We start from the raw sequence: 288358 nt of genomic DNA on the forward strand, positions 1-288358 counted from the left end.
TCTGTTCTGCTGTTTTCCAATGGGTTATTTGGCACACTAAGTTCTATCTACATTCAGGATTAAATGTCCTCACTATTCTCCCCAAACACTGTACAAATAGAAAGAAACAATCACACAGTCAGTAACCAAATAGAGTCAAGGGCTATAAACATTATGATTTACTTCCCTACTTACTAAATCCCAGCTAAAAATATATTGAAGTGGATCTTCTAAGAATACCTCAATTTTCCTATCACTTCCATAGTTGTTTGATGAGATGGATCCTTCATCTGAATAAGTAGTGGTTTCTAGCCTTACCAATTTCCCAAAGTTACCTGAATCATAATGCTAGAAGTAAAGGCCTGTAGTTGATGTACTTCAGAAGGAATTTGGGTTGCTCATTTATAGATGTTCAAGCATCAAAGCAATAAAGGTCCTGTCTTAAAAATGTATACAGTGCTTTGTAAGAAAGTCAAAGTTAGCGAAGTGTTGCCACAGTCAACAAGCAGAACCATGCTCCTTCTTGCCCACTAAGGCAAAAAGCAGAGACTCCAAACACAATGCTTTTTGCACACAATAAATGTCTCTGTGCAGCAGTCCAGCAATGCAGCCACAAATTCCATTGTCTCGCTTTATGCTTTGCTACCGGGTCACCTGCAAACAAAGAAAAAGGGATAATGAGAATGGTACGAGAGAATTTTTAAAATTTATTTTACTTCATTTATCATTTCTTTTACTTCATCCCATTCTCCCCATTTAGGACCCAAAGCAAGAACTTGCATAGTTCTCCTCTCCCCTATTTAAGCCTCAGAATAACCCTGTGATGATAGGTAGGCTGATTGTGTGTGACTGCCCAAAGGTCACCAAATGAGCTTTCATGGCAGAGTGTGGATTTGTATCTGGATCTCCAAAGTAGGATGGGCACGAACTGGGAAAATGTGGTTTAGTTCATGGCTGAACCATGAACAGAACCACGAACCAAAATGAAACAGGTTTGTTCAAAAACCAAACCAGTTCATAATTTGTGGTCCTGAAAACCTTGTTGATAGAGACTGCAGTCCCTTTAAACAGGTTTTGCAGAAAGCCCAAAAAAATAGCTGAGTGGCAAGAAGCAGCTAGGGACTGCAGAAGACAATACAAAAAACAGCTGCCTGGCGGTGAGAGGCTCCCAGCCACACAGCTGTTTCGGGCATTTTTGTGCAGTCTCTTTAAATGTTAAAGCAAACACAGGCAAAGTATAGGCAAAGCCCTTTTTTGTGACAGTGCTCACTGGTGTTAGTGTTGGAGGAGGGCTTTACAGATACTGTAGACCAGGGGTGTTGAACTCTTGTTATGAGGGCCTGATCTGATATAAATGGGACCTTGTTGGGCTGGGTCATGTGTGTCATAAAATGTAATGCCAGGTAGTGAGATATAAACTTTATAAAGGGCACATATAAACACAAAGATTTTTTTAAAAAAAACTTAAAATAAAATATGCTTAAAAGATTAGCACTAATGTAATATTTTGCTTATTTAACAATTTCTGATAACTGACACCTCTTGCTCTGAGAATTATTGCATCAAAATCTGGAAACAATGCCTGTGCTGTAGCAATCTTGAGTACGCTGCATGTGTTGTTCAGGTGTGTGTGTGTGAGTTGCAAACCTACTTTTGATTTACTGACATTCGTTACAGAAATCTCATGGTGAATGCTTTGAGCCTAAGACCCAGAGGAAAACACAAAATGGTTGGGTACTGCAAGCTTTTGTACAGAAGTTGCTTCATGTGCTTGTCAGTCAATGGAGAAAATATAGGCTTTGCTCTTTAGCTCCCATGTGATTGAGTAAGACTGGGATAGCAAGCTGTGATGCAGAAGGAAGCAAGAGAGAGAGAAGGAAGAAGATGACAGTGAGTTGCTCATGGGCCTGATAGGAGCCCTCTGGGGAGGCCTGATCCAGCCCTCTGGGCTGCATGTTTGACAACTCTGCTAGACCACCAAAAAGACAAATAAGTGGGTTCTAGATCGAATGAAGTCTGACCTCTCTAGAAGCTAAAATGACTCAACTGAGGCTATCATACTTTGGTTATCTTATGAGAAGACAACTGGAAAAAATATTAATCCTAGGAAAAGTTGAAGGCAGGAGGAAAAGATTCAACATGAGATGGATTGATTCAAAAGGAAGCCATGGTCCTCAGTAAGCAAGACCTCATAAAGCCTGGTAATGATAGGATATTTTGAAGGTCATTAATTCATAAGGTCGCCATAAATCTGAAGTGACTTGATGGCACTAAACACACACACACATCATTGGTACTGAATACCAGCACCTTTTTGTGGGGCTCTCCCAAGTCCTGGGGGGTAGGAATCGGTAAAAATTGCTGCAACCTTGTATGTGAGTATTAGCATCTTTTTTGTTTCAAGCAAAAGAAACACTGAGTTTAGGTATGTATTTACAACACTGCAGAAGGGAATTTGTTCTAAAACAAGGTTATTTGGTGATTGTGAAACCTCATCAGAGTAAAAACTTCTTCCTTCATCCTTTGTGCTTGTGAAGAAAAAATAGGGGGGGGGGGCGGCAGCAACTATCAGATGCCAAGTCAAACACCACTTTGCAAATAGACACAAGCAACATTTCAAATGCTGAAGGAGAAGCAAGGAGCTCCAGGGGTGTAGCAAAAGGACTTTTAAGTCCAGTCAATGAGGGGTGGCTTGAGAGCTCCTTTTTTGTTTCATTTAAGCGTTCTTGACTTTAAATGCAAAATGTAGTTTCTGAGCACAGTAGGCATGCGTTTTTAAAAGTGCTCTGCGAATTAGGTATGCTCATGAATATAAACAGTAAACTGTGTCCCATTAATTTTTATTCGGCTTCATAATCATTCAAAAAATGAAGGCCTTGTTGCATGCCTGTCTTCATCTTTCCTGAAGAGTTACTGTAAACATAAACAACATATAAACACATCACTACACCAATTCTTCATATTGCTCTTCACCTTTTCTTTTACACTAAAGGACTTGACTGCTAGAGCCTAAGGTTCAGATCTAGCATAGTGGATGCAGAACAGATAGAGCTGTGTATTCTTAGGATTTTTTTTTTATTTTAAAAAGCTGCAGTCTTTCTGTTTAGGTAAGCAGGGCTTTTTTTGTAGCAGGAACTCCTTTGCATATTAAGCTACACCCCCCTGATGTAGCCAATCCTCCTGGAGCTTACAGTAGGTCCTGTACAAAGAGCCCTGTAAGCTCTTGAAAGACTGGCTACATCAGGGGGGCGTAGCCTAATATGCAAAGGAGTTCCTGCTACAAAAAAAAGCCCTGGGTATTTGGTTCTGAAAGAAGACTTGGGGGTGTCAATTGAGTTCCTTGATGGAACTCAAACTGGCTTATGGGGGATTTCAGGGAGGTCTCTCATTTAGACACTTGCCAGATTCGGCCCTGCTTAGGTTTAGTAAGGTCGCCATGTGCCCTCCAACTATATCCCTAGAACTGAGGAATATAGTATTCCCATGGCAGAAAAGCTGACATTTCAGAACAGGGAGGAGGAACAATTTCAGAAGAACCTTGCCTCTCCTCATACCAGCCTCCTAATCTATGTGGCTATTCCTCCATATGCATCCCTCATCTCCAAAAAAGAGCTTCCTGAGGACTGGAAGGGGTTGCAGGAACAAAGAGGAAAGCAGGAAAATTCTGCATCTTGTGCATGGAATGGTTTGATACAGACCCTTGTTCTGAAAATGAAAGCATGTGTCTTTTAGACAAGAGCAATGTGGTACAGTTATAATCACAGTGCCAAAAGAAGGTCTCCCTCCTGAGGATAAGCTCAGCATCTTCCTGGTAAAGAATCTGCCATATCAACTGCTCTACTCTATGAAACACAGATGCATGCGAGTGACAAGCCCACAGGTATGATTCATGGACTGATAAGGAGTTTTTTCCCCTTGGGTCTCAGTTAGGCTATAACACTTCTGGTGCTTGACCAGATTGTAGAGTTGCCAATCCCCAGGTGGAGGCAGGGGATCCCCTGGTTTGGAGGCCCTCTCCCTACTTCACGGTCATCAAAAAGCAGGGGGGGGGGAGGGAAATGTCTGCTGGGCACTCAATTATTCCCTATGGAGACTGATTCCCATAGGGAATAATGGTGAATTGATCTGTGGTTATTTGGAGCTTGGGGGGGGGGCTGTTTTTTTTAGGTAGAGGCACCAAGTATTCAGCATAGCCTCTGGTGCCTCTCTTCAAAACACCCTCCAAGTTTCAAAAGTATTGAACCAGGCGGTCCAATTCCATGAGCCCCCAAAGGAGGTGCCCCTATCCTTCATTATTTCCAATGGAGGGAAGGCATTTAAAAGGTGTGCAGTCCCTTTAAATGTGATGGCCAGAATTCCTTTGGAGTTCAATTCAACCCTGCTACTGGCTCCACCCCCAAAGTCTCCTGGCTCCACCCCCAAAGTCCCCAGATATTTCTTGAATTGGACTTGGCAACCCTACTTGGCAGCAAACATGGATCTATGTCATTACGTATATAGAAAAAAAAGTCACTGTAACAAAGAAATTGTTCAATCATATTCTTCATTTCCCTGGGTTTTATGTGAAGTTGTGTTTTGCTTCCATAACACAGATTTCTTATTATTCAGTGTTACCACACATTGCTTTTCAGGTGTTTCTATCTGAAGTTCTTTTAGAACAGTGGTTTTCAACTTTTCCTGATGCAGGATCAATTTTAACCTCCAGACAGAAGAATGGAACTCATTGAGTTGTGAGCAAGAGACAGAAAATTAACCTGACATCATGATCACCTGACATGGAGTCATGTGACAGAAGAAGAGTCCTGCCTTTGCTGAAATCTCTTGACCACTGTGACCTTACCTGGCCATCCTGCAGCTCTGCTCACCTTGCCTGCACACACAGGCAGGAAGAGTTGCTCATCTGTTTTATAGATTACTATTAATAATTCAAGTACACTAGCAGAAAATCCTTCCCCCAAACAGCAAATAGCAATGGTGACTCTCTAGGGGCTTGTGACCTAGCAGGTATGCCTGCACAACCATGGACTCAAGTCCACTGATTAAGGATATACTATGGCCATTCTCTATACTAATAAAAAACATTGATAAATGTTGGCTTTTATTGCATTTGAATTTTACATTATGGGTACCATTATTCAGGGTTACCACTTCCATCTTTATAAATTCTAGGTAATAGCTCTCTCATCTATGATAGTGATAGCCCATCATGCAGATTAGTTTACTGTTATGTAAATAATGTTTGTATAGAGAAGCAAAATGTTTTACACTACTCAAGGCATGTTTGCTCTGAATGATAGCATAGGCAACTTTTTGATATTTAAATTTGGAATTATTCCCAAACTGAATAATACTAAAAGACAGCTTATTGCTGCTTCATGACCAGGGGACTGTATTTTATTACCCAAAGACATGCCACTTGAAATGGCTGCACGCTGGGGAGTCTGGCAACCTAACATTGATATTTAACTTCAAAAAGAATACAGTGATGCAGGTAAGCAAACACGGAGAGACCAGAGTTCATGCATCTGCAGTATTATGTGGCAATCCTTAACCCCTCCCTCCAATCTCTGTGTATCAAAAATATATTCACAAAATAACAAGAAAATGGAAAAAATCCTTATCAAATTAAAGATCCTTGCTGCACCTTTGGGTGCAATGTGAACCCATTAAGATCAAAGTGAGCTTTGCCACTGACTTCAGTGGGATGTGGATTGCACACTTGGGGACCTCTTCTTTGAAGAGAGGAGTTAATAGCTTGTTACTTTAATGAAGCAAAACCAGTTTAGGGCACTCTTGGGTGCTAATTCAGCACAGTAGTTAATCTGAAACCATAGATGTGTGCAAAGGCCTAAATCAGAATCGGAATGCTCCCTCCATTTCTGCATACTGAACCAGTGAAAAGTTCACTTCTGCTCATTTTTGATCTAAGGACACGTAACTCTGCTGACTTTCTTGTCTCTGACTATAGCTGCCACAATCTCCATCACTACCACCACTACAATAATGGAGCTGCTGTTGGATAAAGAGATGGTTGGACATACACAAAGATGGACTTAGTTTTCACATGTCTATCATTGCAAAGTTCAAGTGCGCCAAACAAATGAATTGATGTAAAGCTATTGCTCCAGTCCAGTTCCCCATGACCACAACTATAAAGGAAATAAATAAACAACTAAAGGAAAGATGAATATGGTGTGACTTGAAGATGCATGACACAACAATCTTTCTAAGTTAAACATCTCTGGTAAGTACTACATGGAAGACATCATGGGGTCTTTATAATGCTGCCTTGAGCTCCATGAAGGAAGAAAGGCTGGATAGAACTGTACCTATTAAACTAACTAATGGGTACCCAGAGATCTTGTGAGTACAGGTGGTCCTCTTTCATTCAACAAAGGTAGCAGCTCCCTACAAGCAAATGCATACAAGCATTGTTTCCACTGAAATGAGACATTCTGGGCAGAGGAACTCTGCGCACATTGGAACTTGTGTGCGGCATGGAATCACTGGATTAGGGTTATTTGTGTTTAAAATGCTCACAAAATAACCGAGTTATTTTATGTGCTTGATCTATTAGTAGTCATATTTTCTTTCTTTCTGCTGTTACTGGGGATGGTTGGAAAAGAAAATAAGAATTGTCACTTTATTTCATGACTTTGCAAAAGAAAGCTTTGGGGGCATAAAGATTGGTCTGTCACATTTTATGCTGAATTTTTCTTAAATTTAAAACAAGCATATGCTGACAAGCAGATCTGCAAGTCTGACCTTTACATTAATCTCTGTACCATCTCTGACAGTGGTAAAATCAATGTCAAAGGCATTACTCTAAGTAATGTAAAGCAAAATAAAGGAGAGAGTTTCAGGGAAACAGCACTTCTCTTCTAGTCATGGGGCTAATGCTGCACTTGTTCATCTCCATACATTCAGAACAATATACAAGTCCAATAGACCTTAAAGACCAACAGTATATTCCCCAGTAAAACCTTCATGAGTCAAACCACACTTCATCAGATACCCTCAAACATTTAGGGACCCAATACATAAAAATGACTGAAATCATCTGCTAGGTCTTGCTTGTTCAAAGTTTGCTTTGATCTTGGACTTCATATAGCCACATATAAAGAGTCTTCAAATTCAACTAGTTCAAATCTGTGGATAACATTTTCACATTAGGAAGACTGTGTAATGGCCATAAAAGAGCAATTTAGAACCCATCACAGGAATGATATGTAAACCATGTTGACAACAACAGACAGCAAAAACATTTATTTATTAATTAAAATATTTTTTTGTAAACACAATTTTATTGATAACATATGGTAACCATATTCATTAATACCTTCTTTTTATCTATCCCATATGCTATTTTCTAGTCCCCCCTTCCCCTGTTACTTGACTCCCGCCGAAGTTATGTACTTAAAATACTAACATTTAAAGGTACCCTTAAACCATAAGAACCTATATTCATATTCTTTTTTCTAGTATTATCATTATCAGAAAATTGTCCAATATCCTTTTATATTCCATTCTTCTTCTACATAACATCTAAACTTTTTCCACTCCTTTTCATACACTTCCAAATCATAGTCTCTTAAGATTCTTGTTAGTTTGTCCATCTCACTCCATGTTATAACTTTTACAATCCAATCCCATTTTTCTGGTATTTTTTCTTGCTTCCATAACTGCGCATATAATGTCCTAGCCGCTGAAAGCAAGTACCAGATCAAAGTTCTATCTTCTTTTGGAAATTTTTCCATTTGTAATCCCAATAAAAAGTCTCTGCTACTTTCTTAAATTCATATCCCAAGATCTTTGAAATTTCTTGTTGAATCATCTGCCAATACTTTTTCGCTCTTTCACAAGTCCACCACATATGGTAAAAAGAGCCTTCATGTCTTCTACATTTCCAACATCTGTCTGGCATCTTTTTATTGATCTTTGCCAATTTTTTAGGAGTCATATACCACCTATACATCATCTTAAAACAATTTTCTTTTATACTCTGACATGTTGATAATTTTATAGAGTTCTTCCAAAGATACTCCCATGTATCCATCTATATTTCTTTATTTACATTGATTGCCCACTTAATCATTTGAGATTTTACTACCTCATCTTCCATAGACCATTTTAACAGTAACTTATATATTTTTGAAATTAATTTCTCATTATCTCCAAGCAGAACTTTTTCCATTTCTGTTTGCTCATGTCTTATTCCTTCAGTTATGATATCATTCTCCACCAGGCTTCTTATTTGTTGCATTTGAAACCAATCATAGTTTTTATTCAACTCCTCAGCAGTTTTCAATTCTATTTTGCCACTTTGTATTTTTAGTAATTGATTGTATGACAATCTTCTCTCTTCACTGGTTTCAGCTGTTATTTTTATTACTTCTACTGGCACTATCCATAATGTTTTTCTCTCATCACCATATTTCTTGTACTTCATCCATGTATTTAACAAATTATTTCTAATATAATGGTGAGAAAAAAACATCCATCTTTTTCTTCCCATCGTACATATAAGCATGCCAGCCGAATTTATTTCCATGAGCTTCCAACATTAAAAGTTTTTTATTCAACAGCGCCATCCAGTCTTTTATCCATACTAAGCAAACTGCATCATGATATAGTCTTAAATCTGGTAGCTGGAATCCTCCTCTCTCTTGAGCATCTGTTAAAATTTTCATTTTAATCCTTGGTTTCTTCCCAGCCCATACAAATTCTGAAATCTTCCTTTGCCATTTATTAAATTGTTTGCTATCTTTCACAATCAGAATGGTTTGAAACAAATACATTATTCTCGGCAGAATATTCATCTTAATTGCAGCTATTCTGCCCAGCATGACAGATTAAGCTTATTCCATTTCACCATATCTTCATGCATCTTATGCCATAGCTTTTCATAGTTATTTTTGAACAAATCAATATTCCTCATTGTTATCTCCAAGCCCAAATACTTTACTTTAGAAGTAACTTCACATCCCGTCTGCAATTCCTTTTGCTTATTTACTTGCATGTTTTTACATAAAAATTTTGATTTTTCTTTATTAACATAAAGTCCCGCCAACGCTCCATATTCTTGTATCTTGGATAACAGCAAAGGTATTACTTGTATAGGATTTTCAGCTATAAACATTATATCATCAGCAAATGCTCTATATTTATAAGTAAATCCTCTAATTTTCAGCCCTTCTATTTTTTTATCGTCTAATATTTGCATCAGCAAAATTTCAAGAGTCATTATAAACAACAATGGTGAAAGCGGACAGCCTTGTCTTGTACCTTTACTGATCATCATATCCTCTGTGAGGTCTGCATTTATACACAACTTTGCTCGCTGTTCCATATATATTGCTTTTATCATTCTTATGAAGTGTTCTCCAAGTTCTATCTTTTCCATTATTGCAAACATAAAGTCCCAATTCAAATTATCAAAGACTTTATCTGCATCCACAAAAAAATAATGTGACTTTTTTTTCTGGATGTTTTTCATAATATTCTACAATATTTACAACTGTTCTTATATTATCAAAGATTTCAGGTTTTCACGGCTGGTAACATCATTAGGGTTTGTAGAGTCTTTCGGGATCAAGTGCCGTGTTCTACTGGAGAAAGTTTTCCTTCCAGACGTTTCGTTCTCAGCTGCGGAGAACATCCTCAGTGGCGTTGCAGCCGGAGCAGGCGCTCAGACCTTCTTGGCTGCTGTGCATGAAGGTCTGAGCGCCTGCTCCGGCTGCAACGCCACTGAGGATGTTCTCCGCAGCTGAGAACGAAACGTCTGGAAGGAAAACTTTTTCCAGTAGAACACGGCACTTGATCCCGAAAGACTCTACAAACCCTAATGTTCTTATATTGTCTCTTATTTGCCTTTTAGGGAAAAATCCTGCTTGATCTTCCTTTATGAAATTAATCAAATATTGTTTAAGTCGTTCTGCAAAGATTCTTATGTATATCTTATAATCATTATTTAATAATGAAATTGGTCTGTAGTTCTGTACATTCGTAACATCTCTATCTTCCTTGGGGATCAATGAAATTACAGCTTCTTTCCAAGTGTTTGCTATTTTTCCTTTTACTCTTATCATATTCATCAATTTTTGCAGTTTTGGTACTAATTCTTCTTTAAAGGTTTTGAAAAATTTAGCCGTATATCCATCTGGCCCAGGTGCCTTTCCCATTTTCATTGCATTAATTGCTGCTGCAATTTCAATTTTTTCAATTGGATCATTCAAAATTTTCTTCATATATTCAGTTAAGGGTGCTATTTTAATATTTTGCAAATACGCTTCAATCTTTTCTTTTTTTATCTTTACACCCTTAAATAAATTAGCATAATACTTAAAAATTGTCTTTTTATTCCTGCTTGATCTACCATCTCTCTTCCATCAGCCACAATTTTATTAATAATTTAACTTTCTCTCTTTTTCTTCAGTTGCCAGGCTAAGTACTTTCCAGGTTTATTCGCACCCTCAAAAGATTTCTGTTGCAGTTTTTTCAAATTCCATTCTACTTCTTTATTCAACAAATGTCTCATTTGGGTTTGTAATATAGTAATTTCCCTTATAATTTTCTTTTTCCCTGGTCTTTTTCTCAGTTCCCCTTCTTTTTTCTTTATCTCGTTTTGAATGTCCAATCTCTGTTTTTCTTTTGCTCTTTTATCCTTATTGTTCAATGTAATCAATATCCCTCTCATTACAGCTTTGAAAGTGTCCCATACCACCTGGAACTTGAGGGATGTGAAAGAACTTCTGCGCCTGAGGTTGGTGGAGCTTGAACTGAGATCTGCTAGAGCTAGTCTTTCTGCGCACATTTTCTTAGGGAAGCAAGCCGAAGTACTGTCCCCAGCCAGGTATCTTTTCAACATCACTATCCCAAAATATCGGAGAGCTTTCTCAAAAGCATGACTCAACGCACTTTTCTCTTCGGTGCTTTTGGGACGTTACGCTGGGTACCCATATCTGGAAAGATTGTGCCCCTGCAATTGCAATGAGGCTGAAACAACTCTCCACATCATTTTGCAGTGCCCTAATTACAATGACTTGAGGGCAAGATTAATCTCTCCAATTCTTGGGTCCTTGGCGGGCAGGCAGGAGGATGAGCAAATTGCCTTCCTCCTGTCTGACACTCATTCTGATGTTTCATCTAAGATTGCCCGTTTCTGTTATGCTGCTCAGTTGGCAAGGAGGGAAATTGAGAGTGTAAATCTTGGTTATGAATTTTAACAATATGTGTAATAGTAGGAGTCAGGAATTTTGTGTAAGAGGTGATGGGTTTGTTTTTATGATTTTGTTTTTGTTTGTATTAAGCTGGTCGGATGACCGTGAATAAAGAACTACCATCTGGAACTCTATATCATCTTTGTCATTTATTTGGAAAAAAGCTTTAGTTTCATTTTTAAAAAATGTTCTTTATCTTGTAGCAAATCTTCATTTATTCTCCATCTTCTTGTTTTTCTTTGCAATTTTGTAGCCCATAATATTGGATTATGATCCGCACTTATATTTGGAAGAATCTCTATGTTTTTAGTTATGAGGCCCAAATGCAATGTCAATTCTGGAAGAAGTATTATGTCTTGGTGAAAAAAAAGTATAGTCTCTTACTTCAGGGTTAAATTTTCTCCAAATATCTTCCAAATTTTCTTGTTTAACCAGTTTAAAAAATGATTTTGGCAATTTTCCTTCCTTATTATTACTTTTTTGGCCAGATCTATTTATTTTATTCTTTATTGTTCCATTAAAATCTCCCATCATCAAGATCTGGTCATAAACCACTTCATCCAACTGTCTGATAATGTCTTTTAAAAAAGCATCTTTTGCACCATTTGGTGCATACAGTCCTAATAACGTTTTCCCCCCATTAATCATTATCTCTACTGCTATATATCTTCCATCTTTATCTTTAAATACCAATTTTGGCTCTAATTGCTGATTAATATAAAAAACCACGCCCCTTTTCTTTTGTTCGGCTAATGAAAAAAAAATCCAGTCCTAATTGTTTATTCCATAAAAATTTGTAATCCTTTTGTTGTATATGAACTTCCTGTAAACAAATTATGTTACAATTTTGTTTTTTAATCCAATGAAAAGTTGCTTTTCTTTTTTGTGGTGAATTTAGTCCACTTACATTCCAAGATAATAATTTGTAATCCATCATGGTGAAAAGTCTTTATTTTGTTCGTAAAAACTAGACATGTGCGTTTGTGATTGTAATCCATGTAGCTCAAAACTCAAGCCTTCAGGTATTATCCATCTATATCTTATTTCTTTAGCACACAATTTCTCTGTCAGTTTCTTGTACGTTTTTTTTTATCATTTATCACTTGTCTTGGCAACTCTTTCATTATTCTGAATCTGCTTCCTTCTACTATCAGAGTCGTTTGGAAATTTTTATTCAAAATTTTCCCTGCCATGTCTTTTGACATAAATTTTATAACTATATCTCTTGGCAAATTTTTGCTCTTGGCATATGATGAATTAACTCTGTACATGTTATCATACATATTTCTAGTCCTTTCAGGATCTTCCTCCAAAAAGTCAGCAATTATTTTCACCATATATTCCTTTAAGACAGTTCCCTCCCCTTCAGGTACTCCTCCCAGACGAACTTGAGTTTCCATCATTCTGCAGTCATGTATTGTCACCTTCTCTTGCAGCTTTAGCAAGGTGGAATCATGTACTTTAACCTTCTCCTCAACATCCTGGACTTTTTTTGTGACCACCATGTCATTTTTAAAATTTTACACTTCCTTTTTAAGATCTCCAATATCTTTTTAAAGTTCTTTTTTACAGGCTGTTAGCATCTTGTCAACTCCTTTCATTATTCCAGCTTCCATCGCTTCTAATTGGTCTTGCATTTTTTCCAAAGAGAGAGCTCTTGCACGTGTTGTTTTTGACTCTGACATCAAAGAAAGCCTACGAAAATTTTAACATCTCAAAATCAAAATCCAAACAGCAGATTCAATAACTTAGAACTTGCCCTTTTAAATAAGCCTAATTTCGCCGTTCTACGACCTTCCTGGGCTTAGATATTAATTTTTTAAAGTTTTTTTTTTTTTCAAAATGGCGATCACAATTTCTCTATAGTAAAAAATCCTAGAGTAGGACTTCTTGTTCGTCTCTCTTATCTTGTTACTTCCTGCTTTGCTAGGCAGCAAATCCTGTTCTCAATGGTATCCAAATCTCACAGTCTTTGTTAGTCTCACTTCCCTTGTTACTTCCTGATTTGCTAGGCACCAAGTCTCGTCCTCAATGTTATCCAAGTCTCACGATCTTTGACGTACTTCCTGTGTTGATTGTAGAGAATGCAGAGCTGTGACGCTGATGCTTTCGTTGATGACCACAGGTATTTCAAACAAATACTTCTTCCCAATTTTTAGCATTGTCATTTTAACGAAGTTCAAAGTTCAATCTTTCTTTTCTTTGTCTTCCCCTCTTTCTAGATCACTCCTTCCCACCTTCCAAAATTATTTAGTTTGCCTTAAAAAAGTCCCGGAGCGAAAGATTGTAATCAGTTACCTCTGCACTGATAACCAGCTTAGCTTTGGTCTCTTCAAATGTCAGATGTTCATCAGTCCCAAAAGAGCTTAGGACCTTGTCAAGCTTATGCCAATTAAATGGCTCTACAAGCCTCTGTAGATGATGAAAAACGCCACTCTTCTCCGGCAGTCCCTCAAAGCCTCTAAAGAGCCCCCAATGGGGCTCCCTATCAGCCAAGGTTAACCTCCGCTGAGTTTCTGTGCGTATCCTGGACAAATCTCTAACTGAGAAATGTAGGCAGAAGGCCAAAGAAAGCCTTTTCCTACCCTGAACAGAGGCTTAAGACTGTCCCCGTTCAGAGGACCGGTCAGCTCAGCACGATTCCCAAGCCGGAAGCCTATTAATTAAAATATTTATGTCCCGCCTTTCCTGATGATATAAGGTAAGGAAACTACATGCAGTCTACCCAAAACAGAAGCCAAAAGGAGACTATACAGATGATTGCAAGGTAGTTTCTCAATGGTTGGGCCATGTGGAGGACAACAAAAGTGGCATTTGGGTTGCCAAACAGGGCCTGGAAAATTTATTTATTTCTATTTTTATCCTGCCTCTTCTCTGGCAATCAGGGCTTGGGGTGGATAACAACATAGATACAAAACATAGAGAAAATACAAATATTCTATAAAGCAATTTATAGAACCCTGGCAGGACGATCAGAGAAGCCAATAGTAGGCCCAGTAAGATTGCCTCAACGAAATGTCTGGAGGAATAATTCCATCTTACAGGCCCCACAGAACCTAGATGGGTCCTGCAGGGCATGAGTTTCTTCAGACAGAGCATTCTACCAGGCTGCAGCCATGATAGAGAAAGCTCTTGTTCTGGTTAAAGTTAAACAAGGTATCTGAGGGCCAGGCACTGCCAAAAGTCTACATGAAGCAGAGCACAAACACTGTGGGGTTCATAATGGGAGAGGCGGTCCTTAAGGTATGACAGTCCAATGGGCAGGAGCCCTCGTTTGCAACCTAATGATGGAACTGGTGATGCGCTGACATCACTCCCTATGCATCCAGAAGTGATGTCAGTGTGTCATGAGGAATGCCGAAGATGCTCTGGCATTTAGGCAAAACTCTAGCCGTACAGTATTGTCCAAATGCCAAAGCATCTCCAGCCATGCCTTGACATTATTTCTGGACACACAATAAGTTATGGCAGCATGTTGTAGATATTGCTGATTTTTTCCAATTTTTTGGGAGAAAGGGGCATGTTTGTGCTTGTATATGTATCCTTGGGGTTTTTTTTAGGTTTCCTTTTAAAATTAATAAAAATTATTTTTTAAGAAGTAGATACTGCTGATGTCCCCTCCCTTCTAGTCTCCTGATACCCACCCCCCACTGTCCTGCTGAGTGACAGCAGGAAAGTGCCTGCTGTGGGCAGGGAATCCTCTAATATAGTGGGTGAATTATGAGCCTAAGATAAATTTTCTCCAACAGTGTTCCTTGAGTATGTCACTTTACTTTCTTCCATAAATTTCAGTGGTTGCCCTTATCTCCTATGGATAAAACATGTCTTTTCTCTATCCCTTATGCTGGGTATCTTTCTGTTTACTGGTATGGATTCCACACTGGTGGAATGCACAATGCAAAATATGGAAGAGCAGGCTCTTCTAGGTCTGTCCCTTCCAAGTACGATTTGTTCTGTCTTTAACCTGAGGCTTTTGTTCCAACCATCATTTTTAACATTTGGCAGATCTTCAAGGAGAAGATCCTAAGGACTAAAAAGAGAATGCTCCTCTCTACTTCCTCAGTGTCTGTGGAGACCATGGACAAAAGGGTAAAAATTTAAATCCTTCCAAAATGTCAAAAATCAGGGATCTTAGGAAAGACAAACCCATGTGGTACAACATAAAAACCATTAACATAATAACATATGCCCCTTCAAAAAGTAGCCCTTTCTGTATATAGAACAAAGACTTGCCTTGGTAGTTTTGACTTTATTCCCACTGCTGCACGACCACCCTGAGGAATCAGGAAGCACTTTACATTCCTCTCCTTCCAGACAAGGGCTCATCTGACACCACCACTTCTGAATGACAATAGCAGCTGAAAAACAAAAACAAAATTTTTCTCTTGGTCTATTAGGAAAAACCAAAACAGAACAGGTGCAACTCCCAGGCTGTGATCACACACACTAAATAATGCACTTTTTTTTCAATGCACTTTGCAACTGGATTTTACTATGTGAACTGGCAAAATCCAGTTTGAAAGTGGATTGAAAGTGCATTATTTAGTGTGTGATTGCAGCCAGTGTAGCAACTGCTTTGTGCTAGCAAAAGTAGATAGAAGCTTCGGATCATGTGTAGCCTAGGAGCAACAGCCACAATCCAGTCAGGGTATTTAGGTGCACATGCAAAACTTAGGGCTGCTCATTTGTGCCTAGCCTACCAAATGGGGTTGCTGTGAGGACAAATTGGGAGAGGGAAGAAATAGGTATGCTACCCTTAGCTTCTTCAAGGAAGGGCAGTTTTTTTTAACTGTCTACTGACCTTCAGAAGCAATTTGTGATGCAGTTAGGAAGGAAGTGGGGTGGGGGATGGGGGGGGCTGCATGCTTTTCCAACTCACTGCCAAATTACATCAAATGATCCATTAGGGCAAAATATTCTTATGTGCATCCAGTCAGATATCCTGTGGATCAAATAACCACATCAGAAGGAGTCTTTAGAATGCAAATGCTCATGTTGCTTACTCCAAAATGGCCAGAGGAAAGGAGAACAAAAAGTGGATGAATGCATTCTGTGATTATTGCCCCTCCACCCTGGACATCCCTGAGAGTTTCATGGCCGAATTCTAAGAATGTTTATTGTCAAGTCCCACTGGAGACAATATGACATCATTCTCCTCAAAAGGGCAGCTTAGGATTCCACACTCCGGCCGTAGGAATTTCAGGAATGAGGAGAAGCTTTTCGAAAGCAAATACCCTTGTGCAAAAAGCTGGAAATAAATAGACCTTTACCAAGAAAGCAATTTGAAGGTCAGAGCATCAATCACTCTTGAAAATTTGATTATAAGACTTCCTTGAAAATGGAAGTCATATGTGCAGGTAATGGAAGAGACAAATCTGACCCCCAAACAGCAGCAAACATAAATTCTTGAAAGGTACAACTATTTTGGTGTGAATATAAAGATTACTCCCATGAGCTAAGCATATGAGCTGTGGAGGTCTTTTGCTGTTGACCAAAGCTGCATTTATTTCTGCTCATGTAACCTCTGTCATTTTGTAACTTTCAGTTCTGTTAATGCAGAGCAAATGAGGTGTGTGCAAAGGTCTAAATACCCATACAATCTTATCAGACATAGGCATAAACTATGGGGGGGGGACCCTGTGGGGCTTTTGCCCCCTCCCAAATTTTTTTGATGGGGGCTGAGCCCCGCCCCCCGCAATAATGAAATGATCCTCAAAGGCATGTGAAGTGGTAAAACTATCCCGTGTTTTTTTCCTCTCCGCTGCCAAGGAAGTCAGAGACTCCTTTTCACCTTCTTACAAATGCTAATTGAGCTACAGTAAACATCCCCCTGGTCTTCTCTCCCCTCCCAGGAAACACATATGTGTGAATAGGAAGACTGCTTTGTCTCTGGGAAAAGCTGTTTTGACCTGAGCAGATCTGTGTCAAGTGGGTGGGGAGGGAAAGAACTTTGATAATGTTTATGGGTAAGGCAACAGAAGTGGGGACAGATCTCTCAGATCTATGAAAAGTTGTGTCTGGAGGGCTTGCCTCATGCCCCTCCAGCCTCCGTCCTGATTGCCAACAGTTCCAGCATCGAAAGGATCTCCAGCTGCCGGCTGGGAAGCCCTAGGACACCATCTGGTGATGCGGGGACCAACCACACACAGCTGGGCTCAATAAAAGTGGGGAAGCTGAGCTGGGAGGGGGAGGGGACCGCGAGGGACAAGATTTAAAGGGAGCCAGAAATGCACACTGGAGAGGAAGAGCTCGGTGTTGTCGGTTCGAACGGTTCAGAGAGAAAGAGGGGAATGAACGACAGGAGCGAAAGCAGTCGGAGGTACCTAGGTGACGTTAACCTTCAACGCCCCCCCCCCCCCCGCTTGGTCTGAAGCGTGTCTGGTTCCTGGTTTAATCCATCCTGGAGCAGTCATCCGGCCCCTCCCAGGGTCCGACAGGGGAAGAGCCCGACAAGGTGCTTATTTTATTCTTTCATCTGGCCTGCCTAGAGGGCTGAAGGAGGACAATTGATAAAAGGTAAGTTTTCTGCAAAAATTTTTGCTGTATCTTTGGACTCTCTAGATTAATTGCTAAGGGTTTGATATGCAGAACACATAAATACTTAAATATGTTTGGTGTCTGTTGGAAAAGAAAGTATAGCCCTTGACTCTCCCTGGCTGCATCCACTTTCAGTGTGGTAACAATCAGGCTGCAAGGTTGGGCTCAACATACTTACAATTGGGGGAAAGTCACGGGAAGAGGGGACATGAAGATCAGAGGCCTTTTAAAATTTCCTTTTGTCCTGTGTGCAGTCCAGAGACAACATTGCCTAGGAATGTGCACTCTGTACATGTTCATGCTTTTCATTTTGCTGTTACCTAAAATGGTATGGTACAGGTTCAAAGGAGCAACCAACTAGCTTACAGATTCAGGTGGTCTAGCCATGTCAGTCAGAAGCAGCAGAACAAAGTTGGAGTCCAGTAGCACCTTTAAGATCAACCAAGTTTAATTCTAGGTATAAGCTTTCATGTGCATGCACACTTTTATTTAGATCCAGGTGGGTAGCTGTGTTGTTCTGAAGCAATAAAGTTTGAGTCCAGTGGCACTTTTAAGACCAACAAAGTTTCATTCTAGGAATAAGCTTTTGTGTATAAGCACACTTCATCAGATACAGGTGAAGCAGAATTTAGAGTCAAGGTGCATAAGTACAGGAGTTGTCCTTGAAAGGGCAGCTTCAGGGAGTGCTCTCTCAGCCTCACCCACCTCACAAGGTGTCTGTTGTGGGGGAAGAAAATAAAGGAGATTGTAAACTGCTCTGAGTGATTCAGAGAGAAGGGCGGGTTATAAATCTACGGTCTTCTTCTTCTTCCTCCTCCTCCTCCTCTTCTTCTTCTTCCTCTTCATCCTCATCTCAATTTATACCCCATCCAACCTCCTAGCAAAAAAAAAATCCATGCCTCATGTCAAAGAAATATTTGTGTCTGTGTGTAACCCCAGAAACTCTAATGTCTGAAACAATATCAAAAGGTAAGAAGGCACTGTGAAGGGGGCTATAGAAACCACTTTGTTGGTGTTAAAGGTGCTACTGGGCTCTAACTCAGTTCTCACATTTGTTGACTACTTTATTATCTATACTAGGAGTAAGGCCCGTTGTGAAGAAAAATACAACAGGCTGTAGAAGGAGGCTCTGAGCAACTGCCTGCCACACTTGCAGTGTTCTAAGAGGCCAAAGTATATAAAATCCTAGGTGCTATGACCCCATATGGGCCATGGGCACTGCTGAATTGTCTCAAAATGTACTTGTGCTCACTTTGTAGGATATGAGTTTGAAGTGAGAAGAACATAAGAACATAAGAACATAAGAGAAGCCATGTTAGATCAGGCCAATGGCCCATCCAGTCCAACATTCTGTGTCACACAGCGGCCAAATATATATATATATATATATACATACACACACACACACACTGTGGCTAATAGCCACTGATGGACCTCTGCTCCATATTTTTATCTAACCCCTTCTTGAAGGTGGCTATGCTTGTGGACGCCACCACCTCCTGTGGCAGTGAATTCCACATGTTAATCACCCTTTGGGTGAAGAAGTACTTCCTTTTATCCGTTTTAACCTGTCTGCTCAGCAATTTCATCGAATGCCCACGAGTTCTTGTATTGTGAGAAAGGGAGAAAAGTACTTCTTTCTCTGCTTTCTCCATCCCATGCATTATCTTGTAAACTTCTATCATGTCACCCCTCAGTCGACGTTTCTCCAAGCTAAAGAGCCCTAAGCGTTTCAACCTTTCTTCATAGGGAAGGTGTTCCAGCCCTTTAATCATTTTAGTTGCCCTTTTCTGAACTTTCTCCAATGCTATAATATCCTTTTTGAGGTGCGGCGACCAGAACTGCACACAGTACTCCAAATGAGACCGCACCATCGATTTATACAGAGGCATTATGATACTGGCTGATTTGTTTTCAATTCCCTTCCTAATAATTCCCAGCATGGCGTTGGCCTTTTTTATTGCAAACGCACACTGTCTTGACATTTTCAGTGAATTATCTACCATGACCCCAAGATCTCTCTCTTGGTCTGTCTCTGCCAGTTCACACCCCATCAACTTGTATTTGTAGCTGGGATTCTTGGCCCCAATGTGCATTACTTTGCACTTGGCCACATTGAACCGCATCTGCCACGTTGACGCCCACTCACCCAGCCTCAACAGATCCCTTTGGAGTTCCTCACAATCCTCTCTGGTTCTCACCACCCTGAACAATTTAGTGTCATCCGCAAATTTGGCCACTTCACTGCTCACTCCCAACTCTAAATCATTTATGAACAAGTTAAAGAGGATGGGACCCAGTACCGAGCCCTGCGGCACCCCACTGCTTACCGTCCTCCACTGCGAAGACTGCCCATTTATACTCACTCTCTGCTTCCTATTACTCAGCCAGTTTTTGATCCACAAGAGGACCTGTCCTTTTACTCCATGACTCTCAAGCTTTCTAAGGAGCCTTTGATGAGGAACTTTATCAAAAGCTTTCTGGAAGTCAAGGTAAACAACATCTATCGGGTCTCCTTTGTCCACATGTTTGTTCACCCCCTCAAAGAAATGTAACAGGTTAGTGAGGCAAGATCTTCCCTTGCAGAACCCATGCTGAGTCTTCCTCAATAACCCGTGTTCATCAATGTGCCTACTCGTTCTGTCCTTGATAATGGTTTCTACCAACTTTCCCGGTATTGAAGTCAGACTGACTGGCCTGTAATTTCCCGGATCTCCTCTGGAACCCTTTTTAAAGATGGGGGTGACATTTGCTACCTTCCAGTCCTCAGGAACGGAGGCAGATTTCAATGAAAGATTACAGATCTCTGTCAGATTACAGATCTCTGTCAGAAGATCCACAAGTTCAACCCTGAGCTCTTTCAGAACTCTCGGATGTATGCCATCCGGACCCGGTGACTTATTAGTTTTTAATTTGTCTATCAGTTGTAGGACCTCAATGTTGTAGAACATTGCCACTAACTCTGATCTTAAATTTATACCCCGCCCTTCTCTCTGAATCAGAGACTCAGAGCGGCTTACAACCTCCTAGATCTTCTCCCCCCCCCCACAATAGACATTCTGTGAGGTGGATGGGGCTGAGAGGGCTCTCACAGCAGCTGCCCTTTCAAGGACAACCTCTGTCAGAGCTATGACTAACCCAAGGCCATTCCAGCAGGTGTAAGTGGAGGAGTGGGGAATCAAACCTGGTTCTCCCAGATAAGAGTCCATGTACTTAACCACTACACCAAACTGGATCTCGTGAGGCCTGGAGATCTCTTAGAATTACAACTGCTATCCAAATAGATGGCACAGATCAGCTCCCCTTGAGATTGGGTGGGGAACATACAAGTTAGGGCTTCAGAGTGGGATCTGTCAGACCCAGGTTCTTGCTGTGAAAGCTGACTGGATGATTTTGGACCAGGCATAGACTTCCAGGCTAACCGGCCTCTCAGGGTTTTTGTTCAGATCACATGGGGGGGGGAGGAGAATGATGCAAACTGCTTTGGCTCCCCCACTGTAGAAGCTGCAGGGAGGGGGAAGGCAATGGAATGCTGAAGTCAGAGGGGCAGATAAAGGAAAGGAGATAGGGTTGCCAACTCCAGGTTAGGGGTGGGGTCTGGAGAGGGTGGGGTTTGAGAAGGGATAACAATGCCATTTCCTTCTGGGGAGGCACTGGAGGTCACTCAGATTTTGCAACTGTTCTCTAGATGGCAGACATTAGCTCCCTTTGAGGTGTGTGTGTGTGTGGGGGGCGGGGGGGTTAATGCACTAACTCTGAACTTCGTACATTGCTCAGAAATTGAGTATCCAGAAACTGTTTTGTATTCTGCCCTGGGTCAGAGACCCATGAATTTATCAAACAAAGGTATCAGTGATGCCATAGTTTTGTCAATTTCAGTACAATCTGTTAGCATCAGGCACTTTAAGATGAAAACTGCTGATGCAACAGTATGTAACTCCAACTATACTAGCTAATGAGAGGCACGTGAAGCTAGTTAAGTGGGGTGTAACATGATTGGCCAGCTGCACCATAAGAACAAGGAACCTAACTCTTAGTTTTTGTTGGGTTGATGAGGAGGAAGGATGTGTTGGAGAAGTGGAGAGCTATTGAATTCAGAGACTGTTACTCTGTCCGTTTGCCTGATGATGGTAATGACCCTGGTATGTGTAGACTATTCTCTGGATTTGTGACTGTGTACTTCTGACCTGGATGAACTGAACTAACTGTGCTTTGACTATCTTGGACTGCCTTTAACTACTTTTTTTGCTGCAACCCCAATACAACTGTTTCAACCGGCTTACTGAAGTTGTGTCTTTGTAGACTTTTACTAGAGGCTGCACTTATCAGCATACTCATACTGCAGAACTCCCACGCACTACTGACACAATCATACTTTATTAATGAGGCAGAAACAAGACACCTGTAAGTGAATGTCCAGGGAAACTTATAAAGTGTTCCCCTAAAGCTTTTCTGTATTGTCTTTTACTGTCAAATTTGTGGCCATTGGTTTGTCCTATGCACATGATATGTATATTTGCAGATCTTAAAGTTACTATTCGAAAAGTGAATTTCAAAAACAGGACACAGCAAGAGACCTCTGAGATACCACTATAACCACTGGCAAACTTCCACCTTTTCCTGGGTTTGGCCCAGACCATGGGCATTGTTGGGGGGGGGGGTGCTCCCTAAATTTATGGGGAGGGAGCTTCTCTATAATTTCATAGGTAGTGATAATGGAGGCCCCTCCCTGTGATGTCAATGGCGCCTCCCTATGATGTCACTGGATCAAATGCCTCTGGCTGGGCCCCAGTCCCATCCCCGAAAACTGAAAAGTCTACACCCCTGCTGTGAGACACAACATTGCACCCACAGGGCTAACAATGGCGTAGGGAAAACATGTCCTGTCCATTTAGTATATGCATAATGGGATTTTTTATTGTTGTTGCTGTTCTTATCAACACCCACAATATTAATAAAGATAGTGCTCTTGTTATTGTTACTTCCTTCCTTTTTAGCTCATCTTTCCCTCTAATGGGACTCAAAGCAGCTTTCACCTTTCTCCTGTCCTTCATTTTATCCTCACAACTGCCCTCTGAGGTAGGTTAAGCTGAGGGTGTATGACTGACCCCAGATCACCAAACAAGCTTCCATAGTAGAGCAGGTATTCCTAGTCTGACACTCTAGTACTCCACACTGTGGCTGCAATCACACACACTAAATAATCCACTTTCAATCTGCTTTCAATACACTTCCAACTGGATTTTACTGTGAGAACTGGCAAAATCCAGTTGGAAAGTGGATTGAAATTGCATTATTTCATGGGCGTGGCCACAGCCTGATTGTTATTTACTTCCATGCCTTGAAAAACTTCAGCTGCCCACATATTAAGTCTTTGTTAAAATGACAGGACATTATCCCCAGCCCTGTTGGCAAACCTACCGTATGTACCAATACAGCAAAATCCATTGATCCTCAAAGCTGTATCTCTCCACCACTGCTAACACTATCTGGCTGCTGCCAATGCCCCCCCCCCCCCCCCGCAGCTCTCTGGGCCTCCAATTAGGGTTGCCAGTCCCAGGTGGAGCCTGGAAATCTCCTGCTTTTACAAATGATCTCCAGCTGACAGAATTCAGCTTCCCTGGAGAAAATGGCTGCTTTGGAGGATGGACTGGATGGCATTCTACCATGCTGAGGCCCCTCCCCTCCCCAAACCCCGCCCTTTCCTGGATCCACCCCTAAGCTTTCCAGATATTTTCCAACCTAGACCTGGCAACCTACCTCCATTAATTTCAGACACCTACACCCAGCTGGTCTTAGCAAGATGCTGCAATGAGATAGTCATGAGATACTGCTTTAAACAAACATCCTGTGTGTGCACTGATGAATGTAAGCCAGGCCCAACTGGAATTTTTTTTCTAAGGCCCCATGAAGACTCTCTGAAACCCTGAGTGTCACGCAATATATTCTGCACAAATGAGTGAAGTGCTAAATTTGAGGATTTTAGACTAAAAGATGTTTTCTGTTCTGGATGACCTTTGAATGTGATACATATATTTTTGAAAAGTTTCTCCTACTTGCTTTCTTTTAAACCAAATAGTTGCTATGGTTCCTTTGACTCTGACTAGCTGCTGGTTTATGGGCCCTTGTTTTTTACATTATACACTGCGATTCAAAGCAGAATTACACCCTGCTAAACCCATTGACTTCCATGAATTTAGAACAGAGTAAATCTGCCAGTATTTTATTATTAAATTGTATTTGTTTTAAACAATGTGTGATCTGTTTTTATGTTTAATATGAACTGTCTTGGGGTGACTGGGCAGAAAGGCAACAATGTTGCTGAATTATGTAAATAAGTATACATTTTGGACTGGTTTTTTTACATATACATTTTGAACTGATTTTATTAAAAAAGCAAATGAAAATGAAGATAGAAAATGAGAAATGCTGCCTTGAATATGCTTGCTGAGGGGCAGCCATATAATTGCTTAAAAATAAACAAATAGTGATTGCTATGCCGTCTGCTTTCCCCTTCAGTGGAGAGCCAAGTCAGCTTTTGATATCACTGCCATCACCCCCATTTTATCCTCAGAACAACCACCCTGTGAGGTAAGCTAAGTTGAGAGAGCGTTGCTGGTCCAATGTCACCCAGTGAGCTTCCACACCGGAGTGGAGATATGAACCTGGGTCTCTCAGTTCATACTCTGGCAGTCAAAACCATTACAACACTCTGAGACTCAAACCACTACAACACACTGGCCACTTGGAATATCTGCTTCATGTCATTTTATTATATGGGCTGGTATGAGGTGTCAAGATGTGGAAATGGCAATGTGAAGCACAGTGTCAGCAGATCCATAGACAAATAACACACACACACAGCAGCTTATGCCAATAAAATACTGCAACCACAAAACATGGGCCGTTTTCGCACTAGCGTTTGCTCCGGCGTAGCGCCCCATTTACCTCCGGATCTTCTCTTGGATTTCGCACATGTTGCTCCGGCGCTGCGCTTTGCTCCGGCGCTTCAGGGATTTTACGCCGGAGTATGTTTTTCAGCACGTTGCCGGAGTTTCCGAAAACCTCCGGATCCACTCAGCGGAGTTTCCTGTGCGAAATCCATCCACGCCGGATCGACTGCTTTGGGGCGTCACCCTCTCCCTTTCCGTCCTCCCACCCCATCCACCCGCTTGGCCAATCATCAGCCTTTCGCAGCGCTTCCCCAAAGTGCCGGCACGGCCATTTTTTTTTTTTAAACTTCACAGTTTTGCGTAATAGCGATATTTCGAAATTAACAAATAGAAAAAAAAAACCCTCCTGGAATAGCCTCAATTGGCACTTCAATTGGTTTCGTTAGAATTTTTTTTTATTATTGACTTTAGTTGCGTTATTCCGCTGTTGCGTTATCTCGATAATGCGAAAACGACCATTGTTGGGGGGGGGGGAATGTAGTGCCGGTGCGGGCCAAAGCGTCCATGTGTGTGTGTTTTAAAAAGGGAATGCCTCCCTCAGCTGTGCCACCAGGATTTCTGGACCTGCACAAAATCGCCATGTATAAAATGGGAAGTTGGAGTCCTGCATTCTTCTCCCTGGCTACATTCCGCTCGGTTAGAAAATGGACGCGAGCTCGCTCTTCACACGCGCCACAGAAGGGGAAGGAGAGAATGGAGCGGGGGGGGGAGCTCTGGCAGCAGGAATCAGTCAGGTCCCCGTTGCAAGCACCAGCCGGGGAGGGGAAAGAGAGCGGAGGAAATTTGGGGGGGGGGGGATCTAGTGCTTCAGAATTTGGGGGGGGGGAATCTAGTGCTAGGATTTTCCACTGTGAATGCTTCCGTTAATACATAAAGGGCTGTGGAGGATTCTACAGCTGCAGCCAATCCATAAGCAGCAGCAGCACACGTGATGCGGTTTGTCCAAGAAAAGAAGGGGAGGGAACAGCTCGATGTTACGTTAGTACGTTAGTACGTCATTACGCAACCAGACTTGCGCTTAAAAAAAAAATGATTGACAGGGCATCGGACTCAAGCCGATGCCAGTGGGAAAACGATTTGAGCCGGGGCTTCAGGGAAGGCGACTCCGCAAAGAGTCACTAGTGGGAAAACGAGAAAAATGATCCGGACATAATTGCGCCGCGGAAAAAGGGGAGCAAACGCTAAGTGCGAAAACGGCCATGGAGTATTCACTGAGAAACATTAAGTACTTACATAATTATTGTCTCCAGCTGCTGAAAGACTATTCATTTGTTTAATAGCCCAGAATGGTCAGCAAATATTTTATCAATCAAAGCAAAAATCATTAAGAGTTTGTTTCCTGCTAGGCATGGGATCTCTGTGTTTTCTTTTTTTGTTTGCTTGGATTTACGTACTAGAGTTTAGTGAAGATGACCATTCCTTCAAACAGAGGTTTGTCCATGACAGACATTAATATAATTTCTTGAAAAGCCCACAAGCTCTCCTCCCTCCTCCTTGTAGGCAGAGTACAATTTAAAATTTCAGAATTAGGGCAGGTTTCAGTCAAACTACAAGCTCCTGTGACATCTGGATACAGATGCTTAGCAAATTGGCATTTGTTTCCTTCTCCCGAGTTTGTGGCAAATTGGACAGTGACAGAAGTCTTCTCAAATCAGCAAGTGTTGAAAGAAGAAGAGTTGTTTTTATACCTTGCTTTTCACTACTCAAACAAGTAGCAGAATAGGAAGGCTTACTATCGCCTTCCCTTCCTCTTCCCACAACAGACACCTTGTGAGTTGGATGGAGCTGTGAAAGTTCTGAGAGAACTGTAACAGGCCTAAGGTCACTCAGCAGGCTCCATGTGGGAGAGTGGGGAATCAAACCTGGTTCTCCAGATTAAAGTCTGTCATTCCTTAACCAGTACACCATGCTGGCTCTCAAATGTTCAAGTGTACTATGCACCTGAGTGAAGGAGAAAGGAAAGGGACAGGAGAAAGGAGAGTGGCAGAGCAAGGCAACAAGCTATGTTCATGCCCACTGTGGACCAACCTCTGTTTGTCAGGATACCCTAATGCAGCTGCTATGTGTGAAGAAATAGCAGTTTGGAAGCCATAAGGAGAGCCTAGAAGAAAAGTAAAGGATAAAGAGCATCTCTCTCTCTTAGGGTATTTTTTCTCTTATTTAAATAATAGATTAGGATAGTAGATTGTAATGTAACATTATGAATAGTACCAAATGGAATGTATTATTCTGATCTAGGGACAGGGGAGATAAATCTGCAAAGCCCAACACCTCACTTCAAAGAAGATGCTGTACAGTCACCTCCATGCTTGAGAGGAGAGGGATGGCAGGGTCTCAATTAATTACTCCCAGCATCCCATAATTGGGGGTACATCAATCTCCAATTTTGACATATTGATTTCCATCACTGTTTCCCCCCAGAATTGAACCAAAACAAATGGTAGCCATATATTATTCCTGTTTGACCCCTGAATCTTTTAAACATCTTCATTATGATGTATGATAATTTACTGCTTGCCCTTTACCTATATGGATGGACTGGTAATTTCCATTTTTGTTTCCGTCTATCTTGTCTTTAATTAGCCTTTCCTGGCATCTAACCTCCCCACCGTCTCTTTTCCTATATCTAACGGTTGAGGAAACTCTGTTTCACTGTATCTGAAGAAGTGTGCTTGCACACAAAAGTTTATATCTTGAATAAAACTTTGTTGGTCTTAAGGGTGCCACTGGACTCAAACTTTGTTCTGCTGCTTCAGACCAACATACTTACCCATCTATAAGAGTATCAATGACCTTATTAGGATACTCTATTTCCTTAAATTGTCACCACTCAGCCTCCAGGCTGTGAGGTCAGAATGCAGCTATTAGTACCACCTCTGCTTTGAGGTGTATGACTCTCTGGATCAATCTTTGGATCAACTGTGTGGGAGGAAAGGCATACAGCAGTTGTTCTGGCTCGTTGCAGCTTAGGGCATCTACCCCAATGGCGAGGAACCTGGTGAGTGTGTTCCATGGTGAAGAAGTCCCTTGTTTTAGAGCCCATCTGTTCCTGGATCTTTAGAGAATACTATTACACAAGGATACAATTACATCCAACAATAAGGCAGCCTAAATTGAGAGCCAGTGTGGTGTAGTGGTAAAAATGTTGATCTAGGAGATCCAGGTTCAAATCCCTACTCTACCATGGAATCTTGCTTGGTGACCTTGGGCCAGCTGTGCTCTCTCAGCCTAACGTACCTCACAGGGTAGTTGTGAGGATAAATTGATCCCCAATGCAGGGAAAGGTGGGGGTATCTATCTATCTATCTATCTATCTATCTATCTATCTATCTATCTATCTATCATCTATCTATCATCTATCTATCATCTATCTATCATCTATCTATCATCTATCTATCATCTATCATCTATCTATCTATCATCTATCTATCATCTATCTATCATCTATCTATCTATCATCTATCTATCATCTATCTATCATCTATCTATCTATCATCTATCTATCTATCATCTATCTATCTACTAATCCAAACGGGCCACAGGTAGGGTTGCCAGGTCCCCTTGTTGCTCTGGGGGTTCTGGGGGTGGTTGGGGATGGATCACAACATGCTGATGTCACCCAAAAGTGACATCATCACATTGGCAGCATTGGGTTCAACACTCTTGGGTTTGGATGAAATTCTATGGTAAATGTGCCCTCAAACCATAGTGTTTTGTCCAAAACCCAGAGTGTCTCTGTACGACATCCCTGTTCAGGGGTGGGGATTCCCCTGCTGGCCAGCTAGTCCACAACGGGGAGAGGCCCCCAAAACCGGGGGATCCCCCACCTGGACCTGGGAACTGGCAATCCTAGACAAAGGATGCCAGCTAGGAATGGGATACTTACCAGCTAGCTCTAATACAAGCTCTTATACCAGTAGACAACCAGAGGACTGGAATTATGGAGACATGAGATATTGCTAATTGAGAGCTTGGATTGTGTAGTGGTTAGAGTGATGGACTAGGACCTGAGTCGCCAGGTTCTAGTACCCACTCTCCCATGGAAACTTGCTAGGTTAACTTTCACTAATCACATAAACAGCCTAACCTACTTCACAAAGTTGTAAGAATAAAATGGGAGAAAGACAGGTTATAAATGAAGTAGATAAATAAAATATATATCTATGCTACAAACATAAATGATATTGTCTTATAATATTTGGCAATGTCACAAAAGGCAACTTTCCAATTGCAGTTGGGATGGGTGGCAGATTTTGTTTTTCAGTGTTCAGGAAATCAGGCCAGTATTTTTCCTTGTCATCGTACATATAGAATCATAGAATAGAATCACAGAATTATAGAGTTGGAAGGGACCTCTAGAGCCATCTAGTCCAACCCCCTGCACAATGCAGGAAACTCACAAACACCTCCCCTCTAAATTCACAGAATCTTCGTTGCTGTCAGATGACCATCTAGCCTCTGTTTAAAAACCTCCAAGGAAGGAGAGCCCACCACTTCCCGAGGAAGCCTGTTCCACTGAGGAATCGCTCTAATGGTCAGGAAGTTCTTCCTGATGTTGAGTTGGAAACTCTTTTGATTTAATTTCAAACCATTGGTTCAGGTCCTACAAACCATTGGTTCAGGCGAACTATCGGCCGGTGTCAAACCTTCCCTTTCTGGGCAAGGTCATAGAGCGGGCGGTAGCGATTCAGCTGCAGGAATTCCTGGAGGACACTTCCGCACTGGATCCATTCCAGTCCGGCTTCCGGCCAGGTCACGGGACGGAGACAGTTCTGGTCGCCCTCATAGATGACCTTATGCGACATCTGGACCATGGCGGTTCCGCAGTGCTGTTGTTATTAGATCTGTCAGCCGCTTTTGACACGGTTGACCATCAGCTACTGACTAGCCGCCTTGCCGATGTGGGGATTCAGGGATTGGCCTTACAGTGGCTGACCTCCTTTCTCCAAGATCGGGGACAAAGGGTGGTGATAGGGGAGGAAGCATCCCAGAGGCACTCTCTTAGCTGTGGGGTGCCACAGGGAGCGGTCCTATCCCCGATGCTATTTAATATCTATATGCGCCCCCTTGCCCAGATTGTCAGGAGGTACGGACTGGGTTGCCATCAATATGCGGATGACACCCAGCTCTATCTATTGATGGGTGGCCAGTCTGACTGTACCCTGGAAAATCTAGACCTGGCGTTACAAGCCGTGGCCTCTTGGCTCAGACTGAGTCGGCTGAAATTGAATCCGACGAAGACAGAGATTCTCTACCTGGGTCCGGGGAGAGAGAGCCAGCTGCCGGCCCTTGACGGGGTACCATTGATACCAGTCCCTAAGGTCAAGAGCTTAGGCGTGCTCCTTGAGTCCTCCCTTACAATGGAGGCTCAGGTGGCAGCCACTGTTAGATCTGCCTTTTTTCATCTTCGGCAAGCGCGGCAGCTGGCCCCTTACCTGGAGCGCAACGACTTAGCGACGGTAATCCATGCTACGGTCACCTCAAGAATAGATCACTGTAATGCTCTCTACCTGGGGCTACCCTTGACACTAACCCGGAGACTACAGGTAGTGCAGAACGCTGCGGCACAGCTGCTAATGGGGCTGCCGCGACAGGAGCACATTCAGCCAATGCTGAGAGAGCTGCACTGGTTGCCTGTTGTATTCCGAGTTCGCTTCAAGGTGTTGGTATTAACCTTTAAAGTCCTCTATGGTCAGGGACCTGCCTATCTACGGGACCGCCTTTCCCCATATATCCCCCAGAGAGCACTGCGATCAGGGACAAAAAATCTGTTGTCCGCCCCTGGCCCAAGAGAAGCCAGGCTATGTGTAACGAGATCCAGGGCTTTTTCGGTGGCAGCGCCAGAACTTTGGAACACCCTCCCAGAAGCTATAAGGGCCCTGCGGGATTTATCTGCGTTCCGCAGGGCCTGTAAGACCGAACTGTTTAAACAGGCTTTTGTGGTCTAACTGAAAAAGGGCTGCCACCAGACACCGGTGGGTCTGATCATAGTTAAGAAGTCAATACCGCCTATACTGGATTGAAATAGCGCTATAGAATGGTTTTAAAGTTGATATGTAAATTATGGTTTTATATGTTTTATCGGATTAATTGTTTTATAATGTTGTAAGCTGCCCTGAGTCCGCTTGCGGAGAGGGCGGGATATAAATGAAAAGTAATAAATAAATAAATAAATAAATACTTTCCAGGGCCAGAGAAAATAATTCCACACCATCCTCTATATCAGGGGTGGCCAAAAGTAGCTCTCCAGATGTTTTTTCCCTACAATTCCCATCAGTCCCAGCCAGCATGGCCAATGGCTGGGGCTGATGGGAGTTGTAGGCAAAAAACATCTGGAGAGCTACTGTTGGCCACCCCTGCTCTATATGACAGCCCTTCAAGTACTTGAAGATGGTGATCATATCACCTCTCAGCCATCTCCTCTCCAGGCTAAACATCCCCAACTCCTTCAACCTTTCCTCATAGGACGGTCTCCAGACCCCTCACCATCTTCGTCACCCTCCTCTGGACTCATTCTAGCTTGTCTATATCCTTCTTAAAATGTGGTGCCCAAAACTGAACACAATACTCCAGGTGAGGTCTTACCAGAGCCGAGTAAAGCGATACCAGCACATCACGTGATCTGGACACTATACTTCTGTTGATACAGCCCAAAATTGCATTTGCCTTTTTAGCCACCACATCACACTATTGACTCATGTTCAGCGTATGATCCACTAAGACCCCTAAATCCTTTTCACACATACTACTGCTAAAACAAGTCTCCCCCATCCTATAACCTTGCATTGGATTTTTCCTACCTAAATGCAGAACTTTACATTTATCACCGTTAAAATTCATTTTATTGATTTTAGCCCAGTTTTCCAGCCTGTCAAGGTCATCCTGTATCTTGTTTCTATCTTCTTCTGCGTTTGCAACCCCTCCCAATCTAGTATCATCTGCAAATTTAATAAGCATTCTCTTTATTCCTTCATCCAAATTATTGATAAAGATGTTGAACAAAACAGGTCCCAGGACAGATCCTTGAGGCACTCCACTTGTCACTCTTCTCCAAGAGGATGAGAAACCATTCACACACACTCTTTGGGTGCGATCTGTCAACCAGTTACAGATCCACTGTAAATGATGTTACACTGATGGTTTCTTTGTCAGTCAGCACACTGTTAACAGGTAAGGATTACCTTTGATTACCTCAGTAACAGGGAGGCATTCCTTCTTGCCCCTTACAACACAAAGCCCTCACATGACTCTCTCTGACTGAACTGGAGAAACATATCTCAATTCCAAGTCAATTGGGCCAGTGGTTCCTGCAGTGTAGAGTAGAAAACAGGGAAGATCAGCCAAGTCACTTGGCATTAGGGATTCCTTCCATGTTTATTTTCTGGTTGTTTTCAGTCCTTCGAAAGCACCAAAAAAGTGAAGCAGTTTTGTAAAGTAAAGGGGGACATCCAGAAAATTATCCCTCAAGCCTTAATATTTATTTATTATTCATTCACTTCATTAATACCAGGCCCGGCGCTAGGGGTTCTGGCGGCTCAGGCAAAACACCACCTCCCCAAGGACTCAACTTGTGCATGCTTCACGCAAACACTTGGCCCGCCCCTCTCCAGCTTCAAAGGGAACTGGGAAAAGGCTGCCTTCTTTCTTGTGAAGAAAGAAGGAGGTGGCCACTTCTCAGTTCCCTCTGAAGTGGGAGAGGGCCAGGCAAGAGGCAGGCTGAGCCGCACATTCTTTCTTCAAAAACACTTGGCTTGGCCCGCCCCTTGCCCAGCCCTCTTCGGCTTCAGAGGGAGCTGAGAAGAGGCCACCTCCTTCTTTCTTCGCAAGAAAGAAGGCAGCCTTTTCCCAGCTCCCTTTGAAGCGAGAGGGGGCAGACAAGGGGTGGGTCAAGCCATGCTTTCTTTCTTCAAGAATGTGCGGCTCAGCCCAGCCCTCTCCCACTTCAGAGGCACCGCAGGGGTCGGCGTAAGCGGGGATGGGGCACCTGCCCCTGAGGTGAGTGGCATCCCAGGTGGCTGCCTACCTTGCCAACTCCCACGCACTGGCCCTGATAATATCCCTGCCTCTCTTCCCAACTGGCACTCTACATGACTAACATCCTTCTCCTCTCTTCCATTCAGTCCTCAGAACAACCCTTTGAGGTAGGTTAGGCTGAGAGTGTGTTACTGACCCAAGGACATTCAGCAAGCTTCCATAACAGAATGGAGATTCAAACAATGGTTTCCTGGATCCTAGTCCAACACTCTATAACTATAGAATGGTGGAAGTCAATAGAGTCCAAAAGAGTAATTGCTGACATAATTTTATAACAGATAATTTTAAAATATTCCGTGTAGCATCCTACAGGAAGACTTCACTCTCAGGAATTCTGAACTCATATTTGCATCAACCTCAAACAGAATTAGGATGTTGATAGCCTTATAAATTCAGTGGGTTTGAAAACAGCCTGAATTTAAACAGGACTGAAGCCAAAGTCAGTTGCCCTTAACCAGTCTTATCTTTCATTTGGTCAAAGTAATTGTGACTATTAATCATACTGAATTTTTGAAAGAGAGGGGTCATAAATCGTCTTTATACATCTGTTATTTAATTAATTTGGTGGATGCAATTCATCAGTTCATACAAAATTACTTGAGAAGATATTGCTTTCTAAACTAAATTACAAGCTGAAAAATGGAAATAAATGTTAATTCTGTTATGTAGTATTATTTTACTAAGTATACATTATTGCAGAACTTCATAGTTGATCAGCCTCCCTTGCTCTACAGAAGTATACAAAATCACAACAAAGGACAAAGTCAATAGCCCATTAATTCAAATGAGGGTTTTTAAAAACTTCAAATTAAATTAACTAACAGCAGGTTGATAATAGTAGAATCAGTAGCATGGAAGCTGATTCAATTACTTCATTTCTATTCTGCACTTTCAGTGCAGGGAGCAGTGGTAGGTGTTTCTGCACAGAACTCTATTATTAAGTTCATTGTCTGAATTTTCATCTAATAAAATGTGCAAATAATCCATCAGAAATTTGGGTTTTTTAAAAAAAAAAAAACCCATGGACAGTGTAATGTTTCCAGAAAACATGTTGCTCTGATTTAATCAATCAGTGCTTCATTACACTCAAAAAACCCGTTTCTACTTAAAATCACTTACTAATCCAAGTTATAGTTGTGGTCATCCATAAATTACTATATCAGCCCAAAAGTTTGTCTGATGGACGGTGGTACATGCAGGACCTTTTTTTTGAGCAGAAAGCACAGGAACGCAGTTCCGGCTGGTTGGTGTCAGAGGGTGTGTCCTAATATACAAATGAATTCCTGCTGGGCTTTTTCTACAGAAAAGCCCTATGTGAAACAATGGTGACATCAGGGGGTGTGGCCTAATATGCAAATGAGTTCGTGCTGGGCCTTTTCCACCAAAAAAGCCCTAGGTACACATAAATTAGTAGCAAAAGGAATCTGGTTTTCTAGCATTTGCCAGAAGAGTCACTAGGTAGAACTATGTTCAGTCCAGCTGCAACATCTGCAAGGAAGAGAGAGAAATTACTCTCTTGAGGAACCAGCAACAGAGTACAGACACACAGCAGACACATTTAGCTTGTACATTCCTCTCCAGAATCTACCCCCAAATGGACTAAATGAGTCAGCCTTGCCTTGGGGCTCCTCCTTTCCTCCAGCCCTTATCCTGAACACACTGTGGTTCTCTTACTGTAGCCTAGCTAGCAAGGTCAGTTGCACATAGAAAAGAGAAAGGAACTTTGCGTCTAGTAGATGCTGTGGGTGAGTAGTGTGTTTCCAATTTCCCAGGGCTGATTTAGAATCAAAATTGCCACGGTATGTGTCTGTTGATTCTAGGGTTACCAACTTCTTGGTGAAGCCTGGAGATCTCCCAGAATTGCAGCTCCTCTCCAGACTACAGAGAACACTTCCCCTGGAGGCAATGGCTGCTTTGCAGGGTGGACTCAATGGCATTCCCTGCTGAGGTCCTTCCCTTTCCATTCCTAAACCTCACCCTCTCTAGGATCCACCCCCAAATCCACAGGAATCCCCCAATTTAGAGCTAGCAACCCCAGTTAATCTATTAATATTAATGAACAACCTTTTTCATTTATTCAGATTGGAGCCCTTTTTAATGTATGGACACATTGAATTTACAGCCTGTTTTGTGATAAATCTAAATGATAATTCCAGTATTACTTGCAAAATGCTGTGGGGCTGTTGGGATTGCTTCCGATCTGAATTTTTTCTAAACTGAATTTGTGCATTAAAACCTTTTTTAAAAAATTGTGTAAAGAAAAATAAAGCAAGGGAGATGCAGAGAAATCAACATGGAGCAAAAACTACAGGCAGATGAGGCTAACAAAGATTGTCAACCGCCAGACCTGCTAACCCACACAACAAAAGCTAATCAGAAAGACATGTAGCCACCACATTACTGGAAGTGGAAATATATAGTTCCACAGGAATCCAGATCAGATGACACTGAGCAGCACTTACAAACCAGATCCCCTTGCTTTAGATAGCTTAGATCCGGGTAGTAACAAACAAAAACACAAATGAGCGGCAGCTTTGGAGTTGCTTCAAAATAAATGTTCGAAGGCGTCACAGACAACCTGGAGAATGATTTCTTCAAGAAGTCAAATCCCAGTGGCCATGCATTTTTTACTTTCCTACCCAAACCAGCCACAATGTGCACAATTGACACTTTCCCTCATATAAATCTTATTTTAGAAAAGGTGAAAATATGTTGATGATCACATTCCTAATATGATACAGTCACACGAGTACATGTGAAGCCACCCTATATTAAATCAGACCACTGGTCCATCCAGGTCAGTACTGTCAACACAGACTGGAAGCAGGTCTCCAGGGGCTCAGGCTGAGGTCTTTCACGTCACCCACTGCATGATCTTTTTAACTGAAGATGTCATGAATAGGACCTAGAACTATCTGCCTGCTGAGCAGATACTCTACCACTGAGCCACATCCCTTCCTCTGAGCCACTCCTCCATTCTACAGCATATGCCTCACCGAAGGACAAGGACCAGAATATTTATCATATATTAATGTACTTACATATGATCAGGCCTCATTTTGGGCAAGAGCGCATAAGAGTGGCGCTCTGGAACCTCTAAATTTTATTGTGCTCTTTTTCTTTCTTAACCACCCCACCTCCAAATACTGGCTTCTGGGCTCCATTGTTCAAACCCCTGTGAGAATTTTGCTGAACTCTTAAGATCTGAAAAACTTTCTAATATTTCCCCCCACAAAAATTGGAAAAATAACCAAAACATATAAAGCAGAAAGATGGAAATCTTCATCATGCTACTGTGGCCACATAGGAGAAAATGATTTAAAAAGTATGATGGGAGTAAGGTTTTATTATGACGATTATAATTTGAGAAGCATTTTAAGGTATCAAAGATTTCAGGTTTTCACGGCTGGTAACATCATTAGGGTTTGTAGAATCTTTCGGGCTCAAGTGCCGTGTTCTACTGGAGAAAGTTTTCCTTCCAGACGTTTCGTTCTCAGCTGCGGAGAACATCCTCAGTGGCGTTGCAGCCGGAGCAGGCGCTCTGACCTTCTTGGCTGCTGTGCATGCGGAGAACATCCTCAGTGGCGTTGCAGCCGGAGCAGGCGCTCTGACCTTCTTGGCTGCTGTGCATTGAGTGCATTCACTCAATGCACAGCAGCCAAGAAGATCAGAGCGCCTGCTCCGGCTGCAACGCCACTGAGGATGTTCTCCGCAGCTGAGAACGAAACATCTGGAAGGAAAACTTTCTCCAGTAGAACACGGCACTTGAGCCCGAAAGATTCTACAAACCCTAATCATTTTAAGGTAGATGCTGAGCTGATGTAATTTAGTACATCTTCTGCAGATGTCAGGGGTATGTGGCATATGCAAAAGAGTTATGCATCTGATGAGCTCCAGCACCTCTTTTTCTACAAAATGACTCCTGCATGTGATTATATCTGTGCATGAGTGCATGAATGTATACATGTAGAGGGGAGAAGCTGAGAAAGGGTGGTTTCTCCATGGAGATGGGTAGGGATATTGTAAGAAAATACCCCTAAAATTCAGAACATCGTAGTCACCCGCCTGGTTGCCAGGGTGCCTGGAGACTGAACTCACACACATCTGCTAGAGAACGTGGGTTTGGCTGCCAGACTGGAAAGGACTTATGAGTACTAACAGCCACTACGCTAAAGCAGCACTCCGTATTTCTGGAGGAGTGCTAGCAAGAAGAACGGATGGTTTCCAGTCACTTTGTGCGAACACCATCTCTATCATTGGAGCGGAAGAAAGTGCGTCACTAGGAGCTATCCAGGCCATGCGGTTTTCAGCCTTGATCATAGAATCCACTTTGGGAGGCTAACACCAGCTATCTTCCAGCAGTGCCAAGACTCCATTTCAGCGAAGCGGTAGGCTCACGTACTCAACAGATGTCACCCATCCATGAGGCCATCAAGCTTAGGTGTGGACCCTGCAAGAACGCCTAAGCCTTTGTCCAACGCAACTAAGGACAAAGACTGGTGTCGAGAAGAACACTGAAGAAGAGGAAGACCATCTTCAGCCAGAGCCAAGTTCCTTTGTGTAAACCGGGTGCTACCTTAGGTAGTAATTTGGCCATCTATTGTCACCTTTTTAGATAAGTTTAATAGTCCTAAGCACCCCTCCACCCAGTGATTTCCCCCATTCTTCTCCCCAACGGTCATCTTGGAGCATCCCCACCTTGGTCCATTGTTATCTGGAGGTCCAATCAGGTAACCAGGACCCAAGCTTGTTCATTGGTCAGTTATGGGCATCCAATTAGGGGCCACCAATTAACTTGCTATTGGCTACTGCAGAAGTCCAGCCCTTATGGTCACTGCACAGCCTCCCCTTTTTCCACCCCTGTACCTCCCATCCCCTAAGGGCTCAAGGTAGTCTATATAACCTGTGACCCAGCTCCCCACACGTGTGCATCTAGCAGTACCCTATCTCCACTGTAAAGATCCACCCCCGATTCCTGATCAGTTGAGGGTCCTATTTCCCCCGTCCTCTTATGTCGCCATTGGAGCCTTCTTGAAGACTACGATCGGTAATTATCACCCTGTTTGTCTATCCATGTGTTGTCTCTATATTTCTCTCTATTTTTCCTAGGACTGTATGTATGTTTCATGAGCACATTGCCTTGTATGTATGCCTATATTTTTCTGGAATAAATTTTGTTTTACTTAATTAGAGTCCTTGATAAATTTAAGTATTAATTTCTGGACGTGGATCCTGTATACACAGATAAAAGATCCTTATTAAGCCAGGTGCCCACCTGACAATTCCCCATCCTCATTTTGAAGGCATTTTGGCTTACAATATGGAGTTATGAATATCTTTTCTGAATATATACCCCCGAAATACCTTAGAAGTATTTTTAGGTATATTCAGGTATCTGTGGTGGTGGTGGTACCTGGGATTCTCGGAAATACTGGTACACGGGTCCCACATATTTCCAGATATATTCAGGAATCTCTGAGGCCAGCATTTTCAGAAGTCCAGGCCTCCCCCCCCCACCCCCGCATCCAACAGGTTTCCCAGGCAACAGGAAGGAGTTTCCAGCTGGCACTAGTCTCACCTGGCCCAGGGATGGCTGCTACAGGCCTGCACTAGTCTCACCCAGACTTGGGAAGGTGCCTTCCAGCTAGCAGAAGTTTTACCTGGACCAGGGAAGGTAATTTTTGGCTAGAATGATTCTTGCCTAGCCAAGGATACCAGCTGACATGAGTCTTGTCCAGCTTGGGGATGTCAGCTCCTGCCCAGCAGGAGTCTCTTCTAGCCCAGGGACTGCAGAAGCTAGGTGCAGGGTCTAGCAGAGCTGCAAGTCAGGCTAGCACCTTCTCCTTCTCTCACTCTTTTGGGGGGCTGGTCCATTTTCCTAGGCTGTTTTTTCTCTTTGACTCCACACTCCTGCAAGTAGGATGGTTGGAGGGGGGGTGGGGGCAGGACTTGTTCAGAATTGGATCTCTTGGAGTTTTCTTGGAGGGTCTTTAGTGGACAGGAACCACTAGCTACCCTGCAATTTGAGTGTCATTTGGTTGAAAAAACAGTCATTCCAGCCTGCCCCTCAAATGTCCCCCACTGGGAATAACAGAACACAAATAATTTCAGAATCTTGGAAAACCCTGAACCCCATTCCTGAAACATACTGGAGGACCCAAATGCCACTGAATACGTACGCCTTTCCTGAAACTTGAATCTGAAAAATACCTTTGTTTTCAGATGTACAGAGATCCCTAAGGATCGTCTTCTGTGACTACCCTGTTCCAGGTGAAGCCACAGATAAAGTGCAGTGGCAATGGAGTATCCATATAGCAGTTTCCAACATCTATCCCCCCCCCCCCGCCCACACACTTTCTGGCCCACCAGAGCTTTTGATTTTTTTTTAAAAAAGGCTCTCGAATAATGTTACAACAGTAAGTAGAACAGGTTATCTGAATTCCTAGCTTTCATTTTTTAAAAAGTAAGTTTCTCGCCTCTTTCACCACAAAGACATGGTTTTAGTCTTATATCTTAGCAAGGAAAAGGGCTAGAAACTTATCTTTAAAAATAAAGCTGGGAATTCAGAGATCCTATTACAGCTATTGTTGCAACAACGTAATGATAGTCAAGTGACAATTAAAAATAAATAAGTAAAAATCCCTCCCCCGGTTGCCAGGGGAAGAAGTGGTTGCTATGGGGACAGAGTCAAAGTAAATGGCTGCCATGTGGGCAGGAAAATCTGAATTTTCCCACCCACACAGCAGCTATCCAAGCTTTACTGTGATTGTCCAAACGTTTGGAGTAAGGCAGATTTGACAATAAGTAGAGAAAAGCTGGGAAAACTCTGTGAGGTACACAAATGTACCATGATTCTGTGATGCTTCCCAAAGCTTCTCAGCTAGGTATGCCAGTCCCCAGGTGGGGGCAGGGGTTCCCCTAATTTCATGGGCTCTGGATCAATGCCAGTCAGCTGCTAGTGGGGAAGCCCCGCCCCTAAGAGTAAACATGGGCAGCCACCTATCTCCCTCCCCTCTTGAGAGATTTAAAGAGCCCCGCAGTTGATCAGCAGGATCATATGGCCCACCAATCAGTCAGAGCAGGGGTGTCAAACTCATTTGTTATGAGGATCAGATCTGACATAAATGAGACCTCGTAGGGCCAAGCCATGTCAGGCCTGGCTATGTGCGTACCTATTTAAGATTAGGTAGCAGAGATATAAACTTTATAAAGAACACAAATACAATTAAATATATATATTTTTAAAAAACTTAAAACATGCTTAAAACGTTAGAACTCATTGGTCTTAAAGGTGCTTTCTTTGTATTTCTCCCATGAGATCCAGGGAAAGACAGGTTGCTTACCTGTAACTGTAGATCTTCAAGTGGTCATCTGTGCATTCACACTCATGGGATATAGCGCCTGCGCCGATCCCCCGAATCGGTACCTAAAAAGCCCAGGATTTTTCGCGCTCGGCACCAGTGGGCATGCGCAGGCATCCCAGTACGCATGCTCACCAGAGCCAGTGCGAGGATCCCACCAGTTCCTTCTTGACCGCTGGAAGCCCTTAACATAGGGAGACTGTCAGCAGTGGGGAAGGAGGGCGGGTAGTGTGAGTGCACAGATGACCTCTCGAAGATCTACAGTTACAGGTAAGCAACCTGTCTATCTTTGTGGTCTCTGTGCTTCACACTCACGGGAGATTAGCAAGCTAGACATACCTGGAAGTGGGAAGACGGTCAACCAGAAGAAACAGCTTGCAGCACCGCAGCTCCCATATGAGTCCTCTGCTGGGCATGCACATCCAGAGCATAATGCTTCATGAAAGCATGAGGAGAGGACCAAGTGGCAGCCTTACAGATATCCGTCAAGGAAACACCCTTCAGGAACGCCACCGATGTGGCCATCGCTCTAGTAGAGTGTCCACGAATGGGTCCAGGCAACGGCTTCTTGGCCAGCAAATAGCACAGTTTAATAGTCTCAGTAAGCCACCTTGAAAGCCGCTGAGATGAAATTCTTGAACCCAGCCGAGGAGCAGCATAAGAAATAAAAAGATGCTGGTCCTGTTGAAAACTCTTAGAACGATTCAAATAAAAAGTAACGCATGCTTGACATCCAAAGCGTGCCACCGACGTTCCTCGTCCGAGGAAGGGGTAGGATAAAACGTGGGTAACCAAACCTCCAACTTAAGATGAAATTGGGAAACCACCTTAGGAAGAAATGAAACATTAGGAGCCAACGACACTCCAGACTCATGAAAAACTAAATAAGGGTGGTCACAATGCATCGGCATGAGCTCCCCTACACGGCGTGCCGACGTGATTGCCACCAAAAATGCAGTCTTCCAGGATAGAAGCTGTAGGAAGTAGATTGCCATTGGTTCAAAGGGACGCCGAATCAACCTGTCCAACACTAACAGCAGATCCCACAACTGTGGAGGTGATCTAGATGAAGGATGCAATCTGACCAATCCCTTCAGGAAATGCTTTGAATGAGGGTGAGCAAACACTGAATGCCCCTCAACAGGCTCATAGTATGATGATATTGCTGATAAATAAACTTTAACAGAAGAAAAGGGAATTCCAGCATCCACCAAGGACAACAGAAAGTCAAAAATCACCGGTAGGCCCATCTGCTGGGGTGAGACTGCAGGATCAGCCAAAAACCGAAGAAACTTCCTCTATTTCCTGAGACAGGAAACACGAGTAGATAACTTTCCACTATTTAGGAAGATGTGCTGGACTCTGCTTGAGAATTCACAAGGTCGATGAGCCATGCCATCAGCTTGAGATGAGGTACGTTGTGATGAAACACCTGCCCCTCCTGAGCCAAAAGAAGGTCCGGTTCCGCCGGGAACTGATAAAAAAACTCCCTTCACTAGATGAAGCAAAAACGGGAACCAGTTCTGCCGAGGCCACCACGGCGTGATTAGTATGCATCTCGGCTTTTCCCTCACTATTTTGTTGACCACTTTTGTCAGCAACGGAAGAGGCAGAAATAGATACAGAAACCAACCCTTCCATGGGAACATTAGACCGTCTCCCAAGGACACTGGATCCGATCCTCCCCTGGTGCAGAACAGAGGACACTTGCAATTCAGGGCTGTGGCAAAGATGTCCACCTGAGGGTACCCCCAAAGCTGGAACACAGGTTGAAGGAAGCGCCACTGCATCTCCCGCTTGTGTGGAGACACTGCTCCTCTGCTCAACGAATCTGCCTGGAGATTGAGTACTCCTGGAAGATGTGCAGCCTTCACATAGATGCCATGCACCAGACACTCCTGCCACAGTTCTATTGCTAACGCACAGAGACGTCGGGAAACTGTCCCTCCCTGCCTGTTGACATAACAAAGGGCTGTAGTATTGTCCGTCAACAGGGCCACAGCCTTCCCCGCCACCAAGGGACGGAAGGACCGAAGGGCAAAGTGAAGTGCCAACAGTTCGAGATAGTTTATGTGGCATCGAGTCAGTTGTGGAGGCCACAGACCCCCCCACACACAGAGTATCCATATGAGCTCCCCAGCCCCATAAAGACGCATCTGTGGTGATCATTACTGTTGTTACAGGCAGATGGAAGGGAGCTCCCTGACAGATGTTGTCTTTGGATATCCACCATTCCAGGGTTTGAAGGATCGAGGATGGAAGCATGAACCTCTTTCGAGGCAAGTCCCATAACAGCCGAAACTTTCTGAGGAACCAAAGTTGAAGCCCTCTCATATATAGTTTTGCGAACAGAAGCACACTGGTAGTCGCAGCCATCAACCCCAGCATCCGCTGCAGCTGCTGTGCCCCATTTCCAGCTTTGCAAAAGATGAATGAGAGCGATGATGTCCAACGCTCTGCTGAGGCAGAAAAGCACGATGAAGTGTTGTGTCCAGCAAAGCCCCAATAAACTGAACAGTCCTTGATGGTATCAGATGGGACTTCTTCATGCTAACCTGGAGACCTAAGGTGTGAAGAGGACGAAGAGTGGTTGCAATGTGGCCGGATAGACGCTCTTCCGAATCCGCCACAAGGAGCCAGTCGTCTATATACAGAAAAACGACTATGCCTTGCAGCCGAAGATGTGCGGCTACCACACTCATCATCTTGGTAAACACCTGCGGTGCAGTACACAGGCCAAATGGAAGGGCTTTGAACTGGATATGGTTGGAGCCTACCGCAAACCTGAGGAAACGCCTGTAAGCCGGATGGATACTGATATGGAAGTAGGCATCCTTCAAATCCAGCGTTGCCATCCAGTCCCCTTGGTTGATGAGGGGAAGGATTGTTTGCAATGTAGACATCCTGAATTTCTGGTACACGATAAACTTGTTCAGATTTCGAAGGTACATAATTGGTCTCAATCCCCCATCCCGTTTGGGGACCAGGAAATAACGAGAATAGAATCCCCTCGTCCTAGCCTTTGCAAGGACCGGTTCTATGGCCTGTTTCTGCAAGAGGTTGCGAACTTCCTCTAACAGAGGGGGGGAAGGAGGTGTGGTAATCACCACTGACTGAGTCGGAACCTGAACAAAATCTATCTTGTATCCTTCTGCTATGATGAATAGAGCCCACCTGTCTGTGGAGATGGACTCCCAAGCCGGAAGATACTGATGGAGGCAGATATGTGACGAAGAAGGAGCAGTGATGTGTGCTACAGAAAAGTCAAAGGCCCTGCTTCTGTGGGCAGGCACCCTTAGATTTGCCGGTGGTTGCAGATGCTGAAGCAAACCTGCCTTTATTTCCCCTATAGGGAGACCTACTCTCTGCTTGCGAAGAGCAAGGTCTCCAAGGTTGGTCAGGGGAGAATTTCTGGTAGGGCCTCTTGGGCCAAGATTTATGCCATTGCTTAGGCTTGCCAGCCCTAGAGGACGCCGAGACACCAAGGTTCCTTGAGGTCTTTATGCTTTTGTCCATCTCTTGAAGGACACTGTCAGTGGTAGAACTAAAAAGACCTTCACCCTTGAAAGGAAGGTCTTCAACGTAGGCCCTGGTGTCAGGCTGAAGAGCTGTAGACCGTAGCCAAGAGTGATGACGCAGGGAGACGGCGGACGTGAGGGTCTTGGCAGATACATCCACCATGTGCTTTGCTGCAGCCAGTTGTTGCTTAGCCACAGCAAAGCCCTCTTTTTGCAGCTTCTTGAACAAAGTTCGCTTCTCCTCACTCAAGGAAGACATTAGTGGTGTAAGCTGCTCCCAAATGGAGTATTGGTAGCGAGCCATGCACGCAGTGTAATTTGAGATCTTCACTCCCAATGCTCCAGCTGAATAAAACTGTCTGCCCGCATTGTCTATTTTCTTGCCCTCTTTGTCAGGTGGGGAAGAATGGGTCTTGTACGCCTTTGAGGACGAGGAGACCACCACCGAGTTGGGTTTGAGGTGGGAGAACAAAAACTCAGCACCAGCCTCCTGAACACGATACATATGGTCCAGTCTTTGTGTAGGGATTGGTGTAGATGCCGGCTTTGCCCAGGGCTCCTTCACCGCCTGCAGGATAACTTTGGTCACTAGAAGGGCCACAGCTATCGATGTGTCTCTCTGCATTATGTCGAATATGGTGTCATCGACGACTGGCTGTGGTTGAACCACTGTGAGGTAGAGAGAGTGTGCCATCTGCTTCACCAGGTCCCATAAGACTTGAGGTCTTCCAATGGAGATATGGGAAGGTCCTCAGCAATATGTGACTCTGGAGAAGGTTCCGCTGCCCTGTCCGGATCATTGGTACCAACCTCAGAGTCCGATGATGAAGAGTCTCTTCTCACCGAGTGCTCAGATAGTATCGGGATTGAAGCACGTTCGGGTGACCGAAGCAATACCGACAGGCAAGCCTGCACTTCCTTTGACTGCTCTCTGCGTCTCTCAGGAAGGATCGACACTGATGCCAATGCAGGATGCGTGGAGTGATGTGAAACCCACAAGAAGTGCGAGGCTTCTGACCGCTGATCCCATTCTGGAAAGTCAAGTGGAGGGTACCACTGGTATGGCAATGGGTACGGATATCCATAGGAACAAGGTCACTGACACTGATCCCACATTGGAGGTGGCAGGAAGCATTGAACCATAGCAGCCGGCTCATGCTCTCTCTGTCCCATAGTCGGCGGAAGTGGTGCCAAGGGTTCGTTCGGTGTCAAAGCCTCGACCTCCGATACCGAACCACTGTCGCTCCAATGACGTGACCCCGATCTGGATGAGTGGGTGCGCTGAGTCAGGTCTATCTCCTGCTCAGATCCCGACAGATGGATTGGCTGTGAGCCTCTGCTTCTCGACACCGAAGGACTCCGTGGACGTGGGTATACCAGAATCTTCCAGGGTGGAGCAGCTTGAGTTGACATCGACTCCAACGAAGCATTCTGAGAAGGAGTGCGGGAAAGTCTGTCCTTCTTCCGCTTCTTCTTCGATTTAGACTTCTTCGGGAGGGACGATCGGGTCCCCGAATCGTCCCGACGTTTCTTGGCCGGAGTCACCACTAACCCTTCAGAGGGCCGTTTTGTGGGTCGGCCTCACTCGGTTGGCATGCTTGTCTGCACTGGCGATGATGGATCGACCGATGTAGCCATTGGGGCCTGGGTAGCTTCCCCCATCGATACCAACAGGCCTGTTGCCATTCTCGGCGGACGAAAAGCCGACTCTACAAGTGCTGCCGATAGCCTTGCCGCCCGGTTTTTGCAGGTTTAATTCGAGAAACTCGAGCAATGCAGGCACAAGTCGACTTGGTGTCCCTCGCCCAGACACAATAAGCAGAGGGAGTGACCGTCAGGTAGTGCAATCTTGCTACCACACTTGAGGCAACATTTTAAAAAACCCCAACGCCTTTCCATAGGCACCGGAACCCACACAGAAAAGTTTCTGAGGGATTGGGGGGGGGGGGATAAAGACCTGAAGGGCAAAGTCCAACACAAAGTCTTTTTTTTAAACAACAACAACTAACTATAACAAGAAATACTAACTAGGAAAAACAACAAACGGGCGAATAACAGGGAAAAAATCCAAAGGATTACCAGGCACCGACCGGAGCAGTCAAAAGGAGATCCTATCAATGTGGCGGTCAAAAAGGAACTGGCAGAATCCTCGTGCTGGCTCCAGTGAGCATGCGTACTGGGACGCCTGTGCATGCCCACTGGTGCCGAGTGCGAAAAATCTCGGGCTTTTTAGGTACCGATTCAGGGGATCGGCGCAGGCACTATATCCCATGAGTGTGAAGCAAAGAGACCACGAAGAAGATCTGGGCAAAAGAAGCTGTGGCTCTTTTCCGAGGGGATGGGGGGAAGAGCCTCAGCCAGTAGAAGGAAGGGAGGCTTGGCTCAGTAGTTCTGCTATGCAATTGAGCATGCCTTGCAAAGAAAGCTGTTTTGCAGAAGGAAGCAAGATATAGGGAGAAGAAAGCAAATGACAGCCAGTGGCTAAGGGGCCTGATAGGAGCCTTCTGGGGGCCTGATGTTTGACACCCTGAGTTAGAGGGTCCTTTAAATCTTGCGGGAGAGGGGCAGCTGCCAATTTGCCACTTAGTGTACATGCAGGGTTCTGGTTCCCAACATGATATCACTTCTGCATGACATCATTGCATTGGAGACATCCCCACTCCTCCAGAAATGCCCCCAAAGTCCCCTGCTGGGAAAAACATAGCAACCTTATTTTCAACAGCATTAAATTCAGGGCAGACAACACACATGAAAGTCACCAAAAAGATTGAAAATAGGTACTCACCCATGAAAATTCAGTCAAACTCAGGTATTGGATGGTGTGTTTATGTAACGCTGGACCATATTCATCTCCATTTCTCATGTACTGGTTTCAATGGCATGCTCAAAAACTGTATTTTGAAGTATTATTATATTATGAATAAAAATAATAAAAAATAGTCTAAGGAAACATACAATAATGCAATGCAGTGTCCAAAATTCCCAACCTGTTGAAATTTCAAAGGGAATCTTATGCTTGCAGACTGAAGCGTAGCTGCTAGGCTGCATGAGCAGAATTTGCTTCCCTGGATGGGAAGAGTCAGGGGGCACCCGTTTTGGCGCACAGAGAAAAAGGCGCTCCTCGTCGGCTCCTTCGTCTTGGCAGACGATTGGCTGAGGCTGAGGCTTTTCTTTTGTTTTTGGTTGGACGTCGGGATTTGTTAGGGCAGTCGACTGGGCAGCGGTAGGTGAAGCGTTGGCTGGAGCGCCAGCTGGAGCATCAGCTGCAGTGCTGCAGGCTGGCGGCGGCATCGGAGGCAGTGGAGGACATGGCGTTGTCCTTCTTGTTGGCTTAGTCTGCCAAGGGTTTGGGGTCTGCTGGGGCAGGGGTTGTGGAGCCCAGGGGTTGGTCTTTCCCCTTTTAATTGTTGAGGGTGTGGGCCTGTAGGGCAACCTGGGTTTTTTATTATTGCCCTTGAGGTTGGCAGGTGACCATTTTGGAGAGCCTCCCCCTCCCCCCATTTTTCTCCTACTGGGGACATTGATGTGCAGCAGAGGCTTTTGTGGCCATTTTGAGTTCCCTTTCTTCTTCCAGGGGGAAGTCATTTTAAAGTGGAGCTGCAGGAGGCCATTTTGTGGTCTTGTGCTTGCTATTTAGATGGCTGGTGAAAAAGGGTCGGGCAAGCCCAAAGGAAAAAAGCCAGCGTCTAGGGCGCCCAAGGCTCCTGCAAAAAGGCCACCACCGCTGTTATCCTCTTCTGATGAGGAGGGTGATATGGTGGTTGATGACAATATTGCTTGTTGATTGAGAGCATTGGAACAGGCAGCGGGCATCCTTTCTCCAGGTGGGGAGGATGGTGTGAGGCAATCTAAGAAGGATAAGCAGGTGAGTATTCTCACCAGGCTGTCTATTCTTGAGGGCAGGTCTGGTGGAGTCGTGCCTGGCAGGGACGCTAGCCTTTGCGGTCTGGATGTGGGTTTGATGGTAGCGGCTGGAGCATTGGGAGTTGGTTTGCCATTGGTTCCTGCTGGATTCGGAGGTAGGTCGGGTGATAATTTACAGGCGGGGCCTGGGCAGGTTTGGCCATGGGGAGCATGGGGGCCTGCCTTGGTGGCCGGGCAGGGCGCTTCTATGTCAAGCGCGGGGGCGCCTGCCTCCTCTGCATTGGGCACATTTCAGAATTGGGCTTGGCCATGTGGGCAAGGCGTTCCTAGTGTGTATCTGGGCGCAGGGCATCCTGGCATGGCTGGTTCCGTTATGGGGGCACCCTCAACATATGGGGTGGTGCCTTTTGCTGCTTTGCCATTTGGGGAGGTTGCCTTGCCACTGGAGGACCACTTGCTTCCCGCTACTAGGGAAAAAATATTAAAAGGGGAGTACATGGATATTTTTTCTCTTCTCTTTCGGGAGGTTGAGAAAAAAGACAAGGAAGAATTGGATGAGAAAGAGAAGGAAAAACTGAAAAAACGGAAGGTGGACAGGACCTGGGCTAATTGGCTTCCTGGGTTCTGTATTTATGCCGGGGTGATTGCGAGGGCGCAGCTGTGGCGGGCAGCATCCCTGTTCCAGTATTTGGACATAATTTATAAAGGTTATACGGCCTTTAGTGGACCAGCCTGGTTACAATATGACCAGGAATTTAGGATGAGGGCTGCCCTGTATCCATCCCTTCAGTGGGATTGGATCCATCAGCAGCTTTGGCTGCAGGTTATGTCCCCGGCTGGGCCTAATCTGGGTGATCGCTCTGATAGTGGTCACTTGGTGAGTAGATCATCCACATCCACTCCTGGTTCATCAGGCTCTCCCCGCAGTGCAGTGGGGCAGGCGGTTCAACCCCGCATGCTCTGCTGAGAATTTGGATCCCTTGGGGCATGTAATAGGAAGGCGTGCCAGTTCAAGCACGAGTGCCCCATGTGTGGTGGTTCCCACTCATTTGACAACTGCCCTAGAGCCCGTGGGTGTAAAAATACAAAGAAGCCTGGCAGGAGAGGAGGTGCCTTTCCAGCTAAGAAAGGGGCCCAGCCCAATAAGGGTGGGACCTCTTGAGCAGTGGCTGTCGAGGTACCCTCGAAGGGTTGATAGTTTGTATTTGTTAGAAGGTTTTAAAGTTGGGTTTAGGATCCCTTTTCAGGGTCCTCGAGTTCTGTTTATGTCAGGAAACCTTACGTCAGTTCAGGGCTTGGAGCAGGTCATTAGGGACAAGATTGCAAAAGAGCTGGCTGAGGGAAGGATACTGGGTCCTTTTTCACATCCTCCAATGAGTACTCTTAGAGTCTCACCTTTGGGTGTGGTGCCTAAAAAAGGCGCCTGGTGAATTTCGTTTGATTCACCATTTGTCTTTTCCTAAGGGGAAGTCCGTGAATGATGGGATCCTGGAACACTTATGCTCTGTTAGGGACACCAGCTTTGACCAGGCTATTGCCGTGGTGAGGCATTGCAGGGTGGGGGCAGAATTGGCGAAATGCTACATTAAGTCTGCGTTTCACCTTTTACCTGTCCATCCCGATGATTTTGAACTTCTAGGGTTTTCTTTTGGGGGTCAATTTTACATGGATAGAGCATTGCCAATGGGCTGCTCTGTGTCATGTTCGGCTTTTGAGCATTTCAGCACATTTTTTGAATAGGCTGTGCGGGAGAAAGTGGGTTTGCAAGATGTCGTTCATTATTTAGATGACTACCTTTTTGTGGGTCCCGAGGGGACTGGGCATTGTGAGCAGTTGCTGTCTGGCTTTGTTGAGCTGGTGGCGGAGCTTGGGGTTCCTTTAGCGCCTGAGAAAACTGAAGGTCTGACCTAGAGGTTGACCTTTTGGGGGATTGAGATTGACACTATTGTGCAGTTGTCTAGGGTGCCTCTTCAGAAAATAGTGGAGCTGAGGGCTAGGATTTCTATCTTTCTTCTTAAAAGGAAGATTACTTTGTTGGAGTTGCAGCAGCTAGTTGGGCACCTCAACTTTGCTTGCAAAGTGGTTGCTCCTGGGAGGGCTTTTCTTAGAAGGCTGTGCGATGCTATGACAGGGTTACGCTTGCCTCAGCATAGAACTAGGGTCACCAGCAGCATGAGGGATGATTTGAGGGTTTGGCAGGAATTTTTGGAGTCCTCTAATGGAGTCTCTTTTTGGAGGGATGACATGAGGCTCGAAGCTGAGCTTCAGGTAATGTCTGATACTGCTGGTTCCTTGGGTTTTGGAGTCTATTTCCATGGACATTGGTGTGGTGATAGTTGGCCTGACTCCTGGGTAAAGGTTGGTGTGAACCGGGATCTTACATTTCTCAAATTATTTCCTAGTTTAGTCGTGGTTTGGCTGTGGGGGAAGGATATGGCCAATCACACTGTCCATTTTTGGTGTGATACTATGGCGGTGGTCCACGTCATTAATTCCCTTTCATCCAAATCTGGCCGGGTTATGAGATTGGTGAGGGCCTTCACTCTGCGCTGTTTGCGGCTTAACATTTTGTTTTTAGCCAAGCATGTTCCTGGGGTGAGTAACGGGGTGGCTGACACTCTATCTCATAAACAGATGGAGAGGTTTCGTCAGCTGGCCCCAGATGCCAACAGAGAGCCGGCGCCAATGCCCCAGGAGCTATGGCTGATTGGAGAGCCGAGGCCTGCAGAGCGATAGGTCTAGCCATTGCGCCCAGCACCAGGAAGTCTTACGAACGAGCTGTGCGGCATTTTGAAGACTTTAGGGCTGAGGTAGGGTATTGCAGGGTTTGGCCCCTCCCGGTGGAGCATTTGCTCCATTACTGTGTTTCGCTGCGAGGTAAGGGATTGGCCGTGCGATCCATTAGGGGGCGCCTGTCTGCATTGGCTTTTGTCAGCAAGGCGCTGGGTTATAGGGAAAAAACAGCTGACTTTTGTATTCAAAAGATGCTGGAGGGGTGGGCCAGAGAGGCCGGTCCCAGGGTTGATACGCGGAATCCTGTGTCTCCTTTGATTCTGCAGGGTTTGAAGAGGGTTTGGGACGTGGTGTGTGCTTCGTCATTTGAAGCATGTTTGTTTCACGCTGTGTCTTTGTTAGCTTTTTTGGGGGGGCTCTTAGAGTAGGTGAGCTGGTGGCATAGTCTAGAAATGATGTTTCTGGTAAGGTTCTGTTGTTAAGGGATCTGCAGCTATTTGCGGGTAAGGCAGTCATGGCTCTAAGATGGATCAGTTACAGAAGGGTACGGTGCTCGAGTTGGGTAGTTCAGAGCTTGAGCTGTGTCCAGTTATTGCATTGGCTGCTTATTTGGCAGTTAGGGGGCCCATGGAGGGGTTTTTGTTTATACATTCGAATGGTTGCCCGTTGACGAAGCATCAGTTTTGGGTAAGTTGGGGTTGTCTGGGGTGCGGTTTGGGACCCACTTCTTTAGAATTGGGGCAGCCTCAACAGCGGCTGTCATGGGGTATCCTTCCACTTCCATTCAGAGATTGGGCAGGTGGCGTTCCTCGGCCTATAAGGCTTACGTGCGATCTTTTTTTAGGCCGTGATTGACTTGGTGTCTGTTTATTGTTGGTTCTGTTCTTGTTTAACTGTTTTTTCTCTTTAAATACTGTTGTTCCTGGCCAGAGGAGCCGAGTTCTCATATGCGGCCATAGCCACGTGTTTTGGGCCACTCATCAGGCTCGGAGAACTGCGGTTGGCTCTCAGCTGGGACTCAGCCACCATGGGTGTATCAAATGGCGGGGGCGCTAGGGCCTTCAGTGGCTGGGCCTGCTGTCTTTGTTGTTTAAAGATTGTGTGGGTCCTCCTCCTCAGGTTTTAATTGTTCACCTGGGAGGTAACGATCTGGGACTCTTAAAGGGCAAGGCCTTAGTTTGGCAGGCCCGGGATGATTTCCAGCACATTCGGGAGCGATGGCCTGGGACCACCATAATTTGGTCAGCCATGCTGCCCCTCCTGGTTTGGCATTGTGCTTCGGCCCTGTAGCTATAGAAAGGGCCCGGTATAAGGCTAATAAGGAGATCAAGAAGGTGCTGGAAAAGGGGTTGGGCCACTATTTGCCCCATCCGGACAGTTTGTTAAAATTTCCTGACCTGTACAGAGGGGATGGGGTCCATCTCTCAGAAAAGGGTAATATGCTTTTCCTGAGAGATTTGCAGCAAGGGTTGTGGGTGGCTTTGGGCCTCCCGGTGGGCGCTAAGCCCTAAGTAGAGACTGGCCTTAGTAGTGGCAGGTTTTTGGGGTTTAGGGCACTATGCAGCTAGGGGAGAATGGTGAAGCATCCCCCTTTTGGGGAATTTGGGGTCTGGCATGATCAGCCTTCGGGTTTGGAGAATGCAGACTGTCTGGCGGCTCAGCTAGAGGGTGCCTTTCTGGCGAGACATGCGTCTGGGTTTGGGCCCTCTGGTGCGTGCCTCCTTCTGGGCCTGCCTGGACGGAGCTGAGTAACACTCAGCTCTGGCTGGGGGGCTGGGTCTCTCGCCTGTTAATGGCAGGGGAGCGGTCGCGGTGACCCCTAGCCCTGGCCAGGCCGCTGGTGGGGTACCCTTGCTGTTTATTAGAATATCGAATAAAGTGGCCCAATTTTATACCAATACTCTGTGTCTGACTCTTTATTCTGTCCTTGGGGAGCAAAGCCTGCTTAGCTTTCTCCCTAACATGCTGGTTTCTGAGAGAAAGGAGTGTTTTTCATGAAATTCAGTTACACACCCTAAAGAGGTCTTGAGCCAAGAGTGCAGCCTATCAACATCTGTCTTTTCAGGAAGCATCTCAGAGGCAGGGTCTCTTAGAGGTCAAGAGAGGCCCAGGCCACTTCAGCTTTTTGAAAAATGAAGAAGTGCCAAAACTGGATTACAAAAATTGTGGCATATTTTAATCCATACTGTGCACTACAGATGGTGTGTCCCAGTAAATAGGACACATATTTAAAGTGGTATGATGAATGTTGTCTTCTTTCAAGCCTCCTGGTTTATCTGCATGACTATATCTATAACCTCACTGAGAAAATGTCAAAAGTCTAAATGTAGGCCCTCCATGAATGTGAGGTCCAAGTCAAAGAGCCTTCCTGGCCTCAACTTTGATAGCCCTGCTCAGAAGCATCACTTTGTGCTTACCTGTTGCCTGCAAGTTTTTATGTACTGCTGACCTAAACTTATATGGATGCTTGTGTAAGCAAAGTGTATCTTCTCAAACTATGAACTAGGAAATGAGCACAAGCAGTGCCTGGCAACAGATCACAGTTTACCAGGTCATAGAACAAAGTGGGGTTCCCAGCCTCCTGCTGGGGGTGGGGTTTCCCCCGGCTTGGGGCAGGGCCAGCTCTACATATATTTAAGGGGGAGGCAAAAGTAAAAAATGGCACCCCCTTATATTTTCCCTTTATTTATATAAGACAGTTTCATGTCTGTGTTCATGTGAAGCGTTGATTATAGTTGGCTGCCAGGCGGGGCCAGCCTTGATGGAGTCTATATTGCTTCTGCTGAATGGCTAAGGCAGTACAGGGATGCCAAGCAGACCCTCACACAGGGAATAGCAGGAAAATAAAGTCAGGATAACTGAAGAGACAAGTGAGAGAGCCACCTGCAGCACAATGAATAAGGCTGGCCGCCTCCCCGCAACCACCACTGCCTTCTTGCCATTGCCACTGCCATCTGCTGCCCCCACCCCCACAGCTGCTGCCACTTTCCCACCGCCTTCCTGCTGCCTTGCCGCCACCTCCCTGCAGCTGCTGCTGCCTTCCCACCGCATCCTCCTCCTTGCAGTCGCCGCTGCCCTCCCGCTGCCTCCCGCCTCCTCCTCGCAACCACTGCTGCCTCCCCACTGCCGCTGCTGTCTTCCTGCAGCCACTGCTGCCACCCTGCCACCTCCTCACATCTGAAGAAGAAGAAGAAGATATTGGATTTATATCCCGTCCTCCACTCCGAAGAGTCTCAGAGCGGCTCACAATCTCTTTTACCTTCCTCCCCCACAACAGACACCCTGTGAGGTGAGTGGGGCTGGAGAGGGCTCTCACAGCTGCTGCCCTTTCCAGGACAACCTCTGCCAGAGCTATGGCTGACCCAAGGCCATTCCAGCAGCTGCAAGTGGAGGAGTGGGGAATCAAACCGGGTTCTCCCAGATAAGAGTCCGCACACTTAACCACTACACCAAACTGGCTCTCCTGCTGCCGCCACCGCCCCACAGATTTCCCGCAGCTGCCTTCCTGCTGCATTCCCGCCTTCCTACAGCCACTGTCTTCCCACAGCCGCCTCCGCCTTCTGCCACCTCCCCGCAGCTGCTGCCTTCCCGCCATCTTCCCACAGTGGCCTTCCTGCCACCTCCCTGCAAGCTGCTGCTTCCTTCCTGCAGCCGCTGCTGCTGCCACACCGCCTCCCCGCATCTGCAGCTGCCTTCCTGCTGCATTCCCGCCACCTTCCTGCAGCCGCTGCTGCCTTCCCACAGCCACCTCTGCCGCCTCCCCGCAGCCACCGCCTTCCTGCCACCTCCCCACAGCTGCTGCTGCCTTCCCGCTACCTTCCTGCAGCAGCAGCCGCCTTCCGCCGCCTCCCTACAGGTGCTGAAGCCTTCCCGCAGCTGCCACTGCCTTCCCACCACCTCCCCGCAGCTGCTGCTGCCTTCCTGCTGCCACTTTCTGCCACCTTCCCGCAGCTGCCTTTGTCTTTCCGCTGCCTTCTGCTGCCTCCCCGCAGCTGCTGCTGCCTTCTCACCGCCTTCCCACAGCCACTGTTGTCTTCCTGCAGCCACCTTCTGCCTCCCCCCTGCCCCCAAACATGCTTCACCCTTAGCACATGGCCTGCCTCTGCTACTGAGAGAAAGAGAGAGAGAAAGAGAGAGACAACCTGCCAACCAGTCTGACTCTCAGAAACAATCAAGACTCTTTCTTGCTGAACTGACTGGAGGCTCTGGAGCAGCCATTCCAGAGAAGCACTGCACACAAAACCTGGAGGGAAACTTTGCTGGGCTTCTCAAGGCATTCGTGGACAACTTGGTCTTTCCGCTGTCCCTTTCCCTTCCCCCTCCCCAGGGAACGAAGGGAAGTTGTTGCTCCCCCCCCCCTTATTTGCACTTGATAGAAAGAGCGGAGGCAGCCAAAAGAGCAAAGGGAACTTTAAAAAAAAAATCTGTCCTCTGGTACCTACAGAGGCAGCCTGCAAGTTACCGAGGGGGGTGGGGAAGCAAGCTCCCAATGCAGGAAGCTTTGCAGCAATTTTGCCAGCCCAATCCATCTCTCTCCCAGTCCCATTGCTCTATGAGAGTCAGTGTTGACTGGCCTGGTGCTGCCAGACGCAGAAGATGGCCTGAGGGGCTGCTGAAGGGCAGGTGAGCCTGACGGAGCCAGCTTGCCTGGCTGGTTTTCCTACTTTGTTTTGCTGCAGGTGATTCGGATTTCTGCTTCTGGGGGGGGGGGAGTGTCCTGTGCCTGCTGCCCACCACTCAACCAGAGCCCAGACGGAGTTTTGCAAGGGCTTCCCTTTCCTCCCCGCCTGACTCAGCCGAAACACAAGAGCAGAAGCAGTTTTCTCGCTCCAGAGATGGGTTTCCCTGGGGCTGGGCTGGCAGATGCGGAGGAGGCGGGGCAGGCGGACAAAGAAGGAAAAAAGGGGAAGGGGTCAAGCGAAGAGGGAAGCGGACGAACAACGAAGCAGCAATGAAGGAAGCGAGGGGGAGGGAGGGGGCAGGCGGACGAAGGGGTAAGCCATGGGGAGGAGGCGAGGCAGGCAAGCTGAGGGAAAGGGGCCGACGGAGGAAGAGGCAAAATAGCTGCGGGCCGCGGGGGGGAAACTGGGGTGGGGGAAAAGCTGGCCCCGGTGCCCCAAGGCATGGGGGCCAATAGGCAAGTGCCTCATTTGCCTAATTGTTAATCCAGCCCTGACACTTCCTCAGAAAGAACAGAATGGTCATGTCTTTTCTTTGAATAATTTCTCTCCGTGAAAATGTGGGGAAACTGCATACTTTGGTTCCTCTATAGCCATCACTTCCTCAGACAGAATGGTCATGTCTTTTTCCTGAATTATTTCTCTCAGAGGACATGTGAGGAGATTGCATACTTTGGTTCCTCTCTAGCCATGATAGGTTAAGTAAACAGCTAGAAGGTTAATTTTTGTGGGGGGGGGTGCCCCCCCTTTCACAGTTACAAACCTATGTGTAACATCTGTTGTCACTCTTGCTGAGGAAACCCCAATGGAATTTAGAGCTACTTCTCTTTTTATCGCAATGAAATATGTTCACAGAGGCTCTCCTAATTATGCTTCCTCAGGAATGAATATATCAGCAGCCTGCTTAAGGTTTTCCAGAACACTGCAGCAGAAAGGTGAAAATTTATTAAAGTACTGGGATTAAATCCTTTGGGTTTATTTGGCTCCCTAGACACAACAGAAGTAACAGTGAAACTATTATTAGTAAGTAATATAACACCCTTCCAGGCTTCTATAGCGCACGGGATTCTAGGGCTTGGGAAGATTTACTCTGAGCCACATTTAACACACTCAGAGAAAGTAGTTACACAAGGCTTATTAATGCTTTATCTTCCTGAAGGTGGTTGACAGTCAAGTTCTAGGTACTAACCTAAGACTGTTTATTCCCACAAAGAGAAGGAGAGAAAACTAAATCTCTTGATGATCACTTTGAATTTAAGTGTTTATTGCTTGTTTGAAACACACAAGAGCTTGACCTTTACTAAACACAATGGTCTGTGGCTCTGTTTGAGTTCTACAACTGCAGTGCTACACAGTTAAAAGCTGGTTATTTTCTCCTCCCTTCTATTGAATTTTTTTTATTTATAATTCTTCTTTTCATTTGCTGTGCTCCTTCCAGAGCTTACCAAATCAATATATCTGGGGAGAACACAAGGAAGGCCTATTTCTGATAGCAGAGACAGTCAAAGAGCCCCAGAGAGAAGCAGAAGGTGGGGGGGGGGGGCGATCATCTTAAGCTCAGGGCAGCAGAGACATGTACAGATCCTATCCTAATGCTCAAATGGCCTGTTCATCTGCCTCTCTCCCACTTTTTATAGCTAGTAGTCCTGTTGCTTCCTGCAAAAGCAGGAAAAAACAGGTGAATGGGATATATAGCATGGAGACCCTCCTGGCCCAAGTACTTTTAAAAGGGGTAAGGTGTTCTTTTCATATGCTGTTTGAAACTCCACCACCCCTTTCATCTGTGGTCTCCCTTCTCTCTCTCCCTGACATACTTTGCTTTTTAATGAGTAGTTTGCCCTTCTATCACTATCTGCGTTTGTCACTGAAAAGCACAGAGGAACAGCCAAGTACGGTACCAGCTTTAATTAAGCCTTGCAACAGGATGGCTACTATTATTAGACCCATTTCACAAATGAGATGGTTTAAGTGAAGAGTCAATTTAAAAGGCTGGAATCTTCTTATTTATTATGGCACTTGGGGCTTTTGGTCAGATGGATTTCAAATTTTAATTACTGTTTGTGTTCCTTCCTGCTGCCTGCTGTTAGCTACTGACAATCTACTGGCCACAGTATCTTATTCCATGTCACAAAGCTTTTTACCTGTAACAAAACCTTTTCCAGGGTAGAAATGCCCCCTTTTATGGCCCACTCAAGTAACATATTTTCTTGAAAGCTCTCAGAAGCAGAAGTTTGAATATTTATGCATCCACTCATTCTTTGTTTTTTATACTACCAACTTGGCTACCCATTTTTTTTCCTCTTGCAGGATATATGAAGTGGGCCATTTCCATTGTGGTCCCTGGTTGTGGAATACTCCTTACGAGACTTTTGCTCCATGCTTTTTCTTCCTTTGTGCTACCCAATAAGATCTGTTTTATTTGAGTTAGTTTTAACAGAAAGGTACTTGGGACAGTTTCTTGCTGGGTTCCCCCCCACCACCTAATCCAGATAGTTTGATTTTCCCCTCTTATTTTAGTCATTTTTAAAATGTGCTTTGCATTAATTCCGAACCAGGCCAGAGAGGAAGGATTAAAAAAATCCACACAATAGGGCCAGAGCCTAGAGTTTAAAGAAAAATACAAAAAGTAAACAATAACAAAAATGAGGATTGAAAACCCTGAATATCATAGAAGCAATGTCTGTTTCCTTAAGAAAAGTGTGCTACTGAGATCTCTTGAGACTGTGTCGTAAGATCTCAGCAGCCCTGTAGAACAGGGGGGGGGGGGGGGGTTGAACAGGAACACATAGAAACACAGTTCCAGCTGGCTTGGCATCAGGGGGTGTGGCCCAATGTGCAAATAAGTTCCTGCTGGCTTTTTTCTACAAAAAATGCCCTGTGTGAATCAATGGTGATGTCAGGGCTGTGGCCCAATATGCAAGTGAATTTCTGCTGGACTTTTTCTACAAAAAAAGCTCTGATTTAGAGCAACTAATATTTCTGAGGCTTCCAAGCCTCAGCATCAGCCCTGGTGGGAAAGAGAATAGGAAGAAGGGAAGATAAAGTTGCACAGGGAAGGAGAAAAATGAGGGGAAAGAAAAGCTGAAAATGAGGGAAGGGAACAAAGCTGGTAGGAGAGAGAAAGACTGGGCCAGTGGTAAACGAATGGAAGTGAAGTAGGCTTCCCAAACCTCCCGCTCTGGCGGGAGACTTCTGGGTTCCCAGCTTCATCTCCCGCTCTCCAAAAATTGGGAAGCGGGGGGTGGGGGGGTGGAGGGGGGGAAGAACATACCTGTAGGCTTCATGCTGTTAGCTCCTGAGCAGTTTGTAAAATGCCTGCTCCTTTAACGCTGGGCAGGAAGGAGGAAACAGGAAGGGCTTCGCTTCGGAGAACGGCCCCTCCCTTTCTTTGCTTTAGTTTTCACAGCAGGCAGAGGGAAGAAGACCCGGTAAGTATTTGTGTGTGTGAGAGAGGGAGGGGGGATTCCCTGGTATGGAGGCCCTTCCCCCCCTTTAGAAAGCGTGGGGGGGGGAGGGAAATGTCTACTAGGCACTCTATTATTCCCTATGGAGAACAATTCCCATAGGGAATAATAGGGAATTGATCCGTGGGTATTGGGGGCTCTGGGGGGGCAATGTTTTGAGGTAGAGGCACCAGATTTTTAGTATAGCATCTAGTGCCTCTCCCCAAAATACCCCCCAAGTTTCAAAACGATTGGACCAGAGGGTCCAATTATATGAGCCCCAAAAGACAGTGCCCCTATCCTTAATTATTTCCTATGGAAGAAAGGCATTTAAAAAGGTGAGCTGTCCCTTTAAATGTGATGGCCAGAACTCCCTTGGAGTTCAATTATGCTTGTCACATCCTTGTTCCTGGCTCCACCCCCAATGTCTCCTGGCCCCACCCCCAAAGTCTCCTGGCTCCGCCCCCAAAGTCCCCAGATTTTTCTTTAATTGGACTTGGCAACCCTAAAGTGAAGGAAAGGGAAGGGAAGGGGCTACCATGGGGATGGAAAGCTGAAGATGGGGGAGATAAAGGGAGAGGCTGCAGGCACTGCTGGAGGAGGGAAAGAGGAAAAGAAAAGTGAGGAAAAGAGTGGGGAAATAGTTCCCCCAGAAGTCCTTATGCCCCCCCCACCTGTGGAAGTGTATTTTTCAAATCAAACACTAGTTACCACAAAGACTGTACTGTATAGTAGAACCGAAACATGCTTAAATCAATAGATACATATATGAACCAGATTAACTGTCTTAAGTGGGTTTTTAAAACTGGTACTTTTTTAAGATCAGAAATAAGTAAACTATATGGCCTCAGTGCAAAAAAAATAAATAAATCCAATGTACCTGTGAAGATATTAATGTGCCAACAAACAAAAGGGCAGAGGAGAAAAATAAGGTGCGTTCTTGTTCAGACATCAAGCTGATGTCAGCAGTGCTGCCAATGCCTCAAGAGCTCTGGCAACTGTGTGGCTCCAGGAGGTGATGGCAGTCATAAGCCATGTCCCTATGGTAGGGTTGCCAGGACCCAGCTTCACCTTGGCGGGGGATTTGGGGGAGAGTTCTGGGAGGGGGGGCCATCCCTGATGCAATGTCATCATGCAGAGTGCCATCATCATATCAAAGATGCAGAGTTGCATATGCATGCCCCCCACCATTTAAAAGTGCTCCTTGCACCTGCCCTGCAAACTCTGAATTCATTGCTTGCAGGGCAGGAGTAGGCGGCCCCTGCTTGAAAAGAGCAGGCACCATCCATGCCTGCCCTGCAAGCCAGGAATTCGTGGCTTGTGTGGCAGGCATGCGCAGCACCCACTCTTTTCAACTGGGGCCGAAAGTTACTGTTGGGGGTGGGGCTTCTCCCCACCACCTAGTTGGATGGCATCTAGCAGGAGTCTGAAAAATTGGGGGATCCCCCACCTTCACCTGGGAACTGACATCCCTACCCAGTGGCCTGCCTTTGTTGACTGGATGGAGAGCTTTGCACTGAGCAAAACAGTGTGATGTGTCACTTTTGAACTCACATACCAGGTATTGCCTACCTAGGGTTGGCAGGTCTGTGTTGGAAAATACCTGGAGACATTGGGATAGATCCAGGAGAGGGCGGGGTTTTGAGAGGGGAGTAAAGTTGCCAAGTTCCTCTGCTGGTGCGGTGGGGAACTCCTCTCTCTTGCACAAAGCATGATAATGTCACCTGGAAGTGATGTCATCGTGCTGGGAACACTCTAGGATTCATGGTAAAAACTCTATGGTACCACAGAGTTTCACCATGAATCCTAGAGTGTCCCTGACACAAGAAGTCACTTCTGAGTAACATCATTGTGCAGGGCACACTTCACAACAACAGGGGTGGGAATCCCCCTAGCAGCCTGCTCCGTGATGGCGGGTTTGGCTCCCCCAATCTGGAGGATTCTCTGCCCCTGGTGGGAGCTTGGCAGCCCTAGAGGGGAGGGGCCTCATCATGGTACAATACCGTAGAGTCTACCCTTCAAAGCAGCCATTTTCACCAGTGGTATTGTGCAAAACACACACTCTTGAATAGTTTATACAAAATTAAGTATATTGTATTGTGTCATACAATGAACAGCATACAAAAGTAATTAGAAATTAAAGCCAAACAAGAGTCTCAAATACAGTATTTCAGGGAGGACCCTTCACAGTCTCTTAATTTTCCAGATAGAGTACTAAGACTCAATAATAAAGTTCCACAGGAGTCCCTCCGTTGCTTGTTGGCTTCTGAAGGAAAAATTCTTGCCTTCACGCAAACCCCGGCTTTGATTGCGTTCCGTTGCTCTTGCAGCTTCCTCATAAGCCAACTGAAAATTCCAGAAGTTCTCTCTCAAACACCCATTTCGGTATCTTAATTAGCGGCTTGAATTTTTCCTTCAGAAGCCAATAAGCAACGGAGGGACTCCTGTGGAACTTTATTATTGAGTCTTAGTACTCTATTTGGAAAATTAAGAGACTGTGAGGGGTCCTCCCTGAAATACTGTATTTGAGACTCTTGTTTGGCTTTAATTTCTGATTGTATGAATGTATGCCTACTTTTGTATGCTGTTCATTATATGACACAATACAATATACTTAATTTTGTATAAACTATTCAAGAGTGTGTGTTTTGCACAATATTTTTGATATTTTTGTATTCCATATATTGTGCTGCCATTGTTCTTTTGCATTTTCTCCAGGGGAGCTGTGGAGATCAGTTGTAAAAGTGGGAGATCCCCAGGCCCCACTTGGAGACTAGCAACCCTACCTACCTCTGTTTTAGAAATGTCTCTCTCTCTCATATATGCACATACACCAGAGAGAGAGACACACAGAGAGAGAATGTGTGTCATGGTGCCTGGTAATGTTTCAAGGAGGTACATCAGGAGGTATCACCTTTGTGTCTCTCCATAATAGCAGGATGGTTAGTTTGGAACTTCCCGATGCTTGGTGAATGCCTTCCATTGCAGCCATTTTGTGCTGGCACCCACTTCCCCTTTTAAAAACTTCAGAGGCATTTGGATTTATAAATTGCCCGTCACTGCTACAGCAGGGTTCTGGGCAATGTACAATAAGGATAAAAACATGTACAATATGGATAAAAAAGATTGAGGACCTCTAAAAAAGATTCTCCACTTATTAATGAATGGAAGAAAGTAAACTGAATGATAAAAAGAGAGTAAAATCCCATGTGCAATGGTTCACTGAAAACAATGCATTTGTCCATCAAACACTTGTTCAAAGACAGTATAGTGTTCTGTACAAAGCCCATTCATGTTGCTGATTGTTGTGTGTAGCAGCCACAGATGGGAGACGGCAAGAAGCTTGTTGGTAGTGCTAAACATTTAACATGCTGAATTCCACCTCTGATAAAAGCCCCAATGGATCCATTCCCACCAGGACGGTCAGCTCCGAACTGGGAAATACCTGGAGATGGGGGGGAGAATGGAGCCTGGGATGGGCAGGGTGTGGGGAGAGGAGAGAAGGTCCTTAGTAGGGTATAACGCCATAGAGTCCACCTTCCAAAGCAGACATTTTCATTGGACGAACTGATCTTTAACTGGGAGACAAGTTGTAATTCTGGGAGGTCTCTGACCACCACTTGGAGACTGACAAGCCTAATGCCCAATAATGTAATTTGCACACTTTTTCTGTTTGTTTGTTTGTTTTACCTTCTTGCTATTTAAGTACAAAATAGGTTCACATTACACTGTCCAAATCAAGGGGTGGATAAAAGCTCTTTGAAAAGGAAATGAATAATGAAACTCTTTCATGATACTGAAAATAATTAGTTACACAAGTAAGGCCAGGAGGAGTCAAGCTTAATTAAAAAAAAAAAAACCTCCTGCAGGCATCTGCAGCATAGAAACCTCCACAGGGTTGTGAAGATCATGAAAAACCAAAATTTTAAACTATAAGTGGACATGCATGGGTCTTTGCCCTGAAGTCCCTGAATACATTATTTCAGTGCTTACCGGAGACATAAAATATGTTAAACCATCGCACTGAAGGGGGCGAGGGGAATGCAGGAGTATCTGCTTTTATATCTCCAGTTCTTGCATTCATAATGTTTTCCACTTATTAAATCTGAAGCATGGAGACGTTAAATTGTTTCAGGAAGGCTTTGTTTTGACAAAATGAATGTAGTGTCCATTACGGCTGTGTGATTAACATATCCTGTGACCCAAAAAGCAGAGCATTACCTTTGCCAGGCGACTACATCTTTGAGTAAATATATATTTTTTTAATTTATCGTCCACCATAAAGTACTGCTTTATTATTGCACGGAGCCTAATATAAAATTTATAGGCATAGCCTATGATTCAGCAGGAAAAATATATTTAATGTAATTAAATTTGAGTTGCATACACAAATAACGTGATATGAAAAATGTAAACATTGAGGCAAATCTAATGTCTAAATAAAAGAAGAAGCTGGGTGATACATAGGGAATAAGTAAATACTCAAAGAAGCTGTTCTAAAATCTTCCACTTTGGCAGCTCATTAAAAAAAAAAAAGTTTTGTCCCACCCAATATACTTCCACAGAGGAAGGCATAGCATGATCCCGTCAGATCTCACAAGCTAAACGTGGTCTGTACTTGGGTGGGGGACCACCAAGGAAGACTCTGCAGAGGAAGGCAATGACAAACCCCCTCCGCTTCTCACTGGGCTTGAAATCCCATTGCTGGGGTCACCATAAGTCAGCTGCAACTTGAAGGCACATACGTACACAATATAGTTTGAGAAAGAGTGGCGTGGCAAAAGTGGTACCAATCCCAATTTGGATGTAGACACACATTGCAAATGTCATGTTCAGCTGGAGATCTCAGGGTTGCCAGCCTCCCAATTGGGCCTGGAGATCTTCTGCATTTACAACTGATCTCCAGCTGGCAGAGTTTAGCTCCCCTGGAGAAAATGGCTGCTTTGAAGGGTGGACTCTATGGCATTGTACCACACTAAGGTCCCTTCCCTTCCCAAACTCCATCCTGTCCCGGTTCCACTCCACAAATCTCCAGGCAGTGCCAGTGCTGGAGTGCTGGCACAAGGCCAGTACCCCAGGCACGGTGCCCCTCCCTGGCACACTCCTCCTCCCCCCACCCTAGCCCCCAAGGAGGGCAAGCTTGGCAGTGGCATTCACATAGCACGCCCCACTACCAACCGCCATAACTCTGCCTCCTGTGCTGCATCCGTGCTTCTGAAAGCACAGATGCAGTGCAGGAGGTGGAGCTACGGCAGTGGGGCACACTGTGTGAATGCTGCTGCCACCAAGCTCTTAAATTTCCCTTGCTGGGGCAAGGGTGGGAGGGACGACCGAAACTGATGCTCTCCCTGCCAGGCTGCGCTCCAGGCAGTCGCCTCAGGTTGCCTAATGGACATGCCAGCAGTGTCTCCAGGTATTTTCCAACACAGACCTGGCAACCCTAACATAGCAGTAGACTAGCTATTGGTAGCAAGGCCCCTTCACAGCACACTGTGACACCATAATGTCCTGTCACACGAGTGGTTAGCAAAAAGTCAGCAAGCGTATACCCATTCTACATTGAGAGTTGCCAGTTCTGAGTTGGGAAACTCCTGGAGATTTTGGGGGTGGCCATGGAGACAGGAAAGTTTGGGGAGGTAAGGGACTTCAGCAAGGTACAATGTCATATAGTCCACCCTCCAAGGCAGCCATTTTCTCCAAGGAACTGATCTTTGTCATTTGGGGATCAATTGTAATAGTGAGGAATTTCCAGCCACCACTTGGAAATTGGCAACCCATCTACACCCCCTTCCCCAATGCAAAGATGCTTCCACAGGCTGTAATGTACATTTGATTTCCCTTCCAAATTCATCTCTACATTAACAACAGTCAGCCATGACACAAAAACACAGGAGTCTCAAATGTACTTTTTGGCATCGATGAAAATGTTCTATTACGACTGGGTAGAGGGAAGTGCATGTTGCAAACTTTCATGTATTTATGGGTTAATTCATAAATTAAAACATCAGGGGAAGTTAGGAAAACCTGAGGCTCTTTGTCATTTCACTTATAAAGGTCATGATTTTGTGTGCAAAGCAATGAAAATAAAAGATAAGTATCTTCCGTGAGGATTAACAAATATGATTTCTGTATCAATATTAATTAGCAGCAAGCTATTAAAATATTGTACTGCTTTTGCTTCTATGTAAACAGAAATCACACCACATTCTATGTCTTAAAGTTCTTTCTGCCTCTACTGTCAGAAACATTAATTAAGACTTATATAGATGCCATTTGCTAACATAACGCTATCCAGTAAAACTGGAGAAATCTTCTGCTCTGTAGCTGTTGATGGGGAGGTGAATTATTGGACAATTTCCCAAATCCTTTCAGCAATCTAAATTTCAGCCATTAGTAGTATGTTTTAAACTAAGGCAGAGCAAGATGTCATATTTTTGTCAAAGGCAATGTTTAAGCAGCCACTGCAGTAATTCTAATAATATTCAACGTAACAGTGGAATGTTTACCTGGCCAGACATCACCATGAGTATAACTGGCTCTTATGTTAAGCAAGTTTGACCACCCCTGCTCTAGTATTCCATAGTTTCTTCTGCCAGCAGAGTTTAAGTCAGGAAACTAAACTACACAGGCACTGGTTTTGCTTGCCTGCTCCAGTTCTTTGTAAGGCTGTATGGCTGCCAGCTCTGGGTTTGTAAACACCTGGAGGTTTTGGGGGTGGAGCCTGGGAGGCTAGAGTTTGGGGAGGGGAGAGACCTCAGAAGGGTATAATGCCATGGAGTCCACTCTCCAAAGCAGCCATTTTATCCAAGGAACTGATCTTGGTCATCTGGATTTAGATTGCAATAGCAGGGAATCTCCAGTTACCACCTGGAGATTGGCAACCCTAACAGGGGGTTGCATGCATTCTCCACATGTATCACAATTGCAATTTGAATTAACATGCACAGAACCAAGAGAATTTGTAACCCACATCTGATTGTTAAACAGGACACAGAGTGGGAACTTCAGATACAACCTGTGTATCTTTGATGTGCAAAGTAACAATGAATGGGGCAAATGACTCCAAGTGATATAACAAAGGGAAACAATCATTATATGAGCCTAGGGGAAATATGGGGCTCACTAATAACTAAACAACAGCCGAGAACTTAGTTTGGTTGGGATTTGTGCTTAGCAAATTTGTTAACCATCCCTTGACTGATATGCCACCAGTGTAGATTGGGCTAGCAAATAAGTCTAAATGCAGTTCCCTTGTTTTAGTTTCAGGTTAGCTACAAAGTAGTAAGAAATCTTCTTGGCACAGGCTTGGAATGCACTACTACATAAATTAAGGAGAGTAATTACACCACGATTGAAGCACATACTCATTATCATTAACAAAGAGAAATGTGTCCAAAATTAACAAGTGGGAGGATTAGACTTTTTTCAGAACGCAGAAATTCGAACAATCAAAGTGACAAGGAGGTTTCTCTAATTATTATGTCTGCATGACAAATGAGGCAGAAGGCGCTTACCTTCCACGCAGGAGGGCTGAGCCCGCGTTGTGCCCGCAACTTGCCCTGGGAGGCAAGAACACTTGACTGTCTGTGACCGCTCTTCAATCCTGTTCTTGTTGCAACACCGATGCACTGCAACCACTTCACAGGTCCCTTGCTTAACTTGGTGGTGGCCTGTTAATGACAAAGGAATGTCCTCTTGAGTGAATGGCTCTTATAGTAGAAATATAATTCATGTCTCCCAACAGATCAGGCCATGGGTGAAGTAGAATTTGTTAGAGGAAACAAACAACCCACCCACCCCCAACTGGCACATCTGAAACTTGTCTTGGACAGCCAACTAAGTCTCTCCTGTAAGAACCTCAGCGTCTCATTCAGGGCTCCCCCCCCCCTGTAAAAAGAGGTGCCAGAACTCTCAAGAGGGAAATGAAGGAGAAACACACAGGTGCCCCTCATGAACTTTTAAACATTTTTTGAGAAATTTGTTTCCACAAAGAGATTCCAGAACTCCATTCCACCATGCTCCCCCAAGAAAAAAGCCCTCATTAATTGCATTCTGGTAACTGGTTGAACAACCCCAGACACTAACGGATAGTATTTTAGAATCTTGGACTCGTTATGGAAACAGTCATCTACCACCTGAAAGTCATTCGTGTTTTAGTTAAACCAGATGCATTCTTTGTGGCTATGCTATGCTAAAAGAGGTCCCAGTTGTCTCAAACTTTCATTAAGTGTATAGCTTGTTCAGTTTTCTAACAACCTACATTTATTTAATTTTTTTTAACTTTGCCAATGCCCTTATGCGATTTTTTGAAAATGCATTTTTTGCAAGATAAGTTTTTTTTTCTAAAGTACACGTTTGTACAAGTCTGGTCTTCCGTCACCACTTTTTGGATTACATCTAAAGAAAAAGTTAAAAAAAAAAAAAGAGATATTGAACCTTGCTTAGATTGTTAAATCTTCCATGAATACAGTAATAAAAAAGTCTGTGTTGGGTGGCAATTGTAAGGGAATAGGGAGAAGATGGTTGCTCTTTATTTTTGTTCTTATGCTTTTTTTAACAAACTTCGGCAGACTTCGACCAGTATAAATTGTAAAGGTAAAGGTAAGAAGAGACGTGTGAGAGCACCCATTACATCTTGAGAACTGAAGCTGTTGCTGATCATTGCTTTGAAAGTTTGGGATTCCAATTATAAGGAGCTGATCAATAAAGGAAACGAAACGCTCTGAGAATCCAGGCATGGGTCTCTTCTTACCTTTCCTGGGGCACTTTCAGTCTAATTATAAGGACTTTTGGACAGTTTGGTGCCTTTGTCATCCCTGAAACATTGTTTTGTGAACTGCTTAATGAGTATATTGTAGCTTGTGGTTCTTATTCAATTACATATACTAGGTCTTTAAATATGCCATTGTGCTTTTGTATAATGTTGTGCCTGGCTCTTGCCGCGAGCCACTGGGAAATAATATAGAAAGAATATATATGAATGTTGCTGCATAATTTGAATACTGAATTACTGTTTGACGGCTTTATTCCCCAGGGTTTTTTTCCCTCTTTCGACTAGCATTTACATTGGGAGAATCCTTTATTTGGATTTTTTCCAGGTGAACTGATCTCTGTAATCTGAAGTTCAGTTGTAATTCCAAGCGACCTCTAGCTCCCACCTGCAGTTTGGCATCCTGATGTGCAAAAAAGGCAAAGGAAGAATGCTTCAAAGTACTTCTCAGGGCTTTATTTTTTTTGCGGGGGGAGGGGGGAGAAATACAGTGGAACGGAATTCTGGAACCTCTGTGCAGAAACAAATTCTCAAAAAAAGTTTAAAAGTTCATGTGTTTCTCCTTCATTTTCCTCTTGAGAGTTCTGGCACCTCTTTTTCCAGAAAAAAAGCTCTGCTTCAGATTAATTGTGTTCAAAATCCAAGTAGGGTTTTTTTATTACAAGAGAGGTTCAAAGGGCATCCATTTGCTTCTTGGAACATAAAAGAGGGAGGAAGCTGAATTTCTTTCTATGCACAAGTCTTAGAAGGAAATCAGACAAGCAAATGGCCATTATCATTTTCACATAGGGTTATCAGCTCTGGCTTGGGAAATTTCTGGAGATTTGGGGGTGGAGCCTGAGCAAAGCAAAATTTGGGAAGGAGAAGGAGTTCAGGAGGGTTCTGATTCTGTAGAGCAGAGGTCACCAACCACTAGACCACAGACTAGTACCAGCCCATGGCTTGTTAGCAACCGTGCTGTACCACCCCGTTCACCCACCTGGGACCCAGGTGGATGAAAGAGGTAGCGTGGCCTTGCCCCAAAGCTGCCTCCCCTTGCAGGGAAGGCAGCCTTAGAGCAAGGCCACACCGCCTCTTTCATCCACCTGGTCCCGGGCTGGCCAAAGGGGCAGCATGGCAATGACCTTCCCCTACCCATCATTTAAAGACCCCCACCAATCAGTTGATTGGTGGTGGTCTTTAAATAGGAGTGGGAAGCAGATTGGCTGCTTCTGCCCCTGGCAGCCTAGCAGGGAGATGGCAGAAGCAGCCCCAGGTTCCCTCCCATTTACAGACCCCCGTGAGGGGGGCAGGGACACGGACATGGGGGGGGGCAGCAAAACACCCCAGCACTGGCACACACCCTGGTCCCTGGAAAAATTGTTTTCCAGTAAACTGGTCCCTGGTGTCCAAAAGGTTGGGAACCACTGCCATAGAGTCTACCCTCCAAATCTGTCATTTTCTCCAGGGAACTGACTTCTATTACCTGGAGATCAGTTTGAATTCTGGGAGACTTCCAAGCACCACCTGGAGGCTGTCAGCTCTATTTTCACATGACATCACATGTGTGTTCTCCAACATTAAGACTGATCACTTTGTTGGAAGAAACAACCTAAGAAATCAGGAAAAGGACCCTGGAAGCTTCTTGACTAAGAGAACCTGGAGTCAGTCTGTAGGATTTCAGCTCTTCCAGTAGGGTATCTACGGTATTCATGTATGGGATAACATAGCTGAGCTGCTAATTGGCACGCAGAGTTATACTGTGGACTGAAAACTTTGCAAATGAAATGTACTCCTCAATTCCCACACTGAATAATGTATAGAAAATATAAGGACACATATTCTCCTCTACCCTGCCCCCCACTGTACTTTTTTAAAAATATGCTACAGCTGTGAGATGCATAATGCATTTTGCAGAAAGTTGAGAAAATGTTAACCGCAGCATAAAAGTCTCTCTCTCGCAGCCACTGTATTATGTTTATTGGCAGGCTGTGCATTTTCATGGAAGTGCCTCAGACCTAAGTAATAGCACTGAAAAAGCTCCATTGGGCAACAGAACTCAAGAACTTCAAACGGATCCCATACTTAGTTACAAAGCTAGGATTTTATTGAAGAGAACTAGGTGCTGGAAAAGGCAAGATAACAGTAATGGCGAGAGCCAGCATCAGCTTGATTTTATACACGTAAAGCAAACATCTCACAAAGCCACAATTCACATTGTAGGGCGCAGCTGTCTTCTCACCATCACTATCAGTAGAGAGGATGCCTCCCTACTCCGAAGGCCATGCTGTTCGGCTTCAAAGGGTCCCAGTGTGAGAATGTGCAGAGACAAGACATAATTCATTCTACAGCCCCAAATATTTTGGATACCAGTGGGGCAAGGTTAATTACTATTCAGGCACTCTGGGTTAAGCAGAGGTTACAACATGGAGTCAGTTTGGTTCAGTAACAATACAGCTCCAAGCCACAATAAAACTACCATACAGCATTGGTCACATTATAGAGGACCAGCAGCAAAGATACAAGTTCTGACATACTGCCCCCCCTAAGCGCCCCCTCCCGCGGGGCCGGCCTTGGGCTTGTGCGGGTACAGTAGGTGAAACTTTTTCAGCAGTTGCGGTGCCACTACATTCTGAGACTCGACCCACTCGTCACAGCTCGGGGGGAAGTGTTTCCACCTGATCAAATAATACAGTTTCCCCCGTTTGACTCTGGAGTCCAGGATCTCCTGGACTTCATGGTGACTCTGACCCCTCACTGTCGTCGGAGGGGGCGGTGGGGCCCTGGGATGGAAGGACGTAGCACCAGGGTCTTTCCGAAGCAAGCTGCAATGAAAAACAGGATGGATCTTACTTAGTGATTTGGGTAGTTCGAGTTCTACCGTTACTTTATTTATCACCCTTTTGATTTTGAAAGGTCCTAGGAACTTCAGTGCAAGTTTGCGGCAGGACTGGGGAAGGGGAAGGTTCTTTGTCGACAGGAAAACTGTATCCCCCACCTTCAGATCCCACTCCGGAGAGTGTTTTTTGTCAAACTGTTTTTTGTAGGCTTTTTTCGCTTCCTCCAGGTTTTCCTGAATTCCCTTCCAGCCTTCACGAAGTCCCTCCCACCATTGTTGGCATGATGTTGGCTGGGATGGGCTGGCTGGGAGGGCGAGCGTAGGGAACGGCTTGCCCTCGTAGCCATTGATGATTTGAAAAGGGGAGGTTTTGGTTGAGCTATGGAGGCTATTGTTGTAGCCGTATTCTGCAAAAGGGAGGAGATCCACCCAGTTGGACTGTTGGAAATTAATGAAACAGCGGAGGTATTGTTCTAGAAGGCCATTAACCCTCTCCGTCTGTCCGTCCGACTGGGGGTGGTAGGCAGAACTCAGTCCTTGCTCAATGCCAGCTAGTTTGCAGAACTCCCGCCAGAAGTTGGCAACGAACTGCGTTCCGCGGTCACTAATGACCTTGTCTGGGAATGAGTGTAGGCGTACAATGTGAGTGAAAAAGAGCTGGGCAAGTTTTTTGGCTGTAGGTAACTGTTTGCAAGGAATGAAGTGAGCCTGCTTCGAAAAGGTGTCGACTACGACCAAGATGACTGTCTTGCCCTGTGAGGGCGGGAGCTCTACAATGAAGTCCATGGAGACTACCGACCAAGGTCGGGTGGCTGTAGGGAGGGGAACCAGGTGGCCCGGAGGTTTGCCCCCCCTTCGTTTTGCCATGAGGCAAGTGGGACATGAGAGTACAAATTCTGAAACATCTTTTTTCATTTTCGGCCACCAAAATTGGCGGGTGAGCAAGTTGAGTGTTTTGACATAGCCAAAGTGGCCGGCCAAGCGACTTGAGTGGCAGCGGTCCAAAACCTCCTTCCTGAGGGGATCGGGCACATAGATTTTTTCATTATGTAACCAGAGCCCGTTCTCGGCCTTGACCAAGTTGGGGGGGCGGTCAGTTTCTTGTTTGTACTCTGAGAGGAACCGAGAAAGTAATTCTAAGTCCGGTGGGTTGGTCTGTTTACCGGAGCGGGTGGTGACCCCCCCCGCGATGGCTGAGGGGGAAATTAGTGAGTCCACCACCTCCTCCCTGAGACTGTCGTGTTGGGGCAGGCGGGAAAGGGCGTCCGCTAAAAAGTTCTTTGAGCCCGGAATGTGTTTCAACACAAAATCAAACTTAGCAAAGAAGCCTGCCCACCGGATCTGTTTTGCAGTCATTTTGCGACGCCCAGTGAGGGCTTCCAGGTTTTTGTGATCGGTCCAGATTTCGAAGGGGACTCTCGCTCCTTCAAGCCAGGAGCGCCAGGTTTTTAAGGCAAACATGACTGCAAATGCCTCTTTGTCCCAGACCGACCAGTTTCTTTGTTCATTGGAAAATTTCCTGGAGATATAGGCACAGGGTCGGAGCACCCCATTTTCTCCCCTCTGCATTAATATGGCTCCTACAGCGGCGTCGGAGGCGTCGCATTGGACCACAAAGGGCTTAAGTTCGTCAGGATGAGCCAGCACGGGTTCGGAGGTGAAGAGGCGTTTTAGCTCAGTGAAAGCTTTTTGACAGTCAGGCGTCCACGTTAGGCGTGCGCCGGGTTTTTTAGCCTCGTCACCCTTCCCTTTAGTTTTGAGGAGTTCTGTAAGAGGGAGCATGACCGTGGCGAACCCCTTTATGAAGTCGCGGTAAAAGTTAGCGAACCCGATAAAACTTTGTAACTGCTTGCGGGTTCGAGGGGGTTCCCAGTCTAACACCGCTTGGACCTTTGCGGGGTCCATGGACAATCCCTCCCCCGACACCCGGAAGCCCAAGTAATCCAGTTCGGTCTTGTGGAATTCACATTTTGACAATTTGGCATACAGTTTGTGTTTACAAAGGGTGCTTAACACTTTTCTGACCAAAGGCACATGAGACTTTAGATCTTGTGAATAGATAATGATGTCATCAAGGTACACCACCACCCCCTTGAACAGGAAGTCCCGCAGCACTTCATTAATAAAGTTCATAAAAACACCCGGGGCTCCCTGTAGCCCAAACGGCATGACAAGGTACTCAAATTGTCCCAGTGGGGTGTTGAAGGCTGTCTTCCACTCGTCCCCCTCTTTGATGCGGACGCGGAAGTAAGCGTCTCGGAGGTCGAGTTTGGTAAATACTTTCCCCTTTGCTACGGTGTTTAATAAGTCCTTTATCAACGGGATCGGGTAGGCGTTGGACATGGAAATCCCGTTTATCGCACGAAAATCTGTGCAAAGCCTAAGCGACCCGTCCTTCTTCTTTCGGAACAGGACAGGGGCGGCATGGGGAGCTGTGGCGGGTCGAATAAAGCCACGCTTTAGATTTTTGTCCAAAAACTTTCGGAGTTCAGCTTTCTCCGCCCAACCCATGGAGTACAGTTTCGCTTTGGGAAGCTGCTGCCCTGGGATTAGCTCAATGGCACAGTCTGTAGGGCGGTGGGGCGGTAGCTCATCCGCTTCCTTCTCGCTAAATGCCAGCTTTAAGTCTCGGTACTCCTTGGGGATGGAGGCGACTTCCTCGAGTGTGAGGCACGCCCGCATGTTTTGGGGGGGAGCGTGCGGCCCCCACTCGGGGCGCCAGTGGTGATGCTCGCACCTCCAATCCGGGAACCGGACGAGCTGTTCCTCCCACCTTATGTCGGGTTGGTGGCGGGCGAGCCAAGCTGAGCCTACTACCACGTCGAAAGAGCAGGAGGGGGCGATTACGAAAGTCTCAATTCCCCAATGCTCCTCAGTCCCTACCGGGACCGCCTGAGTTTCTAAAGTACATGGTTCCCCTCTCATGGGCCCCCCGTCCATTTGCTGGAACTGCATCGGTTGTGGCAGGGGCGAAGTGGCTAATCCCAGCGCCTCAACTAGGCGGGGGGTGATCAGGTCCCTGTTACACCCTGAGTCGATTAGCGCTCGGGCGTGCATGAATCTCTTTAGGTTCGGGTTAAGGAGGGTGACGGCCATAAAAAGTAAACCCCCAGTTGCTCTCACCGTGAGGAGTGCCGGCTGTTGTTGGACCTGCTTTGCGGCACCCATTAAAGCAGGTCGCTGTCGTTTCCCGCCGACTCGGTATCGTCCGACTCCTCGGTCGATTCTTCGACTGCCGCCAGGCTGGTGGTAAAATCCTCGTCAGTCGCCAAGGAAGTGGCGACGGAGCCCCGACTGGGCTCCTTCGATCGGCTGCTCTTCTTCTTCTTCGGGCCCGGGGTGGTTGGCCGCGCCGTGGGTGGTGTGGATCCCGCTTTCCCAGGGCAGTTAGCAGCAAGATGATTTGGGTCCCCGCATTGGAAGCACTTGCGGGCGGGAGACGGGGTGGAGGTCGTCGGAGCCTTCTTCCCTTCGGATTTAGTTGGGGTGTGTTTGGCTCCCTTCCTCGCTAATTGCTGTCTCCTCATCCCCACGTGTTGGAGGTTGGTCTCCACTTCCCCGGCCAGTTGGATCCAGCCGACCAGCGTGTCGGGCCTTCCCTGACTGTAACAGCGGTCGAGGATGCTCGGATTCAACCCGTTGATGAACGCGGTGTATTTCATGACCTCGTTCCATCCCCTCGCTGCCGCACAGTACCCCAGGAATTCGGTGGCGTACTCGCGGGTGGAGCGGTTGCCCTGTTCGATGCGTTGGAGGGCAGCGACCGCCTTCTCCTCCCGCAAGGGATCTCCATACTGGCGGAGCATCGCGTGCAGGAACCCTGCCACGGTAGCTAATTCGGGCTTTCTTCCCATGAAAAGCCCCACATACCATTTGCGGGCCGCCCCTCTCAGTCGAGACGCGATGTGGTACACTCGGCTGGCCTCGGTAGGGTAGTCGGCGCCCCAGTGGGTGAAAAACGTGTCGCACTGAATAGTAAAGTATTCCACGTCCTCCGGATTCCCATCGAACGTAATCTTCAGCTCTCTTCCCCGTCCCTCGGCCCCTCCTGGCGCTCGCGGCGCCCCAGGCGGCGGTGCTGGGCCCGGTAGGGCCGGCGGGATCGGACCGGGTAGTGCAGGCGGCGCCGGGGCGGCCGGGGCCCCTGGTGCGGGCGGCGCCGGCGGTGCCGGGGCGGCCGGAGCCGGCGGAGCCGGAGGTGCCGGGGCCGCTGGGGCCGCTGGGGCCGGCGGCGCCGGGGCAGCTGGAGCCTGCGGGGCGGGGGCCGGCGGGGCGACAGGCGGTTGCCCCAGTGGCAACACTCCATACGGTATCCCCAGGACCGCGGTTTGCAAAGTGCGGAGCTGGTCGTGGATAGCGCCCAGGTTCTGCTGCATCTCCTCGGCCATCGTCACGCGGGAACGGTGCACATCGCCGTGGATTTCCCGCACCCAATCGAATAGTTCGTTGCGGAGGGTCCGGATCGGGTCTTCCCCCCCTCGGGGCTCCGTGCCCTCCGCCTGGCCCTCGTCGTCGTCTCCTGCCCCTCCTTCGCCCAACATGCTTCGATACCGCTGCTCCGCGGCGTCGATTGCTGCCGTGGACTTCCGCGGGCTCCAGGTTCGCGGGGCCGGGAAGGCGGCGTCGACCGAGAAGGGCGCTGGAACCTTAATTTTGCGTCGGACCCCCGTCACGTTTGGGTCGAGCGGCGGGTCCTCCGATGGGGTGGTGGGCTCTCCGTCGTCTGGTACTTTTGCCGCCATCGAGCCAAGCCTCCAGTACAGATAAGCCACGAACAATGGGTTTACTGTTATAATGTCAGAACTCAAGAACTTCAAACGGATCCCATACTTAGTTACAAAGCTAGGATTTTATTGAAGAGAACTAGGTGCTGGAAAAGGCAAGATAACAGTAATGGCGAGAGCCAGCATCAGCTTGATTTTATACACGTAAAGCAAACATCTCACAAAGCCACAATTCACATTGTAGGGCGCAGCTGTCTTCTCACCATCACTATCAGTAGAGAGGATGCCTCCCTACTCCGAAGGCCATGCTGTTCGGCTTCAAAGGGTCCCAGTGTGAGAATGTGCAGAGACAAGACATAATTCATTCTACAGCCCCAAATATTTTGGATACCAGTGGGGCAAGGTTAATTACTATTCAGGCACTCTGGGTTAAGCAGAGGTTACAACATGGAGTCAGTTTGGTTCAGTAACAATACAGCTCCAAGCCACAATAAAACTACCATACAGCATTGGTCACATTATAGAGGACCAGCAGCAAAGATACAAGTTCTGACAGTACTGTAGGCCTGAGATATAAACAAGCAGAGAACATCACAGTACCCTTTTGTCTCCCAAAAGCTCAATCTATACAATCTTCTGGTAAACACTTTCAAGGACTAGTAAGTAAGATATTAAAATGGGGGAGGGAGTGAAAGAATGATGTTGTTATATATTGGAACACTGATTTTAGTTCAGTTGGTTACTAACTGTTGCTGTACAATTGGTTGGCAGGTCACTAATGGAAATGAGTTACAAAAGATGCTGTTTTGGTAACTGCAGAGCTCTCTCTAGTTTGTAGAACTATCCAATTAGTGGGAAAGGCAGAGAAAAGACTGCAGTCATTTCCAGGTTGGATTTAGAGACAATCAAATGGAGATAGCGAATGTTAATAGCAGCTGGAAGTGGATCTCTTGAGGAATTTCACCAAGTATTGAAAAGAGAATAAAAGGAGGACATTGGATTTATACCCTGTCCCTCACTCAGAACGGCTTACAATCTCCTTCCCTTCTTCTCCCCACAACAGACACCCTATGAGGTATGTCAGGCTGAGAGAGCTCTGACAGAAGCTGCTCTGAGAGAACTGTGACTGACCCCAGGTCACCCAGCTGGCTGCATGTGGAGGAGTGAGGAAAATCCCAGTTCTCCAAGATTAGAGTCCACCGCTCTTTACCACTACACCAAACTGGGTGTCACATTTTGATTCCTGTTTTAGGAGTTTGCTTGCTTTCAATTACCTATTTGTATATATGTAAATATAACAACTGTGGCAAAGACCCCATTCATTCATTCTGACATGACAAATTGGATGGGAAACCATGCCTTTACCATTCCTAGTTACCTTTAATTTCCAAATACAGATGCGTCAAACTATCTGGTTTGGTTGGTATCAGACCATGGACATGGTTTGTTGGCATATATTTGGATATCACAACAAACTATAGTTAGACAGATTTCTTAAATGAGGAAGGAGAATCTCAGATTCATGCATGAAGGGAAGGAGCCAAGGAAGTATGCAGGCCCAAGAATAAAACATTCATGTAACAAACAAAATATGGTTGAATTGTCATGTCTGAATCCAGCACACTTTGTACTAATCATGGTTTGTTGTGATTTCCGATTTTATAAACTGCAGTTTGTTGAGAGCACTGCCCCTTGCAATTGCCCATCCATAGAACTATGAAGATGTTCCACCTTCTGGGAGGTAAGTAATAGACACAGGTTGCCCATGAAATGGAATTTTCTGGTAACACCTGACTGAACAAACCATGGTTTAAACAACGAACAGCTTTTCATGAATGCAGTATGCTTACCCAAGAAAACGAAAACTATGAGAGAAATAGGGAGCAAATGATGATATTATGTATTTTAAATCTCAGAGCCTAAGCCAATGAATACCCTTTGAAATCCCATGAGGAAAATGGCACAGAATATCGGACAACAAGGGATCTTTTACAATTAAAGCAAAACTGCATTTTCATATATTTCATATTTTTCAGTTTTAGAAGATTTCCTGTGATTTTGTACAGACTGTGCTACTGATTTCTAGTCTGCCCTTCTCACTGAGAAACAAGGTGGATTACAAATTGTGAATCAATCCAACAATCAACTGTATCCAAAACCCAAAACAATGTATGGGCAATTTTCACAGTGTAGAGGGTAGTAAGCAGTGGGGTACCGCAGGGCTCAGTGCTGGGTCCAATGCTTTTTAACTTGTTCATTAATTTCGGAGTGAAGTAAGCAGTGAAGTGGCTAAGTTTGCAGATGACACTAAATTATTCAGGGTGGTGAAAACCAGATAGGATTGTGAGGTACTCCAAAGGGATCTGTTGAGGCTAGGAGAGTGGGTATCAACATTGCAAATGAGGTTCAGTGTGACCAAGTGCAAAGTAATGCACATTGGGGCCAAAAATCCTAATTTAAAATACAAGGGGTGTGAACTGGCAGAGACTGACCAAGAGGGGGTGTGAACTCGCAGAGACTGACAAAGAGAGAGATCTTGGGGTTGTGGGAGATAACTTACTGAAAATGTCGAGATAATGAGCAACTGCAATAAAAAAAGCCAACGCCATGCTGGGAATTATTAGGAAGGGAACTGAAAACAAATCAGCCAGTATCATAATGTCCCTGTATAAATCGATGGTGCTGCCTCATTTGGAATACTGTGTACAATTATGGTCACCACACCTCAAAAAAGATATTATAGCATTGGGAACAAGTGCAGAAAAGAGCAGCTAGAATGATTAAAGGGTTGGAACACTTTCCCTATGAAGAAAGGTTAAAATCCTTGGGGCTTTATAGTTTGAAGAAACGTCAACTGAGGGGTGACATGATAGAGGTTTACAAGATTATGCATGGGATAGAGAAGGTAGAGAAGGTAGAGAAAGAAGTACTTTTCTCCCTTTCTCGCAATACGAGAACTAGTGGACATTCAATGAAATTGCTAAACAGTCAGGTTAGAACTGATAAAAGGAAGTACTTCTTCACCCAAAGGGTGATTAACAGATGGAATTCACTGCCCTTTTATCAACTAACAAATGCAGTCTGTTTACATAAGCAATGTAATGCATGAGGAGAAAACTACAGCAAATAGTGAATAGGAGAATAAAGTAGCAGAATGTGACATACAACTTGAATGTCAATGTGCTGATGACCTGACCTCTTGGATTAACTCAACTGGGGCATTTCTCTCCCCTCCCCGCAATGGAAATAAGATCTCCCTTGATAGTTCCCATTTAGGCAGACTTCTGTAAAGCCATTGCTCTTGCTTTGCTTTCAGAGGACACTGGAAAGCTTAAGTCTACGGAATGCATAACATTCAACTGATTCATTGTGTCAAGTCTGCTTCAGCTCTGGTCAAGCCTGTGTGTCATCTTTGGTTCAGAGGAAAGCATTCTGGGTAAAAGCCATACTGTATGCCAATGCTGCTAGCTCTACTCTTCCTCCTCCCCCCTTCCTGTCTTTTGTTATGTAGTTTTGCTCTGAAATGGAAGCATGTGAAAGAGATAATAGTGCCTTCTCAGACTGGGCAATGGGGGAGAGGCGCCTTGCCCAAGGCCAGCCGGCCTGAGAACGATTTGTAACATCAATGTGTGAATGTGCCCTGCATAGTACCCCTCCCTAAAGAATTCCTTTGAAGGATACCTTATATGATTACCTTTTACTGTATGTTCCTCAGTCTCTCAATCTTGTAGCTGTTGGATACAATGATCTCAATAAACTAGAAACTTTTTATCAAAAGGTCTCATTATTGAATCAGCCGACTTGACACATTGTTTGGACAATAGTCTCTCTACCCCCCTCCCCCTGCCAGCACCATACCTACATGCGTATTTTGTTATGAACACAGATATGTCCTTTGATCACTAAGCAGTGGTGAAATTTATGGCAGGAATTGTGTGAAATTGAAACAACTCCCATTGAAAGCTAAAGTGCAGATAAATAACAGGAATGTGAACAGTGTGCTTCACCACAGAGCTGAGTGCTGGACAATGACAGCTAAGTTCACACATTAGTCAGAGAGACTTCAAAACATCTCTCTGTAGAGAATAATGAGGGTTATCTGGTTGGAGAAACTAACAAAAGCAGAACTGCCAAAGAAGACTGGTATGCAGGAAACGGTGCCAAAGTGGGAAAAGCAAGATACTGATAGCTGAGTCACTTGGTCACTTACACCATATGGCGACAGATTGTTAGTCTTGAAACAGAAACCTGTAATTACAAGTGGAGCTAACTGAAGAAAGCACTTTTTTTTTTTTGCTTAAATCTCAACCATTCAGGTCTTATGTGCTTCATTCATGATGGAGAATCAGTACACTTATGAAACAATTTGTAGCTTCAGCACTCCATGACATGTGGATGCATACAAAGCTGCCATATATTGAATCATACCATCCTTCAAGTAGGTATTGTCTGCTCAGCCTGGCAGCAGCTCTCCAAGGTTTCAAGTAGAGGACTTTCACATCACCTGCTACCCAATCCCTTAATGGAATTACGGAGGATTAAGCCTGGGATGTAACCCACCTCCTCAGATTTTAACCTATTGTGATCAAGGCAGATTCCATTATCTTGATTCCACTTTGGTAGGCTTTTCATACTCCATGTGAAATATTAGTCAATAGCTTGATAATGATTGATGACAAACAATTCTATTTTGTTATCTTCCATCTGAGCTCCCAAAACAAACCAAATTGATGTCAGCCAAAATCCCAAACCAAATCCATTTGATAATCCCAAACCAAATCCATATCAGCCGCAACCAAGATAGCACTTTCCACTGTGTTAGAGAACTGAGATTTTTGGTCCATTCTACATAGCTTATGCCACAACATCTCCTCTTGTGATATTACCATTCCTCCTACCGGGAAGCCCAGGCCAGAAAGTCTCAGCTTGGTGTAGCAGAGGTTAAGAGCAGTGGAGTCTACTCTGGAGAACTGGGGTTGATCTTCTTGCATGAAAGGAGAACCGGGTTTGATTCCCCACTCCTCATGAAGCATGATAGGTGACCTTGGAACTCTCTCAGTCTCATCTAACTCACATGGTGACTGTTGTGTAGAGAAGAAGGGAATGTGATTGTAAGCAACTCTGAGACTCCTTAAGGTAGAGAAAAGCAGGGTATACAAATCTACTCTTCTTCTTCCCATAACAACGAGATACAAGGCTCTTTCTAGCCCTCATCAGCAATGAAGTTTTCTCATAAAGGCTTATTTTGTCTGTGTGATATTCTGTGTCAGCAAAGGCTTTTGATGGGCTTTTAAGTCCCCTCTGTGCCACACAATGCCAGCCACGCTGGATATCCACCTCTTCATAGCCATGTTAAGATGCCTTGAGGATGTAATCCTGAGTCTGTAGCAGCAAAACCCATTCATTTAGTGGACAAGCTAAGTGGCAGTTCCAGTAATATATTCTACTGCTCTGCCCCAAGGCAGAGCATGTCACAAAGCATGGACAGGAGAGAAGGCTAGTATGCTTCCTTTTCTACATATTTTACAAACAACCTTTCCCTGACAGCAATAAAACCTCCTTTTCATCTATTTGAATGGCATAGCTTACAGCAGAAGGGTAGATCAGCTCACAAATAGTCTCCTGTAATCAATGTGCCACAACTCAGGAAGCCAGTGCAGTCAAGAAGGAGGTGTGAAGAATTTGTTTAAAAGAGAAGATCACAGCGAGTGAATTCCACAAGATAGCAGGGAAGCTATTACAGAGGGAATGGCAAAGAGAGGAAGGGAAGGATGATCACTAAAAATTCACCCTCTGAAGAACAAAGTCCCATAGATCTCACATAGAAAACTGTCCAGGGCCGAGGTCAGACGCACATAAACTGACGAGATGGGCATGGATGAAAGCCAGATGCATGTCGGATTTTATGCCATTGTCCAAACATCAGCATCTGGCAATGGTCGTTGGCTCCTTCGTGTCCCAAACTGCAACGACTGAGACGCGGACTTTTTTGATAGTACATTAAATCTGGAATAAGAATGCTTCTGACGACTCCTGCACGTACTTTCTATGTTTGAGCGCTCCATTGTAGCCGACTCGTCGCAAGCGCACATCCGCTTCCTTGCGAGAGCGGATTATAATAGAGGCGCGTTGCAGATGGATTTAATGGTGAGTGTGACCGCACCCCAGAATGTGCAGTTTCCTCATGGTTAACCTTTAACATGCTGCTACATAGGCGCAGACTAAATGCTTGACACACGTTCATCCACTGCAGTCCAATAAAGTAAAGCACACAAAGTAGAAGCTATTCTGATGGAAGAAAGCAAGAGATCCATAGTGAAGTGTTTGGGGGTTGAGTTTTTTCTCTCTCCATTTAAGAGCTGGGAGCAGACACATTTTTTTTGTTCCTCACAAGCCCTTATTACTCTTACAATGCTAAATAGAAACTAATGGTTTTTGTCTAAATCTTCAGCCCCTTCACCCTTTCCAGTTGCGCAAGAACTGTAGTAATGTAATTAGTGTTGTGAAGTTATTCTTTATGCAGGAAGAGAAATAGCAGGAGGAACATCCTGGTCAGCTGTAACACCTTTCTGAGCATTTGCTTTTCCTTTCCTGTTTCAGGTACTATAAAACTTGGATGTCAACAGAAGCACCGTTTTGATGCAAGCCAATGAACAAGAAGAGGCACAGAGTTCTCTGATGTGTATAGTGTTGCTAACTCTGGGTTGGGAAATATCAGGAGATTTTGGGGGTAGAGCTTGGGGAAGGTAGGGTTTGGGGAGGGGAGGGAGCTCAGCAAGGTACTATGTCATAGAGTCCACCCTCCAAAGCAGCTAGTTTCTCCAGGGGAGCAGATCCTGGTCATCCAGAGATCAGCTGTAATCACAGAAGATCTCCAGGTGCCATCAGGAAGCTGGCAGCCTTGGCACATAAATGGTGCATTTGGATGAATCAGCTACTGAACACAAGACAGCCCAAGATGCATTTTGTTGTTGTGTTCATGTTTTTGTGTGGGGGTGCACTATTGTAAACTGCTTTGGGTCTCTTTGGGGAGAGAAGCAGAAGATAGATAGAGAGGTCTCATTTGCATATTAGGCCACACCCTGATATCACCATTGTTTTGCACATGGGTTTTTGAAGAAAAAGCTCAGCAGAAACTCATTTGCATATTAGACCACACCCCCTGATGTCAAGCCAGCCAGAACTGCATTCCCATGTGTTCCTGCTAAAAAAAAAGTCCCCCCCAAAAAGAGAGCTAAAATTGCTTTCATAAGGAGAGAAATGTTGCCAAAAGACAAGCCTATCTACATGAGAAAATCATTTAATAACAACAATGAAAAAATCATTTAATAACAACAATGATGGCTTCTAGAAAGCGTGCTTAGATAGTTTTTTGAGGCAACAATTCCAGCACAGAATCATAGAGTCGGAAGGGACCTCAGGATCATCTAGTCCGACCCCCTTCACAATGCAGGGACTCCACAAACACTTCCCCTACACAAATACTTCCTCCCCTGCTCCATGCTCAGAAGATGGTTAAAAAAAACCCCTCCAGGGGTGCGGTCACACACACTAAAAGCTGGTGTGTAGCGCTCAAATTTGAACCACTGAATATTGATTCGATGCAGGGCTGTTCAGATGAACATCCAAGAATGCGACTCATTCTGTTGTTGAGCAATCAGACATCCAATACTATCACACTCTTTTCTTGGAGCATGCGTGACCAGATGGTGATTTCTGGGAGGGGGGGTCCACTGAACATGCGCCCAACTGTTTGGAGGTGGGAAATCAAACATTGCTTTAGAGGTGGGGGAGGAAGGGGGGAAAGTTTCTGGAATTAACGCTGCCGATTCAAACCAGGGAACTGCCAGGAATTATTTTCCTAGAAATTGGCAGTGACAATAATATCTGGAAATCCTCCACATCGGAAAAAAAAAGATTTTTTTTCCTGTTCTGAATAGTGGGATAACATCCCCCCCCCCCGATCCGGTGTTGATTGGAGAAGCAGAAGTGTCATCTCAGATTCCAGGATGATCTGGCAATGTGCATGTCTGCTGGGGCTTTAAAAAAAAAAAACAACGATGGGAGGGGCAGTAAACATTCCAAGGGACAGTATCGCACGTGAGCTGTCCAAACAGGAAAAAGCCGATCTTGTGCCGCTTTTTCCTGTTTGGACAGCTCACGTGCGACCCTGTATGGGCGGAGAGCCTATTTTGGCTCGCCCCCGGAGCCTGATGGACCCGGAACGGTTCCAAATGGCACTAGGGGGTCCCTGGCCCCCTGGCGATTCCCTCGATGACCTGGTGGAGGCCTGGCAAGGCCGGCTGACCAGGGCCATCGACGAGATCGCACCTCGACGTCCTCTGCGCCCTCGCAGGAGGCTGGCCCCATGGTATACCCTGGAGCTACGCCGGCTGAAACAGGGGCTCAGACGACTAGAGAGGCAGTGGCGGCATACTCGGGACGAAGCGACGAGAACATCTTATAGAACGTTTATGAAGTCTTATGAGATGGCAGTCAAGGCTGCAAAGAAAGATTACTTTGCAGCCAAGATTGCATCTGCAGATTCGCGCCCGGCACAATTATTTAGAATAATTGGAGATCTTACTACATTGCCTCAAGGCAAACCAAATGTTAGGGAATTAGAGATTGGCTGTGAGGCTTTTGCGAAATATTTTGCAGATAAAATCACGTCGCTCCGCCAAGACCTGCCTATCACATTGGATGCAGTACGGGAACTTGAGGCTCCGCGCCTGTCTTCGGGTTTGGAGTTGGGTCGGTTTGACCCGCTCAGCCTGGAGGAAGTCGATGGAATTCTCTCTGTTGCGCGCCCAACAACTTGCGATTTGGACCCTTGCCCCTCCTGGTTGATTAAAGCTTGCCAGAGGGAGCTTAGATGTCCTTTACGGGACATAATAAATAGATCCCTCTCGGAGGGGCGTTTCCCATCACCTCTGAAAGAGGCTTTGGTCCGCCCCCTCTTGAAAAAATGCACAGCAGATCCGGCCGAATTGGCAAATTACCGACCGGTTTCTAATTTACCGTTTTTAGGTAAAATTATTGAGAGGGCAGTGGCGCTGCAACTACAGGGTTTTCTGGATGACGCTTCCGTCCTAGACCCTTGCCAGTCCGGCTTTCGCCCGGGCCACGGGACGGAGACAGTGCTGGTCGCCTTGGCAGATGACCTCCACCGGCAACTGGATCGAGGAGGCGTGGCGGTGCTGATGCTGTTAGACCTGTCGGCAGCGTTCGACACGGTCGACCACCGGCTACTGACCCGCCGCCTCGCCGACATAGGGGTCAGGGGGCTGGCCTTACAATGGCTCTCCTCCTTCCTCAAAGGTCGGGGACAAAGGGTGGCAATCGGGGGTGAGCTTTCCCGGAGGCGCACACTAGATTGTGGGGTGCCTCAGGGAGCAGTTCTCTCCCCGATGTTATTTAACATCTACATGCGCCCCCTTGCCCAGATTGCCCGGAGTTTTGGACTGGGCTGTCATCAATATGCGGATGACACCCAGCTCTATCTGCTAATGGATGGCCGGCCTGACTGCGTTCCAGTGAACTTAGACCGGGCACTGCAGGCCGTGGCAACTTGGCTTAGGCTGAGTGGGTTGAAGCTGAACCCGACGAAGACAGAGGTCCTTTGCGTGGGGCGCGGCGCTCTGGGAAGGGAAATACCTCTCCCGGTTTTTGACGGTGCGCCGTTGAAGGCGGCGGGCCGGGTCAAGAGCCTGGGAGTCCTACTGGAGCCTTCACTATCAATGGAGGCCCAGGTAGCGGCCACTGCCAAGTCGGCATTCTTCCACCTGAAGCGGGCAAGGCAGCTGGCTCCTTTCCTGGAGCGCCGGGACCTGGCAACAGTGATCCATGCGACGGTCACCTCAAGACTAGACTACTGCAATGCCCTCTACATGGGGCTGCCTTTGTGTCGAACCCGGAAGCTGCAGCTAGTGCAGAACGCAGCGGCCAGGCTGTTATTGGGACTCCCGAAATGGGAGCATATACAGCCGGGGCTGCGTGAACTGCACTGGCTGCCAGTTACATACCGGGTCCGATACAAAGTGCTGGTTATTACCTTTAAAGCCCTATATGGCCGAGGACCTGCCTACCTGAGGGACCGTCTCTCCCCATATGAGCCCCAAAGAGCACTGAGGTCGGCAGGGAAGAACACGCTGACTATCCCTGGGCCAAAGGAGGCGAAATTACAGAGTACACGGGCACGGGCCTTCTCTGTTATAGCCCCGTGCCTTTGGAATCAACTTCCGGAGGAGGTACGGGCCCTGCGGAATTTGGACCAATTCCGCAGGGCCTGTAAGACCATCCTTTTCAAGCAGGCGTTTGTAGAACTTGATAGGATGGCTGTTTAATTACCAACTATTTATCTAGTGACCCCTGCCATAATACAAGTGTACAGATAACATCAGGAAGATCACCGCCGTTTAAACTATGGAATGATCCAGACATTTGGAACTGGTTTTAGATTGTTGTTTTAAATCAATGTATAACTTAAATGTTGTTTTAAATTACCTTATATTGTATATTTTATATTGTATAATTTTATCGAACTCTTGTCAGCCGCCCTGAGCCTGCCTAGGCGGGGAGGGCGGGATATAAATAAAATTTATTATTATTATTATTATATTATTATTTTTTGAAAAAGGGCTGGACTTTCTGCGCTGTCAAATTAATGCGGCATTGAGGCATAGCAAGCCGGGATGACCCTGGATGAAGCTCGATTGCCAGATGTGGATGTCTGAAGGAACACATTTAATCTGTCAGCGAGACGGAGCTGTGTCACCACTAATGTACGTCTGACTGCACCCCAGGATTCCTTACCAAACTGGCCTGAAGAAAAATCTCTGCCTGACCCCAAAGTGGCAATCAACATTTTCCCTAGGCATGTAAGAAAGGGCCACAGGAACTAAATACTGATGCAGCCAGTTTGGTGTAGTGGTTAAGTATCTGGGAGAACCGGGTTTGATTCTCCACTCCTCCACTTGCAGCTGCTGGAATGGTGTTGGGTCAGCTATAGCTCTCACAGAGGTTGTCCTTGAAAGGGCAGCTGCTGTGAGAGCTCTATCAGCCCCATCCACCTCACAGGGTGTCTACTGTGGGGGAAGGAAGGTAAAGGAGATCATAAGCCACTCTGAGACTCTGATTCAGAGAGAAGGGCGGGGTATAAATCTATGGTTCTTCTTCTTCCTGCCCTCCTTCTCATGATCTGCCTAATTCACAGAATCAGCTGTCAGATGGCCATCTAGCCTCTGTTTTAAAACCTCCAAGGAAGGAGAGCCCACCACCACCTGAGGAAGTCTGTTCCACTGAGGAACCGCTCTAACTGTCAGGAAGTTCTTCCTGATGTTTAGCTGAAAACGCTTTTGTTTTAATTTCCACCCAATGGTTCTGGTCCAACCTTTTGAAGCAACAGAAAACAATTCTGTACCATCCTCTATATGACAGCCTTTCAAGTACCTGAAGATGGCTATCATATCACCTCTAAGTCATCTCCTCTCTAGGCTAACATGCCCAGATCCTTCAACCTTTCCTCACAGGACATGGACTGATTCCCCACTAGGATTGTTTTGGTGCCAGAGCTCTTTTTCCTCCAATGCTTCTGTTCGATTTTGCACAAGCTGCTGCGAGGCTGTAACTTTCCTTGCCTCTTTCCTGTGGCAAGCAAGAGCCTCTGAAAACTGGCTTCTGCTTGCCATGGGAAATAGGTGGGGCAAGTCATAGTCCCACAGCAGCCTGTGCAAAATCAGACGGAAGCACCGGGAAGAAAAGAGTTCTGACGCCGGAACAAGCCTAGTGGGGAAACTATCTCCTTTGTTGCGCTCCTCTGGATATGTTCCAACTTGTCTATATCCTTCTTAAATTGTGTTGTCCAAAACTGAATACAATACTCTAGGTGAGGTCTAACCAGTGCTTCTTCTTTTTTATGCACTGTGCATCTGCATCCCCATACCCCAACCTGGTTGCAAAGAAGGTGTCTGCTTGGAGCCAAGAGAGTATCAAATGTCCACAACTCTCATCCCACATATCAGAACCATCTTATTCCTTACTGGCCTGCTTTATACAAAGATAGCAGATAACACTTAGAAAGGATGGCTATGGAATCAACAAATCTGAAACTGTATGGTTTACCATGGTGCCTATGCAGATGCGTTAAAAAAATGGTTCTAGGAAAAAAGCACAAAGAAAAAATCCCATGGACATAAATGCTCACAGGAAAAAAGCCCCCATGGAAACATGCCCTCATGGAAAAATGTTCCCATAGAAATAAACCCACATGGAAAGAAGCCCACATAGAAAAAAGCCCACATGGAAAGAAGCCCACATGGAATAGGGCTGCCAAGTCCAATTCAAGAAATATCTGGGAACTTTGGGGGTGAAGCCAGGAGACTTTGGGGGTGGAGCCAGGAGCAAGGTTGTGACCAGCACAACTGAACTCCAAAGAGAGTTCTGGCCATCATATCTAAGGAGACCACACTCTTTTAAAATGCCTTCCCTCCATAGGAAATAATGAAGGATAGGGGCACCTTCTTTTGGGGCTCATAGAATTGGACCCCCTGGTCCTATCCTTTTGAAACTTGGAAGGTATTTTGGGGAGAGGCACTGGTTGCTAGGCTGAAAATTAGGTGCATCTATCTAAAAAAACAGCCCCCCCCAGAGCCCCAGATATTCATGGATCAATTCGCCGTTATACCATTTTTTAATTAATTCCAACTATGTTTATTGATTTTTTTTCCTTCCAGATACTTGCCAGAGTCAGTCCTGCTTAGCTTCTTAGATCTATGAGGCCTTAACTACTTCTGCTATTTAAGAAAGAGAAACTATCACAGAGCAGGCAGTAATTTGCCTAACCCCAAAACCATACATTTTGATATTCCTGAAAAGTATAGGCAACTGATACTTCATGATTCTGGTGTGGAAAAATCCAGACAGAATTCTGGTTTTAGGTGATAGAGAACTTATGCTTGAATTAAACAAAGATGCCATCTATGGAGATGGCACCTTTGATAAAGTGCCAAATATGTTTTACCAACTGTACACATGGCATGCCAAGGTGGGTAATTCATATCCGCCATGTATTTACATTTTCCTTCCAAAAAAGAACATGGACACCTATAATAGAATGTTTGAAATAATGAAGCTATTGATTCCAGATCTGTCACCTCAAAAGGTTTTTTGTAGATTTGAGAAGACTTGTATGAAAAGGAAATATGAGGCACTACATGACATTGTTGCCACTTCTGTGCAGCAATATGAGCAGGTGGAAAATAAACTTAGTTGCTTAAAAAGATTGGCTAATTTGCAATGAAGAATTATATCTGAGTTATAATTGTTGTTAAATAATTGTTGCTTTTACTATGAGGGTTAGATAGTCTTTAGTTGTGGTGACTGGGTGTACCACAATGTACTAACATTAAAAAGTTTGAAAGATTGTAAACTAATAAAGTTAAAGTATTTAATGTTATTTGAATATATTTCTATGTATTTCTATGTAGAGTTTAATTTCTGTTAATTTCTGTTATTATTGTTTTTCCTTCTTAATAAAGTTCATTGATAACAAAATGGTCACTTCTTGTTGCATGTGAATATGACTTATTTTAATCCTAAAATAACAACAAAATATTATTAATGGTTATCCACAATTATAAACATCTATGGTGTTTTACATATTTTTCCATGGGGGCTTTTTTCTATGTGAGCTTCATTCAGTATGGGCCTCTTTCCATGTGGACTTCTTTCCATGTGGGTTTATTTCCATGGGGGCATGTTTCCATGGGGGCTTTTTTCCTGTGAGCATTTATGTCCGTGGGGTTTTTTCTTTGGGCTTTTTTCCAGTTACTGTATGGATCACTGTTGTTTTAAATAAAGCCAGAAGCTATATTTTATTAAGAGCAGTGAAAATAGTACAACATATTGGCTCCCTGTGTCAGAATTCCAAAGGTGCCTGCAAGCTTAAAAGCTTGGAGACTCCATTGTGAGCAAGCTGCCCAGTGTTCTACAACTCTTCATCATGTCGGTTATTAAAAAAACAAAATGGGAAGGCGAAACAAAAGATCACTCAAGTAATGATCTTAAGAGCTCTTCATCAAAATCCTGTGTAGAATGCTATGCTCTCTTCTATGGGCACAGAGTAGTATCAAATTGCACTCTTGTCAAACAAGCTCAGAACAAGAAGCAATATATATATATGAAGCCATTCAAAAACATCAACCAACAATTGAGCAAATGTTTACCCAGGCCTTGAATTCAGCAGGAGCTCACAGGAGCACAGCTCCTGAACTTTTCTGAGGGTTCCCCCTCTTCCTCCCCACTTATCTTGTCCATTGAATAGTAGGTGCAACTGCAGAGCCAGCCAGCCACCAGGAGCTTTGCCACACCTGCAGCAGCCTTCATTAACCCCTGGAAAAGCCCACACCTGCTGTTCTCCATTTCTTATGTGATTTTGGGTGGTGGGTGGCTTGCTGGCTTTTTGGCTAGGGGGGGGGTGGCCAAGGAGACCCCCAGGTGAGCAAGGGCTGCTTGGGCTGGCTGGATCTCTGACACAATGTGGTGGGCACAGCCACAAAAATAGCTGCCGTGGAATTGCTTCTGTAGGAGGTGGAGCCACCCACAAGATGGCTGCCACAGTTTATCTTCAGCCACACAGTGAAAATCCTTCTGCTGTAGGGACAGCTGCTGACAAAACAACATTTCTAAAAATCTGCACAGGCGATTAAATCCCCAGTGGCCAATCAGAGGCCTTGCTGGGCAAAAGCCCCACCTGATCCTGTCAACTTCCTAAAAACACCAGGAAAGTGTCTGCAGGCAACATATTGGGGGACTCTGCTCTAACGAAATACATAGGTCCCTTAAAAGGTCCAAAGCAAAGGGGAAAGGAACTATAGTCATCCTTATATTAGCAGCAGTGGAGATCGATCTTATTTGATTTTAGTTTTAACAGTTTCTGGTTTCACAGTGCCTTGGGACTTCTACTGAGAATTGAGTAATAGCTAGATAGAAGGACAACCAATGCTACTCTTTGGAGATGCCTGCAGTTATAGCTTGGGACCTGTAGCTTGGTGATTGATCTAGCCTGGTTCGATCTAGCTTGCTATAAGACTCAAAAGCAGCCTTCATCTTGCTAATCAATTACACCATACTGAAATTCTAAAAAGAAAGTGAACTCACCTATGAACTCACATTTTGGGCTTCAGAAAATGTTTGACCTCAGTTTAAAAAACAAAACAAAAACAGCCGATTGCCAATATTTCAACATTCAGTTGACTGACATACAAAACATACCTGACTGTACAATATATATGTGAATATGTAAAGAACAATTTCTGAACAGCTGTGGGTCTGATGACACCTGGCTGCAAACAATCATTTTCTTATTTGTCAGCCTGCAAAAAAAGTCTGTGTATTGCTTAGCAAGACTTCCAATGGGAAACATTGACTTTCCTGCCCAAATATCTTGTACTCTATATACTACATGAGAAGAAGACAGCAGTGGGGAATGGATTAATAGGGGTCAGAACTGAGGAAGATTTACAGGGCAATCCTAAACAGAGTCATACCCTTCCAAGCTCATTGACTTCAGTGAAGGATGTCACTGTTGGCAACCAAACAGTTGTGCCGATCCACGTGTGTTTGTAACATGAAGACATTTGTAGCAGTTGTGGGTAGTAAGAACAAAAGTTGTGAGTAATGAGGGGATTCAAAATTTAAAAACAAGAGAACAATTTGATTAGGAGAATATTCTCACTGTGACTTTTTTTTTTTAAGTACAAGCTTACCGTATATTATAGGTGGAAAACAAATTCCAACCCACTTTACTACCTTTCATCCTGGAAGTGACAAGCTGAGGAAACAACCTGCATCTTACAAGCAATTTATTGGCATGGAATCGTAACAGTGCAATAAAACGAGAAAATGTATTTGAAACCAAGGTGTGCAACCTCCAGCTCTGGTAATGAGAGACTCAAGACGTTAACTAAATCAAAACGGTGACCTTTCATATGTGCGGGAGCAGGGAAATGCTGACAAAGCCAGAGCGGGTTGTAGAGTACACTAAAAAAATTTTGGTGGGTGTCAGAGGTCACATCGGTATGGAGATTAAAGTCCCCTGGAAATAAGCAGCATAGGTGACCTCAGATCAGATACTAGTCAGATGGCTTTGCCCCAGTAAAGAGCACAGCACTGAATCAGAGTAGTCCATAAATCAAAATGGGTTTGACAGAAGTGGGTACTCCAAACATGCAATGCACAAACATGCAAGGTGAAAGAAAGGTGGGTGGGAAATACCTCTAAAAAAAGATGATGAAACTCAGAATAAATATAGAGACCTAAATTTGAACATGTATATAGGCATGTCTTTTGTTAAAATGCTAGAAATAGATTTAGACCATCTTGTACAAGTTGCAATCATTCCTGCCAGGACCGGATCTACATGTTTTTGAAGGGGGGAGCAAAATTAAAAAATGACGCCCCCTTATGGGCCCATAGAATACAATTGGCTCCATACCCAATTTGGCGTCCCCCCTCCATTGGCACCTGGGGCAAGCACCCCCCTCTGCTCCCCCTAGATCCAGCCCTGATTTCTGCACTGCTTCATGATGTTAATTCTCAGTTTTAATAGATTATTGGGATAGAAGTTAGCTCTAGAAGAAGAGGGTTTGAAGCTGAAGCCTATCTATACCATCTGCCCAAGCAAATGTTGGTCTCTGGTTCTGTGTGTGTTCATATATATTTACAGTTAAGACAAACCAGGAATTTTGAAAACTGGTTCTAGGCGTTGACCTGAGATGAAATTAAGATCTACTAAAGGGAAATACACATGAAGACATGAAGCTGTCTTATACTGGGACAGATCATTAGTCCATTAACATCAGTATTGTTCACTCAGACCAGAGCTTCAGGTTGAGGTTTTTCATACCACCACTTACTGCCTGATCCTTGTTCAGCTAGAGAATATATGAACATACGAAGCTGCCTTATACTGAATCAGACCCTTGGTCCATCAAAGTCAGTATTGTCTTCTCAGACTGGAAGCTGCTCTCCAGGGTCTCAAGCTGAGGTTTTTCACACCTATTTGCCTGGACCCTTTTTTGGAGATGCCAGAGACAGAACCTGGAACCTTCTGCATGCCAAGCAGATGCTCTATCACTGAGCCACAGCTCCTCCCACACATGCAGTACTGAAGCTCATGGAGAACTTCAACCCCAAACAGAAAATATCGAGAATCTGAGTGCACACCACCATGAAAATTCTGCAGTGCTGTTTTCAGCAGAGTCACAGCCTTCTAAGTCTGTGGGCTCCAACAGACATAGAAGATGGCACTCCTAGCCACTTAAGACATATTTAACTATGAACTGAGATAGTTTGGTTTGATAACAATTCTCAGTTCATCCTGATGATGTCGGGTCTTCTGGGAAAGACAGATGTAGGAGAGAAAAACCCATGGAACACTGGCTCACCCTTGGACCTGCATACGGTCAGATTTAAATGTCGTGCTGGTGGGTAGGAAGATCGTGTGACAATGCGCACACCTGGCACTTTTGTAAATTGCTGCTATGCGTGTATCAGTAGAGATTGTGTAAACTAGAGTACTTGTGCAAGTTAGAGATTTTAGATCTAAGGCCTTGCTAACACTGCAGGAGTAGGGGCTCAGTTTCAGCACAATACTGCATGCATGAAAAATCTTGTGAGTTAAGGACTTGCCAACCACTGTCATGTTAACACTGGCCTTGGAGAAGGGAACAAAATGCTTTCAGAGTGACAGGACAGGGGCATGATTGCGTCTGTCTCCACAACAAAAGCAAAAAGAATTCCAGGAATAATCAATTTAAATCAAAACAGTTTCTCAAGCTATTCTCCAAAATAGTATAAGTCACACACAACAGGATGGTGTAACCAAGCTCATGGATTTCCAGGGCTTTTCAGGTGTGCTCATGCAGATGCAGCAGGCGGATTCTGCATTCCAGATAAAGCTGCATTCAATGGAGATGAAGAATCGTGAAGCAGCTAAGTGCAGGCCAGCAGATAGTTATCCTTGGCTTCTCAAGGGGAACGACAACTCTGGCAACACTTGCGCTTTCTTCATTCATCAAGAAACATGTGATAATTTGCAAACACCTTTCACAGAATTGCCAAGGCAGATGAGGCGGCTGAATAAGAGCAATCGACATGGTCCGGAAACAAGAAATGGCATTTTAATATGAGGGGCATGTATTAAAATCTAAGATGACTGGATCATTGAGAGATGTTTCAAGCAATCAGGCTGGCTAATGTCCTGGGCTGGAGGCCATCAACTGCTTCTTAGCTAGTCATTAATCCTCTGGAAAAGCCCTCTGCATTGAAAAAGCTGCTTAATTACATTCTGAGTTTGATTCATGCTACAACAGGCCTTAGAATGCTTTTGCAGTTATTTGGGGCTTATTCAGACGAAACCGATTAAAATGGTTTCCCAGTCATTTGAGATCTGCTGGTTATCTGGGCAATAATGATCTGCAAAGACTAAAACAGCATGCGTGCATTTTTAATTCTGAAAAAGCACTTTTAAAAATGTTTAGAGCATTTCTGGGTCAGCTACTCAGGCAGCCAACGTCTTAATACTTCTGTTATTTTTCATGCAGTGCAGGGGTACTATGTGCTTGTACTATGTGTAAGTGTGGTGCAGTGGTTAGCGGGCTAGACTAGGGTTTGGGAGAGCTAGGTTCAAATCCCCACTCTGCCATGGAAGCCTGCTGGGTGACCTTGGCAGTCACACACTCTCGTCTTAATCTACCTCACAGGGTCATTGTGAGGTGTAAGCCAAAATGCCCTCAAAAGAGGTCGGGGAATTGACAGGTGGGCAACTTTGGCTCAAAAAGGACTTAGAATCTATGTATACAGGATTCCACTTCCAGAAATTATTACTAAATTTACCAAGGACACTAATTAAGTAAAACAATTATGCTTTTATTACAGAAACGTATAGAACACACATACAAGGTAATGGATACATATAACACACATACAGACCTAATAAAAATAGAGAGAATGCACAGAGGTAACACAGTGATAGACAAACAGGGTGATAATTACCGATCATAGTCTTCGAGGAAGGCTCCAATGGTGACAAACTAGGGCGATGGGGGAAGGGACCCTCAACTGATCAGGAATCGGGGATGTATCTAAACAGCAGGAATGAGGTACTGCTAGAGGCACACGTGCAGAATGTTGGGTCAGAGGTTATAAAGTCTACCTTGACCCCTAAGGGGGTAGGAGGTTCAGGGGCGGATGACAGGTGGTACATGACCTCAGAAAAAGGGGAGGCTCCGCAATGACCATAAGGGCTGGACTTGTGCGGTAGCCAATGGCCAGTTTATTGGGGGCACCTGATTGGATACCCATACCTGGCCAATGAGCAGACCTGGCCCTGGTTACCTGATTGGGTTTCCAGGGAACAATGGGCAAGGGGGAGGCTCCAGTGTGACAGTTAGGGCAGAGCATGGGTGGAGGTATTGGGTGGAGGTGATTAAACAAGCTATCCAAACTTATCTATAAGTGACAATAGAGGGTCAAATTGATACCTAAGGTGACACCCGATTTATACAATAACTATGGCTCTGAGTGAAGCTGTTCTTCCTCTTCTTTACTCCTCTGCTGGCACCATCCTTTGTCTTGGGTTCCGTTGGACAAAAGCTTAGGCAGTCTGGCAGGATCCACGCCAAAGATAAGATTGATTGCCTTATGCAGAAGTTGAAGCAGCTGTTGGATACGTGAGTCTCTTGCTTTGCTGTAATGGAGTCAGGAAAACAAGATGGATTCTGGTGGTGTTAGCCTTTGGTTCATGGAAACAGGCTGGAAACCATTTGCCTGTATGTGGGGATCATGTGGTTGTAATGTTATCTGACCATCTGCACCCCACATAGTCTGAAAACAGGAGTGTGGGAGGATCATGTGTCTGGCCACCCAGATTCTGTTACGTCTGCAGACACAAGAGCACAAGATCCTTATACCCGTGTTCAACCTTATTTCTGCTCCCTCAGATAAATCTATTCCTGATAACTGCTGAGTATTTTCTGTAGACTATGCAGACATGACCTCCTGGTAACTGGGCAGATGTTTCCTGTTTGGGTGACTTCAGTGCGATTGCAGCATGTATAAAATAAAGAAACCTTGCTGAGAAGAGGGGCTTCTTCTCCTCTGAGCAGGCTTTTTCTCTCGGAACACGTGTCGAGTGATCATTCCTACACCTGTACAGTTCAGGGCGGCATAGCTTCTTCCACTACAACGGCCGAAATTGTGCACGCAAGGAGCGGCTGGAGGCTCGTCTGTAGTTCTGGCTAACAACCATCCAGAGATGTAGAATGCTGCTGCAAAGCTGAGGCTTATAGTATTCACATAAGCCTTAGAAACCATGGGCAAAGTCCACTTCTTAGAGCAGATGTGTGTGAGTCAAAACTCCAGGCACCCTGGCAACCATACTGGTGATCACGATGTCCATATGTATGAAAAGTAGGGGGCTTCTTCTTACAGAGGATAACCCAGAGAAGAGGAGAAAAGTGTTGTAAGCTGATTCAGGCCCCAATTGTAAGCAAAAAGCAGGGCATAAATATCTAAATAAATAATAAAAATAAAGCATATATAAAAGGACCTTTGGTTTGCTTTTCTTGAATTATGGCTTCAAAAATGAAGGTTGTGTTTTAAAAACCATTGAATCCCAATCTGCAGCCATGAATTAGAAGCAGCTACAAAAAATCATCAGAATTATAACACAGTTGAGGTTTTTTTTACAGGACTATGCTAAAGTCTACATGCTGCAATTTTAAGAGGCAATGAAAAGCCTCCCATCTTGCAGGGTCCCAGGCCAGTGGTGAACAAGACTGGATCTACATGTTTTTTGAGGGGGGGGGGCAAAATTAAAAAATGATATCCCCTTACGGTCCCATTCTATCTTATGGTCCCACAGAATAGAATGGACTCCATACCCAATTTGCCCCCTTTGCTCCCCCCTAGATCCAGCCCTGCTGGTGAAGATGATATCAGAGGTCATGATTGCCTGCTTATCTTTGGGGGTAAAGTACAGTTCTGCCTCTTTCCTTCCTATATATCATTCATTATGTCACTATGTCACTATGCCAACGCCATGCTGGGAATTATTAGGAAGGAAATTGAAAACAAATCAGCCAGTATCATAATGCCCCTGTATAAATCGATGGTGCGGTCTCATTGGGAGTACTGTGTGCAGTTCTGGTTGCCGCACCTCAAAAAGGATATTATAGCATTGGAGAAAGTTCAGAAAAGGGCAACTAAAATGATTAAAGGGCTGGAACACCTTCCCTATGAAGAAAGGTTGAAACGCTTAGGGCTCTTTAGCTTGGAGAAATGTCGACTGAGGGGTGACATGATAGAGGTTTACAAGATAATGCATGGGATGGAGAAAGTAGAGAAAGAAGTACTTTTCTCCCTTTCTCACAATACAAGAACTCGTGGGCATTCGATGAAATTGCTGAGCAGTCAGGTTAGAATGGATAAAAGGAAGTACTTCTTCACCCAAAGGGTGATTAACATGTGGAATTCACTGCCACAGGAGGTGGTGGCGGCCACAAGCATGGCCACCTTCAAGAGGGGGTTAGATAAAAATATGGAGCAGAGGTCCATCAGTGGCTATTAGCCACAGTGTGTGTGTGTGTGTGTATATTAATGTAGGGATGCACAATTCAAACAAGGTAGAGCATAAGGAATCTTAACTAGAGCTCAACAGGGCTACCCCGTGACGATGCCTGGTTCTATCTCATGATAGTGCCTTTCAACTGTTCTCACTCAACCCCACAGAAATTTCTGCATTCTATTCCAGGAGCACCAGCACACCAAGCACTTGAGATGCAATGAGGAAATATTCTATGGTGGGCCAGGGGGAACTCATTTGCATATTGGGCCATACCCCCTGACACCAAGCCAGACAGAACTGCATTCCTGTGCATTCCTGCTCAAAAAAAGCCCTGATGGTAGGTACCAGAGCGCCACTGAGAGGTTCTGCATCCCCTACCAAGTTTGAACTACATCCTTGAAACTCAGCAAAAGTTGGAGTTAACTCTCAGTGTTCTGATCCCTCTCCCTTAAACTCCTCACTGGGTCCTGGCAGGGACATGACAAGGAGTTTGAGGAGGGAAGTATCAGAACACGAACAGTGATCCCAGCAGCAATGTGCAAGAGGCTTCCTGGGTAGGTGGTGGAAAAGGGACTCACAACATGGGTCTATGAAGCCAAAGGTGGAAGATCTGTGGAGGACATAGTTACAGGGAGTCTGGGAATTGGGGACATGGGGCACTGTCAGTGATGGTCTGCTATCACTTCCAGGGAAAACCCTCTTTACTTCTCTTTAAGAACTGCTGGAAACTGTGACAAAACCTGAGGAATTCTGGTTTTTCCTAGAGCACTGTCATTTCCGAGGTCTTCCCCAGAAGTGGAGAAATTTTCTCCAGCCACTTTTTGCAGCAAGCAGAGAGGTCTCCCAGTATAGCAGGAGCCCTGACAACCAAGGTTCCCTCTAAGCTGCAGAGTCTTGTGAGCAAAAATTCTACTTTGTGAGTTACTGATATTAAAGTTGTGAGCTACTGGAATTAAAGTTGTGAGCTACTGCATAAATTATTGTGCTCTGGGGCCATTTTTCCTGAGCTAAGACAAAAATGTGTGAGCGGGAGGTTAAAAATCTGTGAGCTAGTTCACACTAACTCAGTTTAGAGGGAACACTGCTGACAACCCTAATCAGGCTCCATGTTATGCACCCCACTTAGGCTGCCAGTTCTGGGTTAGGTTCTGGAGATTCAGGGAAGGAGCCTGGGAAGGGTGGGGCTTGGATAGGTGAGGGACTTTAGCAGGGTACAATGCCATAGAGACCAACTTCCAAAGCAGCCATTTTCTCCAGGGGAACTGATCTTTTTTGGCTGCAGACCAGTTGTAATTCCAAATCTCCAGCCACCACCTTGAAGTTGGCAATGCTAATAGGATCTGAATAAACCTAAAATAAAGACAAATTACATGCAACACTGAGAATCCATGATCAGTCTCTCAGACAGGTAGTTTTCTGCAAACAATAGTCAGGAATGTTCCTAGACTCTTTCCATAATCAAATATACTCCCTTGGTTGCTTTAAGCCCCAAGAAGAAAAAAATATAGATATGAGACAGGCACATGTCTTTTTCTCCTCCTCCTGAGGCTTAAAACAGTCCATCCAGATACAGTATTTCAGGTAGATGTTAATCCTTAGCCTCCTTCCTCTACCAAAACACAATCCACACATATCCTGCAGCACCTTCTGGGGTGCCTCTCAAGAATTCCAAACATCACAAGGAATGGTGTAGTGCTTAAGACTGATTTCACGCTCATCCTTAGGCTGCTCTCACGTCCATCTTCTCTGCAAGCCATCCTCCCGATTTTCCACTATTTGCGCCAGGGCTGCAGCAAACACTGTGATTTTTGCTCAGTAAACGGAAACCGCTAAAAACCAGTTTCCGTTTGCTGTGTGAAAACTGTGATGTTTGCTGCAGCCCCGACACAAATAGTGGAAAATCAGGAGGACGCCGCGTGGAGAAGATGGACGTGAGGGCAGAATAAGGTGAGTGCGAAATTGGCCTAAGAGTGGCAGATCCTAGTCTGGGGAACAGGATTTGATTCCTCATTCCTCCACATGAAGCCTGCTTGGTGACCTTGGGCCAGTCACAGTTCTCTCACAAGTCTCTCAGTCTCATCCACCTCACAAAGTGCTTGTTGGGGGGAGAGGAAAGGAATCTGATTGTAAGCCTCTTTGAGATTCCTAAAGGTAGAGAAAAGTGGGGTATACAAACTTGCTCTTTCCCCCCTTTCTACATGTATTTTAGCTCCTAAAGTTCACAAATATGTTTCAAAATGTCCAATTTTTAATGTGATATTTTGCATTTTTAACTTGAATTCAATTTTAAATGCAAATGTTTCTTCTCAGCCTTCAAAAATAAAGTGATTGAGACACACTAGTTCAGTTTGAATTCTTTTTAATTTGACAGCAGTGAAATATGGCACCTGTCAAACACTAACTCCTAGTGCCAAGTCACCAAGTAGTAAATACCACAGCACACCAGGTACCACATACACACACATACTTCCTTGTCAAAAATCAAATATTGTCACATATGAAATATTAAAATCTATAAGGACAGATTTTTGTATTATATTAATATACCACTTCAAGGATTTTCAAAGACATTTATACATTTTCTTTAAAAAGTAGAAAAAAACAATAAGATCAGGATCTTCAGCTGAATCTCTGACCAGACATGATGGACAGGTGACTGTGGCCTTTCTTCTTCCTAAAGGTCTCAGAGACAATCATATGGGACCCAAGTATTGCATAAATAAAATACTATTAAACAAACCATTAAACAGATTAAGGAATTTTATAAACCCAAGCACAATGAGGGCCAGTAACAAAGTGCAGTGTTTTACAGAAGCAAATGGAAAGACTGCAAAATTTTTCTATTAAAAAAGCCCAACATGAACTTATTTGCATATTAGGCCATACCCCCTGACACCAAGCCAGCTGGAACTGCATTCCTGCTCAAAAAAAGCTTTGTGGAAAAGAGATACAAAGCTGTTGTGAATGTAATGGCTGCTTGCACGAGAAACATCCAGCAGAACAAGGCACAACATTAATGTGTAGAGTCTCACATGTTGCCTTCCTGCAATTACACTGTTTGACTATAGTTGAGAGTGGCCTCGTTGAGCAGACATTCATTCCATTTTCTGTGAGAAAAGTCTATTCATCCAATTAAAATGGCCATTCTCCTGACAAATAACTTTTTTTATTCATTTAAACGTTTTTTTCCTTGTTTTGCCTCATTAGGGAAATAATAAGTTCCTTTTAATATGGCAGAAATCCTTCTCAAGCCCAAAAGAATCTTCAGGCCACAAATGGTTTTTTTCCTAGAATGCCTTTACAATGTATTTATGTGATTTATGCAATTAATTTAAATTAATGCTCTACTTAAAGGCTCAAGGTGGCCTAAAGAGAAGACAGAAGGTAATAAAAATAATACTAACCATTGCTCAAGTCTAAGTAGAATTCGGCACTTCCCAGCTGAGCGACCCATCGGCCGCCTTAAGCTGGGGGCCGTCCATTGCCTCCCCTGCAGGATGGGAGACAATGGTTCTTTCCCTGCTGCTTGTGGGCGGGCAGCCTTATATAGGCTGGCCCGTCCCCTCGTGGCGCAGTTGTAAAGCAGGTTTTTCGGGGCAGCCACGAGCGTGCGTGGCTGTGAGACCTGCTGTAGGGCCCTGCCCGCGGACGGAGAGCTTCCAGCTTACCGGGCGGCGGCAGCGGCCAGAGACGTCGTGGGATCTTCTTTGAGCTTCCGTGGACGCCTGGGGACGACTGGCTCGGAGCGGCGCATCGCGCTCGCTTCCTGAGCCTGCGGCGTTTTTTTCTCCTGCGCGGCTTGATTGACGTTTTTCGGGGCCGTGAGAGCGAGGAGAGGAGCTGGGGCCGTTACTGCACTTGGCGTTGGCGCGGATCGCAGGGAGTATCCACGGGGCTTGGTGCACACGGGGCCTTAGCGACCCTACCCCCCCCCCCCGCGTCTTGTTTTGAGGCCTTTTAGCCACCCCCCCCCCCCACCCTCCACCTGGTAGCAGCCGTTATTCCTAGTTCCTGTAAGGGACTGTGGGGCTCTCTATTTGGCTGGAAGGAAGGCAGGGGTTTTTTATAGGGACCAGTGCTTGTGGATAGTGGGTCTCAGTTGCTCCCAGGGGCCGCCGGCTTTATAAGGCTAGGCATTTATTTTATATAAAAAATAATAAAAAAAAAATATATATATATTAATTAACAATTAGCCTCAGCTCAAGACCCTCGGGAGCTGCTGCAGTCTGCTTACATAGGGCTGATTCTGGGCTTGGTGCCAGCCATTGGGTAGAGTATTCGGTGGGGGCACCGCCAGTGGGTGGGGCGTGCATCAATTGGGAGATGGCGCCAAAGAAGGGCCAGGGTCCCTCGAAGGGTAAGCAGCCGGCTAAGAAGCCCGCAAAAAGGCCAGTTCCTGCTGAGCCCCCTAGTGAGGATTGGGACGATGCCAGCACGCGCCTGGCTATTCTGGAGAGTTTGGCGGCATTAGAGGGGGAGAAGGGTGTGGCGGGCCCTTCACGGCGTGTGTCAGGCTTAACGGGTGGCGGCAGGGCGGCGACCATTGCATTTCAAAAAGAGGTGCTGGCACGTTTATCTGCCCTACAGGGTGCCGGGAGCAGTGAGACGTCAGACCCTGTGACGCCAGAGGAGGAACAAGGGCAAGAGCCCGAGGAGGTGGCGGTGGTCCCACATCAACAGGAAGGTAAGTGCCCATCGCAGCCTCAAGGTGGGTCGTGGCCCTGGGGCCCGTGGGGCCCTGTAGTGGGACCCGGGTTGGGTTCAACTGTGCCAGCCCATGGGCCGGCCTTCCAATGCCCTATGGGGGGCGCCCCGTTGGGTCAACAGTCGCAGTTGGTTTGGCCACCGCTCTTGCATGGAACGTCGGGACAAGCAGGTTCTCTGTCTGCCTTCGCATCGTCATCCTCAGTAGGGGGCCAACCCAATGTTGCTGGGGGTGTTCCGCCCCCTTTAGGCGGTGGTGCCCTTCCCTGGGGCTCCCAGACGGCTTTGTCTCCCGCCTTTCCGTGGCACCCTCAGCAGTGGGGAGGGCTGGGGTTTCCCGCCCATCCAGCTGCGGCTTATGCTTCAGTTCCTTTCCACGCCATTCCCTTCGGCGATTCGGCTTTACCGCTAGGCGATCACCTTACGGCGGCGACTAGAGAGAAGATATTGAAAGGCGAGTACGTGGACGTTTTTAGTCTACTGTTTAGGGAATTGGAGAAGAAACCGAAGGAGGAAATGGATGAAAAGGACAAGGAAAAGCTTAAGAAAAGGAAAATTGATCGGTCCTGGTCTAATTGGTTGCCAGGGTTTTTAATCTACGCGGGAGTGATTGCCCGGGCCCAGCCATGGCGGGCAGCCCCGCTGTTTCAATACTGCGATATTATTTATCGCGCCTACAGTGATTTTGTGGGTGGGGCTTGGCTCCAGTATGACGAGGCCTTCCGGATGAGGGCCGCTGTGAATCCCAATCTACCTTGGGACCAGATCAGCCAACAGCTTTGGTTACAGCTTATGGCTCCTGCGAAGCCTAACGCAGGTGAGCGATCTGACAGCGGCCATATCATCCAGAAATCCAGTCACCCTGCCGGTACCCGCGCGCCCGCGGGGCAGTCGGTTCAACCTCGGCTGCTTTGTTGGGAGTTTACCTCCCAGGGGGCGTGCTCTCGGAAGTTTTGTAGGTACCGGCACGAATGCCCGGTGTGCGGAGGTCCGCATGCTTTCACGGCATGCAATAAGTCCAAACAGAGGGGGGGTTTCAAGAGACCCGGGGGCTCCAATCAGCCGCCTGGAAAAGGGTCCCAGCCCAATCAGGATAGCGGTTCTCACTGAGTTTTTGCGCTATTATCCCAGTTTGGAAGATAAGCGTTATTTGTTGGAAGGTTTTGAATTTGGGTTTCGGATTCCATACCAAGGTCCTCGTACCCCCTTTATGTGTTCCAATCTGAGGTCGGTGAAGGGGTTAGAACATGTGGTGCGTAATAAGATCCAGAAGGAATGCGCAGAGGGTAGGGTGTTGGGCCCCTTTGCCGAGCCCCCGGTGCCTAATTTGAGGGTCTCCCCATTAGGGGTGGTACCCAAGAAGGCTAAGGGGGAGTACCGGCTGATACATCACTTGTCATATCCGAGAGGCCAATCGGTTAATGATGCCATCCCCGACGAGCTTTGCTCAGTCAGGTACACATCCTTCGATCGGGCAGTGCGTATAGTGCGGCATTGTGGGCCGGGCGCGGAAGTTGCCAAGTGTGACATCAAGTCGGCGTTCCGCTTGCTGCCTGTGCACCCCGAGGACTTTGAATTGTTGGGTTTTTGTTTTGAGGGTAGTTTCTATATGGATAGGGCCCTCCCCATGGGATGTTCCATATCTTGTTCCGCCTTTGAGCGTTTTAGTTCTTTTTTGGAGTGGGCACTGCAATTTAGGACGGGCTTGCGCGACACGGCGCATTATCTTGATGATTTTTTGTTTGTGGGCCCCGCGGGTTCTGGCCAATGTGCTTTCTTGTTGCGGTCGTTTGAGCGGCTTGCGGCGGACTTGGGAGTGCCGCTAGCTCCGGAAAAAACGGAGGGCCCTGCGACGCTGTTAACTTTCTTAGGCATCGAACTGGACACCATTCAGCAGGCCTCGCGACTGCCCCCGGACAAGCTGCGTAACATGCAGAAAATGGTGACTGCCGTTAAGGGTAGGAGGAAAGTGTCGTTAGTTGAGCTTCAACAGTTAGTCGGACACTTGAATTTTGCTTGCAAAGTGGTCGCCCCTGGGCGAGCCTTTTTGAGGCAATTTTGCGAGGGCATGACTGCGTTGCGCTCCCCTCACCATGTCACGCGGGTAACTCGGCGCATGCGCGAGGACCTGGAGGTGTGGGAGTCTTTCCTTCACCACTACAACGGGACATCCTTCTGGAGGGAGGTCATGTTGCTTGAGGCTGAACTGCAGATTGTCTCGGACGCGGCAGGCTCCTCTGGTTTTGGAGTTTATTTTCGGGGCCAGTGGTGTGCGGAACAGTGGCCGGCTGAGTGGCGCTCCTCCGATTTGATCCGCAATTTAGCATTTCTGGAATTCTTTCCGATGGTTGTAGCTGTTTTCATTTGGGGTAGGGACTTAGCCAATCATACGGTGCACTTTTGGTGCGACAACATGGCGGTTGTGCATGTTGTCAATAACCTTACGTCTAGGTCCCCCCCCGTTATGGGTTTGGTTAGGCGTTTTACTTTGCGCTGTCTTGAACTGAATGTGCTTTTTTCCGCACGGCACGTTCCGGGGGTTAGTAACGGAGTGGCGGACGCCCTGTCTCGCCAACAGATGGAGCGGTTCCGCCAACTCGCCCCGGAGGCCGACAGTTGTCCCGTGCCAATGCCCGCGGAGCTGTGGCGAATTGGAGGGAAGAAGTGACACGGGCCATCCAACTCGCGGTTGCACCCAGTACAAGAAGGGCTTACGAACGGGCGGCAAAGCAGTTTTCCATGTTCAGAGCAGGTGCCGGGCTAGAGGCCTGTTGGCCGGCCCCTGTGGAGCATTTGTTACAATATTGCGTGTTCCAGAAGGAACGTGGCCTGTCCGCCAAGTCCATTAAGGGCCAGTTGGCGGGTCTGGCCTTCGCCAGCAGGTCCATGGGGCACGCAGAGTTCACTAAGGACTTTCGTATTTCCAAAATGTTAGAAGGGTGGGCCCGCGAGGCGGGACGCCAGGTCGACAATAGGGCCCCAATATCCCCATCTATTTTGCGGGGCCTTCATGCCACATGGGCTGTAGTTTGTGGGTCCAGCTTCGAGCAGGCTCTTTTTCATGCAGCGGCCTTAACCGCATTTTTTGGAGCATTGAGGGTCTCTGAGTTGGTGGCCTGTTCGCGCAATGACGTGTCGGGTAGGGCCCTGATGGTGGGTGACGTTAGTTTGGCTGGGGGGCGGGCTGTTATCCGCGTCCGCAGGTCCAAGACGGACCAGAAACAGAGGGGGAACGTCATCTCCCTGGGCCCTTGTGTGGACGAGGAGTTATGCCCTGTCCGGGCGTTGGAGTTATATTTGGACATGCGGGGCAAGTCCAACGGCTTGTTATTCTGCCATGAAGACTATACCCCTCTGTCCCGGTTTCAGTTTTGGGCCGTCACTTCTCGTGCTTTAAAGAAGCTAGGACTTGGTGGGGTTCGCTTTGGTACCCACTCCTTCCGCATAGGTGCGGCTTCTACCGCCGCGGCTATGGGATACGAAGGCGAGGCCATTCGCCGGGTGGGCCGTTGGAGGTCCCGGGCCTTCAGGTCTTACATTCGCCCCCTGGTGCCTTAAGTATTCATGGAATTGTTTAGTTATGTTGGTTATTAACATTGTTGAATTTACTGTTTCCTCTTAGGTGCTGTGGCTGGCCGGGAAAGGAGGAGGATCCTCATTTGCGGCCACAGTATTGTCTTCTGGGCGGCACATCAGGCACGGCGGATGCCAGGAGGACCGCATTTGGGCCTGAGTGAGCAGGCCACGATTGAGTGGCAAGGCCGGCGTGGAATGAGGTGGGCAGGACTCCTCTCACTTTTGTTCACGGAGAGGAGGGGCCTGCCCCCGCATATCTTGGTGATTCACCTGGGGGAGAATGATTTGGGCCTAGTAAAGGGTAAGGCCCTATCAATTCAGGCCCGGGATGATATCACCCTGATAAAACGTAAGTGGCCTGGCGTCCTCGTCTTGTGGTCGGCCATGTTGCCGCGCCGGGTGTGGCGGGCAGCCTGGGACCCGGAGGGCCTGGAGCGGGCTAGGATGAAGGCTAACCGAGCCTTGCGTATCGCCATGGAGGCGGGTTTGGGAAAGTATGTTCCGCATACATCCATTCGGGCCAAACGGGCCGAACTTTTCAGGCCGGATGGCGTCCACTTGTCAAAGAAGGGCAATGAGGTCTTTTTGGCCGACCTCAGGCAGGGGTTAGAACATGCCCTGGCTTGTGGGGGGTCAGTTGCCTAAGCAGAGGCTTGGCGCTGTCCTTGGCAGGTTTACCCTTGGGGACATGTTCTATTGGGGGCATTTCGGTGAGCGCACATGGCAACGCACCTTTGGGGGTGCAGGGCCTACCTGGGGGAACCTATGCTGTACGGCGCAAGGTTGGCTCCAGGGAAGCCTGGTGATCCAGTCATTAGGGAGTGGTCCACAGCCCAGGCTGTACGGCACGGGGAGGGTGGAGCTCAGGAGGACTGGATCGGTGCCTGGCCGGCCGGTTTTGAGCCGTTGGGTCGGCTCAATCCCGGGGCCTGTGGCTCGCCCTGTTTTCAGGTTGGGGAGGTGGTCTTGGTGCAGACCCCTGGCTCATCCTGGCCCCATGTTTTTTACCCCATTGCCATTAATTAATAAAGTGGCCCTTCATACCAACTTGTTGTATGTCTCATTATTCCGAATGGGGGGGCAATTGGGGGGGGGGGAGATAAAATTTGGGCCAAATTTCTTGAGGCCAAACTTACCTAATTTCTAAGGCTGCAGAAATTAGAACACTTTACTGGAAACAGAATAATTGGGAATAACATGGGGCTTACTTTCAAGAAGATTTGCTTAGGATTTCTCCCCAAATCATCTAGTACCAATTGATCCTCTAGTCAAAAAGATGAGCGTGTGAAATCAGTTATCTATACCCTGTTATAATACATTTGTCTTCAGAATTCTCAGCAAGCTGATTTCTTGTGTCTGGGTATGGTCTGAAGGTGAAAATTGTGTCTGAAGAATCTTACTAAGCTAAGCAGATCTGGTGTCTAAACCCTAGGTAAGCCATCTTGATTTCCGTGATGTAAGAAAGATGGGATATAAATGTAAGAAATAAAGTATATCAGTCACCCTGCTTCACCTCCCATGGGACCAAGCCAGCTGACAGACAGAACATTTGTCTTGAGTATTAGGACTGCAAAAGACGCTAAGCAGTCCAACTACAGGAAGAACACTGCGAGGATCTAGGATCTGTCTGCTGCCATGTTGACCATTTTGCCAATCTGCAAGCTAGATGAAACAGCACAAGACCTAGGAGGGGGTCTTCCAGACAGGAGTTTGTGACTCATGCCTTCCCAGAAGATCGAGGAAAACTTTTTTTCCTGCTTTAGAATTTTATTTATAAAAAGAAGGCTTGTATTTCACATTATGGGTCTCTTCATTTCTGGTGCTCCTCTTGGTTCATGTCCTGTTTCCAGGACAGAAAAAAAACTTGATAACATACCAGGGTGGGATGGGAAAATAGCTTGGGTTACTTCTCATTGCTCACTAAGGAAAACAATGGTGACTTCTGATCTAAGATCAAAGGAAGAAGTGGTGGAGAATTGACGTCTCAGAGGTGAAAGAAAATGGAGAACTGAGGATAAATGTCCTATACATCTTCCATCATTGCCTCCTAACCTTCAGATTCCAAAGATCCAACCATCATTGTCTCCTCCAAATCTATCCATGTACTCCCCCTTACCTTCTGGAAAGTTTTACATAGCATCACACATTCAACAGAGAACAGTTTACAGAACATGGTGTGTGTGTATAGTTTTCCTTTTGTATGTAAGAAAATAATGCTATGATGCTCATATCATCAGGCTTGCTGCTCCAGCAAAGTAGTGCCTAAAATGGGGTGCAGCAACCAGTTATGATGCGGCAGTATCACAAGCCTATTACATTATTCTGGATGAGACACTGAGTTCGATCCAGCCAGGTTTCCCCCATCATCCTGCCCAATTCCTCTCCTTATTACAGCCCTTGTTCCACATGACTCTTGTCCAGACAAGTCCCATAATTCTCAGCATAACATTGTTTGGTGGCACACCCTGAAACGTTTAGGTTTTTGGGTGTAACAAAGTAATAAAAAATACTGCCCATTACACAACTAGAAGTGTAATAAAATACAAAGGTTATTTTTATTTTTCGCAGTTCAGAAACAGAACTAAAGGGTGGGGGAGGGGTTCCACTTATGATTTCAAGAATCATAAGTCAACAATCAAAGTGCATGTTTGTGTGCATGACAACCAAACCTCAACAGTGTAAAAATGCTGACAGAAATAATAGTTTTGTCAAACCTTTTTACCCAATTTGTCATCATATATACATATCGCCTTAAAACCTCTACATTTCCATATTGTTTACCAACTTGTTTATATTGCATAGACATGGAAAGAACTTCTTATATATATCTGTTGTTTTGATGATTTAAAAACAAAAAAGAAGTGGAAAAATGCACAGAAGATCCAATTTTGTTTTCTGCCTCCCACCCCCAAGCTTGGATTTAGGTGGAAGGTGGAACACTAAAAACAATTCATTTGATTTCATCTTTTAAAAAAATGGTGAAGGAAATAAATAGTGCTGTTTTGATAAGAAAGCACAGGGCATTTTCCCCCTACATTGTGGTATCAGTTGCAGATCAGCAGACGGCCTGGGGTTATCATAAATATGCAAACTCCTGGAAATGGGCTTGTTTGAAGATTGCCCCCCCCTCAAATGCTAACACAAAAATAGCTGGCTTGAGTGTCAGAAAAAAAGATGCTCTTCTTAGCTTAACTTTAAAAAAAATTCCATTGGACAGTTGTAACTAGAAGTTTTTCTGTAGCTGAATTCAGGAAGAGAACATAGATTAAGAGAGATGCTATGTGGAATCTGGTGCCAAAAAGGAGTTGTTAATTCTCCAGGCATTCCAGTTATTCATATGAGAGGAGACCCTGAGTTTTGAGGTTGTTAAAGGAGTTGTTAATTCTCCAGGCATTCCAGTTATTCATATGAGAGGAGACCCTGAGTTTTGGCACACAGGTTTCAACTTGCTAGCCCTTCTCTTGTGGCTATGCAGGGGAGGATGATATAGATGGAAAAGCTGTCTTTAAAAAGGAAAACTTGGTTTTGGCAGACAGTACACATTCTTTAGGGAAAACTCCAACCCATCACTAGTGCTGCCAGCTCCAGGTTGGGAAACCTGGAGGTTTAGGGGGTAAAGCCTGAGGCGGGTGGAGTTTGGGGAGGGGAGAGATTTCCATGGGGTATATTATACCATAGAGTCTACCTTCCAAAGTGGCCATTTTCTCCAGCTGGAGGCTGGCACTGCTACCTTTCACTGACAAGTGTACCTGTATGGTATGTGCAGGGCTTTTTTGACAGGAAAAAGCCCAACAGGAACTCATTTGCATATTAGACCACACCCCTTGATGTCACCACTGTTTAACATAGGGCTTTTGTAGAAAAAGCCAAGCAGGAATTTATTAGCATATTAGGTCACACCCCCTGATACCAAGCCAGCCGGATCTCTGTTCCTGGGCGTTCCTGGTCAAAAAAAGCCCGGGCTATGTGTAATTGCAAACACGGACTTGTTACAGTCATATTTTATACTTTATGGGTACACTTACAAATGGGGTGTGTGAAGTTGCCCTGTGGAACCAATACCATAGCTGACGATCCTTCTGTGTTGGGTTTAGAAATTAGCCAGAAGGAACTGCCCAAATAATGAATAAGAATTACCTAAAATCCTATATAAATAATCTATATGCATTTCATTCCCACAACTACATCACACTGGAGCTGATAACAGGCTATGGGCATGTCTCATTCCTACCAGTCATCAAATGTCTTCATTGGAAATTTTAGATTCTCTACCTCCCAGCCTAGCCTTTAAAATATGAAATCTCCTGGTGGTTTGTAGTGAAATTATTGCATTCTCATAGCCCTCATTTGAATAAGTACCCCAGACATTCCCTGTTTCTTTCCTTTGCAACATGGACGTGTCAGAAGCACGTGAGTCTGTACAGGTACAGCTCTTTGCCACAGGCTAGTTAAGTTATATTCATTTCAGTTTCTCCTGCTGCATCCTTTAATGTCAGTTTTTACTCTAATACGTTCTAAGAGTCTAGGAATAAAATGTGAATTGTCACTAAACAAGAAAAAGCAAAGAATCTACTGAGCAATTGCCTCAGGTTCCTGTTCCACAGCGACATGTCGGAAAATAGATTGAACCAAGTAGCAATTGTGCCCAAAAGTGGCACATTTACTCTTATCAAATATTGTATCTACAAAACCATTTTCAATGCCACAGTGAGCCCCAGATGACTGATCACAGCCCAGAAGAAGAACAACAGTAGGTTTTTATACCCCACTTTTCTCTACCTTAAGAAGTCTCAAAGGGCTTACAATCACCTTAATCACCTTTCTTTTCCTCTCCTCACAGGCACCTTGTGAGGTAGGTGGGGCTGAGAGAGTTCTGAGAGAACTATGGCCAACCCAAGATCACCCAGTAAGCTTCATGTGGAGGAGGAGTGGGGAATGAAGCCTGGTTCTCTAGATTAGAGTCTGCTGCTCTTAACCACTACATATGCAGACCTGCTACCATATTGCCAGAAAAGTAAATGCAGGAAACAATGTGGTGCCAAAGAATTGTCTGTTAGGAGTTGAGGTACTATTTGTTTCCTGAATCCTGTCTGCCACATAGGGTTGCCAAGTCCAATTCAAGAAATATCTGGGGACTTTGGGGGTGGAGCCAGGAGACAGTGGGGTGGAGCCAGGAACAAGGGTGTGACAAGCATAATTGAACTCCAAGGGAGTTCTGGCCATCACATTTAAAGGGACCGCACACCTTTTTAAATGTCTTCCTTCCACAGGAAATAACAAAGGATAGGGGCACCTTCTTTTGGGGCTCATAGAATTGGACCCCATGGTCCAATCATTTTGAAACTTGGAGGATACTTTGGGGAGAGCCATTAGATACTATACTGAAAATTTGGTGCCTCTACCTCAAAAAACAGCACCCCCAGAGCCCCCAAAACTTCCAGATCAATTCCCCATTATACCCTATGAGAATCGATCTCCACATAGGGAATAATGAAGTACTCAGCAGACTTCCCCCCCCCCCCCATTTCTGGCAACACTGAAGGGGGACTGGCCTCTCTACTCACGAGTTGCTGCCAACTTCTTCAAAGTAACACAGACACCCTATCCCAAGAGGAAGCCTTTCAATCAGCGACTGAAGCCTCTGGAGGTAGAAACGCACATGGTCCTCTGGGGGCGGAGCTCCCCCCCCTCCACCGGCCAGACTCCCCGAGGAGATGCCTGTAGCAGCCGGAGAGGACGCAAGGACTACGAGTCCCAGCATGCACCTCGCAAAGGAAGGCCGCACCGTTTCCCCACCCACCCCTCCCACTTCCACGTTTTTGGAGATCGGGGGGAAAGGCTGCTAATCCAGGGGTCCCCTGGCAGGGCAGGGGGGTTGGGAAGCCTACTGCCACAAAATATTCTGGAAGGTCATATGATTGCCTGACAGAGAAAGGAAACATCAGCCATAAGAAATGGAAGCAAAAAAGCAAGAGCAGTAGAATCTTTTTAATAGGTTCTGGTAAAAATTCACACAAAGAAATGAGCACATTTTCAACTTCATCAAAACTCTTGATCAAACTGAACGTTAAGCAAAATACACAAAGGAAGAGGGAACAGATGTTGTTGAGCATGACAGAAAGCTAAAAGTCTGCAGTTTGTAATAATTTAGAATGGAATGGAGAAGGTGTTATGCAGGCTTAATTAAGCTCTACGTGATGCAAAAATGTCTCAGGTTGTATGAAATGCTATGAATTCTGGTGTCACAGGAATACAAGAATAACCACTGTAATAGAAACTGCTATCAACAATATTGACTGTGATTAAAGGCACACATACCAAATAATAATGTTTTCTAAAATCAATGTCTCTTTATATTTTTCAATAAAGGCTTAATATTTCCACCAAAACTGTATAATGCGTATTTGTCAATTTTGATTATTAAACTTTTAAATATCTTCAAAAGACAACACTGTTGATTTATAAATAAAAAAACAACCATCGGTTAATGTAATCACAAAACAACAGTCTTTACAGGTAACTGGTATAATTTGCTAATGCTAATCCAAAGCACTAATGTCACAGAAGCAGTTCATAATCCATAAAGACAATCTCTTCTGGAATTTTTACATGGTTCCCAGGTACTTTCCACATTTCAAAAGTCATTTAATTCTTCTTCAGAGAATCTTCCAAATTCACATTATTGTAGACTGCCAAATGACTGAAGTTAAACAATCACAAAAAGCTCACAGTAGTTGACCGTCTAACATTCACAGTGTAACATTCAAGTAACAATTCCAGAAGAGATTGTCATTATGGACTGTTTCTGTTGCAGTAGAGTCTTGGATTAGCAAATTACACCAGTTACCTGTAAAGACTGTTGCTTCGTGATTACATTAACTAGTGGTTTACTTTTTATTTAGAAATTAACAGTGTTGTCTTTTGAAGATATTTAGAAGTTTAATAATCAAAATTAACAAATTTCCTTGCAGGAACTCCTTTGCATATTAGGCCACACACCCCTGATATAGCCAATCCTCCAGTATAGTAGGCCTACTGTAAGCTCTTGGAGGAGCGGCTACATCAGGGTGTGTGCCCTAATATGCAAAGGAGTTCCTGCTACAAAAAAAGCCCTGACAAATACGCATTATGCAATTTTGGTGGAAATATTAAGCCTTTATTGTAAAATATAACATTGATTTTAGGAAATATTATTTGGTGTGTCTTGAATCATCAGTTCTAGTTTGGCACTCATGTCAGTCTCTTGCTGCAAAAGGAAAAGAAGTCTTGTGGCCCCTTTAAGGAAACAATTTGCAGGGCAATCCAAAGGACATTTAACTGGGAATATGCCCCACTGAATCACAATGAATTTACTTCTAAGCAGGGTTGCTAGGATCCCTGGCATCTCCAAAAAAGGGTCCAGGCAAATAGGTGTGAAAAACCTCAGCTTGAGACCCTGGAGAGCCGCTGCCAGTCTGAGAAGACAATACTGACTTTGATGGACCAAGGGTCTGATTCAGTATAAGGCAGCTTCATATGTTCATGTGCCTGGAAACTGGCAGGCGGTTTGGGGCCAAGGACATGGGGGTTGACATTGCATGTGTTGTTATATCACTTTGGGGGGAAATCTGGAAGTGGCATGGGATAGCTCTAGGAACCACTGAAAGCTCTATGGTAAAACCACAGAGCTTCTGGAGATTGCCACAGCTACAGAGTTTCTGGAGATTTCTGGGTTGCCCCTAGAAGTGATATAATGATGTATATGATGCCATTTTAACACTTTTCTCCTGCCTTCACTTGGAGAGGCGGTGACCAATAGAAGCTGGGGGTGGAGGGGCTCTCTGGGAATCTGGCAAGTCAACTTCTGAGTAAACCTGCTTAGAATTGCTCCCATATGTTTTCACAGACTGCTTGAGTCGGCTTCATCAGATAATGTGAATCCTCAGTGGTAGGCAAGAATGACACCTTTCCCATGGAAGACACAAAAGCCAACAGCAACTGGGGCCTCCCTCTATCATACATTAGAACATGGAGGTGTCTTCCAAGGCAGAGGATCAAAGTTAAGACAAACATGGTATTCCTTATACTGGCAAAACTGGAGAGATATTTTTAGAGACAGTAGAGATATAACAATAGTTTAGAGGACAGAAGAAAGGCAGCCAAATTATTCATTTTGAAACTAGAAGAGTGTTTTTGACTCGTCGGCACATGTGTGTAATGTACTTGGCACCAGTGAATCCTGGAACTAGATCATAGCTCTTCATCAGTCTGTTAAAGGTAACTTGCATAACAGTATATTCCTAATTTAGACTGAGTTGATGCACAAAGGAAAGGGGGCATTTAACCCTTCAATCCTCACTTGGTTTTGCCAAGAGCGGATCTACATGTTTTTTGAGGGGGGGGGGTTAAAAAATGACGCCCCCTTGTGGGCCCATTCTATTTTATGGGTCCATAGAATAGAATGGACTTCATACCCAATTTGGTGCCCCCCTCTGGCGGCACCTGGGGCAAGCACCCCCCTATGCTCCTCCCTAGATTCGGCCGTGGGTTTCACCAGATTTTCCATGCTATTTATTGTTACCTGTTATGAAGGGGGAAGACAGGATTTTCTCATATAAAATTGGTAGTAAAGTTGCCGGAAGCTTAGTTTCAGTTAGCAAAGCCAAGTGAGGGTTAAGAGTTAGATCCCCTCTTCCTTTCCTGTGTGGCCCCAATCAGAATGACGTGAGCAATTTACAGATGGATGGAGATCTGCGATCTCTATCATGGCTGCTTTGTGCCTCTGAGTTAGTTACACTTACAATTTCACCAGTTCACCTCCATTCAATGTATACTGTATTAGCATGATACTTCTGAGGAATGATCTCTAATAGCCTCAGATTAGAGTTGTATATACAAGACCTGAGGTTCAATCCCTGGCATTTTCCCTCAAAAGACAGCTGTTGCAATCAAAAAGTCTTTTGTCTGAGTACCTGCCACATGTGTTTATCAGACATGAACACTTTAGCCAGCATTTCAGGCCACACACACACAGTACAGACCATAAAGGCAAGTCAAATTAATATTATTTGGATACCATTCCTCAACATCCTGGCCTGCAATCTGAGGTGGTACAGCATAAACCCCAGATGTTCTACCGTATTTTTCGGACCATAAGACGCACTTCCCCCCCCCCAAAAAAGTGGGGGGGAAAGTGCGTGCGTCTTATGGTCTGAATACTAAAAGATGAGGGGGGAGGGGCCAGCAGCCCCCAGGAGACAAGCGGCGAGATCGCTCCCTCCGCCCCCATCGCCAACCCAGCACTTTGCAGGGAGCAATCTCGCTGCTTGTCTCCCAGCCAGGCGTGCTTGCCCCGCGCTTGCGTGCCTGGCTGGGAGACAAGCGGTGAGATCGCTCCCTGCAAAGTGCTGGGTTGGCGATGGGGGCGGAGGGAGCGATCTCGCCGCTTGTCTCCCAGCCAGGCACGCAAGTGCGGGGCAAGCACGCCTGGCTGGAAGACAAGCGGCGAGATCGCTCCCTCCGCCCCCATCGCCAACCCAGCAATTTGCAGGGAGCGATCTCGCCGCTTGTCTTCCAGCCAGGCGTCCTTGCCCCGCGCTTGCGTGCCTGGCTGGGAGACAAGCAGTGAGATCACTCCCTCCGCCCCCATCGCCAAGCGCTGGGTTTGCGGAGGGGGGGATTCCTCTTTCCCTGTCTGCGTGGCTTCAGCTTGTGCTATCAGCACAAGCTGAAGCCAGGCAGAGAGGGACCCCCCCCCCTCCGTAAAGGCAGCGCTTGGCGAAGCGCTGCCTTTGCGGGGGGGGGATTCCTCTTTCCCTGTCTGCGTGGCTTCAGCTGAAGCCAGGCAGAGAGGAACCCCCCCCCCTCCGCAAAGGCAGTGCTTCGCCAAGCGCTGCCTTTGCGGAGGGGGGGGTTCCTCTTTCCCTGTCAAGCTGAAGCCAGGCAGAGAGGAATCCCCCCCCTCCGCAAAGGCAGCGCTTGGCGAAGCGCTGCCTTTGCGGAGGGGGGGGCTTCCTCTGTCCCTGTCTGCGTGGCTTCAGCTTCTGCTGATAGCAAGGGCTTGGTTTGGAGGCTGCCAAGCGAAGCGCTGGGTTTGCGGAGGGGGGGGGGCTTCCTCTGTGCCTGTCTGCCAGGCTTCAGCTGCTGCTTCTAGTAAGGGCTGGGATCGGAGGCAGGATTGAGAGGGGGAAGGTGCCCAGATCTGGGTGCACAGCTTCAAAAAAATTTTTCCTGTTTTCTTCCTCTAAAAACTAGATGCGTCTTATGGTCCGGTGCGTCTAATGGTCCGAAAAATACGGTATGTGAATCAGTGGATTATGGAGCATGGCTAGGAGGTGGGTCACACACTCATTCACAGACACCAAGCGCTCAGTCATTTGTAAGAATTGCAATTCAGCCATGATGCATTGCATGCAATTACTGTCCAATCAATTAGCTTCATTGAACTGCACGAGAAACAGAAAGAGATCAACCATTTTGAAAAACAGAATACACAGCTGACACGCATCTTGCTTCTGTTTGAAGGAACAGCTGTCAGATCAATCAATATGAAGGCTATTTGGGGATAAGGTTTCTGGGGGATAAAGACAGACTAGCAGAAAGCTTTCAGTGTGAGCATCACTTCTTGCCAAATTATCAAGATCTCCATTAACAAAATGAAAAATGTTGTAAAGTGTTTCCCTTACAGTAGGTATTGGCAGACTGAAAAGGCTATTTATTTAAGCAGACTAGCAAAATGCCGGTCGTGATGATGGGTGGGCTTATATGTTGAACAAAAAATCTGAAGCTCGCAATGAGTACCTCCTTATGGACTCCTATGCAGGTTCTCCATCAGTGAAGAATGGGACCTTTCATGTCAAAGGCTTTTGTCCTTACTGTAATAATACCTCCAACACTGCAGTCATAAGTAGAGTTGCACCTTTCTAATTGACTTCCATGGACTTAGATGGGTGTAACTGCTTAGGATTGCACTGCAAGTATGCCATTTCCCCATTTGTCTCTTATGAGTGAATGACAGCTTTGACCAGGGCTTTTTTTGTAGAAAAAGCCCAGCAGGAACTTATTTGCATATTAGGCTACACTCCCAAATGCCAAGCCAGCTGGAACTGCATTCCTGTGCATTCCTGCTCAAAAAAAAAAAAAACCCTAGCTTTGGCATGCTTTGAGGACAGGTGGCTCAATGGTTCAGCATATGTGTTGAATGCAGAAGGTCCCAGATTCAATCAGGAAGCATCCAGAGAAAAGGATATAGGTAGAGCAGACAATCAGAGCAGACAATACTAAGATATATGGACCAATGGACTGACTCAGCATAAGTCAGCTTCATCTGCTTATATATCACTGTGTGTGTGTGTATAAAGATGCACTCATCGGCATCAGGCAGCTTGGGTAAAACCTGCTCCATATTAAGTACTGTTTCTTGGTAATATTACAATGTGACAGAATGTTGAGAACGGATGTATGGGCTTGCAGAAAAATGTCCTGTCCTTTTAAGAAAGGGTTAATATGTGGAAATGGGCATTTAAGGCAAGAGGTGAGCAGAGGTGGTTTGCCATTGCCTTCCTCTACATAACTCCAGTTTTCCTTGGTCATCTCCTACCCAAGTACTAACTGTGACCAGCCCTGCTTATCTCCCAAGCTCTGACAAAACACAGGGCTATTCAGGCTGCTCACTTGGCAAACAGCATCCCATTAAACCTCTATTAAAGGGACAAGACATTTTTCTCCACGCCTGTTGGAAACACTAATGGACATTTCCCCCTCCAGTATTTAAGGGTATTAAAGGGACTTTGGAGTGTATTAGCTGGAAGAAGCAGAGAGAAGACAATATTAACTTTTTGTAAGCAATATCCACTAAATATTTAATAAAGCATGCTGGAGATCAGAAGGTTTAAACCAGTGTGATAGGATAGTATACTAATAAGGCCTTCTACTAACATTCTGTCTCTCAGTATGTATGTCTGTGTATATATGTATATTAAGGCTAGCTAGTTTATTTTAATTATTTAACACAGGGACTGAAAGTGTTTAATGGTACCCAACAGAAGTGTTCATACTCAAAGCCCTTGCCCCTTCACATGTGGCAATGTGTTCCTGGGGGAGGGGGGATTAATGTACTCATTCATCATCCTCTTGACATACACCAGAACTGTGATCTTCAAACCTTTAATTGTGACCCACATGTAGGTCACAGTGACCCAACTGTTGGGTCATGGGTCCCTAAAGTGCTTCTATGGAGTAGTCATTGTTATTGTTTTGAGAGGACTGCACATGTGTAGAGAGCTAGGGTGCCATGCCCTCTTCCTCTCTTTATGTGACTGATGTCATTTCCTAGTTTCCCCAAACAGTGATGTCACACTGTTGACCCAACAGCATTTTTTTTTACTCCTGTTGTCACTATAATGGATGGTGGGAAAAGTGGATTGCTGGTGGGAGGTCTCCTGTCATAGCAGGAGATCTGGCTACTCTGAGCTGGACAATGATGTGAGACTTCTTGGTGATGGAGAGAACACCTCCATGGCCCTTCACTTGTTCTTCACTATGGTTGGCTTATGTTTCCAATCTCTGGCTGATTTCTCTATCATCTTTAGTCCCAGCCCTTAACATTGATAAGGTCAGAAATCTGGCCACCTGTCTTCCGCATCCTGCGACTGTGGTTTCATCTGATCTCAGATCAATTGATCCTATACTGCTAATGGTGTGGGGGGCATTAAAGGGCTCAGGTCTGGAAAGACTGGTCATTGCACTAGAGATAACTAATTCAGTAAGTCCCACTGAATGGACTTGAGTAGGAGTCTGTAGATCTGCTTTGGGAAGAAGAGGAAGAGGAAGAAGAAGAAGAGATTGGATTTATACCCCACCCTTCACTACCTGAAAGAGTCTCAGAGTGGCTTACAATCTCCTTCCTTTTCCCCTCCCCACAACAGGCACCCTGTGAAGTAGGTGGGGGCTGAGAGAGCTCTCCCAAGAACAACTCTGAGAGAGGTATAACTGATCCAAGGTCACTCCAGCAGTTGCATGTGGAGCAGTGGGGAATCAAACCCAGTTCTCCCAGATAAGAATCAGCACACTTAACCACTACACCAAACTGGCTCTCTGAAACAGCCACTTGAATCAGCCACATCTCACAGCCCCACCTCTCAAACAAAAACTTCTCCAATGGGGGGCCACATTAATAAAAATCAAAGTCAAAATTGAAATTAGCATCACAGCTGAATGAAACAAAGCTACAGCCCTGACCTGGATCATCCAGGTTAGCCTGACCTTGTCAGATCTTGGAAGCTAAATATGGTCAGCCCTGGTTAGTATTTGGAGAGGAAATCACCAAGGATGTCTAGGATAGTTATGCAGGCAATGACAAACCTTGAAAACATTAAAGATTCACCATGACAGCTGTAATTTGATAGCAAAAAAAAAAAAAGTAGCAATCTGAACAAAAATTTGTTATCAGAATACAAAAAATTCTCTCTGGAACAATTAGCTTGGTACTTAAAGACAGCCCAGGATTGGGCAGGAGGGTTTAATACCTTCATGGTCACTGCTTAGATTACATTTTTGAACTAGTGTCTCTCTTTTCACTGCACTGCTCTGTGACAGTCATCAGTCTCTGGAGCCAAAGAACCAGAAGCAGGCAGGGTGGCCACAACAACATCCAATCTAAGAGGCAAAAGAAAATGTTTTTTTCTCCAACCTCCTGTGACCATTGCTGTTCAGCCAGTGATTGGAAGCTTACCCTGATCTTAGAAAGAATACTCACATGCGAGCTCTGAAAGAACAATTGTTGCCTAAGCAAAGGATTTGTTTCCTCCTATCTGTCCATAAGGCATGGTACCTCCCCAATCACAAGTGGCATTGCAATCAGCAGCATAAGCCTTACTGGAGTTGGTGTACCTCCCCACCAATTTGATTGGCTCTATGAATAGCCACCGGTTGTCACCAAGCATCCAAAGACAAAAACACTTATACAGAATTAAGCCCTACTACAAAATTCTATACAGAACTAGGATACAAAAAAAAATGTTTTCAGCATCACAGGGCAAGAAAACACTAATCGAGTATGCATACTGCACTCATCTGAATGATCCTAAGTTACGTCCTTCTACGTACATTCAAAGTATATCTTTCCCAGCAATGTTCCGTCTAAACTGCAGAGTCTTTTGAGCAAAAATTCTACTTTGTGAGCTACTGGAATTAATGTTGTGAGCTACTGCATAAATTAGTGTGCTCTGGGGTCATCCTTCCTGAGCTAAGACAAAAATGTGTGAGCTGGAGGCTAAAAATCTGAGCTAGTTCACGCTAACTCAGCTTAGAGGGAACATTGCTTCTAAGTACAGTGAGCTTAAAAGGGTGTGACTCTACTTACCACAGCACAATACAACTTTAAGTTACAAGCCAAGTCTTTCTGCAGTAAAGATCTCCCAAGTTTCTCAAAACCCAAGGAGATTGAGGAAATTTCTGGAGTGCTCTGTGATGTCAGTTTCTAGTGTTTCTGGCTCCCTGAATATCCCCTGAAGAACCCTAGTACGTGAGCTGGAAGCCCCTTGGCCGTCTTCTGGTCCTATATTGGACTGCTTCAGCGAGCTCTTACTGGAGGATGTGAACAATATCCTGGCTGCAGTGAAGCCTACCACTTGCCCCCTGGATCCCTGTCCAGCCTAGCTGGTGAAAGCCAGTCGGGATGGTAACAGGGATTCTCTGGGTGATATTGTCAACTTGTCCCTTTCAACAGGGACCTTCCCAGAGAAACTGAAGGAGGCAGTGGTTTGTCTGCTTTTGAAAAAACCATCATTAGACCCTGGGGTCTTGGCCAACTACTGCCCAGTTTCGAATTTACCATTTCTGGGTAAGGTAGTTGAGAAAGCGGTGGCGGAGCAGCTACAGGTTTTCCTGAATGAGACATCCTCCTTGGACCCATTCCAGTCCGACTTTCGCCCAAGCCATGGGACGGAGACTGTCCTAGTTGCTCTCACAGATGACGTAAGATGGCACCTGGATCAAGGCAGGTCAGCGCTGCTGATACTTCTTGATCTGTCAGCAGCATTTGACACGGTCAATTACAACCTTATGACCCACCGCCTCGCTGTCGCCAGAGTTTGGGGGCTGGCCTTACAATGGTTTTCCTCCTTTCTCTGGGGACGGGGACAAAGGGTGGTGCTTGGCAAGCAAACTTTCTTACGGCATCCACTTATATGTGGAGTGCCACAGGGAGCCATTCTCTCGCCAATATTATTTAACATCTATATGCGCCCCCTTGTTGAGATTGCCTGAGGTTTTAGGCTGAGTTGTCACCAGTACGCTGATGACACACAGCTCTATCTGTTGATGAGTGGCTGGCCAGTCACCGCCCCTGACCAGTTGTCCGAGGCACTGGGAGCCGTGGCTGGGTGGTTACAACAGAGCCGGCTGAAGCTGAATCCAGCTAAGATGGAGGTCCTGTACCTGAGTCGGGGTGGGGTGGGTATGGGCATCGGGCTCCCAGCTTTGGACGGTGCCACATTGGTGCCAGCCCAACAGGTGAGGAGCTTGGGAGTGACGTTGGATGCCTCCCTTTCCATGGAGGCCCAGATCACAATGGCTGCCTTCGGCATATCAAGCAGCTAGCACCATATCTATCCCCCAGGACCTGGCTATAAGGGTCACTTCCAGACTAGACTACTGTAACTCGCTCTATGCTGGCTTACCCTTGAGACTGATCCAGAAACTGCAGCGGGTGCAGAATGTGGAGGCTCACCTACTGACTGCACCACCTTTATGGGTGGGCATTCAGCCGGTGTTCCGCAGTCTGCACTGGCTGCCCATTGAGTACAGGATCTGCTTCAAGGTTTTAGTTCCAACATTTAAAGCCTTACGTGGTCTGGGACCAACATACCTGCGGGACCATCTCTTTCCATATAAGCCCAGGAGATCGTTACGTTTGGCTTCCCAATATCTGTTGGCCGTTTCCGGCCCAAGAGACGCCCGGCTCACCTCAACTAGGGCCAGGGCTTTTTCAGTCCTGGCCCCAACCTGGTGGAATCAGCTCCCTATTGATCCGGGCCCTACCTGGCTTATTAGCCTCCTGTAGGGCCTGTAAAATGGAGCTGTTCTGCCAGGCTTTTAGGTGAGGCTGCAGGCGTCTATTCTTGACCTGGTTGGCCTCCCTGGCCAGCACTGTCATCTGTGCTAGGAATTGGAATAAAAACTGCCATCTCTATGAAATATCGTGAAGTGAGATGGCTAGGCTGGGCAATATATGATGACATGGTAATCTGAGCGCTGTTGAGTTGTCTGTTTATAAAATGTTTTTATTGTATTTTATTGTTTTATTATACATTGTACTCTGCCCTGAACCCTATGGGGAATGGGCGGAATAGAAATTCACTAGAATAAAAATAAATAATTCCTCACTGGAAAACATCCACAGAATCATAAGAATATAAGAGGCAGTTCTTTGTGAACACCAACAACAGGGCATTGAGACAGAGGTCTTTCCTGATGTTGGCTCCTGGCTCTGGGATTCCAAAGCTGACTGCCTGTGAATGTGGAGGTTCCCTTTAACCACGGATAGACCTATCCCCCTTGAATCTACCTAATCCCCCTTTAAAGCTTTATGTGCCTGTGGCCATTGCTACATCCTCTTGTAGCAAGTAAGTATTGAGAAGTATTCTCAAGTCTCACATAGCTGTAATGTCACAATACATTACATTTGTACTGAGGAATCAGACTTGTAAATGGGATAACCCCGTTTCATGTTGGTCACCAATTCATCAATAAATTTATTTTGACCAATGATATCCATTCTTGTATATTTACCATAAAATGGACTTGAAGTAATAGCACAGGTATAAACTGCAGTCTTGTTTTAGAGACTGTATCTTGTGTTTGAACTCTGTCCCATGAACACACGTCTCTGCATGAATATGGTGAATATCCACCACGGACTCATAGGTATAAAATATGTGCATCTTTCAAAGGTTTTTGTTCTCCAGTTGATTGTGAAATCCCTCTAAAATTCACATCAGTGCCATTTCCCCTGAATGCTCTAGATGCCAGTGAAACTTACTCCGAACATATGGATTCTCTTACTCACAAGTAGAATTCTTTGCACTTCTTTTAGACTGAATAAATCCATTGAACATTCAAGCTGACAAATAGTGTGATTAGCAAACGACCACTACCAGACTTGCTTTATCGGCAGATCAGTGCTCAGGCTCAGCTATGCTGACTTCTGGACTAGTGCCACCACATAAGTATGACATTATGCTGGCTGACATTATAGGGGCACATTATGCCATCTTTAGTGGCTTCTGCATCATGGCCTGGAAGACAGGTTTTATACCACAACACAGTTTTATTGCATACTTTCATCGCACAAGCTTAGACTAGGGACTCTACATACTTACCAAAATGTTTATCTGCAAATAAAATAAGAAGGAAAGGCCCTTTGAGACTCATCTTGAAATCCTTAAGGGTCATTGTTGGGTGCAATGAAAGAGAAATATAGCAGCAGGTTCTTTTTAAAGCTCATCGGTGGCTTGATTCTGAATTTAAAAAGAAAATAAGAGATTGGAGCAAGTGGGTCTTTCTTCCTCAACCTGGATAAAAATTAGTGTGTTTAAATCTTCCTTTCTCTGGTCCATTCTGCCCACAGTCGCATTCTCTTCTTTCCAGTGAAAGCTACCTCCCCCCCCCCCCCCCCAAATCCATAACTGGTTTAGAACAATTGCTGAGGGGGAGAGAATTGGTTCTCTAGCTTCTATTCCCGCCTCTTTTCACATCTAAGGACAAAGCAAAGACTACAAAAGGCAAATGAGTTTTATCGTCTCCTTGGCCTTCTGGAAGAGGGGTGGGGGAGAACCCCGATGCAAACAAACAAACAAAAACCCAATTCAGCTTTCTAACCTTAAGTAAACTGATGAAGTCAGCAGCTTGTGGCAAAGCAAGCCGATGAAATCCAATTTACTGGGAATTTCACTACAAAGCCCACATGCCTCGTGGCAGTTGTGCCTAAGAACAAAGTTTTTTGTTCAGCATGCAGGTGACATAATTAGGTCACTAGGGGCAAGAATGCTTAGAACTGCGGCACAAAGGCATCCGTAAGACTTCTCAAATTAGACTCCTTCAGGTTCCAAGGGTAGGCTTTTCCCTTTGGCCTGCTGAGCTTTCGAAAGAGAAGCACAGAGCAATTACAAAGGTAATCCGTAATCCCACTCTGGAGGCATTGGGTAGGTTTCGGCTACCTAAAGCCTCCCTCTGCACAATGTTTCAACATTCAGATTCTGAAATTATCCATGGCATTGTTGTTAAATAATACTAACAAATTTGGCACTTGCCACCATGCATGATCAAACAGGGGGTGGTAATCTCCACAGGCGGTTATCTATTTTTCCACGTAATTTTGGACAGAAATAGTGATATGATTGGGGTAATCAACAAATGCAGGTAATCTGAGGCTGGTTGGATGAAGGCTGAAAAAGAATTTTCTGCTCGTTATTTGTCAGTGTTTTATTAGGCTGGATGCTAAGAATTAAATACTTCCTTATGTTAAAAAGCTTCATCAGTGCCAGAATTATAGCACAAAGGATGCAGGGAATGTTGAAAAGACTAGGCCTTTTATTTGCACCCAGTGCCGGATCAAACCCTGTGGAGGCCTCTAGACAGTTGTAATCTTGGGGGCCCCCTCGCAAATTATCTCAGTGTCTGAGTGCCCACCCCACTTCCCATGGCCCCCACTGCAACATGCAAGCACCTTCTTAAAAGCCCCTTTGACAAAGCTGTGGGGGAGAGGCAGAGAGAGGCAAACTTGGCGACAACACCAGCAGCAGCCATGCTAGGTAAGTTGGGCAAAGTTGCTGACTGTGCATGCAGGAGGGAAACAGGGGAGAGGGGAAGCTGGCCCTGGGCCCCTACAGGCATGGGGGCCGATAGGCCAGTGCCTACTTGGCCTAATAGTTAATCTGGCTCTGTTTGCACCACTGGCATGAGGTCTGCAGAGGCTCACAGTTTAGCCAGATTCAAGTCCAGGGGACCCTAACCTTTTTGAATCTGCTGGCACTTTTTGAATTTTGAGAAGGATGATGAGTGCCATCCAAAAATGGCTGCCACAGGAAGTGGAGCCAAATCCAAAATGGCTGTTACAGGAGGTAGACCCAAAGTGAATACCTCCCTCCTCACATCTCCTGGGAAGAAGAAAAGTCTGAAGGGGAAATGGAACCACACAATTGTAGGGGTGCAGGAACCAGTGTCAGACATCACGCTGGCAAACCACGTGACTTGCCTGTGCTCCCTGTACCCTGCAGGGCCCCAACCGAAACCGCTTCATGTGCATTATACTTTGCCCTATTGTAAAAGGGTATCAATCATTACCTGAGCCAACGCCTGGTTTCCGAGGATAAATAAAGTGAGCGCTCCTGGCTCAGGAGGAGCAGCTTCTTTACCCCACTGTCATCTCGTCTGGTTTCTTGACTCCCACAGTATCTTGACTCCCACGGCTCCTTGACTCCTACAGCTGGTGACCCCGACGTGATCAGCTCCCGACTCCTGCTCGCCCGACCCAACGGTCTTCACGGTGCACCAATTTCAGGTGAGTATGGGGGAAACGTTGTCTAAGGAACAGGTAGTGCATGCAGATGAACTAAGGAAATTATGTCAGTCACAGCAGCCAGACAGATGCCCGTCAGGGAAAGAGATCCTTGAGCTCCTGCGGGAGATAGACTGCCAGTGTCCATGGTATCCACAATGTGGTTCCATGAAGCCCAGTGACTGGGGGAAAATCGGGGCGGAATTAAAGCAGGAACCCCGTGCTCCTATGTCTCTGCTCATAACCTGGCAGCGGATTCATCATGCTATTTGCCAGTTCACTCCGGCTGATAACATCCTCGGTAAGCCCCCTGAGACGTCGGGTGAACCCCCTCCTCATCTCTACCCGGCCCTGGCCCCTTGGCCAGGGGTCTCAGCTCCCGCGGGAGCCCCCCAGACGGTTGTGTCTCCCAGTGAGCCGCTGGGCTCAGTCCTCCCAGTGCCCCAGTCCTCTCCCGCCATCCTTCTCAGTCCCTTAGAATGCTCCTTGGCTCGAGCCCGAGAGGCTATTCAGCGGCAGCTCGACAACATCGAGGCGCAGAGCGAACTGCTGGCTAAATTAGGCTATGAAAATGCTAACACTGATTGCAAGCGGGTGCTAAGTTCAGTTATAAGCCGCCCTGGGTATACATTGGCTGACATGCTAACCGCGTGTGCAGAGGTTGGGTCTAAGCAGCACGAGATGGCCTTACTGGCAGCTGCCCTCCGAGGTGGGGGGCGACCCAAGAAACCCACTGGCAATTGTTTCCAATGTGGGAAACCCGGCCACTACAAAGCTCAGTGTCGCTCCCGCACTGTACAAGGAGGTACTGCAGCTAACAGACCTTCCAAGAAGTGCCCAAAATGTGGTAAAGGATATCATTGGGCCAATCAATGCCGCTCTGTCCCATCAAGCAATACGGAGCGAAAAAACTCTTAGGCGGGCCCTCTCCTAGCCCAAGCCCAAAGGGAGAGTCGCTCCTCTGGACCTTGGTGACTGCGTCTGCTGTTAAGCAACCCTTGCCAGGAGAGGTAGTCACCTTGCCCGTCCTTCTGCCCTCTGAATTTCCTGCTGAGGCAGTGTTGATCTTACCCTTACGGGAAATGGGGGAGCAAGGAGTGTTCATCATCCCTGCCTGCGAGGAGGCCCCCCCCAGGGGTGCCGCTCCTTGTGCAGGCATGGAGCCAACTCCCTTTTCCGTTTCCTTCTGATACTCCTGTTGTTCATGCGCTCCCCATAAGGGGGCGCGAGGGTGGAAATAGTGTGGAAATATTTTTGTGCTATTTTGAATTCTCATCTCCTGATTTTGGGTCTAAAAGATATAATTTCAAAAGTCTTTCATTACCAAACCTTTTTCTAATATTGCAGTCTCTCACAGACAGCCTCTCCCCAGCCAGAGAAATACCTGGATGGAAGATGTGCATACTACTTTGTTTTTGTAAGGTCGCCAGTCTCCAGGTGGGACCTGGAGGTCTCTCCCGAAATCATAGCCTTTTCCCCACTACATTGAGGCTAAAGCCTCTGGAGGGAATAGGTGTCCAAGGAAATGAACTGCATGCCTTGTGATTTTCACATTTGATTCACTATTTCAGGAATCTCCAGCCTGGAGCTGGCATCCCAAAGTTCTACTTACAGCTAATCCTTCTCCGCTGGAGAGATTCCTCTGCCTGTAAACTGCCCTAATACCAGGAGTTCTCCTAGGTTAATAATTTTCTAGTGACTGGTAAACCCTTTTAAAATAGTCAGCCTATGATTTCCATTGTTCTAAGGAAATGGTGCACCTAATAGAGAATCCTTTTTGTTATTTCTAGTAGTTTTCTTATACAGGGCAATGTTTTAAACTTTACCTCACAAATTTTGGTTCCTACAAGAAGTATAGGACATCTGTACACTCCCTTGGGGTAAAATTACCCTCTCCCTGTGCTTTTTCTCTCTTAAGCCTCAGGAACTAATACTCTTGCTTTGGCAGAATTCCTGAAAGTTCTTGGTCTCCCTTAGAAATCTGGATTCCTCAAATGTATTTCAACTATTGATATCTTCATTTGCCCTCTGAATGTCATTTGTAGTTATGTTCCATCTATGATCAATCTTCCCCTTTCTAGCTATTTGGTGCAGCTTGAGTTTTAATTGTTGTTTAATCCAGTCTGCCTGTGGAAAGAGGTATCCACATGTTCTTAAAAGGCCCCACCTTGTGGGCTCAGTATATCTTGTTAGAGTCAGACTTTTCTGAGTGAGCACCCTTTTCTATTTTCCATGTTCTCAAGGAAATGAGCCATAACCTGTTAGATTCTTAATGTAGATCCCTCAGGGTTCATTTCTGATCATGATTTTCTTCTTGCTACTAAATGTCCTTTTGTGTTATTTTTGCCTCAATAAAGGCCCTTCAATTTAAGTCTTGTTGTCTTATGCTCAACTTTTGGTCTCCTTGGTATTACTGACAGCGTGTTGCCTTCCAGCAACACATTCTTTGCACTCTGTGTATGCACAGAGGAAACTCATTCTCTGGCACAAGCCTTACACCTGGAGCATTGTGCCATCATCCTAGTTCTACCTTTTACTCCATAAAAGGTCTCTTCTTAAAGGGATATGCTTTCGTGCTTCTAGTCTTTCTTTTGACTTGTCCTTGCAACAACTCAGCATTTTAATCTTGGTCCTACAGATGCCTTGACACATCTTTTCTCTTTTTATGCATTGTTTTAGTGTGTCTATCAAGGTATTAACCATGATTTGATTTCTAGGATTTTGTAACCTTTTGTTAAGTTTGCTCATCTTTTCTTTCAATATAGATGTGCAGGGAATCTGGACCTGCAAATCAAGTCTAATGCATGCTCAGTAGTTCTAAAGGTTATTGATAGTCCTGTTAAGAATTGTTTTATGTATGTGTAACCATTATGTTCCTTTTCAGAATCCTTGTTTTGTTAAGTTTTTGTTGAAATCTGTGCTCACATGTGAGACCCCCATGCCAAGATCGTTTTAGCTGACCTAGCCCAGAGAAACACTGGATTTCGTGGGACCTGATCACCTCACTTATGTCCAGGTTTTTAATTTCTCTGATCTAGCTCACCTATCATATAAAGCTAGCTAGCATTGTTCTATTGAGGCCTCAGTTTTTGTTTTTGAAGTTTTTATATTGTTTTGACAATTTATTATATTCCAAGGCTATAGCACAGGTTTTCTTTTGTCTCTTTTTTATGGAACTATTTTCATCATATGGGGGACGCCCCAAACTATGGTCATTTTCCTGGATTGTGCACAATGTTTTATTTTAAGTTTTATGTTGCAACAAAGAATATTTTGGGTTGTGTTTTCTGTATTGTGTATGTTACTTTCCTCCCTTGACAAGGAAGAAGCCTCCTGAAGTCCTGAATGCTTAGTGTACTAGGCAAACCTGCCCAATGCAGGCCCCTAACATGACATATGTAAGCTTGTGACGTAAAAGCTCACTGGTCACCATACTCTGGACAGGAAGACGCTTCACTAATAACTTCTTAAGACTCCTTTCTTCATGGTTGAATGTATGCATTTTTGATCTGCTTTCACTGCTCCCTACACTGGTACGGAGTCATCTCCATGTTGTCATGTGTGAATGTTTTTGGTTCCTTTTTGGTTTTTTTCCTCAAGCCCCCTGTTGCTGTATGGACCATCGGTGATACCGGCAGGACAGCACCGTTGCCAATTCTATGCTGGGTTACAGGAAGAATTCCCTTTTGGCAACCATACAGACACATTTCATTGGGTGCTAGGGGGGGTGGGCAGGCTCTTTAGTTCACCCTCCCCTAGGCCTTTCACATACCCAATAGGTCCATGGCAGAAGATCCTCTTCCAACCCCAGTATAAGAAGCTTATCAACGAGGGGAGAACGTGAAACGGGTTATTTCTCATTTTGCCCGCGCCATGGCTGTTATGGATCGTCCTGCCACCCTCAACACAGACAATGGCCCTGCTTCCTGTTGCTCTGCCTTTGCTGCATTTTGTGGCCGCTGGCACGTTCGGCATCTCTACGGTATTCCCTTTAATTCCACAGGTCAAGCTGTTGTGGAGCGTGCCAACCGTACCTTGAACGCTGCCCTGGCTGTTCTTGAAAAACAGAAAGGGGGAGAATCCCCCTCCGCTGTTTCCTGTGACATGCTCTGAGCACAAAACCTTTTTACTGTTTGTTGTTGGTTCCAGTCAATGCAGAACTAGTTAATCAGTCTCCTCCTCAGAATTTGTGGGTTCGACACGCTGCGTATATGTTTTGGCACCATGGTACTAATGTTACACTTGTATATGAACCCCCCATGTCTGTTTCCTCTATGTCTTTCCTGCCCACCCCCTTTCAAGCTCCAGAAATAGTGTTAGCCCAATTACAGAACTTAAATCGATCCTATATGTTTACCAACCCATTGGAGTACGATGTTAATGCTACTCGCTTTCGCATGTTTCATTACCAATATGCCTTACCAGGACTGTGCTTTTGCTGCGGCGCTACAAATAACGCCTTTTCCAAGTGGAAGGGACTTGCTGATGGGAACAAACATTGGCTTAGTCGCAAGAATCAGACTCATTGTAGTGATCGATTCTGGGTGGGAGGCGGTAATAACATGAACTGTAATTCTTCTTATAATGTTAATATTTCCCTCATGAATTCTACTTGGGACATGCTTCATGTCACTTTTCCATTCTTGTTTCCAAATGTTTCAACCTTTACCCCCGGGTCCACTTGTAGTGGGTGGATCATAAAAGACCCCAATTTATGGTTCTTCTGGGGTACGGGGAGGGCAGCCGCTGCAAGTTTCACAGGCATTTTAACCTTAGGCGGCTACTCTAATATAGTAGCACAGGAGAACCGTGCTTCCATCATTGGACTCACCTGCCGTCTAGAACAGTCCATTAATGCAACTACCTCCATTATTCGTGACCTACAGAAGGAAATCTTCAGTCTGCACCAAATACAGTTGCAGCACCGGCTTGCCCTGGACTATCTGTTGGCACGCCAAGGAGGGTTTTGCAAGATTGTTGGGCCAGCAGCCTGTGAGGTACGGTTTCAAGACTTCAACCGGACCATCGAGGAAGAGTTGAAGCACTTGCACAACCTCATTGCGGATAATGCACTCCGTCCTGATTGGGACCCTTTCGCTTGGCTAACCTCCCTGCTCCCAGACCCCACTTGGCTCCGACAATTGATTTGTGCCATAATTGTAATTGTTGTTCTTTTAATCATTGCCTGTTGTTGTATTCAGTGCCTTCCTAATTTGCTGCAAATGTGTACACGTTCTAAGGAAACATGGCAACGGCGTGCATTGTATTATGCTTATCATCAGCTTAAAAACAAAAAGGGGGAGATGTAGGGGTGCAGGAACCAGTGTCAGACATCACGCTGGCAAACCACGTGACTTGCCTGTGCTCCCTGTACCCTGCAGGGCCCCAACCGAAACCGCTTCATGTGCATTATACTTTGCCCTATTGTAAAAGGGTATCAATCATTACCTGAGCCAACGCCTGGTTTCCGAGGATAAATAAAGTGAGCGCTCCTGGCTCAGGAGGAGCAGCTTCTTTACCCCACTGTCATCTCGTCTGGTTTCTTGACTCCCACAGTATCTTGACTCCCACGGCTCCTTGACTCCTACACACAATGACTAAAGAAAACTCATGCGCTCACCTATCCTCTTAATCCTGTAGTGGAAAAACCTTTCATTTTAATGAGGGCAGCCAATAACAAGCCCTGCCTTACAATGGCCCACCAACTTTCTGGAAAGCTTGGCAGGTGCCAGTGGAAGTATTGGTAGACCTCACACTGAGGCCCACAATACCTGATCCCCTTGTCTGATGAAGTGTGCTTAGAGAGCACATGAAAGCTTACATTCTGAATAAAACTTGGTTGGTCTTAAAGGTGAAAATTGACTCCTGCTTTGTTCAACTGAGGAACTCTGTTCTAGTCCTTCAGTGGAGGCTGCTCCAAAGAGGGAACCAACTGTCAACCAGCCACCCCACCAGTGTATGGCCTTGCCCATTTTTCTGGAACAGGGGACAGATACCACCTTAAGGAACAGTGCTCAGAAGAGCCACAGATGGAATATTCAAGAGCCACACATGTCTCCCATGCCCCTGAGTAAGTACCTTTGGATCAATTCAACTTATCAGTCTTAAAAAGTCAAACACCTCAGCAAGTACAGAACAGTGTTATGTCATTTATGCAGCCTAAACTATACCCTTCTTGTGCCTCAATAAGGGGGTCTGCAACCTTTTTGTTTGCTAACAGCCAGTATGTAAGAGAGCCTGCAGGGCAACTTTCTATGCTGTGGCCAACTATGTAGCCATGAAAATGTCACCATGAAAGTGCAACTCTAAGCAGACTTACTCCCTTCTAAGTCCATTGAAGGCATACAAGGGGTTGCTCTGCTTAGGAGGGCACCTGTAAAGGGCAGCTGCAAGAGAAACCTGCAGCCTTGATGGGCTCCAGAGCTTCTGGATAGGAAGCAGGGTTAAGCCAAGTCTTCCATCAGAGGGATCTCCCTGACAACCGGTTCACTTCTCCCCATGGTCCTTTTGCTGAAGCAATTCCAGTCTTGTCTCTTTATTTTATTTTCAGTTTCAGTTTATTTCAATTTATAGCCCGCCCTTCCCACCGAAGTGGCTCAGGGCGGCTCACAAGCCAATAGCAATATATTTTATTTATTTTATTCGATTTTTAGCCTGCCCTTCCTGTAGAACAGGCTCAGGGTGGGTTAAATCATAAAAAAAACAATCAACAGTTAAAACCAATTAAAATATATAAGCTCTAAAAATACAGAGCAAACAGTGGAAACTAAAATGACAAATTCTGCCTCACAAGCACGGCCTATAGTCCAGGTCCATAAAACATTATAAAACAATAAAAATATAAAAGGTGTGATAATATTAGTACAATACAATGGAACAGTATCATTATACAGTGAATAACTGGGCAGTCTCAGGACCTCCCATGGGAGAAAATGTTTAGGCCTGCAGTAGTCCTAGAGACCCACTCAGCTGCAATGACGCTGGCAACAGGTAGTCAAAACAAGGTCTGGGGAATTTTCACAGTGGATGTTTACGTTCTCCCTGAGCCTCTCTTGCTCTGCTTATGTTAATGCCTGATGGTTGCTCATGCAGAAGAGAAAGCACAAGAGAGGCATTTATAATACCAATGAATGTTCTTGCCTCTGTGGATGTTTAAATTTATATTACAGTCCTGACTGAAGCAAGTGCTGCTTTAAGCATCCCATATGAAAATACCCCTGGCCCTTGGTCTACAGAAGATGAAGTAGTGAAATCTCAAATGATCAAATGGGCAATTAATGTAAATAAAGAAATAAAGATGGAATCTTGGGAATATCTGTAGAAGAACTCTATGAAACGCTCAACATGTCAAAGTATTAAAGAAAATTGTTTTAAGATGATGTATAGATGGTATATGACTCCTAAAAAATTAGCAAAGATGAATAACAAGATGCCAGACAGATGTTGGAAATGTAAAAAGCATGAAGGTTCTTTTTTGTTTTAATAGTTAAGGGTACCTTTAATATTTGTTTTTTGAAGTAAATAACACTGGCGGGGGTCAAGTAACGGGGGAGGGGTGGGTGGAAAGTAATATATGGGGTAGATAAATTTTTTTAAGTTGTAAGATATAGATTTATTACCATATGTTACCAATAAAATTGTTTTAACAGTGAAAATACCCCCAGCCCTTGATGAGCAGAGGTTCAAAAGGCTCAGGTGCTGGCCCTTTGACTCTTCCTAACTATCTATGGGGATTCATCCTATTCCCATGGTTGCAGGACAGCCATATTTGAATGGATCAAAACATTCAGTTCTGCACATAACTGATGTCTCTTGTTTAAGAGTATTCTGGGAGGGGTACAGGTCTAAAATGTTACTGACTGACATCACTAAGCCTAGGAAAGCCTTTATTTTGTATTCAAACTAGTAGCCCTGATCTGAACAAGGGGGTCTCTCCATAAGTTTCTGCAAGAGAAAATGTAGGTACATTTGCATCTACAAGGGCAAGCCACAGAAGGAAAGGTGTTAGGAGGCAGGAGTCTCTAAAGGGAGAGAGAATTCTAGAAGCCTTTGAGAGAGGCAGAGACAGAGTGCTTGTGATAATATGGTACACAGAGAGAGTAACGTATGTCTTTTTATTGCTGATAAATAAAACTTGTTCTCCCAAACTGGATCACTGTTATCTCTTGGAAATAATCCACCTGGCTAAGAGTAGGCCACAAGCTACATAATAGTACTGAATTCATCACAGTGTTCCAGAAACTAACTGTCCTAGTTCACCATGTTTCTGGTCACACGAAGCAGTTCCATCAGACAGCAAATGCTCTGTTCAGATATCTGTTCTAGGGAGGAATTTGATGTCAGAAACCCTGATTCTTGTTTCTCCCCTTGTGAGAAACAAATTTGTGAATTTTAGTACATGCAGGACTTCATTTGTTTAAATGGCTTTACTGGTTTTTTGCATAAGTTGCATACAAGTGGTACATGATTATAAATAGTGTTAAAATTGCACAACATGACACAAACAAACAAGTGATATAAAAGATACGCTCCAATAACAGTAGAAAAGAACAAGAGTCTAGTAGCAGCTAAAGATCAATAAAATTTGTGGCAGGGTATGAGCTTTCTTGAATCATTGCTTGTTTATTCAGTAGTATCTCATGAAAGCTCATACATACCCTGCCACAAAGGTGCTACTGGACTCTTGCTCTTTCCTACTGCTGCAAAATAACACAGCCATCCACCTTGATCTACCCCACCCTGTAACAGTAACAAAAATGATGGAAAACAAATCCAATTACAACTTCAACATATCACACAAAAAAGAAATGAAAACAGTCATATTTACTCATTCTTAATGTACTTCAAAGTACAGCAGAGGCAGAGATCATGGCGGATGTAACTTCTGCCCCTATCCCCCTCTCCTAGTCAGTGACTCCTCTACTCCAGTGAAAACCAGAAAAGCAGTTATTCCTGTCATTTTCTAACAAGTACAGCAGTAGAGCAGAGAATGAAAAATCAAGCCAGTTTGGTGTAGTGGTTAAGAGCAGCGGACTCTAATCTGAAGAAACAGGTTTGATTCCCCACTAGAGATGGGAATGAACTGAAAAATGAACTGTGGTTCAAGCATCAAACGGGTCAGTTTGTGGTTTGTTTGGTCACATCATTCCTGAAACAAAAAATGAACCACCTTTTTCCCATGGAGGTTCAGATGGTTCATTTTTGCACTTTGTTCTCCAGATGAACCTGGTGCCAATGCAATCAATTCCTAGACAATGCTAGGGGTGGACTTATGGAGAGCCCTAGAAACACCACAAGCAGTTGTCTGTAGCTTGATTGGCAGTTCTGGGAAACAACCACAGAGCTCCCATTCTGTTCTATGGGAGCATTCTGTTCTAGGGATTGAAACTGAAACTGTATGAAATGTCCTTAATGATTTTATTGAGATTCTGTTTTTAACACTATGTTGTTTTAACTGTTGTTAGCCGCCCTGAGCCCATCACGGGAGGGCAGGATACAAATGCAATAAAATAAAATAAAAAATAAATTATATACCAGTATAATACCACACCCTAAATCAGCTGCTTTCACTTTGCAGCATGAAGAGAGAAGAGTTAGTTGTTGTAAGAGCAGAAGAATTGTTTGCTGCATGGCTGATTGAAGGGAGGCTTTGAGGGACTCAATTTTTCCTTCACACCGTGGGACAATTTTTAAAACACGTCTCCTCAGGCCCGTAGCTACAAGAGTGCCTGTGGGGGCAAAGCCCCCTGACTGCTAGGCAGGGCCCCCTGACTTGGAACACCTAACCAGCCTCCAGTGCCTCAGCTGCATCCTTCTCCATTCTGCCGTCGTCATACACCGTTGCTTCTGCTTGCTTAGGAGACATGATCATACACAGTTGCTTCTGCTTGCTTAGGGGCTGGAAGAATTCTCTGACCCCTCAGCAAGCAGAAACAACAGGGCACTTTCAGAGCCCAGGAATGAAACTTAAGCTCCCTATTGCTTCTGCTTGCTTAGGGGCTGGAATAAATCTCTGACCCCTCAGCAAGCAGAAACAATGGGGCACTTTCAGCCCCAGGACTAAAAGTTAAGCTCCACCTTGCTTCTGCTTGCTTAGGGGCTGGAAGAATTCTCTGACCCCTTAGCAAGCAGAAACAATGGAGCACTTTCAGCACACAGGACTGAAAGTTAAGCTACCTGTTGCTTCTGCTTGCTTAGGGGCTGGAAGAAATATCTGACCCCTCAGCAAGCAGAAACAATGGAGCACTTTCAGCACACAGGACTGAAAGTTAAGCTACCTGTTGCTTCTGCTTGCTTAGGGGCTGGAAGAAATCTCTGACCCCTCAGCAAGCAGAAACAATGGAGCACTTTCAGTGCCCAGGACTGAAAGTTAAGCTTCGAGTTGCTTCTGCTTGCTTAGAGGCTGGAAGAAATCTCTGACCCCTCAGCAAGCAGAAACAATGGAGCACTTTCAGTGCCCAGGACTGAAAGTTAAGCTCCATGTTGCTTCTGCTTGCTTAGGGGCTGGAAGAAATCTCTGACACCCCCCCCCCCAGCAAGCAGAAACAACGGGGCACTTTCAGCGCCCAGGACTGAAAGTTAAGTTCCATGTTGAGCTGACATTGGGCTAGAGGGCACCTGGAAGAAGAGGCCATTCTGGCCCTCAAGTGGGGCAGCGGGGGTAGGGGGCAGATGGCTCCATTGCAGGCAGGGTAGGGTAGGCTGGCGCACACAAATGGAGGTCCCGGCTGCAGTCCTGGGCTGGGGATCAGTGGAGAGGTGATGTTCGCCTGCAGGGGTTTTCTGGCCTGGTCTCACTGGCCATGCAATCAAGGGTGGGAGCTGCGCTTGGGCAGCCTCAGCTTGCCCTCCAACAGGAAGAAATCTGAATTGGAGGTCTTGTAGCCCCAGAAGTCAGTTGCGACTTGGTGGCACCTTCCACCACCACCCCCCTTGCCTCGCCAGGCTTGCCTAGCTGGATCATGCTACAGGTAAGAGCAGAGGACCATGTGGCACGTATCTAAACCTCTGAGTGGCTCCCCACCAGAGCTGCTGGAAGAGGGGTGGAAAGGGATCACCTTGGGGCAGCTGTGGGGAGGGGGGAGGCTGTATGGCAGCGAGCTGGGAGCTTTCCTCCTCAGTGGTGGTAGGAGAGAAGGCCATGGAGGTTGGAGCCACTATGTGCCCCCTGAAAAAAATCAGGGCCCCCCAATTCTTCAAATCCTGGCTACAGGGCTGCGTCTCCTGGCTGGGAAGGTGCTGTGGTTTCAGGGATTAAAGCTAGACCTGAGCTTTCCTGGGGGCTTCTGCTCTAGGGGGGAGGCTATAACTCTGACATCCCAAATCCAAACTTGGACTCTGGGTGGAGGAAAGCTTGCTGAAGAATCCCGGTGAGTTTGGCATCTCTAACTTATGAGGGGGTTGTTCTACCACCTCTCAAAACTAATGACCCCTGAAGTAGTCCGGGTAATGGAAAAGTTTCTATAAATTCATGGTTTGTGCAATGAAACGAACCATGAACCAACACAAACCACCAGTTTCCTGGATTGTGCTCATTCCTATTCTCCACTCCTCCACATGAAGCCAGCTGGGTGGCCTTGAGTCGGTCACAGTTCTCTCAGAGCTGTTCTATCAAGAGCAGTTCTCTAAGAGCTCTTTCAGTCCCACTTAACTCACACAGGGTGTCTGTTGTGGGGAGAGGAAGGGAAGGAGATTATAAACTGCTCTGAGTGAAGGGTCAGGTATAAATCCAATTCTTCTTCTTCTAAAGAGGACCAACTCCTGCTGAATTAAGAAGACTCTGCCCAAGGTACTGAAACAATACAATACCTGTTGTAAAGGAGTGAAACTACTTAAGTCACATTTCTTTGGTTCAGGATGAGTTTAAGCAGCTATTAGGACTTACTTTCAAAGAAAGAAGAGCCTCACAGCCCCCAGTTCTTCTCTGGTTCAGATGGCATATCCAAGCTAGCCAGTAATTCCCTCTCCCCTCTCCTCCTTAGTGGAGTGTAGCTATTGCTACACTAAGATCTTCAGCTCCAGGCTGGGAAATATCAGGAGATTTGAGGGGTGGAGCCTGAATATAGCAGGGTTTGGGGAGGGGAAGGACTTCATAGAATACATAGAATCCATCTTCCATGGAATCCATAGAATCCACTTTCCATGCCATAGAGTCCACCTTCCATAGCAGTCATCTCTGTTGCCTGGAGAATTCCAGTCACAATCTGGAGCTTGGCAACCCTATGCTACACTTTAGGCAGCACACTAGAGGCAAATGTTTTCCTGCCTACCCCTCTTCCCATCTTCTCTTCTCCTCCTCCAGGTGCTTGGTTTCTCCCATCCACATCAGCAAGTGTAAATGTTGATTCCAGAAATGTTTATTGGAGTGATCCTCTTCAGAGGGAACATGTGCTTACCCTTCTAGTTGGCACACCCCTCTGTCAGATTATCTGCTGAATCCTTTTCCGTCCTAGATGCCCTCCCCTCATGCAACTGAGTCACTGAGAAATGACTATAATAATTATTATTATTATTAAATAAAAGAGGCAATTAAGTTTGGATTTTGATTGGTTCATTTCTGGATGCACATTCCTATGTCAGAATAGACATAATCCCTCTGGAGTGACTGATGTCCTGACTTAGTAAAATAGCTTCTTATGTTCTATTTAATATCATCCCATAACTTTCAAATCTGACATAATCATCTGGACTTTAACCTTCATGAAACTGGAAGCTTTAGATCTAGCTGGGGAAATGGCCTTTACTGTTCAAATCTCTCCCTTACTGTTGTATGGATTCTGCAGGCAGCCTGAAAATATAGCGCCACAGTGAACTCCCTCCTTTCATCTTAATGGATCGTTAACTTCAGAGACTTCCTGGCCACCATTTCAAAGCGAGTGCTGCACTTTATAGCAAAGGACAATAGGGCACACACCAAAACAATGAGTATAAAACACTGGAGTTTAGTTGTGAAACATTTGCAGTTAACTGTGTGACGCAACATTAAAGTTAGTTGCAGATCTCGGTGAGATAATATCAGAACCCAGGGGCACCTGAAGGACAAATCTATTTAAAAAGTCAGCTGGGGTGAGATGGGTTTTGGGGTGGAGGGTGTTGCAAGCAAGACTCCATTTTTTTTTGTCTGAGGTGCGTGGAAACAAATTCCCTGCATGTTTTAATTGCTGGAGCTCGATATAAACCAGGATGGGCAATGTTTATTCCAGTAAGCTTGCGGCTGGGCTGGAGCTGTTCATTCCTGGAGTATGACCCATGAAATGCATCCTGGCACATCTCTAATAGACAAGGTATGACTCCACCACCTGTGTCTTTTAGCAACAGACACAGAAAAGTATCTGTTTTTCTGATCCATGCAGTAATTATTAAATTAAAGCAATAGTAGCGTCTCATGGAGGACACACAGTGCCAAAATGGAGGTAAGGTGGGAAAGCAAAGGGGAAAAAATCATCTATAAAGATGGGATGTAGATTCTACTTCCAAATAATATTCCGGAGTCTCTCCTATCTGTATGTTCTTCTACTGCCACCTACTGCCTGGGACGTACATAAAGAACCAGTGAGCAAATATGGCCGGCCACTACCATCAATGAACGTGGATCCCTGTCATATGCACCGCTGGTTGTTATTACTGCACGCTAAACCATCACGGAGAAGCAGGCCAGCCCTGCTGTTAATGGAGTTCTTTTTGCATCTGATTGCTGATCTATGGTAGAAGGAGCTTTTTGCTCCTCCAGTTCTCATGACATCTCCCGAGACAGTTAACAGTCTTTCCGTCTCAGCTGTATGCACACCCAGTCTGCTGCCAGAAGACTTCAGGCTCAATGCCGGAATTACTGGATAATGTTCCAAAGGCTCATGTTTATTCTGAGGATCAGAAGAGATCATACAATGATAGCTGAGCTGCACTTAAAGTACCAGACAAAAATAAAGCGAGTGGAGACCTCCCCCCCCACATACCCCGCAGCACCTTGGGATTAAAGGGAAGTGAGCCAGGCAGACAGACAGCACAAACATAAGGACTATATACACTACAACATTCCTTTCAATCTGCACACTATGACTTCACAGTTACAGAATTTCTGAAATGCATTCAATCCTAACGTGTCTAGCTCTTTTCGGCTTTTATGGAATGAGGAATTCCATTCACAGCACAGTCCCCTCTTCCTGCCTTGACAGTAAAGGGATCACATAAATGTAGCTACACAAATGTCAGAGCCATGAGTGAGATCTGAAGGCCAAACTAGCAATATCCAAAATATTACACCAGCAACAACAATTACCTGTGACTTATTTTTGGCTAGAAAAAAATATTAGTCAGATATACCGTAAGTTATGCACAGACAACAGCCAGTTTGATGTAGTGGTTAAGTGTGCAGACTCTTATCTGGGAGAACCAGGTTTGATTCCCCACTCCTCCACTTACAGCTGCTGGAATGGCCTTGGGTTAGCCATAGCTATCGCAGGAGTTGTCCTTGAAAGGGCAGCTGCTGGGAGAGCCCTCTCAGCCCTACCCACCCCACATGATGTCTGTTGTGGGGGGAGAAGATCTAGGAGATTGTAAGCCGCTCTGAGTCTCTGATTCAGAGAGAAGGGCAGGGTATATATGTGCAGTCTTCTTCCTCTTTTACAGTTCTTAAATTTCATTATGGAAGTCCTAGAAGTGAGCTTATCATCAGTTACCTTATGGGCAGATACTTATTTATTTGTGCTGCTGAAGGCTATTGCATGGGTGGAATAATTTACAGATCTTTCAAGTAACATTCTACTGTTTTGTCTACATGTCAACCAAAGTTAGAGATGATTTTGCAAAAGCTAAATGCAGTAAATTGTCAACATAAGGGTCAGTGATTTGTTAAAAGGAACACATTGATTGTTTAAAACCATCTGCAGTTTTCGTGATGTTGCTGAGAACGTCTCATCTTGGATTGTGTTGCTAATTGGTAATGAATAATTCTAATATGATCTGATAGTTCTGGCAAGCAGATAATTCAATCTGAATAAGGTGGAAGGTCCCTTCAGGCAAATATAGCAATACAATAAGATGTAATTTTTTGAGCTACTTGCTGCTATAAAGTTAGGGGTAAGACCAACAGTTAAGAGCTGTCTGGCTCAATTCGCATATCCCATTTTGGTTTCATTCTCTTGTTAGTGAGAAATTAATGAATGCATCTTTATTTTCATTTTTTTTCTCCTTCCTCTAGCTGAAAATTCCCCATTAAAATTAGCACACTAGACCACAACTTTTGCATCTGTTGTCTATGAAGAAGCAAATACAGCATTAAAAAGGCCACAGTAATGAAAGAGTAATCAACAAAAATGAAGCAAAACAAAACCAATGACAAAGACAACATTCAAAATCAATAGCTACCTCCTGCTATAAATGCACTGCCAATAGGTTTCCCAACCCTCCCGCCCTGGCGGGGGACCCCAGGATTTCCAGCCTCTTCCCCCGCTCCCCAAAAAAACAGAAGCGGGGGGAGGGGGAAAACGGCGCCAAGGAGCGTGGCCCGGTGAGTGGCAGGAGCGGCAGGACCGCGGCGATTGTCCCGGGCTGGCCGCCCTCTGGCCGCTTTTGGCCTTGCTCCCCCCCTTCGGCAGCTCCCGCGGGGAGGAGGGGGCGTCTGGGCCAGGCTGGGCTTCGAGCCCCCTTCGGCCGCTGAGAAGGAGGCGCTGAGAGCGGTTCAGGCACGTCCCCGCCGGCCTTGCTGCTGCTGACCAACTGCTGCTGTTGCTGCTTCCCGATGGCGAGCGAAGAAAGGAGGACTAAGCCGCCCGCCAGCCCGCAGGCAGCGGCTGTCACCACCACGACGCGCCGGAATGCCATGAAGGCAGGCGAGGGAGAGAAAGAAGAGGTGAGAGAGAAGGAGCAGGGGTGGCTCGGCAGTGCTGGCCGCGGGCAGCCCACCTCGACACACGTGTGTGCGTCGTGTGATAAAAATACAATAAACAGGGCCCGGTGAGTGGCAGGGGCGGCGGGGAGCTGTGGAGCGGCAGGCTGGCTGGCAGGGCTGGCCGCTTTTGGCCTTGCTCCCCCCCCTCCGGTGGTTCCTGCGGGGAGGAGGGGGCGTCTGGGCCGTCCCTTTAAATGTGATGGCCAGAACTCCCTTCGGAGTTCAGTTATGCTTGTCACACCCTTGCTCCTGGCTCCGCCTCAATGTCTCCTGGCTCCACCCCCAAAGTCCCCAGATATTTCTTGAATTGGACTTGGCAACCCTAACTGCCAACATGGTAAAATATGATACAAAGCTATACTATTAGCTGCTGCATCAAAGATAAGAATTGGGGAGGGGGTGTGTGATGTGTGTGATGGATCATCAAGGTTTAATGCCTAACAGAGTCTGAGAACTTTTGAGTGACAGGCTGTTTGAATGGAATTCAGTTGAGAGAATCAGTTAAAGAATGACAGTTGGGAATTAACAGTTGAAGAAGAGAAAGTTAATTCATTTTATTTTATTTTATTTCATTCAATTTGCTAGGCCACCCTTCCCTGAGAATAGGGTTCAGGACAGCTTACATCAAAACCAAATACATGCAAATAAGATTAAGATAATATTAAAATACATTTTAAAAAATAACTCCTCCAGCAGACAATATTACCTCCTATATTCAGTATCCATGAGCTCCCTGGTGGAGAGGATATGGAGAAAGGAAAAAGAGGAGAATGGGGGAGTATGAGAGTGCCAGGCCATTGCTGTCCTCAACCAAATGCCTGGCAGAACATTTCTGCCTTGCAACCCCTACAGAAAGGTAATACATCCCATAGGGCCTGGATGTTCTCTGGTGGAGAGTTCCACCAGGCAAGGGTTAGGGAAGAAAATGGCCCTGGCCTTAGTTGAGGACAGCTAGCTCTTTCTTGAGGTGGGAACCACCAGATGGTTCTTACTGCTGGAGCGTAATGCTCTTTTGGGGGCATATTGAGAGAAGTGGCCCCAAAGATATGTAGGTCCCTGACCTCTAAGCACTGACTGTGACTAGGAAGGAGGCTAAGAGAGTGAGTGTATCAAGGAGAATCCTCATTCAAGCCAAAGAAAAGGAAGGAGGACTGATCCCTAGTTTGTGTATAAAGAAGGATTTGGGGAACTTGGTTGTATGTTCTGGCCTTCTAAACTTTATGTATCAGTGAATCTCAGAACCCTATGCCTGAGTGTTTAAAGAGAAACTGAAAAGAAAGTCTGGGTGAGAAACAAACAAATAAGAAGAAAACAGAGAAAAGGGCTTCTCAGCATGAGTGAAGACAGAAGGGAAAATCCTGCATGTGAGGGAGGGAAGAGGGCAAGATATTCACAGGGGTAAATCAAAACTTCCCCCCCTATTTGAAAACACAGATCCACTTGAAAATTTGGGACTAGTTCATATTGTGCTCACCTAGCCCAGCTCTCCTTACCACCAGCTACCGCTCACAGTTAAGAGAACGCCATGTCACAATATTTATGCTTTCAAAGTAGTAAGTAGCAATTAGAGGCAGGAGTGAAGGCCTCATCTTTAAGGACTTGGATATTGAATACTGATGATACTGAAAATTGTGCTGAACAGAGCTGTCAATGCCTCCTAGCTCAATCCAATGAGTCGAGGTTCTAGAAGCTTCATTTCCCATACTTCCCAGTGCCAATAGATCTGCTGAAATGCGTTGTTACCTTAAGCATAAGGTAGCAGTAGATTGAGGATCCAGGCCTTAAAAATGAGATCCACCATCTTTGCCAAGATAGAAGGACAAAAGTACAGAAGGATTAACCATATGGGTCAGGAAAAATCCAATGAAATCGGCATAAGGCCCCCTAATAAAAATGACAGATATAATCCTAAAATATATACATTAAAGATAATAATGCCATTATTCACAACTACTGTAAAAGTGCACAATCACTACATGCGACATAAATATGCATGAAAATAGCAAACAAAAATGAAATATATGACAATTGAATAAAGAAGCCCAATATAAATCTGTCAGAAATCCAAAAGGTAAAAGTCCAGAAAAAATGACAATTGTGCTTTTGACAATCAGAAAGGTTTTCTTTTTTTCTTCCACTATCTCTACCACACTGTTGTTATCTGCCCTGAACCTGCTACACAGGAGTGGGAGAGCTAGATGATGATGATACAACAAACATTCCAACACTTCTTTACTCAGATTTTGTTTTTTTCCTGGCACTGGATCTTTGACACAAAGCTATATCCCATACAATAGATGATATTTCCAGTCCCACAAATGCTGAACACGTCTCACATTTATTTTGTTGATTTATCCATTTACAAACTTTATACTACACCTTTCTGCTCTCATAAGAGCGCCCATCCTATATATGTAATAGCTGTTTAATCTTGGCAAATCCAAGCTCCCTCATTAGTTGGGACTGGGTGGGACTGTGGTTTTATCAACCTTTGGCCTGTCAAACTACTAATCAATTGCTCTTGTGTTGCATTGGCTGACTCTGCTCTCCCCAATCCACTGAGGGCCCCAGGACAGATAAGGACTGGCCCTCTGGGGAAACTACTAGGCAGTAGCTGCTGTAGGCAGCTTACCTTGCTTTTCTCAGTAAAAAGCAACCAAGCTTGGTTCTCTCAGTAAGACGCGGTGAGGGAAGCCCTTTCAAGTTTTATTTTGGCCTTTGAGGGAGGACACATTGGTTGACTCTGCTCCTCTCTCCCTCCCAAGTGACTGTTGCTAGCCAGCCAAGCTGCTTCTGTGAATCAAAGGCAACCAACCTTGGTTCTGGCAGTTGTTGCCTCTCCTTATCCTTCTATTGGCTAAGCTGCCTGTCACACTGCTTTGCAGAGGAGAGAAAGAAAGCCTTCCCAGTTCCCACAATTGGCTGAGGGAGGGAGGAGGAGGGAAGACTTTATCTTGATTGACTGAGGAATCCCTTGATTGAGGACTCCTCCCTATCCTCCTCTAGAAGGGAAACAGAGATGGGTGAGGATGGCTTCCTGTACCAGTAGACAACATACAGAGAGAGAGATAGGGAGGGAAAGTGAGAGACAGAGACAGTTTGAAGTCCTGTGCTTAAGACCAACAATGTTATCAGAGAGAGGTATCTGAAAGTTATCACTAAAGGCCTCTGAGGGAGAACTCATTAGGACCAGTCCTAATTACGGCTGCCAGTTCCAGGTTGGTGGAAAATTCCTGGAGATTCTGTGGTGGAGTTTGAGGAGGGCATAGGAGTTAGGGCTCAGGTTCTTGCTGTGGAAGCTGACTGGGTGATTTCAGACCAGTCACAAATTTCCAGCCTCATCTGCCTCACAGGGTTGTTGTTCAGATCAAAGGGAGGAGAGGAGAATGATGTAAGCTGCTTTGGTCCCCACCACTGTGGAGAGAGACTGTCCTTTCCCAAGATGGAGGCTGCAGGAGGGAGGAGGCAATGGAAAGCTGAAGTTCTCTAAAAGGAAGGAGATAGGGTGGTCAACTCCAGGTTAGGAAATTCCTGGAGATTTAAGGAGTGGAGCATGGACAGATGGGGCTTGAGGAGGGGTGGGACCTCAGACAAATACAATGCCATACACTGCACCCTCAAAAACAGCCATTTCCTCCTGCAGAACAACTATAGCCAATCTCCAGGTGAGTGCTGGAGATCACTCAGAATTACAACTGCTCTCCAGATGGCAAAGCTCAGGTCCCCTTGAGGTGTGTGTGTGTGGGGGGGGGAATGAATGCCTTTACTTGGGTGGGAAGACAGCAAGTGTGGGGGGGCATTTCCCAGAGCCTCTTTCTAGAGCCCCTTGTATGTTTTTCTTCAATGGGCCTTATTCCTAGTACATAATAAAAGCACATCTTAATAACCATTAAAACTAAGCAAAAGCACATTATTAAAACTAAAGGTAAAATAAGCATATATTGTATAAAAATAGGAATTAAAATATAGGGCAGGAAGGAGGGATCTCTGAAGGACTGCTAAATGAAATTTAAAAAGTCTTCACCTATTGGTGGAAGATGGCAACAGAAGGGGATAGATGAGTCTCTCTGAGGAGAGAGTTCCAGAGCTTTGGTGTTGCTACTAAGAAGGTCATCTCCTGGGTTGCCATCCTTCTAATCTCAGAACATGTGGGCACCCAAAACAGGGCCTTGGATGATGACTGAAGTGGTCAGGTAGGTTCCTAAGGAAATAGGTAGACCTTCAGGTATGATTGTCCCAAGCCATAGTCAGGGCTTTTTTTGAAGCAGGAACTCTTTTGCATATTAGGCCACACATCCCTGATGTAGCCAATCCTCCAAGAGCTTACAGGGCTCTTAGTACAGGGCCTACTGTAAGCTCTTGGAGTATTGGCTACAACAGGGGTGTATGGCCTAATATGCAAAGGAGTTCCTGCTACAAAAAAAGCCCTGCATATAGAGCTTAAAGGTCAAGACCAGCACCTTGGATTGTGCCCAGAAAAAACTTGTAGCCAGTGTAGATGGGCAAAGACTGGAGTAATATGGTCCCTATGACCAACCCTAGTCAATATACAGTCTAGGACATTCTGCAGAAACTGAAGTTTCTGAACACTGTTCAAGGGCAGCCTGATGTGGAGTGCACTGCAATATTCTAGTCTAGACGTAACCAGAGTATGCACCACAATGACCAAATCTCTTCTGTTCAGGGAAACTGGCTAACCAGAAAGCTGGTAAAAAGCATTTCTGACTACAACTGTCACTTGTTTATTCAGCATTAAACGTACATCCACGATCACCCCCAGACCGCAGAGCTGTTTCTTCAGAGGGAGTGCAACTCCATCCAGAAAGAGTGTCACCTTCAGGTCACACTTTCCACTCACCAGTAGCAATTCTGTCTTGTCAGGAGTAAACTTTAGTTTATTAGCATACACCCACTCCAAAACTGCCTCTAGGCACTAGTTCAGTATTTCTTTAGCTTTCCTAGGATTGGCCAGAAGCACAAAATAGAGCTGGTGACATCCCAGGTTGAATCTATGGATGACTTCAACCAGCAATTTCATGTAGATGTTGAAATGCATAGGAGATAAGATGGAGCCTTGTGGGATCCCAAAGTCCAAAGGCAAAGGGGCTGAGTAGCACCACCATCTGAAACCTACTATCTAGGTAATCAGAAACCACCACAAAATGATGGTTCTGAGTCCCAGCCCAGAATGGTATCCAGAAGGATAGCCAGGGGGTGGAATTCTAACAGGAGCTCCTTTGCATATTAGGTCACGCACCCCTGATGTAGCCAATCCTCCAAGAGTTTACAAAAAAGAGCCTTGTAAGCTCTTGGAGGATTGGCTACATCAGGGATGTGTGGTCTATTATGCAAAGTAGCTCCTGCTAGAATTTGGCCCTTGAGGATAGCACAATTGATGTACAGAAAGCTGTTGAGAGGTCCAGAAGAATCAACAGAGCTTCACTCCCTCTGTCCCTCTCCTAGTGCAGGTCATCCAGCCATGTGACCAAGGCTTTTTAAGCCCATTATCACGCCTGAAACCAGACTGGAAAAGATCCACTTCATCCAGGAATGAATATATCTTTTGACTATGACAAAGGTTTCTGGAAATCAGAGGGAATCCAGTAATAGGGAAGCTTTTTCACAATATATTTAAATTATACATGGATTGGTCTAAAGAAGAAAGAATTCAGAAGAAGAAAAATGTTATCTTGCTCCCTCAGACATATGACATGTTAGAATTGATCACTGTGAAACACTTAACTATGTATAGCTGTTTTATGCATTATAATGAGTCAGAACTTCGATCCATCTAGATCAGCATTGTCTCCTCTAACTAGCTAGCGATGGATCTCCAGGATCTCAGGCACTGAACGTTACTACCTGAGTTCCTTTTAACTGAAGATGCCAGGGAATGTGGAATTACAACCCTTCAGCATTTGGGGTTCTTGTATTTATCAGGCTAAAAGCAATTTAAATGACTCAACTGCACTACAGCACACTAGAATAGCAGCCTTGTTTCATTTTGATAGTTATTTACTTTTCAATGTTCCTCTGTGAAGCTACGCATAAAAACAATTCAATAAGCACCATTGCACAAAATGGTATTTATGTAAACTCTGTATAAAAGATACTGCTACCGAGTATGTAATATGAAAGATAATCTCAGTTCTGGCATGTTTTCTCTAGGTTATTGCTTAGTGTTGCATTCAATCCGTGCTTGGAGCGGGGGGAATAAATCCCACCAGGAAAGTGGAATTAAGTAAAACAGTATGGCATATTCTTTAATCTCTTATTTCGGTCAAGAAGGGATATAATCACTAGAGTGGACCCATTTATCTCCATCTCGATTCATTGCCCACTAATTTAAATCTGATCTTTGGATTCTCAATCCGCTTATCAGGTGGTAAGTGACATCATGAGAACCTGTCTCGGCTGAAAATGATTTTGCCTCCTATTCCTCCTCACAGACTGCCATGTCCTATTCACTTTATCAATTGGCTTGACATTATCTCCTTTCCACAGTTTACATTGTGAGATTTACACCACAATTATATACAATAATAACTACAAGGATTAGCTCTTATAGCAGCAGAGAGCTCTTTGGGGATTGGACAGCATCCTTTTTATATGCGTAGTATGCTGAATGTTCACTGTTTATTGCAACATTTTCTTGGTATTTCATTTCCTGGTCTCTTGGTCTTTCATTTTCATCAATTTGTGGTTGATTTGCATCCTCACAGACCACTGCACTGTTACAGTGTTCTTCTCCACGTGAAAAGCTAGAAATAACCTGATCTAGGGAGGGACAAAAGCTCACTGAAAGTTATAATATAGAAAATCTATTAAAACAGAAGTAAAGCAGCAGTGCACAGAATTTAGGAGTGAATGAAAGTCCCCACTTTTGTTTATTTTTATATTCATTTATATTTTAGTCAATAATTTCAATCCTCTGTTTTTCCCTGTTGGTGACAGGGATTAATTTGTATTGTATACTGTGAAGTTTATGTATGTATTGCAATGTATATGCATTTATACATACGATGTATGACATTTGTATATAATACAAATAAAATCCTGATGCCTGGATGCTATTGGGAGGGCAAGTCCAATTTTACAATAAATGTTCCATGCAAATAAAAGGAAAATAATGAGTCAAGAGTCCAATACCCACTGAATGAAAGTGAATCCAACTGGGGATTTGGGGGTCAAATCAGCTGGAATGAGGATTCATAATAATCCCTACTCGAAAAGAGTAATTAAATCTGCCTTTCTCTTTAAAAAAAAACCCAACCAATAAATTATGACACACATCTTCCATGGGACTGTGAAAAGCCATTTTGGCTTTGGTTGGTTTGTATGTTTTTTTGGGGGGAGAGAGAATATATGTCAAAAGAGCTAATTGTTTGATTGAGTTTGACCAGGAGATGAGAAAACTGATAGAATAACCATGGGATTCCAGTGTGCTGCTTTTGCTTCACAAACGGTCACTTTGGAATTAGCATTGTATACCCAGTTGCTGCCAACCTACTTATCCTGCATATTTGTAAATAAACAGGTATTCTGAACAACATTTGCTTCCAGTGCTCTCCTCCCAATGAACCCTGAAAAGATCCCCTGGAATGTTCCTCTGACCAAGGAAGTGGAGAACATAAAACCTATGTGTGAACCAGCCCTCAAAATGACTTTCCTCAAAAGCTGAACAACTATTATGGAACTACTTTTTCTGGAGTCTTCCCATATCCTCTCAAAACCTTTTACTGAGGAAGAAGACTTAATGTTTGAGCTGGGTTATTCTCTCCCTACTTCCCTGCATGCTGAAGTTCTGCAGGCAGAGCTAACCAAGTTTGGTTACCTTTTAGTGAGACAGCACTAGATATTTTCAATGTCTGAAGAATATCTGCTTTCTTTACAAGTATACAACTGCAATATAGTAGGCTGTAAAGAGGCAGTTTTGCAGAGCAGCTGACCCCGCACATCGCTAAGGAATATTAACATTCTTTTGCCATAAACACTTGCTCCAGTGAAATAAAACAGATTTCCAGGGAGACTTTAAAGAATAATAACATTTATTCCAGAATAAACTTTCATGAATCAGCGCTCACTTCTTGAAACCCTATGAAGAGGAAATCAACTTCCATATTTTTATAAGGAAAACCACAGAAGGAGAAGAGGAAAGTGAGGAGCTGAGGGCAGAGAGAAGCTTGGTGAGTGACCCTTCATGGTACTCAGAGAGAAGTTAAGGGACAATCTCCTGAAGAGCATGGTTTTGCTGCCAGTATTACTGTTCTCTGACTCCAAGGTGCTCTATTGAGCATGGACTCAGAGTCCCCACTGGAGTTGAACCTTCTTGAAAGACTCGCTAAACTAGCAAGGAGGACAATGGTAGGGCGAGAGAGGAGTTTCCCATAGATCAAGCCCTTGGGAGGAATGTGGAACAAAATATTACAGAGAGGATTTTTTTTCTTTCCCACTTGCTCTGCCTTTCTCTACTTTCAGCTCCCAGATGAAATCATTATTCCAGTTTCAGTGGCTTGCAAGTGAAAGCGGCTCGGACCATCACATCCAGAGCCACTTTCAAATTGGGTCGTTGAGAGGTCGCCCTTTGAAGCTCGACTCGACTTTTTAAAAAAGTCTTAACATTCACTTATCCTTGAAAGCGATATGTTAAAAACAAAAACTAAACAAGTGTTTGGAGTAAGAATGATGGAATGGCACGAGTGTTGCCCCCCTGTGTGCTACAGTTCGATTATTGGATTAATTATACTACCTTAAACATGTTTTCAGAGTGAGATGCCTCTTCCTCATCAGGCACTAACCACCATGTGATTCATTCTGCTAAAAGGGAGGTTTCTTGACATTAGCTAAACATAGTTACTCACAAGTGGCAGACTAATTATCTTGGCTCCTTGTTTGGAGACTGAAGCATCAGCCTCTATAAAAGAGCATTTTGCGGAGTCTAGTGTTTTCTCCATGTCTCCAAAGCGCCATTTAGTTACCTTCCCCCCTCCTCCAATGAAATTACGGAGACTAACTCCCACACTCACTACAGTCCTCTCTAACAGAAACACTGCACAAATACCCTTCCATCTCAGACCAAAAAAGGAGGAGGGGGTAAAGCATGGGGTCTGGCAGGAAACATCAAAGCAATCCCTTCTGTCTCTCCCTTTCCTGAGCTGAGTCTCAAGCAAGGACACAAAGAAGGGAAGTCAGTACAGGGAAGTTATTAAGATCTCCCAACTTCCAGACGCTGACAAGTCACCTTGAGATTCAGCCTTGGCTTCCAAACCTTGTTACAATTCAACTGGCATTTTATGAAGAGCAAAATGCTCTTAGTGTTGAAAGGTGGGGGGTGGGGGGAGGGCATGATGGACAGTTGCCACTATGGAGATGTAGGCACCGACTGGACCAGGAAAGCTCCTAAGATCACTTAGAGTGGCCCTTCAAGGGTAAACACTTCCCAACAGCTAGAGACAGAGAGAAACACACAACCATATACCTTCCCAGAAGATTGTAATGATGCATTTTCAATATGTCATACAGAACAGAGACAGAAAGAGTGCAAGCAGAAGAGAGGCATCATCTGCCTTGGAAGAAGGACCATCTTTGGACTCACATAAGGTCTTCAGTCCTCTAACAAAGATGAAGAACAGCCCAGTCTCGTTGCCATCTCAACTTTTTTTTGGCTCATTTTAAACTTGCAATTGTATTTCTCTTGAAAATTTTGTTTTGTTTTTATACAACTGGAAATTGCCTTGGAGTCCAACATTGGCAAATACATGGTATATAAATTCTCCTCTCCCAAAGAACCCCAAAACATCAAACAATCTCTATCTAGGTTCTGCTCTGAACAGGTATATCCCACATCAGGTTCATTCTATGATAAAGGGCACGTTATTTTTGTATATAGAGCAATGGTTTGGTTATTTATATCAGCTAAGGAAGTCAAGGTCAGTGAAGGATAAGACTGCTGTGACATTAACAGCAGCAACCAGAGAAGGAATGTGAAGTCGTAGCATCTGTTGTTGAACTTGATAATGTCCAGGCAGACACAGAAAGTTTCACTTGCCAAAAGCCTCTCTGTCATACATGCACTAAAACGCACAGATGCTCAAGACCAAACTACACAGCATGCTAGAATTCCACCCCTGGGGTCAGCCCTGGTTAGTACTTTGATGGGATGACCACCAGAGCTGCTACGCAGACACAGGCAATGGCAAACCAGCTCTGAACATCTCTTGCCTTGAAAACGCTACAAGGCCACCATGTGTCAGCTGCAACTTGATGGCAAAAAAAAAAAAAATGACAAGGGAAGAAGGTCCCCCACTCTTGCCCAGTGTGCAGAGATACTGCAATGAGGAGAAAAAGAGGAAGGGCAAACAGGTGAAAGGAACTGGAGAAATCATGTGGCTTTGAGGGTATCTGTGTCCCTCTGCACATCTCTGTGTGCCTGTGTTTATGAGGTAGGGACCAAGAGGCAGGGGCAGTGGGGAAAGTAGAGGAAAGTATGTCAACATGAGGCAGTGAGCATGAGGGGGCAAGAAAGCCACTTATCTAAGCCACTTTGGAATGATAAGCAGGCCATAAATCTCTAAATGAACAAATGAAGGGGAATGAGTATGTGTGTATCCATAAAGTAGCATAAAGTCTTTTTTAAAAATGCATTCTTCTATATAGATTATGATGGCTATTCTCATCACACCACATGAAGTTATACATTTCTTTTATACTGCAAGATAAGTAGGTGCTTGTTTGAAGTCTATATTTGGTGAGGGGGCTGCTAAGGAGAAAAGTTGATAATAATACAAGACAAATATCTCAGGCACCAAATGTTTTTGCTGGGGATCAAAGATTTGAGTGTGGTAACGAAAACTAAAGCCTTTGGGGGTTGCCCCGCCATTTGGACCTTGTGGTATGGCAGAATGCAAGCAGAAATGGTAAAAGAAAAGGAAGGTCTGATACCTAATAACAACAGCTCAGATCCTTGCGCTTTCTTGCTCATAATTTATTTTTATTCTAGGGAGCATTGTTAAAAGATTGCTATCCAGAAAGTTAATGAATACCAAATGCTGGTTCCACTCTGTTCTGACAGATATCATTTCCAGTGTGATGAGAAGAGATTACCCAGCTGAACACAAGATGATATGTCTAATCTCCTGCTTATAAAAAAAAGAAGAGAGACGGTACCCTGCAATGGTCACTTATCGGAAACAAAGCAAGGCGCCTGTGGTAAAATCAAGAAAGGAAAAAGTGGCTGCATTTTACATCTTGGAAGGTGGACTTTATAAAGGTGTGAAAGAACAAATTAGAAAAACAAGTCATAGAAATGCCATCTATTATACCTTGTTCTGAGAAAGACTAGAAACCTTCTCCCATCAAGTTAGTGAGAATAGAAACTCCATAAAAGGGTTTGAACTGAATGGTACAGAGATAACACTTCAAAAGGGACTTTGGCACTCACTCCTTACACACACACACAGAATGTAATCCACAACTTCCTTGGCTTCTAGCATACACAGGGAATTCTATGTGCAGAGGCTAGTTTTCATATATTCTTACAAGAACACTCAATGAGTGCACAGAACAAGCTAATTTTTTTCAGTGCACTTAACTCACACATACCCCACATGCACTATAGGCCAAACTACATGGTACCCCTTCCCCTCATGGCACAGTTCTGAGACAAATCATGCACCCACTGATTTGTTCAAATGACACCCCCTCCAGCTGCTGTGTGGCTGCAGAGAAAGCCAGTTGGGTCAGGGGGAAATCTACATGCTGATCTACATGCTAATCCATACAGACCTGAAAACAAGACCGCAAAACGCTAAAAGCACCTGCTGTGCAACACTTGAGTGGTATTATATTCTACGATGCAGCATTCCTATTTTGAGGACAGCACTTAAGGATAATGACAAACCATATGGTACAGTCCCATTTGAACAAGCCCTTAGCCTTCGATCACAACAAGCCTCTGCTTCTTCATTATGGGCTTGAGCACAGCTGGTTCTCATGCTCACATGCCCCTCCCTGACCTTCTTCCATAACTCACCAAAGGTAGTTGTAACCTTCCTGAATGGGGAAGGCTTTGTTCAGTATCCAGGTTGTTATGACGTTCAAACACAGCGGCCTAGGCGTGGCTGAGATTTGGTCACTCAAATGTTCACTCTGCACTTCTGCAAGAATCGTTATTCTTTCTGATATCGTTAGGAATCCTGATCCGTGAAACCTACACATTAATCATCCAGTCGGTAATTTGTTTCCAGCTCCCTTGAACACATAAATCTATTCATACAGGAACACATTGTAAAGTGCACGTTCCTGGAGGAAACTATACCAGAGGCTATATTTTACATTATAAAAGACCAAATTAACATTGAATTGCTCCCTAGCGGAAAGCCTACCTATGCATTTAAATTGAAGACTTTGTCAAAACCGATCCTGTGTGTGCTATGTTCCCCCTTCGTATTTAAAATAGGTAGTGCTACAAATCCACACACACCCCTTCTTTATTGCTCAAATATGTAACTGTTCTCAAGTCAAGAACGGTGAGGTTTAAAGGGATCCTTTTGTTACACCCATGTGCTCTTTTTACCTGATCACCTGAAGCAATTAAAGACACACTCCTCTCTTCCCCTGTGGTTAATCTTTATTGAGAAGCCAAGAGAAAATATCCATCAATACCATTGAATCAAATATTAAGATACAGATGGAGTTAAGAGGGATAAAGCACACAGTATGCCTAACCCATGAAAAGACAAAGAATTCATCATTCTGATTAGCAAACAGCACAGCTAAGGCTTCCATCATTAGCAGAAGAGCTTTCTGCCAAACTGGTAGCCCTTGCTTGGTTCTCAGTCTTGCAGAGCCCTCTAGTGAGATCTGAATGGCATTTCATCTTTTAAACACACCTTTTCTGTTTGGAACAAATGGTTTTTGACAAAACAAGGAGACAAAGAGAACTGCAGTGTTGTCAGGATATAGTCAGGCACATGACCAGAAATCCCATATACATCTGGTTTAAATATTAAGCGATACTTGGTTCATGGCTACAATATTTTAATTCTTTTCCCCTCACAAGAAAAGTTGCTCTGCCCACTCAAACTGCTGAATGTGACTTCTGTTACATAGATCCTCACATTCTTGAGTGTCTCAGTGTTCATCCACTGCAGACCAACTCACACAGCATATGTGGATGTGGACCGCCTATGTGCAAAGCACATCTTCTAAGGGAGACTTGCCTATTCATTCAGTATGTGTCATTCTGGGACCTGTTGCTCTCAGACACTCAGAAGCAGAATCCTGATCTTTTCCTTGCTGCTGCTTCCAAGACTCACACCAGGTTTTGCGTATGCACACATACGCCAGCTTTGGCAAGAGGTGCGCAAGATTTCAATCTGGCTTTCCACACCCGAATAGAAATATCCAAAAGTACGACTCAGATCTGAGCTGAATGCATGAGATCAGCACCTAGAAACTGCCTCCAGAAGCAACCTCAGTAAGTTGCTCTGAAATAGACCTAACGGATGAGTGAGGATGAATTTAGTCTTCACTTCTCTTTTCTTGGTCCACATACAGTGCAACCCTAAGCAAAGTTACATCTTTGTAAGTTCATTACAATCAGTGGGCTTTGAAGGAAGTAACACTGCTTAGGACTGCCCTGTGAACTGTCCCTAAGAACATAAAAAGAGCCATGCTGGTTCAGACCCAAGGCCCACCAATTCCAGCATTCTGTTCACCAGGCTTTTTTTGTAGAAAAAGCACAACAGGGACTTATTTGCATATTAGGCCACACCCCCTGACGCCAAGCCAGCTGGAGCTGCGTTCCTGTGCATTCCTGCTCAAAAAAAAAAAAGCCCTGCTGTTCACACAGTGGCCAACCAGATATCTTTAGGAAGCCCCAAAACATGAAGACTGCAACAGCATCATCCTGCCTGTGCTTCCCAGTAACAGATTCAAAGAGGCATATTATCTCTGGCCCTGGAGGGACTAGACAACCATCATGATTAGTAGCCACTGGTAGCCCAGTCCTCCATGAATTTGTCCACTGCCCTTTCAAGTCTTCTAATTTGGAGACCATGACCACAGCCTGTGGCACAAGGATATACAGGAATCCTCCATACAGGAAGCAGTGAGATTCTTCAAACAAATGTTGTACTTTCTTCTCTTACATGGCCAGAAGAGCTACTTTAATTTCTAGACTACCCGTTCCAAAAAGCAACAGCAAGGAACACTGAGTTGCTTTTAAAAGGGGTGTGTGTGTGTGAAAAGAGCCAATTTGTACCTAACTAAAATAAAGCATCAAGTCTGGGACGGCAACAATCTTTGTGACTTAAAACAGAGAAAGCTGGACCATGTGGAAAAGATTTGCATCATTCCTGGAACACATACAAATGAATCCCCCAAGGGAAGCGAGTTTCATACCAGATGGTAAATGGAAAAGTTGATTGTAAAGATCACTACCAGTTTACAGCGGAGGAAGAACTGTCTTAAACCTATTGGGAAATGGCCGTTAACAGTGCTGTCATCTCTTTTTTTGTGCCTGGAAAACAATACAGCTGGGATGATTTCAATACCACCTGAGAGATCAGCTTAATGTGCTCAGCAGTGGATTAGCCAGTATACCAACAGCACTTGCAATTTATTACAAGTCATCTCCAGTGCTGAGAAAACACCCATCAGGGCAGAGAGGTTAGCCACTGGATACCTTCTATATATGTATGTCCAACTGTGGGTTAACACCGGCAACATATTTTGTCCTATCCTCTACACCAGGGTTCCCCAGTGTAGTGCCTATGGGTGCCATGGTGCCTGCCAGTAATTCTCTGGGTACCCATTCCCCTTTCAGGGTTTCCTTCTTCCCAGAAAGTGCAAAAAGGGAGCTGTTCTATTTGGCTCCACCTCCTGCAGCAACCATTTGGGGTTTTGCTCCACCTCCTGTTGCAGCCATTTTGGGGATGGAGTCAACACCCACTCTCAAAACTCTAAAGATGCATACAGGCTTGAAAAGGTTGGGTAGCACTGCTCTACACCTTCTTCCATGCCAATCTTTCCCAAGGTGAGGGCCAATACTCTGGAAATGTTGTTGTCAGATACACTATTAATAAAGGCAGTGATGGTTAATACTGTGCCACCTGTTGTCCTCTGCTCTAAAAGAGAAGAACAGAAATAGCACTTGCAAGATTTAGATGTGGGTAAGAACTGTAGTTATCATGTGGATCTCTTACCTTAAATTAGCTTCAGAATGGCAGCAAGGGAGGTAGGCAGAGGACATAAAATTGAGTGCTTACATTTTCTCAGATAGCAAGGAGAAAGGTGACATTTTATTCACTGCAACTCAATTTTTGTTGTGTGCCCTGAAAATGGCACATATTTCTTATCTCCACATACTGATGTCATGATGCAGCTGCCGGATTCAATGACAAAGGGAGAATGGAAACGATAGACTCCAAGTTGTTCGTATGCTCGTTATGTCTCACTGAAGCGATCTTCTACTAAGTCACCACACTGAAGGTAGCATATTGACAACATTTTTACCCTTAGCTTCTGTCTAACAATATGGGTATTGATTTTACGCTAATAAGACAAAAAATCACACATTGCCACAAACAACACAAGATTTCAGGTCAAGCCCTGTACCAGTAAACAGAACTCAAACTACTCAAATGCTTCAAAATTAGAGTGTCTGCTCTCAGAGGACACTCTGCTGGATTATTTCACGAGATTCAACAAGACGGTATCTTTTCACAGAAAAGCTTTGCTGCCTTTTGCCTTACGGGTTCCTGCATGCACTCGTTGGCTCCAGGATTTGGCAGGCCATTGGGCTGCATACCCTTAATCAGTCCTCTCAATTTAGAAGAGGGGTATGGTACCCCATCACCCCATGGCAACCATTTAGTGATTGTCCACAATGGCAGCCATCTTGTAATGGTGCCATAGGCTCAACAAGATTAAGGATCCTTGAGCTAGAAGTATTAAGATATAGTTGCAGTGTTTCCCAAATAAGTTTCATATGCATTTATATTTATTTATATGGTTGTATGTCAGAAACATCCTGACCTGGGTGGTCCAGACTAGCCGAATCTTGACAGATCTTGGAAGATGGAAGGAGAATTTGGAGCGTTGGACTCTGCAAAACAATTTATTATACCATTGCCTTGACCCAAAATTCTGGAGTTAGCAGCATTAACTGCAATTTGAGAGACGTTAGGTATGGGCATGGTCAACTTTCTTATGTTTTGAATATGATTGTTTTTCTGGACTATTCAATAAGCATTCTGTGGTTTTGTATAAAATTTGTGATAAGTATATTACCTATTGGTAGAGGCTGTTTTTTTGTGAATGCTTATGTACTTGTTTGTCTGCTCCAATTTCCACGTAGATCTTGGAAGCTAAGCAGGATCATCCCTGTCTAGTACTTGAATGGGAGACCACCAAGGAAGTCCAAAGTTGCTATACAGAGGCAAACAATAGCATTTTCCATTGTTGTTTCACTGCTAGGGTCCTTTTAATGTTGTAAACCATTTTGAAGACTTAAGTGGAAAGGCAGGGCATGTAAGTCAAAGTATAAATTAAGTCTCATCACTTCCCCATGAGGAGCACTCATTTTGGAGTGTCTCATGGCTGAAATGGTAAGCAGCAACATGCGAAAAGATGGTATCAGTTTCATACATTCTGGCTATATGGCTATAACCCAATGAAAACCAAGATTCCCAAAAGTTAGTTATTAATTGACAGTGTTTATGAAGAACATGTTCCAGAACTTTTTTTTTGGGGGGGGAGGGAATTATTCAGTGTTTTATTGTAAGATAAGATGCAAACATGATGGACTTGGGGGGAAATTAAAACACTTGTCTGGTAAAACATCCAGAAATTTGTCAAACACAGAGTTCTCTATAATTATGCTGCCTCCCACGAATTATGCAATTAGGATAATATTTAAACTAGACAGATTTGCATGCATTTGCATAGTTAAGTTTGGCTCCACAATTTCTTTGGCAGATTTGTCAATGCTGGAAATTTGGAATCTTTGTTCCTTCTCTTTGTCACCATGGTGACTGTGAGGCTGCTTACACAGACTCCCTTCCACAAACACTCCTCTCCACACCAGCTAACATTTTAGAAGGAATCACCCTCCCTCATTTGTTTTTTACAGATTTGCAAAGCAACCAGGATGTCCAGAAATTTGCTTTTTATGTCACAAGTTAAAATAAGACAAAAGTTTGCATGATTGATATGCATAGTTATAATGAAGTGGTTGGTCTCCTGGGCTGTTCCTTGAACACTTAACTTTCTCTTGCCAGCCATTTGGGGGTTGGACTAGATGATCCTGAAAGTCCCTTCCAATTCTATGATTCTATGATTATTTTTGAATATGTTGTGATACTTATAAATCATCACTAGGTGGTGCTATAATATTGTTTTCATAGCAATAATATTAGCGTAGAATAAGGAAGGGAAATCCCATGGGGAAATAGCCCATCCTCCATTTCTTCTCCATTGTAGGTTTCCAGTTCTATGGACGATTCTTAGTTTTACACAAAGCAGAATTCACAAGAGAAGCCTTGCATATTGACCACCTGAGAGGATTTATGGGAAGAAAGGACTGTTCTGAAGTACAGTATGAGTTTTAGTAACAGTATCATGTAAGTATCTTGAGATTTGTCCATGATGTACTAATGAAACTTTTAATGAATAATTGCAAGCACAGAAAAAAAAATATATCTTCACATATTCACAAAACACTGGTCAACTAAACAGGGGATATCATATGCAAAATATCAAGTCTAAGGATATACCTACAGAATAAACATAAACTAGTATTACCTTTCACAGTTTCTAGAAAGAACTACAAAACTCTGGTAATGTAAGAACTGTACATGCCATTAGAGTATGGTCACATTTCTAAGATTTGCTAGGTTTAGGGTGCCATTTCTTTCCCAATGAACTTTCAACGAATTGTCTATGAGGGGAAGAGGGGCAAAGAGAGAGAGCCTCCAGGTGGGACCTGAGAAGCCCCCAGAATTACAACTCACCTCTAGACTACAGAAATGAGAAAATGGATGCTCTGAAGGGTAGACTCTACGACATTGTACCCCACTGAGGTCCCTGTCCTCCCCAGGCTCCACCCACAATACAGGAATTTCCCAATCTGGATCTGGCAACTCTACCCCACCCCCCACCCCCCAAAGTGGCCAGGGAGGACCTGGCAACCCTAAGGATGCCATGAAAGACCAAAATTATTGTGCGTCACTCTGCACTTACCGCATTGAGTGCTTTGCAATTATTAACTCATTTAGCCTGACAACACTTGTGACTGAAATGAGGCTGCTCAGGGACAGTACTTGCAGAAGTTCTTTATGCAGAATCAGGACTCCAGAAGTCCAGTTCAACATTTGACCACTGAACCATACAGAATTAGTTTGCTTGTTTGTTTTTAAGGCTAAGGCTAAGCGAACAAAATCTACGCAGCATTCTCAAAAATTTCAAACAGTTTTCATTTATAGAAAGGGAAGATCTGGGATAAGGGAACTGGTCTCTACATGCAAACAGATGTCACAGCCAATGTTCCCTCTAAGCTGCAGAGTCTTGTGAGCAAAAATTCTATTTTGTGAGCTACTGATATTAAAGTTGTGAGCTACTGGCATTAAAGTCGTGAGCTACTGCATAAAGTATTGTGTTTTGGGACCATTTGTCCTGAACTGGGATAAAAATGTGTGACCTGGAGGCTAAAAATTTGTGAGCTAGCTCACACTAACTTAGCTTAGAGGGAACACTGGTCACAGCACAAAAAAGAAGACACTGTGTGCAGGAACATCTCCCATATTTGGCATACCTGGTTACAACACTGCTTCTGCCCCCAACACTTAAGATCTGAGCACAACCCTTAGATCTATAAGCACTCATGGGAGAAGATGGGCACAAAGAGTGACATCATGGCAAGCATGACATCACGATAAAACCATTGAGGGGTACTAGAATGTTGCAGCGATGTGTGATGTCACTTCTGGTTATGCAACTGGAAATGACATCATAGTATAGCAGAATTCCACATCATGGCTGGTTTCATCCCCCAAAGCTCCCAGGAGTTAACAGCCCTTGACTGGCAACTCTAACCTATATTCCCCTTTCCCTCCTCATCATCTGTTTGGCAGGGGAAAGTGTTTGCAACACACTTTTTCTCATCCTGTGTATCGGAGGAAAAGCCTGCTAGGCCTTAAGAACTGCAGCAGCTATTCACAACAGGAATGTATTTAGTTAAGACAATCAGCTGACTGCAGAAAAACTACCTTGTAAAATATAGCTAGGGGGAAAATAAACTTTTTACTATCTCTTCCTTCATTTTCAAAATATTCATTTAGTTCATTTAGACCCCACTTTTCTCTGCAACAGGGACACAAAATGGCCTGCAACATTCTCCCTTTCTCCATTTTATACTCGCAACAGCCCTGTGAGGTAGGTTAGACTGAGAATATGTGACTGGCCCAAGGCTTCCACGCAACCTTCCATGGTGGAGTGGGGATTCAAACTGGGGTCTCCCAGAGCCAAGTCCAACATTCTAATCACTACATCCACTGGCTCTCTTTAATATTTTTCCAAAATACTTTACGTCCTGCCTTTTGTATCAAATTAAAAAAAGTTTTATAGAATTCTTGTTTTCAGAAACAGAAGCAAAAAACTAAACAAAGAAGCTCAAAATCCAGAAGGGTCTGGAAGTCACTTAAGAAACTGCCCTACATAAATGTTACTATAACACCACTGAAATCTTAGCAATAACTCATTTCTCTCCCTTTTTCGCTCCCTTTTTGTTGTTTTCATAACCTTTTTGCTCTGATCATAACACACTGTCAACAGCTTCATCAATTATCCATGGCTAAAAAGTGGACTCTAACGTTTGGAGAGTGTTATTAATTGGCCTCGGTAGCGTATAATGAGTTTAAAAGCTCCTACCTGGGTGCCCCCGGGGATGGTAGCTAGTCGCGGACAACGATTTACAGCACACCATTAACACATATGCCAGGAACAGCCACTGAGATGGAAGCATTGATTTGGCACAGAACCTCATCCTGCGGGCAGAAAAAAAGGAAGCCACTGAGCAAAAGGGACAATATATTGTGGGGGAGGGGGGATGTAAAAAAGAAGTGAATGCTGCAGAAAAGGAGGGGGGGAGAAAGCAGAAGAGAGTCTGGAAATTAATTGAAATGGCTTATTGTAGCTTAAGACTTAAGGGGTGGAGGCGGTGGAAGCAAATTCACACCTAAACCAAGATCAATTCTTTACCAGATGCGTTTAATAAGAAGCAGGGCAACAGATGGGCAGTGGGTTTCTTCCCTCTCTCAGCCAGTGATCTTTCTGTTACTCTGCTGTAACATGACGAGGTCAGCAGAGTGGGAGGGGGTGGGGATCACAACGGGGTGGATCAATCCTGCATCTGTGAGGCCTCTGTGAAAGCGGACCTTTCCTGCCTTTCCCGAGCAGCCAGTGCAGAAGGTTGGAGGGCCCTCCTTAAAAATAAGCCAGGTGGCTTTTTAAAAAGCTGCAGCGAGGGGAGAGGATCAGAAGAAATCTAGGGTTGACAACCTCCAGGTGGGACACGGAGATCTCCAAGAATCACACCTGATCTCTAGATTACAGAGATCAATTCCCCTAAAGTATATGGCTGCATCACAGGATGGACTCTATAGCATTATAAGTTCCTGAGGTCCCTCTCCGAGCCCCACCCTCCATCCTCAAATCTCCAAGAATTTCATAACCAGGAGTTGGCAGCCATACCGCACCCACATATATACCCTCACCCTTGTGCTAGCCAAGCTTGACTTTGTTTCTGTAAGAGAAGGGCAGCTTGTTTAAGAATGGTACACACCTCCACAGCCATTACCATCGGACACAAAAAGACACTGAGAGAAAGGGGAATACAGTCAGTGACTGATTCTGCAAACTCCTTTGGTTCACAGGAGCCTGGATCCAGATTTGGGCAGAATTTGCCCAAAATTAAGGCCACGTGGCTCAGTGGTAGAACATCTGCTTTGCATCCAGAAGGTCCCAGGTTCAATCCCCAGCATCTCAAGTTAAAAAATCTATCATTAGGCAATGTGGAAGACTTCTGCCTGAAACCATGAAGAACCGCTGCTTGTCAGAGTAGAGAATACTAACTTTGATGGACTGACAATTTGATTTAGTATAAAAGCAGCTTCATGTGTTCAGGATTCTGGTAGGGTATAAGTTTGGCCATTCATTTAAAGCACAGGTTTTCAGTGGTTGGTGTAAGATGTAAGATGGTTTTCAACAACCACATCTCCTCCTTTTGGGGAGAAATGAGAGATGAGAACACGCATGGATGGATGGAAGGAAACTGAAAAGGAAAAATAATGTGTAAGATTTAATAAATTCAAAAGGGGTTGCATGTTGAGGTCCTAGGGAGTCCTAGAAAGGTTGAAGGACAGCAAAATTGAGTGATTAAAAGCTCTGGCAAAGGCTACAGAATGAGAGATTAAAAGAACATAAGTTCATAAGAAGAGTGCTGCTGGGTCAGACTAGTGGTCCATCTAGTCCAGCATCCTGTCTCAAACAGCGGCCAATCAGTTCCTCTGGACAGCCAGCAACAGGGAACAGAGGCCCAGACCTTCCCCTGATGTTGCCTCCTGGTTCTGAAATTCAGAGGTTGACTGCCTCTAATCACAGAGATTCCCTTTAATCACCATGGCTAGTGACCACTGATAGCCTACCCTCCATGAATCCATCTAATCTTCTCTTAAAGCTGTCAATGCCTGTGACCATCACTAGACCCTCTGGTAGCAAATTCTAGGTTTTACTCTCTGTGTAAAGAAGTATTTCCTTTTGTCCATCCTGCATCTCTTAAGAGCTGTGAAACAGGAATTGTGTGACACAGGAACATCCAGGTTATATCATTGTTCTGGATCATCACCAGATGGGATTGGCTACCACATTGTTCTGCTGGCTTCACTGGTCACTGCTGGGCAACAAAGCTACACTGTGGGTACATTGCAGCTGAGATGCTCAAAACCTTCAATGAAGCCTATATAACTTGTCAGAAAAGGTGGAGAGAGGAGCAGCTACACTTTATTAGGCATGGTGAGCACAGGAAGTGTCCTTCTCCTGAGCCACCATTGCCAGGATTCTCAATTCCAAAAGTGACAGGTTGTTTGTTCTTCTATGAACTTCATACTTCATTGAAACAAGTGCGCATTTCTAGTTGTAAAAGGGTTATGAAGCAGCCACGGACTTATCTTAAATGTACAAACCAAGAGGCCGTATCAAGACCTCTTAACACTTGAGATATACATTAGTTTATCCTGAATGTAGAGAAGATAAGTAGGGTGTTTCTGGATCAGACCCACATCTGCCAGCTTCATTTGAAAATGCTACATGATTCAGATGCTACATGATCCACCAGAAATTGTCCAGGGGACTGCAGTAGACTTTTACCTCCATTTTACACAACGATTTATACTCAAGAGAAGAACAGAAACAATTACCATTCCAAACCATATGCACCTTATCTATGAAGTGCCAACGTACAAGGGCAATCCAAAAACTTGTGCCACTCTATCCTTTTATATGGGGTCGATCATACTCCAGCAAGGGCAAAATTTCAGACACTGGCACGTGCATCAAGACATGTACAGATTTTTCACTCTCATAAATACAGAAACTATGCCCTTCCCATCTTGGTTTAGCAGGAAATATGCAGATCCCAGGCCTATCTGAGCCTCAGAATAATTTACTTTTAAAAATTAAGCCCACTGGTGTAAAGAGAAATATCTCAAAAACCAAAAGGGAAAAGAACTGTAAACAACAGTGAGGTTACAGTGTGATTTTAGCCGGCATTATCCAACAAACTTCACTAGTATTACTCACTAGAAGTTTCAGGTCTATAAAAAGGACAAAGAGTCCTCCTTACCTTAAGGTCTTTCCTGGTCTTTGCTGTAGTTAAGCAACCTGATCAGGGTCTATAATCCGTAGTAAATCCAAATTCCCATTTGAAATTATGCACAAGCATATCCACATCTCCTGAACTTGTCTCCACACTCGGGGGGCCTACAGAAGAAACGTGAACATGACCCTGCCCTTACCTACATATTTATTTATAGTCCTCCTCTCTCACTGAGGTTCAAGGAGGATTGCACAACATAAGTCGATGCAGTCAATAGGATGTGACATCTAATAAGCAATGTAATGAGATTCGTATAGCAAGCATGCATGAGCCACAAATGGAATCTGACCCTGCAAGCTTTGTTTCTGTCCCTGGATGTATAGCAGGGAGCATTACGAACAGGTTAATACTTTGGAGATTCAAAAGTACTTAACTCAGAAAATAGCATGTTTGACCTCTGACCCAAGCTCTTCAAATATTGGATATTTTTAAAACTCTCCATGTATAAAAGTAGCACATTAGCATAAACATATGACAGTAAAGCATTACTGAATACTGGAAGCAAATGGGGTTAGTTTACAAATAAAGTTTTATCCAGGGCTTTTTTTGTAGCAGGAACTCCTTTGCATATTAGGCCATACACTGCTGATGTAGCCAATCCTTCAAGAGCTTACAGGGCTTTTAGTACAGGGTCTACTGTAAGTTCCAGGGGGATTGGGCACATCAGGGGGTGTGGCGTAATATGCAAAGGAGTTCCTGCTACAAAAAGGCCCTGATTTTATCTTGCATCCATACGTTTCAGCTTTGCCATGTGCACTATAAAATCCACCTTGTACCATCAACTGAAGGACTTCCAATATCAAGCCATTGTTTTAAAATGAATTATGGAGGTTTTAACCTCAGCTTACAAAATGTGAACATTTCTTCACTACGCAGCATTGGCTGGACATTTTCATCCTTAGATGTCATGCTTAAACAGGACTGTCAGGCTTCTGTCATTCCAAAGTCTGAGATTCCTGGGACAAGGTCTGGCAATATCTCTTTGAATCTCAGCGCTGAGGATACTTTCCAACTCCAGGCTGGGAAATTCCTGGAGACTGGGGGTGGATCCAAAAGAAGGCAAGGTTTGGGGAGGGGAGGGATTGTACTGAAGCACCATAGAATCATTTGATCAGCCGATCGACCCCAAAGAGGCTGACCAAGTTAAAAGAGGGAGCAGCAGCAGTTAGGGTCACTCAGGTGACACAACTGCTTTCCAGCAAACCGAGTGGGGAGTGGGACACAACTTCTCCCAGCACTTGTGTTGATTGGCAATGGAGAAGGAGTCATACAAGGAGAACAAGGAGACAAGTCAATGGGTGTAAGCCGCCCTGAGCCTGCTTGAGGGACAGGGTGGATATAAATTCAAAAATTAAATTCAATATTCAAAGGGAGTCATTAAAATGCTTCTGCTATGCATTTTAAATTAATGTTGAATACATCCAAGAGCAGGTCCTCAAAACTTACTGTTACTTTTGGTCATCCCTGTTGAAATTACTTGGCCTTCCTTTAATTAAACATGAAAACATTGCCCATGGGATTTAGAAAGCTTTAACTCCGCTTAAGATCATGCTATATGTAAGCCTCAGATTGAAATATGACAAAACAAGGAAAACTATGATCTTCATGCATCTTTATTTCTCATATGGAAAGTACGCCACTGCTTTCATTGGAGGAGGAAGAGGAGAAGACGACCACAGATTTATACCCCACCCTTCTCTCTGTATCAGAGTCTCAGAGAGGCTTACAATCTTCTTTATCTTCTTCCCCCACAACACAGACACCCTGTGAGGTGGGTGGGGCTGAGAGAACTCTCACAGCGGCTGCCCTTTCAAGGACAATTCCTGAGAGAGCTATGGCTGACCCAAAGCCATTCCAGCAGCTGCAAGTGGAGAAGTGGGGAATCAAACCCAGTTATCCCAGGTAAGAGTCCACACACTTAACCACTATGCCAAACTGGCTCTGAATGCTGAAGTAATCAAAACACAACAAAAGACTGGAACCAGTCAGCTTTTTCACTCAGTCTTCAGTCTATTCACTAAGCTTGGTTCACCTCCTTATCATGGCCCCTGGTCCACACAACTTGTGTCCATGCAGATCCCATGACCTGCAACATAGCATTTTTGGTGGTCAGAGGGGACCCCTTATTTCTTTTTCACCAGTTGAAAAGCTAGCCAGAGCCAGCCCCTAGTCTACAACACTATCAGTCATATGAAACATGACAATAAACAGCTGCAAAACCAATCTGAATATCGTAATGAATGAGGCTGTGAAAGGAGAGATTGCTATCATGAACTAGTTTGACTACATACAGGAGGCCAGGAGAGAACTCTCTGTCACCACATTTTTCAAGACACTACCTTCACACCATACCAAGGAATACCAAAAGAATTATATAAATTTATAAAGAAATTTCCAACATGTGTGCAGGAACTAATGTACATAGATGAATTCCTAGGACTTCAGCCAGCAACTTTCAATTTACTGTTCAAAATACAAATATCAGGCAGATTGGGATACCCAATGTTTCCAGCATTGGCACCATCCTAGTAGAAGTTCCTATATAAATTCTATTATCAAATCCTAGGCCACCATCATCCCAGTAATTTACAAGACTACTACCAACTTCCTGGGGGGAAACCCACAGTCCACAGAACACCATCCTGGTGGCTTTGGATATAGAGGTTCTATAGCCAACATCTCCCCAAAAGTATGAGGAATATTATTCCTGACAATTCTACACCGCATGATGCTACAAAGCCTTGTCATGCGCTCATCCTCTCAGACATATGCTATCATAGGGCAACAATCACCTTCCATAGTCTACACAAGATTAATAAGTCAGTCCCTACCCAAAAATGTGCTCTTATCTGACATTTTTACAATATTCAGAACCTGATAAGAGATTTCACTCTTCCAGGCCATTCTGTTGCCTGTCATTCCCATAGAAAAGAACTTCAAAGGGAAAGCCCAGTGTGAAACCACTGAAAGAGAAATTATTAGGAAATCTGAATGCACTTCCCAGGCCCTGAACAAAGGACCTGGTACTCCTCAGCCTCTGTAAGCATTAACTAATTTAGCTAAGAGAATGGTAATAACATAATTACTGATATTGTGAAATGGTCTCTGTATTTGTTTTGATTCTGTTTGAATTTTATATAATTTTATCACTTCCTCCATCTCTATAGCCCTTTGACTAGGGTTGCCAAGTCTGACTCAAGAAATATCTGGGGACATTGGGGGTGCAGCAAGGAAACTTTGGGGGTGGAGCTGGGAGCAAGGGTGTGACAAGCACGACTGAACTCCAAAGGGAATCGTGGCAATCACTTATAAAAGGACTGCATGCCTTTTAAATACCATTTGGAAATAATGAAGGATAGGGGCACCTTCTTTTGGGGCTCATAGAATTGGACTCCTTGGTCCAATCTTTTTGAAACTTGGGGGTTGTTTTGAGGAGAGGCACCAGATGCTATGTCAAAAATTTGGTGCCTCTACCTCAAAAACAACTCGATTATCCATGCTTCCATTTTCCAGCATACCCTATGGGAATTTGTCTCCATAGGATATAATGGAGTGCCCAACAGACATTTCCCTCCCCCCACCCCGCTTTCTGATAGCCCTGAAGCAGGGAGAGGGCCTCCAAGTGGGGGAAGGAACTCCAAACCAGGGGATCCCCTGCCTCCACCTGGGGATTAGCGAACCAAACAGGATGAACACAGTAAAGTTGGGAAGTAGGGGAGATCTGTGTTCTACTCATTATTAAAGGAACATCTCATACTATGTTATAACATATAATGCATATATCCAAAATGATAAATTAAAATTACAATAAAGCATTTGCCATTTTTCATCATGAAAGAGTCCATGTAGAATGAAGACTCCAAGGAGTGCAAAGTCCTAGTAGGTACGCTTTGATCTCTCCTGATGGATGATGATGTTGTCTGCGATGTCAAAAGCTACTTTGCAGTACACTGAAGACTCAACACATGAGGCAATGTCATTATAATGAAGTGTAAATGGTAACACGTTTCCTAGGTTTAAAAAGTCATGTTTCGGTTGTAGACCTTCATCTTAATCAATAGAGAATCTTTTAAAAAATTCTTTGTACTGAGCAACTACAGCATAGTCTTGTAAATTTCACTGAAATTGACTTTTTTGTAGAACAGGAGTCTCCCCTGCTTTCCACCTAGGGATTGGCAACCCTACCTTTGACTCTAATGAGTACAATGTTCTTAATTCATAAAACGTGTGTGTTTGCCTAGTGAGAATCTTCTATATGCATATAAATGAGCTCCAGTTGCTAATGTTCTAACAAAAACATGTTAGTCTTTCATGTGCTGTAAGACTCCTGTACTTTTTGTCACAAGAGGCTGAACACAGCTTAGAATTATGTCACAGTGTAACGCTAGCGTTTGCATCACACTAGGCTACTTTGGGAAGCCCGATAATGACCTATGCACAGCGTAAACAACCAGATCCTCCCTGACCTTTTGAGGCAAGAGCTCTACTGGGGGCAGCATGGTTTGCGAATGCAGCCATTCCCTTGAGCCTTCAGGCTGCGGTAGGGAAACAAATTAATCACCTGTCACTTTCACCGCTTTGCTGAGTTCAGAAAACAGGGGCCCAATCCAAAAATGTGTTAGGCGTCCTTGACAGCAACAGAAGAAGTCATCAGCAGGATCACTGTGGTTTCAGCTGGGCTTTTCTGTATTGCTCCAGGGGGTTTCTCACTCCAGTGCTTGAATTTTGAGAGACCATTAAATAAATGCACTAAACCCAGCCCTTGCTAGTTCTTAGACCCTTCGACTTGGTGTAGTTGGTACTTTATGCAAAGCATTCAACTTCAGAGTAGCAAGTATCGCGACTGGACTAGTCTTATTGCAACACAGCACGCTCCGTAAATACAGTCTGAAGAACACAATACTTTGAGTTCCTGCCACATACTTAACAGATGTTCTGGTGGCCGGGCAATTCAACAATAACCCTAAACCCTAAATCTAAGAAGTTAATAGTCCTGATATTATTCAAAAGGCAGTATTCCAGAAGAGTGGTTTATGGTTTATGGGTGATAAGTGGCGCTGTTCCATTTTTTTTATTAAGATAATATCTTAAATTGCATCATTCTTTGCAGCAAAATGCTTTTTCTTCTTTCACTATTTGCATATTAAAAATGCATTTTATAGCCCCCTATAATAACAATGCATTATTCTTAATGCATTTTATGCTCTCTTTTTAAATGAGAAATTAAAGATGATGACTATACTAATTAAGGGATTTATGAATTTGGATTTAATTTTGAATTGTTCCCCAGTTGTTCTCTGTCTTTAAAATAAGTGGTCCATCTCTCTCTCTCTCTTTCTCTCTACTCCTCACATACTCCTATTTGTATCAATAAATATTCATGTCTTATTTTAACTGTTACCCAATGACGACTATTAGCAGATGGAGTTGAGAAAATAGATATCTTGCTGCTGAATTCCTGTTTGTAAATCAGTTCTGTATTCAGAAAAATGAGGAGCCCGGACTCTGGCATTGTGCCATGCTGAATGCAAAACAAAACAACTTACCCTGCTTTTTGGAGCAGGTATATTTCTAAACAATCAACATATTCATGACAGGCAAATAAGAGATGAAATACAGCACAAATCCACTTACCAAATTTTTTATCATAACCCACTGTCTGAATGAGCTTGCCCTTTTAATGGGCTAAACAAGTGTGAATTGTAATGGATATTTAGCTATAAATCCCTAAAGGCCCAATTATCCCTGTCTTTGTTCTTTTTTTTCATTTTGCATGGACAAGCTTTTTTAATTGGGCTTTGGCCCTAACATTATACACATGAACAAACTCAGAATAGAAAGAGAAAGCTACTCATGAGTAAATATCATTGGGTTCATAGCCTCTGTTCCTATTCTCTTTTTTAGCATAAAATATCAACATTATATCATAACTAATGTACTTTAGAACAGATCAGCGCCATGCTTTATAGAATCCTTGTACCACTGTGCCAAGATTTACCAGTTCTTGTGGATTTGTTTATACAACCAATTTCCAGAAGATGTTAGGGCATGCTTGTTAATGAGAGATAAGCCCTATCCACACACATAAGGCATCAATGAAGGAGGCAAGAATTCTGCCCATCCAGTACAGTGATCTCCCTTTGGTGGAAGCCTGCCAAATATGGCTGGATTAACAATTAGGCCAAGTATGCACTGCCCTATGGGCCCCACACCTTTAGAGACCCTGGGCCAGCTCCCCCCCACCCCAGTTTCTCCCCTGTTTGCAGCCCATGGAGCCTGCACATGCAGTCAGCAACTGAGCCACTCTTTGCCCAATTTGCCTGGTGAGGCTGCTGCTAGCTTTGTTGCCAAGTTTGCCTCTCTCTGCCTCTCCCCCGGAGCTTTTACAAAGGGGCTTTGAGAAGGTGCTCGCAGGCTGCAGCGGGGGCAATGGGCGGCAGAGCGAGCACTCTGACTCTGAGATAATTTGCAAGGGGGTCCCTGAGATTTTGACTGCCTAGGGGCCTCCACAGGGTTTAATCCGGCACTGCTGCCAGATAGTCCTATGCAACTCACAAGTAGGTCCTAAAAGGTGGCAGTCATCTTTACATTGTTTGTACTCACATCGCTTTTGAACACTGAAACGCTACTTTTGTTTGTTGTGTGGATAACATCCACTGGACAGATTTAACTTAACCTTTAATGTATTGAATGGCTTGGGCTCACAGTATCTAAAGGGCTTTACACACCTATATTAATTCAGGACTTGAGGTCCATTTATAGGAGTCCAGCTCTAAGTTCAACTGGCTGGGATCTCATGGAAGGCCTTCACATCCACCTCTTCCTGAATGTGATAGTCTCTCTCTCTCTCTGTTTCTCTTAGTGTTGCCAGGTCTGTGTTGAAAAATACCTGGAGACTGGGGGGTGGAGCCAGGAGAGGACGGGGTTCGGGGTGGGAGGGGAGGGGAGAGGCCTTGGCATGGTACAATGCTATAGAGTCCACTCTTCCAAGCAGCCATTTTCTCCAGGGGAGTGATCTCTGCCAGTGGGAGATCTCCAGGCCCCACCTGGAGGCTGGCAACTCTAGCTCATTGAAGGTCTTCTGTGATGGTTTGAAGGCCTTACTTTTTCAGAAGGCTATCAAACAATGCTATGAGCTTTTATAGTAGTGTCCAGCACCAGACTTACCAGACTCAGTGCTCTGACACCACTGCTATCTATGCTGACTCTGGAGCCTACACCAATACAATGGGATGCCCCCACCCTCTTCGCAAGCTTCTGCACTGGCTGCGGAGCCTATGCTGGTGAGATAGGCCCCCACAGGTGATTCTGCTGAAGTATGTTCTCTCTTCTCATGTATTATACGCCGATCATCAATTTTTATTATCTGTGATAGATTTTGTAAGGGTCAGACAAAAGACAATTTAAAATGCATTGAACAGATTGGTATAAACAGGCCCTCTAAGGAAAACATTTCTTTACACAACAAATGATTAAAATGTGGAATTTACCGTCAACAGATGTTGTGAAGGACGTAGCAATAGACTGCTTTGAAAGGGGATTGGACAGATTCATGGAGGACAGGTCTATGAGTGGCTACTAGCCATGGTGACTAAAGGGAACCTCCGCATTCAGAAGCACTAATCCTCTGAATCCTAGAGCCAGGAGGCAACATCAGATGAGGGCCTTGGCCTCTATGCCCTATTGTTGCCCCTCCAGAAGAACTGGTTGGCTACTGTGTGAGACAGGATGCTGGACTAGATGGATCATTGGTTTCATTGCTATTGTTCAAGAGCAGCCACCTTACAAAAGTCAGCATGGTAGAAGTGACAGTTTCAGACACTGTGCTGCAGAAGCTGACTGAGTCACACTGGACCCAGTCACACACTCTTAACCTAATCCACGTCACAGGATTGTTGGGACAATAACATGATGTGAGTAGCACTGAGTATCAATTGTGGAGAAAGATGGAATATAAATGAAATAGTAAATACAGCTGAAGATGAAGGGGCATATAAAGGTGGGTTGGCTGGTGGGGAAGGAAGCAGGAAAAGGTGAGATTATGAGGGCTGCCTGGAGAAGGTAAAACAGTAATAATGTGGGGAGTGGATACAGGGAAAAATGAGGCACCCCTCCAAGTCCTTACAGGTTCCTCACCATGCAACTGGCCCTGGCTTAGGCAGCACTTGGCCAGAGTTTTCCCAGGGAAAGGCTGTCCCAAGCGGGGAAGGAAGAAAAGCTCAAGACAGAGGGACAAATAAAACTAAGTTGGCTGGTGGATAGAAAGGGGAGAAGGAAGCATGAAAAGGGAAGAGACTACGGTGGCTTTCAGAGAACAGAAAGAGAAAATAATAGGGAAGAGGAAAATGCGATTCTTCCCAGCAGTTCTTTGTAGGTCCCCTGACCGTATTTTTCAAATTTCCTCACCATGGAAGTTGTTGTAATTAAGATCTATGAGTTCCTTGCTCATATATTACATTTTCCAATCTAGTATTTAACCGAAGAAGACTGCTCATAAAAGTGGTAAAAGGAAATGCAGGATGGAAGTAAAGCAATGTAGAATTACAGAAGTAATTTGAACCATAATAACTCGTTCATAGATCATGGTGTTTCTGCTCCAATTTCTGAATCTACCAATGATCCCAATTCTGGCATGTCCCCCTCCTGCCCCCTTCAAAAGGAACTGAGGGCCAAACTATACTTTTTTAATGAGTCAAGTACAATTTGCTTTCCCTGCAGCCATAGAGCAGCTGAAAAGAGATGTAATTCATAAGCTTGTGGGAGCCCAATTCCACTCAGGACCATGGAGGAAGGGGCTCCTCCTTTTCCAAGGGGAAAAAATTGCAAATAATTATCCACTGGAGCTATTGCTGTTCAGAAAACAGCACAGGGGGGAGGCAAGAGTCCCTTGTTTCTCCTTGCTGCAGTCCGGAGCCGAATGAGGCTCCTAAAGGCTTTAAACATGACATTCCTTGCAGCTATTGTGTGCCTCCCGGAAAAATAAAATCATGTCTGAAATAGTTAAAAAGTATCAAGTTTGTGGGGATGTTGACTGTCATTTCATGCCTAGGATACCTGAACAAGTGAAATCCGCCCATCGTCCCAATAAAAGTACATTGCAAACATTGACCAAACTTGCTTAACGTAAAAGCCACATAGAATAAACGTCAGATGTTTGAGAGCTATAAGACATGTACATCAAAGGGAGGGAGGGAAGAAGGAAGAAAGGGAGATGATAGATGGATGGATGGATGGATGGATGGATGGATGGATGGATGGATGGATGGATGGATGGATGGATGGATGGATGGATGAGGGTGGGGAGAGGGAGGTTGAGAGAAAGCAACTTTAGCTTTAAATGAATTCTCCAAGTTGGCAGCCTTCTCCAAGCCAGACGATGGAATGGTAGGGGCTTCAAGAGCCACACAATATGTGTGAAAGACTCACATGTAGCTCCCAAGCCACAGTTTGGCCAACCCTAGATATATACCAACATTATACAACAATAATCAAGAAAATAAAGCTAAAGGAAAAAGAGTACATTCATAAATTGATAATTATAAATCCTGCTTTTAAAAGCCCTCTTATTTAAACACACGGTAGCACTTGCAATCTTACATTTTCTTCCAACTTCACTTTATTCCAATATACTATAAAAGGTTACTATCTCTGAATGAAGACACAAAGAAGAGCTACAGGTTTTTAAATCAATTCTAAGGAAGTCCCTGGTCTCCAAGCAGGGCTATCAAATTCTGAACCAGTCTCTGAAGCCCTACTAGAGCCAGTTTAGTGTAGTGGTTAAGTGTGCAGATTCTTATCTGGGAGAAGAGATTTTGATTCTCCACTCCTCCACTTGCACCTTCTGGAATGGCCTTGGGTCAGCCTTAGCTCTGGCAGAGGTTGTCCTTAAAATGGGCAGTTGCTGTGAGAGCCCTCTCAGCCCCACCCACCTCAAGTGATGTCTGTTGTGGGGGAGGAAGATAAAGGAGATTGTGAGCCACTCTGAGATTCAGAGGGTGAGATATAAATCCAATATCATCTTCTTCTCTTCCTTCTCCTCCCTGATTATTTGCAGCACAATCCTAAACAGAGTTACTCCCTTCTAAACCTATTGGCTGCAATCCTAAACAGAGTTACTCCCTTCTAAACCTATTGGCTGCAACTATGTTTAGGAGTGTATAGTTAATTGCCTTGTTTCAAAATTACGCTAGAATCTCACAATTACTTTTGGTGCCCTTCATAGCTCACATGGTTAATGGGAGGGCCTTTGTGTAAAATACAATAAAATAAAATATCTGCTGTGCTTTTCCATGATTTGCAATGGCATCCCAAACTAAGTGACCCCCTTCTTGGTCCACTGAAGTCAATGAGCTGAGCAGGTCACAACTCTGCTAGGATCACGCTATTGGTAGCACCTGTTTGACGTTACTCTGCATGCAGATGTTTACTTTTTTTAAAAAGCATCAACAGCAAGCTTTCCACAGGCAATGCATAAATATAAACCTATGATCACTGATGGCTTATAATACCCCAGGGCAAGGATTAGAAGCAAATATATATATATATATATATATATATATATATATATATATATATATATATATATATATATATATATATATATATACCGTATATATCTAACAGCAGGTTAAATAACTGCATTTCGGAGCAAATACAGTCCTCCTCCACTGTGCATTCCTAGGTTTAGCGTAGCAAGGGTGCCACCTTGTGGTTTCAACAAAAAATGCAACCTCACATTTCTCCATCCATCCACAGAGCATCAACAGCTGCACTGGGCTCATGCAGGTTCATTGTCATTTCAGCTCTTTTTAAAACAATCCGAGAAAGCCTAAATGAAATTCATCCTTCTCTTCTAGTCCAATTAAGTCATCCCTGACGTATGGGAGTGAAGGCAGCACAGTAAATTGTTCATACATAATTTATACTGATAAAAAGATATTAAAACATTTTCTAAATTGGGTCATAATCTCATTATAGCACACCAGCAGAACACACAGTAACCTCAGTTGTTGTTGTTTAAACTCCTTGCTCTTTCGTATAATAAAATACCCTTTCAAAGTCACTCTTTGCCACAAAAACCACTAATTTGGGGGATTCTCTTTTTGTGTACAGATGAATCATCCATGCAAATTAAGTTGTGCCATTCATCATATTAATGTGCTAATGTCAAGGATGCCTTCATTCATTCCCTCCCGCACTCCATTCCAGACACCAGAGCAGATCGTCTCTCCTTTTTCTGTTGGAGAAGTATCTGATCACAGCCACCCTGAGCTACAAAGTCAGAACAAAACTGAGGTTAAGTAACGTCTCTGGCAGTGGGCTCTTGTTCTTTTACAGAGCTGCTACTGTTGCTGACTCTGGCAACATATTCAACCTACAATAAAAGCCTCATTGCTAAAAGCTCAGTGGGTGTAATTTCCTTCTAATGCTTGTACTCTCCACCTCAAGCTTAAACCTTGAGGACTGTGTTACACCTGGGAGGACTGCGAAGCAGTGACTGGGCAGACGGTGTTGAAAAAGGCCCATTTGCACAGTCTATAAATCTTTATTTATTTATTGAACTGTTTATAGATTGTTTTTCTCGGATGCGACTGAAGATGGTATACAATATGCAATATATCACAGACAAACAAAGATGGAAGAGCAGTCACAGTATCCTGGCCAGTACCAAATACTGGGGGAGCCCAATAGCTCAGACTAGCTTGAGCTCATCAGAGTTTGGCGGCTAAGCAGGGTCAGTCAAGTCTAGAGGAGGAGGAGATGATCATAATGATGATGATGATATTGGATTCTGGAAGTCAAGGTAAACAACATCTATTGGGTCCCTTTTGTCCACTGCTTGTTCACCCCCTCAAAGAACTCTAACAGGTTAGTGAGGCAAGATCTTCCCTTACAGAAAGATGTCACCCTTATGTCACCCTCATTCAAGGTTGTTTCAGCACAGATTGTTTCTAGATATGATCTAGGTATACAGAAATTGAAAAATCACAGTGTTCTACATCTTGGAGTAGTTCTGGATCCACTAGACTAGCTCACTCAAGCAGGAAGCCACGAGATGAGAAACAAAAGCCAAGACCCTTTTGACTCTTGCCAAAGGGCTCTCTGGCCACACCCAGATATAGATGCCTGTAACAGGAAGAGAAACAGAAGCTCTGCCCAGATCTTATTCATCTGGCAATCATGTCTGAAAAGCTGGTCATTAGATCCTTCACATAGCTGTAGGAGAGCTGTCCCCCGTATAAAGTGTAACCCACATGGGCAAGATTGACTGAGTGGGTCTTTGCAACATGCATGGTTAAGACCTGCATGGGACTGCTCCTACAAGGCTGTGAGGCAAAAGCAAAGGGAACCTTTAGTGGTCTTTCTTTTCTGTCAAGCCACAGCCAACTTCTGGCAATCCTGTAGGGTTTTCAAAGCAAGAGAGGGGCAAAGGTGCGTAACATCCCTGCACTTCCTTGACAGTCTCCCATCCCAGTACTAACCAGGGCCGACCCTGCTTAGCTTCTGAGATCTGATGAGATTGGGCTGGCCTGGGCCATCCAGGACAGGGTTCAGTGGAGGAGATGATCATGATGATGATGATATTGGATTTATAGGTAAGGTAAAAATATTCCCCTGTGCAAGCACCAGTCATTTCTGACTCTGGGGTGACTTACTTTCAGTGTTTTCATGGCAGACTTTTTACAGGGTGGTTTGCCATTGCCTTCCCCAGTCATCTACACTTTACCCCCAGCGACCTGGTACTCATTTTACCGACCTTGGAAGGATGGAAGGCTGAGTTAACCATGAGCTGGCCACCTGAACCCAGCTTCTGCCAGGATCGAACTCAGGTCATGAGCAGAGCTTGGACTGCAGTACTGCAGCTTGCTACTCTGTGCCATGGGCCTCCCTTTGAATCTCAGAGTCTTAGAGCGATCACAAGCACAGCTGGAGCACTCACCTTCGCTGTCATTTGTGGCTCCTGGAGGTGGGCAGTGGTGGGGGGGGAGTCTGTAGCCGGCTTTCGTGCCACAGCCCAGCCAGTCCAGACCAATCCTCAGCTGCCACGGAAAGTGTTAGGATTGGTTTGAAGCCAAGCGTGGGAACTGAGGCTATTTAAACTTGCTAAGACACAAGCTTGGCCATTTTGCCACCACTCGCCTGCTTGCCCATCCACCCACTCACCCTGTAGGTTTTGAGTCTGTTTAGTTTCCTGTTTTCCCTGGGTTTATTGTCACAGTTTTTATTTTGATTGTTATGTAGCTTCCTTGTGGTAGGGAGTTTTTTGCACGGAATGAAATGTGCTTGCTTCGAGAACGTGTCCACCGCTACTAAAATCACGGTTCGCCCCTGGGACACTGGCAGCTCTACAGTAAAGTCCATGGACACTACCGACCAGGGTCTGTCAGCCATGGGGGTTGGTTGAAGGAAGCCCGGTGGCTATCCCCCTCGGTTTTTGGCCATTATGCAAACCGGGAAGGTGGCTACAAACTCGGAAATGTCTTTCTTCATGTGGGGCCACCAGAATTGTCTGTTCATCAAGTGTAACGTCTTCACATACCCAAAATGTTTACTGCAGTGGCAATGCTGTAAAACCTCTTGGTGGAAGGTTTTCGGGTCGTACAATTTCCCTTCATAGTACCAAAATCCTCCCTCCCCTTTCGTCAGTCCGTTGGGCCTCTCTTCCCCCTCTCCTTCTGCTTCTTTAATTAACTTATTTCCTCCCCATGGTTCGAGAGTCTTTGTTTTCTTTCCCGACCGGGTAGTCACCCCCCCCCCACCGCTACCGCTGATGGGGGAATGGTTGAATCCACCACCTCTTCCCTCTGACTCTCGTGTTGGGGCAGCCGGGAGAGGGTGTCGGCCAAAAAGTTTTTTGACCCGGGAATGTGCTTTAGTCAAATTTGGCGAAGAAACCGGCCCACCGGATTTGCTTGGCCGTCAGTTTCCTGTGACCGCTGAGCGCTTCTAGGTTTTTGCGATCGGTCCAAATTTCAAATGGGACCCTCACCCCCTCCAACCAGGATTGCCAGGTTTTCAGCACAAATGTTACTGCAAATGCCTCCTTGTCCCACACTGACCAGTTGCGCTGCTCGTGGGAAAACTTTTTTGAAATATAGGTGCACGGCCACAGCCTCCCCTCTGCGTCCCTCTGCATTAATATGGTGCTCACGGCCACGTTGGAGGCGTCACACTGGACCACGAAGGGTTTTAGTTTGTCAGGGTGAGCCAGGACGGGTTCACTTTTGAACAAGCGTTTGAGCTTCTCGAACGCTTTCTGACATTCAGGTGACCACCTCAGCTTAGCCCCTGTTTTTTTCGCTTCTGACCCCTTCCCCTTTGTTTTCAGCAGGTTGGTTAGGGGCAGCATCACCAGCGCAAACCCCTGAATGAACCCCCTGTAAAAATTTGCGAACCCGAGGAACGATTGTAACTGTCTACGTGTCCTCGGGGGTTCCCAGTCTAGCACGGCCTGTATTTTGGCTGGGTCCATGGCTAGCCCTTTCCCAGAGACCCGAAACCCCAAGTAATCTAGTTCCGTTTGGTGGAATTTGCACTTTGACAGTTTCGCATACAGTTTATGTTCATACAGGGTGGTGAGCACCTTCCGCACCAGTTGGACGTGGGAGGGTAGATCTTTTGAATAGATAATGATGTCATCCAGGTACACCACCACCCCCTTGTATAGATATTCTCTCAGCACTTCATTGATAAACTTCATGAATACTCCCGGGGCTCCCTGTAGCCCAAACGGCATCACCAGATACTCGAATTGCCCCATCGGCGTGTTAAACGCCGTCTTCCATTCATCCCCCTCCTTGATCCTCACTCTGAAGTAGGCATCTCTTAGGTCCAGTTTGGTAAATATGGACCCCTCCGACACTGTGCTTAACAAGTCTTTGATCAAGGGGATGGGGTAGGTGTTTATCCTGCAAAAATCTGTGCAAAGTCTAAGACTTCCGTCCTTCTTCTTCCTGAAGAGGACGGGCGTGGCGTGAGGTGCGGTGGCTGGCCTAATGAAGCCCCTTTTTAAGTTTTTATCGATAAATTTCCGCAGTTCCGCTTTTTTGGCCCAACCCATTGAATATAGTTTGGCTTTGGGTAGCTCTTGGCCCGGGATGAGCTCGATGGCACAATCAGTGCTGCAGGGGGGGGGGGCAGATCGTTAGCTTCCTCCTCACTAAACACCTTATGCAAGTCCCGGTACTCTTTTGGGATTGTTTGCACCTCTTCCACGGACACACACATCTTCTCATTTTTAGGAGGTGGGTTTGGCCCCCACTTTCCTAGCCATTGGTGGTGCTAACACCGTTTATCGGTGAAGTCTATGGTTTGCGCCCCCCACTGTATGTCCGGTTGGTGTCTGGCCAGCCAGCCGACTCCTAACACCACATCGAAGGAGGAGGAGGGGGCAATGACAAAGATTTCTACCTCCCAATGCTCATCTATCCCCACCGGCAGGCCTTGAGTGTCTTCTACACAGGGCTCCCCTCGCATTACGGACCCGTCCATCTGTTCGAATTGGATCGGGTGGGGCGGGGGAGTCCTAGACAGTCCAAGAGCATCCACTAACCGGGGGGGGGGGTGATGATCTCCCGCATGCACCTGGAGTCAATTAGGGCTCGGGTGTGCATGAAGAGTTTGAGCTTCAGATTTAGTAAAGTCAATGGGACAAAAAATAAGGCTCCAGTTATTCTCACCCGTAATGGTGCTGATAGATCCATGACCTGCCTTCCAGCACCTCTCAGTGCAGGTCGCTCTCGTTTTCCACCGGTTCGGCTCCCCACGACTCTTCGCTCAAGTCGTCCAGTATTATAGTATCCTCATCAGGCACCATCGATGTGGCGGTGCTGCCCTGACTGGGTTCTTTGAACTTTCCCAGGGCCTTTTGGGGTCCCACGGCCGTCAGCTTTGGGTTAAGGGGGGGGCTCGAGGTTTCTCTGGGCAGTTTGCCACCAGGTGCCCCAGGTCGCCACATCAGAAGCACTTCCGGACCGCGGAGACTTTAGGGGTTCCCCCTTGGGCCGGCACCTTTTTCGTTTCTGCTTTTGCGCCCAACTGAGCCTCACATCCCCCCCCCCCTTTTCCCCTTGCTGCTGTTGTCGTGGGCTATGAGCTTCATGTTCGTCTCGACTTCTCCTGCCAACTGCATCCACCCCACCAGCGTCGTGCGGCGGGCTTGGTGGAAGGCTCGATCCAGGAGGCTGGCATTGAGGCCGCGTTGGTACGCCTCGATCTGCATCATCTCGCTCCAACCCCGGACCTTGGCGCACTGAGCCCTGAATTCTGTTGTGTATTCTCTCACCAATCTCGACCCTTGTTGCATGTCTTGCAGCACAGTGAGGGCCCGAGTCTCCTGTAGTGGGTCCTCGTAATGGAGCAGCATGGCTTGTAGGAAGCCCGTGACGCTGTCCAACTCTGGGCCCCGGGCTTCATACAGGCTCACGTACCACCTTCTGGCCGCCCCCTTCAGCTTTGAGTCTAGGTAGTCCACCCGACTGGGTTCGTCAGGAAAGGTGTTCCCCCAGTAGTGCATGTAGCTGTTGGCTTGTATGGTGAAATATTCCACCTCTTCTGGATCACCATCAAAGGTGACATCCAGTTCTCGGCTCCATCCAAATTCTCATGGTCCAGGGCTTGGGTGCCCCGGTGGCCTGAGTGCTGCAGGGACCACTGGGAGGTTGGGCATCACGGGTGGTGCTGGCGGGACCTAAGGCGCTGCTGGGGCATCCGGGACGGCCCGTCCCACCAGGGCTGGGGCCGGAGGGGCTGGTACCGTTGGTTGACCTCATCCAAAGTCACGGAGCAGCAGCCGATCAATTTGCCTCTGCACCTCCCGAGCCATGAGGGCGGTGTTGGCATGGATCTCATCCCTGAAGTCTTTAGCCATAGCTCTCATCTCCCCCATCACTTTCTCCAGGATATCTGTTTCTTTCGGGGGGCTCCCATCCTCCCCCTCCGAGTCGGCTTCTCTGCTGCGCTCCTTGTCCGACCCGACTCGGTCCCGCTCATCATCGTCCCGGCCCGGGTCTCCTTCGTCCCCGGGGTTTCCACCCTTCCCATCTCGGGTTGGTCTTGTGAGGAGGGTCTCGTGGTGTGCCGGGGCCTCGTCCATCAGGGTGGTGGAGGTTCACAGTTTCCACTTCTGAGGGGTGATGAACAGCGTCTGGATGTGCAGTGGGGATACTTGCCCTCCGACTCTCCGAGCCCTGGTGATGTGCCAGGGGGGAGTCTTCACTCTTCCTAGAGGTTCAGAAGGTTCTCTGTTATCCGGAACTTTTTCAGCCATGCGGCTTAAAAGTGGCCGGTTCAAATAAGCCTTTAGGGATCAGTCCAAAAATGTCAGGCAATTAGATCTCAAATCAACCAGTCCTTGAAATGATACAAAGTTAGGCTTTATTTGATAATCCATATGCATTGAATGAAAAGAAATTGGGACTGATACCAAACAATGTTGCAAAGCATACTTAAGGATACTACATCAAAGGTTTCCCAAACAAAAGCTGCTATTCTAAACAATGGGGAGTCCAAGTGTGAAGATTCACACAGTAACTTTCTCTTATCAGTTTCCTGTGGTCTCCTTCTTCCTGGGACTCACTGGCATTTTGTCCCTGGAGGCACTTATCTTCAAAGGAATGCATTCCTACATTGGTTAGTAATTACAAAGCGAGTTCAAACAGTACACTGGCAGCATTACACTTTGATGTGCATAGCATTCTATAGTGTTAGTAACATTGGTTCAACATGGCTACTAGGTTTTAATAAGCATATTAAATTCAGGTGGATTGACATTGCCTGACACATAGTCTCTTAATATTCTTGTTAATTTGTCCATTTCACTCCATGTCATTACGGCTGTGCCAGTTTTAACTACCACTAGTTTAGACTTTTGTCTGAGACCCCAGGGAGCCACTATTATACTACTAGGTGGTGGTGAACTAGATGGCTCATGGCCTGCCTCAGCTGAAGATATTCCTTATACATCCCAGAAATGAAGGAATGAAAACTATCATTGTACCGCTAGCAGTTTTATACATCTATATGCACATATACAAAGGCTGTAGCTATCATAGCACTCAGAATCCAGCTGGCACACAGCAGGCTTTCACCAACGATCTTCAAAAATGGCAGAGCAAACAGACCCTCACGAAGTGCCCTTTTATGACATCATATTCCGCTCTCTGCTGGCAGTCTTTCAATCTGTCACAGCCAGTCAGCTCTTGACATGAGCATATTTCAAAACTCCATTTCACACTGGAGAGGGAGTGGGAATGAGAGAATAGACTGAGGCAACCCCTGCTATTGAAAACCCCATTTTCTCTCAACAGCTCAAAGGGTGTTGCCTTGGTGTATCTATCCACTGCAGACGAGGGATGATCCACTCTCTGCTACAGAGCACATGGCAGGGGTTCTTAAATGGCACTGGAGAGCTGTTCTGTGGTTGATAGTCCTTTTTGAGGCAAAGTTTAATGTACAACCCCATTAAGTTCTTCTTCCGCAGAAGTCCAAGGGAAGCTAGAGGATCTATTCTTAAAATAGTGGTCTGGAGACTGCAGAAATGGTTGTTCTGTATGAGCTGATATGGTAGGGAGTAAAAGCTTGTAAGTCCTGGCTTGGATAGTCCAGGGTCTCCTGACCTCGTCATATCTTGGAAGCTAAAGTAGGGTTGGCCATGGTTAATACTTGGATGGGAGACCACCAAGAAAGTCCAGGATTTTTTCTCTGAGGCAGGAAATAACAAAATACCTCTGTTCATCTCTTGTCTTGAAAAACATCCTGCAGGGTCGCCATAAATCAGCTATGCTTGTCAGCAAAAAAGGGGGGGGATTTTAAGTCCTGACTTGGATAGCCCAAGCTGTCCCAATCTTACCAGATCTTGGAAGCAATGCAGGGTTTGCCCTGATTACTACTTGGATAGGAGGCCGAGAAAATCTAGGGTTGCTACACGCAGAGGCAGGCAATGGCAAACCACCTCTGTATGTCTCTTGCCTTAAAAACACTACACGGTGGCCATACATTGGCTGCAACTTGACAGCATTTTCCACCACCAAAGGATTTTAGAGACAATTTAAGTCTCAATGTAAATAAGGCTCCATCTCCACAGGCAGCCTGTGCCACACTATCCTTCTTACAATTAATAACCCGGTATCATAATAGCCTCGCTACAGGACAAGTGGCAACAACTATGTTGCAGTTCACTGCTCCAATAAAAGGCAGATGTCTGTGTTCTGATGAAGAAAGAGGGGGAGTGCAGAGCTGCCAAAGGGAAAAAATCAAAGGAAAAACTGACATGAACAACCGTTTACAGCACTGGTGTGGATGACCACTCATCTGTCTGTAAAGCAGTACATTTTGTTCAGCAAGGAACTGAAAGCGAGAAGCAAACTGTACGAGCAGGTGAGTAGGAATGATGGGACCAATTGATTATCCTTCTCAGTTCTGATGCCAGGTCCCTGAGGGATTACATCACAGATAGGCAACGCTTGGCATGTGTACCTAAAGACAGCATGCTGGACCATTTTGCTTAGCTTGCACAACATGTCTTATACTCTAATCCTGCATGTCTGGAATCACTTGCTAGAGATTTTCCACTGGGAAACGACCGTAAAGCCAATTTTTAATCTTGCATCTCAGACAGGGATGCATGTGCTAAGGCTTACATGCACTGCTGCATGCTTCTTCCCCTAGTACTTCCACTTGCCACTGCTTTCCTCTATCCCTGCTCTAGCTTCCTTCCTCTCCCCTTCTGCCCTAGGTTATATCCTATTTTTTTCAGCTTTAAAGCTTATTTTTGAACCTAAGACATGCTAATTTTATGGTATACATAGGGGCAGAAACTAGCTTTTCTTTTAGATCAACAGATACATTTGTGCAAAAAACATCTAGTCAGAAAATACTAGATTGTGCAGGTAGCAGTCAGTGATCACTCTAAGATCTAGGACCTAGATGAGCCCTTTCAGCACCTCACCCATCACTCTCATTTGTCAAGATCTGAAATGCTCATTGATAGAGCAATTCTGATGGCTTTTAATTTCTACAGTCTCTTCTCTTAAGGAGCCTTAAATCCGTCTAATAGGGGAGAGAAGGGAAAATAAATCCTCACACTTTAGTATTCTTTTGCTGATCTCACCAGATGCGGAATTAGACTGCCCAAGAACATTCTCATTAGGGTGGGGTGTTTGGAATAATCATAATCACTGGAACTAATTATTTTTAAAAGGGCACAACGGGGAACTGGAGCCATGTACCTGGCATCAACAAAATAACTAAATTAATATCTTAACTAGATCCAAGTGGGCAGCCGTGTTGGTCTGAAGCAGTAGAACAAAGCAGTAGACAAATTGCACCTTTAAGACCAACGAAGTTTTATTCAGGATGTAAGCTTTCGTATGCTCTTAAGCAGACCTCATTCACTAGTTCTTCCTGAAAGGCTACTGCATTGTCAAAAATATTGCTACCATATAACAGTAACCCATACATCAATACAATAATATTCATAGCCAGTGCAGCATAGTCAGTCAGAGTGCCAGTCTAGTAACCAGGAGACCCAGATAAGAGCCCCCACTCATGCCATGGAAGCTCTCTGGGTGACTGGGCCAGGCACACTCTCTCACCCTGGCCTATCTCTATCTCACAGGGTTGTTGTGAGGATAAAATGGAGGCAAGGAGAATGGTGTCAGCTGCTTTGGGTCCCTGATAGGGAGAAAGACAAGGTGCAAATGAAGTCAATAAATAAGTACAATAACTCATGGGCACCAACAATTCCAGTACTAATTATGTATGTACAAAATGACTATATGTTTATTGGCCACCACTGCAACTTCAAGTGTTCTCACTTTCTGAGATCAGGCAGGTGGCTACCCAGAAGCAGGTCTTCTCAGTCATGGCCCCAAATTTCTGGAACTCTCTGTCCCCTTCAACTGTCATCATCCACCAGGGAGTGAAGCCTCTTTTGTTTGTTTGGCATAACTTCAGTGAAATATTTTGCATTTTAACTTTTTGGAAAGTAGGTTTACTGTAGAATGTTTTTATGATGTTTATTATAATGGTTTTTGCAATATAGTGGGTTCTATGCATGGATGAAGTGAGGTGGTAGTAATAACAAGCTCTTTATTGAGTACAGCATGGTAGGTGGCCCGCAAGGACTACTATATACAGCACTGGTTCTCACACTAGCACATTATTGGATCATTCAAACCACAGGGGGCCCGTGATTGGAGCAAGGCAGTCTGGATTTGGATCCTACTGCCCATTGTTCCCAAGTCCCCAAGCTCAGTCCTTCAGGCTCCAATGAGCCAGGCCAGAACACCATTGATACACATTAACTCACATACATAATAGTTTTGTAATGCATATTTTCATTATAATGATTTTATAATGTAATTTTATCATGTATCTTTTAAATAATTAGCTGCCTTGGTGACCCATGTAAGGGCAGAAAGGCAGATATAAATTGTGAAAATAAATAAACTTATGCTTTGGGGGGGGGATAAAATGTTTTTATCCACCTATGTTTTTAATTGAAGATAATTCCAAGAAAGGATTCATATCCCCAGTGAAGTCTCAGTCTTACAATCACTGAATGCACCTGGACTTTCTTCTAAATGGATTGTACTATATACACACCAAAAAAACCAAAGCTACCACTGCAGGCCTCCAACTTCCTCTTCATGAGCATTCTGTTTAAAGCAGACCTTCATTCCAGTAACACAAGCGGGAATTGCTTCCCTAGAACAGTGGCACCCAACCTTTTGGCCACCAGGTTTTGTGGAAGACAATTTTTCCACATACCAGTGGTGCTGGGTTTTATGCTGCCCCAGACACCCCATCCCTGCCCTCCATGAGGGCCCTTTAAATGAGGGGTAGGCAAAAGTTGCTGCTGTGCTGCCCCTCTGTCTGCCCAGGACCTGGGCAGATGAAAGAGGTGGTGCTTTGGAGTGAGGCTGTGCCTCTTTCATCGGCCTGGGTCCTGGGTGGGCAAAAGGGGTGATGTGGTGCCTCTGCCTCACTCTGCGACCCGGTTGCTAACCGGCCACAGACCAGTACCGGTCTGTGGCCTGGGGGTTGGGGACCCCAGGCCTAGAACACTGAGCCAAGATTTGCACAATGCAGTGTACCCTCATATAAGCAAAAGACCATAAAGGATTCTCTATGCTTATATCTATGCCCATGCTTGTGTTCATGTGAGACATTCTATATCTACTTGTGCTAATATACTGAATATATTTTTTTTCCAATTTGTTAAAATTGAAATAAAAATATACGATGAATGAATGAATGAACGAACGAACAAACAAACAAACAAACAAACAAACAAACCAATGAACTGGCATTAGACTCTGAACTTTCCCTAGAAGATAAATCAATTAAACTGAGGCTATCATACTTTGGTCATATCATAAAAAGACAAGAGTCACTGGAAAAGACTAATTCCAGGAAAAGCTGAAGACAGCAGGAAAAGAGGACGCCCCAACATGAGATAAATTGACTCAATAAAGGAAGCCACAACCCTCAGTTCCCAAGACCTGAGCAAGGCTGTTAACAATAGGATGTTTTGAAGACATTAATTTATAGGGTTGTCATAAATTGGAAGCAACTTGATAGCACTTTACACACACACACTCACACATTAGGCTTTAATTCCACAGATTACTAAAGATGAAGAAACTAAACAGATATTAACTGAGTCAAATCCAGACACCTGGCAAGTTCAAATAAGGATCACGCGCATCCACGAACTTGGCATCTTAGCCAAATAGTAAATGCACCAGGACAGGTTAATATGCCAAGGGGAAGCAAAGGCAACAGAAATTTTCAGCAATTCCCCACTACTTCTCAAGACCTCCACGTCCCATTTCATGGTGTTTCTGGTGATCCCCTGTCCCCCCTGAAGCAGCATCTCTGAGATTGTTTTAGGTTGTAGGGGGTGTGAGAAAGGGAAGTAGAAAGATTTATTGCAGGACCCAAGCTAGTGTTCACCAATGGCATGAACTCTGCAGTAGTTTATAACCCTATTTCTCAAGGTTGTGTTTAGGGGATAACATTATGGGAGTTGTTATGGGTGATTCATACAGCCAATGAAACGGAGTGGTGAACAGAGAAATTAGACCTCAAACTATCACACATAATCTTTTGTTATACTTAACAGGGAAGAAAGGAAGGTGAAACATAAGCACCTGCCTCCCATAAGCATGTAGTTCTTCCCATAGGCATTGTTTTTATCAGCAGACAAGAGTTTATTAAATTCAACTTGTGGTGTTCAATAGGTCCATATGTTTATCTGCGAGACACCTTCAGTTAGAGCTGAGGCAATAACTGACCAGTCAGATATTGATTGGCTATTATTTGACAATTCTTGCCTGTAGTCAAATACCTGATGAAGCCATGAATGCCTTGACAAAGAACCCTGGAGAACTCAAAAGCTTACATGTTCTGTTACCTTCTTTGGCTGGTTTCAGCAAAAAAGGTATTACATGGTGGAGGGGGGAGGTCTTCCTGAATTTTAATGTGGAGCAATGCCACTATCTCCTTCCTTATTTAGATGGTGACCCACATTTTGAAGCGTGTCATAGCACCATTCACTAGGAAAAGCAAAAAATGAAATCCCCCGATTCTCACTCATGCAGGAGACAAAACACAGACATTTTTCTCACAGGAGCAGGGGTGTAGTTTCACTCCATTTTAAAACTGATATCTTAACAGTTGCTGTTGGGATTTTTTTATGTCATTCTACTTTAAACAAAATGTTCACCTGTCTGGTCTATCCCTGGTGTTCCAAATAAATTTCTTGCTTATCATAGTCATATTACAGCATAGCTTGATCACCTATAAATATTAATTGTTATAATACTTCGGAATTTAATTTTATCATTTTGTGACACAACTAATGTGTGATTGTGATACCAGCATACATCTGTCTCCTTCACACATGCCAAATAACACACTTTCAATCCACTTTCAGTGCACTTTTAGCAACTGTTTTCAAGCAGATTTTGCTATTTCACACAGACCAATTCCTTACCAGTTTGACGTGGTGCTTAAGTGCATGGACTCTTATCTTGGAGAACCGGGTTTCATTCCCCACTTCTCCACATGCAACTGCTGGAGTAACCTTGGATCACTCATAACTCTCTCAGAAGCTGTTCTGGAAAAAGCAGTTTCTATCAGAGCTCTCAGCCCCACGTACCTCACATGGTGTCTGTTGTGGGGAGGGGAAGGGAAAGAAGAAGATGATGATATTGGATTTATATCCCGCCCTCCACTCCAAAGAGTCTCAGAGTGGCTCACAATCTCCTTTACCTTCCTCCCCCACAACAAACACCCTGTGAGGTGGGTGGGGCTGGAGAGGGCTCTCACAACAGCTGCCCTTTCAAGGACAACCTCTGCCAGAGCTATGGCTGACCCAAGACCATGCTAGCAGGTGCAAGTGGAGGAGTGGGGAATCAAACCCGGTTCTCCCAGATAAGAGTCCACGCACTTAACCACTACACCAAACAAGATTGTAAGCCACTCTGAGACCCCTTCAGGTAGTGAAGGACTGGTATAATTTCAACCTCTTCTCTTCTTCATTAGCAGTTGCTCTGCCCCCAGGCTTCTGCTTCCCCCAGCTCAAGCGATCAATTCCCCACCAGTTGCTGTGTGGGCACATTCTGACCCACAGCTCCCTCCAATTTCCCCCATGTCTTCCTGATCTCTAAAAAAAGCTAAGATCAGGAGGATGCGGGGAAATTGGAGAGAGCCATAGGTCAAAGAGGATATCTGACAAATCTCTCAAATATTCAATACAGGTAGAACCACCACAGAAAAAAACCTTCCCCAATCACCACCCACCTCCATTCTGTTAGTAAGAGGGGGCAGACAGAAGCTCAAAGGAAGATCTTAAAATTTAGCATTTCTCTGCTGGTGAATCTGCTTGCATGGGTTTTATTCAACCAGCTTTTTGTGCCCTGAATATTCAGCATTTTAATACAATGAATGTTCAGTAGTTCACATATTATGGGATTGTATATATGTAATCATGCACACACACATCAGGGGTATTTGCTGTCTTAACAGTGAGACAGAATTTTTTAAAATAAAACAACATTCTTCCCAAAGGAGAAACATTATATCTGAATGCAATCACAGTGATTCTACTGAAGTGAGTAGACCTAATATTATCAATATATCTATAATTCCCAACATGTCCAAATCCATGGATATTTAAATGCTGAGAGTGGAGCCATGACCAGACAAGATGTACATTCTATGAACCTGGAAAAAAGTTCCAGATTTGCATTAAAAAGTCTGAAATTAAAAAAAAAAATACATGTGAAGTATTAAAATCATCTAAAATAGAAGCAATCGTTGTAGCTTTACACCAACATTGTGCAGAATTTTCAAAGGAAGAGGTTGCCAGAAGAAAAAGTGGTGTGGAGATCAGGCTGAAGAGTTAGGATTCTGAGTGAACAAGGAGCCACAGATGACTGAGAAATGTAATCTGAGGCAGGCAGCCTGCAGACTGAGATGCAGAGGTTCTCAGGATGTGATTGGTTGCTACAATCATGTGCAGGTGATGTGCTTAGTCACATGATTCTAGTCCAGGCAGAAAACTACAGTTCAGGAGACCCTGCAGAGTATAGCTCAGGATATAAGGCACTGGGCTCAGACTGATGGGAGTCCTAAATTCTGCTCTGATACCTTATACTAGAAGGATAAAAACCACACTACTGGAAATTATCAATTTCCATGAGGGTAGACATAATCTTCAGAACAAATCTACACAAAATTATATCTAGATTAGATGAATGTTTTGACAGCTATCTTGAATCAAGCACTTCATGATGCTCTTTTCTGCCAACTTAATAAGACTGATGCTGAGAACGGAGCCATGGCAAATTCAAGCACTTGCTATATTTCCTGGGGAATTGGACAACCTACCATGTTTGTTCACAAATAGGCACAGGTATTTAAAATCCGTTTTGCCCATAAAAGCAGAAAAGTCCAAACTGAAATGGCCTAAAAACCCTACTTTGCTAATATACATTATGTTATTCACAAAATAATATTCTGGTGGCAAGAAGAAGTGTTAAGCAGCAATTAGGAGTGTTATCAAAATGAAAAATGAGTAGGATTACAGGATCAAATGAAGGAAGACTCTACGTTCTTCATCCTGTTCTTGCAAACTACCTCTCTAGGGGGAAACACTGCTGCCATTGTGAATGCATTTTCTTCCTAAGAAAGCAATCATTGTTCATGGAATACATCCATAAAATCATTTTTTGAAAATTATATGCCATTTTTAAGTCTCTGAAGCTTGTAAAATCTGAGTAGGGGAAGGGGCGTCTGACACTGATTCCCACAGCTTGTCAAGTTGTGAAGTTTAGTAATTATTCCTGAAAATGGTTTGTTTAAAGTCACTCTTCATTTTCTATAATTCACTGACTAAAAACAAAACACAGCTAAAAGGCTAGAAGGGCATTTGTAACAGTGTGATGATTCAAAGTCCGATCAATAAATAATTGCACTTAAAAGATTAACCCAATCTCGTCCAATCTTTGCTTTAGTTAAGTGACTAAAAATAAACGCAGAGAAAGATTCCCGCAGATCTTCCTCTATTTCTGGTTTACCAATACCAGACAGAGCAACAATGGATAATGTTACATGGGTGCTTTCAAAAATTACGGCTCACTGGAACATTGATTTTTCCTGGGGTTTTAACTGCGGGGGGTCAGACACTGAATATTGATAGCATACAGACTGCTATCTCTTGGATATTCTGAGTATCAAGGAAGGATCAGTAGGATTAATCCAATGCCCACTGAAGACAGTGGAAAGGTTTCTATGGTCCTTAACAAGCATAGGATTGAGGTCATACTCTGGCAGTCAGCAATCACATTTGAGGAGACATCTTACAAAAGAATTGATGTTCCAAAAAAAGTTCATGGGATCACTGAATGCAGCAAACTAACGCAGCTTAGGTTGGTTTGTTTTTCATGGAATGTCATAATGCTCTGAACAATATTCCTGTTACATTGTTTTGCTCGACGTGGTAAGGATTGGTTTTTCCACAGTCAACTTCACATACATAACTCCTCCCCTATTCCAAAAAAGCATTGAAGTGGTAGTATGAGGTTAATCCAAGAGGCTGTTATTGCTAATTGAAAATGAATGCTTTCTTGGCTTGACTTGTGATTGTGTTACATGCATGTTGGCATTGTTTAACTGCATTACTATGAGCCACCTCATGAAAGTGCTGGAGAGGTAACATACAAATCTTCTACATAAATAAATGGCAGGTGCGATTTCTGGATAAAATAAATAAATAAAAATTCAGAACTCAGCCAGAAGTCAATAAAGACTCACCGAATTTGAAATAATATCATCAAAGACTTTTGCAGTGATCTTTTGTTTTTCGCCAAGCTTCACTTTACCTACCTTATTCCAGCTGAGAGATTTCACATACACAGCACAAATATTTACAGCTTCCTATTATGCTATCATGATCTCCCAGTCCCACCTGCAGTTCAGTGACACATCTGGAGTGTTCCATTCCATTCATTTAGGATAAGGAAGCTTTGTTTTTCTTCTCTTTGTAACTCTTTGCATGGAGAGCAGCAGTTCTGTTGTTTTCAAATGCGTTTTATTAATTAAACTGCACTAAACTGGGGTTTTTTTCAGTAGATATTAAAGCTGTTACAATCTGTACCGTGATGCAAGGGGTTCTTTGGTTAAAGAATAAATAATCATGGTGAGCGGGCTGAAGCTAAATCCAGCGAAGACAGAGGTCCTTTGCTTTGGTCGTCGGGGTCCGGGGAGGGAAATCCCCCTTCCAGCTTTTGAGGGTGCACCGCTGATGGCGGCGGACAGGGTCAAAAGCCTGGGGGTACTATTGGAGTCCTCCTTAACGATGGAGGCTCAGATAGCAGCCACTGCCAAGTCCGCTTTTTTTCATCTTAGGCGGGCAAGGCAGTTGGCCCCCTTCCTGGAGCGCGACGATCTAGCAACAGTGATCCATGCCACAGTCACCTCGAGGTTGGACTACTGCAATGCTCTCTACATGGGGCTGCCTTTGTGCCGAACCCGAAAGCTACAGCTAGTGCAGAATGCCGTGGCCCAGCTGTTGTTAGGACTCCCAAGAAGGGAGCACATCCGGCCAGGGCTCCGGGATCTGCACTGGCTGCCAATAGCTTACTGAGTCCGGTACAAGGTGCTGGTTATTACCTTTAAAGCCCTATATGGCCTAGGACCTGCCTACCTGAAGGACCGTCTCTCCCCACATGTGCCCCAGAGAGTGCTGAGATCGGGAACTCGAAATCTCCTAGTTATCCCCGGGCCAAAAGAAGCCCACTTACAATCCACCAGGGACCGGGCCTTTTCTGTAGCGGCCCCCTCCTGGTGGAACCAGTTGCTGGAGGAGGTGAGGGCCCTGTGGGACCTTGCCCAGTTCCGCAGGGCCTGTAAGACAACCCTCTTCCGGCTGGCCTATGACTAGCTGGTACAAGAAATCCAGGTGTAGTTATATTAGAGGTTGCTGTCCCTAATGTTTTAAATGGTTTAAATGTCTTATAATTTTAAATATTTTATAATTTTAAATGTATTAATTAATTTTAACTGTTTTATGTTTAAATGTTATTATGTGGAATTCTATGCTGTGAGCCGCCCTGAGCCACTTGTTGGGAAGGGCGGGATATAAATTAATTGAAGAAGAAGAAGAAGAAGAAGAAGAAGAAGAAGAAGAAGAAGAAGAAGAAGAAGAAGAAGAAGAAGAAGAAGAAGAAGAAGAAGAAGAAGAAGAAGAAGAAGAAGAATCTAAGTGGACAACTGCTGGATCGAGCAAGTGCCCAGCAAGTCAAAACATTTTGTTTCCCACATGACCACTGAGATGTACATTCTTCCTGAACACCATTAGATATAGCACTGGCTAAATGGAATCTCAGATCTCCCATCTACAAGACTTCCCCTCTTGCTACACTTCACTACAATGGTTCTGCTCCACTGATGAGGGCCTTCTGCTAGGGCCAGCCTGCAAATGGGCAAGATCAACAACTGGTCATGCGTGTGCATTCTGTCTTGTGACCTGTCTTGTGGAACAGCCTGCCCAGTGTGGTCAGGAAGGCTCTCATATTTCTGTCATTCCACAAACTATTTACAATAAAATTGTCCAAGAAGGCATTTTTATAAGATTGTATTATAATAAAATGATCCAGGAAGGTGCTTTCATAAAGGGAATGGAACTGTGAACTATACTATTGTATATCCTGTCCAGGCCTCAGATTCAGTGGAAGCTCACAGGACCGCAGCTTCTGAAGCTTTCTGAGAGTTCCTCCTCCTCCTTCTGAGAGTTCCACCTCCTTGTCCATTGAATAGTATGTGCAGATGCATAACAATCCCTGGATGAGCTCCACCACCTATTTTTCTACAAAATGACCCCTGATCCTATCCATTATCGGATTGAATTATCCTACCCTTACTACTTTGTGGGTTTTTTTAAATAAAATACTATTTTTTGCATTGTTTTAATATACCATATCTAATACTCCAGGATTTGTTTCAGATTTCTGCAATCCAAGTCCTACTACACTGCTTATTAGAGGTTTCATCCTATTGATCTCTATTACACCAGGAGTTCTCAATGAGATACCCATGGGCATGCAGTGAGCTGTGAGCAAGAGCTAACTCCCTTCTGACTGACCTCTTCCTGTGCCAGGTTCAAGGGCCTAACTATTCTGAACCAGAATAGCTCTACTCTTCTTTTTCACCTAATTCAGAGGATGTCGTTGATGTTCTGAACCAGTTCTTGGAATCAGTGATGAACTGGATGAGGGTGAACAAGCTGAAACTCAATCCTGACAAGACAATTCTCTGGGTTAGTAGAAAAGACAGATCTGAGACTTTAGATCTCTCCTGTGTTGGATGGGGTTAGAACCTCCTTGAGAAGCCAGGTTCACAGCTTGTTGAGAGTGCTACTTGACGCAGCAGTTACTTTAGAAAACCGGCTGGCTGTGGTGGTTTGGTGTGCTTTTGGTCCAACTTCAGCTGGTGAGTCAGTCAGTTCTAGCCACAGTGACCCATGCCTTAGTAACATCTAGACAGGACTATTGCAACACACTCTACTTGGAGCTATTCTTGAAGAGTGTTTGGAAGCTGCAGCTAGTACAGAACACTGCAGCTAGACTACTGGTGAAGATCAGCTATCAGGAGCATGTGACTCCTGATACTGCAGCCGTTACACTGCCTACTGATCTTCTCCCAAGCCCAATTCATTGGCTTTGACCTTTAAAGCCATACATGGTTTGGGACCGGGATATCTGAAGGACCATCTTCTCCCTTATTTCCCTGCCTGGGAAGAGCACAAAAAGAGGCCCTTCTGATTGTCTCATCAATCAAAGAAGTTCATTTGTTAGGTATACAACAGAGGGCCCATGATTATGGAACAACTTCTCCAGGTAGTTGCGACTGGCCCTGTAACTTTTGAGATTTAGGAGGCAGTTGAAGACAGTGACCAGTTCTGCTTTTCCTGGCTCAACTGATCAATTCCCCACCAGTTGCTGTGTGGCCAAATTTTGACCTGTGTCTCCCTCCAATTTCCCCCATGTCTTCAATTCTCAGGAATTCCACATGGATAAATAGGAGCACCCCATTCTCAGGAACCATCCTTGCTCCATTGGCCCAAATTCACAGCTTTAAAGAAACTTGTTAGAAAGATCTATTTTCTTTCTAAAGCAAAAAGCAGCCCTGTGATTTCTAATCCAAGCTTGCAATTTTTTATTTCTATTTTATTTTTTTGAGGCACTGGTGCGCAACAGCATTAAGTGGAGCAAAGATTAGAGCTCATTTACCACCTAGCCAGGACTCCACTATGTGGCTGAGTTTTGTTTTTAATTTCATGCTGCAAATGAACTGCAACCTCCTTTTTTTAAAAAGGTGATTCTTCTTGTAAATCAGCCAATTAGGCCCGTTTAACCTGCCACCATCTCCTTTAATGATTGATGTAGTGGAACGCACAAGTGAAACTCACACGTTCTAACTGTTCCCTACTGAATTTCCTTCACTGTTCAAGTTCTGGAAGTGGGGGTTTTTTTCCTCCCTAAAAGCCCTCAGAAGCAGATGTCACTGATTCAGACAGGAAGTTTCTAACATGTAGCTCTTTGCCAGCATTGTAAAACACCAAGTGGCAAACCAAGGAAAGGCTCGTTAGTGGAGAATGTAACAAGGCTATTTAAATGAAAACTGGATCACATTAAAATTGTATTTTGTGTTGTAAACTACAGAATGGATTTGTTAGGGCTCTTGCTGTATAGCTAATAAAATGAAAAGCAGCAACATTAATGCAAAAAAGGCTTCAGGTAAATTAATTTTTTTAAAAAGACTTAACATTCAATAGGCCCTCCTGGCAACATCAGTAAAGCAGTGGCTCATGTGGAACAGGAGTCCCCAACCCCCGGGCCACAGACCAGTACCTGTCCACGGCCTGTTAGCAACTGGGCCACACAGGAGGTGAGTGATGGGTGAGTGAGCACCTACAGCCGCTCTGGCCTGCACCACCACCTAAGCTTCACCCACTGTCAGATCAGTGGTGACACCAGACTGGAGCGTGAACCTACTATAAGAACATAAGAACATAAGAGAAGCCATGCTGGATCAGGCCAACGGCCCATCAAGTCCAACACTCTGTGTCACACAGTGGCAAAAAATGTTATATACACACATACACTGTGGCTAATAGCCACTGATGGACCTCTGCTCCATATTTTTATCTAAACCCCTCTTGAAGGTGGCTATACTTGTGGCCGCCACCACCTCCTGTGGCAGTGAATTCCACATGTTAATCACCCTTTGGGTGAAGAAGTACTTCCTTTTATCCGTTTTAACCTGTCTGCTCAGCAATTTCATCGAATGCCCACGAGTTCTTGTATTGTGAGAAAGGGAGAAAAGTACTTCTTTCTCTACTTTCTCCATTCCATGCATTATCTTGTAAACCTCTATCATGTCACCCCGCAGTCGACGTTTCTCCAAGCTAAAGAGTCCCAAGCGTTTCAACCTTTCTTCATAGGGAAAGTGCTCCAGCCCTTTAATCATTCTAGTTGCCCTTCTCTGCACCTTCTCTAAAGCTATAATATCCTTTTTGAGGTGCGGCGACCAGAACTGCACACAGTACTCCAAATGAGACCGCACCATCGATTTATACATGGGCATTATGAACTGCATATACATGCTTCATCTACACCTGAGACCGTGTAGTCAAGGCAGCAATGCCAGCAGCAACCATTCCCAGTCCGTGGAAATAATTGTCTTCAATGAAACTGGCCCATGGTGCCAAAAAGGTTGGGGACCACAGATGTAGAAGATAATCCATTTTAGTTTAGTATTATGCTGTCATTGAATCTGATAACCAGGGCTGCTTCCACACCAAGGACTGGTGATTTTTTAAAATATTTCCACATGATGTCATCCTCTATTTGTGAACAGACCATTTATATCAGGGGTGGCCAAACTGCGACTCAGGAGCCACATGTGGCTCTTTCACACATACTGGGTGGCTCTTGAAGCCCCCACCATCCTGTTGGCCATCTTGGAGATGGCATTTTTTTCTTTAAATCACTTCTCCAAGACAAGCAAGCTGGTGGCTTGGAGAATGCATTCAAAGTTGTTTTCTTTCCATCTCTCCCTCTCCATCCATCTTCCTTCCTCCTTCCTTCTTGCAGCTCTCAAAGATCTAACATTGATGTCTTGCAGCTCCCCTGATTTATATTATTCCTTACATTAAAAAATCTGCTTTATATCTAAGTTGAGTGCTATAGCACTAGATCACTGTAGCACTGAAGTGCTATACTGGTCTAGTGCTATAGCACTCAACTCAAAATTTTAAAACAGTTAAAGGAAGAATGCACAGCAAAAAGGTGTGGTGGAGAATGGCACTATTGGGGCAGTGGGATGGACATTTTAAACAGCACACTTCAGAGATTCAGATGCACAAAGAAGAGGTGAAAACAGAAGCAGTTTACCTGCAGAAGGAGTTTACCTGCAGAAGGGCTCAGTCTCACTTTGCTAACCAGATACAAGCAGTTTTGTATGAAAAGATAAATAAAACCCATTAGCAGCCAGTTGCTAAAATGGTTGTGTCTGAAATGACACACACAAAAATCCATTAGCAACCAGCTACCGAAACAGACTACAAAGACTGTTTGAAAGGGGCCCACAACTGAGCCTGCCTTGTGAAGGGAAATCATCAAAGATGTCTGCAAATATATGCAGATTTGTTAAGGTATTGGAGAAGAGAAGAATGATGTCAGCCTCTCTGGATCCCCACTGGGGAGAAAGGAGGGGGTAAAATGAATTAAATAAATTTCTATGCAGCATTACCCATGTTCCTCAAAATAAATAAATATAACAGTGTGTGGGTGAAGAATTCTGAGGTTCACATGAGAACACAGCAGGGGTTTCAATGCATATTAGATGTGAAAGGAAATCCACAACAGAATTACCTTCTGCTGTCTAGAATCCCCATTGCCAGGGCAATTTAACACAGGATTGTATCAGTAACCCCAATTACTACAGAAAATCATTCTCGTGTGAAAGCAGCACAAATTTTGCTAGATTCCAACACAACTGTTGTGGCCATTCCATGGTATCCTTACTTGTGGCTAAAAGTATATCCCTCATAGATGGTCCTCTATGAATGGTCACAGATTCCAATACATATTTGAACACTACAAATTGTGGGACCAGGACAAACAGCTTGCTGGAGCAGAGGCATTAAGGTTGGTGTTACACAATTCCAGCAGTAAGTCCCAGACAGCTGCATTTTGGAGTAAATGACATTTCTGTCCGTTTTTCAAAGGCAGCCTTACATATAACTAGCACACGTGTAACTATCTGTATTTTACATTCCAATTTCCAAACAATGAAAAGTTCCAGAAGTTATGGCAAAGGGTTTTGTTTCCTTTGCCTTAGAAAGCAGTCTGTTTCTAACTTTCACATTATTTGAAAATGTTCAAACAGTTCACAAGTGGAAGAAAACTGCATTTCAGAGATCAGCAGTTTGTGCATCCTTCTCCCAAAGGTGCATCTGAGTTTTCAGCCAACTCTAGCTAGAAACTCTGGACTGTCTGTGGGTAGGGTTGTCATGTTGCTCTGTAGTGGAACAGCTAGATTTGAGTCCTGTAGTTGTGTTCATTCTAACTGCAAACCTGCTATTTTGCAAACACACACACAAATAAACATCCTGCAGCATACTGGTCTGAGGCCCCAACCTGAGGGTGAATTGCTCATTCAGGAAATATCTACATCCATTAAAGAAACATTAATAATATTTTTCTCTTTTCCAGATCTCTTAGACCAACATTCCACTTGAGGAACCCTGAGGATCTGCAAGGACACTCTAGATCTCTAAGGCTAGAAGGTGAGCCTTCTCATGCCCATCCTGCTAACATGAAAACAAAGCCCTCTCAGCTTTCAAGGAATGGGGGCAGAGACTATCTATTGCCTCAGGAGAAAAGGACAGAATTATCTTCCTCCTTTTCCAAAGCACAGGAACTCACAGAGTTGCCGCCACTCAGTGATCTACCTTCCAGATCACCTCAGAGGAAAACATTAATTGGTCGCACTGTGACCTATGTTCAGTCCTATGAATTCGAAGTGGCTGAGTGGCAACAAGAAGTCCTAATTGTGTTGTCATAGTTACTTCAGGTATAAACACCTAGCCACTAAATCTCAAGGAAGGCCTTTGTGCTATAATGGATCACAATATTTTGAAACTGGGCTTCCTTCCTAGTGATTCCCCTCTCCACAGGAAATTAGCAACCCTTACTGGAACAAATAGAGGACCAAGTATGAGGGATATACTTCTGCCCACAGGTAAGGATACCATGGAATGGCCACAACAGTAGCAACACTGACTGTTCCAGAGGTATCCACGGACTACAGTCCAGTGATTTTCATTCATAAGCAGTGAAGAAAATTTACCTTTCATACAGAGGACAGCAGAAAAAAGAGGGTTCTGTCCTGAAGAAAGGCTGGAGACCCCAAGAGCAGCAGTATGTGGTGGGCTTCCATAACCTTCAAAGGAACTTCTCTCTTCCCATGTATAGCAGACACACTTAAATACTGATTATGAAATCTTATTTTTGGAAGAGATCTCAAATCCTGCAACAATAAGAATTTGTGTGGAGCCATATAACGGAATACTGCCACACAGAGAGAGAGAACAAGGCCTTGTGGTGGGGCAAAAACAGAAACCAGCACTTGAGGGCTCACTTAAAAGTATACACATCACAACATCAAACAACTTTCTACTTGCCCAGCTCATAAATCAGCCATTTCTAGTCACTGGGCCCATACCATATCTATTCGAATGGAAAATGAGCCTGAATGTAAAATGACCACCTTAAAAATGTTAAACACACACACAAAATTGGACATAACTGTAATTTCTATGCAAATATAAGAAAAATTTCCTCTTTATTTCTGAAGGCGTACCTGGGGAAAAAACCAGTCTTGCATTTGAGTAAATTCTTTATTTCAGAAGACATAGATAGAGGACCAAATCTTCTGTTTCCTGTACTATCCAAAAGCACTGTGGATCCCAATCCAGTCCCTTCACACCTGCAGAATGTTCCTGTTACATAAAACATTTGCAAGACCCATTCAAAGATAAAAATCACATGCATCTACAGCCAGTGTTCTCACTGCTATACAGACTCCAGTGCCGCTCTTCAAGGTGCATTTGTGCAGCCACAAGCCATGTTGATGCATCAGGACAACGGACAGGGATTTCTCTCACCCCCTGGGATCAGTAGGTGGGATGGCTCTGCAATGCACGGTGTTGTACACTGCTTATAATATATGCTGTATTATTATAATGTCTGGTATATACACTCCTTTTGAATTGTAACTTTGGTATATAATAAAATTTAATTAATTTGCAGGGGCAGGGAATCCCTGTTGGCCTGAATGGAGCACAAGCTCACTTACTGTTGAGGGTTTAGCCCATGCCATAGGGGAGGGGGCCACAGCTCAGTGATAGAGTATCTGCTTGACATACAGAAGGTTCCAGGTACAGCCCCTGGCATCTCCAGTTAAAAGGGGTTAGTAGCTGATGTGAAAGTCCTTGGAGAGCCACTGCCAGTCAGAGTAGACAGTACTGACTTTGATTGATCAAGATTCTAATTCAGTATAAGGCTGTTTCAGATGTTCCTTCCTTTGCTTCAGAACACTTCTCCGTCCCATGTGGCATACCATTCTGTATTTCCCCCATTTATTAGCAGCTGGGAAGGGACAGTCAAAAACACTTTTACAAACTTACTCCATTTGCAGAAACTTGGGTCCAATTTTATAAATCAAAAAGTCTATTTATGTGCTTTCTCTAAGCTCCCTAGTTCATAAAACGAGCATCCAACAGTTGATTGTGCTTTCACCATCAGCCAACCTCACAATAGATTCTGACTCATAATTTTCAGGTGTGTTGAGCAAAGCAGTGTTATATATCAGTATTTTTTAAAAGTCAATGCAGGACTATCTTATAATTTATATTTTCCTTCCATGTGACACAACTACAATTTCCCCACAAACTATCTGATTTAAGAAGAGAGGCAAGAGGAGGGGGTTCTTCCCTCCTGTAAAAATTGACTGCTGAAAACAGTGCTACCACAGAAATAAAAAAAGAAAGACAAACTAGACTTGACAGGTTTGCAATTAATTTTCACCAGTTCCTATTTACATCTTTGATTCTGGCAGTTTTCCGTTTCTCTGAACTAAGAACACCAGCTCCCGTTCTGTTGCTGCAGCAGTAGCTAAATCCATATTAAAGTAGCAGGTGTTTATTACTCTTTTCACTGACACCAAATATATGTTTAATCAAAATTAGAGCTGAGAGATGCACCAGCAAAAAAAAAAAAGGAAAGGAAATCAGTGCTCGAACTAAAACCCAAAGGTATTCTTTTTCCAACTACCTAATGGATACCAGCCTGGAAATGCCAGCTTGTTCAAAAATTCTAGTACCAAGAGGAAGCTGGGGATGAAGGGAGAGATTGTGGGGGTGGGGGGCAAAGTCTGGCAGACTCCAGTAGAAGCACAACTACTGACAAAAGCTCTTTCTCTACTCCTGTAGGTGCCAGTGTGCACAGATCCAGACTGTGTCAGGTTCTAGTGTGGGGCACATAAACTGCAAAGGGATGTAGCCATGAGTATGAACCCCACTACCACCATTGTCAAGTTGCCATATTACTTTGCTCAGCTCAACAGAGTCTATGGTGGGTACCTCTTTCCACACTAAGATACTTTAGGGCTACTTGGTCATTCCACTTTCACTATCAGCTGCAAGCAGGATTCCTAGTCATAGTTACAACTTGGGTTCCACATGACACATCTTATGGTTAAAGTGTTGAGCTAGGATCTGGGGGACCCAGGTATGAATCCCCACTCATGCCATGGAAGGTTCCTGCATGACCTTGGACCTGTTGCACACTCTCAGCTTAACCTGCCTCACAAGGTTGTTGTGAGGATAAAATAGAAGAGAGGAGAGTGATATAAACTGCTTTGGGCCCCCATTGGCAGAAGGAAGAGGAGGAGAAGGAGGAGTTGGTTTTATACCGTGCTCCTCACTACCCAAACGACCATCAGAGCCACTTACAATCACCTTCCCTTCCTCTCCCCACAATAGACACCCTGTGAGGTAGGAGGCACTGAGAGAGCTCTGAGAGAACTGTAATTGACCCAAGGTCACCCAGCTGGCTGCATGTGGAGGAGTGGAGAATCAGACCCAGTTCTCCGGAATACAGTCTGCTAGTCTTATTTATATCTTGACTCTGGAGAAGTCAATAAATAAATAAATAAAAATCCAGCTGCTGTTCCCCAGAGATAACAGCCTACTGGTGTTTATTCGGGAAAAAATCCTATTCAATAAGTAAAGCACCTGTTTCACCTTGTGATTTGCCATTTCTCTACAGCGTCATTAATTATTTCTGAATTATTAATTAATGATAAGTTCTTATTCCTGAGGGTCTGGGTGGAGCACTAAGAACTGCTTTTCATTTTGAAGTCAGTTCAATTGCTTATTTTTTAAAACATGTAATTTAAAACATGTAATCGTATCTTAATGATCACAGAAATGAACAGCTTTGGTTAGAAAGTGAAAAGCAGTATTCAATCTTCCCTCCCATTATTATTAGCATTATTATTAACAATGATTAACAAGCGAATTCATGAAAGTCATGGGTAGGCTGCTGGAAGAACAGGAATAAATATACCTGTAGCTGGGGAAAATTTTAAAGGGACAGTATCCCTGAAGCCTCAATAGTGTTTTGACACAGGGCAACCAGGAGTTAAAGTTGCATTTTCTGTTTTAGAAATCACTACAAAGAAGGCTTTAAAAAAAAAAAGACAAAAGTACAACATGTGTGTTGCTAACAATGAAACTCAGATTCTCCATTAAAACTAAGTGAATATACTAAATAGCTTGTATGGAAGCCCTGGAGAATGCACACATGTGTGTGTTTACAGTCACTAATTGCAATGGTATGAAATAGTAACTTAGGGAGGAACTCTGTAGTTCAGCTGTCAGTATGCGTATTTGGTTAGGTCTTCAACCCCCATGTTGGTTGTCCACTAATGTATTTATTAACACCCACTAGCTTCTTCACCAAAGCAAAGAGTTAGTCTTGGCTTTCCCCATTGTTCCTCTTTGGAAAAGGAGTTACTTCAGACTAAGTTAGGGGATATCTTCAGGAAGCTTCCATTCAGAAATATCTGCCCCCATAATAGCAGAATGCTTAGCTTGAAACTTCCCAACACTTTTCGCTTGCCCTTCATGGCAACCATCTTGTGATTGTTCCTATCTCCCGCACCAAACCATTTTGTGACTGTTCCATTGTGGCAGCCATTTTGGAGTCATGTTCACTATTCTTTCTCAAAATTCCAGAAGTGCCCAAACAGGGCACGGGACCTTTGGTTTGGCAGTTATACCTCGAGTAATATAAGTGAAAATGATACTACCAACTGACTCAAAAAAATCTAACTTTGGCATGCAGCTCAATAATGGGGGCTTTGGCTTCCTCCACAGCAAATTTATGTGAATGGGAGCTTTCCCATACTGAGTCTGTATTGCACATGGCTCACAAATATTACAAGGTTGCCAGACATAAGAACTTTGACTAGTCTACAACCTACCCCTTTCAATAGCCCAGGCCATGTCCTGTTTTCAAGACCCTGAACTTAGAAAGACACATGTCTGCAAAGAATCAAGTTGATGTGAAGTAAGAAATGCTTATGGAACCCTATACTCTGAGTTACTGGATAGATCCAAGTGATAATAGTTTAGGAGACATGCTTCCCTAAATTATTTCTAATTATTCTTTTTGCTCTCCCAGATTTCTGCCATAATATGTAAAGATCCTATTCTCCATATGAAAAAAGAATGGATTTTTTAAAGTCCCACTTCAATCCTCCAGACATGTTTGCTAGAATTGACCTTGGACATCAAGGATCAGGAAACCCATATAATATTTATGTTCTCTGGTATCAGTAGCAACTGGTGAGAAAGGTCAAAATAACCAGAGCTGTGGTAGGACAAACTACCCCTGGAAGTAGGCCAACAAACCTATTGCCACAGGAGGAGGGAAAATCACACTTTGTGGCCAGAAATTATTGTGTCTCATAGTTTCCAGTTTGGAGTAGAAACTATACTTGCAAATGTTAGAGCTGGACTGTGTGCAATGCTGATAGGCTCATCCAGTGTCAATCATGAAATCACCCATCCCTATGCATTTTTCTGGGTTTTTTTAAAGAATGTGAGCATCATTTTAAATCTTAAAATGCTTGATCAGATAAACACACAAGGCAAAAGAAAGCAATATTCAAAAGCTCTACAAATATTCTTAGAGGAGCAAAGGCAGGGGAAAGGACACCTGCTAGCAGGAAAGCCTGGGACTACTCCTGTATGCAGAATGACTGAATGCAACCTTAGAATAAAGTTAGAGTCCAGTAGCACCTTTAAGACCAACAAAGTTTTATTCAAGGACACACAAAAGCTTTGTAGGTCTTAAACATGCTATTGGACTCTTAACTTTAATCTGTTGCTTCAGACCAACACAGCTACCAGGGCCGGCAGCAGGGCAAGCACACCTGCAGTGGGTGCGCCATGGCAAGGGAAGGCTGGCTCTGAGCACCTCCAACTGCATGCACCGCCCCACTGCCTCTCAGTCTTCCCAGGTCTATGCTTCCAGTGGAAGCTCAGACCCAGTAAGTGGGGTGGGGCTGCATGTGCGTTCAGAGGTGCTCAGAACCAGCTTTCTCTTGCTGCAGCCCACCTGCTGCCACGCTGCTATGCCACCCCCACTCAGCCCCTTCCCTACCACCACCCACTCGCAGGCTGCCAGGCTAGAGAGCGAGGCAGAGGAGAAGTGGGCGGCAGCATGGGCGAGCATGGCGGCAGTGAGGAAGAGGCACTGGGGGTAGCGGGGCATCCACTGTCTGCCCTATGGCCAGGTAGCACTCTAGGCAGCTGCCTACCTGGCCTACTGGGTTGTGCCAGCCCTGACAACTACCCATCTAGATCTGAATGTAGCCTTCTTAGACTTTCAGCAGTCATTACAGCCAAAACAAAAGTGTACCCACCAGCTAATGCAACACGAGGGTAAAAAAACTGGGCTTGCATTTACTACAGTGGCTTCTTGTAGATTTTTTAAAAAATTAATGAAAGTGTCCAGTTCACCAATGGCTGTGTGACATTTGACTTTAAAAATACTCCAGGGCCGCTGCTTTGCGATAGTTATATACCGTAGCTAAAACCCCTCTCTTGATTTAAAGAGGCTTCCTGAGTGACAGAACCCCAGAGACCAAGCAAAAGCTGGCCTACCGAGGAGCATCTAGAACCCTATTTTAAACTATAAGCCCAGAAAGTCCTATGGCATGGAAAATTCTATGGGGTTTTCATCTCTCCAGACTCACACGTACAACATTAAGCAGCTAAACAAACCATTGCTTTTGGCTTTCAAAAAAGTAAGTCACTAGTCTTCGTCTACATACTAGAGTCTAATGTCGTCATTTCTTAAGTAAAGTCAATATAATTTTGATTTCCTATGGTTAAAAGCAAGCCAGGAAATGTTGTTAAAAAATAAAGGTCTCCATAAAGGGAACAAGTAATTACAGATGCAATCCAATGAAAAAGCATACTTACCAGGGAGTAAGCTCTGTCAACTGCAGGAGGACTCATATTTGAGTAAATGTGCACAGGACTGGGATCGTATTTATTAGAAAAAACATTTTTAAAAGTTTTTAAAAGATTTTCTGGGGGTTGCTACCGGAAGACTGAAAGATGTATTTCTGTTGTTAAGTTGGATTGAATGATTAAAACATGACCTTCTTCCTTGACTTCAAAAAGCCAATATCTGAGTAACGTAAAACCCTCTCTGAAATTAAATGCAGTATATTTTGTACCTTGAGCAGAATTTTTAGAAAAATGATTAGCCCTAGTATGCTGAGGCATCATCAAGCATTTGTAAGCTAATCTATAGCTCTGCTTGAAAGCTAATATGTTCATGTCCTGTACCCTACAGAATTCAACAATATTTGCACATCAAAATGCACTCTGGTTTGTACACTTGGGGATCCTCGAGCTTTGTAAAAAGAAACTGAAAAACAGTAAACTTTGAATTCTGGTTTCTTCTGGAGACAGACTTTTTTCTAGCCCTGCTCAACATCCTTTTCTTTTCAAGGTGACCTTAACTTTCATATTTATAAAATGTGTTTGCGTTCAATTCAAGTACGTCATAATGAGTATTAAGTATATTTATATATTAGTCAAATGCATTGAGAAAAACCTCTTTGGATTCCCTCTCTTTTTCTTCCTTTTTTTACAAAGAAAAGAAATCCAAGCTTTAAGTGGTTGCTGATTGAGACTGAGTTTCATTTATTGACAAATAAACAATCATGAATATATTTATGGCAGAGCCTTTTCTCTCTCTCCATCTCTCTATCTCTCTGCCTGTGCCAGAATTGCTTCGTGCATCGGCTGTAATTTCACACATCTGCATATTTTTACACTAACCAGGACATGGCTTAATACAATTTTGGGAGAAGGTTTTGCACCTGTACATCTTGTTATGTTGGCAAAAATAGCTGGAAAACAAATCATGTTGTGTGTCTGCCTGCAGACTGGGGTGGGGGTGGGGAGCATTTTGTAGTTTGTGTTTTTTAATCATGTTTATTCCGACAAGGAGCAGGTCACATGCAGCAGGTGTAGATCGGCAGGGAAAAGTTGAAAGTTTAAAGGACAGTTCAACATGTTGACATTTTGCGTTGCTAATTGCCATCTCCACTGCTTCCCCACTAGGTAACGATCATAATGAATAAACATGATGTGCTTAGGAAGAACTCTGAGCCTAACAACCTGATCAATTGTTAATTCTATAAACTGACGGCAACATGTCCTCACTATCAATAAATAAATCAACTTCTGATGGGGGGGGAATTAAGACGCCATTCCGCCGTCTCTATATCCACGAGCATTCCTGGTTCTTCTCTGCAGTAATGCAGTTTGTGTTTTAGACCTGTTTAGAAAGCAAAAGCCAAAGTTGTTCCAACAGTTTAAAAGCCATTGTATATTCATTAGAGACAGAAAGCAGTACTGCTGGAAAAGATCCAATTCATAGCACAATCACCCGGAAATCCATTTCTCCAGTCATGTCTTTTAGCTAAACCTCACACAGACAATAGGCAAAAGCAATTCCACAAGTGAGTTCAAAGTATGTGACACCCTCCTTCCTTGCATCTTTTGCTTAAGGCTTGAGAGCAGCAAAATGAGATTAGTTTAAAAAAAAAAAGAATCCAAGTGTTCTTTGTATCAAAAAATGTATTTTCAATGGAGCGATTGGGTTATATCTGGCAAGAAGGAAAGCCCAAAAGAGCAAGGACCTATTTTACAGGGAGGAATGTTTTAAATGTGTCTCTGACAAATAGCTACCATCGTCTGCTACAATTCAAATCTAGATTTAACATTCGTCACAAAAGAGGAAATATGTATGTTCAACTTGCATGCAAGGTGGAGAGATGTCATACAGATGCCAAAATATGTGTTTCTGCTCACTTCTATCACCTGGCAAAATATTACAATCATTAATCCTGCAGATGAAACAATCTGCAGAAAGCAGAGCAATAGCTGTGACTGCTGGACAAAAATAAACACAGATTCCAAAGAATATAAACAACAGAAGCAGCAATATACTGAATTCTTGGTCCCTGGCCATTAGCAGTAACAAGTGATTTGGTATTGATTCAATGCCCTCAACATATTGCTAACTCACATGGCCAGATCCAGGTTGGGAAGCTCCTGGAGATTTGGGGATGGAGGTTAAGAAGGACAGGGACCTCAGTGGGGCACAATACCATACAGTCCACCCCCTTCCAAACATCCTTTTTCTCCAGGGGAACTGATCTCTATAGTTTGGGGATTAACTGTAATTCCAGGGGATCCCCAGGTTCCACTAGGAGACATCCCTACTCCCAAGCCACTCAGCGAGTATCATTGAACTAGAAAGTGCCCTTTGTCATAAAGCATAGCTCTTGCAATCCCACCCAGCAGAATATAATCTTTATTCCTCATAGTCACTTGTCAGGGCCTTGCTATTGTTGGTCATCATATGCTGAAGTTACTAAATGTTGTGGTGACTCAGAGCCTGATTTACAGTGACACCAACTTCTGAAGGAAAAAACAGCCACACTCAAATCCAGTGTCTTCATGAATTATCTTCATGAAGATACTGATGGTTCTGGTGGTTTGGTGGAGGAGTAGCCTGGCTGCTGCATTTTGGACCAATTGAAGTGTCCAGATCTTTAAAAAAAAAAAAAGGCAGACCCATGTCAAGCGCAGTGCAGTTATATAACCTGGATATAATCAGAGCATGAATCACTGTGGGTCAGATCATACTTTCAGAGGAAGGGCATACATATACATCAGCTGATAAAAGGAACCACATGCCTCAGAGGAGACCAGGGCTTCCAACCATGGAACAGAATCTAAAAGCACCCTGAAATAACAAACCTGCTCTTTCAGGGTAAAGGCAACCTAAGACGCCAATCTCTCCTTCTCCTTCGGGATAAACTGACTCCTCAGTCCAAAGAAGCTTCCCTTTAACTGGAAGAGACAGCCATTAGGGTAAACAACTACTGAGGTAAATCACTGACACACTGATGCACAGGCATAGATGATCAAGAGGAACAAACAACTAATTCAGCAGCTCGCTGGGCCAACACAGTAATGTAGAAGATTCCTGAGATTATTGTTGTAATAACAGATTCCAAACTGGATCCAACTACAAGTTTTCGTGGGCACAGGAGCAGACTCTTGGGGGCCATTTTGGGTTGGCAATGTTTCCTCTAAGCTGAGTTAGTGTGAGCTAGCTCATAGTTTTTTCACCTCCAGCTCACACGTTTTAGTCTTAGCTCAGGAAAAATGGCCCCAGAGCAAACTAATTTATGCAGTAGCTCACAAGTTTAATGTCAGTAGCTCACGAAGTAGAATTTTTGCTCACCGCTTAAAGGGAGTATTGGCTAGGATTGGACAGAGGCACTGCTAAAGCTGTACTGCATGGGCTGAAGTTCCTGTGTCTGCAGAAATGCACCACTGGAACCAACCCTCTATTACGTTCTAAACTACCCTGGAAGCTCATCCCACGGTAGACCTTGCCCAACATAAATCCAGTATTAATTTATACTGGATCAAAATTAAAGGCAAACAGATGTATTCTGGCATAAACATTTTGTGGACTAGAATCCACTGGGCATGCATCTCATGATATGAGCTCTAGTACATAAACCATTTTATACCGTCTTTCCACTCATTCAGTGTCCCCAAAGCAGCCAACATGAGAACATTAGAGCATTTCAGCAATTAAAAAAATAACGTTTAAAATTATAAAATACTTCAATAAAAAACAGAGCCAGTGAAGAGGGCCAATAGTCATTATTGGGGAAACGCTATACAAAACAAAAAGTTGTTAAAAGTTAGCCTTTTAAAGGCCTTCTTCCTGAGCTAAGACTAATATATATATTTTACACACCGGAATGGCACAGAAAGCAAGTAACTTGAATCCTGCCATAGGAGACCTCAGTTCCAGATCCCTAAAGGCTTACACCTACCTCTTCAGATAACTACAATGACCCAGGAGGAGGAGAATTACATACATGCAAGAGTCCCAGTACAATAATAGAGGATAATAAGATAAGAACTGGAGAGAATGTGCACCTAAAGAACACAACATTATAGCTGAGGTATGCAACAGAAACCAAGCCTATACTTTTCTAAATATTCTGTGTAGGTTTCGGTTTATGCCTGCAACACTTACAGGCACTGAAAGGCATGTGACAATTCACCAGAGCAAGAAATATAGAGGTTCTTACATTGTTATATTTGTGAATACCTGAACAATCTGGAGGAAGACAAATATTATTACTATTATTTCTTTAAATGTACTGGCAGGGTGAGTCGGACAATTATCTCCAATTATTTAATGCTTGCAGCAAGGAGAATTAATTTCTGTGTATATTATTAGTATCTTCCCCTGCTGGGATATCCCCATTGTTATGCTATGGCGCATTGTAGTCAGACTGCTTGGAGCTACAGCTTGTGCTTTTAAAAGAAGTAAATCTAAATAAATTACATTATTAATATATATTATTCTTATTGCAATAGCAGCAAGGGGCCAATCGAAAACTGAACCCTACTGTGGCTGGGACTGTATGGGCATAAAGGATTAACTTCATCCCCAAACAATACAGAAGGCATGCACAAAAAGACAATTTTATGTTATTTTGCAGATGAAAACTTATTTGCAGATACATAGTCTGAATAGGGATGTGAAAACCCCCAGGGGGGCAGGGGCTGGAAAGGTTCAAAAAAAGGGACAGGCTCTCTTTTCCCTCAAGGATGGACAGTCTTCTCCCATATATTCATGGCCAGGAACTAAAATCACAGGGAGAGGCTCTCTTTACGGTCCCATTGACAAAGGAAGCATATATTGTAGGAACACAAGAGAGAGCCTTTTCAATGACATCCCCATGATTCCCCAGGGAATAGCTTCCCCAGGGAGGTGTGCCTGGCCTCCCAACTTATATAAGCAGGAAGCATGTGAGCCAAGAATGGAGGAATGTTTAAGAACTTGATTGTTATGGACAGATTGTAATTTGAATAGGTAACTCCATAGACACAGTTTGCTGCTGAGGAATTATGGATCCACATGGTTTCTTGAATGCTTAGGGGATTTTTGACTTAGCATAGGCCAGCATTCCTGCTGAGGCACTGAATGAACTGTGGTTTGTGAAAATGACCAAAAATGTTGACAAGATTGCTCCCAAGTGCCCTTTCCCCCTGTGGAAAAAGTAAGCAACCTCCTCAAACTCCAAGAATAAAACAATATGGATGATGGCTAGAACAGTGGAGAAAGACTCATTCCAAATACTGAATACAGGTTAGAGTTCATTTTCCAGTCTTCCATGTGGTTGTGAAGGAATCTTTTTTGGTCACGCTATGACAATTTACACGACGCTTTGCAAAAAACAAAAAAAAGCTCATATATGCAGCAACTTAAACTCCAGATTAAATGTTGGTGTTCCTTCAGTTTCTGCTGGACCCACTTCTATGGAAACTTTTCAGCTTATTTCACCTGAGAATGTAGACAGAATCCTTGGAGAGGTGCATGTTGCTTCTGGTATTCTTGACCCTTGCCCTTCACATCTATTAAAAGCTGCTAGGGAAGTGTTGAGTCAGTAGCTGGAACAGATAATAAATGCCTCCTTACAGGAAGGATCTTTTCCATTATCTATAAAGGAGGCCATCAACTGCCCACTATTGAGGGGGAAGACACCTTTAAGTCCCAGGTTCTGATTATTTTCCACCTACTGTCCAATCTGCCTTTCCTGGGCAAGTGTAGACAGTCATCAAATAAAGTTGTGTGTCACTACCACTGCACAACTATGGCACCAGGCAAGTGCAACATGTCATCCCACTCTAGAGACTGCAGCAGCTTTCCACATTTCCAGCATAACATTTAAAGGGAATGATTGGGGCATTGGAAGCAGGTGCAGTCTACCAAACCCACTAGGAGCTGTGAATTCACACAAGATCATGGTTCCTCTCAGTTTGAATGGTGCTCACTCGCACCAAGAGTAGTGGGTTTTGCAGGCAGCACATGCAAATGAACAAAGATAAACAACATTAAACTATATCATAACAAAACAAATCACTTGGCTAGCTATCACCATGCACCTATAATAATAAAAGGATCCAAACATGATCCATCTGTCTGTCCATTTGATTGGCCATCTGTCTGTCCATTTGATTGCACCTGCTAGCATGGCCTTGGGTCAGCCATAGCTCTGGCAGAGGTTGTCCTTGAAAGGGCAGCTGCTGTGAGAGCCCTCTCCAGCCCCACCCACCTCACAAGGTGTCTGTTATGGGGGAAGAAGGTAAAGGAGATTGTGAGCCGCTCTGAGACTCTTCGGAGTGGAGGGCGGGATATAAATCCAATATCTTCTTCTTCTTCTGATTTGCAGCAAGCATAAGCTATCAGAAAATAAAACTAGGAATCTCAGATTTAGCTACCAGCTTCAGGAGTTCTATGGCCAAAAAAGAAAGGAATTGGAATGTCCTGAGCTCAGGTTATCTCCAGAACCACCACTACCCATCCTCTCTGCAACAAAAACTAAGCTAAGTTATAATTTCTCTTCGTCATTTACTACTACTAAAACAGATTAACATTATATTATCATGCATGTAACGGACAGAGGGAAAACACTAACTCTCACCTCCATAATATTAGATAAAGTCTGCAGCTATAATATTAAATATATTCTAAGTTGCAAATCAGGATGCATGAGGAGTTGAGACCAAGACTGAAAAATAAGGGGGAGGGGTTAGAAGTGGGGATAGAAGAATGGCAGATCAAGAAAGGATGTAGGGATGCCAGCCCCCATGCATGACCTGTGGCTGTCATATAGAGCAGGGGTGGCCAACAGTAGCTCTCCAGATGTTTTTTGCCTACAACTCCCATCAGCCCCAGCCAGCATGGCCAATGGCTGGGACTGTTGAGAATTGTAGGCAAAAAACATCTGGAGAGCTACCGTTGGCCACTCCTGATATAGAGGATGGTGTGGAATTGTTTTCTGCAGTCCCAGAAGGTAGGACCAGAACCAATGGGTTGAAATTAAATCAAAAGAGTTTCCAACTCAACATCAGGAAGAACTTCCTGACCGTTAGAGCGATTCCTCAGTGGAACAGGCTTCCTCGGGATTACTACCCTGTCATTTTATGTAGTATAGAACCAACAAGCAAACAGCTGGGCCAAGAGGCCACCAAATGCAGGAAGTATATGAACTACAAGAACTAAAATGGATTATATAAAATTCAAGTCAAATCAAGAAAAATACAGGTACCTCTGAAAAAAGAGACACAACTCCTCTCTCAGGACACATTTTCATTTTAAAGGGCCTGTGTAGGACACTAAATGATTCCATGTAACAAAAGTTCAACTAGGAGGTCTCCATATTAGATCAGTAGCCACCAGTAATGCACAGCATTGACATGAAGGCCATCCATGTGGTCAGGACAATCCACAGCACAAAGAGCTTTCAACCCACTACTGACCTCACTATTGTATAAAAATGTTCATGTAGACTCCCGTGTAGGACAATAATAAAGAAATCAGCACCCAACTGCAACCAAATATAGCAGGTAAAGTATAATAAGAGAACATCAAACTGAATAATTAGATATAATAAGCATTTGTCAACATGAGATAAATAGGCAGATATGTATAGAAAGATTAACAGAAGAAAGTTCCCAGAGGGTCAGTGCCCTGCCCAAGGGCTGCTGATGGCCAGAAGCAGACTCAGCCAAACTTCAGTGGTACTAGGAGCACTTCAGGGCTGTTCAACTTGGACCCCGATGGGGGCATGGAAGGAAGCTACATACCTGTCACCATGACTTACCACTGCTGTCTGAGAAGCCCCTTGGACAGCTAAAGCAGCAACTGACAACCACAATTATATCTGGCCTGCTAATGCTTTTCCGGTCTCCGGTTTTCAGAATGCTAGAATGCAAGGTGGTGGTTCCCTTAATAATTCACATGAGATGGCACAATGATTCCTATACCAAGCTGTAGAGACTAATACAATAGCAGATACACCGGCAGTGATAGTCTTTTAGAAGGCTGGCCATTCAAGACCAAGCAGATCACCAACAGTGCCATCCTAAGCAGAATCACACTCTTTTCTCTTTAAGACTTCAACTGATTCTCCACTAGCCTTGTCCCGGTCTCACACTCCTGTTCTCCATGGGGCTTCCTTCCAATTTCACACAAGCTGCCCCAGGGCTGCAACTTGCTCTGCCTCTTTCACACAGCAAGCAGGATCTTGCTTGCTGCTCAAAAGAGGCAGAGTGAGTTGCAGCCCCGGGGCAGCTTATGTGAAATCAGAAGGAAGCCCCGTGGAGAAGAGGGGCGTGAGACTGGGACAAGGTTAGTGGGGTATCGGTCTTCAATAGCCTTACAAAGGTATGAAACTGTTTAAGATTGCACTGTTAGAAACATCCCACATGGAGAGAAAAAAAACTGTTTTCATCAGGAGAAGTAAGAAATAGTTGTCATTTATATACTACCATCTATACTGATAAAACACTGGGTGTTTTGTTTTTGTTTTTAAATCTGCTTTAGAGAGCAAAGCCGTTTTCCCACTTACCTTACCCCGGAGCGACGTCCCTCTTCACCGCGCTGCGTCTGCGTGGATTTTGCACAAACTGCTGCGCAGCACCAGGAAGAGCCGCATAGTCCCGGGGCTTTTGCGTCACAAATGTAAACCGCCAAAAAGCAGTTTACATTTGCGATGCAAAAGCCCCAGGATTACGCGGCTCTTCTTGGTGCTGCGCAGAAGTTTGTGCGAAATCCGCACAGACGCAGCGTGGTGAAGAGGGACGTCGCTCCGGGGTAAGGTAAGTGGGAAAACGGCCCAGGTCTCATTCACTTTCCCCATAGATGAAGTCATGACTATGTCCACTTTACTGATTGGTTCATAGCACTGATATGTCCTAAACCAGTGATTCCAAACATGGTGTCTAGGAGGGTGCCACAGCACCCACCAGTGAGTTTCCTGGTGTCTACTTTCTTCTGGAGTTTGGAGAATAAAATGTTGGACAGGGAGTCATTCCCTGACAGCTTACTGACTAGCAAAGCACTGACCAGGCGGGGCATAACTGTATGTTACATCATGTTAGGGTTGCCAAGTCCCCTGCGTTCTGCAGCAGGGGACTTTCGCGCATACGCAACGCAATGATGTCCTCTGGAAGTGACATCATCATGCCGGTGATGTTGCATGTGGCCACTCTAGGTATTTCCAGAAAACTCTATGGCTTTCCCGGATGTTCTAGCCATTTGGGAGGGGGAAACTCTATGATACCTATTGTACCAATGTGGACCAGCAGGTTGGGAACCTCCCAGGTGGGGGAATCCCTGCCTGAACCGGGGGCTTGGCAGCCCTATATCATGTCCATAGAAACAAACTTTCTTAAGTCAATATGGCCAGTCAGGGACGAAATCCCCCTCTTTCTTTGCAAACCAGTTTCTACCAAGGAAAGTGAGTAATTCCAGAGAGACAAACAGTGGTGTATGTGTAACTCATGTGGTACATTCCCTGCATGAATCCTATAACAACTCAAATATATGCGTGAATCATCCCTCAAATATCTGTATCAAGAAATAATAATAAATCTGGCAGGACAGCATTTAAACATCAATAATTGTGCAGCCGTTACAAATAATTTCAAACTGGCAAGGGGAAAACATTCAGATCCACTGGATAAGATCATTCTTAGCAGTAGTCTACGTAATAAACCAAACTCTTTAGAATAATGCCATGATATATCAAAACACGGTAATATTCTCTAATCAAATAACGTTGTTTATTGCTTTCCAATTTAAGGTAATTCATTACACACATTGTTGCATTGTACTGTCAATTCACAGAAACTGCCAATTCACATGCGCAATTCAGCAGCACTAGCACAATATCACACATAACACTTAATATACATGCTGACAATGAGACATATTTAATAATAGTCAGCTAATTTACAATGATGCCATGAATTAACAGAGCACAAAGAACACTGTACAGTGTGAAGGCAAAACAGTAAAGAAACAAACTCGTTTGCTAAATACTCTGTGTAGTTCAACCTGTCTGTTTGTTAAATCATATATAACTTTGTTGTTTTTGGTTGGTGTCGAAATTGGACTGCTTGAAGTACAGCTGCTTTTGAGCAAGTAAAATTAAAGTTTAAAGTCAGGCAGATCTGTAAACAAGGACAAGCCCTTTATTGTACTTCTGTTGCCCTTCATAGAAAATAAGTGTTGTGCCCAGCCTTGATCTGAATTATCTATTAGAAATAATGACCTTGTCCTTGATATAGCATCCCTATCAATAGATCAGTCAAATATTACCAGTTGACAATGACCAACAGCAAACGATCATTGTTAACTGATAGTATTTGTCTGATCAATTGATGGGGTACCAAATCAAGGACATTATTTCTAATAGGTGACAGTAGCCAAATATTCCAAGGTATCATTTGTTAGCAAGGGCAGCAGGGAGGATTTTTTGTCCAGTGGCCCGCAACCATGGGGTGTCAGGGGGCAACAAAGCACCCTAGTCAAGCTTCTACTATAGGGCACCAGTTAGAGCTGCAGCCATTTCCAAACAGGATCAGGACACAAATTATCTCCACTAGCAAAGGACATTTCTTCAGGCCTCTCTTGTTTCCATCCTGCTTGCTGCAGCAGGAACTAATAAGTAACCACTCCATGTTACTTTGCTTTATGTCTGCTTAAATTTTCCCCCTTTAATTTTGTAACTGTAAATTAATTCTGGTGTCACAGCATAAAAGCCAAAAAAGAATTGTTCACATTTTTTTAAAAAATATATAGTAATTAAAGTGAACCCCAAATTCAGAGTCATGTCATTTGTTTTTTTTAAATTCTCATGTTCAATTCTTTCGTATCAGAGTTAAAACTAGTTATATTATGAAATCAATCCAAATGTTGTTTCAATGGAAAACACATTTCTAGCTGTAACTTCCCCTATGCATGCAAGTGGGATGAAATTATCAAGGGTTATACCTCCCCAGCCACAGAATCTTCTCTTCCAATTTTGCAGCAGCTAGGTGAATGGATTTCCATTTTACAGGCAATTTAAATTCTCAGCTGCACAGGGAAAGGTGTCTCGTCCAATACCTGAATTGATTTCATTGTTTCACAGCACCAATTAAGCACTCTGTAAATAGTTTCACAGTCCTGATTTCATTCGTCCTCACAACACCCTTGTGAAGGAGACTCTTGTTACCTGATGAGGTTCATGGACTACAACTTGCCCACGCTCACCAACTGGCCCCACAACTGAGCTGACGTTGAAAATTATTTCTTCAGCACTCCATCTGCTATATTAAACCTCTCCTCCAGTTCTAATTTCATCAACAATTAGTTGTTATAGTAGCACTTCTAAGGCACAGAAAACTGCTAAATTCTGCTAATAAAACTGGGCTAAAGAGGTGTACACAAAGTGTAACACATTAACAAAATAAAGTATACCAAAACCCATCATTAGATGAATATCCTTTAAACCATAATCAGTGGCACTACCCATAAATATCCTTGTTTGACAACACTGCATTACATCAGACAGCAAGATTAGACAACACTGCTGCAATTTAATTACCTCCAAAACAGACTGCATGGATAAATAGAATTAATCAGAGAGGATACTTGAATCATGTAAGCTAGATAAAATGTTATTTAAGATCCTCCAGTTTACTAATCACGATGACTAAAAGAAAATTAAAATATAAAGAAGTAGTTGATCAAGCAACTAAACCTTTGACCTATCAGGACATTCAGATACACTGCAGCATGAGGAATGCTTGTCTGTGGCCCAGTTCTATCCATATTTTCTTCAAAGTAATTCCCATTGTGATAAATGGAGCTGACTTCCAAGTAATTGTATACAGGATTGCGGTCTTAGAGGTTGCAAGGAAGCCTGGGTAAAATGCCTTTGTGATTGAGCTTTCAGGTACATCATTTTCTCCAACTTCTGAACCAAAACTGTTCAGTAATTTGGGAGTGGTACTAAGGACATCTTATGGAATCAAACACAAAGAGTGGAGCAAAGCCACTAAATCACTACCATTAGACACTTGGTTGGTGTGTTTCCAAAAGCACCTAATTGGTTGATGATTATGTCAATCTTCATGCTTTGTTTCCTGCAGTTTCAAAAGTAATACTTATTCCACAGCTACAACACAAAGGCACTTTACAGTAAATAGAAAATGAGATAACAAGCAACTTACTAAAAGTGTGGCATGAGAAATAACTATTTTAATTATTACTTTAAATTGTTTGGTGGAGGACATAAAAGAAGGTCAAAGGTTGTACATATGCCTGCAAAGGCCAAAAAGTTGCTGAATTTGTGAGATATAAATGTTTAATAAAAATAAATAACATTAAATACAAAAAAACCCACCCTTTTTAGCAAGGAACTTTTTTAGAATCTCTCATGCTGAAAAGCAATTGTTATCCTCCCACCCCAAAAAATACCTTATCCCAGGTATTTGGATGTTTAATAACTGAAGCCTACTTTTTTTAAAAAAAATGCTAAAGCAAGCCAACATAATTCCTAATTTCATAACTCTCTCCTCCTCAAAGTTTGATGCTAAAGTATATTTATAACTTCATTATAACCAAAATGCACCCATAAATTAGTTCCATTAAGGAATATTAAAAAGACAGCTTAACACTCTTACAAGAGGGGTAATGCTGGACAAACTTAATAAAAAAAACTGCATTAAAAATGCCAAGTGTACTTTTTGAGAAATAAAGCAAATTGTTGCCATATCAGAATAATTTTTCCCACAAATAGTAGGCAGACTGCAAATACCCAGATGATCACTTTGGAACAGACAGGTCTTTATTGTACATAATTAGTCAGATAATTGTCATCATAAATATAAGTTACTGCAGTAGATTCACTTGTATTGAGGGATGAGTGCTGCCATTCTCGAATGATTTGATGTACGCTTAATATCAGCGTGTGGCTTTTCAATGACATTATAGATTCATTAAAAGGAAAAATAAAGAAATAAATTACAGTGCTTTCCCTCAAATATTTTAGCATTCCAAAATACACGGGAGGGGAAGGACAGAAAACGCTAGCTATGCAAATACCACATGTGCCAGGGAAAATGTATGTCAAAGCAATTTGAAAACACATCTGTGCAAAGGTTTGCATGCAATTATTGAGCATGCACCTTGGAATACACTGAGTGGCATACTGGGACTATGCTGTCATGAGTTATTTATTTTTACAGCATGTGGAATCAGAAAGTGGGGGGGAGTTATAATACCTCAGCTGGCTACCAGCTACCTAAAATGTATGGAGTGCCAAATAGGAGGTACAAGAAATGTTTCTGCGGCAATGGACACTGTCATTCACTGTTAGGCCAACTACTAGACCATCTAGTTAGCTACACTGAAGCTGAATCCTGAGGAGAACGGGTGATACAAAAGTGAAGAGTCAGTACACTTTTCAGGGCTTGAGTTTCCTAGCTAATAGTTTGGAACATTTTAGAATATATTTCCCCCTCTAGTCTCAACAAGCAACCAAATCCAATGCCTGTCTCTCTGTTAATCTGGGTTTACTCCCAGTTCATAGGACAGCAGTTTTAAATGGATGCAGTGGCACGAGGAGACCAGCGTGCTAGTTTTGCTGTATCCATTACTTGGAAGTAAAACCAATGGCTCTTTCTAGAATGTGCAAGGTGGTTTTGGCCTGGTTGTGCTCTGAGAACTGTAGTCCTCCTTACCACAAAACAGAAGTTAGCCCTGCTAAATGCCCCGTATCTCATTGAGTATTCTCCACCACACATCTCAGCAACTCAATCCTCATTGTTTCTGAAGAACAATAATTTTCCAGAGTTTTGAGATGGCAGCCTGACTACAGATACCAGCACCACAGAGTTGGGCAGCTCTGTGCTGTGACAGGAATTAAATGAAGAAATAAAATAGGGGGAGCGCTTGCTCTCTCTCTCTCTCTGTGCATGTGTGTGTGTGGTGAATTCCTGAAGGGAGCCCCTCCTAAAGCAGGGATCTTTGTCTTCTCCCAGAAAGGAACCAAGGAGGACCAGATCCTCCGCGCTCAGCTGGCCTGCTTGCGCAGAAATAGAAGAACAGGAGGAGATTCCTGTTTTATGGGCCGAGGAAAGGAGGAGGGAGCCAAAGTTTTTTTTTTTTTCGCGGTTTCTCTGCAGCCGCGCCAGGTGCCTCTCTCCCAGAGCCTCCGCTCCGCCCCAGAGCAGTGAATGGCAGGGAAGTGGCCGTTCTCCCGCGACAAGATCGTCCCACTGATTGTCTCTCCCTCCCGCTGCGCCGTTCCTCAGCCCTGGGGCTTTCACGCTTTATTACTGGCAATGAACTTGCCCGAAGGCTGCGGAGGAAACCGCGCTGCAGATGGAAGGTCATTGTCCGCCTTCTTTCCCACTTTTCTCTCTCTCTCTCTCACACACACACACACACACAGAGCGCTCGCTCTTGAGCAGCTGCGTCTCAACTCACTTTCTCAAAGGCCTGCGGGGCGCAAGAGGGGCTCCTGCCCAGAAATTCTCGCACGCAACATCCGTAGCGGGGGGGGGGGGGGTTCAAAATGGGAGGGGGGCTTCGGCCCCTTCGGGATAGCAGGCAGTCCCCGTCTTCAGAGAGTGGTTTTGTTTCGCTCACTCTAGAGGAACCCTCAGAGCCTCTGTTTGCGCCTCCTCCTTAACAGGTGGCAAACCGCAGATACCGGCCAACCTGCTCTAAAGGAGCTGGGCTAACGGCCCTCGGGACGCAAGAATCTCGCTGCCGCCACGCCTGAGCTCTGGATGCACGCAATACACCGATCTTGAAGAGACCTCCCATCAAGTTGGCTCGCCTGGAGCCTTGTTCGTCCACCCTACATTTCCGCCTGTGCCTTGGGGACCTTCGGTTTCCATTGGAGGGGTAGTAAAGAGTTAAAGGTCAAGAACCACTGGCCGAATCCTTTCGGCGCTGAGGCCAGGTGCAGGGACGAATGGACAAGGTGGCAAAGATGCGCTCTGCACATGCTCTCCGGCACTCTCTCGTTATGGAGACTCCATTCCGGCCACGCGGAGCTTTCCAAGCAGGTTTCCCGGCTGCTACCGCCTGCCGGCTTGACTGCAGCGAAGCCCTTGGCTGCTCACACCCCAAGCCCGCCACGGAGCAGAAACCGCGCGCTTCCCCTGGGCGAATCTGGGCGGCTTCTCGCGCCAACGCCAGGCGGGATCTCCGCCAGTCAACGCTCCCATTCCAAGCTGTCGGGGAGTAAAAGCACCCCTCGGGCCTCGCCAAACTATTTTCGGAACTGGAACCAGCCGGCTCCCGGCTCGTCACGTCCCAGCCTTTCCCCCCTTCTATCTGCCCTGGAGCTCCACCGCCAGCTGCCCCCTCCCCGCTCCCCAACGACCTCAAGCGGAGATTGTGACCACTCGCTTGACAGGCGTCTACGCAGAGTAGCAGCCCGCTCACAACCGCCAAGGAGAGTTTTGAAGGCAAGAGATGTTCAGAAGTGCTTCGCCAACGCCTGCCTCTGCGGAGCAGTTCTGGACTTCCTAGGCGGTCTCCCATCCAAGGACTCCGCTTAGTTCCAGGTATCAAATCGGGCTAGGCTGGGCTATTAAGATCTGGGCCACTTCCCAGTTAGTCCCCTTTAAACTCACAGGAATCTACTTCCAAGTAAATATGCGTGGAATCGGCCAGGCCTGTTAAGACTTCGCAGTGACCTCAGCCCCAATGTATTCCACAAGTCCCCCCCCCCCCCAAAAAAAAAACCAACCCCAAAAACTCCCGACCCAAACCATTAACAATGAGTATTTCCTTGCAAAGGGAGGAGGGACCACCCACATGTCACGTATCGAACATCTAACCCGGCGGGCAGACACAACACTTGTCTCTTTCTGGCCGCGCTCGTCTCGGCTTGTCCCGTTCCCTGATACCTGCCGCCACCACCTGATCCCCTACTGCGACAAGAACCAAACCGCGCTCTGCCTCTCACACACGCTTGCTGCTAGCTTCCCCTGTTGCGTTTTATTTCGGAGCCATCCATCGGAACGGACATCGCCATCTGGTCCTCTATTCAAAATCACTGGAGGAAGTCTCCCATATAGGCAAGCGGGCCGTGGGGGGGGGGGGGGGAGAAATTAGCCAGGGAAACTTGTTCAAGTAAATTTGGAGAAAAGAAGGCTAATCGATCGGCATGTCCAGTTCGGATCCTGACTCCCGAATATGCACGGAGGAGAGACAGACAAGGCTCTCCGGAGCGGCCACCTTTGTGGCAGCACCATCCAGCTGCCCGCAGCTTTTGCCCGCTGAAACAGAGCGCATCGGCGTACATTCCCAAGAGCGCGGCGACGAACCTTACCTGGAGCGCGAAAAGCCGGGCTCTAGCAGTTCCACAGCGGAGAGCCGGAGGGGGTCGATGGCCCCATCGGAAGCTACCCTTGATTCTTTGACTACGTCGCTCCAACGCCTACGGTGGCGGCAGTGAGGCCGCCGCTTTTCCTCCAGCGGTCACCTGTGCCCGCCGGAGAATGAGACTCGGCCCGGGCGGGGCTAGATCCAGGACGGCTCAGGGGCTCGAAGGAAGATCCGTGGGAGGAAAGCTGAGGCCAGATCAACGGCTCGATCTGGGTTTTAAAAAACAAAGACAGAAAGTTTGGGAAACGGCCGAAATCTGCAATAAAACCACACGCCGACTAGGCTTTGCCTCTCGCAGCTCGCCTAAGTAGCGGACGGCGGAGAGACACCCGCTTGGCTACGAAAACTAAAGCGGGTCGCGAGCTCTCCCACGCCGGTTTGAAAAGGCTCCTGAGCGGCTAGCTCTGATTGGATAGCGAAGGGTTTGATCTGCCCGCCCCCTTCCCAGACCCCGTCACTCTCGCTCCTCCGCCCCAAGGTAGTGGGTCGCTAGGCTCCGCCCCCGAGGAGATGCGCCTGGCAGGCTCAGGGATTCCGCTGGAAAGGAGGTACAACCCATAGGCAAACTGGGGAGAGGAGGAGTCTGAAGGGTAGTGTTGCTTTGCCTGTTTTCTTTTAGATTCTTATGTAATTTACTTGGGAGTCAAACTTCATTGAACTGAACACGTGAGCATTTGGGGTTGCGAATGGACATCGATTAGCCGGGATTTTTTTGTAGAAAAAGTCCAGCAGGAATTCATTTGCATATTAGGCCACACCCCTGACATTATCATTGTTTCACACAGGGCTTTTTCTACAACAGCGGGAACTCGTTTGCATGTTAGGCCACACCCCCTGGCACCAAGCCAGCCAGAACTGTGTTCCTGTGCATTCCTGCTAAAAAAAAAAAAAAAAAAGCCCTGCAGATTAGATGCACTAACTTGAAAAGAAGGAAAGCATGGTAATTGGAAAGGCATTTACCAACTGTCTGTTTCTCCACTGCTTCTGTAGTCCGCCTTTCTCATTGAGACACTAGGGAGACTGCAAAGCTAGAAAACAATATCGTAGCAACAGCCCCAATTAGGGTTTGCAGTCTCCCAGTGAGACCTGGGGACTCTGCCACACACACCCTGCAGATTACAACTGATTCTCAGACTACAGCAGGGGGCCCTAACCTTTTCCGGCACCTGCCAAGTGTTTTTAGGAGGTGGGTTGGGCCAGATAGGTCTTTTGCCTGGCAGGTCTTCTGTTTGACTATTGGATATTTGATTGGCTATGCAGATTTTTTTTAAAGATTGCTTTGGTAGCAGCTGGGCACAAAGTTCTATACTGTGTTACTGAAGCTAAGTTGTGGCAATCATATGTGGCTGGTTGCACCTTTTGTGGCAGCCATTTTCTTTCTGCACCCCTCCCCCATGATCTGTCAGAATTCCAAATGTGCCTGCAGGCTCAAAATGTTTGGGGATCCCTGAACTACAACAAGCATTTACCCAGGATAAAAATGGCTGCTTTGGAAGTTGGACTTTATGGCATTTCAGCTGCTTAGTTCCCTTCCCAAACCACAACCTCCCAGAAATCTTCAGGAATTCCCCAACCTGGAGTGAGTAACCACAGCCCACTTCTATCCCCTGAGCCTATGCAATTTTTTAACGCACAACTTAGTACCCCTTGACCAGCTGCTGAGACAATTATCCTCTGTGAATCTGTCAAACTGTTATTCAGAGCAATCTACCCTAAGTTTTTATGGGGTCCCTGACCATTTTTAATTCCCCTCCGCCATCCTGATCCCAGAGGAGCCCTGTTGATCAGCACAGTTAGAATGCCTCCAGACTCTCAAGTCTTAATCCTGCAGCAATAGTAATGATTTGACAGTAATGAAAGCAGAGCATATCTCTTAGCAGGAGCTGGTGCACTCAGAGATGACTTCTATTAAGCATAGAAAGTGATCTCCAAGATAGACAGTATTAAAAACTCATTGGGAAATGGGTGGGATCTGTTACCGTATTTACCAGAAAAGAAGATAACAATAACCCTAAATGTAAGACAATCTCCCCCTTCCCCAAGAGTTTATACACAAAAAGGGCAGTCAGTCTCTGGGGCCCAAGGCAAAAGTCCAGGATGGAGACCCCACCTCACAGCCACCTACTCTCAGGCTCAGAGGCAGTCATAGCCCCATGCAAGGTGTGTAGGCACAATCAGTGGCAGCCCAGCCAGCTGGAGCTCTGGAGAAAGGATGGGTGCACTCAGTAACCATTGTAGTCTCCCTACCTGGGCCCCAGAGGGGGTCAGCAAGTATAGCCATTTCCAGCTCCTGGTTCTGGGGGAACCGCAGGGCCATGGGTAATCAGCATGGCCCTCCCAGCCCAGGGCCTGAAGCAGCTACTCCATAGCTAAGATTGCCTCTGGCTTTTATTACCATGCATATCAGTAATTTGTATGCAAATTTAAGATGAGCCCCTCTTTTTCTTGATGACACATTAATAGGATAGTATCTGAAAAATGTGACACCTCGAGGTTGACTCAGCCTTCCATCCTTCCATCCTTCCAAGCTTGCTGGGGGGAAAGTGTAGAGGACTGAGGAAGGCAATGGCAATCCACCCCATAAAAAGTCTGCCATGAAAACGTTGTGAAAGCAACATCACCCCAGAGTCGGAAGCAACTGGTGCTTGCACAGCGGACCTTTCCTTTCCTGATGCCAAGCCAGCAAAACCTGCGTTCCTGTGCATTCCTACTAAAAAAAAAAAAAAGCCCCGCTTGAGTAGAATTCTGAGTAGCCCTGCTTATAACGGCACTGATTGGATCTTTATTAATTATTATCTTGACTATTACTGTTATTTATTTACTTTAGATTTGTATCCCGCTCTCTCCGCAAGCTATTATTTTATTGTAGTTACTATTAACTGAGTAGCCTTGCTTATGATAGCACTGATTGAGTCTTTATTAACTATTAGCTTTACTTACCGTTATTATTATTAACTAGCTATTATTTTATTGTTATTATTAACCACCTGTTATCAATCACATAGTTAATAATAACAACAATAAAATAATAGCTATTTAATAATAACAACTAGCTATTGAAATAGCTTGTGGGCACCTTTGGAATTCTGATAAAGGACAGTGGGCACGGCCTCAAAATGGCCACCATAGGAGGTGAGACCAAGTACAAAATGGTCACTGCAGAGTCACATATATACAAAATGGCCATTGCAGAGTCACATATATACACACATTGGAAAGCCAAGTACAGGGTACAAAAAAAGTAATTTTTAAAAATGAGAGTGGGGAAGAAGGGGTGTGAGACAGAGGAAAACTAGCATTGTATTGGCAGCTGCTGCATGTTATTTTAATATGCACTTCCAATCAGATCTCCAGTGCAGGGCCTGATCTGGGGGGGGGGGGCAGAGGGGGGTGCTTGCCCTGGGCACTGATGGAGGGGGGGGCGCCAAATTGGGTATGGAGTCCATTGTATTCTATGGGATCATACGATAGAATGGCCCATAAGGGGGTGCCATTTTTTAATTTTGCCCCCCCCCCCTCAGAAAACATGTAGATCTGGTCCTGCTCCAGTGATCAATAAGAAGTCCTGCTTGGATGGGGCCCTTCTTGGTCCCCACCCACTTTTTAAAAACACTTGCCAGAAAATATGTCAAAAAGCGCCAAGGTGCCCATGGGCACCATGCTGAAGACACCTGTTTCAAAGTCACAAAACATGTGGAGCAAGAGGGCCCAGAGCTCACACATGAATTATACAAATCAGAGTGCAAAATGCCTGGGGATACAGAGAGAACAAGGGAAAGAGACCAGATTTCCACCCCATGAAGTTCTCTCTCCTTCTGCCTCACTTGCATTCCATCCCACTGCCTTTCTCACCTGACCTCCAGAAGGAGAAGGAGGAAATGTCCTGTGTTGGCCCATCTCTTTCCAGAATCACCCATCTATTTCCAGCCACACCTTCATTCATGGCTTCCTGTCTTCTGGTCCCCTCCTTTTTGATGCTAGTGGCCCAAGAAGTGGACACACTTTTACAAAGTAAAGCAACAAAGAGTCCTGTGCCACCACCTCAAAGATTAAAACATTTATTGTGGTGTGGGCTTTTGTGAGCTGCAGCCTGCTTTTTCTGGTGCATCAAATACTGCAGAACTATGCACAAGTGGAAGTGGGTGGAGGAGTACAACAAAGTGAGGCCACGAGGTCCAGCAAACCTAGAGATGGTGTGTTAAGGAGTATAGCTGAAAACAAGAGCCAGTGAAAAAAAGAGAGAATGATCCAATCAATCAGACAGGCAGTGGACCACTCCTCACAGGTAATGAAGTTGCAAAGCAAGATGAATGGTGTGCGGGGGCCTTTAAATTGCTTTCTGTGGTGAGCCAGCCACTCCCAATCTTTATTGAGCACAAGCCTAATAAAGTCACATTTGTATATGAACACCATCTCTGCAGCTTCACTTTGGAATCTTCCTTTAAAACTTTTTTTTTGCTAAACTATGCCAGTTTTTTCAGTCTGCTATTGAATATGCATGACCAGCTTCAAAATATGGACAGCTGAATGCATGTTAGATCTGATTGGATGTGCAGATTGAGTACTGACATTTGGATGCACATTGTGATGCATGTCTAGTCTGCAGCACCCATGGTTTTTCATCCAGCAAATGATTGGGCCTCCTTATATGGACTGGGGCAGATATCTGGGAAAGACTGGAGCCAGAGGTGACCAAATTCTATCTCAAATATATTTAAACTTGCATTAATTACAGAATAAGTCATTGTTCCAAACCCCATTTCCATGCTTCTTAATTCTCTTTATAATGCATTCCTTGTCTTTCCATCAGTTTCCACCCCATGAAGTGTGACCAGGGCTACAGAGACAACCAAAAAGAGAGATGCTACTTATTTTTGCAAAGGATCCTGTTCTATTTCTGTACTATCCTCAGGGCCAGCCTGGTCGTGGCAAGAAAGGACAGCCTGATTTAGTGAATGATTTCTGCAGCTCAAAGCCACATGGCACAATTGGCCTCTGGTTCTATTCCCGTCATCAAACAGCTAGAAGTTCAATGTACAGGACTTATCTACATGAACGTTTTAAAGAACGGCTGACAACTGTTGAGTAAGATACTGAACTGAAAGAAAAGCAGTCAGTTTCTCTATTTCACGTGTTTTAAAAAAATCATATATCAAGAACTGCCTAAGTCACACAATCCTGAAAAGCGCTGTGACATAGCCCTGAGAAATTTGCATCCTAGTGCAGGACTTGGTTCTTAGCGCCATTAATTTCAGAGATGCTGACTTCCACATAATCGGCCTTCACAAAAACTCTGCATGAGAAAAGGCTTTCCTTAAGTTTCCTCTTCCTTTCAGCTTCAGAGGCCAGTCTGCATGCAACTGTATTCTGCTTGCAAAGCAAGGCCCTGGCACCAAAATCAAAGAGGCGAGGCACCCTTGTTCTCTAGACTCTGGAAAAACCAAAGTGTCTTTATTAATTTTATTGAAGTCATTTCAATATTTAATAACTCAAAGCTGTCAAGTCTGAGCCTGGGGCACCTGTCAGACCAACAAAGTTTAATTCTGGGTATAAGCTTTCATGCCTGGCAGAAACTGGGTTCAGGTAGACGGCTCAAGGTTGATTCAGCCTTCCATCCTTCTGAGGTTGGTAAAATGAGTATCCAGCTTGCTGGGGGTAAAGTGTAGGTGACTGGGGAAGGCAATGGCAAAATCATCCCGTAAAAAAGTCTGTGGTGAAAATGTTGTGATGTGACGTCACCCAAGAATCGAAAATGACTGATGCTTGCACAGGGGACTTCCTTTACCTTTAAACGTTCATGTGCATGCACACTTCTTCAGATATCTGAAGATGTGTGCAGGCACATTAAAGCTTACACCCAGAATTTAACTTTGTTGATCTTAAAGGTGCCCCTGGACTCAAACTTTGTTCTGTTGCTTCAGACTAACATTGATTCCCCCACCTGAATCTATCAAAGCTGCCAAGATAGTGTGAAGAGTTAATTTACAAAACAATTTCTAAAGCAGTCAGAACAATTTCTTTTTTTAAAAATCAACCAAACCAGCAGCATGAACAGCAGTAAAACAATAAACATAAAAGTGGAAATAATAAATGCTTTTTTAAAAAAAATACCCAGTCCAAAAATAAAATTAGATGTAAAAACACTTTAGTATTATTTAAAGGGGCTACAAAATAATTATTTTTTTCATTTGTATCTTGAAGCATAACAATGAAGGCCCTTCAGTGGTGCCATTGGACAGAGTGTTCCCAGTCCCTCATGGCCATGTGTGTGATGAAACCTCTCAACTGGAGCCAGAGTTTTTGAAATCAGGCATTAGGACTCTGTTTTTGGTCCCTGTGTTGACAGGATAGACATCTGGATGGGGACAATCACTCTCATGCTAGTATGTGCACATGAATTGCCTTTACAAATGGATTAGGTACAGCCAGGGGTGGAATTCTAGCAGGAGCTCCTTTGCATATTAGGCCACACACCCCTGATGTAGCCAACCCTCCAAGAGCTTACAAGGCTCTTTTTTGTAAGCTCTTGGAGAATTGGCTATATCAGGGGTATGTGGCTAACATGCAAAGGAGCTCCTGCTAGAATTCCACCCCTGGGTACAGCACCTCTGCATACCAGGGTGAGTCAGTTCTACTACGCTAGAAAGAGCTGCCATCACCAGAGGTGGCATTGCCAAATCCAATTAAACTGCTAGGCAGGTTAGGAACAAGATAGGGTTGCTCACTCTGTGTAGGGAAACTCTTGGAGATTTCAGGGTGGACTCAGGGAAGGGCAGAGTTTAGGAAGGAGAGGGTCCTCAGTGGGGTATAAAATCATAGAACCTGGCCTTAAAAGCAGCCATTTTCTCCAGGGGAACAACTAACCTCTGTAGTCTGAAGATCAGGTGTCATCCCAGAAGATCACCAGGCCCCACCCGGAGGTTGGCAAGCCTAAAACAAGAGGTGATGCACCACCACCCCAGTACAGCAAGACTGGGCAGGACTTTCCTACACTCCATCCCGAATGTATTAAATTTCTTTTTTGCAAATCTCGTCCTGTGTTCCCCAGCTTTCTGGGCTCACAGTGCAGTTTATAGACAAAAAGAAGGAACAATCAAAAAGGCTTTTAAAGCAGTTTAAAACCATAAGTTTAACCCCCACATTTAAAAAATTCATTTTAATTGATTAATTTACAGAATTTATATTCCATCTCTCTGCCCAATCAAGGGCCAACACCTTGACTAGGGATGGGAACTAACCTGGGAGAATAAACATTTTAGCCTAGTACCTTAAAAAGCAGGGCTTGGTGCCAGCTAAATCTCTGCTGGAAGTCCATGATAAGAAAGGCTCTCTAACTTAATTCTGCTGCCTTATTTCCACTGATGGAGAATCATGGAGATTTATATGGGAGAGATCATCCTCATCCTTGACAGTTTAGGACTTTTTGGCTACCACATAACCTACACCATGCTTGCTAATTCACTGATACAACTTAACTGGATTGCAACATATGTGTACCTGATGGAGCATGCTGTCTTGGTGTACTGTTCTCTGTAGCATGGCAGAGGATCTCAAGAAGTGGCATACCCAATATTTAAGGTATACTTTTGCCGTTGTTCATTGTTGATCTTCTGTCACAACCATGTAAACCTTGGATTTAAAAAGGGCTTGCAGAGTATTCTAACCACAGGGTATATGAGACATGAAATAATGGTACAGTATTAGGTAGTTCAGCATTCTTAATTTCAGATCCCAGACATTATGTCAGTGCTATCTATACAACTGTCAAATTATTCCTAAGTGCATCTTTTTGCATTGTCACTAAGTTGCACGCACTCCATCTTTCAACAACAGCACGCATTTTCATAGATCTGTGCTCCACATTAATATTTGTTTAAATGTAACAGTTCACATCATTTTGCAAGGCTCATGTCTGATGGAGAAATGGATGACTGGATGAACTCCATGTCTGGCACATCTGAGAAAGAAGAACTGAATAGCATTAGTAGGTATCTGAGTCTGCTTTTGGCACTGCTGACAACTCGGGATTGGGGTCATGGCCAATGTAGTCTTTTATCATGCATTTCACCTCCTAGAAGGGTTTCCTTACCATATTCATCTATAATGAATTAGCTTTACTCTTAAGGCTCAGTGTTGCTTAAAGGTCCCGTTATCATATCCTGCCATTTTAAAAGGGATACCAAATTGGTACTGATACCCAGGATCAGGGCTTTTGGTTACGGTGTTCTGTGCAAGCTATAGGGCTATCAGCTATTCCTGAGGTTTTGGAAGTGGAGTCTATATAGGGTGAAGTATGGGGATAGAAGGGACTTCAGCAGGTGTAATGCTGTACAGACCACCTTCCACAGTAGCCATTTTCCCTAGGAGAACTGATCTCTTATCACCTGGAGATCAGTTCAACTACCAGATCATCAGCCACCACCTGGAGTCTGGCAACACTAGAAATAGGAGGCTACCAGCAACCAGATCAGGTAGGGCTGTCAAGCCCCCGGTCCCGGTGGGTGTTCCCCCACCTGGGCAGTTCTCAACGCACTGGCCCACATTGGGCCAGCAGGGGGAACCTCCCCTGATGTCGCCGGCATGATCCTAGGGTTGCCAAGTCCCTCGCAGCCTCTGATGGGGGACTTTCTTCACATGCACAGATGATGATGTCACCCGGAAGTGACATCATCGCACCAGCGACATCACGTGGTGACCACTTTAGGCGTTTCTGGGGAAATTCTATGGTTTTTTTGGATATCCTAGCCATTTGGGAGGGGAAACTATGGTACAACAGGTACCATAGAGTTTTAACCTCCCAAATGGCTAGAGCATCCGGGAAAACCATAGAGTCTTCCCGGAAACACCTAGAGCGGTCGCCGCGCAACATCGCTGGCACGATGATGTCACTTCAGGTGACATCATCGCTCTGTGCATGCGAAGAAAGTCCCCCGTCAGAGGCTGTGAGGGACTTGGCAACCTTAGGATCAGGGTCAGTATCATGCTCCAGTACAGACCAGCATGTTTGGTTCATCCAGAAAATAATGCTGCTAACTTGACTGAACTGACCATTTGACTCATAATGCTTTAGAATTTCTAAAAGAATAATTAAATGGTTTATTCAGGAGATGCATATTTTGTAGGAGGTCCAGCCAAACATGACGAAAGATAATTCCATATTTAAGTATATGTTCTGCTGACAGGAAAAAAAAAGACTGATGACCTTGCCTGACAGAATTAGGTACACTCTCTGATCTGCCAAAGTCAGTTCTGATTCATGAAAGTTGATTGTAGAAAAAAGAGAACATAAGAGAAGCCATGTTGGATCAGGCCAATGGCCCATCCAGTCCAACACTCTGTGTCACACGGGGGCCAAAAAAATTATACACACACACATATATATATATATACACGCTGTGGCTAATAGCCACTGATGGACCTCTGCTCCATATTTTTATCTAACCCACTCTTGAAGCTGTCTATGCTTGTAGCCACCACCACCTCCTGTGTTCAGCCTTTAAGGTGCAAGTGGACTTCATACCTGTGTAAGAGTTCCAGTGACTTCCAGTTATAGCTATGATGTTGAAATTTATGCAGCTGCTGAAACCTTTTTTTTCTGCTATAAGAAATATTGTCAAAGCCAGAATGTTTTACTGTTGAGGGCCAGCAGCCAGAAGTGAAGGATGCAAACCAGGAGGCAAGATTGGGCCACAATACTCATGTTCTGCTGTCATCCAGTTTAGATAACTGTAATGTTGTCTATGTGGTTCTGCTCTGCAGAAGACTCAGAAGCTTCAATAGATTCAAAATGTGGCAATAAGATTTTTTATTTTTATTTATTTATTTATTTATTTGAGATTTATATCCCGCCCTTCCCACCAGGTGGCTCAGGGCGGCTTACAACATATAAAAACTAACATAAAATAAAAGATTGTTGGCTGTCTTAAATTTGAATGTAAATTGAGCTTCTGAAATCATTCAAAATGCTGGCCATGTCTTTTAAAGTTCTCAATGCTCTGGGACTAAGGTCTGGGACTTAAAAGATCATTTGCAAATACTTGTTTATAGTACCTTTGCAAGACTACATTTCTCCACAAATGTGGGTTTAAGGCCATTGATGATATACTTCTTAAAAGGACAGAGGACCAAAAAAAAAACAACCCCACCCCAAAACCCTGCCACAACTGAAACAACTTTAAAATTCAACTGGTTGAACCCACAAGGATCTCTGCTTATCCCTGGGCTTAAATAGTGTAAAACGTATTGGTTCTTGCAAAACTTTGGTCAAGTAGGGTTGCCAAGTCCAATTCAAGAAATATTTGGGGACTTTGGAGGTGGAGCCAGGATACATTGGGGGCAGAGCCAGGAGCAAGGGTGTGACAAGCATAATTGAACTCCAAGGGAGTTCTGGCCATCACATTTAAAGGGACAGCACACCTTTTTAAATGCCTTCCTCCCATAGGAAATAATGAAGGATAGGGGCACCTTCTTTGGGGGCTCATAGAATTGGACCCCCTGCTCCAATCGTTTTGAAACTTGGGGGGTTTTTTGGGGAGAGGCACTAGATGCTATACTGAAAATTTGGTGCCTCTACCTCAAAAAACAACCTCCCCAGAGCCCCCGATACCCATGGATAAATTCCCCATTATTCCCTATGGGAATCGTTCTCCATAGGGAATAATTGCCCAGTAGACATTTCCCTCCCCTGCCCCCCCCCGCCGCTTTCTGATGACCCTAAAGTGGGGGGGAGAGGGCCTCCAAACCTGGGGATTGCCAGGTCCAATTCAAGAAATATCTGGGGACTTGGGGGGTGGAGCCAGGAAACTTTGGGGTGGAGCCAGGAGACATTGGGGTGGAGCCAAGATCAAGGCTGTGACAAGCATAATTAAACTCCAAAGGGAGTTTTGGCCATCACATTTAAAGGAACAGCACACTTTTTCAATTCCTTCCATAGGAAATAATGAAGGATAGGGGCACCTTCTTTTGGGGCTCATAGAATTGGACGCCCTGGTCCAATCTTTTTGAAACATGGGGGGTATTTTGGAGAGAGGCACTAGATGCTATACTGAAAATTTGGTGCCTCAAACCCCAAAAATAGCCCCCCCAGAGCCCCAGATACCCACGGATCAATTTTCCATGATTTTCTATGGGAATAAATCTCCATAGGGAATAACAGAGTGCCCAGCAGACATTTCCCTCCCCTCTCCCCTGCTTTCTGATGACCCTGAAGCGGAGAGAGGGTCTTCAAACTGGGGGATCGCTATCCCCACCTAGGGATTGGCAACCCTAACACACACACACACACTTAGTTGATCTGAAACGAAAGCAAAACAAACCGAGAAACTGTGTTGCTGACCCTTCCCATGAAGTACTTCCTGCTCAACTTTAAAGGCACAGAGACACACACACATTTTGAAATGGACCTGTTTGCAGGTGTGGCGGAACCGGCCCGATTCTGCCTTCAGACCCGGTCCCGTCAGCTCCCTATGGAGTCGCCAACTCCTGGAGGGAGCTATTTCTCCTCCTGCCCCTTGGGCTCGCTGCCACCACCTGCTCAGTCCCGGGGTTCAGATTGAGAGGAACAGGACTCCCAATCCCCCTCTCCAGCTATGAGGCCAGGCCTCAAGGTCCTCTGCCACCCTGCACTTGGGTTTCACAGAGACCTCAGCGCTTCTTTGGGGCACCCCTGGAGGATTGGCACCTTATCCAACTGCATGCCTTCCCCCTTCCCCGGGGCCCCCTTCTCAACACAGCGTGGTCTAAAGCGGTCTGGGGATCTATGTGGTACAGAGTTTGACTGCCAGCATTTAAACAGTAAAAATATATTTATTCAAAAAGAGAAAGAGATAGGGAAAGAAAAACAAAACAAAAACAGTTGCATTTAAAAAAAGTAGCACAGCACAGCAAACAGCATGACAAAGGAAAGGTGTTTATAAACGCTTTCTACTGTCCCTGGTCCAAACTTGTCCTGTCTTGAGAATTACTTACTTGGTCTGCCTGCCTGGGCCCTCCCAGGCAGGAGCCTCCATGCTCACCACATGCTCGCTCAAGCCCCAGTTCAAATCTGGCCTCTCTTCCTGCCTAACACATGCAAGGAACAACAGCACTTCCTGCCTCTCTAGGAGATTTTCCCCCTAGCGTTGTTGGTTTGGCTCTGGAAGGGAGGGGGGGAGTGAGGGGAAGGCTACAAAGCCTGCTGAGGGATTTACTGACCCCTGCCAAATGAAGCACCACCACTGACTAAAATGGCGTTTCTCCACAGCAGGTTTCTAAACCTGCCCAAGATCTAGAGCTGCATGGTGGCTGCGGGAGCAGGGCTTCCCCCACTGGCCAGCTGGCTGGAGGTGGGGGTAAGCCTGTAAAACTGGGGGATCCCCCGCTGAGACCTGGAGATTGGGAAGCCTATAAGACTTCGCTTGTGTAAAAATTTTGTTCAGGCCTCATGGCCTACAACGTTCTTTCTCACAGAGATAGTTAAAACAAGAGCTGTGACCTTCAGGCTAACTGCTTGCATCTGGCGGAGGGAGATACATCCTTTCCCTGGGCTTCTTAATTGGCAGAGTCCAAGATTCCAAACATCTGAAGAAACGACCTGTACCTGAGAACTGGACACCTAGTCTGCAGTATGATTGTCATGTGTCTCAGTAACAAGGGAAGAGAGTTACATTATTTTTCTAATTCTGATTGGCTACTTTGGACCTGTGGCCCATCAGAATCCTTTCTATAAGTTAGTTAGTCTTTTGTCTTGCTTAGCTTGGTGGTCAGTTGGCAGACCACCCAAGGTTGCCCAGTGCAGCCTTGCTGGGGATCCATCTTGATTGCTGTCCCTGTATGGGCTGATGCCCTGGCTTATATCTGAGAACCAGAATTTGATGCTGAACCTAGCAGCCTTGTGGACTACATGGGCAACTATTGAATATTGTATTAGTTATGCTGGTTATGCTTAAATTTGTTATTTCTACCCTTCACAGTCTTGTTATTTAAGAATACCTTTGTACTTTAATAAAATAATTATATTTTTAACCTGGTGTAGATTCTTGTCTCCTGTAGCCTCAAAAGCTAAATTCAGAAGTCTTGGACCCGACCACCTACTGGTAACATCTTAGTTTGAAAACTCGGACTGCAAACCATCCTTGCAGGGCTGACTTTCTTGTTCATTTCCTGAGAAACGCAAAGGCTTGTCTCTTCACTCTGATGTTGGAAAATAGTCAAGGAGAGACTGGTGGCAGATACCATTTTAAACTATAGTGGGAATTATTTTCTCTCTCTAGTAGTTTTGTAACTTGTTTTGCTTTGCATACTAAACAAGGAATCTTCCCATGCCAGACTTGGGGTGAGATGAAACTTTGACAAATAATCTGAAGAGGGAGGAGCCCCAACTGTTTGTGGGCTTCCTCCAGCCAGGGTTTGATCAAGACCTGATAATGTAAAGCACAGTATATGTTCAAACAGTGATCTGGCTCATTAGCTGGAACACTTTGTCATTGTTAAAGCTATCTCCTTGTGCAGCCTGCTTTCTTGGCCACTCCCTCTGAGAAGTGAAAAAACCTGGGAGGTTGGTAGACTGGACTCTGGCCCTTTGAACAGTTCCGCAGGGCCTGAAAGACCGTTCTGTTTCGAATGGCTTTCACTGAGTAAATTGCTAAGTAAATTCACCATCTGAATAGCACCAACATATCAACATACTAACATTAACTTATTGTTTTTAGAATTTTAATAGTTTTTAATTACCTGTTGGTTTATACTGTTAGTTATAACTCAGTGTATTTTAACTCAATTAATTTTGTTGTGAGCCGCCCTGAGCCTGCTCCGGCGGGGAGGGCGGGATATAAATAAAATGTGTTGTTGTTGTTGTATCTGGTTTATCTGGTATCTGGCTCATTCCCTGGAGCTGAGTTGAGGGGTGGGGCAGGTCCTTCAGTGGAGGCCTCAGAATCCATGAGCCCTGGGTCTGGAGGGGGTCCAGTGATGTCAGATGTCCTTTCTGAGAATCTTGATCTTCCCCTAAGATGGTCCATGACTTATTCTGGTTGTCCTCTGATGAGGAGTCTGTTTCTGGTCCTGGCCAGGAGGCCCTGAGAAATGACCACATTGTCATCTGGCGTAATGGGAGTGATTGAACTCTGGAATAGCTCACAGAATTTTTGTGAAGTTGAACTAGGGTTGCCAAGTCTCCCCTGAACAGTGGTCAGGGATGGGGCACACAGGGTTGCCAGATCCAGATTGGGAAATGATTGGTGATTTGGGGATGGAGACTGGAAAAAGAGACCTCAGTGGGATACAGTTAGGCTTGCCAATCTCCAGGTCCCAGTGGGGGGTTCTTCTGCTTTCCCAGACTCCTTCCCGCCCCCAGTCAGCTGGCCGGCGAGGGAAGCCCCGCCCCCAGAGGACCATGTGTCTTTCCACCTCCAGAGGCTTCAGTCTCCGATTGAAAGGCTTCCTCTTGGGATGGTGTGTCTGTGTTACTTTGAAGAAGTTGACAGCAACTCGTGAGTAGAGAAGCCAATCCCTTGCTTCAGAGTCGCCAGAAACGGGGTGAGGGGGGGAAGGAAACATCTGCTGATCACTTCATTATTCCCTTATGTGGAGATCGATTCTCATAGGGTATAATGGGCAGACGCGTAGGGAGGGGGGGGGGGGGGCGGGTGAGGGCGGCTCACCCCAGGTCTGGGGGTCCCCGCGTTGGCATGGGGGGCCCCCAAACAATGGCCGTGTTTCTCTGCGCTGCGAGGGGGGGGAGAAAAAGAATGGAGGCGCCCGACAGCGAGGGGGAGCGCGCGCGCACGGCGGAGGAAGGGGGTGTGGCGGGGAGGGGCGGGCGCACGCACGTCGGGGCTCCTCGTTCCCTTCCCTTCCCCCCTTGAAGCAGGGCAACTGGGCCCAGGGAGGAAGAGGAGAAGGCGGCCTGGCCTGGAGACCCCGAGCCTCTCCGGCGGCTGCTTCCGGCCTGCTCCCCCGAGCGCGGCGCGGCGGCAAGGGCAGCTCCAGCCCCGGACACCCCAGCCCCTCCTCGGCCGCCCGACGGAGCCGCTCGAGCCACGTGCGGTGGGGCGCGGGAAGGCGGCGCTGCTGCCTGGACGGCTCCCCCCCCTCCCCAGGCACCTGCGGGCGGCGCGCGGCTCTCCTCCTCCCCCTCTCCAAGGGACTCGGCAGGAGAACTCCGGGAATGGCGCCCGGCAGCTCTGACCTCTCCAAAAACAAGCGCTCCCCCACGGCCCTGAGCTGAACATGCCTTTGCTTCTTTCCCCAGACTGGTAAAAAAAAAAAAAAAAACCTGGCCCCCGTGGCCCCTTGAACTGGGGCGGGGGGGAGGGGCAGCCCCTAAAGCGCGCGGCGGCTGGAGGGGGTTTTTTTGCGCGCATCTTGCGCGCCTCTTCCGCCTGCGCGCCTCGCCTCTGTCCACCAAGATGTCTTCTGCTGGAGACGGAGCTCGGAGCGCCCGGGCTTCCTGCCTCCTGCTGCTGCCTTTGGTCCTCTGGTGCACGGGTGAGTCCCAAAAGTTTGTCTCTTCCTTTACAAGCGCCGTTTCTTTCTTTAAAAAGAGAGAGAGAGAGAGGAAAAACCCCATTTATTTGGTGAGAGAAGCCGCTTGCCGGAGACCTGCGCCGTGGGGGTGTGTCTCTGCTGTTGGAGGTGCTCGGCTCTTCTCCTTTCCAGCTGGGGCTGCGTAATTGTGAGAGATTATGTATGGTTTTTTTTTTTAAATTCTGCCTTTCCTTCCTGGGCAGCTGGTTCTCCATCTAATTCTTACAACAACCCTGCAGGGTAGGTTAGGCAGGGTAGACAAAAAAAAAAGAGGCTTGGCCCAAGGTCACCCAGCCAGCAGAGTGGGAATATGAAACTCAGTCTCCTTGTAGATAGATCCAAGTGGGCGGCCGTGTTGGTCTGAAGCCATAGAACAAAGCAGTAGACAAGCGTCGCCTTTAAGACCAACTAAGTTGTATGCAGAATGTCAGCTTTCGGATGTTCCCTTCCTGTGTTAACCTGCATCTCTGACCACTGCACAGCGCTGCCTCCGGCTGGGGAGGGACGGTGGCTCAGTGGTAGAGCATCTGCTCGGTGAGCAGAAGGTTCCAGGTTCAGTCCCTGGCACCTCCAACTAAAAAGGGTCCAGGCAAGTAAGCTCAAAAAACCTCAGCTTGAGACCCTGGAGAGCCGCTGCCTGTCTGAGTAGACAGTACTGACTTTGATGGACCGAAGGTCTGATTCAGTATAAGGCAGCTTTATATATATATATATATATATATATATATATATATATATATGTTCCTCCTCCTCGTCTCCTTCCTTGGCGGCCGGGCGGGCTGCGCGCCTCACAGTGACTGGTGCTTGCACAGGGGAGTACCTTTACCTTTAGCATGCTGGCAGGGGCTTGAATTCAGATTGGGGCTGCAGTATGGGAGAGGCGGAGCTTAACCCCCCCCCCCCCCATGCTGTTTTGTTGACAAATAGCTGACCAGGCCTGTGATGTGCTCCCTGGGGAGAAAATGAGGGTTGCCAGCTCCAGGTTAAGAAATACCTAGAGGCTTTGGGGGTGGAGCCTGATGAGGGTGGGGTTTGGGGAAGGGAGGGGTTTCAGTGGGGTATCATGCCATAGAGCAGGGATGGCCAAACTGTGGCTCGGGAGCCACATGTGGCTCTTTCACACATACTGAGTGGCTCTTGAAGTCCCCACCAACCTGCCAGCCAGCTTAGAGAAGGCATTTGTCTCTTTAAATCACTCCTCCAAGCCAAGCCAGCTGGGAGCTTGGAAAATACATTTAAAATTAAAGTTGCTTTCTTTCCAGCTCTCCTCCCTCCCCCATCTATTTGTCTTCCTTCCTTCTAGCTCTCAAACATCTGGCGTTCATGACTTATGGCTCGCAAACATCTGACAATTATTCTATATGGCTCTTATGTTAAGCAAGTTTGGCCATAGAGCCTATCTTCCAAAACAGCCATTTTCTCCAGGGGAACTATCTCTGCTGCCTCCCAGGAGATCTCCCACCACCACCTGGAAGGTGGCAGCCCATGGAAAAACACAAGCAGCATATGGTTGACATACAGGCAAACCATGGCCCCTCGGGAGGCAATTGGGGTTGGGAAAAATCCCCCCCCCCTTCCCAGTGTTCTAAGCCTGATCAGAATCAGGGACCCTGTCACTACTATTTACTAATTTTAAAAAATGGAAATCAGGGTACATATCTGCCAGTATTTTATTTAATTTAGCCCTTAAAGTCATGAGTTAATTTGAAGCCCGCTGCATTACTGAAGGAGCCTGTAGAAGATTATGCGGTCAGAGCTTTGCATTTTTTGTTTTCAGATTTCTGCAGGACAAACCCTGTTTTATTGGATGCCCTGTCCTGTTGATAGTGTTTGATTTAAACTATGTAATCCTGCCTTGAGTCTCATGGAGAAAGGCAGAGGCAGGCTATACATTACAAATAACTACAAAAATCAGGTCCACAAACTTACAGAAATGTTTTACTATACCCATCTGCGTGCGTATACTTACGCTAGAAGCATGTTGCTCTTTGGGAAGAGAAGACCAACTTTCTTGCATTTAAAAAAACCAAAAACTTTCCCCCACCTGGTCTCCTGGAAGAGATTTCTGCTCGCCACAGGTGACTAGGCAAGTGTCTGTTTGCAGACCTGATGTGGACGGATGCTTTCTTGTCGCAGCTTCTCTTTCCAGCAGCTGATGTTTTGCTATGTGGGACAGTGACCCTTCCAGGTGCAGCTCGGGGTGGAGTTTGCTATTTGGGGATGGGTATGATTTATTATTATAGATTCAACTTGAACTCAGCAGCTTGTTTTGTTTTCCCGAGAACAGATTATTATTAGTAGGGCCTGCATCCAACTTCTGAATTTAACCAGATTGGGCTTGGGTTCCTTGTTATTTGGAGCAGGATGTCCAAGGAAAGGAAGGCCTCTTGTCATTTTAAGGATCCTGTAAGAGAGAGGGCAAGCTCAGCTTGTGTCTCAGGGAAAGGAGATAGTAAGAAGCTGTATCAGATGGAATTCCTTCTTCGTAGGCCTCACCTCCTTGAGAGAGCCAGTGTGGTGTAGTGGTTAAGTGCGTGGACTCTTATCTTGGAGAACCGGGTTTGATTCCCCATTCCTTCACTTACAGCTGCTGGAATAAAGAATGGCCTTGGGTTAGGCATAGCTATCACAGGAGTTGTCCTTGAAAGAGCAGCTGCTGTGAGAGCCCTCTCAGTCCCACCCACCTCACAGGGTGTCTGTTGTGGGGGAGAAGATATAGGAGATTGTAAGCCGCTCTGAGTCTCTGATTCAGGGAGAATGGCGGGGTATAAATCTGCTCCTCTCCTTCTTCTTCTTCTTCTCCTTCTTCTTCTTCTTCTTCTTCTTCTTCTTCTTCTCCTCCATTGAATAGTATGTGCAGCTGCATAACAATCCTTGGATGAGGTCCGCCAACTATTCTTCTACAAAATGACCCCTGCTTCTTCGGCATGTTTCTGAAAGGTAGAGAAGACAGTCCTGCAAAGCGGCTGGCCTGCTGTTTGTAGGGAATAAGGCTGAGTTGCAACAGCTGAAGAGGATTCACCTATGAAAGCCATATGATATGCAAGCCATATGATATGCTTGCAAGCCATATGATATGTTACATCACCATATGAAGTTACATCACTTCCTGTTTCCAGCAGGGCTCCCTCGCAAGTGGTGGCCATCTTGCGGAAGTGACATCACCAGAAGTGACATCATATCCTGTTTCTGGAGGCGTGCACACACATAGGGGGGCCCACATAAATCTTGGGCCCCGGGCCCGCAAAGCCCTAGCTACGCCACTGATAATGGGGAATTGATCTGGAGGTTTGGGGGGTTCTGGGGGAGCTGTTTTTGAGGTAGAGGCACCAAATTTTCAGTATAGTATTTAGTGCCTCTCCCCAAAGTACCTCCCCCAAGTTTCAAAACAATTGGACCATGGGGTCCAATTCTATGAGCCCCAAAAGAAGATGCCCCTATCCTTCATTATTTCCTAAGGAAGGAAGACATTTAAAAAGGTGTGCTGTTCCTTTAAATGTGATGGCCAGAACTCCCTTGGAGTTCAATTACCCTTGCTCCTGGCTCCGCCCCAATGTCTCCTGGCTCCACCCCCAAAGTCTCCTGGCTCAACCCCCAAAGTCCCCAGATATTTCTTGAATTGGACTTGGCAACCCTAGATACAATGCCACAGACTCCACTCACCAAAGCATCTATTTTCTCTAGGGGGACTGATCTCTGTAGTCTGGAGATGAGGTGAAAATCCAGGGGATCCCCAGGTCCTATCTGGAGGCTGTATCCCTAGGTTGGACAGTGGTCAAAATATTATGGATAAATTAATTCCTTTTGGTTGTCAAAGGGAAAAAATAATTGTTTCATTAGCTAAATAAAATTATACACATAAGAACATAAGAGAAGCCATGTTGGATCAGGCCAATGGCCCATCCAATCCAACCCTCTGTCACACAGTGGCCAAAAAAATTATATATATATATATATATATATATATATATATGTATATATATGTATATATATGTATATATGTACACACACACACACATATACATATACACATATATACATACGGTGGCTAATAGCCACTGATGGACCTTTGCTCCATATTTTTATCTAACCCCCTCTTGAAGCTGGCTATGCTTGTAGCCGCCACCACCTCCTGTGGCAGTGAATTCCACATGTTAATCACCTTTTGGGTGAAGAAGTATCTCCTCTTATCCATTCTAACCCGACTGCTCAGCAATTTCATTGAACACCCACGAGTTCTTGTATTGTAAGAAATGGAGAAAAGTACTTCATTCTCTACCTTCTCCATCCCATGCATAATCTTGTAAACCTCTATCATGTCACCCCGCAGTCGACGTTTCTCCAAGCTAAAGTGCCCCAAGCGTTTTAACCTTTCTTCATAGGGAAAGTGTTCCAAACCTTTAATCATTCTAGTTGCCCTTTTCTGCACTTTTTCCAATGCTATAATATCCTTTTTGAGGTGTAGTGACCAGAATTGCACACAGTATTCCAAATGAGACCGCACCATCGATTTATACAGGGGCATTATGATACTGGCTGATTTGTTTTCAATTCCCTTCCTAATAATTCCCAGCTTGGCGTTGGCCTTTTTTATTGCAATCGCACACTGTCTTGACATTTTCAGTGAGTTATCTACCACGACCCCAAGATCTTTCTCTTGGTTAGTCTCTGCCAGTTCACACCCCATCAACTTGTCTTTGTAGCTGGGATTCTTGGCCCCAATGTGCATTACTTTGCACTTGGCCACATTGAACCTCATCTGCCACGTTGACGCCCACTCACACAGCCTCAACAGATCCCTTTGGAGTTCCTCACAATCCTCTCTGGTTCTCACCACCCTGAGCAATTTAGTGTCATCTGAAAACTTGGCCACTTCACTGCTTACTCCCAACTCCAAATCATTTATGAACAAGTTAAAGAGCATGGGACCCAGTACTGAGCCCTGTGGCACTCCACTGCTTACCGTCATCCACTGCGAAGACTGCCCATTTATACTTTCTATTAATTAGCCAGTTTTTGATCCACAAGAGGACCTGTCTTTTTACTCCATGACTCTCGCGCTTACTAAGGAGCCTTTGATGAGGAACTTTATCCAAAGCTTTCTGGAAGTCAAGGTAAACAATATCTATCGGGTCTCCTTTGTCCACATGTTTGTTCACCCCTCAAAGAAATGTAACAGGTTAGTGAGGCAAGATCTTCCCTTGCAGAACCCATTCTGAGTCTTCCTCAATAACTCGTGTTCATCAATGTGCCTACTCATTCTGTCCTTGATAATGGTTTCTACCAACTTTCCCAGTATTGAAGTCAGACTGACTTGCCTGTAGTTTCCCGGATCTCCTCTGGAATCCTTTTTAAAGATGGGGGTGACATTTGCTACCTTCCAGTCCTCAGGAACGGAGGCAGATTTCAATGAAAGATTACATATTTTTGTCAGAAGATCCACAAGTTCAACTTTGAGTTCTTTCAGAACTCTTGGATGTATACCATCCAGACCTGGTGACTTATTAGTTTTTAATTCTTCTATCAGTTGTAGGACCTCCTCTCTTGTCACCTCAATCTGACTCAGGTCTTTCAACACCCCTTCCAATATAAGTGGTTCTGGAGCAGGCAAACACTTCTCATCTTCTGTCTCATCTCATCTTAGGACAGCAATAATTATTAAACAATAAATTACCCATTAACTAACTATTAAAGAGATTAAAAATCCCCTCTCTTCTGCATGCTGCTTTCCTCAAAATCCTACCTTTGGTATATTCACTGAATGCTAATAAGCAAGCATTGCAATCCACAAGGACTAGCAGGGACTGATTAATTAAGAACAGAAGGCCACAACTCAAAAGAGTTTAAAATAGCCTTACAAAAATATTTAGTTAATCATTGTAAACCCAGGATAATCAAAATGCCTTCCATGGTTTCATTTGGCATCTGACCTCACACTTTACTATCAAAATCAGATTGGTGATTTGTTGTAATAGTTATGTAATTGGGATTGGGATTTCCAGGAGTGATATGTTAGAAATAGGAATGAACCATTTCCATTTTTGTGCCCACTTGCAGAGTATTTTGGGCTTGGATATGTTTATGCATTCCTAGGGATGTCAGTCTCCAGGTGGGACATGGGGATCCCCTAGAATTACAGCTCATCTCCAGACTACAGAGAAAATGGATGCTTTGAAGGATGGACTCTGTGGTATTGTACCAACTGAGGTCCCTGTCCTCCCCAGGCTCCATTCCCAAATCTTCAAGAGTTTTCATACCTGGAGCTGACTACCCTAACCACCACCCGCCCCCCCCACCGCCCACCAGTGGCCAGGTGGGAACCTGGCAATTAAAAAGAAGAGGAGGAGGAGATTGGATTTATACACCACCCTTCATTCGGAATCTCAGAGTGGTTTACAGCCCCCTTCCTTGCCTCTTCCCACAACAAACATCCTGTGAGTGAGATGAGGCTGACAGAGCTTTTGAGACAACAGCTCTGAAAGAACAATGACTGACTCAAGGTCCCCTAGCTGGCTGCGTGTGGAGGAGTGGGGAATCAAACCAAGTTCTCCAGATTAGAGTCTGCCGCTCTTAACCACTACACCAAACTGGCTCTCCAAGAACATAGGAGCCTTGCTGGATCAGACCAAAAATCCATCTAGTCCAGTATCCTCTCTCACACAGAGGCCAATCAGTTCCTCTGGATGGTCAACAACAGGGCATAGAGGTCAAGGCCTTCCCCTGATGTTGCTTCCTGGCTCTGGGATTCAGAGGATTAGTGCCTCTGAATTTGAGGTTCCCCTCAGTCACCACGGCTAGTAGCTATTGAAAGACTTACTCTCCACATCTTCTTTTAAAGCTATTTATTCCTTGTTCATCTCTCTACAACATTTGGCAGTGAATTCCACATTTTAATCACTCTTTGTGTAAAGTAGAATTTCCTTTTGTCCATCCTGAACTTACTGCCTATCAGCTTAATTGGATGCTCTTGAGTTCTAGTATTTTGGGAGAGGGAGAAAAAGTTCTCTCCACCCCTGCATAAATTTATAAACTTCTATCATGTGCCCCTTTAGTCATTTTTTTCTAAATGGAAAACTCCCAGACTCTTCAGCCTTTTTCCTCATACAGAAGGTGCTCCAACCTCCTAATCATCTTGGTTGCCCTCCTTTGTACTTTTTCCAGCTCTGCAATGTCTTTTTTGAGATGTGGTGTCCAGAACTGAACACAATATTCCAAATGAGACCGCATCATAGATGTATACAGGGGTGCTACAATACAGGCCATTCTATTCTCTATCCCTTTCCTAATAATCCCTAACATAGATTTTGCCTTTGTCACCACTGCAACACACTGGGTTGCTACTTTCATTGAGCTATGTGACCCCAAGATCTCCCCCCCCCCCTCCGACTCAGCAAGTTCAGACCCCATTAACCTATACTTGAAGTTGGGATTTTTTTTGCCCCAGTGTCTAGCTCCTTACACTTACCAATGATGAACTTCATTTGCCAACTCACCCAGTTTGTGGAGGTCTTCTTGGAGCTCTTCAAAATCAGCCTTGGTTTTCACCATCCTGAATAATTTTCTGCCATCTGCAAATTTGGCCACCACACTACTCACCCTTAGTTCTAGATCATTGATGAATAAATAAATAATACCAGCCCCAATAACAATTATTGTGAGACTCCACTGCTTACTTCCCTCCATTTTGAGAACTGTCCATTGATTTCTACTCTTTTCTTCATGTCGCCGATGTAGGGGTTAGGGGGTCAGCCCTACAATGGCTCTCCTCCTTCCTCGAGGATCGGGGACAAAGGGTGGCAATCGGGGGCGAGCTGTCCCAGAGGCGCACACTAAATTGTGTGGTGCCTCAGGGAGCAGTTCTCTCACCAATGCTATTTAATATCTATATGCGCCCCCTTGCCCAGATTGCCAGGAGATATGGGCTTAGGTGCCATCAGTATGTGGATGACACCCAGCTCTATCTGCTAATGGACGGCGGGCCTGACTGCATCCCAGAGAACTTAGACCTGGCTCTGCAGGCTATGGCAACCTGGTTAAGGCTGAGTGGGCTGAAACTGAATCCAGCAAAGACAGAAGTCCTTTGCCTAGGTCGGGGCGCTCGGGGAGGGGAAATACCTCTCCCGGTCTTCGATGGGGCGCCGCTGAAAGCGGCATGCCGGGTCAGGAGCCTGGGAGTTTTACTGAAGCCTTCATTATCAATGGAGACCCAGATAGCAGCCACTGCCAAGTCAGCCTTCTTCCATCTGAGGCGGGCAAGGCAGCTGGCTCCCTTCCTAGAGCGTCAGGATCTGGCAACGGTGATTCATGCAACGGTCACCTCGAGACTGGATTACTGTAATGCCCTCTACATGGGGCTGCCTTTGTACCGAACCCGGAAACTGCAGCTGGTGCAGAACGCAGCGGCTAGATTGCTGCTGGGGCTCCCAAAGTGGGAGTACATACGGCCGGGGCTGCGTGAACTGCACTGGCTGCCAGTTGTATACCGGATTCGCTACAAAGTTTCATCTTATGAAATCAAATGTTAGTTTTGGACTTCGGGGGTAGCTTTCCATTGACCTGAATCCTGAATTAATAGCATTGTTGTCACTCTTCCCAATTGTCGTAGACTTGCACTATGGAAAAACAACCAGAAAACTATGAAATAAATATGGATAATTGCATTCCTTTGCCTCCTTTCCTCTTCCCTTCCCTCTCTTTCCTTTTCTGTCTCCTCCACTATTGAAATGTACAGCAATAGAAATCTCTCTTCCTGCTCATGTTTCTTTCTGAAGTATATTTATTAATTGCTTTCTCACTGAAATTACCTACAGAGATATGAAATATAAAATAATCATAAAATATGGCCAATAAAGTACAATGAAATAACTAATTCATGAAAGAAAAAACCAGAATGGACACAATATAATCACAGATCTGCTGAAAGCAGTAGCCCACATTCCTCAATGTGCAGCAGAGCAGAGTTTTTAGAGGAGAAAGATCTTCATCCATCAGTGGAAAGGATCCTTCCAAGTTAGGGTTGCCAATCTCCAGGTGGTGCCTGGTGATCTCCTGGGATTACAGTTGATCTCCATGTGACAGAGAACAGTTCTCCTAGAGAAATGGTGGCTTTGGGAGGTGGACTCTTTTACATTCTGTCCCACTGAAGTCTCTTCCCTCCCCAAACTCTGCCTTCCTCAGGCTCAACCCCCCCGGATTGCCAGGTATTTTCCAACCTGGAGCTGGAAACCCTAACGTAGCAACAGCTATGTTGAAAAGGGGAATGGGAGGAGAGGAGAGAGGGAATTATTGTCTAGCTTGGATACACGAGATAATAAACCAATACCCCTGTTAAGTCCTGGGGGGGGGGGGGGTGTAATTCAGCAATTTACCTTTCCAGTCCGTTTCTGAAGTTGCTTTGCAATAAATATATCCAGACAACACAATCACGGAATGTAACAACATCAACTGTGCCATCTAAGGCTCAGTCACTTGCTCATCTTCTAACACTGTATATGCCATTAAATGTCAACAATGCCCTTCTGTTCTCTATATAGGGCAAACAGGTCAAAGGATAAATGGACACAAATCTGACAGTAAGAATCACAAAACTGAGAAGCCTGTAGGAGAACACATCAGTTTTCCAGGACAATCAGTAGCTGTTTTATTGTAAATGAACTTCAGGAACAGACTGGAAAGGGAAATTTCTGAATTACAAGTTATTACAACACCCAGAACAACATCTCCTGGACTTAACAGGGATATTTTTTATCTCACTACATATGCCAATCTCATTCAGTCCTCACATCTGTATTCTCACCAAGATAATCTTTATTTTATTGTATCTCTTATTTGAAATAGTTGATTAGAATGATTGCAATGTAGCACAATGAAAAGCAAAATATCATGTAATTTGGAATGATAGATTGGAATGTATTTCTGTGGTCTGGTGACAGAGGAGACATAACATTGCATAACCAATCACCCCACCTTAAAAAAACGGATGCTGTTAGTTATCTCCATGCATGAGAGGAGATGGATGGAGGGTAACAAAAGGGTCTCAGTTAATTTCTTTCAGTGTTCCACAATTAAGAAGGGTACATGTACACATCAATCTCCAATTTAGATATATTTATCTGCTTCACTATGTTTCCCCCTTGGCATTAAATCCAAACAAATAGTGACCATGTAAACTAAGCTTGTTCCTGTTTGGTCCTTGCATCTGCTAAACATCTTCATTATTTTGTTTACTAATTTGCTGCTCACTCCCTACCTAAATGCATGGACTGATAACTTCCATTTCTCTGCATCTGAAGAAATGTGCATGCATATGAAAACTTATACCTTGAATTAAACTTTGTTGGCCTTAAAGGTGCTACTGGACTCAAACTTTGTTCTGCTGCTTCAGGCCATCACTTGAATCTATAATCAATGGTTGTAGAAGATGCTGAGAGGTCCAGGAGCATCAACAAGGTTGCACTCCCCTTTTGCTGCCTCCTGCAAAGATTTCCATCAGTTCCCACACCAGGCTGAAAAGGGAATTTAAGTGCATCCAGAAAAAAATCCATCAAATCCAAGAAAGCCTGGAATTTCACAGCCACCACATGCTTGAGAATCTTATCCCCACCCCCTCCCCAGCCTCCTAAGGACATTTGCCACTGGACTATAGCAGTTCAGATCATTTAAGTCCAAGGGCAGGAGTATTCCATTTTTCTGCTCATTTGATGAAACTTCAGCTTTGATAAAACAGCTGAGGAAACCAGTGTGGATGTTTAATTAATGACTAACTGCAAAACATAAATGTAAATGTGCAGACTTGAGAGTTAAGTATTCAAAATTACCCACAAAATATGCCATAACACTGCAGCAATGTCATCACTCTCCACACTTGTTGATGCTGGGGTGGGGGTTGGGGGGGATAGTCTACGCTCACTGTACTCGGTGAGAAATTAATCAGAATCCATCTGTTTCCTCCTTATCCTGGACAATTTCATTACGACCAAACCAAAGATTAGAGGATTCTCATTTCTGCAGTTTCTCCCCTCTGTGCCGTTTTGGTGCTCTCTGTCCTGGGTGATTAAAGCCGCTTGGTTTAGAGTAAGATTATTTTCAATCTCCCTTTCCAAAAAGAGAAGCATAATGAGAATGGCCAGGGATCAAAAGCTGTTCTCAATTACCTCATGTACAAAAATACTGCACCTCCGCTTACAGGAACAGAAAAAGGATTCTCACCAGAATCCAGATCCCTCATTATAAATAAGCCCCTTTGCAGCTTTTAAGAATCATCTGGGATATCAGAGGATGTTGCAAACACCATATTGCAATTGTTAAAGCTGACTCCTTTTTTCCCTATTAACTTTTCATTGATTCTAAGTATATCAAATACTATTACGTAAGACATCTGTCATATGACAAACCAATTGTCACCCGTTGTCAATCCCCAACTTCACTTTCCCAGATCACTGTCTTACAATGAGTCTTGCATTTAATCTTAATCTTATACATCTGTTCAGGGCTTAATCAGATTCCCTAGGGACTGTCCTCAAACTATCTGGAACGTAATATAACTGTACACTTCTGCTGAATCAACACTATACCAATGCAAATAGTTAGCCAAAACTACTGTTCAATGCATCCGCTGATTAAACTGGGAGAGAGGAACATTTTGTCATTTATTTATGAAAGCTGTTCACTTTTAGGCTTTCTGACAATGGGGAACCTAAAAGGGAAGGATGCAGTCAAAACCTAAAAGGGAAGGATATAGTCAAAAGTTGTAAGCTTGCTGGTTTGATCGAAGTAGTCCATTTGCAATTTTGCTTCTCCTTCATGCAAACTACAAATCTTTATTTTTGGCACCATCTTCCACTTCTTTTCCATAAAGGCTAGGCAGTTTTAAGACTATCTGTGCATCAGTAACTCATCACTCAAATACATGATACATCTAAATGACTATTATACATACATATTACATAAAAATCGCATAGAATGAATCACTACCAGTAATAAAATGGGTGGGCCATAATCATTCACACTGATACCTACAACAGGGGTCCCAAACCTTTTTCAGCCTGTGGGCACCTTCAGAATTCTGGCATGGGGTGGTGGGCGCAATGACAAAATGGCTGCCACAAAATAGCTGCTGCAGGAGGAGTTGAACGAGCCACAAAATGCATGCTGCAGTCAGGCCTGACGGTAGGGCCTCAGGTGTCCCAGGTCAGAACTGGCCCAGCGGGGGTGGGGTGGTCTCTGAGCTCGACTTCCCTCTTAAGGAGGTGCTGAGCAAGCCACAAAATGTTTGCTGCAGCCAGGCTGGTGCTAGGGTCTCAGATGCCCCAGGCTAGAACCGGCCCCGCACTCACCCACCCCCACAGGGAGGGCAGATGCAACACTGCAGGAGAGGAGGGTTCAGTTGGCTACTGCAGCCCCTGTGGGTGAGCCACCCTTCCTGGCTGCTCTCCTCTTTAAGGCAAGAGCAGCGGTGGGGGGGTGGAGTTCTCTGAGCTTAGCTTCCCTCTTAAAGGGAACTGAGCTCAGAGAAGCCTTGCCACTAGCTGCTTTCCCCTTTAAGGCAGAGCAGTGGGGGAGGGGTGTTCTCTGAGCTCGGCTTCCCTCATGATGGGATCCAAGTTCAGAGAAGCCTCACCACCCTGGTGCTTTCCCCTTTAAGGCAGAGCAGCGGAGCAGGGGTGTTCTCTGAGCTCGGTTTCCCTCATGAGGGGAGCTGAGCTCAGAGAAGCTTTGCTGCCCAGCTGCTTTCCCCTTTAAGGTGAGAGCAGGCAGGCAGAGGGGGAAGGGGCGCTCAATGGTGCCCCGTAGGCAAGGTGGCACCTGCGGCAGCCGCCTACCTCACCTACTTCCACGTGCTGGGCATGGCTGCAGCTTACCTTTATTCACACAATGAAGATTCTTATGCTGTGGTGGCAGCTGCTGCCAAAGCAACCTTTTTCCAAAATCTGCAAAGCTGCTCAAATTTCCAGTGGTCAGTCAGAAGCCCTGCAGAATGAAAGCCACACCCACTTTCTGAGAACACTTGGTGGACACCAGGAAAGGTGTCATCAGGCCCCGTGGCACCCAGGGGCACCACGCTGAAGACCCCTGGCCTACGGAAACAAAAGAAATGAGGAGAAGAGCAGATTCTTCCCTCCTTGCTTAAAGAGAAGCCTGTTTGACTCAGCTACTATTGCAGCCTTCCAGCTTGTTGAATTTATCATCCCAAGTAGCCTCAACAGCACTTCAATATCTCCATCCTCTTGTGTGTTGATTGAGGAGGTATTCTCTCTTCCCCCCTACACTGAATATGCAGTGCAGTGCCAATCCCTACTGCAAGACATTCAGATGGATTTAATGGGCTATTGCTCCTGAATGAGAAGTTTTTTCAGCAAGTTTATCCAAGCAAAATGGTCTTTATGAGCCTCAATAGTGCCCTTCCCCCCAAAAAACACACTGAAAATACCGTAAATCATTTAAGCATATTTACATATTTGATTTGTATCCTGCCTAAATTAAAGACCCATGGTCAGGGCATACAGGTGTCTTCCTTCAAGCCTTGGTTGTCAGAAACCCAGCATCCATACTATTATATAGTGAGTTCAGCCAGCTTGAGGTAAGCAAGAATGTTTATTGAACAAGAGAAGAACTGAACACACTCCTTATATACATTTGGCCTGAGTTAAACATGTCTCCTTATGTGGGCAACAATCCACCCTACTGGTCTCTCCAGGATCCTTCATTTGCATTTCCTGAAAGAAATGCTTTGTGTTCTGATTGGCTGGTTCTAAGAACAGCCAATCAGAATGTAGGCATCAGGGTCCTGGAGGGCAATGAACTATGCTTCAAGGTCAACTAATAGATATAACAAACCAGCAGTCAAAACAACTAATACACAACACATACCTATTGAGTCCTGGCAGCATTTGGTTGGCAAGTGAAAGCTGCATCCACACATTGTTGGATATTGTGCTGTAATTACACAATAGCAGTCAACCTCCTCTGTTGGATTGTCTTGTCCACACAGGGAATCAGGTTTTGAATGATTGATATACCACAATGATGGCACAATAATCAGTGGATGTAGCCTCGGAAAGACCCTGGCAGGCCTCTGGCCATCAAGACTGTGAATACTGACCTTGATAGACCAATAGTCTAACTCTTTATAAGGCAGTGTGTTGGGTTTTGCAAGCATCATCCCTTCAGTCATGAAAGGGTTAAGCTGAAGTTTCCATAAGCTAATCATAGCAAGTTTAGCACACAGCCAATTAGGTGTAGAGTAGATTCTTCCCACCAAAAAAGGGGAGGTTTTATTCTTAATAAGGTGACTTTAAGATTGGCTAATCAATATATCAGAGATAGTTCATGCTATTCTGCACATACACAAGGGGCGGGCCTTGGAAGAAAACTTCCATTCCTTCCTTCTTAGGGATGGAGGGAACAAAGAAACTAAATGGAGTAAACCAGAAGGAGAAAGACTGTTGTTTTCTTTCCATGTAATCTTTCCCCTGATTTTGAAGTAATTTTTTTCTTAGAAGTTAAAAACACACATGTTTCTGTGCTGTATTAGTCCAGGACACTTCTTTCACTCTGCTAAATATCCAACACAGTTTTGTGTGTGCCGATGATTTTGCTGTTGGATTAGATCCTATTGTTGTGCAAGTGGAAGGTGTCATCCCCTTTCCACAGCAATTCCCCAGAAGACATTGTCAGGGGGTCTCATGAGCAAAGGTTTCAGCTTCCCCCCACCCCTTGTTGTGGTGACAACAGAAAATTTGTTCCCTGCAATTCCTCTGCCAGAGATGAAGGGAATTTTGCCCAGTTCTGTCATATTGCAGCCATCCATATCTGGTGGCCTGCTCACAAACTACTTATGAGCCTTTGAAAAAAAACAGCATAAGTATGCTTTAAATAACTGAGTAAATTGCAGTGGGAAGGTGCTAGCTTAACAACTTTGCTATTTCAACATGGTGCAAACAAGCTGTCTTACGCTTTTCCTCCCACCACAAAGGAAAATTTTAAATATTATTTTGCTTTGCTGGCGTTTCAGATAAACTTGTATAATGGTTCCAGGCAATCTTCCATCTGTGCTAATACCAAAATCGCATTTATGTATATGTTTATTCATTTATTTTTGGAATAATCTGTTTTGCTTTATTTATACTCATGGGTCATTTCATAGAAAAAGTGGTGTCGAAGCTCATTTGCTTAACTTATTTGCATATGCCACACACCTCTGACATCACGGGAAGGTGTACTAAATTATATCAGCTCAGCATCTACCTTAAAATGCTTCTTGAATTATAATTGACATAATAAAATTTTACTCCCATTATACTTTTTAAATTACTTTCTCTTCTGTGACCATAGTGACACGATGAAGTTTTCCATCTGTCTGCTTTATATGTTTTGGTTATTTTCCCATTTTTTGTGGGGAAAAATATTAGAAAGTTTGTCAAATCTTAAAGTTCAGCAAAATTCTCACAGGGGGTTTGAACAATGGAACCCAGAAACAAGTATTTTGGGGGGAGAGGGACGGATAAGAAAGAGTACAATAAAATTTAGTGGTTCTGAAGCTCAGCTCCTATGTGCTCCTGCCCAAAATGAGGCCTGTTTATTCCTATAGTTGCAGTTTAGACAATAACACGTTGCTACCCCGTCCCCATTTTGTAAGTATATACCTTCTTTTCAGATGGTTAAGGATTTTAATCTTTTGGCTCAAAGCTATACTATCCATCCAATGAAGTGAACAGACAGATTGACAAGGTCCAGCTGGTAGAAAGGGACTGATGGACTACTATAGCAGGTGTCCACAACCTTTTCCAAGTTGCAGGCATCTATGGATTTGTGACATAGATCTTTTTCACACAGCCTAAGTATTCCGGTATGCCAGCTGGTCAGTTACTGAACAGTAACGGTTTTCTGCTGGCATTTCAGACAGACCCGATTCAGTAACTGGCTGCTACCGGAATACTCTCACCTTTTCACACAGTCCCGCGGCTGTCCTGGTAGTGAGGCATGCCTGAGTCGTTACTAACAAAGAGCAGCTTCTTCCACTTTTCAACCCCTTCTTCCGGGTTGAAATCGCTATGGGGTGCTGTGTGAAATGTCCAGTATCTAACCCGGGAGCAGTTTTCATGCCCTTTTTTGCCCGCCGGCATGTGCGATCTCCGGCTTTTTTTTTTTTTTTGGAACGTCGGCTAAGATCGCTATAGCGCTATAGCAACGTATCACAACAGCATCACCATAGGGATGCCTGGGCTCCATTAAGATGCCAGATATCGCCGTCGCTGAAACCTGGTAACTTATCTCAATAGAGCCTAGCCATCTCTATGGTGTTGCTGTTGTGATATGTCACTATAGTGCTATAGCGATCTTTGCCTGACGTTCCAAAAAAAAAAATAAGCTGGAGATCGCGAGCCGGCAGGCAAAAACAGCTGGCGCTGGTGGAAGCGAGATAAGAGCGGAACAGTGTGAAATGGCTCACTTCAATCACGGAACCCTATCGGGAAAAAAACATGTGTCTGAAAACTCCCATCCCTGTCTCGGATTACTGCAAGGCGGCACAATACCGACTCCCTTCTGGCTTCCACTGGTAAGTGTGAAAAGGGCCATAGTGTGGTGAGTGCCACAGCTTACCACAACATGGCTGCTTACCTTCAGTCACACCATACAAATTTTTGGGCTTTGGTGGCAGCTGCTGCCAAACCAATTTAAAAAAAAAAAAATCTGCACAGCCAATCAAATCTGCAGTAGCCAATTAGAAGCCTTGCAGGGCAAAAGCCCCACCTAGCCCTACCCATTTTCTAAAAAGAAGAAGAGGAGAAGAAGAGATTGGATTTATACCCTGCCCTTCACTTGGAGTCTCAGAAAGGCTTAGAGTAGACACCAGGAAAGGTTTTGGACGGTGCCGTGACCACCATCTTGGGGACCCCTGAACTATAGAATCAGCACAGTAATGAAAATGATAGAGCTGATGTTACCTACAACCAGGGCTTTTTTTGTAGCAGGAACTCCTTTACATAGCAGACCACACACCCTTGATGTAGCCAATCCTCCTGGAGCTTACAGTAGGCCCTGTACTAACAGCCTTGTAAGCTCTTGAAGGATTGGCTACATCAAGGGTATGTGGCCTAATATGCAAAGAAGTTCCTGCTACAAAAAAAAAGCCCTACCTACAACTCGATTCTAGCAAAATCCACTCCAAAACATCACCTTGAATTATGCTGTCTCTCACACACATACTTTGGCTTCTTTTACAGACAGATCCCAGACCAAAATTATCTTCCTGCCAGCAGCAATAGACCATCTAACAGAGACCTTAAACCAAGGATCAGACCCTGTAACAAGCTCAGGTACCAGTTGTATTCCCATATTCACACAGACAACATTAATTTAGGACATTTATTTTATTTATTTATTTTATGACTTTTATCCCGCCCTTCCCAATAATAAGACCAGGTGTACCATGAGGAGCTCATTTACCTGCTCATCCTCCAACATGGTAGATGCTAGTGTCTACCAACAATACATGTCCTCAGTCTAAATAGGACAAGCAGGTCAGCCTCTGAATAGAAGAATGGACTCAAATTAGCCATCAAAAATAGTAACATTTCATTCTACCAGAATACTCTGCTGCTGACCTGAAAGTAATGGTTCTTCAACAAAGGCATTTCCAGAGAGTGTCCAGGAAGAAACTGCTGCATTACAGTTCCTCAGTAGGTTTAATTATACTAACCAGGTTTTCAACAGAGACCATTCATTACTCTGGTATTAAATTAGCTTAACTAAAGACACTGTGTTATCACCAATTCCAGTTGTGAATATCCATAGTATTTTGTAAACTCTGAATAAAAATGTCACCGGTGGCACTTCTTGTATTTCATGGCTTTTATCTACATTCTCTCTGTGTGTCTTTCTCTGTGTGTTTGTACATCTACATATCAATATAGATCTCCCTCAAAAACCTATACCACAATAAAGTGCCACAAAATTCCTTTCTGGGGGTGGGGGGAGGGATTGTTTGTTGATTTGTTTTTCCTTCAGCATAGTAACATGACTGTTTTTCTGGAATTATCTCACGTGCTTTTCACCTCTCTGGTCTTTCACTGTGAAAGCAAACATCTGTGCCTTAACTGGATATAAATCCATAATTCCCTTCCCTCAAATCAATGCAAATGCCTCACTTTCTTTAGGTCCTGTTTTTTGGGGTAGTGCTACAATATGAATGGATTTCTTACACTCACCAGACAGATGCATAAAAATAGAGCTGTGTAGTCCTCCATTTTCCTTATCAGTTTATTCTGAAGTGAGGTGAACATCATCCTGTTTGAATGTTTCTGTCTTCTCTAGCATTCTAAGACATGCTTAGGGAAGCAGGAGGGAAAGACCAAAATAAAACTGCATTCGTAATGGCAGAATGGACAAAGGAAAACTTTAAATTAATTGCATCAATTAAAATAAAAAATAGACAGTATTTGTAAAGAAGAAAAAACTTTAAATGATGACTGACAAAATTTGTCCAAGCTCGTCTTCTGGTGACCTGTGCCAGACTTTAGCCAGAGATTCAAAAGACACATCCTTGAGCTTCCTTTCCAAATTGCACTGTCTGCATTTTAAAAACAATAGTAGGGAAAAGTAACAGCAGGGCTGCAATCACACACACTACATAATGCACTTTTGATCCACTTTCATTGCACTTTCTAAAAGGGTTTTGCCAGTTCCCGCAGTAAAATCCAGTTTGAAAGTGCACTGAAAGTGGATTGAAAGTGCATTATTTAGTGTGTGTGATCGCAGCCCTAAAGAGATGCTGAAAAGACCGGGGAGCTCTAATGGAGCAGCTAAGCTTACACTTTTCCATGTTTCTATTATTTAGAAAATAGTAAGAGTCCAGTACTATTAGACTAACAAAAAAACTAACAAAATTTGTGGCAGGGTATGAGCTTTTGTGAGTCACTGCTCACTTCTTCAGGTATCAGGTGTCTTCAGGAATCTTCTTCAGGTATATGAAGAAGTAAGCAATGATTCACAACAGCTCATACGCTGCCACTGAAGAAGCATGCATAGACATGAATTAAAATGTTGTTCCTCTTAAAGATGCCACTGGACTCAAACTCTGTTCTGTTGCTTCAGACCAAATCTTGCCACAAATTTTGTTAATCTTTAAGGTGGACTCTTGCTCTTTTGTACTGTTACATGCAGACTATCTTGATCTGGTATTAAATACCTATCTTGATCTAGCTCCATTATTTTAGTAGAATTTAGCCTAATCTTAAATCGCTCTCATTAAAATCAACAAGATTTAAAAATTCCTAAATCTGGCTGGATTATGCCCATTATTAAGCTACTGCTGCTGCTCTTGCTTCGTCTTTGTTTTCTCAAAGTGCCAGGACAAGAAGCCAAGAAGAGGAATGAGGTTGAATTTTGCAAGTTTGCTGGTTCCAAGTATCTCTATTTTCATTTTGTTTTTTCTTTGTGAAAAATGAAGATGCAAGCCTTTTGTTTTACACTTTTTTGGTTTCCTTTTGCCAATTTTTTTGTCAAAGCATGTACAGTTTTTAACATTATGTGTGTATCAGTTGGATACAAATGGTGAGGGGGAAATCTAGAAAGAAGCAAAATAATTCCTCATGAAAATGAGATGGGTCTAAAACCAATAACAATGACATGGAATCCAAAAGAAGCAAAAATGGACACACATCCCTATACTAGAGGTTATTAAAGCAAGATGCTAGATGTGAAAAGTTTTTATTTTACCTTTCAGTAGTACCTTTAAAAACTCACAGCAAAGCATTCCTGACTACGGATACAGAGGGTACTAGAGTATAGATCCGAGCACTTGTGGAAAGTGTTTTCAACCACTACTGCCCATCTTTGCACATTAAAAGCCGCAACGAGATTTGTATACCACATTAATCCCTGTCTCTTCTACTTTGCTAGATTTTTAACTATTAAAATATTCATCACACAATCCAAGAGCTTTAATGCCAAGTGATTCTTTTTCCCCCCTAGTACAACCTTTTAAAGGAAGAGCATCTGCAAAAATACCTTTAAGTATAGACATTAGTTTGCAAAATTGTAAAGCAAGGGGGGCGGGGGGTGGATAAACAAGACATGAGTCGCACACAGAGAATGACCACATGTGAACTCATTAAAGACAGATGTGCATGATGCCAGAGCTAGCAGATGAGGAAATTCTACCAAACTCGTAGTTTTAAGATCTCAAAGTAAAGCTGATACTAATTCTTGTGACTTTAAGTGACATTTCATGGTTTTCTTCACTTATATTGCTGGACACTGTAAAATCACTCAAACCCTTAGAATAAAGATCCTAGTTCATATGATTAGAGAACACAATAAAGCAGGCCTTGGATTCAGCGGGAGCTCACAGGAGCACAGCTCCTGAATCTTTCTGACAGTTCCGCCTCCTCCTTCCCACCTTGTCCATTGAATTGTAGGTGCAGCTGCATAACAATCCCTGGATGGGTTCCACAACCTTTTTTTTCTACAAAATGACCCCTGCAATAAGGTATATGTATCCCAGCTGCTCAACAACCAACTTACATTTTTTAAGGTTCTTGCATTTGTACTTGAACTATCAACCCAAGTGAAACCAATATTAGAAGCTGCAATATGGGAAAATGAAGACTGGAACCCAGCAAAACATGAGATTTCTTGTTCCACATGATTCCAATGTGGGGTCCATGTTGATCTGTGCTGGGAAAACCAAAATTTAATCATCCTGGGAAGTGGTCATAGTAAAGGTGACATCATCCCTTTTCAGGAAAATGTAAACTTGTATAAAGAAGAAGAGGAGGAGGAAAAGATTGGATTTATACCCTGCCCTTCACTCAGAGTGGCTTACAATCTCCTTTCCCTTCCTCTCCCCACAACAGACGCCCTGTGAGGTAAGTGGGCCTGAAAGAGCTCTGAGAGAATTGTGACCCAAGGTGCTTGGATTTGGCTCATGGTTGAGGGCTTAAATACATATCCCTGAGTTACCAACCTCCAGGTGTGATCTAGAGTTCTTCTGGAATCGCAACTGATCTCCAAATCAGTCCCCTCAGAGGAAATAGCAGCTTCAGAGGATGGACTTTATGGCATTCTACCACACTGGGGTCCCTCACCTCCTCAAACTCCTCCTTCCCCCAATATCCAGGAATTTTTCACACTGGAAACTCCCAGCATGCCTCCTCAACAATCCCATGATTAAAACAGGAAGTTTTATGTTAGTGTGATATCAAGGCCCTTCTGAAACCAAACTGATCTTCTGGTGTTTCCAAAATAGGAATCAAATGAAGATATGAATTTTCAAATATAACAGATCATAATGAAATGATTAGCAATAAAAACTGACACTAATGAAATGCAGAACAGCCACATGTGAGCCTAGAAATATTACTTCCTTAAAATGTTAGAAATGGACTCATTTTACTTTTTGAATTGTGTATCATTTTTGTTTCCATTGTGCGAGCTTGATTGTGTTTGTTTCTTATCAAGCCACCTCCACTGGAATTGCTCCAAGGGTAAGACTCTGAAGAAAATGCTGTTTTCCTCCACATTAATTTCCTGAAAATCCTTTGCTTATTCTCATTGCATTAATCTTAGTGCTGGAGCCTGTTACCAAGTCACAATCTTCCATTTCAATGACATTATCTTTTAATTAGTCCAGGAAAATTAATGCTTATAGTATACAAATTACTTGCAGATGTTTCTCAGTATGTGTTCATTTAAGAGTGCATGGCCATTCAAAGAGATCAACAGCGAAGCTCTTGAACACAAAATACAAGGACCCGTCTAGCTTCTTAAATTGTGCCTCAGGGTTTGGGCATGCCCAGTGGGATTTTTGACTGCTTCTCAACTATGAACAGCAGATCCCCCTCCCCTACCCAGAAAACCTCAAAAACTGTCTTTAGAAATCCATTCTGTCCAAAAGCATCCTGCCATGTTCTTCAAGAAGCAGAAACCTAAAGCTCCCTTGAGCATGCCCATTAGGTCCATGTTCAAGTCAAAGTACTGGTTTTTACCTTTAAACAGGGCTTTTTTTGAGCAGGTAGGCACAGGAACACAGTTCTGGCTGACTTGGCATCAGTAGGTGTGGCCTAATATGCAAATGAGTTCCTGCTGGGCTTTTTCAATTAAAAAGCCTCTTATGAAACAGTGGTGATGTCAGAGGGTGTGACCTAGTATGCAAATGAGTTCCTGTTGGGCTTTTTCTACAAAAAAAGCCCTGACAATTAGGATGGCTCACCCTAGAAGGCTGATGGATCCAGAGAGGTTCCTGATGTCTCTTGCGGATTTTCCAGTCAGCAAGGCTGTCGCTTTTGTTGCAGCCCCGGTTGACCTGTAAATAACCCAGGTTGTGGACATGATTGCCCATGAAGACAATCATGGAGTCTGGAATGTCCCTTGTTTTACTGAGAAGCTTTGGATTAAGTGGATGGGCTAATGGTTACAGCATAAATACAGAAAAATGCAAAGTGAATGTGAACGAACACAGAGAGCATATTATCCTCACTACTCTGGCAGAGATGGCAGCGAAACAAGCTCACTTTTCTGCTACCATTGCATCTGTACTATGGTTCCTGTTGGAGCTTTTCTGGGCTGGACTTTTCTCTAAAGCCTCAAGGAATGTTAACCTGAAAAAACATACAAGCCCACTGTGATTCTTTGCAATGTGTTTTGTAAGTAAAATTGCTCACATCCACCATCACTCAGACAAAAAGAAGAAGACTGCAGATTTATATCCCGCCCTTATCTCTGAATCAGAGACTCAGAGCAGCTTACAATCTCCTATATCTTCTCCCTCCTCAACAGACTCCATGTGAGGTTGGTGGGGCTGAGAGGGCTCTGATTCCGGTTTGTGATTCTGCATTGGTAACTTGGCTCCTGCTTGACTTCCTGGACTTTGACCTTGGACTGGCTTTGGACTCCTGCCTGCCTGCACCCTGAGAACGTGACACCAGGGAGGCCACCATGTGGCTCAGCTCAGTCCAGCAATCCCCAAGGGCTAGACCAAGTGATCTCAAGGGCCATAAACAGCCCTCAGGTCTGACGTTCCCCATCCCTGCCCTAAAATAAATAAAAATACAGCAGTGTAGTTCCCCTTAATATGGTCCTCATTTCCTCGTCCCCCAGCAGCTAAAATTCCACTAAATGTAGGTGAACACACATACTCCCACAAAGCAGCCAAAATAAACACAGCAAGCACACACTTTTGTGATCTCACTGGGGCAATTTACGAGTTATTGAGGAAGACTCAGCATGGGTTCTGTAAGGGAAGATCTTGCCTCACTAACCTGTTACATTTCTTTGAGGGGGTGAACAAACATGTGGACAAAGGAGACCCGATAGATATTGTTTACCTTGACTTCCAGAAAGCTTTTGATAAAGTTCCTCATCAAAGGCTCCTTAGTAAGCTTGAGAGTCATGGAGTAAAAGGACAGGTCCTCTTGTGGATCAAAAACTGGCTAATTAATAGGAAGCAGAGAGTGAGTATAAATGGGCAGTCTTCGCAGTGGAGAACGGTAAGCAGTGGAGTGCCACAGGGCTCAGTACTGGGTCCCATGCTCTTTAATTTGTTCATAAATGATTTGGAGTTGAGAGTAAGCAGTGAAGTGGCCAGGTTTGCAGATGACACTAAATTGTTCAGGGTGGTGAGAACCAGAGAGGATTGTGAGGAACTCCAAAGGGATCTGTTGAAGCTGGGTGAGTGGGCATCAACGTGGCAGATGAGGTACAATGTGGCCAAGTGCAAAGTAATGCACATTGGGGCCAAGAATCCCAGCTACAAATACAGGTTCATGGGGTGTGAACTGGCAGAGACTGACCAAGAGAGAGATCTTGGGGTCATGGTAGATAACTCACTGAAAATGTCAAGACAGTGTGCGATTGCAATAAAAAAGGCCAACGCATGCTGGGAATTATTAGGAAGGGAATTGACAACAAATCAGCCAGTATCATAATGCCCCTGTATAAATCGATGGTGCGGTCTCATTTGGAATACTGTGTGCAATTCTGGTCACCGCACCTCAAAAAGGATATTATAGTATTGGAAAAAGTTCAGAAAAGGGCAACTAGAATAGGGTTGCCAAGTCCAATTCAAGAAATATCTGGTGACTTTGGGGGTGGAGCCAGAAGACATTGGGGGTGGAGCCAAAAGCAAGGGTGTGACAAGCATAATTGAACTCCAAGGGAGTTCTGGCCATCACATTTAAAGGGACCGCACACCTTTTAAAATGCCTTCCTTCCATAGAAAATAATGAAGGATAGGGGCACCTTATTTTTGGGGCTCATAGAATTGGACCCCCTGGTCCAATCCTTTTGAAACTTGGGAGGTATTTTGGGGAGAGGCACTAGATGCTATACTGAAAATTTGGCACCTCTACCTCAAAAAACAGCCCCCCCCCAGAGCCCCCGATACCTGCAGATCAATTCCTCATCATTCCCTATGGGAATTGTTCATGGAGGTGCATAATGGCTGTGGGGGTGGGGCTTCCCCCGCCGGCCAGCTGGCTGGGGGAGGGGGGAAGCCTGTAAAACTGGGGGATCCCCTGCTGGGACCTGGGTATAGGGAAGCCTAAACTAGAATGATTAAAGGTTTGGAACATTTTCCCTATGAAGAAAGGTTAAAATGCTTGGGACGGCGGCAGAGGGCGACGCGGAAGATGGCGGATGCTTGAAGCGGCAGCTCCCGGCTCACAGTCCCTTCCCGCTTCTCCTGCTCCCATTCCCAACTATTTCTTTCACCTGGCATGGGCAAACGAACTGCAGGGAACACCAAGGCAGCCAAGAAAACTCCTGCGAAAGCCACACCGACGCAGCAGGTACTAAACTTTCTTCCAACGAGCCCCGGGCCCTTACCTCTCTCTGAAATGGAGTCCAGCCCTTCCCCCGGCCCTGCTCAGGAAGAGGGCTCTTTATTAACAACTCAAACATTTCAAGCGGCGATTTCACGCTTGGAGGACTCAATAGGGGTCACAATGGGGGAGAAGATCAGCAAAGCTATTACCCCCTTACAATTCGAACTAAAAAAAATTAATGAAACGCTTTCAGCAGTCACTCAAACTGCAGACTCAGCACTGGAAATGGCTACGGTGGCCCACAAGGCTGTACAAGCCCTGCAAAGCTCAGACCTATGGCTCCATGAGAAGGTGCTTTACCTGGATAACAGTTTAAGGGCTGCTAACCTGAAATTTAGAGGCCTGCCAGAACAGGCGGAAGAGAACCAGGAGGTAAAAATCTTCATTGCCTCATGGCTTGCTTCAGCCCTCCACCTCCAAGATGGAGTCGCCCCTCTTATTGATTCTGCCTACTGTCTGGGGGCATTACAGCCCAAGTCAAAAGACTTTTCAAGAGACATACTCGCCACGGTTCCAGACTCCAGGACCAGAACCCTGATTTCACAGAGAGCCCGATCTGAAGAGGGTCTACTCTACAAGGGAAAAAAGATCCTGGTTCTAGCTGATCTTTCACCGGAAACCCTGCAGCATAGAAAAGAAATGAAGCCGATTCTAAACTCACTATTTGAACACAAAATACGCTTCCGCTGGGCTTCTCCTATCCAGATACTGGTTGTTCACCAGGGCCTTCGGCTAACAGCTTCTGATTTCACCTCCGGCTGTGATCTTCTTAAACAACTAAACATTGGCTCTCCTTCATCTCCTGACTCAAGTAGGGCTACTTCATCTCGTTCAACCAACCCACCGTTTTCTTTCAAGCCAAGAAGACGACGCTGACTTCTCCACGGACGTTCAGTTCACCTCCTGCTACTTCCATCTCCTGCTTCTGAACAGTTGTATTTGCACTACCCATGCCATCTTGTTCTGGTTTAAGGGAGCGGGGTCTTTCTTTCCTCTTATTATGTCACTTTGTTAAGGGAACAGCCGGGATGTTCCTTCTTTTTGCTCCCTCCATATTAGATTGTATATTTCTTATATACTGAGTAAAGTTGCATTGTTTCCTGGTTGGAAACAATGAACAGTTTAGTAAGATTTATGTTGTTAATATTGTTGATTTGTTTTTTTAAGGGGAAAAGGTACCTTTTACTGGTGTTTATTTATGGCCCTTTTCAGACGGTGCTTTTTGACCAGCACTGGTATGTTCTGGTATACTCTGGCCATGACCCACGAACTCAGTGGATCCCTTTAGCGGTGTTTGGGTTTTTGGAAATTTTTACATTTATACTGAAAAATGGTTTGTGTTTGTTCAATTTGGTTCGGACAAATATGGTTGTCGTTGGGAACCTAGATTTTTGCAGTCAGGTCACCAATCCTGGTACTCCCACCCCAATGTTCTCTGTTTATTCTGTGTTGTGAGAACAAGGGAAATCTGGTCATTGCTACTTGTTTTTTCTACTTCTTCTCATCATTGTTATACAGAGCCCCAGTCCGGGTTCTACAGGCGTTATATGGATCTTAACAATGTTTTTTTTTACTTTAATGTATCTAAATTATGTCTGACTTAAAGTTAATTTCTCTCAACTGCAGAGGCCTTAACAACATTATTAAAGCCAAGCGGCTTTCTTCCGCTTTGACCAAATTACAACCTGATCTTCTTTTCCTACAAGAAACCCACATTAAGTCGGCAAGCTCCACCATACTTCGATCTAAATGGTTCCATACACAGTACGTAGCTCCTGGTTCTTCTAAATCACGCGGAGTCGCCATTCTACTTTCAAAAAATACCCGGTTTGTTTTGTCGGCTCAAGAAGTCGATCCCCAAGGATGTTATATCTTTATAAAAGGTACACTTAATGACTCTCCTTTCACTCTGGTTTCTCTATATGCTCCCAACTCCTCCCAAATTACCTTTATAAAAGACACGCTTTCTAAACTTGCCCTTTTCCAAGAAGGGGCAGTCATTATAGGGGGGGACTTTAACCAAATCATAGACCCCAGGTGGGACAGATCCTTTAAGCCACACTCTCCCCCGACTTCTTCCCCAGCACCTATGCAATCTGTCCTTCATAATTTTAACCTATGTGATGTTTGGAGACTGCATAACCCGGGGGTTAAGGACTACACCTACTTCTCGGCATTACACAATACCTTTACAAGGATTGATTATTTTCTTATTTCTCCTTCCTTATTGAACCAGGTTTCTTACACCAATATTGGCCTCAGGACACTTTCCGACCACGCCTGGTTGGAGTGCACACTGCATGTTGGTTCTCAGGACAGGCCTTCATTTAATTGGACATTAAATAAATCACTCCTTCTGAACCAAGAATTTTGTACACAATTAGAGCAAGAGATTAATCTTTATTTCAAAAACAATTTGGATTGTGGGGTTTCCAAAGAAATTGTGTGGGACGCAATGAAAGCTGTTCTGCGAGGCAAGTGTATCTCCCTGCATTCGGCCTACAAAAAAAGAAAATTAGAACTGAAACAACTTATTTTAGACAATATTAAACACTTGGCGTAAAAACACAAGCAAACCTGCTCTAATAAAATTTACCAAAAACTTGTTCTCGAAAGACAGAAACTAGACTTATTGGAAACATCTAATATTCGAAAAAATCTACTATTCGTGAAACAAAAATACTGGTATAACCACCCCCGTTCGTTGAAGCTACTCTCGTGGAAACTCAGGAAAGAGCTAGGTGAGAGACAGATTAAATGTCTTAGAGGCAACTCTGGCAAAATACACTCATCAAATAAAAAAATCTTGGACACCTTCCATCAGTTTTTCCAACAGCTATATACCTCGTCCAATCCTCCTTCTCACCTAATAGACCACTTTTTTCAAAACCAGAAGATCCTTACCCAACTCTCCCATGAACACCAAGCCTTTTTAGATTCTCCGATTTCTTCCCTTGAAGTCGTTGACGCCATTAAGGCCTCCAAAATCAATAAAACCCCAGGTAGAGATGGACTACCTTCAGAATTTTATAAAAAATTCAATCTTTCCCTGGTACCTCACCTTACCACTGTTTGCAATCTTGTTCTGGACTCCGGCTGTATGCCTCCCTCCTGGTCCCAGGCGAAAATAGTTATGATTCCCAAAAAAGACAAAGACCCATTAAATGTTAAATCTTACCGCCCCATTTCTTTACTAAATAACGATTATAAAATATTTACTTCCATTTTGACTGCTAGATTGAACACAATCATAGGGCTCTATATTCACACCAACCAATCAGGATTTATTCCGAATCGCGATATCACGGACAACACTAGACAAACAATTAACTTAATTCAATATTGCACTTTTCAGCCATACGACTCCAGCATTCTTGCCTTAGATATAGAGAAGGCCTTCGATAGTGTAGAACCTCTCTTCCTCAAAAAAGTCTTACATCACATGGGTTTCGGACCTAGGTTCAGAACGGTTATAGATTCTTTGTATTCCTGTCCATCCGCGTTTATACAAATCAATGGCCAACAGTCCCCTTCACTTATCCTAGAAAGAGGGACTCGTCAAGGGTGCCCCCTATCACCACTGCTATTCACCATTGTCATAGAGCCCTTTGCAAATTTGATACGGCTTTCTTCAGAGATCTCTGGTATCTCTGTCCAAAATTCTACTTTTAAAATAAGTTTATTTGCCGACGATATAGTCTTATATATTACAAATCCACTACAGTCTATTAAAGCCGTTTCCTCTCTCCTGTCTGATTATAGTAAACTTTCAGGTCTTTCAGTTAACCACTCGAAATCAATTCTCTACCCGATTAAAATTTCCGATACTTCTAAAAAAGACATAGTTGCAAACTACCCCTTTCATTGGGTCTCTGATTCCTGGTCCTATTTGGGGCTGAAAATCCCCTTAAATATAGCTGGCCTATTAAAAACTAACTACACGGCCACGGCTTCTGAGATTACTACCACGCTCAAGCAATGGGATAAGTTGCAACTATCCTGGATGGAAAGAATCCATGTAATTAAATCCTTTATTTTTCCCAAGTTTTTATATCTTTTTCGGGCTCTTCCTATTGAGATCTCTCAGCCTACTTTAAAATCCTGGCAACAAATACTGACCTCCTTTATCTGGAAATATAAAAAGCCTAGAATCAAAGTTTCAACTTTATGTCGATCAAGACAAAAAGGTGGCCTAGCAGTTCCCGACATTGCAAAGTATTATAAAGCTACTATTTTATCCCAGATGACCAAAATATTGTACCAACATCCCCCGCCGCCGTGGATGCCCATAGAGGAAGCTCACTTTACCCCACTGAAATACTACGAACTATTATGGCTCAAGAAAAATGAACGCCCACCGTGGCAATTCATGAACCCATTCCTCAGGGCGCTCTTGTCAGTATGGGATTCGGAGCATCATTTTCTGGCTCCAGGACTCTCTACTATCTCATCTTTTATAGGACAAAAACATTTCCTTCCTGCCCAACTACCCTTTTCTTTCAAGGTCTGGAGAGACTCCTCAAAAGTTTTTTTCTTTAATCTTCTTTCATCTTCTAAACAACTTCTACCTAAAAATGATCTAGACGAAGTTTTGACTAAGCCAGCACCTTGGTTTGAATACTTTCAAATCAGGCACTTTCTTCAGGACCCTAAAGTGATCTCTTCATTTTCTCGCCCTTCATCTGACTACGAACATCTGGTTCTTCATTTTCATGAAGAGAGAACGCCTAAAAGTCTCATTTCATGGCTGTATCGAATCTTATTGTCTAAACTCGAAGCAACCTTACCCTCTTACACCACCCAATGGCATAAAGACTGTGGCATCATCCTTTCTCCCGACCAATGGGACTCTATATGGGCTAGTGATGCCCTACAATCTACCATTATAAATATATCTCAACAAAACTTTAAATTGATAGCACGTTGGTACCTTACTCCTAACCAGTTCTCCCATATGACCCAGTTAGGCTCTTCAGACTGCTGGAGAAACTGTGGGCTCAAAGCCTCTTATTTTCACTGCTGGTGGGACTGCCCCAAAATCAGACCATTCTGGACCTCAATTTCTGCCCATCTCTCCTCCCTAACTGGGGTCTTGATCCCAGATGAACCAACAAGGATACTTCTCAATCATTGGTCCGATACCCGTCTTTCATCTTCTAAAAAATCCTTGATAGTTAAACTCCTGACAGCTGCTAAAACCACGATTGCGCAGTCCTGGAAAAACTCATTGAATTTGACACTTGACAACTGGCTACTTAAAGTCTGGGAACACATTGTAATGGATAAAATTCAGGCAGCCATAGACCACAAAGACCCATACCAAGCCTACGCTAAATATCTGGCAACTTGGCTTCCCATTCTAGAAAAGCTTGACACCGATCCATTTTATGCTAACTCTTATTCTAAAAATAAAATGTATAAGGATTTCCTTTTGCTATAAAATTCTCTTAACAAGTTAATTTCAAGTTATTTAAAGTGTATTATATCTTCCTTTTTCCTTTCCCTGATCTTATTTTATTTTCAAATACTGTGTTATTATAATTATAATTACTATTACCTTCAGTTTGTATTTTGTTTTTAAAGGTTATTTTTGCTCTGTATTCTGTCTATTAAGCTTACGATGTTATTTCTGTTAATCTTGACGGTAAACTTCTTGCGCTATGGATTGTAAGCTACTTTTATGCCTTAATAAAATGTTTAAAGTTAAAAAAAAACGCTTGGGACTCTTTAGTTTGGAGAAACGTCGACTGCGGGGTGACATGATAGAGGTTTACAAGATTATGCATGGGATGGAGAAGGTAGAGAAAGAAGTACTTTTCTCCCTTTCTCACAATACAAGAACTCGTGGGCATTCAATGAAATTGCTGAGCAGTCGGGTTAGAACGGATAAAAGGAGGTATTTCTTCACCCAAAGGGTGATTAACATGTGGAATTCACTGCCACAGGAGGTGGTGGCAGCAACAAGCATAGCCAGCTTCAAGAGGGGGTTAGATAAAAATATGGAGCAGAGGTCCATCAGTGGCTATTAGCCACAGTGTGTATATATATATGTGTGTGTGTGTGTGTATATTATATATATATAAAATTTTTGGCCACTGTGTGACACAGAGTGTTGGACTGGATGGGCCATTGGCCTGATCCAACATGGCTTCTCTTATGTTCTTAATTTTGCCAGCCTTAATCGTTCTCCCTCGGCAGAGCACGGTTTTTAAGTTGATAATTTTGTATGGCCCGCAAATGACATTATAAATATCCAAATGGCCTTTGGCAGAAAAAAGGTTCCTCAATCCTGTTTTAGGGAATGGGTAAGTGTCCTGGCTGTCAGAACTTGAAGAACATCAAACGAGGCTCATAACTCTGGTTAAAGTTTAAGCATTTATTGAGAACTGTGTTCAGGTAGAAGACGAGTTGATTCTGATAACAAGTTCAGTGGTGGTTAGATTCTTTAAGCTAGGCTAGTTACAATAACAAATTGGTTCCCACCCTTCAGGAGGCCCTGTTCTGTCTCCAAGGCTCCTTATCGTCGGCGGAGGAGAGGGGGAGGCAGAGCCTCAAAGGGTACTGGCAGATGTTTCCCAAGGACTCCCCGTCACCCTCCAGTAATCACAGTTCACTTGGAATGCAAAGCATCTGGGCACGACGCTAGATACAAAGCTGGCTATTTCTTAACCGTTACAATATGGATTCAGCTAGGCTAAGCAGGCATCACAGTCACAAGATTTACCAATTACAAGTTCTGACACTGGCTCCACCCCAAATTCTCCTGGCTCCATCCCAGAGTTGCCAAGTCTAATTCAGAAAATATCTGGGGACTTTGGGGGTGGAGCCAGGAGACTTTGGGGCGCAGCCAGACTTTCCCATTTCCAAAATAAATGCATAAAAATACAGCAGTGCAGTTCATCAGAATAGTCATCATTTCCTCATCCACCAATAGCTGCAATTCTAGTAAATGAAAGTGTAAACACACAAAAAGCAGTCCAAATGCACAGAGTTTGCAAGCTCATATTTTTGTGATCTCACTGGGGCTTTACTCACAGGAACTACTGTTCTTCAGCCTAACACAGGCAAACAAAAGAGAGAGAGGTGGAGTTTTCCTCTATCCATAAACAGGCTCCTGTTTGCTCTGAAAACAAACACAAAGGCAGACACACACTATTACTGCCTCTCCTACAAAGACTTCTGAAAAGTACTCTCTCTCTCTTTCTCTTACTGGGTCTGGTTCCTCCACAACGACATCTGACAATTACAGAGGCTACGCTGCTCTCTCTCTCACACACACACACACACACACACTATCTCCTACTTGTGAAATGAAAGCAAAACAAACGGAGGCTCTGCTTCTGACCATTTCCCATTAAGTACTTCCTGCTTCCTGCTCAACTTTAAAGGGGCACACACACACACAAAGAGGCATTTTAAAACGGGACCTGTTTGCAGGTTTCTTAACCTGAAGGAGATCTAGAGGTACTGGTGGGCTGTGGGAGCTTCCCCCCGCCGGCCAGCTGGCTGGGGGCGGGGGGAGCCTGTAAAATAGGGGGATCCCCCACTGGGACTTGGGAATTGGGAAACCTACTCCATCCCCAATGTCCCCAGATATTTTCTGAGTTGGACCTGACAAACCTAAGAGAAGACTTCTGATGTTCTTCAGTTTCTTGAAGATCACTATACATATTGTCCTCATGAGCATTACTTGTGTGACGTGTGTATTGTTAGTGCCATGGTCTAGCTTATTGTTTTTCAAATTCTGTTTTGCAGACTCCTGAGATTCCTTGGTAGCTTATCAGGAATTCCACAAGGAGAAGATAATTAAGAGACGAAAAGCTTGCTGAGCATTTCCAGTCTTTTCCTTCACTAGACAGCTGCATGGGGATTGTTTATTATTATCTAGGTCTATACAATCTTAGTTCGTACTGGGTAACAGAGAAGTCCAACAGGCATGCCCAGAGAACCAAATGCACACCTAAGATACATTCCTTCAGATCCTCTGCAAAATGCAAGAAGTCATCAGCAGACAACCATCTTTTTGTCCTGACCTTCTGGGGTGGACAGGAGACTGTCCTACCCCGAAGGGAAAAAACAAGCACTCAGCAAAGCCTTTGGGAGTGCTGCTCTCATATCTAATGGCTTTTGAGAGGAAGATTTATAGTTTAAAACAAACTTTGTTCCCCTACAAATAACAGGAAGCTATGTGGCTCCCTTCAGCTGATAGAAAAGGCCTGCCACATCTTCCACCAAGGGGATCAGGGCAGCATACATAGATCTTGCTTGTTGACCTCAAAACAACCACATGAGTTAGCATAGAAGAAGAGAGTGACTGACCCCAAGTCACACAGTCTGTTTCACTGTGGATATTTCAGCCTGAGTTTCCCAGGTCCCCATCCAATGCCCTGGTGAAGTTCTCCCCTAAGGCAAATCCCCCTCACAATACCTAGATTCAGGTCTGCTTGGGCTTTAATTTTTCCTAAAGATGGACAGATTGCCACTATCATGGGACAGAGATCCTAGTAGTTGAAATTTTTGCAGTGTGTCAGACAAACATGGTCCCCGATATACACTGTGGGTTGGATCTCTAGGCAGCTTTTTACCTCAATCTCAGTTGATTTCCCTTTACCATAGCCACAACTACCACCTATATGTCTTCTATCTATTCAGGTTCCATGCTCCCCAGCATATCATTTTGGGGTGGTCAAAGGGGGACCCTTCCCCCCATTTCCACCCATGGAAAGGTTCAGTAGATCTAACCCAGTAGCTGGGTTGCAATTCAGAAGGAGAATATTAAAAAGCTGATAAGATAAAATGGGTAAAATACGAGTTTTGGCTTGGTGCCTAAAAGAAAGTAAAATAGATGCCAGATGAGGTGGGAAGGTGCCAGAGGAAGGTGCCAGAGGTGGGAAGGTGCCAGAGGGGGAAGGTTCCAGAGGAAATGCCCTGTCTCTATTCTTGCCTTCCTTCTGAAGACAGGGGCACCGAGATGGGGCCTTGAAAGGCAGATCTTAACTGGCAGGCTGGATAATATGAGAGGAGATTAGGGTTGCCAAATCCAATTCAAGAAATATCTGGGGACTTTGGGGGTGGAGCCAGGAGACATTGGGGTGGAGCCAAGAGACATTGGGGTGGAGCCAGGAACAAGGGTGTGACAAGCATAATTGAACTCCAAGGGAGTTCTGGCCATCACATTTAAAGGGACAGCACACCTTTTTAAATGCCTTTCTTCCATAGGAAATAATGAAGGATAGGAGCACCATCTTTTGGGGCTCATAGAATTGGACCCCTTGGTCCAATCATTTTGAAACTTGGGGGTATTTTGGGGAGAGGCATTTCTAAAATGGGGGAGGGCCTCCAAACCAGGGAATCCCTTGCCCCCTCCCTCTCTCACACACACAAATACTTATTGGGTCTTGTTCCTGCAGAACTTTACTTGCTATGAAAACGAAAGCAAAACAAAAGGAGGGGCCGTTCTCCAACGAAACTGTTACTCACCCTTTCCCATGAAGCCCTTCCTGTTTCCTGCTTCCTGCTCAGCCTTAAAGGCGCACATTTTTAAAAACAGACCAGTTTGCAGGTTTCTGAACCTGCAGGGGCTCTAAAACTACATGGTGACTGTGGGGCGGGGCTTTCCCCACCAGCCAGCTGGCTGTTGGGGGGGGGGGAAGCCTGAAAAAATGGGGGATCTCCCGCTGGGACCTGGGGATTGGAAAGCCTAGAGGAGATAGTCCTTTGGGTACACAGGCCCCAAGCTATTTTGGGCCTTAAAGGGAAGAGCCAGCACTCTGAATTATGCCTGCAAACAGATGGGTAACCAGTGCATGCCTTTCAGTCCAGGGCTGATAAAAACTCTGTAACCTACCCTCAACAGTTAGACTAACTGCCTCATTTTGGACCAACTGAAGTTTCTGAACTATTTGCAAAAGCAGCCCCATGTAAAGTGCATTACAATATTCTAACTTGGATGTGATCAGAGCACGGATCACTGTGGCCAGATCATGCTTTTCAAGGAATAGCTGCAGATGGTGAAGTAGCTGGGGCTGATAAAAGGCACTATCACTCTCTACTTGCACCTGCTAGCATGGCCTTGGGTCAGCCATAGCTCTGGCAGAGGTTGTCCTTGAAAGGGCAGCTGCTGTGAGAGCCCTCTCCAGCCTCACCCACCTCACAGGGTGTCTGTTGTGGGGGAGGGAGATAAAGGAGATTGTGAGCCGCTCTGAGACTCTTCGGAGTGGAGGGCAGGATATAAATCCAGTATCTTCTTCATCTTCTACTATGTGCCATGGAAGAAACCTGAGTCTTCAACAACAGACCAGGATCTAGTAGTGCCCCCCCCCCGCCCCGTGTACAAATTTGCTACTTCAGGGGAAATGCAAACACCCCCCTCCCACTCCTAACAGGTTGGCTCCACAGTTTCTGTAGAGCTTCCCCACTGGTAAACAGCACCTTAGTCTCATCCAAACTGAGCTTCAGTTTATTGGCCGTTATCCATCCCATTGTCTTCTCCAGACACCTATTCATGACTTTTCAAGGTAGTCTTGAAAATATGACTCAGCTGTTAAGGAGAAATAGAGCTGGTTGTCATCTGCATATTGGTGACACTTCACTTCAGATGCCCAGATGACCTCTCCCAGTGGTTTCATGTGGATGTATATGGGGAATAAGATGGAATGCTGCAGAACCTCACAGTATAAATGCCATGGGGTCAGTTTCCCAGAACCACCTTCTGGAATTGGTTGGTCAAGTAAGAGTAGAACCATCAAAGCTCTACACCCAGTCTTGCCAGCCTCTCCAGAAGGATACTATAGTTGATGGTATTCAAAACCACTGAGAGGTCCAAGGGAACTCAATATTAGCCACAAGGTGGTCATTTGGATCCAGGGAGAGCCAGTTTGGTGTAGTGGTTAAGTGTGTGGACTCTAATCTGGGAGAACTGGGTTTGAGTTCCCAACTCTTCCACATGCATCTACTGATGTGACATTGGGTCAGTCACAGTTCTTGAAAGAGCTGCTCTCTCAAGAGTAGTTTTTGAAGGAGCTCTCTCAGCCCCACCTACCTCACAGTGTTTCTGTTGTTGGAAGGGAAGGAAAACATAAGCCACTCTGAGACTCTGAGTGAAGGGCAGGGTATAAATCCAATCTCCTCCTCCTTCATCTTCTTCTGAGGTCTCACAATTGCTGCTTTCAAAGCAGTTGGAGCTATACTTTCCTGCAGAAAGGCATTTATTACCTCTTGGACCCAGTCAATCAACTCAGCCTAGCACATGAGGGGCAAGGGTCAAAAACTGGTTGTGTTGAGCCATACACTTCAAAGCACCTTGTCTGCTTCATCCCCAAGTGAAAGTGATCCATACCACTAAAGCCAGACTGCACTCCAACAACACTCTGAGATTAAATGAGCCCAGCTATGTTGAGAGCCAGTTTGGTGTAGTGGTTAAGTGTGCAGATTCTTATCTAGGAGAACCAGGTTTGATTCCCCATACCTCCACTTGCACCTGTTGGAATGGCCTTGGGTCAACCAAAGGAGTTGTCCTTGAAAGGGCAGCTGCTGTGAGAACCCTCTCAGCCCCACCCACCTCACAGGGTGTCTGTTGAGGAGGGAGAAGATATAGGAGATTGTAAGCTGCTCTGAGTCTTTGATTCAGAGAGAAGGGCAGGATATAAATCTGCAGTCTTCTTCTTCTTCTTGTCTGAGTGATGGTGAATGTGAGCAATTTTACCTACAAAACACATTGCAAAGAATCACAGTGGGCTTGTATGTTTTTTCAGGTTAACATTCCTTGAGGCTTTAGAGAAAAGTCCAGCCCAGAAAAGCTCCAACAGAAACCATAGTACAGATGCAATGGTAGCAGAAAAGTGAGCTTGTTTCGCTGCCGTCACTGCCAGAGTAGGCAGGATAATATGCTCTCTGTGTTCATTCACATTCACTTTGCATTTTTCTGTATTTATGCTGTAACCATTAGCCCATCCACTTAATCCAAAGCTTCTCAGTAAAACAAGGGACATTCCAGACTCCATGATTGTCTTCATGGGCAATCATGTCCACAACCTGGGTTATTTACAGGTCAACCGGGGCTGCAACAAAAGCGACAGCCTTGCTGACTGGAAAATCCGCAAGAGACATCAGGAACCTCTCTGGATCCATCAGCCTTCTAGGGTGAGCCATCCTAATTGTCAGGGCTTTTTTGTAGAAAAAGCCCAACAGGAACTCATTTGCATACTAGGTCACACCCTCTGACATCACCACTGTTTCATAAGAGGCTTTTTAATTGAAAAAGCCCAGCAGGAACTCATTTGCATATTAGGCCACACCTACTGATGCCAAGTCAGCCAGAACTGTGTTCCTGTGCCTACCTGCTCAAAAAAAGCCCTGTTTAAAGGTAAAAACCAGTACTTTGACTTGAACATGGACCTAATGGGCAGACAACGTAGAGATCCACGCTCATGTTGCTGAATGTAACCATCTGCTGTATTTCAACCAATTTCTTCAGACTAATAAGAAAACAAAAGAACAGCCTAGGGGCTGGAGTTTTCTTCCAAGCAAATAAAGGGACTGAGAGCAGAATGGCTCTTTCTGCTCACTCTGCCCCCTGTAGCTTTCCTCTTGCTAGATTTAAAGGCGCACACACATCAGAAACACAAACAGTTGCAAGCTTCTTTTAAACCTGCTGAGGTCCAAAGACACATTGTAGCTGTAGGGGCAGGGCTTCCCACTGCTGGGCAGCTGGCTGGCAATGGGGAGGAGCCTGAAAAAACAGGGGATCCCCCACTGGTGACTGACAAGCCTATCTTCTCTGAATTTCCCTGATTTATAAATGCCTGACATGGCCAAATGTAGGCTCACATAAAATAATTTCATTGAACCAAGCAGTTGGTGAATAATAGATAAATGTCTGATTCAAACCCAGTACCACCAACTAGATTTCCAGAGTATGAACTCCCGAGAATAAAAGCTCCCTTCAACAAATAAATGCCCTGTAGCACTATAAAAATTTAATGTAAAATGAAGTCTTGGTTTTCTGACAAGACCCAGCACTTCCCAGTCTCAAAGATAAGTCTGGGAAAACTGGGAGTATGAATTCATCTGTAAACTCTATATTATAAATTTTGTTCGGTGCGTGGCGTGCTGTGTGGGATTGGCAAGAAGAGAGAGCCCTTGGTGTTCTGGAGGCTTTGCTTCCAGTATAATATTCAGTCTCTCCATCAAGAATTCAAAAAAATATTTATTTTCCTTTCCAATTATTAGATCTCAGGCAAAGCTTATTTTTCTGGCCTCCTTGAAAGACATTGTTTTATAACTGGCAAGCTGTGAGTCTCAGTCAGTATATGTAGCAGGGCTGTTTTGCAAAGAGATACCAGATCACATTTCTCCTCAGAAAATTATATGCAGCCAGATCCATTAAAAATTTGGTGTGTAATCTTCTACTACCAGCATTTACAGGTGAATTCCAGAATGGTGGTAAGAATGCTGCCAAATTGTAGCAGATTTATGGGGACGCCATAAGGTTTTCAAGGCAAGAGACAAATGGAAAAGATTTGCCATTACCTGCCTCTGTGTAGCAACCCTGGACTTCCTCAGAGCCAGTCTGGTGTAGTGGGTAAGGGTGGACTCTAATCTGGAGAGCTGGGTTTGATTCCCCACTCCTTCACATGCACCTGCTGAGTGACCTTGTCACAGTTCTCTCAGAGCTGTTCTCTCAAGAGCAGTTCTCTGAGAGCTCTCTCAGCCCCACAAGAAGATTGTAAGCCACTCTGAGACTCTGAGATTTGGAGTAGAGGGTGGGGTATAAATCCAATAAATCCAAAATCATCATCACTACCTACTTCAGCCTCAGCCTTGTGGGGAGATGAAGGGAAGGAGATTGTTATCAGCTCTGAGACTTCAAGTGAAGGGCAGGGTATAAGTCCAACTCCTCCTCCTCCCCCTCTTCTTCTTTGGCATCCCATCCAGGTACTAATGAATACTGGCCCTTCTTAGCTTCTGAGAACTGATGAGATTAGGGTAGCCTGGGCCATCCAAGTCAGGGCAAAATCCAGAATAGAGAGAGGCTAATTTGAAGTAGATGGGATTTAACTAAGAGCTGCCTAGCAATCAAGTTTCTAGAACCTATGAAGAACTTGATATATATTTTATTTGACTTTCTCAGCATTTGGAATTGTTGCTGTCACCTACAGCCAAGTCCAACACTTCTCAGGTCCCAGTCAATAAATCAGTTTTAGTCCAAATCACCAGAATGATACTTTAAAAAAGAATTAAAACATTCCAGTTTCTCCTCTGGATCCCTCACTTCAAAGAAAAGCATTAAGGTTATTAAGTGTAGTAATGATTGATTTATTACATAACATTCTGAAGTGTTGTCTTTGAAGCCTGAATTAAAAGGTCTTGTATTCCCAATTTTTACTACGAGTTGAATGCTAAAAATGCTGAACAGATAATATCAAAGGCAATATTGTAACCAAGGGCATTGGAAGGAGGTTGTGGAGCATCTGCGCCCCTCTGCATTTACTTAGCAGTATTTTAATGAAATGTTTAATATTCTGCCTAGGATTCATGATGTATCTTTCCTACCCTCCCCCTCTCCAGATGGGGAAAAGAGAGAGAGGGAAGGGGAGAAATGAAGGGGGTGAAGAGCTAGTCTGGACACCCCTCTTACACATGTGTCCTGTGGAGTTTTCATGTGAAGCACTGGAGATGAGCTAGCTTGATTCCCCACTGGCGCTCATTCAGCGGACAAACGGATTGCTCCCCAGCATGCCAATGACAGCATAATGCACTGCTCTCAGACTTCACAATGTACACATTCAGCAGCTGGGTGCCTTCCCCCCCCCCTTCAGCTGATGCTTATTATCTTACTGAGTAATTAATTACAAGCCAGCATAATGCTTATGCCCTGAGAATCATGTCTCCCACTGAAAGATCCCGGTCTGTTTTTCAAGCGTGAATGAGGATGTTTCCAAACGGTTTTGCTTAACCATTCTGGGGTCCCTGGGCAAAGGAAAGAAATGGCTCACCAGTGTTCACATGGGATTCTGGGCAGGACAAAGGAGAGTATCTAATATTTGCTTTTTCTCCCCCTCAGATATCTCATTCCCCTTCACCCATGTCAATGCAGCAGTGCTTGTTCACCTCTGGTAATGCAGCAGCGCTCACATTTTCAGATCACACAGTGGTCTTTAGGTATTCTGTACATGCATAAGCATACATGCAGAGTCGTGACCTATAGTCAGTATTAAAGAGGGGTTAGATAGGTTCACAGAGGAGCGGTCTCTTGGTGATAAAAGGGAACCTCCACCTTCAGAGGCAGTCAGCCTATGAAGCCCAGTGCCAGGAAAGAACATCAGGGGAAGGCATTGGCCTCTATATCTATTGTTGGCTGTCCAGAGGAACTGATTGGCCACTGTGTGAGACAGGATGCTGGACTAGATGGACCACTGGTCTGATCTAGCAGGACTCTTTCTGTGGTCTTAAGGAGCAGGAGAGAAAAATATCAGCCAGAACCTATACCCTCCCAATAGGTGGTGTTGTTGTTCAGTCACACAGTCAAGTCTGACTCTTTGAACCCCATGGACAAAGTCATGCCAGGCCCTCCTGTCTTCCACCATCCTCCGAAGTCTGCTCAGATTCGTGTTAGTTACATCAGTAACGCTCTCCAGCCATCTCATTTTGCCGTCCCCTTCTTCTTTTGCCTTCTGTCTTTCCCAGCATCAGGATCCTCTCCAGTGAGTTCTCCCTTCTCATTTGGTGGTCAAAGTATTTGAACTTCAGCTTCAGCATCTGACCTTCCAAGGAACAGTCAGGGATGATTTCCCTTAGGACTGACTGATTTGATCTTGCAGTCCAAGGGACTCAAGATTCTTCTCCAGCACCACAACTCAAAAACATCTATTCTTCTGCGCTCGGCCTTCCTTATGGTCCAGTTCACACAGCCATATATTACTACTGGGAATACCATCGCTTTGACTATACGGACTTTTGTTGGCAGGGTGATGTCTCTACTTTTTATTATATTGCCTAGGCTCGCCATAGCTGTCTTCCCAAAGAGCAAACATCTTTTAATTTCATGGCTACAGTCACCATCTGCAGTGATCTTGGATCCCAGAAATGTGAAGTCTGTCACTACTTCCATATCTTCCCCTTCTAGTTGAACTTGTGGATCTTCTAACAAAAATCTGTAATCTTTCATTGAAATCTGCCTCCGTTCCTGAGGAATGGAAGGTAGCAAATGTCACCCCCATCTTTAAAAAGAGTTCCAGAGGAGATCCGGGAAATTACAGGCCAGTCAGTCTGACTTCAATACCGGGAAAGTTGGTAGAAACCATTATCAAGGACAGAATGAGTAGGCACATTGATGAACACGGGTTATTGAGGAAGACTCAGCATGGGTTCTGCAAGGGAAGATCTTGCCTCACTAACCTGTTACATTTCTTTGAGGTGGTGAACAAACATGTGGACAAAGGAGACCCGATAGATGTTGTTCACCTTGACTTCCAGAAAGCTTTTGATAAAGTTCCTCATCAAAGGCTCCTTAGAAAGTTTGAGAGTCATGGAGTAAAAGGACAGGTCCTCTTGTGGATCAAAAACTGGCTGAGTAATAGGAAGCAGAGTATAAATGGGCAGTCTTCGCAGTGGAGGACGGTAAGCAGTGGGGTGCTGCAGGGCTCGGTACTGGGTCCCATGCTCTTTAACTTGTTCATAAATGATTTAGTTGGGAGTGAGCAGTGAAGTGGCCAAGTTTGCGGATGACACTAAATTGTTCAGGGTGGTGAGAACCAGAGAGGATTGTGAGGAACTCCAAAGGGATCTGTTGAGGCTGGGTGAGTGGGCGTCAACGTGGCAGATGCAGTTCAATGTGGCCAAGTGCAAAGTAATGCATATTGGGGCCAAGAATCCAAGCTACAAATACAAGTTGATGGGGTGTGAACTGGCAGAGACTGCCCAAGAGAGAGATCTTGGGGTCGTGGTAGATAACTCACTGAAAATGTCAAGACAGTGTGCGTTTGCAATAAAAAAGGCCAACACCATGCTGGGAATTATTAGGAAGGGAATTGAAAACAAATCAGCCAGTATCATAATGCCCCTGTATAAATCGATGGTGCAGTCTCATTTGGAGTACTGTGTGCAGTTCTGGTCGCCGCACCTCAAAAAGGATATTATAGCATTGGAGAAAGTCCAGAGAAGGGCAACTAGAATGATTAAAGGGCTGGAGCACTTTCCCTATGAAGAAAGGTTGAAACGCTTGGGACTCTTTAGCTTGGAGAAACGTCGAGTGCGGGGTGACATGATAGAGGTTTACAAGATAATGCATGGGATGGAGAAAGTAGAGAAAGAAGTACTTTTCTCCCTTTCTCACAATACAAGAACTCGTGGGCATTCGATGAAATTGCTGAGCAGAAAGGTTATAACGGATAAACTTCTTCACCCAAAGGGTGATTAACATGTGGAATTCACTGCCACAGGAGATGGTGGCGGCCACAAGTATAGCCACCTTCAAGAGGGGTTTAGATTAAAATATGGAGCACAGGTCTACCAGTGGCTATTAGCCACAGTGTGTGTGTATATATAAAAATTTTTGCCACTGTGTGACACAGAGTGTTGGACTGGATGGGCCGTTGGCCTGATCCAACATGGCTTCTCTTATGTTCTTATTTGCCAAGGATGTAAGCCAAAATGCCCTCAAAACGAGGTTGGGGAATTGTCAGGTGGGCACCTGGCTCACTCAGGATCTTTTACCTGTGTATACAGGATTCCATGTCCAGAAAGTAATGCTTAAAAATATTAGTGACTCTAATTAAGTAAAACAATTAAAATTTATTAAGAAAAATATAGGCTTCCGTACAAGATAAAATACTCATAAAATCATACACACAGTCCTAAGAAAAATAGATATAGAGATAGGGGAACGCGGGTAGACAAACAGGGTGATATTTACCGATTGTAGTCTTCAAGGAAGGCTCCAATGGCGACGAGCGAGGAAGTGGGAGAAGGGACCCGTAACTGATCAGGAATCGGGGATGGATCTATGCAGCGAAATTGGGATACTGATAGAAGCACACCTGTGGGTAGCTAGTCCACAGATTATAAGGACTCTCTTGAGCCCTTGGGGAATGGGAGGTACAAGGGAGGAGGAAGGTGATGCATGACCTCCCAAATAGGGGAGGTTTCGCAGTGACCATAAGGGCTGGACTACTGCGACAACCAATAGAAAGTTCATTGGTGGCACCTAATTGGGTGCTTGCTCTTGACCAATGGACTTGCTTGGATCCTGGATACCTGAGTGAACTTTCAGGTTGAAATGGACCAAGGGGAGGCTCCAAAATGACAGTTGGGGAGAAGAATAGAGAGATTACTTGGGTGGGGAGTTACTTAGGACTATTAAACATCTAAAAGGGTGACAATAGAGAGTCAAATCATGGCCTAGGTAACACCCAGTTTGTACAAAGGAACTTGGCTCTGGCTGAAGATAGTCTTCCTCTTCTTCTGTCTTCTCCTTGGCACTAGTCTTTGTCTTGAGTTCCATCAAACAAAGAAAGTGGCGGTTGGACGATTAACCACTCCTGGGGTGGGTAGATTGCTTGCAGGCACGGGTGACATATGGTGGGTATGTGAGCCGTCCGCTTCGATGGAATGGAGTCAAGCCTGGTAAGAAGATGTCTGCGTGTGGTGTTAGCCCTCCACGGTGAATTCCATGGTCAGTGCTTCAAAACCATTCGCCTGGATAGCTCCTGGCGGCGCAGTCTCCTCCGTCCCATAGCTTGGATAGACGTCATATGGAACGATGGGAAGTCTTCCGTTCTCCTGGTGGGCACTCTTGTACCGGTCTTGAGTGCCTTTGTAGCGTTATGGCTGCTTGTACTGCATAAGTCCCTTTTGCTCCTGGATAGGTTTACCCACACTCTCTGGCCAGACGTGTGCGAGTCACTTCTCCAGTTGCTCTGGCAACCAGGCTGGTAATCACGATGTTATGCAAGGGGGTTTTTCCTCACAAGGAGTGATGGGGCCAGATGCCATGATCTTAGGTTTTTTTAATGTTGAGTTTCAAGCCCAATAGGTACTTATAGTTAAACATGCAACAAAGTATTTGTCCAAGCTGGAGCCTCCATGATCAGCAGCAAAGTTTTCCTTCCATAAGGCCACTGCTTTTCTGCCATGATCATGTATTTTAAAGAAATTTTCAAAGGCCTCTGATGATGTATCATTTCTTACAGGTGGTACACCCTAGGGCTTTGGGGTCTGATACGTTAAAGAAAAGAGAACCTCAGTAGCCAACTCGGCCTGTTGCTTACTAAAATGCTTTTGACATACCTATGCAAATGGCCGAATGATAGCATTAAACTACAAGATGGAAAAGCTTTAAAAAGTCAAGTAGGATCCAGGCCTCTTTAATAATGAATAATGATGCATCAAAGGAGGAAGATGTAAGAGGGCCGAAAGGGCAGATCTGATATTTTAAAGTAACTTAACACCATAGTAAATAAATTATAAGAAAGGTTTAGTACAACGCATATAAAGGAGATTCATGAGAGGGCAACTTTGGACCTCTTCCGATGTCATTTTCAAGAACTAGCTTTTGAAGGGATGCTGTCTATTCCTACACACAACAGGTATATGGTCTCTCTTGGAAAAAGAGGATCTTGTCACAGTGATTCATGCCTTAGTAATATCCAGACTAGGTTAACATCATGAGTTGTGAATGGGACTAGTTTTGAAAAGTCTTTGGAAATTTCAGCTGGGATGCAATATAACAGCCAGGCTATTTGCGGCCAGGAGGCACTGCCTGCCTCAAGGGGTACCCCACTTGAGCTAAGTGGACCCAAAGTTATGAAAACAAAATGAATTCTGATCAGAAACAGACCAAGGAAATATTCCATTCAAAATGGAGTAGAATCAGCAGAGAGTTTGTTTTGGTTATCACCTAAGGTATCCTCCTGGTCTGGCTACTTTCCCCCTCCCAGCTACATGATATGAGTTCAGCTGGTAAGTATTTCTTTTGTAATTTTTGGCTAAGTGATAAGTGGCCATCTCTTTGCCTCCTTACTGCTACTATCCTTGTCTTTTGTTTACTCCTAAGCAGGCCCGGTCCGAGGGTGCATGGCGCCCCAGGCAGTCTGGATGCCCCCTCCCTCCTCCGCAGTGCCTCCCCCTCCCACCCACCCTCCCAATTTTAATGCCCAGGGAACTGGTGACAAAGTGCTGGCTCCCAGGACTCTTTCAAGTTGCCCTCCTCTCCCACTGATCAGCGGGAAAAGCCATGGGGAGGCCAGTGTCTCCTACACCAGCCTTCCCACACTCTTAGGATCTTTGACACTGGGGCAGCAGTGGTGGGAAAAAGCAGCAAGCCACAAAGTGTGGGAGGGAAGCACAGGAGGAATGAGGGGAGGAGGCAGTAGCAGCAGTGGCGGCCACTTTTCAGTGGCTTACTGCTTTTTGCCACCACCCCAGCACCAAAGGTCCCAAGACCATGGGAAGGCCAGCATAGGAGACACCAGCCTCCCCGTGGCTTTTCCTGCCAATCAGCTGATCAGTGGGAAAGGGGGGCAACTTGAAAGAGCCCCAGAAGCTGGCATTCCCCGGGCGTTAAAAATTGGGTGGGAGGGAGGGGGAAGCAGGCAGGCAACTAGGGATTTGCCTAGGGTGTGGGGGCCAATTTTGGCACCCCTGCTCTGCCAGCGCCCTAGACAAATGCCTAGTTTGCCTAGTGGGTGAGCCAGCCATGCTCCTGGACATACCTGAACAAACCCTTTGTCTTCTACATTTACTCCTCCTCAGGATATCACAGCTTAATTGATTAAACCATTAAAACTCAGTCCTGAGCCATAATGACTTACTAATCTTTTCAAACCCCTGGGATCCTCCCCTTTCTGCCCCTTCTGTGACATCAGAGGTCACATCTACTAGTGTCATAAGTCACCTGACCTCTGTGTAAGGGATCATATGATACCTTTGCCTGGAGACACAGATTGGGTAATATAAGACTATGTGGTCTGCCAATTCAATGTGTCTTGTGTTACCCTTCCACAGACTTGCACCCCCAAACTCTGTTTGGGCCACTTTCCACATTCATGTCTTCTGCTTCATGGATCCATGACCCTTTGCACATCTGGACAGGTAGTATTGCCTTCACCAATCCCTACAACTCTCTATCAGTCACCCCTATTTTTCTTAGTCCTTGACTGTGTGTGTATTTTGTTGTGTGTGTGATTGTACCTTATACATATTTTCTAGCAAACATTATAAAATATATTTGATTTGGAGTGTTTTCTTTTCTGAGACTGGACCTTCATATTATCCGTGAAGATCCATACTCCTAATTTGCTCTACTTAGTCTCCCTTTTGCTAATTTCCTCAACTAAAAGAGGAGACCCAAGCATATTAACTAAACAGGCTGTAAGGAGCACAGTTCTCACATGCTGAAAGATCTATAATGGCTTCGAGCGTGCTAATTTGCTTGTTTTCTCAGCACATCTCAACATGATGCAGTTTTAACTTTAAAGATTTACATGTTTTGAGATCAGAGTCCTTCCCCCATACAAGCCTGCCCAGCAACTGAAGTGACTCTCCAAGTCCCTTCTTCAGATTTTCACAACTTTGGAAGTGTGATTGATTCCCATCTGTTGAACTCTCTCTCAACAAAGAGCCATTCTGTCATCATTTAGGCACCAGACAAAAATGGTTCTGTTAATACACGTTTGGTGGGGATGCTTTCCCTCAGACCTGATTCTTTTTACTTTTAAAAAAAAAATCATGTGCCCTGTACAGATAACAGAGAGCCAATTTGGTGTAGTAGTTAAGTGTGCAGACTGTTATCTGGGCTTTGATTCACCACGCCTCTCAGGGCTGGCCCTAGACTGTCTGGCACCCTAGCCAAGGCTAACTTCTGGTGCTCCCCCCTGCACTGATAACATCGCCAAGTCACATGGAGGAGCACCCAATTCGGTGCCCCCAGAAGGTCAGCACCCTAGGCAATTGCCTAATTTGCCTAGTGGCAAGGGCAGCCCTGATTTCTCTGCATGCAGCTGCTGGAGTGACCTTGGGTCAGTCATAACTCTCTCAGAGCTGTTCTGTTCAAGAGCAATTTATGTTAGTGCTCTCTCAGCCCCTCCTACCTCACAGGTTGTCTGCTGTGAGGAGGGGAAGGGAAAGGAGATTGCAAGCTGCTCTGAGACTCCTTTGAGTAGTGAAAGGCAGGGTATTAATCAATTATAACAATGACACAACAATAATAGTTTGCTGTCAAGTCAGAACTGACTCATTACAACCCCAGAACTATGTGGTTTCAAGGCAAGAGATGAGCAGAGATGGTTTGCTATTGCATTACTCTGCATTGCAACTCTACTTTCCTTATTGGTCTCTCATCCAAGTACTAACCATAACTAGCCCTGGTTAGCTTCAAAGCTCTGACATGATCAGCCAGTTTGCATACATTGAAATCAATACATGTAGCCCTGACTATAAGCAATCACTGTCTCATGGACATGAATTCTATGTAGTGTTCCTTATCACAAGGAATGAGTCAACACATAGAATCCATAGACTCAGTATTCACAAGTTGGTAAACACATGTATGAATGGTTTGGGACCAGTGCTTTGATGCCCATCCATCCTTTCTATGTGTGCATAATGTAATCTAAAGACAGTTTGCTTTACTGGCTCATTTCAGATGTCACAAAAATCCATGGTTTATTCTATTTCTGGCTCCTTTGTGAAACCAGGATTCAGCTCACAGAAGTCTCTTCTGGTTTGCTATATCACCTTCACTATGGCCTCCTGGCTCTGTAGTTGAAAGGTGCGTTGTTTCAAGTGGGGTAGAATATAAGCAAGAGTCAGGCAGGAATTCCCTGACCTAGATGGCTCCGGATGACCTGATCTCATCAGATCTCAGAAGCCTAGCACAGTTAGCCCTGGTTAGTATTTGGGAGAGCACCAAGGAGTTCTAGGGTTGCTATGCAGAGGCAGGCAATGGCAAACCATCTCTGAACATCTATTGCCTTGAAAACCCTATGGTGTTAACACAGATTGGCTGTGACTTGATGGCGCTTTACATACACTCACTCACTAGGGTTGCCAAGTCCCCTGTGGCCTCCAGCAGGGGACTTTTACCATAGAGTTTTCCTACCAAATTGCTAGAGCATCCAGGAAAACCATAGAGTTTTCCCAGAAATGCCAGAGCAGCTGGCGCACAACATCACTGATACAATGATGTCACTTTCGGTTGACATCATCACTCAGGCAACATCAGGCAGGGATCCTAGGGTTGCCAATCCCCAGGTGGGGGCAGGGGATCCCCCGATTTGGAGGCCCTTCCCCCGCTTCAGGGTCGTCAGAAAGCGGAGGGGGGGGAGGGGAGGGAAATGTCTGCTGGGAACTCTGCTATTCCCTATGGAGATTTATTCCCATAGAAAATCATGGAGAATTGATCTGTGGGTCTCTGGGGGGGGGCTGTTTTTTGGGATAGAGGCACCAAATTTTCAGTATAGCATCTAGTGCCTCTCCCCAAAATACCCCCCAAGTTTCAAAAATATTGGACCAGGGGGTCCAATTCTATGAGCCCCAAAAGAAGGTGCCCCTATCCTTCATTATTTCCTATGGAAGGAAGGCATTGAAAAGGTGTGCCGTCCTTTTAAATGTGATGGCCAGAACTCCCTTCGGAGTTCAATTATGCTTGTCACAGCCTTGATCTTGGCTCCACCCCTAATGTCTCCTGGCTCCACCCCCAAAGTCCCCAGATATTTCTTGAATTGGACTTGGCAGCCCTAAGGGATCCCCCTGCCGGCCCACTGCGGGCCAGGAGGTTGGGGACCTCCAAAGCAGGAGAACCCCTGCCCGGCCTGGGAGCTTGGCAGCCCTTTCACTCACATACACACACAGAGAGAGGCAGGAATAATATGGGTAAGTCTTTTATAATGAATTTGCTTTAAACTCAGGGCGTTTTCCCACAGAGCTTACCGCGGAGCGACGTCCCTCTTCACCACGCAGCGTGTGCGCGGATTTCCCACCAACTGCTCCACAGAACCAGGAAGAGCCGCAGCTTTTGCGTCGCTAACGTAAACTGGTTTTTAGCGGTTTACATTTGCAATGCAAAAGTCCCAGTACTTCCTGGTTCTGCGGAGCAGTTGGTGGGGAATCTGCGCAGACGCTGTGCGGTGAAGAGGGACGTCGCTCCGCAGTAAGCTCTGTGGGAAAACACCTATAGTCTCTCCTGAACTTTTTCTCTCTATGCTTTTCCACTGAAATCACTTCCTACAGCTATTCCCTCACTCTCAGTCTTTCCCTGTGTCCCTGAGTTATTCCCCTGTCTATTTTCCTAACTCATTCAGTTCCACATACATTACTAAATGCATGCTAGCCCTGACAGGGAACAAACCAGAATAAAGCCAGAATGTCCACGTTTGCATGTCACCCAAACTAATTACAATTAACAATCCATTTCTAAGTCATGGTTTTAGATTCTAGTTCGGCAATCCTTAACCATAACTAGTTTAATTAAACCATGATCTTGTCTTATGTTTGAACTAAACCATTATTTAACCGATGCTATTTATGCTTGAAGGGTGGGGAAAGAACATACACTATATGTTTATATAATTAATATTTTCAAGGTTATTGTATTTTCCACATTATCAGAAACAAGTTGGACTATCCAAGAGAGAGCAAGATGGTGTATACATTTTGAAAACAAATTATAGATATTACTAAAAATTTTGTTGATGAATCAATGAGGTCAAATTGGTCACTTGTGAAAAAATTAGTAAGAATGATCCTGCATTCTAACAAGAAGTGTTTCATTTTAAGTTAACTTGCACTTCTGTCGATATCTCAAAAAAGCACTAATATTTAGCCCAGGCAAGCCCAATCTCATCAAACCTCAGAAGCTCAGCAGGGCTGACCCTGGCAAGTACTTGGATGGGAGACCTCATTGGAATACCAGGATTGTGGGATGCAGAGCAGGCTGTATCAAGCCACTTCTCTGAACATCCTCTATGCCCTGGTAGGGGTGGCCAGAAGTTGCTATGACTTCCAGGCATGCACACACACATGCAAAATAAAATAAAAAAATACCAAAAAAACACTAATACTGAGGTGTTGGTAATAATTACACTTAAATGTAACTAGTTGAAACTCAGCTGGTTAATCAATTAAAATTCTTTAGTTTGCTTAATAATACTATAGAGCAATTATGCAGTTACCCCACTCCAAGTACCTTTAAATCAGAGGAATTAGCTCTAGAATGATCGTTCTTTATGGTTTTATATCATGGGGCAAATTTCTGGTGGAAAACCGTAGAATTATTAATGATAGAGTCCCCTTTAAATACCTATTCCTGTAGGTCCAAATTATTCCCCAGTAGCTGGAACAAATAATTGGGGCTAGTGTAACAAGTGATAATGCCAAAAAGGAAATCAGAACAAGCATTGTCCCTGCCTAAAAAAATATAAAAGCTAGAATTACAAAGTAAGCCAGTGTAAGTCAGTTGGTTTTTCTTTCATGATTTTAAGATTATGAAATGGGCACAGGCCTTAACTGAGGGTAGGCCAAGCAATTTATGACCCATATACCCTCCTACCCCTCCTGATTGCGAACACCTCTGTGTGCCATCATGGTAAAAGTGGGTGCAACGGGTGCTCATTGTGGGTGGAAGAAGTCCCCCACCCCCTGCCTACCATAGGCCTTAGTGGGACCTCACTAGGGGTCTCTGAGCTTCCTTTCCCTGATCTGTTCCTGGGGTTCTCCTCAGAGGCAAATTAGTTGTTAGCAGTGCTTGGAGACACCAGAAGTTGCTAACAGTCTTTGGAGAGGAGGATTCTGACAGCAGTGATCCAGAGGGTGCAGGAGAAGCATCCTCCCCTTCCATATCCCAACTCCCTGTTGCTGCTCCCACCTCGATGGGGCTTTTCAGCCAAAACTGCAGGTATTCCAAACAATAATTTTCTTTTCTCTTTTTAGCACTGTCTTTTAGTATTTTACAGTCCCAATTTCGCCCTTTATCCCCTTCTTTATCAATAGCTTCTATATTCAATCTTCCACCTTTTGAATTTTAATTTTTACACTTCTTATTAGTCCCGGAATGATAGATAACGATCTGTAACTTTTGCCGTAGTTATCCAAAACGGCTCCGGTCTTGCATGAATTTAGATGTTCAGTAGAATCAAAGAAGGTTTGGATCTTGATGAGCTTAAGTCAATTGAATGACTCTGGAAACCTCAGTAGACGCTGGGATGCAACTCGTCTCCAGAGACCCTTCAAAGCCTCAAAGGAGACCCCCTCCCCCCCGAGACTCCTTTTAAGCCAAAGTAAATCTCCTCAGAATTTTCCAAACATGTCTTGGACTAATCTCTGACTGAGAAAAGTAGGCAGTAGGCATTGGATTGCCTTTTTCTACCCCGAACAGAAGTTCCAGTCTGCTCCCCTTCAGAGAAGCAGTTCAGTTCTCCATTCTCCAACCCCCAGAAGTCCCTGTTTTATGAAAGTTTCTGACCTCCAGATTATTTTCAGTTGATCTGTAAACTACAGTGTCTAAAAAAGTAATGGCAGAATCATGCTGAGCTGTAAAGCTAATGTGTTCATGGAACGAATTCATCACCTCTACAAGACTGGGTATGATATCAGCATGATGGACCACTAGAAAAATACTGTCTATAAACCTGTACTATAATTCAATATCTTTCCAGTACGGATTCAGTGAGCTATTACATATAAAGTCTTCCTCAAGCCTAGCCATAAATAAGCATGCAATTGACGGCGCAGAAGCGCTTTCCATAGAAACTCCTTGCTGTTGTAGGAAAAAAATCTTCATTGTATCTAAAATAATTCTTTTCCAACAAAATATCGACCAAACTAACAGAAAGTAAGAAGTAGGGTGGCCAGACCGTCCCGGTCTCCCGGGACATTCCCGGTTCTGGCCACCCAATCCCGGATCCCGGGCTGCCTATACCGGGACCATTAAAGGTCCCGGTTTAGGCAGCCCCGGAGCCGGTGGGCCGCGGGCGCCGGCGGGGAAGGCGGCGAGGGAGGGAGGGAGCGTCCCTGCGCCTGCGCAGGGCCCCTGCGCACGCGCAGGGATGCTCCCTCCCTCACTGGCCGCCTTCCCCGCCCGCGCGCGGGGCCCGGCGGCAGTGGTGGAGGCCTCTCCGTGGCCTCCGCTGGTCGCTGGAAGCCCTCCAGAGACTCTGGAGGGCCTCCAGCGACCAGCGGAGGCCGCGGAGAGGCCGCGGGGCACCCGGCGCTGGTCCCGGAAGGCCTTCCAGAGCCTCTGGAAGGCCTTCGGGGACCAGCGCCGGCCAGCGAAGGCTTCCCCGCGGCCTCCGCTGGTCCCTGGAGGCCCTCCAGAGTCTCTGGAGGGCCTCCAGGGACCAGCGGAGGCCGCGGGGAGGCCGCGGGGCACCCGGCGCTGGTCCCGGAAGGCCTTCCAGAGGCTCTGGAAGGCCTTCCGGGACCAGCGCCGGCCAGCGAAGGCTTCCCCGCGGCCTCCGCTGGTCCCTGGAGGCCCTCCAGAGTCTCTGGAGGGCCTCCAGGGACCAGCGGAGGCCGCGGGGAGGCCGCGGGGCACCCGGCGCTGGTCCCGGAAGGCCTTCCAGAGCCTCTGGAAGGCCTTCCGGGACCAGCGCCGGCCAGCGAAGGCTTCCCCGCGGCCTCCGCT

At 44.7% G+C, this 288358-nt stretch overlaps 1 protein-coding gene across 1 annotated transcript; it reads right to left on the reverse strand.

Moving 5' to 3' along the window:
- Nucleotides 1-328: 328 nt before the first annotated feature.
- Nucleotides 329-160010, reverse strand: TAFA4 (TAFA chemokine like family member 4). Its single transcript, XM_060238274.1, has 3 exons — nucleotides 159893-160010; nucleotides 65835-65990; nucleotides 329-633 (listed from the first exon to the last, which is right to left on the reverse strand). Exons 1-3 carry the CDS (start codon nucleotides 160005-160007, stop codon nucleotides 458-460), a joined length of 447 nt encoding a protein of 148 aa, XP_060094257.1. The 5' UTR covers nucleotides 160008-160010; the 3' UTR covers nucleotides 329-457.
- Nucleotides 160011-288358: the final 128348 nt, after the last annotated feature.

This window comes from Heteronotia binoei, chromosome 5, assembly GCF_032191835.1.
Source record: "Heteronotia binoei isolate CCM8104 ecotype False Entrance Well chromosome 5, APGP_CSIRO_Hbin_v1, whole genome shotgun sequence".
Lineage (NCBI taxonomy): Eukaryota > Metazoa > Chordata > Lepidosauria > Squamata > Gekkonidae > Heteronotia > Heteronotia binoei.

What these genes read in the sequence shown, in the direction of transcription:
- TAFA4 (XM_060238274.1), bottom strand. Translation starts at nt 160,007, where the DNA reads ATGAGGTTCTGTGCCAAATCAATGCTTCCATCTCAGTGGCTGTTCCTG. An exon ending in CCATCCCCGGGGGCACCCAG is followed by an intron (nt 65,991 to 159,892) that starts GTAGGAGCTTTT and finishes TGTCATTAACAG; the next exon opens with GCCACCACCAAGTTAAGCAA. An exon ending in TCAGCCCTCCTGCGTGGAAG is followed by an intron (nt 634 to 65,834) that starts GTAAGCGCCTTC and finishes CTTTGTTTGCAG; the next exon opens with GTGACCCGGTAGCAAAGCAT.